Here is a 288,358-nt window from a genome sequence, read left to right as displayed (position 1 = left end):
TCAAGGATATTGACCTCTAGTTCTCTTTCTTAATGGTGTCTATCTGGTTTTGGTATCAGGGTAATGCTGACCTCATAGAATGAATTTGGAAGTTTGCCTTCCTTTTTTATTTTTTTTAATAGTTTGAGAAAAATAGATATTAGCTCTTCTTTAAAGGTTTTGTAGAATTCGCCTGTGAAGCCATCTGGTCCTGGACCTCTGTTTGTTGAGAATTTTTTGATTACAGATTCAATTTCTTGACTGGTTATCAGTCTGTTCAAATTTTCTATTTCTTCCTGTTTCAGTTTTAGTAGATTATATGTTTCTAGGAATTTATTCAGTTCTTCCAGTTTGTCTAATTTGTTGGCATATAGTTTTTCATGATATTCTTTTATAATTGTTTGTATTTCTGTAGTGTTGGTTATTATTTCTCCTCTCCCATTTGTGATATTATTTATTTGAGTCTTTTCTCTTTTATTTTTGATTAGTCTGGCCAGAGGTTTATCAATTTTATTAATTTTTTCAAAGAACCAGCTCCTAGTTTCATTGATCTATTCAACTGTTTTTTAGTTTCTATATCATTTATTTCTGCTCTAAACATTATTATTTCCTTCCTTCTGCTGATTTTAGGCTTCATTTGCTGTTCTTTTTCTGACTCTTTTAGGTGTAAGGTTAAGTAGTTTACTCAAGATTTTTCTTGCTTCTTAGGTAGGCCTATAATGCTATATGCTTCCTGCTTAGGACCTCTTTTGCTGCATCCCAAAGGTCTTGGACTGTTGTGTTTTCATTTTCTTATGTTTTCATATATTTTTAATTTCCTTTTTGGTTTCCTGGCTGACTGATTCATTGTTAAGTAGCATGTCATAACCTCCATAACCTCCTTATATTTGTGGTCTTTCCAGAGTTTTTCTTGCAATTGATTTCTAGTTTCATAGCATCATGGTCAGGAAAAAGTACATGGTATAGCTACAGTCTTTTTGTATTTTTTGAGGCCTGTTTTGTGACCTAATCCATGATCTATTCTGGAAAATATTCCACATGCACTTGAAAAAATGTGTATTCTGCTATTTTAGGATGCAATGTTCTGAATATATCTGTAAGTCCATCTGACCTTGTGTGTGATTCAAAGCCATTGTTTCCTTTTTGGTTTAGATTATCTGTCCATTGATGTAAATGGAGTATTAAAGTACCCTACTATTTTTGTATTGTTATCAATTAGTTCCTTTATGTTTATTATTAATTATTTTATATATCTGGGTGCTCCCATGGTTGGATGCATAAATAGTTGTTATATCTTCTTGTTGGACTGCTCCCTTTATGATGATATAGTGCCCTTCTTTGTCTCTTGTTACCATCTTTTTTTAAAGTCTAGTTTTTCTGATATAAGTATTGCTACTCTGGATTTTTTTTAATATCCATAATAAATTTTTGCATGATAAATGTTTCTCCATCCCCTCACTTTCAATCTACAGGTGTCTTTATGTCTCAAATGAGTTTCTTGTGGGCAGCATATAGATAGGTCTTGTTTTTTTTTGTTTTGTTTTGGTTTTTTTTTTTTTTTTTTTTTTTTTTTTTTTTTTATCCATTTGACACTCCATGTCTTTTGACTGGAGCATTTAGTCCATTTACATTCAAAATAATTATTGATAGATATATATTTATTGCCACTTTATTGCTCATATTGTCATTGTTCTTAGACAGCTTTCCCTAACTCTTTTTTGTCTGTTTTGCTTTGGGTCTCTTCTTTGCATTCAAAGAGTCCTCTTTAATATTTCTTGTAGGGCTGGTTTAGTGGCCATGAACTCCTTTAGTTTTTGTTTGTCTGAGAAAATCTTTATTTGTCCTTCTATTCTGAATGACAACCATGCTGGATAGAGTATTCTTGGCTGCAGATTTTCCCCATTCAGCACTTTGAATATCATACCACTTCCTCTGGCTTGCCAACTTTCTATTGAGAATCTCCAGCTTGCCTTATGAGTCTTCTCTTGTAAATGAAGGACTACTTTTGACTTGCTGCTTCTAGGATTTTTTTTCTTTATCACTTTATTTGCAAATTTAATTATAATATGTCATGGTGTTGGCCTGATTTTGTTGATTTTGAGGGGAATTCTCTCTGCCTCCTGGATGTGGATATGTTTCCTTCCCCAGTTTTCTGCTGTTTTTTCTTCAAATAAATTTTCTGCCCTCTTTTGACTCTTCTTCTGAGACTCCTATAATATGAATGTTATTATGTTTGATGGAATCACTGAGTTCCCTAAATCTATTCTTGTGTTCCATAATTCTTCTTTCTCTATTTTGTTCAGCTCCATTATTTTCCATTATTTTGTCTTCTAGGTCGCTAATTAATTCCTCTGCTTCTTCCAGCCTCCTGTTCATTGCCCCACACCAGTTTCCAATCTTTTTTATTGCACTTTTTATTTCTGATTGATTCTTTTTCAACTCTTTTATCTTTGTGCTAACATTCTTGCTGATGTCTTCTATCCTTTTCTCAAGCCCAGTGAATATCCTTATGATTATTGTTTTAAATTGTCCATCTAGCCTGATACTTGTAACTGTTCACTTAGATCTCTGGCTGTGGCCTTATCTTTCATTTGTAATAAATTCCTCTGTCTTCACATCTTGTCTAAGCCTTTGCCTTCTCTGTATTAGAAAGCCAGTTCTGTCTTCTGCTCTTGAAAGTAATAGCTTCATGAAGAAGAGATCATGTAGTGGCCAAGGCCTGGCACTACACCAGAGTGTTTCCAGGCAGTGTTTTCAGGGTGTGTTGTGTGCTCTCTGCTATTGAATTCTGGTTGTTCTATCCTTTAGACAGCTGTCTGCAGAGACTCACCATGCCTGCTATCAGGAGTGCTTGCTCCCTGGCCTATATCCTGAATTTTAAGTAGGTATCCCCTGGTCTGCTTGTATAATGACACCACCTCCACAAGAACTGAGGCCCTGCAGAACTCTCTGGTCAGGAGATGTGTCGTGGGCAGGGGTTTGTGCTCGTCTTCTGGGCAGTCATCTGCCATTCTGAGACTTAGGCAACTATGACAGAAATGCAGTTCCATCAATGTGCAGGGAGATGGGGCTTGGTGTATACAAGTTAGGCTGCCAGTGTGGGCACTGCCCTGCTTCTTACAAGTAGCTCTCTGTTTTTGCTAAGGTGTAGGAGAAGGAAATGTCTCCAGACAGCTCCTTTGTTCCTGGAGTTTCCATGAATGCAGCCTCTCAGAGTTACACTTTGAAGAGCGAATAATCTACCCACTGTGTACCCCATGTGCTCTTCAAATCACTGTTGCCAGCTGTCTTTCCCTGGGTTGTTTCCCTACTTTTTCACCAGGAGCAGCACAATGCCCTCCAGGCTCTATTCCAGAAGAGCCTATTGACCTTTAAAATTCTAGGCTTTAAGTCCCATTGGTTGCAAGAATTCATGAAATTCAGCCCCTCTCATTTTCCAAGCCAATGGCTTTGGGAAAACATTCTCCTTGTATGTTCCTCTAGGTGTTCCTCTCTCTCTCACCCTCCTCCACAACCACAGCTCCCTTCCCTCCATAGTACCTCTATCCATTTCTTCCCTAAATTATGTCTCAGCTTCTTCTATGTGACTTCTTCTCTCCCTTTAGTTGTGTAGTTTGTTCTGTTAGTCCTCAGGTTGATCTCTGGATGATTTAATAGTTATCTAGTTATGTTCATGAGACGAGATGAGTCTAGGGTCCTCCTATTCCATGGCCATCTCAGTCTCTGATTTTTGTATATTGATTTTATATCCTGCAATTTTAAAAAAGATTTTATTTATTTATTCATGAGAGAGACAGAGAGAGGGGCAGAGATACAAGCAGGGTCCCTTCAGGGGGCCTGATGTGGGACTCCATCCCAGGACCTTGTGACCTGAGCCAAAGGCAGATGCTCAACTATTGAGGCACCCAGGTGTTCCCTTATATCTTGCAATTATTTTTCAGTTCTAGCAGTCTTTTTGCTGGTACCATAGTGGGTTTTTGTGGAGAGTTTAGGATTTCCTGTGACTAAGATTATGTCATTTGCAGTCAGAACAATTTTACTGTTTCCTTTCCAGTTTAGATGTCTTTTATTTCTTTTTCTTATCTAATTGCTCTGGCTAATGCTTCTACTACTGTGTTGACTAGAAGTGGTAAGAGTGGGGACTCCTGGGTGGCTCAGTGGTTGAGCATCTGCCTTCAGCTCAGAGCATGATCCCAGGGTCTGGGGATTGAGTCCTGCTTCAGGTGCCCCACAGGGAGTCTGCTTCTCCCTCTGCCTGTGTCTCTGCCCCTCTGTGTATGTGTCTCTCATGAATAAATAAAATCTTTAAGAACAACAACAAAGAAATGGTAAGAGTGGACATCCTTGCCTTCTTCCTGATCTTAGAGGAAAAGCTTTCAGTTTTTTACCTTTGAGTGTGGTATCAACTATGGGATTTTCTTATTTGGCTTTAATATATGGAGGTCCTTTCCTTGCCCATAACTTTTCAAACATCGGCTGGTACATTTCACCAACTAGTGCCCTCTTCTGTGTACCTGTCAGCATTCATCACTGATGCTCTCAGAGCTCTACGCATCACCAGTGATGGGGTGGGGTCCTCACTGCCAACTAAACAGAGACTAATCTAGCTCTAAAACCCATCTTATGTTCACTTTTTTGGCCACTTGTGGCAGTGACTCTTACAGGTGGTGTTTCCATAGACAAGAGTCTAATGGACAGTATATTTATTAGGAATTGACATCCATGGAAGGGAGAGGGAAGAACAGGTTTAGATCGAGGGATAAGTCAAGCTGCAATGCAGACCCAGTTGTCTTCCCACAAGGAGTTGTGGAAAAAGTGGCCAGTCACAGTTTTCTTGTGTTGAGTCAAGATGCCTAATCAGTCATTAGATAAAGGCCACCCCCTCCTACCCCCAAAGAGCATAACTTTAGGCAAGTTGGCTTTCTGCAGTTCAGGCAATCACTGAAGGGTTTAACAGCCAAAGGCTGTCTTCTAACAACATTAGCAGCCGCTGAGCCAACAAGTCCTTCCTTGAAGATTTTGAGTGGCACGTCCATGCTACCAGACAGGACTATTACTCCCACATGTGAAAATAGCTGCCAGTCATTTCTCACTTGAAAATGGCTTGCCATATTCTGCAGTATAGATCATTTAGACTTTATTGTTTCCACAGTTCTTCAATGTTATCTTAATGTTATTTTTAAATTAAGATTTTTCACCTTACAACCCTCCATTTCTTAGAGGAGGCTGCTGTACCCAACCCTGTAACTCTGTGGCCACCAAATGACACTGCTTCGCGGTCTCCTGTGTCTGGAGTTCATTGTGAGAAAAAGATAGTCTCATCTTCACCCATCAGGTGAAGGACAGCCATCAGCCCTGGACAGCTGTGCCCAGCAGAACACAGATGTCACAGAGGTGCCACACGTGTAGAACACTTGGCAGAGGCCCACCAAGGCCTCGGGAGCTAGGGAACTGACCAAGCAAGCAAGGCCACCAGCTAGGTCAAAAGTCAGTAAAAAGTGGATGCAAAAAAAAAAAAAAAAAAAAAAGGTTCTGATACATTCCTTGGGCAACATAACACTGACAGCCTAAACAACAGTGAAATTATTCCAGCCTCTGAATTCTTACTTTCAGTTATATAGCTTTCAGTTCAGGGATTCCCATTTGATGATTCTCCATAACATCCAGTAGTTGCTGAAATTCATTATTTTGTCATTTACTTTCTTGAGTGTATCAATTACAACTATTTTAATATTCTTTTTCATAACTCTGATAATTGAATTTCCCATCTAAATATTTTCTTGTCTTTTTTTTCTCTTCTCATACAAATCATTTTTTCTTTATCTTTTTTTCCCTTATGTCCTTTTCCTTCCTTTCCCCTTCCTTCTTTCCTCTTTTTTCTTTTTTTTTTTTTTTTTTTTGGACATCAAGTTATTTTTGGTTGGCTACCAAACATTGTATATGATATATTATCAAAATAAATTGAGGCTTTCAGCAATATTTTCCTCCAACTAGGACTTTTGCTTTTGGTAAACAGTTAGAGAATGAAGATCGCATTAATCCCAACAGAGATTGAACTCATTCAAACCTGTTTTTTGTGAAGGCTGGGCAATTTATGAATCACTGTAATTTTGAGTATCTATTTTTTGTGATACCAATAGAATGCTCAGATCTCTTCTTCCTTTTTGTGCTTGTACTCTGGTATTTATACCCAAGACTTCCAGAAATTCTATTCAGCTTCTCTCTCTGTAAACCATAATTTTCTCAACTTTTAGACTTGCAGCTTTTTTTTTTTTTTTTTGCAGCTTTTTTTTTTAATCAGTAAAAGCTCCCAGCTTAGAGTAGGGAGTAAAATATGGTGCCAGTTTCAACAATCTCTCTTCCTTAATTTATAAACTTTTAACTCCACTAGTCCACATTGACTTGGTAGTTCTTTGAGGCCTTCAAATATTTTGAGTGTGTGTGTGTGTGAGTGTGCATGTGTGCACGCGCTAATGCATGTTTAATTCTGTTCAGCTTTTCTATACATTGTCAGTAAGAAGGGTGGTTGACTAGAAGATAGTTCATCATTGTCAAAAGCACAACTCCAAGCTCTTGCTTTATTGAGTTTATGTTTTTAGTAATTGTTTTACAGGAAAAAAAAAAAACACCTCTGAGGAGTTTCATTCTGTTCTTCAAGATACATTTTTTATTTATGTTGGGCTGTGTTTGTCTCTGGTATGAATTGAATTTTACCTTATTTTTTCCTGTGGTACATTTACAGGTTGCTGTTCTATTTCTTTTATCTTGATTATATCTTTCTGACACTTCCCTGACATCCTATGTTCTCTGTCATAATCGAGTGATTACTTTCTTCCCATTGTGTGGAACACCTTGTGTGCTCTTAAATTTTCAGTTTGAAGGCTGAGCAGTTGATATTCTACTTGCTTTAAAAAAGCAAGAAAAAGTGGCAAGGTGTGGGGGAGAGCTTAGAGGAGGCCCTATACAGCCTTTGTTTTAATGCCTCCACTCTTTCCTCATTTATTCATTTTACAAGTATTTTTTCGTTGTCCACTATGTACCAGGCACTAATCCAAGAGCTTGAGATTTATCAGTGAAGAAAGGCATTCAAAAGTCCCTGTATTTATGTCTCATATTTTAGTGGAGGAGAGGAAAAGTCCCTGTATTTTTGTCTCATATTTTAGTGGAGGAGAGTGTTTAGAGTAAACACTAAACTAATAGAGTAACACTTTAGAAGATGATGAGTGTGGTGAATGTATGCAAATGTGTAGGGGAAAAGTATTGGAAGTACAGGGGATGGGATACTTGTTGCCAAAAGTCCCTGTATTGGGATACTTGTTGATGGGATACTTGTTGCCAAAAGTCCCTGTATTGGGATACTTGTGGTCCCTGTATTGGGATGTATTGTTGTCCCTGTATTGGGATACTTGTTGATGGGATACTTGTTGCCAAAAGTCCCTGTATTTATGTCTCATATTTTAGTGGAGGAGAATGTTTAGAGTAAACACTAAAACTAATTGAGTAACACTTTAGAAGATGATGAGTGTGGTGAATATATGCAAATGTGGAGGGGAAAAGTATTGGAAGTACAGGGGATGGGATACTTGTTGCCATTTTAAGTTTGGTGATTAGTGTGAGACTCATTGGGAAGGTGAAATCTGAGCAGACTTCAAGGAGAAACCTCTTGAGTATTTGAGAAAAGGTATTCTAAGCAGTAGGAATGGTCACACATAAATAGAATCTTTATGTGATCTTTGATAGATCTTTGAAAGGAGCAAAGGCAATACAACAGAGAAAAGATAGTTTTTTTCAACAAATGGTGCTGAAACAACATCCAGCAACAAAATGAGTCTAGATCTAAACTGTAAGCCATTTAGAAAAATTAACTAAAAATGGATCACAGACCTAAATGTAAAGTGCAATCCTACAAAACAAAGACAATAACATAGGAGAAAACCTTGATGACCTTATGTATGGCAATTACTTTTCAGATAGAACACCAAAGACATGTTCCTTGAAAGAAATGATTGACAAGCTGGATCTCATTAAAATTAAAAACTTTTGCTCTACAAAATATGATGCCAGGAGAATGAGAAGACAAAGCACAAACTGAGAGAAAATATTTGCAAAAAGCCTACCTGGTAAAGGACTGTTAACCAAAATACAAAAAAAAAAAAAAAAAAAAAAAAAGAAAAAGAAAAAAGAAAGTCTTAAAATTCAATAATAACAAATAACAATAACAAAAATAACATTATTTATGTTTTAATTTAAAAACAGTATTAAAAAATGAGGCAAAGACCTTAACAGACAGAAATAAACATATAGCAAAAAAGCATATTAAAAGATACCTCCACATCCTATTTCAGCAGGAAAATGAAAATTAAAACAAGATACCCCTACATGCCTATTCGCATGGCCAAAATCCAGAACACAGACAACAGCAACTGCTGGTAAGGATGTGGAGCAACAAGAACTCTTTCATTGCTGATGGGAATGCGAATGTTACAGTCGCTTTGGAAGACATCTTGGTGGTTCCTTATGCAATTAAACACACACCACCCGTACGATCTAGCAATTGTGCTCCTTGATATTCACCAAAACAATTGAAAACAAATCTGCACAAAAACCTGCACACGGATATTTATAGAAACTTTATTCATAATTGCTAGAACTTGGAGGAAAATAAGATGTCCTTCTGTGTATAAATGGATTATTAAACTTTGGCACATCTATACAATAGAATATTATTCAGTGAGGAAAAAAAATGAACTATCAAGCCATGAAAAGACATGAAGGAACCCTAATGCATATTACTAAGCAAAAGAAGCCAATCTGAAAAGGCTAAAAACTGTGTGATTTCAACTATCTGACACTCTGGAAAAGGCAAAACCACCAGTAAAACAAACAAACAAACAAAATATCAGTGGTTGCCAGGGATTGGGGTGGAAGATTGGTGAGTAGGCAAAGCATAGAGGATTTTTAGGGCAGTGAAAATATTTTGTATGACACCATAATGATGAATACAGATTATCATATATTTGCTCAAACTCATAAAATGTACAACACCCAAGAGTGAACCATATGTAAACTGTGGACTTTGCATGATTATATGTCAGTATAGGTTCATTGAAATGTGGATTCAACTGAAACAAACATAGCACTCTAGTAGGGGATAGTTATGGGGGAGGTTTTGCATATGTGGAGGCAGGGACTTATGGAAAATCTCTGTACCTCCCCCTGAATTTTTCTGTGAACCTAAAAGTACTATAAAAAATTAAGTACAATTTTTTAAATAGTTCAAAAATAAGGAAATAAAAATAGTTCAATAATGGGAAATGTTGCTAAGTATGCAAATAAATTTGAACCTTCTTATACTTCTAGTGAGAATATAAAATGGGACAGCCACTTTGAAAAACAACAGGCATTTTATCAAAAAGTTAAACACTAAAGTACCATATGAGCTAGTAATTAAACTTCAAAGTATATACCCAAGAAAAATGAAAAAAATATGTCCAGGTAAAAACGTATACAAAAATATTCATAGCAACAATATTCATAGCCGAAAAGTCAAAGGAATCCAAATATTCATTAACTGATGGATAAATAAATGGATACATTGATGGATAAATAAAATGCATTATATCCATACAATGAAAGGTTATAAAAAGGAATTAAGTGTTGATTCGTACTACAACATGGATGTACCTTAAAAACATTAGCTAAGTGAAAGAAGCCAGACACAAAAGGCCACATATTGTATGATTCTGTTTATACGAAATGTCTAGAATAGGCACATTTATAGAGAGAGAAAGTAGATTTGTGGTTACTTAAAATTGGAACAGAGACGGTACTGAGCAGGGGGTGTGGATTAATGGGAGACAGCTAAAGGTACAGTTTCTTTCCATAGTGACAAAACCATTCTAAAATTAATTGTGGCCATGGTTGCACAACTTTGTGAATATATTGGAAACCATTGGTTTGCATACTTAAAGCAGGTGCCTTGCGTGGTATGTGAATTTTATCTCAATAAAGCTGTTGCCAAAAACAAACAAAAAAAAGGACTTTCATAACATATTAAAACAAGTAAATAGAAATACAAATGGCCCATAATCCTATCATCCCAGTAAATCCTGACGACATTTTTAAGGATGAAATAATGTGAGTGATTAGAATATTCAAACAATAAAGGCACAAAATAGTGAGAAGTATATACCCTTTCCTCTTTGTCAGTTGAAGTCCTCAAAAGTGATAACTTTTAAAATCTATTTTAATTACCTTTCAGAAAGCATTTTACATATGCCCCAGCATATATTTAGTATATTTAGTATGTATCTTATTTTTGGCTTTGTTGAGGTATAATTTACAAATAAAAATTATATATATTTAAGGTGTACAGCTTGCTGTTGTGATTGACGTATACAACCAAGGTAATTATCACATCCATCACCAATATAATTATAAAAGCCTACCTATCTTTCATTCTCTCTCTTTTTTCTTAATAAATAAGTCTTTTATTTTTTTTAAAGATTTTATTTATTCATGAGAGACAGAGAGAAAGAGAGAGAGAGAGAGAGAGAGAGAGAATGGCAGAAGGAGAAGCAAGCTCCATGCAGGGAGCCTGATGTGGGACTCGATCCCAGGTCTCCAGGATCAGGCCCTGGGCTAAAGGCTGCGCTAAACTGCTGAGCCACCCAGGCTGCTCTTCCTTCCTTCCTTCCTTTCTTTTCTTTCTTTTCTTTCTTTCTTTCTTTCTTTCTTTCTTTCTTTCTTTCTTTCTTTCTTTCTTTTTCTTTCTTCTTTCTTTCTTTCCTTACTTTTTATTGTGGGAACACCTAAGATCTACCCTCTTAACAAATTCCAAATACATAATACAGTATTAGTATTGTTAACTGTAGTCACCATGCTGTACATTGGATCTCTAGAACTCACTCATTTTGCATAATTGAAACTTTCTACACTTAATTATCATCTACCTATTTGTATCCCCCTGCCCCTCAATCCCCTGGCAACTACCGTTCTACTCTCTGGTTCTCTGAGTATGACAATTTTAGATTCCACATATAAATGAACTTATGCTTCCTGTGTCTGGTTTATTTTACTTAGCACGATATCCTCAAGGTTCATCAAAGTTATTGCAAATTGCAAGGTTTCCTTCTTTCCTTTGGATGATTAATAGTCCATTATGCATATATATGTGACATAGCCACATCAGTGATATATATGTCACATGTTCTTTATCCATTACCTTATCAATAGACATTAGGTTATTTCCACACCTCAGCTATTGTGAGTAATGCCGCAATGAACATGGAATACAGGTATCTCTTTACAATATTGGTTTTCTTTGCTTTTCATATATGCCCAGAAGTGAGAATGCTAGATAATGTGGTAATTCTATTTTTAATATTTTGAGGAACCTCTGTACCAACTTAAATTGCCACCAACAGGGCATAAGAGTTCCTTTTCCTCCACATTCTCACCATTTGCCGTCTTTTGTGTTTTGATACTAGCCATTCTGACAGGTATAGAGTGATACCTCATCATGGTTTTATTTGCATTTTTCAAAGGGTCAGTGATGTTGAGCTCCTTTTCATATACCTGCTTGTCATTTGTATATCTTCTTCTTCCTTTTTTAAGAATTTATTCATTTATTCATGAGGGACACAGAGAGAGAAGCAGAGACACAGGCAGAGGGAGAAGCAGGCTCCCTGAGGGGAGCCTGATGTGGGACTTGATCCCAGAACCTTAGATCACACCTTGAGCTGAAGGCAGGTGCTCAACTACTGAACCACCCAGGAATCCCTACATACCTTCTTTTGAGAAGAGTCTATTCAGGTCCTTAGTCCATTTTTAATTTGGGTTATTTGGTTTTGGCTTTTGCATTGTTTTCTTGATTTCATTGAATTATCTGCATCGCTTCTCGGCCTTTTGGCTAAGATCAAGTGGAATTATCTGCATTCTCTTGTAGCTCTCTAGGTTTCAGTAATATAAACCCTTTGAATTTTTTTGTCAAAGATCTCACAGACTTCCACTTCTCTTATGTCACTTACTGGAAATGCATTGTCTTCCTTTGGTGATACCATGTTTCTTGTAGTCTTGCATTGGTGTCCACGTATTTGAAGAAGTAGTCACCTCTGGAATACTTTATCAATTGGCTTCCATGGGGTGAAATCTTGTGAGTGGATGTGAGGACACTGGCTCAGTGGGGTGCTCTGCTCTGCAGAGTCTAGTGATGTGTCCAGGGTCATATGCACCAGCTCCAAGAGTGTGCAGGGCCCCAAGATACAAGATGCGCAGTGGAGCCAATGCTGCGGGCAGAGGTAGGTGGCACTGGCTCTGGAGGGGCTCAGTGGCATGGGCTCTGGGGAGCTCTGGTGGCTGTCATCCACATCAGTGAAGACCGCAGGGATTCTCAGTGTCAAAATCTAGAGGGGGTGGTCCACAGCAGCAGTGTGGGCTTTTGGGATCTCCCATGGAAGTCGGCCTGCTGGCTTCCTCCTGCCCTCCTTTTGTCCTCTCGAAGGAACTCACGGCTAGGGCGAGGAGTCTGCAGGTCTGGGGAATGGTGTGATACAGGGAAAATGTGTTCTACCTTTTTTAAATTTTTTTTGCTCTGTTTTTGTGCTCCACTTTGTTGCTGCAGCTTCCATACATGAGAGCCTGGCTCTTTCGGTCCATAGATAGTTGTTAAAACATTGTTTTTGTAGGGGAACATGTGCTGGGACCTACTATTCCCACACCTTGCTGACACGGCTCTGCATATCTTTATCTTGACTTACTCAAAGGATGCACTGTTCTGCACTTGGCACTATCCACTCACACACTTGAGAGACATACACAGTTTTCTCTCTTTGTTCTTTCCTTCTTTTCTTCTTCCTTCTCTTCTTTCTTCCTACTCAGAAAAAGAAATTTTGTGGATTTTTCACTCACACTTTGCAGAAAATGGAAAGAAGTTTGTTTTCTTTAGTTTTTAAGATTTTATTTATTTATTTGAGAGACAGTAAAAGAGACAGTGAGCACAAGTAGGGGGGAGAGGGAGAAGCAGTGGGGAGCTCCACGCGGGGCTCAATCCTAGGACCCTGGAATCATGACCTGAGCCAAAGGCAGTTGCTGAACTAGTAGAACCAGGCACCCCTGAAAAGTTTAAAAACTATGATTCTGGGGGGCACCTGGGTGGCTCAGTCAGTTAAGCGTCCAACTCTTGATTTCAGCTCAGGTCTTGATCTCAGGCTCATGAGTTCAAGCCTCACATTGGGCCTCAGGCTGGGCATTTAAATCGGAAAATTCTACTCTAATAATTCCTGGATTTGTTCCTTTAATGTCATTCAAATTTGTTCTGATCCCATAAATAACACCTTCTTATTGGAACAAAATAAAGCAATGTGTGAACATTTAATTAACAAAGACTTATACACTGCTTACTGTGCGTCAAGCTCTATTCTAGGTGCCTTAAATATTGACTCATTTAATTAAATTTTCATACCAAGTCTGTGAGTTGGATATTATATATCCATTTGCCAATGAGGAAACTGAGGCACAAGTAAATTTCACAGTGAAAAGGCAGCTGAGGTGAGCTTCTTATTCAGTCTGGCTCCAGAGCCCATCCTCATTTCCATGGCCCATCTCCAGACTCAAACACCCCGAGGGTCACTTAGAAACCTCACGTCATGCAGTGACCAACAGTGATCTTTCAGTGACCATCCTTTCATGATCATTCTGTGCACATATTTATGAACATATACATATTTATGTAAGTAAATCACACAACTATACAATGTATATGGTATATGCATGTAAAATCCAGAAGCTTTTTTGTCATTAACTTTCACAAAAGCGAGATTGTATCATATATATATATATATGATATATATATCACCCAGGTGCCTCTGCTGCTGTTTTCTTTTTAAAAAATTTTAAATTCTTCTAGCCAACATATAGTACAGCATTAGTCTCAGACGTAGTGTTCTACAATTTATTGGTTACATACAACACTCAGTACTCATCACATCATGTGTCCTCCTTAATCCCCATCACCCAGTTACCCCAACCCCCCACCCCTAGCCACCCTGTTTGTTTCCTATAGTTGTCTCTTATGCAGGGTGCCTGAGTGGCTCAGTTGGTTAAGCATCTGCCTTCAGCTCAGGTCATGATCCTGAGATTGAGCCCTGCACCAGGCTCCCTGCTTAGTGGGGGAGTCTGTTTCTCCCTCTCCCTCTGCCTCTATCCTCTGCTCATGCTCGCTCTCATTCTCTCTCTCTCAAATAAATAAAATAAAATCTAACAACAACAACAAAGAGAATCGCTCATGATTTTTCTCTCTCACTGATATTTTCCCCTTCAGCTTTCTCTCCCTCCCCCTATGATCCTCTGTGCTGTTTCCTGAATTCCACATATGAGTGAGATCATATGATAATTGTCTTTCTCTGACTGACTTATTTCACTCAGCGTAATACCCTCCAGTTCCATCCATGTGGTTGCAAAACCACCTCACAGCAGTCAGGATGGCTAAAATTAACAAGACAGGACACAACTGATGTTGGTGAGGATGCAGAGAAAGGGAACCCTCTTCCACTGCTGATGGGAATGCAAGCTGGTGCAGCCACTCTGGAAAACAGTATGGAGGTTCCTCAAGATGTTAAAAATAGAGCTACCCTACGACCCAGCAATTGCATAACTCGGTGTTCACCCCAAAGACACAAATGTAGTGATCTGAAGGGTCACCTGCATCTCAATGTTCATAGCACCAATGTCCACGACAGCTAAACTGTGGAAAGAGCTCAGATGTCCATTGACAGGTGAATGGATAAAGCAGATGTGGTGCATACATACAATGGAATATTATACTCAGCCATCAGAAAGGATGAATACTCATCATTCAGCTTTTTTCTTTAACAGATTTTGCTAGATTGTTTTCACAAAAAGCAGTACAGTTCACAAGTTAATCAGCAGTGAATGAGCATCCCCTTCTCCTAACAGTAGAGCCCCAACTGTGGGTGAAATTTCTTTTTCATTTTTCAAAGATTGGTATACAGTGATCTTTTATAATTACCTTAATTTGTTTTCCCCTGGCTAGTAGGAAGCTTAAAGACTTGTATTTGATGCTCTTTCAAGCCATTTGGAATTGTTCTTCTGTGACTCACCTACTTATAACCTCTGCCTGTTTTTCTATTGAGTGGTCTTTTTCGGTGTACTTAATAATGATTTCGTTGTTTGTACACAATATCCCCTTTATCTATCACAGTTGACTCTTAGAACATGGTGGGGGTGGTTGTTAGGGATGCTGACACCATCCACAACACAGTTGAAAATCCACATATAACTTTTGACACACACACACACCCCTGATTTAACTACTAATACCTACTGTTGACCAGAGCCTTACTGATAACACAGTCGATTAACATAGATTTTGTGTATGTATTATACACTTATCCTTATGATAAAGTAAGCTAGAGAAAAGAAATTATTAAGAAAATCATAAGGGGGAATGCCTGAGTGGCTCAGTCGGTTAAGCGTCCAACTCTTGATTTCTGCTCAGGTCATGACCTCAGGGTCCTGGGATTAAGCCCTGGCTCCAGCAGGGAGTCTGCTTGAGAGTCTCCCCCTCCCCCTGCATGCTTAATGTGTGTGCATTCTCTCTCTAAAAGAATAAATAAAATCTTTTTAAAAAAGAAAATCTTAAGGAAGAAAAAACTTATTTATAGTACTGTACTGTACTGTATTTATCTGGAAAAGTCTGTATAGGTGGGTCTGTACAGTTCAAACCCACGTCGCTCCTGGATAAACTGTATAAGCATCACAAAAGTTTTTCTCAATCCATGGTTTGTAGGCTACTTTTATATTTCTTATATATTCTACCTCTTAAAATGTCTTAATATTTATAATCAAAAATATGTTTAAGTTTTCAATAGCTTATGAGTTTCTGCCTCACCAACTTCTAGCTTGTGCATATGGTGTCCCACGTTTTCTTCTGGATTCTATTGTTTTATCCTTTAAGATTTCACTCCATCTGGAATTTATTTTTCTATGAGGGACAGAAATCAAATTTGTTCTTTCCCAATGCATTGCCAGTTTTGCCAGTATTATTTATTAAATAAACCATTGTTCCCTCCTGAATTAAAGTGTATTTTTCTCATATCAATTCCCCCCAGGCAGTGAAATCTATTTTGGGGCATCCTATTCTACTCAGTTCTGCTTGTTGTATTGCCTATTCCTATGCTAATCTCATGCTGCTTTTATTTCAGAGGCTTCACTTCTTTTAATGTCTTACAAGGTCCCCCTTTTTCAAAGTTTTCTTGGCTTTTCTTGAACATTTATTCTTTCATATGAACTTTAAGTTCATTTAATTCAAAAACCCACACATGTACGAGGGTTCTAATTTGGATTGCACTCCATTTCTATTTTAATGGGAGAATTCACATTTTGTGATTTGAAAATATCTCATTCAGGAACCCATACAACTTTCTGTTTTTTCATGCTTTCTTTTGTTCCTTTATATGACACTGACCTCCGTAGGCCCTACTATGAAGCCATGAATGGTAGACTGGTCCAAAGACTCACCTGAGTTAACCCTGTGTTAGGAAGGATTCACCAACTACTTTTTGCATCTGCCCATAATGTCCTTCATGGTGACTTTAGCTGATTTCATCACATACTCTGCCTCTTCTAAGATGCTTTTGTCCATTCCCATCTTTCAAATGGGTTCCTGCTCCCAGTTCCATTGTGTTTGTATGGGGGTAGTGGTGGGGTGTGTGAGTTCCCACATCACCAAGAGTGCTCCAACTCCAGCTCTGTATCCTAGAAAATCAACCCAATTCTGCGACTATCTTTCCAGAGATAGCATCAGATTCCACAGGTTATGGGTTTAGTCCTATAAGACTGTCCTCTACTTGAGATGCCAATTGAGAGCTCAGATTGTCAACTGTGTTTCTCACTGGCTACAAATCCATCCTTGGGTTCCGTTAATCTGCTATGATGGCTCATAGAACTCAGAGAAACATTTTACTTACTGGATTACTGGTTTATTTTAAAAGGATATGACTCAGGAACAGCTAGATGGAAGAGATGCATAGGGCAAGGCATATGGAAAGAAAGGGTAGAGCTTCCATGTCCTCTCCACCATTCTCCCCAAATCTCCATGTGTTCACTGACCATGAAGCTCTCCAAACCCTGTTCTCTTGGGTTTTCATGGAGGCCTCTTTACATTATCATTATTGATTAAATTATTGGCCCTTCATTATTGACTTAACCTCCATACCCTCTCCTCTTCCTGAGATGTTGGTGAAGGGAGGGTGGTACTGAAATCTCCAACCCTCTAAATCACATGGTTGGTTCTCCTGGCAACTAGCCCCCAACCTTAGGTAAGGTCCAAAAGTCACCTCATTAAAATAACAGGAGAACCTTTGTCATTCTCAACACTTAGGAAATTCCAAGGGCTTGGGAAGCTGTGAGTCAGGAACTAATGACCAAATATGACCAAATATATATATATATATATATGACCAAATATATATTTGGGATGACTATATATATATATATATATATATATATATATATATATATATATATCTTATTATAAGTCACAATATCACATTTTTCATAGATTTGGGGGCTTTGTCTCCCTTTCTGGCATCTTCTCCAAATGTTTAGAACTCAGCACTCTCCTGGTCCTTGTCATGTAGTCACCACCCCCAGATCTTTCACAGCTTCCTTGTAGCACTTGCCACAGGACCTGCAATTGCTCAGTTGCCCAGCACTCCCTGGGAAGTGAGGTAGCAGCCCCAGCCCTGTCCCAAGGTGGCATTGCCAATGGTCCTTAAGTCAGATCCATAAAAGGCGTGGGGAGGAGAATGGCTCTGACCCTGCAGACCTCCAGAGGGATCCCCTCACTTCAATGTTATTCCCACAGTCATCCCCCAGTGGTCTCAGGGGAAGTTCTTATCTGGATCTCTGGGATCCTGTTTACTGAGCTGTCACAGGACTCTTACAGCTGCCATTCATTGGTTGCAGTGCCTTAGACATTGTGCCCCAATTTTCCTGACTCAGATGTATTTCCTGAGTGTATATCTGTTTTTACTAACACATAGACCTTTGGCCTCTTGTCAAGCCTTTCCATTTTGGGTCCCTCCGTCATGTGAGAAGTGAGTCAAGCTGAACTAAGAATGTCTTTCCCTTTTCTCTGTGCACTTTCTCTTTACAGAAAGGAGAATGAGCTATAGTATTGTATTTTCTGAGACACACATGGCTGATGACCCAAATGGTCCTTGAATCCAAGCAAAATGCTAAGGACTTGTGTGCAAATGGATTAAGGACCTATGGTCACAGTCTCCCCATGCTCCCAACTTTTGAAACTAAAAAACTCCATCCCACCAGGGTCCATCAGCTCTACAGGCTAAGAGGGAGTTGGTTTATACCTACAATGTGTTCAGAAGAAACTGTCGTGTCAAGACTTAGATAGACAAAATACTCACCCAAGAAGGAAGCAAACTTCAGAGAATTGGAAGCAACTGTGCCCCCCACCCTGCCTCACCCCTACTGCCCCAGTTCTAATTTCTTAATTCAGGAAGTTGGCAGGCTTTCTCCCACCCATTGCCATTGTTCCTTTTACAGAGTACAGTATGCTTTTTTTAATGTCTAAATTCATTTTCTATTGAAAAAGTTAATAATGATGGCATAGCATTGTAATCTTGGAAAGGTTACTTAGCTCTTCTGCCCATTTCCTCATTTCTAAAATTGAGATTAAAAATAGTACTCCTTTCCTATGATTGTATTGAGGATTAAAATAGTTAATATACATTAAGCCTTTGGAACAGTGTAGGACCATGATCAGTGCTATATAAATGTGGTTATCCTCATTCTGACTACTGTCACTGAGTTTCACCCCTACTCTTTCTTCACAATGTAGAATATTTTTCAGCCTCCCTGGTTTCAGTTCCCCTCTTACCACTACCAGCATACCTCTTCTGTGGTCTCCAAGGGATCCTTTGAGAATGGATAGAAAAAAAAAAAAAAGATCTATCTGCTCGTAGAACCTTAAAATAATCTCATGGTCCTCAGGAGGTCCTTCATATTCAAAGGAGCAGGCATTGCAACATTTAAAGCCTATCTCAGAGGAAGACACTTGTACCCAAAGCACATACAGATGAAGGCCCTTCCCTGATAAAATGTCTCAGAAACCGTCTGCCTTCATGCTTCTACAGTAACTCATATCCCATAACACATCATTAGCTTTTAACAAGAGAAGCTTCTAAGCAAGAGAGGAAGGTGATGGGAGGCTTTCAATGCCCCTTTTCAGGAACAGTTTTTTAAAATATTCCTCCCACCATCCTACAGAGCTATACCAATTCCATGTCAGCAGAGTGTCCAATGTGTCACTGAAGTCCACACATTGGGCTTCATGTCTTCTGGACATTAGCCACACAGCAAAATAGAAGGACAAACTAAGACAATCCAGGCCTCCAAAAAAAAAAAAAAACAAGTACCCAAATTACTTAACTCTTATATAGGGAGTAAGTATATCACACTACATGCTAATTAATTTATTTATGATTATACATCCTTGTTTTAAACAGGTATATTTTTTAAAGATTTATTTATTTATTTTTAGAGAGAGATGGTAGGGAAGGGAGAGAGGGAGAGGTAGACAAAATCTCAAGCAGACTGCACACTGAACAGGGCTCCATGTCATGACCCTGAGATCATGACTTGAGCAGAAACCAAGAGGTGGACACTTAACTGACAGCCACCCAGGCACCCCTAAACAGATATTTTTGGGTGCTTCATGGGTGTCAGGCACTATGCTGGCACCAGTGGCATACTGGGGCATAAGAAAGGTAGTTCTGAGGGATTGGCAGTTAAGATCTAAGGGGAGCCCCAAAGATTTACCAAATAATCACACTAATTAATAAATTTAAACTTTTAAGTTTAGATAAGTGCTCTAGGCAAAAGGAATGTGATATGGAAAACTGATCTAGAGGAGCTCCTGGGTGGCTCAGTTGGAGGAGCATACAACTCTTGATCTTGGGGGCATGAGTTTGAGCCCCACGTTGGGTATAGAGATTACTTTAAAAAAATAAATCTTAAAAAAAAAAAAGAAAAGAAAGAAAACTGACCAGTGCTTTATGGGACATGGTAGATTTCTCTGAGGAAGACACACTTAACATGTAAAGAATGTCTGGAGTGACCCAAGGAAAGAGAAGAAGGAAGAACATTCCATGCAGTTGGATTGAGATGTACAAGGGTCATATGATGAGAGAAAAGGTGGTGAGAGAAGCAGGCACGAGGCATCCAGGAGACAGGGACCACTGTCAGGAGACCATAATTGTAGGGGAAGAGCCTGGGTTTGGTCTTCAACATGAGGTGCCTGAAATGCCTTTGAGGCACACCAAAGGGCTGATATTAAGTAGGTGGTTGGATGTATGTCCCTGGAATTCAAAGGAAATGTAGGAACCTGAGATATAATTGGATATAAATAGCTTAGAGATAGAAGTTAAAACTAATGATCTTGGATCATTGCCTATAAAGAAAGAATACAGTGAAAACAAGACCTTGGCCTTGCAAAGCTCTAGATCTAATGGCTGAGTGGAAAAGTTCACAAAGCAAGCTAGGAAGGGACTCCCAGAGAGCAGAGGGGCAAGAAGGAGAATGTAGCAGCGTTGAAGGCCAGGGAAGAGTTGCAAGGAATTGGAAGTGGTTGATAGCGTTCAGGAACACTGCTGAATTGTGTAGTCAGATAGGGTCAGAACAAGGTCCACTGTTCACACACAGGGACATCATTGTTGACCTTATCAGAGCTGGTTCAGAGGAGTGATGGGGTGAGGTTGGGGGATGGGAAAGTGGGAGCAGGACATCCAGCTTCGAGCAGGTTAAGGAGAGACTGGCAATTACAACAATAAAGAGAGAAGATACAGACTTTCTTTTTCTCTTCAGTAAAGTTTGTTTTCCATTGTAAAATCAATACATGTTCATTGTAGACATCATAGGAGGTACAGAAAAACAGTGAAGACTAAAGCATATTAATTCCATCACCAAAGGGCAGTTATTATCAAGAGTATATTCAAAAGACAATTATGATTAATAATACCTTATTTCCTTCTGGGTTTTAATGCTATTAAGGGTGAGATCACATTACCCGAAGAAAGCAGGATTTGGAATTGCACATTTAACTTAATGCAAATGTTATGATTCATTCAGTGGGGAAAAAAAAACGTCTGGTTCCTCATCTCTGAAGTTGCAGACCCCTTCCACCTCCCAAATGTCATGACTTACGTGAAAAACCTATCAGATATTCAGCTACTTTCTAGAAGAGGCTGTGCTCTCAATTTTTACTGCCTCAAGAAGCAAAATATTCACACATAGAAAATACAGACGTTTCCTTCGAGAAGGCTGCTTATGAAAGAAAAGTGAAATACGACAGTAGGAGAAATAAGGATTTGTGATTGAGAGGTTGGGTTTTGTTTTTTGCCTTTTCAAATGTGAAGAATTCAAGTACACAAAAGAACACGTAATGCGTGTGCATTCTAGAGAATAAAATAAACACCCATGGACCCACACCCAACCTCAGGAGATCATCACCAGATCTTAGAAGTCTCTGTGATTCCTCCCCGGTCCACATCCAGGCCCTATCACATTTAAGACAGAAGAGACTGGAGCACATTTAAATGGTGTTGGGACCGGTGGGATGGGAAGGGCTGTCGGGGTTCACAGAGGGAAAGGAGATATTTGATGACAGGAGCAAACAGGGTGCCAGCCCCAGGAGAAAGGGATGGCCAGCTGCAGGGGGAGGAGCGACTCTGATGGGTGTGGATGTGCAGAGCTTCTGTAGGTTTGCTATTGGGGAGATGAAGGAGTTCCTGTCTGGTGGCTTCAGAGTTCCCAGTAAAACAGAGAATAAGCTCATCTGCTGAAATGCAAAGGCTTCTCAGAAGGAGGGGCCTGATTTGACATGGTCATTGTTGAGAGCAGGAGACTGAGTTGGTCAGAGAAATGTAATAGTACGACTGGTCAGTGTGGAGGGCGTCTTTGAGGCAGTTGAAGGCTGCCCCAGGAGGCTGAGGGCGTCTTCTGGAAGATTCATACTTGGCAGAGCTCTGTGGGTAAAAGGCAGCCGGGAGAAGGGTGCAGAGAACACATCCCAGGGGCTGGGCAGAGCACAGAGGCGATCTATATTTAGAATCGGTCTCAAACTTCAGGGAAGGATTTCTTCAGTCCCTTCTGGATTCTTTACAGAGGGCAAGGCTGGCACGTGATGGTGCTCCCTCTGTCACCAACGCAAACTCCCAAACTTCCCCTCTTCCGGCTGTTCCAGCAGGGCCTGTATCCCTTCTGCTCTTTACACCACCCCGAGTCCCTGCCATGTCAGGACTGGCTAGAGTGCCATCGCCAGCCCCGCCACATTGTCACATTAGTCCTTGGTTTTGTGTGTCTCTGCATGGGTCCCCACGTGTCTGTGTGCCCACAGATGCACACATGAGAGAGCATAGTCACAGGGGAAAGGGAGTAGAACTCACCATTTCTGTCTCAAACTCTCAAGTAGTCATATCTTATCAGAAAGCAGGAGCATCACCTTTATTTTTGAGATTTTATTTATTTATTCATAAGACACACACAGAGAGAGGCAGAAACACAGGCAGAGGGAGAAGCAGGCTCCCTGCAGGGACCCTGATGCGGGACTCGATCTCAGGACCCCAGGGTCATGCCCTGGGCCAAAGGCAGCAGCTCAACCGCTGAGCCCCCCAGGTGCCCTCAGAGCATCACCTTTTAAAAGCCCATCCAGTACTCCCTTCCTTCATTCGAGTGTTAGCTTCTTTTGGTCCAGCTTGCGGGCCAGGGCCTCAGGCAGAGAGGCCTGACCCCCTGGAAGCTGCTGGACCTTCCTGTCTGGGACTGGCCCTGCCAGCACTCTGGTCACCCCAGCTGCACACTGGGGCTCTCTCCTTACATTCGCAGTTCTTGAAAAACTGCCTGTGGACACGCCGGGCACACTGGCTGGGAGAGATTCAGTTGTCTGCGTGTTGGGAGTTACATGCCAAGCTGAGGATGGCTACACCCGCCCGGGGTCACAGCCCCCGCCCCACAGGCAGTGGGAGCCAAACCCGTGCCCCCGAGGCAGGGCAGCAGGAGGAAACTGCAAGTGCGGCCGTCGCACTGATAGATGGGGGGGCGGGGGGGTGCAGGGTTATAAAGCTTCCTGCGCCTCCCTAAGCTCCCTGGGCCCTGGTCTCTATCACGCTGCCAGGCGGGGCAGAGTCATCGCAGCAGAAATAGCAAAGCAGCCCAGCCGCTTCTGGACGCCAGGCCTAGGGCACCGTGTGTGCCTTCCTACCAGTCGGAGACGCTCCTTGTGCTGCCTCATCGCCGGTGGCACGGGGGTGAAGCCCCAGAGCCCTCTCTCCTTGCACTGCTTTGCCACTGTCCTCGCGGAGGCCCTGCTGAGACGGCGATGCAACCAGCTGCCAACACTGCACAAGAGGCCGGACGACTTCTACTCCTTTTCTCATTACTTTTGCTCTTCAGACATTGGCTTTCCCAATCCCACCATCCAGCCCTACGTCCTGGGGCTCCCCGCAATAAGAAATAGGAACGTGCCAAGTTCTGAGTCTTTAGAACACCCGCTTCTCAGACAAATCCTGCCCACCTCTCTACCCCCACCTACCTAAGTGAGGCAGGAGACGGCCTCCCGCTACCCAGATGTCTGGGTCTCTACCCCCACCTACCCAGGAGACGTCCTCCCACAACTCAGATGTCTGTCCCCATCTGGGACTAGGGAACTGCGGTCCTGCCTGGCTGGCCGTCACCGTGCTTTTCATCCCCTTCTTTTCTGGGCGTCTTCGAAGCACAGTGTCCAGACACACTTAGATTTCTTTTTTCTAACCTTTGACTTCACACAAATTATGCATTAGTCAGGATAAGTCAGGTTATGCTATAGTAACAAAAAGTTCCAGGGTTGCCTTGGTGACTCAGTGGTTGAGCATCTGCCTTCCGCTCAGGTCGTGATCCCCGGGTCCTGGGATCGAGTCCCCACATCGGGCTCCCTGCATGGAGCCTGCTTCTCCCTCTGCCTGTGTCTCTGCCTCTCTCTCTCTGTGTCTCATGGATAAATAAATAAAATCTCAAAAAAAAAAAAAAAAGGCAAACAGCAAAAAAAAAAAACCACCCTCCAAATTTTAGAGACTTAGACAATGATAAAGATTTATTTTTCACTCGCATTACCTGTCTGTTGTGACAGGTTGTTACGGGGTTTTTCTGCATCATCTTCATTCTGGGACCAGGCTAGCAGAGCAGCTTCTGCCTGAAATATTCTCAATTGCTGTGGGAGAGAGAGAAAAAGACATGGAGAACCACAAACTGGCTCTTAAGGGCTCTGCTTAGCAGCAAGACGCATTCCCTCTGCCCGTATGTCATTGGTCGACACAAGGCATGTGGCCACTCCTGAATGCAGTTGCGGAGGAGGAGGTAATGGTCCCCAGAAGCACCTAAGGAAGGAAAGCGAAGTATTTGGCCAACAATACATAATACAACCTATCAGAATCCTCGCTAGCTCAGGATGACATATTCCTTGTATAACAAAGCGCTCAGGTATCTTCATCTTATTGATAAATGAGATGCTCAGAGAAATGTAATCGGTGTATTTTGTTTTATCTTTATTGATGACTTATATTCCATCACTCACTGGGATTGAAACCACAGCTCGGGTCATGAAAAACCGGACACAGTAGGGGGATGTAATTAGCAATCCCAAACTGGGTTGGTAACTCGGGGAGGAGGGGGAGGTGATCCAAGAAACTGCACAAGCCACGGGAGATCAAGACGTTGGTCTCATCCTGGGCCCCTTCCTGCCTCTGGACACGCAGCCTGGGACCACCGATCTGCGGCCACCAGCCTAGACCTGCAGCTGATGAACCACCGCCCGGAGCACCACACGCGAGAGCCTGAGGCGTGTGTGGAAAGGAGGTGCTTTCTGCAGTTAAAGCTGCTACAGCTGTCCTGGCTGAGGAACAGGCTCAAGGGGAAACCAAGCTGTGATGCAAAGCAACGTTGGCCACTGCAGCCTAAGAGCCCAGCTGCGGCTCCGCCTCTTTTGAAGTCACCCGTAAATGGACCTGAAAGCATCTCACTCCCCTTAATCCCATAGGAGCTGGAGGTCCCCCCCACCCAGAGCATCCTAGCCCGGTTCACACCCCACTCCTCCTGAATCCACAACCGTGCGCACAACATACCAACCTGATAAAGAGCTCAGCATATATAATTTCTCATCTAAACAAGAGCACTTTTGAGACTGAAAAAGTTTGCTGAGAATGAATCCTATAATTTGCGTATCTATTTACTGATCCTTAACTGGTCTTATTATGTCTATGGGCTTATTAAACAATTCTATAAGAAATAGTTTTAAAAAATAAAACACGCTCTAAAAGAGGTAATGGATTTCCTTTTTTTTTTTTTTTTTAATTTATTTATGATAGTCACAGAGAGAGAGAGAGAGGCAGAGACACAGGCAGAGGGAGAAGCGGGCTCCACGCACCGGGAGGCCGACGTGGGATTCGATCCCGGGTCTCCAGGATCGCGCCCTGGGCCAAAGGCAGGCGCCAAACCGCTGCGCCACCCAGGGATCCCAGGTAATGGATTTCCATGTACGTTAAAGCAAATTTATAACAAAGACTCCTTGATACTGATTATTTAATCTTTTGAAATAACGTAAGCATAAGAATTATTCCTGGGACGCATTCACTGACATTAATCTGCTTCTCAGTCATAGCTGTTTCTCTAGCACCAATATTTTTCTGAAATACTTTTTAATTATTTTAATTTTTTTAACCAAGTGGCCGTTAATCTTCAAATGTGCATTTTTATGGTTAATAAACTTAGAACTGTTCACTGAGATGTGAATCAACTTGAGATAGTTGATTCTTCTCTGCCTACCATAATATATATTTTAATTAAGAAATACTAGCTTTATAGATACTGTCGTCCAAGTAAGTATGGGGAAAAAAATCTGCGAAGTGGAGAATGTGTTCATTTAAAAATTTTCTTAATGAAATATGTGGATATTTCAGCCCAAATATTTTTAGGGTCTTGTCTTTTGCTTCCATGCAAAATTTCTTTCTTTAAAACTTTTATTTTGCATTTTTAAATTATGGCAAAATACACATAAAATTTATCATTTTAACCATTTTTAGCTGTAAAGTACATTCACATTGTGGCATTAGGTACATTCAGAGTACATTGTTGTGTGACCGTCACCACCATCCAAGTAAACTCAGCTCATTTTGGGGCCCCTGGGTGGCTCAGTCGGTTAAGCGACTGCCTTCTGCTCGGGTCATGAGCCCAGGGTTTTGGTATTGAGCCCCTCATCCAGCTCCTTGCTCAGCGGGGAATTTACTTCTCCCTCCACCCCACTGCTTGTTCTCTCTCTCTCTCTCTCTCTCTCTCTCTCAAATAAGTAAATAAAATTTAAAAAAAAAATAGAACTCATCTCATTGTACCTTGCAAAACCGAAAACCCTGTACTGCCCAACAACAGTTCCCCGCAGTTGTTCGCAACCACTATTCTACTTTCTGGTTCTATAAATTTGACTACTCTAAGTTCTATCATAAAAGTGAGATCACACAGTATTTGTCTCTTTAAGACTGGCTTATTTCACTTTATATCCTGTCTTCTAGGTTCATCCATGTTGTAGTAGGTATGAGAATTTCTTTCCTTTTTAAAACAAAATGATATTCCACTGATTGTATGTTCCACATTTTGTTTATCCATTCATCTGTCAGTGGACATTGTCCAATGGGATTGCAAATATCTCCTGGAATCCCTGTTTTAAATTCTTTGGGATATATACTCAGAAGTAGAATTGCTGGATCATATGGTAATTCAGTTCATTTTTGGAGGAACTGCCACATTGTTTTCCTTTTTTTAATTTTAATTTTAATTTTTATAAATTTTTTTGCCACATTGTTTTCCATAGAGGCTCTGCCATTTTGCATTCCCACCAACAGTGCACAAGGATTCCAATTTCTCCACATCCTTGCCAACACCTGTTATTTTCTGGTTTTGTTTTTGTGGGGTTTTTTGTTTTGTTTTGTTTTGTTTTTGATAGCTGTCCTAATGGATATGAGGTGGTATCTCTTTGTGATTTCAGTTCGTATTTCCCTGATCATGAGTGATGCCGAGCATCTTTTTATGGTCTTATTTGGCATTTGTGCATCTTTGAAGAAAGAAATGTCTTTTCCAGTTTTTTATCCATTTTTTAATTGGGTTGTTTGTTTATATTATTCTTGTTGGGTTGTAGGAATGCAAGTATTGTTTTCAAACTTCAATTTAAAAAAATCCCAAACTTCAAGTGCTGAGAGTTTGGGGGTACATCTGTTTAATTTTCTGAACAAAATGCAAACACACTTTAGATTACAACATTGCAGGAAAGTTTAATACCGTTTGTAGGACACCAAATGTAACTTGCAAACTAATTCTTCAAAGGCTCAAACGTCTCTAAATTCCAGTTGATGACAAACAGCAAAGAGATTAAAAATGTGAATTGCCCTCTACTATGTTTTGTGTTTTCAGTCTCAGCCTCTGCTCCCCCCCAAAAATGCAGTTTGGTTGTCCTGGAATATATACCCATATTTTAAATTTAATGTGTATAGCTGCTCTTTTGATTATAGGGTGTTCAAGTGCAATTATGAGTTATATGCTGTGCGGATTTCTTAATCTAGTAAGAACATTGTTGTTCACTGTGACTCTGCTGTATCGATATCTGTATTTGCTTCAGCGAAAGAAAGAAAAAGAAAGAGAAAGAAAAGAAAAGAAAGAAAAAAAGAAGAAGAAAGAAAGAAAGAAAGAAAAGAAGAAAGAAAGAAAGAAAGAAAGAAAGAAAGAAAGAAAGAAAGAAAGAAAGAAAAACACTTTTATCTGTTTTCCAGTTGGATTTCTCCCCAAAAGCCAATACTGAGACTTGCAGTGAGTGCACATGGTTTTTCTGGAGGTTCAGGAAGCATCAAGAGAATGGGCAGATGATATAGGATAAGGAAGGAAGAAAGCAGTAAGAGGTTTGTTCCTAAGCCAGGAACACTGTGGCTCAGTCTGGGGGGAAGCTGCAGGTATCCTGGAGAACCTGGATCGAGTCCCACATGGGGCTCCCTGCATGGAGCCTGCTTCTCCCTCTGCCTGTGTCTCTGCCTCTCTCTGTGTGTCTCTCATGGATAAATAAATAAAATCTTTAAAAAATATATTTGCTACTTGGTCCTTTAGAATGAAAGCTTGCCTACTCATGATGTCACATAAAGAATTATTAGTTTATGGTAAGAGGGTATCTTTGAAGACATCGAGAGGAGTCTGAAGGATGAAGGGGAAAATACCCAAGGAAGTGCAGACCTGGAAGGGTGGGGTTCCCAAGGCTGGGCTCAGAATTCAGTGAAGAGGGGACAGGTGGTAGAGGGTGGCTGGGCTGCTGGGGACAGAGCTGGTCCACAGTCACTGGGCAAGCAGGGACAACCCTCTGTGTGCACACGAGTCAGGGTGGGGGACAGGTGGGCAGGGTCGGGGCTCACTTCAGGAACCAGGTCTGCAGTGGGCGGGTGCGAACCAGGAGGGCTGCAGGGCTTGGGGAGCTCGGCCACAGTCGGGGGCTGGGACACAGGGGAGCAGACCCGCCACCCCCTCTGCGGGACTCTAGCCCATCTGTGCTACAGCTCGGCTCGGGCTGGAGGTGGTGGCTGCGTGGCCGGGGTCACTGCCCTGCGGCCAGCTCAGCAGGTGCTCAGCCCTCCAGGCCGGTGCGCACAGCAGGCTTCGGGTGGCCTGGGCGGGACACAGGCTTCCCATCTGGGCCACGGGCACCTGTTCGCTGCCTGAGCGGTGAGAGGTAGAGGGCAACGTGGCAAACAACCGGGGAGGAAGCTGCGGCCTGCAGGCCCCCGCGGGGAGGAGGCAGAAGCAAAGCGTGGTGTCCAGGAGCAGTGCCCAGGTGCCCAGGGATGGTGCCCAGGAGCGGTGCCCAGGGGTGGTGCCCAGGTGCCCAGGAAAGGTGCCCAGGTGCCCAGATGCGGTGCCCAGGTGTCCAGGGGCGGTACCCAGGTGCCCAGGAGTGGTGCCCAGGTGCCCAGAGGCTGTGCCCAGGTGCGGGGCCCAGGGGCGCCCTGTGAGCCCCGGCCGAGCGCCCAAGAGAAGCCTTCTTCCGCGGTGTCCGTCAGACCGGACTCAGTAAATGAATGAATTAAAAAGAAATACAAAGTGTGAGTCTGTCAAGCCCATCCCACCTGATTTTAATGTAATTACAAATACTACTTTATTTTTTTAAGATTTTATTTATTTATTCATGAGAGACACAGAGAGAGAGGCAGAGACACAGGCAGAGGGAGAAGCAGGCTCCCTGCGGGGAGTCCATCGTGGGACTCCATCCCGGGTCTCCAGGATCAAACCCTGGGCTGAAGGCAGCGCTAAACCACTGAGCCAACCGGGCTGCCCCTACAAAGACTACTTTAAAACGGATATACTTAGGGGGCACCTGGGTGGCTCGGTCAGTTAAGTATCTGCCTTGGCTCAGGTCATGACCCCAAAGGTCCTGAAATCAAGCCCCACATGGGGCTCCCTGCTCAGCGGGGAGTCTGCTTCTCCCTTCCCCTCTGTCCCTCCCCCCTGCTCATATGTTCTCTCTCTCTCTGTCTCTCTTTTAAATGAATAAGTACATAAAAATCTTTAAAACAGATCATTTAAGATAAACTAAACTGCACAGGATGCAACATGTGTTACTTAGATCTCTCCAGAACAAACCGGGATGAATGGCCACCCTGCTGATTCCACACCTCAAACCCTTAGAAGCTGAATTAGAGACTGTGCCGTGGCCCAGAATAGTGGAGCAAAGACCCCTCCCGTCGTCCCTGAGTCAGAGGCTCTCTTCCCCAGACGGCACACACAGCAAAGGGCCGGCCCACGGCACTCGCTGGGCGCAGGACGTGGACATCCGCAGCACCGTCCAGGGCAGTGACCAGGGCAGTGACCAGCAGAGAAAGCGCGGTCTGGAGAGGGTCACCCGTGACCGCCGAAAGCAGGCACCCTTCCTGGCCTGGGGACAGGTGAGACGAGACGTGGGCACAGATGCGTGGATCATGGGACGAGGCGCTCCCTGCGGCATCTCCACGTCTGCTGGGCCGAGCTAGAACCCTCCGGTCATTCCCACCCCCCTGTTCCTTCAACACCCCCCTTTACTCCACATGCTTCCTGCCCCTTCCAGCCGCCCTGGTTTCACCTCTCCGCCCCTGCAGGTCACACCCTGCCAGCACTTCCTCTCTTGTTCCGGGGTCCCCACTGGCCACCGGGCGTCCTTCTACAGATGTTTGAAGTCAGCCCCCTCTCAAGACCTCTCATTGCTGATAGGACGCAGTTCAGACGTCTTGGCCGGGAGGACAGCAGTCCCCAAAGCTAGTTGTGCATCCGGGTTATCTGGGGTCGTTCTTAAAATGAACAAATAGTGCTCTCCTCCTCAGAGACCCCAAGTTCCTGGCAGTGGGGTGCAGGCATGTGCCCGGGCCCTGCAGCGTGCCCCCAGCCCCAGCCTGCACGTCCTGCAGCTGCATAGATTCTTCCACTTTCCTACCGTGACACGTGCTTTCACGCACAGCAGCTCTTCGTAGGATCTGCTGTGGCCTGTTCTTGCCTGCCTTCCTTGTCCAGGCACCCCAACATCTGACCCCCAGAACATCTGTGCCGTGAGGCTCTAATATGTCCAGTGGGAAGGGGGCTGTCTCCCGTGTCTTACAGCACGTATCCTATTTAACGCCAATCCTATTTTTCTTGGAGTTTTATTTTATTTTTTTAAGATTTTATTTATTTATTCATGAGAGACAGAGACGCAGAGACACAGGCAGAGGGAGAAGCAGGCTCCCTGCAGGGAGCTCAATGTGGGACTCGATCCCAGGATCCCGGGATCACGCCCTGAGCTGAAGGCAGATGCTCAACTGCTGAGCCACCCAGGTATCCCTTTATTGGAGTTTTATGGGGCATAGTAGATGACATATCTCCTCCCTCCCTAGTTCTAGCAGAGACACACAGGGGACATCAGACAAAGGTCAAAATATTAGCTGTTATCCATGGACTGTACCCTGGAAAATGGAGCTTAAGTGAGTGGCCTTGTGGGCTGACGATGATGACACTGCCCTCACCTGGGAGGGCCCCAGGGTGCTTAGGCTTCCTGTACGGGATGGCAGAGAGCCCAAGGGCAGGAGCCAGGTGAGGGAGAGGGGCAAGCACAGCGGCAGGTCAGTCTCCTCCTCCAAACGCTCCATGGATAACCCACCCTTAGCCCCTCGTCCGGGGAAGGGAAGGGTGGAGAAAAGCCTCAGCTTGTCTAACACAAGAATTGAGGAATAGGGACGCCTGGGTGGCTCAGTTAAGTGTCTGCCTTGGGCTGAGGTCATGATCCCGGGGTCCTGGGATGGAGCCCTGCTCAGCGGGGAGCCCGCTTCTCCCTCTCCCTCTGCCTGTCACCTCCCTGCTTCTTCTCTCTCTGTCAAATAAATACATAAAATCTTAAATTAAAAAATAGGAACAGGGGATTAAATGTCCCCTTTGCAGCACTGCAATTATTTTCATATGATCACCCCTCATTCTGCCTCTCGGGACTCTTAGAATCCCAAAAGATGCTTTTGTTTTATTTTGTGCATTTCTGCCCCCTGATGCTCAGTTCCATGCGTATCTGTGCAGGGGATCCCTAATCCTGAAGTGGTATTTAACCCCTTTGATTTTGAAGACAGTGTAGGAGATGGAGTGACTCCATCTCCACGTGCACGCGGGACCCTCCCTGGGGCCCCGTGATCCAGGCCCCGTGGAGTTACTGGGTGCCCTGCCCGGAAGGCGGGGGAGCTTGTTCGGATGGTCCCTGGAGCGGCACATGGTAGGCCTCACTGGTACATAGTTAGGGGCCAGAGTGGTGCCCAGGTGGTGCCACTTTGGATAACTGCCCTGTGACCTCACCCACGACACCCCTTGAGCTATAAAACAGGCATTAGGGCTGGATAGAGAACGGCTGGGTCCGACCTGGGTTGTCCTTCTGTCCTCCTGTGGGTGAGTTACCCCAGTAGAACTCTGAAGGTGGCATGGGCTTCGTCCTGAGGCCTGAAGGGGCCTTCTCAGTCTGCGGGTACGTTCCTGAACCTCCTCCTCTTGCTAACAACGGGGGAGGCAGCCAGGAGCCCAGTTAGGAAGCAAGCTGGGGTAAAGGGGCCATGCGGGGGGAGCCCGCTATCCCCGGGTGGACACCCCGAAATGGGCCATCCATTGCTGTATGGGGAGACTTGACCAGGTCTTTTGACCACTCCGGACCAGTGCATGAGTCCAGCCCCCCCCCAAAAGGCCTCAGGGCATGTTCCTATCTTATCTGAAACTGCGGGGTGGTGGGGAGGAAATGGAGGAGGGAACTGAAGAGGCTCTGTGGCCATGGCTGGGCCATCGCTCTGTGGTGGGCCAGGGAACTGGGACAGATGGAAGCGTTGGATTTCGAGAGGAAATGGTCTGCTGCCAAACTGGTGGAGCTAATAGCCCAGCTTTAGGTGGGGGTGTGGGTGTGAGACGGGCTGGCAGCCTGGGGGGTGGGCCTTGGGGGAACTGGGGAGATGGTGCTGTGTTGGACGACTGCGGGATGTCAGAGATGGCCTTGGTCACTGCATTGTGACAAAGATCCTCTGCTGCAAGTGTGGGCAAGAATTGTGGGTAATAATTAGCTCATTTAACCATGTGGATAAATACTACTAGCGTTCGGGTCATCTGGCCTCACAGCCAGGCTGTTCCCTCCTGTCGATTATGCTGTTCCTCTATGCAAGAGCTACGAGAAGCTGTGGGTGAACTGGGGACGAAAACTGCCATGTACGCCCAGCATTCTAGAGGCCCAGATGGAAAGTTGCCTTTCTCTGGGGTGAAGGACTGGCTCTCAGAGCTGGGGGCATGGGGTAGGACCCCCGTGTCTGTCCTTGCTCCGGTGGTCATCCGGCCCATTATTCGGGTAGCCGCTGTGGAGGCTGACTTAAGTGAAACCCCAAAAAATCTGTCCTAAGGGGAAAGAGGCAAGCCAAAAAATGGGGCAAAGCAAAGGCCCCTGCCAACGATAAAATGGTGGGAAGGGAGCCCATCAGAGTCTCTTGTGAAGAAGTGTGGCAAAATCTGACATTATCAGGGACCTCGAGAGGAAATACAGGCCAAAGACCCAATTTGGTCTTGCTAAGCCTATGGAAGGCGTTGCCTGAAGGAAGGATTCTCCCTTTGGGGGGAAGGATCAAAAAAGCCATGTGTGTTGCTGAGTGCCCCTCCGATGGTGACAGGAATGTCAGGAGTGGACACTCCTTCCCCTAGAAATGGGACTAGGCCTGTGTTGCCCTCTACTGTGTGCAATAGAGGCCTATGGGGAGGGGGGCCATTTGGTGGTCTCACTCTCAGACTGTATTACCTTGAATAGGCCCTAGAGCTGAATCACACTTATTTGTAGAAACCCCTTGAAATTTCAGGGAGAAAGGAAGGCTATTGATGGTTAGGGGGGACAGATCATCAAGGTCAAACTAGTGTCTACCTACAGATTGGCAGGCTTCCTGCCTGCTCTTCTCTTGTGCATTTTTTCCCTCCATTCCTGAGTATAGGAAGATATTAGTGTAGATCTTTTACAGAATCTGGATCCAACTACATCTTTGACGGGAGACTTCAGCTTGTGTATCCAAGTGGTGAAACCCATTATCATGGGTCATGGAAACTGGGATCCTAGACTGTTACCAGTTCCCTGGAGAGTAATCCTGTAAGACAACATAAGCTACCTGGAGGTGGGGCATAATAAGGTCACGGCTACCATTAAAGAATTAGAAAAGGTGGAGGTACTTAAGCCTGATCAAAACAATTCAATAATCAGGTGCACCCTATAAAGAAATCTAATGGGATCTGGCCAATGACAACAGATTGCAAGAAACTCAATAGTCACTCTCTCCATCCATGCCTTACTGTTAGAAAAAAGTCATGACATGCAAGACATCCTTGTACTGGGTCTATTTAAAGGCTTTTCAGCGTTCCATTAGGACTTGAATCCCAAGACCAATTCACTTTCACATGGAATGGGAGATGGTGGCCCTTCCAGGTGGTACCCCAAGGGCACCTCCACAATCCCACAATTTGTCAAGGGATGGTGGCCAGAAGTTTGGAAATATGGGTATTGCCAGAGAAGATGGTGCTTTGTCATTATATAGATGCCATGCTAACCCATGATTCGTCTTCTCCATCTCTAGTAGCTCTGTGTTATAGGTCTACTTCAAGTCCTGAGAATGGGAGGTAAATACCCACAAGGTCTAGGGGCCAGGTCAGTAGTATAGTTTCTGATCACATAAGACAAAAAGTGATGCCATTGGCAGTCACTGATAAGATACAAGTCTTCCCAGTCCCCAAAGTGATAAGGAATCACAGGCTTTTAGGTTCGTTGGGTTACTGGAAACTTATTTGCCATGTAGTACAGATTTTAAGACCTTTCTATGTCTTGGTTAAGAAGGGAAGTCAGGGGGCACCTGGGTGGCTCAGTGGTGGAGCATCTGCCTTTGGCCCAGTGGGTTGAGTCCCTCATCAACTCTCTGCCTGTGTCTCTTTCTATGTCTCTCATGAGTAAATAAAATCTTTTGGGAGGAAAAGGAAGTCAGTGGGATTGGGATGCTAATTAACAAGAGGCTTTAACAGCAAAAATTGTAGTAAAACAAGTAGAGGCCCGGGGATATTAATATCAGATGTGAGTTGTGAGTTTGACAAAAGTTCATATCCAGTAGGATTTGGCTGGAGCTTGCGGCAGTGACAAGATAGGAAATCAATTAGTTATTTCCATAAACTCAATAAGAATCTATTCTCCTGGGGTGCCTGGGTGGCTCAGGTGGTTAATCGTCTGCCTTCAGCCCAGGTCACGACCTCAGGGTCCTGGGATCCACCCCCACATAGGGCTCCCTGCTTAGCGGGGAGTCTGCTTCTGCCTCTACTCATGCTCGCCTGCACTACTCACACTCTCTCAAATAAAATCTTTTTAGAAACATTAAGAAACAAAAAAATCTGTTCTTTAATGTGACACCATTGGAAACATTGGTTTTACCACCAAGTGACTGGAATGTACTATCTGATAAGAGACCTGTGTAGGCTCCCTTAGGAGAAGACAGCCTTTTTTGGGGGGTGGGGGGAGCAGAGGGAGAGCATCTCCAGCAGACTCCCCACTAAGCACAGAGCCTGATGCAGGGCTTGATCTCATGGCCCTGAGATCACAAGCTGAGCCAAAATCAAGAATCAGACATTCAACCAACTGCGCCCCCAGGAGCAGACAGCCGTAAGGAACTAAGGTTGACTCTATGGAGCCAGTGAAGCCCCTTGGCAAAAATGATTCTCCTACTTTGGTTACAGGGGTCCAGAGAGCCCTACCACAGGAATAAGGAAGGTCACTTACTGGCAGGCTCAAGAACTTTGAGGTCCTTGGGGGACCTCGGGAAGAGAGGAAGCAATCCTTGAAAATCTACAGGTATTACAGGGGAGTCTTTCAAGGTTAAGAGCCCTGCCAAATACTTGCCATCTGCAGTTGGATGCAAGGCGGTTCCATTCCTGAATCCTGATCTATACCCCCTCCCAGCAGGAAGTCAGCTAGCGTGGTGGCTGTCCCTACCCATTAGAATAAGGAATGGCGAAAAGCCCAGAGGTTATGGGTTCCCCTGTTGCTGTTTGTATTGTTGCCATGGCCTAGGGATGCAAGTGCCCCCCTGACCTCTGGCTCTAGGGGCATCTTGGATGGATGGCATGTTAAGATTGTATGGGTCACAAAGATGGAGGGTGGAGAGTGTTAGGGGTGATGACAACACTGACTCCATCTTTGGCTCCATCTTGTTAATGCCCATGCAGTGACCTCCTTTGGGACCTCATGTTCCAGGTCCCGTGGAGGTGAATGTGTGTCCTGCCTGGAATGCGGGCAGGCTTGTTCTGTGTGCCACTTTGGGGACTATCAGAAGGCCCCACTTCAGGTCACTTGTAGGGCAGGTGGTACTACTTGAGAACTGCCCTGTGACCTCATCCTCATGCCCCCACCCCCTTATAAAAGCTGGGGTGAAGGTCCAGACTGGGTGGACCATAGGGGTGAAGGAAGACTGCATAGTGCCTGCATCATCTGCCCACTTGACCGCCCCCTCTTGGGGTTAGTTACCCTGAGTGAAGCTCTGCGAAAATGATACGGAGTGGCCACCTTAGTTTTTTTCATCTTAAAGGACATTCTCATCCTGGAGGACACTTTGCTGACCCTCCTCCACCTTCTAACAACAGTAAGAGCTCAGATTTCTAAATCAAATAGCTTCTAGTAGTTTCTAATGCCCAGCAATCTCTCGGACATAATTACATGTCTTAGTGGTTATATTTGGGCAGTCTCTACAAGTGTTATTTGTAGAATTTTCTCTCCAAATAGCTGAGTCTTCCATCTATTTTTAGTCGCTTTCTTAATTTAAATTTAGGACAAAAGCCAGCAGCCAGTGTCCTGCTGTGTACACTTTAAGAACGACTTCTAAATATCTGCTGGCTTCTGTAAGGAAAAATGGACCTGATGAGGCATCTCTTACCTAGACTGCTTGGAACCAGACGAGAGTCATGTGATGCTCATTTTCCCGAATCCTTCACATAGGGAAGGGTTGGCAGGTGACAGCTGGAAAATATCCTTCTGAACAGAAAGACCCTCAGCAAGGTGGGCCACAGCAAGCTCTGCCCACTCAAGCTGTGGAAGAGTCTGGACGTCAATAAAAGTGGGGGGAGCCCAAACCACCCCTAGTCACTGGGGAGCCAAGTAGAAGAGCAAAGGCCTACAAGCCAGAGACCCCCTAGGTTGGAAGTTGGGCAAATCACTGTGTCAGAATCCATTTTCTCATCTCCGAGGAGGGGTAGTAATCTCACTTTTTCAGAGCTGGCTGCGGGTGTGGTGGTTGGGGCGAGCGGACCCCATCACTGTCCTTTGTACCTCAGGCTACAGTATGTCCATGTCCTGGAGCATCGCCTGCAGACATGGGTGGACCTATTTTCTGAGCGTGTTGACTTTTTCTTTTTCTTCTTCCTTTTTTTCTTTTTTTTCAAAAACTGCTTCTGAGGCATGGCCCATATGTTCTGTGGTTGGTTTCTTTTTTTTGTTGTTTATGAAAATGTAAACATACATTTGGGCACTTTCACCACCTCACCGTTGCCGTACTGTTTACCTCCTTTGCTGAACACAAGCTGTGCGTTTCGGTGCTCATCTGGTCTCCTTGGCTAAGAGAATGACTTTCATGCCGCTTAGAAATGGTTGACATTTAAGTCTTAGCAGCAACTGTTGGCATACTTCCAGGTTACTTTTGGAAAATTGATTTAAATCCAATTGTTTCCTCCCCCCCCCCCCGAAAGGAATCAGAAGACCCTATTAAGAGTGGCTCCTTTTGGGGTGCCAGGGATGTCAGGGACAGGAGGTGTGGCTGGCAGCCCCCAAGATGGTCCCCCCCAATACTCACACCCTGTGCAAGCTCCTCCTCTTGGGTGCAGGCTGCACTTACTGACTTGCCTCTAATGAGTACAATTCAGAAGTGGTGGATGTCCCTTCCAGGAGTAGACTATGGAAAGACTGTGGCTTCCATCTTGGGTATTTTGCTGGGTCCTTGGTCTGCTCACTTGCAGGGGAAGCTGGTTATTCTGTTGTGAGCTGCCCTGTGCACAGTCTAGGGTGGCAAGAAACTGAGGGGGGCCCCTGCCTCCAACAGCCCACGAGGAACTAGGACCCTCTGTGCATTGCCTGTGAGGAAGAAAATCCTGCCAACGACCAAGTGCATGCACTCAGGAGATCCTCCCTGAGCCAAGGATCTACAGGAGACCAGCCCAGTCAACAGCTGGAGCCGTAGACCACCAGCTAAGCAGTGCCGAGAATTCTGACCCACAGGAGCAAGGTAAGTGTTTTGTTTCAAAAGCTGCCTCAGGTTGGATTAATTTGCTGTTTAGCAATAGAGAACTAATACAGGAAGCGAGGATGGAAAAGGATTTGGAGAAGCAGCTCTACTCATCCTGCCTCCTGGGCGGTATGTGTTTTCTATTCGTATACATGTATTTGTATTTAAAATACTGCCAACAGGTGTTATTTGGGCAAGTGGGTTATGGCAAATTCTGCACATTGACTCAGCACCAACCCCAGCACCCTGTCTTGCCTTCTTGTACTATAGAGGCTGGAAATCTTTTTTTTTTTTTTTTTAAGTAAACCTACATGTCCCAGACTCTCTTGCAGCTGGAGATCCATATGTAACCTAGTTCTCACGAGGCAGACACACGGCCTGTAGAAAACTAAGAAGGAAGAACAATTGCAATGTTGCAATGTGAGATAGTGGCATCTTGTGGCAAACCTGTGGGTGGAAATGCTTATTTTGCACTGTCAGAGGTGCTGTGGTCTAGGGGTAGTATAGGCTCTGACCCTCCTCACCTCACCCTGTTGCTTGGCACTTGTGATGCAAATAGAGCTTCCAGAAGAATTCCATGGAAGAGTCAGGCATGGTTTGTTTGATACCATTGTATCCTACCATTGGCAGGTTATATCCTGCAGGAGGATTTGCTTCACTTTCATGCTTCTCTCTCTTCTCCCTTTGGCCTTTCCAACTTTTTGTTGTTACATTATGTTTCACTTTTGGTATCTTCAAACCTTCAATAATACATAGAAAGCTTTACTTTTTTTTTTTTTTTTGGCTCAGTCACCCTTTTCTTGACCTCCTTTGAGCTTCCCATAAAACTATTTCCTCCAGGAGGAGCACCTGGGTGGCTAAGGTGGTTAAGCATCCCACTCTTGGCTTTGACTCAAGTCATGATCTCAGGGTCCTGGGATAGTCATGGGTCAGGCTCCATGCTCAGTAGGGAGTTGCTTCTCCCTCTCCTTCCCCCTCTGTCCCTTCCCCCACTCATATTCTCTCTCTCTAAAGATTTTATTTATTTAAAACTATTTTCTTGGACAGCCCTGGTGGGACTTGTCGGGCTCCCTGCATGGAGCCTGCTTCTCTCTCTGCCTGTGTCTCTGCCCCCCCACATCTCTCATTAATAAATAAATTTTTAAAAAACTATTTTCTCCAACTTTTTCCACCTTTGCTTCACTGAGACTCTTTCAAGAGTGAAAGAAGGCCCTACTGGTAATTACGCTGGGGGAAAGTATAATCCAGTATGTCTTCAGTCACGCCATGGAAACGGTTATATTCCTGCCGGATTGCTGTACCTGACCTGGAAATATATACTTAGTTTTCTACTAATAAAAAAATAAAAAATGAATTACATAATCTTTCAATAAGCTAAAATACATAGAAAAACCTAGAAAGGAAGTATGCGAATGTGTTAGCCTTGGTTACTTCCAGATGGTGAGATGATGGGCAGTTTTTATTTCCTACTTCTCTATTTTCTGTGCCTTCCTAATTTTCTCCATTATGAGTGAATTATTTTTAAACTAGGAAATTTACTGGGAAATGTAAAACCTTCCTTATAGCCTAAGTGAATAAAAAAAAATTTAACCATAGTTTAGAAAACTTTGTGTTTGGGAACAAAGTATTTTTCCCTTTAAAGTCCTCAATTTATTTAAAAAAAAAAAAAGAAAAAGAAAAGTAGCTAATAGATCATTTAAATTTTGACCACATTGAAGGAGGAGGTCTGTTGGAGGCAGTGAGGGGGGAAAGGAATCACAGGAATTTTGAAGGTCTAAGAACCCTCAGTTTGGAGGGTTCTAGAAATTAAATAGCTGGGAAAGCCAAGGGAGAGAGTGAGGGCCAGTTCCTCAGCACAGACTCACATTGGTGGCAGGATCAAGAAGTCATGGGTGCATATGTATCACTTCTCTACCATATATAGACCCTGGTTCTGTGAGCAACCAGGTGAGATCCAGGGTTGGCTCTCCGCTGTCTTCAACAGATTTTATGAAGAATACGTAAGGACGAAGCTCCCAGATTACCTACTTTCATTCCCAGTCCAGCAGTCTTCTGGGAGGATGAAAAACTGGGCCTAGTGGGGCTTTTTACCAAACTGCAGGAAACCTAGAGGTGCCACAGGTGGGGGTGTCCACTGTGGAGAGCCGATAGGTGGATAATTTGGGTTGCTGCCTGAAGTAGAGGATCGAACAAATGAAACAAATCTATACTTAAATATTTTCAGATTTTTTTTTTTCTAAAATGAAAGAAGACTGTCCTCTTCAGATGAGAAAAATTTATAGCAGGTGGCCAAAGCCATGATACTGTCCCAGTGAATCTGCTAAACCATAAGGTTAAAGACAGAATCTTATCAATATGCACATTATCTATGACGTTTAGATAAACTAAACTTACTGAAGATTAACTCAGGCCTCTTTTGAGTAGCATTAAATGCTAGTAGAGGGAAGCCCGGGTGGCTCAGTGGTTTAGCACCGCCTTTGGCCCAGGGTGTGACTCTAGAGACCCGGGATCGAGTCCCACGTCGGGCTCCCTGCATGGAGCCTGCTTCTCTCTCTGCCCCTCTCTCTCTTTGTGTCTCTCATAAATAAATAAAATATTTAATAAATAAATTAAATAAATTAATTAAATAAATGCTAGTAGATATTGGTGCAGTTTTCAGATCAGTGCTCCTCTGTAGGTCTGCAGGCTTCACCACTGGCCATCTTCTTAGGACCTCATACCCTACAGCCCTAAGCTGGACACACAAATTTCAATTCTCTAGAGGCGAGGCCTGGAAATGTGTGTTTTTAATAAGTCATCCAGGTATTTCAGATGCATGGTAAAGTTAGTGAAACTCTGCTCCGGAGGTGTGGTTTTGGTTTTTGTTGTTGTTGTTAAAACGGCTATATTACCCAAAGCAACGTTTTTGTTATTTTTGAGATAAGCACAGTACAACTGATGGATTCTATACCATATTGTCATTTATGTGAGAAGGTAACAGAAAACCATCTCTTTTTTAAAAATATTTTTTTATTTATTCATGAGAGACTGAGAGAGGCAGAGACAGAAGCAGGCTCCACACAGGGAGCCCGATGTGGGACTCAATCCCAGGACTCCAGGATCACGACCTGGGCTGAAGGCAGGCGCTAAACCACTGAGCCACCCAGGGATCCCCCAACCATCTCTTTGTATGGACTCAGGACATCTATTTCTCATGAGTATTTGAAATGGGGAATTGAATGAAGAAAATCAGTTTCACAGTTTATGGAAGAGTGAAGATAATGTAGGACGATGAGACACTTGAAGATTAGCAATAGCAAGAAGCAACAGCAAGTCTCTCAGCTGGGAGGACAGAGGAGCCCAGGAGCCAGTCTCCTGAAGGAAGTTGTAATCCTGGCAGACGTTTCTAGGCGTTTCTAAATAACGGAGCTATTGCTTTAGACCCATAGGGAGCTGGTGCCTGAGTTGGACAGGGAGAGGGGAAAAAGTCACTCTGCTACCCTGAACTCCATTCTCCCAATGACCAAACCTCACCGAAAACCAGCTGATTCAACACTCCGATGAAGTATCTTGCGGAGGAAAGCCCCTCTATGGTTCAGAGCTAGTAGAAGGGGGAGGAAAGAATCCGAGGGCCAGTAGGCCCAGGACCGGCGCAGAGTCTTAATCCAGTCGACCAAACGATAAAATACCTGAGAGAAATAGTCATGTTCACAATACAGAGCGCAGGGGTTATACCTGTTTACCGAAAGGCCCCGGATGTTAATAACAATCCCAGACAACAATCCTAGCATTTCCCAACCGAAACTTGGAGCCGATATGAGAAGGAAGTCCATGTGGGTGGATTCCCTCATCTTGCATCAGGGAGAAGGAAAGCGAATTGATTCTGCCAACAGCATAGAGCTCTCCCCTCTTCCCGAATCTGTCAACAAATCAAATGCAGTCACAGACAAAAACACTTATTTTTGTGACTTGTTGCAATAATTGAAAAGGTCCTCTGAAAGAATATAGAACAGTAGCTGGGAGAAATTCTAGAAATAAAAAATCAGGTCTGTTTGCCTCCTGCACAGGAACACACACGAAACTCTGTTGACAGTAGGGCAGGTAAAGGATGAGCCTGTGAATGAGTCCCAGGAAGCCAGCGTGGGGAGGATTATTTGTAATCCGTGTGGGCACTCAGTCGAATGGCTAACTATCTGGGGAAAAACAAAGCTTAGTTCCTACTGCCTTAGAGCAAACAAAAATCCAAAATGGATCAAAGTATATGTGATCAAAACGAAATCACTCTATATATATTTCATATTTTATGTTATATAACATTTATAAAATGTTTAATATATATAATATATAATACTTATAAATCATATTTATATATACTCATATTTTTATAAACCATGTCCTACATTATGTCACATTACTTTTATGGTTTGTGTTTTGTGGCTTATTTACATTTCTCTTTAATCCAATTAGAATCTAGTGTAGCCCAGTGATCTAGAAAACTCTGTTATAACTTTATAATGTACTCTGATCAGCCAGGGACGGTTTAACCTCACTACACTCTTTTCCAAACATTTTCTGAATATTCTCACGGGTTTAGTCTGTATCAATTTTAGAAGTAATTTTCATCTGGTGTTACCAGTAATCTTTTGGGATCTCAACTGGAGTTGTGTTAAATATAGATTATTGTGGGGAGAATTGATATCCTTATCATTTTGAGTCTTCCGCTCCAGATATCAAAGACATCTCCATTTATTGAATTATTCGTAGGTCTCTATATTGATCTTTGACATTTCTTTTTACATCTGCCTGCAATGGTCTTACACTTTAAGGGGCTACTATGGTTTCACTCTTCCTTACCGTCTAATCGCACAAGCTGAGTTAATCATGCTCCCCGGTCGGCTGACCTGCAGTAGCTTCTTGCCCATTTTGGGGTGGGTTTGTTTATTCCTTTGTCATTGGTCGCCATGCCATTGGGCATGTGGTCATCTCATCAGATCAGGGGCGCTGTCCAGCACGGCCGAGCTGTGGTCCCCCCGCGATGTATGCCTTAGGTGGTGGTAGGCACCCCCACACCCGGTCCACACACAATGTGCATCCTATTCTCTGCAGTTGCTTTTCCTCCAGGATCTCGAGTCTTCCATTCCTAGTTGCCTTGGTAGCCCTGAACTCCAGTGTAGACCTCCCCTGTCCGGTGTGTGACTGGGTTGGGTCTCTGTGTCCCACACTGTGAACTAGCAAACGCTCTGTGGATGAAAACCTCTGGAGGACCCAGCTCCCCTCATTGGGTTACCCTTCTCTCTCCTAAGTCCTGAGTACCCTGCTGCCCTTTGATACCTTCAAATGGTTTTGTTTTGTTTGGGGTCTTGGAGGGGTGGTTGTTTTCTGGCTTCTATTGTTGGGTAGGTCAGATAGGAGCTGCTCTGCAGAGGCAAGCATGAGGCCCTCTAATTAGCTTTTAATTAATCAAACTGCACTGTATCCTTTCACTCAGGTGTCACCATTGTGATCACATTTTTATCAAGTGGGGAATTTAAGTTAAAGAAAGAAATTGTCCTAAACCATTGAGGCCCAGATAATGTGGTCAAGATTATATAACCAGGCAGACATCTGGTTTAAGAACTTAGGATTAGGGAGGATGATTCTCAATGGAAAAATCTAGCATTGGGGCAACTGGGTGGCTCAGTGGTTGAGCATCTGCCTTCAGCTCAGGTCATGACCCAGGTCTAGGGATCAAGTTGTACATTGGGCTCCCTGTGGGGAGCCTGCTTCTCCCTCTGTGCCTCTGCTTATCTCTGTGTGTGTCTCATAAAGAAATAAAATCTTAAAAAAAAATCTAGCATTGTGGGATGCTAGATTCCTACCCTCCTTCCCCTGGACCAAATCAACTTTTCTGTCCATGGTCCTGGCAGGTCCATGGCTTAGATGACAGAGAGGGACCTCTGACACTCAAGATGAAAAAAGGTACAAATGCTCTTTTTCACATAATAATCACAGAAGATATGCCTGGAGAGTGACTGTGAAATGCTGAATTATCCCTAGGGGCTGATCACAAAATAATGTATCCTCTGTGTGTGTGTACATATGTATGTGTGCAGATATACGTAAACATAAATATGTATATATGTAAAACTACTTTTTAGTTATGGCTACGACGCCGGTCCAAGTAACAAATCCATTTCAGCCTAATGAGGTTTCCAGGGAAAATGGTGCTAGAAGATAGGCAAATTTGACATTTTTAGATAGTGGGAGAAGATCAAGGAGAGGAAGGAGTTGGGACTCCCACCTGCAGGCCTATCCGAGTGTTTGCCTGTGGTGATTCCCAAGGGGAAGCCACCATGATGGAAGCTTAATAAAGGCTTTCTCCCCAACACTGAGTGTATCCCCTAAAGGGACGTACGTGTTTGCCGATACATATGTCAGAGTTGGCAAGCTCGGCAATTTATGACTACTTTTGCAGACCTAGCTCTCTCTGCGTGGTTTGACTTCAGTTGACAGCTGGAACCACACCATGTGGGAGAGTTCTCCTCCACGTACCCACTCATGAGCCACTCTGCTCACTGTGGTGGGTTTTGCTTCCCTTTCTGGTCTTCTTCCTTTGCTTGGACAAATAGGCCTCCCCACCCCCCACACTCAGAAACGTTCATAATTTTTGCACTGCTTCCTCCAAGTGAACAAGAACACTTTTGGGCCTGCAGCCCTAGGAATGGAAACGTGTCCTTCCTACTGGCTTTAAGCAGTAGAACCATCTCTCGGTGGCTCTCCTGTCCCCTGAGCTCGTGCACCCAAGTACACTCAGCTGAGTAACCCACCAGGGTAGATGGGCAGCCCTGGAGAAACCTGCTTCTCACAGACATCCCGGACACCCACACTTGCCTGGTCTTCCTTCCCTTAACCCTCCTCTGCTTCCCTCCTTCAAGACTTCCTTCTGAACCCCTACTCCAGGACAAATACGTTCCTCTAGGTCTTAGAACAAGTCATCTTATGTTCCATCCACATCCACATGCTGGTCCATTCTCTCCTGGGCCACATTCCCAGGAGTCCTCGACAGTGTGGACAGGTCCTCCCAACCCGCCCTCCATGCCAGGAGGAAGATTCCATGAGTTTTCTACCTACCAGTGCTGCCTGCGTCTGACTGTCCTTCCTCTGTTGGATGCAAAACCTTGTGTTCATTCTTTTTGGCACCATTTTCACGGCACAGTCACTGAAGTGCTGAGCCTGCCCATAGGCCACCACCACCTCCCTGCAATGTCCCGGTGAGTGGCCAGAGCAACACACATGCCCATGTCCAGGGATCCCCATTCGGCTCCCCACTGCCAAGGCCACATTGTAACATTTGAGGTTTCCTGGAGTTATTCCTCTCTGAAAACTGGACCTCAGCCCCCCACTGCCTGACCACAGCCTCCTGTCCCACCAGCTCCACACTCCTCTTTCTCTTGCTTCAGCACGGCCGCCCCACGGTTGTCACTGTGCTCTGGTCAGAACCATGCCCTCCCTCCTGCTGGCTCTGGTGGCCCATCGCCCTCCATCGAAGGCTCCTCTCCCCTCACCATCCACTCTCCAGGTGGACCACAGAGAAGGTCCTGCAGTCTCACAGAACAGTGTGTCCAGACTGTGTTCTTTGACCTCCGGGGGGACCCCCCTGCCACAGCCTCGCATGGCAGGTCCTCTCCATTCCTTGGTAGCCCTTGGAAATTCTTAGAACCAGAATAGAGCCCCTGGTTCCCCTTCCCCCTCCTGTGTACATAGCAAACAGGATCTTCTCCTCTTTCCCGGAGAAACCAGTCATTGAGCAGAACCTCCTCCCTGCATCTCCCTCTGTGATTGATCTGCATCATTTGTCCTCCACTGCCACCTCCCTGGCCTGTCCTGGCCACACTCGCTGGCCCCTCCTGGTTGGGGCTCTGTGTCCCCAGCCCCCCCCCCACCCCCCAGCTCTTTTCTGAATGATGCCATTGGCTTTCCCATCTGAAACAGACTCAGGTCCATGTTATCTGATTATCACCTCTGTCCTTGTCCTAGTCTTTCTATTTTAGACATGGTGAGTGTGAAGTGACTGCAGAGGAACACGTGGATGTATCTAGAAGCCATCTGTACATTTTAGTTTGCAGTTTCAGAGCTATCTAGGCTAAAGGCCTGAACTGAGGTGTGGAATTCGGAGTAATTGGTGAACACAAGTGGTCCTTGAAGCCACAAGAGTGCAGGTGGTTGCCCAGAGATGGGGTTGAGAGCAAGACAGGAGGTCCAAGGTAGAGGAACCCCTCAGGTGCCACAACTCCATGCCCAAAGTAGTGTTTTAAATCTCTGAAAACTGTAACAACATCTTTGGTGCAAGAACTGTGTGCTGGTCGTTGCTTGAAATGCTCCTTGTTCCTAACGACAGAGGTAGGTGTCCTCAGCTTTCCCACCCCACAGAGGAGGAGAGTGTGGCTCGGGGAGGTCCTGTGACTGGGGAAGTTGCGGCTGAGTGGATCCTGGGCCCTGGTCAGGGCCTCCTGAAGTCTGCCAACTGTATCCTTTATCCAGACTTCTTGACGGGAAGCAGGAGCTGAGAGGAGAGCTCAGGAGGGTTTTTATTTGTGCAGTAAGTTTCATGTATATATAGACAGCTAATGAGAAAACTTTACATTTTAAGGCCTAAAAACCCCATCAATATACCAACTATGAAGAGTCACAAGATTATTTTAAAAATGGCTTACAGGGTTATTCAGTGACCATTGATTGCATTGCTTTCTTATGCCAGGTATGATGCTGGGTAGCAGGAATTCACAAATTGGTGAAAAGTAGCCCCAAGGTTTCCAGGGCACAGGGCCATGGGAGGATAGGGCCATGGAAAAGCATGCCACAGTAGGAAAGGGCCATGAATGACGTCACTGGAAGACAGTCTTATGTTTGAACTCCAAAGCCAAGTGGATTGAGTCCCCATTATTGCTTCATCCAATAAAAGGGGAGCACAAAGCATCCCGTTGGGATGTTGCAGTGCAAACGAGAGATGCTGCCCACAGAAGCCCACACGCTGCCCCGACCAGGACAGGCAGTCCAGGGGTGGAGCTGCTGCTCTAGGGTCACAATAAAAACAGGGATTAGTATCGTTCACCAACTCATCTTAGAGAGTATTAGCTTTCTTGGAAGAGGTGACGATTAGGCTGTGACTTAAGATTGGGAAGACTCTCACCAAGCAAAATAAGAGGCTGTCCTCCTAGGCAGCAAGGACTACTGAAGAGCAAAAAATGAGAATTTTCCACGTACAGGCAATATGCTCAGAGCAGAGAGAGGCGGGAGGATGGCCCAATCATGAGGAAGAACGCTACAGAATTTGAAGTTTTATTCTTCAGATCAATGAACCCCAAAGTAAGGTGTGTAATCTGTCAGATTACGCACCAAACCCCAAATGGTTTGTTCACTGGTTTGCTGGAATAAAAATTGGAATTCCTGTGAGTACTTTAAAAATTTCTCCCCTATTAAAAACTTACACATTCTGAATGTTTGATGATTGACGTACTGGTTTGGTGTAGAAGCACACCAATGCAGTTTGCAGTTTGTAAATAGACCTACATTGTGATGGACTCTAAAAACTGTCTGCAGGTAGGGGTGCGTGCACCCCAATGTGAGAAGCTGATGAGGCACTCTAGGCAGGAAAAGGCTGTGTGCAGCTCTGGCTTTCTGATGGGCCTTCCTGAGAACAGAAGCAGCACATAGAACGTGACGGAGATGATGGCAAGGCTTAGGGATGGCGATGGCCCCGCCGTGTTTCCAGATTCCCCGCGGACTAATCTTTGAATCTTTGTGATTTGTGAACAGGAAGGAGAAAGTCCCCAGAACATTCATGAAATCCCCAAATTTTCAACTATTCTGGTTTTTTTTCACAAAAATTCTATGTGTATGTTTTTAAATGATGAGTGAACAAAATACATGGTGAATAATTTTTCTGTGATGGGGCTATATACTTTAAATTTTCTGCTAAAAAGATATAGTAATGCATGAATAGTTTCTTTTTATTGTTGACCAATATATTGTGATGAGAGGATATGTTTTAATAACATGTAAAAAATGATCTCTACTTGGGGTGCCTGGGTGGCTCAGTCAGTTAAATGTCTGCCTCTGGCTCAGATCATGATCCTGGGATCCAGCCCTGCACTGGGCTCTCCACTCGGCCGGGAGTCCGCTTCTCCCCCTCCCTCTCCCCTCCCCCCTGCTAATGCGTGCACTCTCTCGCTGTCTCTCAAATAAAGAAGATCTTAAAAATAAAAAGATCTCTACCTGATTTAGACATCTGATGATAAGAACATAAGATGGGAATATGGGCACAAATGCCAACCGAAAAGCAGTTTTAAAAACTTGAAATACCAGATTTAATAATTACCCATTTTCCCATTCTTTTTTTTGAGATTTGAGAGAGAGAGAGAGAGAGAGTGATCACGGTGGGAGGACGAGGGAGTGGGAGAGAGAATCTGAGGCAGACTCTGTGCTGAGCTGTCGGACTCGATCTCAGGACCTGAGCTGAAATCAAGAGTCTGATGCTTAGCTGACTGAGCCACCCAGGTGCCTCTTTTTTTTTTTTTTTTTTTTTTTCAGCTGACATACAAGGTTATATTAGTGTCAGGTCAGTTGTCCATTCTTAAATGAAAACTTTAAAATTGGGATGTGGGCGGAGGGTAGGGGTGACTGGGTGGCGGGCGCTGAGGTGGGCACTTGATGGGATGAGCACTGGGTGTTATTCTCTATGTTGGCAAATTGAACACCAATAAAATAAATAAATAAATAAACTTTAAAATCATAAAGCACCAACAGCCCTATCCTATGGTCTTGATTTTCACTTCATGACAAATATCCCAGAAGCAGAAAAATTTATTTTGCTTCACATTGGCATTAGTCGAATTGTTAAGAGGGCCTCTGATAGCATCTTCGGGTCAGGCGTTCGGGTAGTTGCTGCCTCACATAAGCTTATTTTAACCAATGAAACCATTTGGTCTGCTTGCCCTGACTTGGGATTTGCTGTCCAATTTACAATCTATGTTGCTTTTGCTGATTCAGTTTTTCCATCCGTTTCTAACTCCCCATTGGAGTACTCCACAACAACATTCCTATTTTCTTCTCTTTGTGTTTCTACTGTCAAAACATTTACGGTGAACTGGAGCCTATAGCAAATAGGCTGGAAAACCATGAACACAGTTGTGGAATATTCAGGTCAACATTTGGATCTCTTCGCAAAGTTGACACCACTAGGACAGAATCGTGTGTTGAGATTGCCAAATTTAAGGACTTGTTTTGCTGCTTAAACTTGTTTATTGGGATCGCACTGATGGATTTATATGCAACTGTGTATAACTTTACGCCACCGACTTCATTTGCAAGAACGACTCCTTATCAGCAGATGGCACGTATGTGGACTAATATCCAACCTTGAAGAGGAAGACCGTCCCGAAACATGCGACAAGAGAAACCTTGAGGGCACGACGCTCCGTGAAACCAGCGCATCACAAGAGGGCAACGACTGCACGACTGTCCTTTGTGAAGTACCTACAGTGACCCGATTTCAGAGCCCGAAAGTAGAATGGTGGTTCCCGGGACTGGGGGCGATGGGTGCTGGCTAATGGGTAGTTTTGGGGTTTTTAAAAAAGATTTTATTTATTTGAGAGAGAGAGAGAGCAGAGGTGGAGGGGAGGGGGCAGTGAGAGGAGGAGAAGCAGCCTCCCCACTGAGCAGGGGCCCGATGCCGGGCTCGAACCCAGGACCCCGGGATCATGACCTGATCTGAGCGCAGACACGTAATGGACTGGGCCACCCGGCGCCCCATGGGTGGGGCTTCAAAGGGGAAGCTAGTCCTGGAGCTGGGTGATGGTGATGGTGATGGTGATGGTCACACAGCGGCGCGGGTGTACTTAAGGCCACAGAGCCGCCTGCTGGAGGACTCCGACCAGGGTCTGAGGGACACTACCCTCCCCTGCACCTGGAGCGCAGGTGGCCAGTTCCAGGGGTGACCTCGGGAGCACCCTGCCCACCTGCCAGGCTCCAGCAGGACTGTTGGGAAGCGCCAGTGACAGAATGCAGACCTCTGGGCAGGTGCCACCCCACCGTCCTTGCTCACCAAGTAGAATTCTCGCCACTTGAACACCTGTGGCTTGGGGGCGCCTGGGTGGCTCAGTCGGCGAAGCCTTGGCCTGCGGCTCAGGTCACGGTCCCAGGACCCGGGGATCCCAGCCCCGCGTTGGGCTCCCTGCTCAGGAGGGAGCCTGCCTCTCCCTCCCGCTTGGTCCTCCCTCCTGCCCCAGCTTGCTCTTGCTTGCTGTCTCTCAAATGAACAAAATCTTTAAAAACAAACAAACAAACCCCCCAAACCCTAAAACACAAACACCACCCTACGGGTTAAAACAGTAGCAATCATTGTATTATCTCTGACCGTACTGGGAACGGACTGGGGTCGGCAGGGCAGTCCTCACTGGGGGGCCGCAGGTGGGGGTGCCTGGGACAGGGTCCCCTTGACACCCTCCTGGCTTCCAGGTATGCTGGCCGATGCTGGCTGGTGGGGGGGGGCCCTGGCTGGGGGCGGGGGACACCTGGCTGAGCCAGCACCTCTGGGGCTGCGGCCTGGGTGTTCTCGGAGCGCGGCGGGGAGAGTCCTGGAGAGCACCGGGAGGCGCTCGGCCTTTTACAACCCAACCTCGGCTGCTGGAGGTGGTTACATCGTAAGGAAAGTACGTGAGATGCCGTGATAATCATCTAAACTACCTTTAGTAGGAATTGTTTTTTCTTCCTCTGGTTTTATTTTTTATTTTTTTAAAAAATATTTTATTTATTGGTTCATGAGAGACACAGAGAGGGAAGCAGAGACACAGGCAGAGGGAGAAGCAGGCTCCATCAGGGAGCTCGATGTGGGACTCGATCCCGGGACCCCGGGGTGTCACGCCCTGGGCCGAAGGGACACGCTCAGCCACTGGGCCACCCAGGTGCCCCTCTTCCTCTATTTTTAAGTGCCCTTATCCATCAAGTGCTTGAAGACGGCAGAGAACCAGGGCTCTTTCGAGGTCACAGATTGTCCCAAGGATGGCACTGGAGACCATTCCCATTCTCTGTCTTTCAGCGTGTGTGTGTCGTGTCTGTCCACGGTGGGGACAGGTATGTAGACTGCAAACAGACAAAGTAACTTGGGATTTCTGCAGCTGGAGAGAACGGAAGACGCTGGACGTGTGCAGGGCCCTCCCTACGCCGAGACCAAAGGGAGCGGTGAACGGCTCCTGGGAACCCCTGCAACAAGCTCCCGTCCAGTTCCTACTCATGATCAGCTTATTGGAATGACCACGTTCTTCCCCGCCCCCCTTCATCCTTAGGGGTCTTCTGTAGACGTCTCTCAGGAAGATCGCGGTTCATATTGTGATCTTGCCCGGCTGCTGAAATTTTCTAGATCATCTTCCTTAAAAGATGACAGAGACGGGATTTTGCTTTTTCAGATGTAGCTTAAAATTAATTTTTTCTTTATCGCCGATCCGAGTAATTTTCCCAACACTGGTCACAAGATCCACAGATTGAGAAAATAAAAATCACGCCTTTCAGAAGAAGGCAAGCCAAGTTTTGCCGCCTTCTTAAAAAAAGTACATCACCCACAAACCTGATGATGAGGCGAATCCACAGCCTAAGTTGGCTCTGCGAAAATGCCATAGAAGGTTCACTCTAAAAGGGTATTTTGACCTCGCTGAGTCCACCGAGTCCCAGTGGTGCCTACACACACCCAAACAGTCGGCAGCTGATAGAAATGTTTTCCTGTGGGGTCATTAACACACGGGCCTGTGGGACTCCACTCAGGGTGGACTTGGCATCGCACTGTTGGAAGAACTAGCAAGACAGTCTCATTTCCTAGTCAAGGAAAACACCGAGGAACCTACTATAACTTAGAAGATGTGAAACCGTAAAGGGCCTTTACTTTCGAGGAAGAGAAGGTCAAAGAGGGAGGAGCCCCTCCTTCCTGACGAAACTGGTGACTGTGAGAATCTTATCCTGCTGTGGATCCTTTGACTTTTTTTTTTTAATTAAATTTATTTTTTATTGGTGTTCAATTTGCCAACATACAGAATAACACCCAGTGCTCATCCCGTCAAGTGCCCCCCCTCAGTGCCCGCCACCCGGTCACCCCCACCCCCTGCCCTCCTCCCCTTCCACCACCCCTAGTTCGTTTCCCAGGGTTAGGAGTCTTCATGTTCTGTCTCCCTTCCTGATATTTCCTACCCATTTCTTCTCCCTTCCCCTCTATTCCCTTTCACTATTATTTATCTTCCCCAAATGAATGAGACCATATAATGTTTGATGTTTTTTATATAAATCCTTTCTTAGTTACCCGGGTAATATATACATTCCTATACAAACAATATAGACAAAGTCAAAAAAACTCCTTTTCCCAGTGATCTCCCGAGTGCCTCTCTCCGCCCGAGAGGCACCTTTCTGTTATTTCTACGCGCGTGGCTTATATGCACGTCCGAAACCACGATTGCTTTGTTTTGTACCTAAGTAGAACCATTCTGTAGGCATTATTTTGCAACCTGTTTGTTTGCACTTTGCGATGGTCTGCTTTGGAGATTGGCCTATTTAAAAAAATTTTTTTAATATTTATTTTTTTCCGTATATTTTATATTGGAGTTCGATTTGCCGACATAGAACACCCAGTGCTCATCCCGTCAAGTGCCCACCTCAGTGCCCGTCACCCAGTCACCCCATCCCCCCGCCACCTGAGATTGGCCTATTTCAGTGAGCCTGTTCTCTAGAATTCCAGAGCACGTGCCATGACTTAGCAGGCCTTTGCTGATTGGCGTCTGTGACGATCGTCCCCGATCGTGCTTTCTGTGCACAAGTGTGAGACTTCCTCCAGGATAGACCTCTACAAGTTGAATTTCTGTGATGAGACTGTAGTTTTAATTTTAACGAATGCTGCCACCTAACCTTCCACAAAACCGTGACCAACTTACACCACCAACCTACAGCATATGAGTGTATCTGTTCGCTGTACTTTGCCAACAGCCTGGGCCTCCCTCAGTGCATTTCCCTACGTATCAGTGGCGTTGGGCTTTTTCTGTGCTTTGGCCATTTGTCTTGCTTTTCGGTGAATCACTTCTGTCTTTTGTATGTTTCTTACTTGGGGTGTAGGGTTCTTTTTCTTCTTAAAATTCATCTGATTGTATGCTCTGTATATTCGGAGGAACTTCTAAACTTTTGGAAGGGAGGAATCCTGCTCTTAATCCTTTTTAAGGACCTAACACTGTGCTAAATTATTTTTGTGATGTTTCCAAAATTAAAGACTGTTCTTGGGTAAGGCTCAGCTACTCGTGAGCTTGCAAAGTCACACAAAAAAGTAGACATAACATAGTAGCTCCTCCAAAAATCAGCACCCCGAGGAGGACCGGAACTGTGCAAAAATACCAGGTCAGGAGATGAAACAGATTTGAACATGTTTGTGTGAGGAAATTGGCACATCCTCTTTTATTAAACGTTCAGACAGGAATAAGGGCAGGAGGGGGCAACCCAAAAGCAAGCGTGTTCAAGGATAGACCCAGTTTGGTTTGCACCCTCAGGAAGGCTGGCTGAAGGGCCGTAACTCCGTGTGTCAGGGCAACTCTGTTCCTATAGACATGTCAGCAGAATCCGACAGTTCTCACCCTCCCGTTGCTTACAGGGCTCTCTGGGGGACTGTGACCCCCTCCTCCTTGCTCAATGGACCATCTTCACGCAGTTGTGTCCTAGACAGGCTGGTGGCACCCTCCTACCCCGTGCCCTCCTGACCTCTCTAGCTTCTAGAAGACTTCCCTGATCTTTCCAAACCAACCCATTTTCCAGTCCAGCCCCCAACCATTGAAGATTGTATCTCAAACACTGCTGGTGAGAGAACAGATGGCTAGAGTCTTTCTGGAGGGCAAGCTGCTAATAGGTTTCAGAAATATTAATGGGCATCTTGTAGGAGCTAAGGATTTATTGTAAGAACAGACACAACGCAACAAAGATACCTGTAGAGTGTGTGTGTGTGGGTATGTGTAGGGAGGGCATGGGAAAGGAGATGGATTGTGGGAAAAGGCAATGATAGGTCACTCTGCAATAGTGTTATTATTTTTTAAATTTAATTTTGACCTCAAACTGTATCAGGAAGTAGATAACACCAAAGTGTTGATTAAGATAGATACTGGGATTTAGGGCAGTTTTAAGAACAATTATGCATTTTGGCATCTTCAAATTTTCTTCTATGAAAATATAAACTTCCTTTTACGATTAGAAGAAAATCACCAATAAATGAATTCCTGGTAGAAAATAAAAGGAGTTAGGAAACCCGTCAATGGGATTAGTTTGGCTCATGATGTGAACAAAGTGTAAAAATAAATAAAAATATAAATTATTTTTTACATATGGGATTATAGTCTTGGTATAAAAATGCTCATGACACGTATATAAATATTTATGCATGAAATATGTGTAATCGCTTTAGAATTACGGCGGCGTGAGGGGGTTGTGAACAGAAGCAATAGGGATGAGTAACAACTAATCATTATTGACGTTGGATAGTGAGCGCCTGAGGATTATAATAAACTCCCTCTTCTTGCGGGTGGTGGCAGCCTTGGATGCGCAATGTCTTGAGAAGACAGCAACCGAGGAGGATCTACTAGGCCCCCTGAAGCACAGCAGGATACACCAAGAGCGGCAGGGGCGCGGGTGTGATTAGCCCAAAGCCAGTTCCCCTGCCGTGGCCACTTCATTCCCATTAAACATCACGACCAATTCCAGTAGACTGGTAGACGTGGGGGGTGGGGAGGGCGGGGAGCAGGTGCGTCACATCCTTTACCTCACCACCCTCACCGCCTGGGCTTTGACGAACGAGCCTGTCACCAGCAATGTCAGCCTGGAAGTTGTTTCCAAAGACCCATGTTTCTTGCTAAATACGCTGAATTCCATTTCTAAATGTCTCAAGGGGGACATCTTCATGCTCTGTGCGAAAGTCCCGCATGAGGTGGGGGGCCTCCCGTGAAGGGTGCTGACGGACCCCAGAGCCGGACGGGTCTGGGAGCCGGCTCAGGTGACCTCCTGGGTGGGCAGGGGAGGGTGCTGGTCTAGTTCCTCCAGGCCCCGGCCTAGTCCGAGCGTGTCGCTCCCTACCGAAGTCCTTCCGTGACCCCCCTGCCCCCCGCGTGGCCGGTGTGGGTCCGGTTTCACCCTCTCCTCTCCCTCCTCGTGACATGACAGACCTCATTCCCTGTCCACAGTGGCTGCCTCCACCTGAAGTCCCCCCCCTTACTTGGGGCCCAGGGGCAGCTGATACTGGAAGGAAGGGATGGACAAGTGGCTGGCTCGGTCCTGCCCAGGCCGCCGAGGGCACCGGGGGGCCTGGAGGGCCTGCCTGTACCCCCACTTGCCCTGTGGTCGGCTGCCTGCAGCACGAGCCACTTCCGTCCCTGACCCGCTCCCCCCAGCCGGCGCAGGGCTCTGCCCAGGTCTGCGGACTGGAGCCAGGTTTGGGGCCCCACGTGTCCCCTGCCGTGGCAGCTGGCATCTGCCGTGGTGGCTCCAGGGACAGCCGGTTGCAGTGACCTCAGACACCAGCAGCACCTTCTCCCCCTGGGGCATCGCTCTTCCTCCCTTGGGCCTCTCTAGTCTCCCTCAAGCTTCTTTTGCCTTTTTTTTTTTTAACACCCCTGGAGCACCTTTGTCCCACATGTCCCTGTGCTAAGTGTCCTGTTTGAAACCGAGTAGGAGGGTTCCTCTGTCCCTGACCAGTTTCGGGTGGAGAGAAACCGATTAGCTTCTCGAGGGCAGGGACTGTCTTAGGCACCCTTTATTTAAACCCTCCTGCCCAGGATAGTACCCAGCACACCCGTCTTGCAAGTGAGGATGTAGTAGACGGTGGAAAATTCTTGGGGAGCTTGTGGGTTTTTTTTGGAAACATATACAGGTTATTTAAATGTATTAAAAATATATTCGCTTTAACACCTCCTCCTAACCACAGCCTCCTCCCCACATGGCACCGACTGACTCCCTTCCAGTGGCTCCAAAGTGTGCATATGAAAACCAGTTGGTGCCAATCACCGCTAATACAGAGAATGTTCTGGAACTGTTGGAAGAGGAGGCTCTCCTCTCTAAATGCATTTCTGCATTTAGAACCAAGGAAAGACCTTGGTTCAAGTCTCTTGAGGTCAATCTGTCTTTCCCACTCAGGAACTTCATCACTTGTTCCTTAAAAAAAAAATAAATAAATAATGATGTTTCCATTATTTTTGTGGCCACAAAGAAAAATTCTATTCATAAAATCTTAGCCTGGCTACTGCCAGTGACCGGGCTGGGGTTATTACAGTCATTTTTCTATATTAAATGAATTTTAGAAGCTGTAGGCTTTTGGGAAGAAAACTGGTCTGTTTCCAGTGATCTTGAAGGAGTACCTGGGCCGTGTACGGAGGGCGCAGCCCTGTAAGCAGGGTCATCTGAAGGTGACACCGCAGGGAATCAGACTATGGATGCAACTATGGTTGCTGCTGACGGTAACGAAGAAAGCGAGCTCAAATCCAAGCAGCGGCCCCGTTTCTCTGCGGCTCTTTCATATTGTGCATCCGAGGGGCCGGTGCCCGTTGGGAATCTGATTAGTACTCTCTGGACCACCTGGACCACCAGGAGACCCCATGCTGCCTCCACTGGCTCTGCCTCTGGGTTTGGCTGGCAAGAGGAGGACGCTCCCTTTGGGAGCACTAGAATCTAGAAATAGAGGTTGAGAACCTACTGGGTGTAAAATGCTTTGTTAGAGGGGATCCCCGGGGGGCTCAGTGGTTTGGCACCTGCCTTCGGCCCAGGGCGTGGTCCTGGGGTCCCAGCATCGAGTCCTGCATCAGGCTCCCTGCATGGAGCCTGCTTCTCCCTCTGCCTGTGTCTCGGCCTCTCCCTGTGTGTTTCTCATGAATAAATAAATAAAATCTTTTTAAAAAATGCTTTGTTAGAACGCTTTTCAGCTTTCATCCTTTACCTTCATTCCTGTGACAGGATGGCATGTTGATAGCGGTGAAGGGAAGAGCCCAGGCTGAAAACGTAGAGCCTGGAGTGGCAGGGTCACGCGGACCTGCTTCCAGCTTATGATTCAGACACCTTCCCTTGGGTAAGTCATTTACCTTTCTGGGTCCCAGACTTTATAAAGCGAGAATAGCTCTTCTCCTACAGGATTATTATACTGATTGCATGAGATCATCTATATGCCTGGAAGACAGAAATGAATGTGAAGAAACACAACTGTGTTTGTGCTGAGGGTGCGGCCTTGCATGAAGGGTCATCTCAAGTCAGAACACACACCCCTGCCCCGGTCTTCGGCGCTGTTGTCTTCTTCAGGGGGCTCTTGTCCATCCACAGTGTATCTGTGACACGTTTGTGAAGCCTTGGAACTTGACAAACTTTTTGCGCAGGCCTTGAGAGAGGGCTCGGTATACGGGACATCGTCTTTGCCTTCCAGAGGCTACTTGAGCAAGTGGACACTGGATGCCTATCACAGGCTGTGCCAGAGAAACGTACGAGATGGTGGGTGAACACGGGGAGGGGAAGGGCACATCCTGACTTCTTATGGACTCAGAAAAGCCAGAGGTTCTGGAAGATGGCAGTTTTAGGCAAAGGCGAGAGCCCCTTAAGATGACTGCCTCTCTCTCTCTCTCTCTCCTGTCTCTCTCTCCTCTCTCCTGTCTCTCTCTCCTCTCTCCTGTCTCTCTCTCCTCTCTCCTGTCTCTCTCCTCTCTCCTGTCTCTCTCCTCTCTCCTGTCTCTCTCTCTCTCCTGTCTCTCTCTCCTCTCTCTCCTCTCTCTCTCCTGTCTCTCTCTCTCTCTCTCCTCTCTTTCGGCTTCCGAGGGGAAGCAGTTTGGCCCAAAACACAGGCATGCTCCTCTTTTCTTTCTTTTTTTTCTTTCTTTTCTTTTCTTTTCTTTTCTTTTCTTTTCTTTTCTTTTCTTTTCTTTCTCTCTCTTTTTCTTCCTCTCTTTTGTCCTCTTTCCTTTCTCTTTCTTTCATTTCTATTTATCTATTTTATTTATTTATTCATGAACGACACACAGAGGCAGACACAGGCAGAGGGAGAAGCAGGCTCCCTGCAGGGAGCCTGACTTGGGACTCGATCCTTCCTGGGTCTCCAGGACCAGGCCCTGGGCTGAAGCGGCGCTAAACCGCTGAGCCACCCGGGCTGCCCTCCTTTTGCTTTTAGAAAAAAAAAAATTTTTTTTTTGGTGGTTTTTTTTCCCCCCCAAGTAAAAGTAATACTGACAGCTCTCTAAGAACGGGCATTATTATAAGCTGAAGGCTATACGCTAATCTCGCAAAAAAATTAAAAGGGAGCTGCAAAGTGGTCAGGCGGGAGAGGCAAGGGGCCCGCCCGGCCGGGGGCAGCGGCAGGGGTGCGAGGACCCCTAGTGACCCCCAATCACTCAGCCGGCCCAAGCACGACAGATGGCCCCTGGGCCCGAGGGTAAAAATAACAGCGTGAGAGTAACCGATTAAACGTGCTGTTTGCGGAGGGATTTGGAGATGCTTAGCGCGGCTGCTGTGCCCAGCGGCCCGGAGGGAGCCCACGGCCTGGAGGGGGCTGCGGCCGCCCTCCAGCCCCCACCGCGCCCCGTGGGGTCCGGTTCCTCCCCCAGGAAGGAACCCCCTGTCCCCCGCGGTCCACGAGGCCGGGCCCCAGGGCCTTTGGATCTACCCTGGCAGGGGCGCTCCCGCCGGGCAGAGGGCGGGGACCACGAGGCCGGCGCCCTGCACCCGGCACCCCGAGCAGGGACACCGCGTCTGGGGTCCCAGGCCACCGGGGCTCGGAAATGCTGACTTCTTCCCCAAGGGGCTCCGTGGGGACGGGCGTGGATTAGGGCTCCGGTGCACCTGAAGCGCAGAACGCTCGCGCTCCAAGCCGAGGCCTCTCTGCACCGGGACTCCTAACGGGGTCTCTTCTAGCCCATCTTTGTACAATGACTTTCCTGCGCGTAACTGGAGAATTCTGCATTTCACCAGTATTTTGCCTGCTCGTCGAATTGCAAGGTGGCTTTCGTCCTTGATTCCGTGCCGCGCGGTCCCTCCCACCCTCCCTGTGCCACCTCCGGGTCCCACTCACATGCGCGGGGAGATACCGTGAAGGCAGCCGCGTGCAGACGTGCCTGTACAACTGGATCAGCACTGGCATTAGACTGTAAGCCTGATGCTTTCCGAAGTCCAACTTTCTAAAAAAAATTGAAGTGCAAGGGGCGCCTGGGTGGCCCAGTCAGGTGAGCCTCTGACTCTTCATTTGGACTCAGGTCCTGGTCTTGGGGTCCTGAGTTCGAGTCCCATACTGGGCTCCGCGCTCAGCCAGGAGAAGGCTTGCGATTCTCTCTCCCTCTGCCCCTCCTGCACTTGCGTGGATGTGCTCAAACAAGATCTTTTCTAAAAGAAATTGTAAGCTTGAGTTTGTGCTCTATAGCCACATGTTGTCAATGTGGGCGCGACTATGTGATGCAATGGCAACTGGAGTCACCCAGTCGGCCCTTTGACATTTAGAAAAAATTGGCTCAAGGCCTTTATCCATTTCCCATCAGGAAGACCAGCCTCCTCCCAACAGGCCCGCCAGGGTGCGGTTTTTGTGCTCTTGTCACCCCGGGTGTCTCTACTGTTCCCAGGCAACTCCAGCTCCTGCCGCTCACTGCTCCTCTGTTGTCCCTGCTGTCCAGGGTCCCAGATGTAGGGCACAGATCCTCAGTTTCCCCTAGATGCTACTCACAGAGGACACTTTATATACCGACTTTACCGAAGGCTGGGGGAGGCAGAAGGGCTCAGCATCAAGGCGACACACAGATGCCAATACTGGCCTGTCTCTTGAAAAGCCCTTTGGTTATTCGCAGTTGCCAGTTCTCCTTCCCTAAAATCCTCCTGCTCGGTCCCCCTCCCTTCAGAAAGCCCAGCAGCGCGGCCCTCTACCCCGGTAGGGGTCTGGGGGACTCCGATGATCCCAACAGCGCAGCCAGGAGCCAGCGGAGGTCCTGCTTCTAGGGAGTCTCGGTGGGCCCAGCAGCCCCCGCAGGTGCAGGATTGCAGGACAGAGGTTTAGCTTTTCACCCGTGTGGCCCCTACAAGTGCCTGTAGGAGGCAGAACCTGCTGTCAGCTTTGGCTCTAAGTCGCGTCATTTTCTCCAACTCTGTCCCAGGTGGTGTTGAGCCTGGAGTCCGAGAGGGGGCCGGGCTCCCTGGGTTGGCAGGGACCGTCGTGTTGGCTGGCTGCGGGTATAGCGGCCCTCACGTCCTCAGGATGCTGTGGTTGGGATCACCGACTACATGATCGCTCGAGTCCAGGAGCAGCTAGTGGGATTTTGAGAATCTACCATTAATGGGCCAACGTGAGAGCAAAAGGGAATGGAGGCTACTTGGAATATTGGGGGCAAAAAGCTAGATGAATTATAGAAAAAAAGCTTTAGCTTAAATCATTTGAATACATTGATCTGTGGTGATCTGACCTATTCAGGCATTTATAACGCCAGGGACTAAGGACCTTCCTGATGTCCTTGTTTTTTGACAGCGCTTTGTGTTTTGAAAACCACAGCACAAAAGGGGAACTATGGCAAGTGGATGTATCCATGGAGGCATCAGGTATCAAGATCAATCATAGGAGCTACCCAAGCGAGGTGGGCTCTGTTCTTGTCTTCTTTCTGCCATAACATTCCCAACACTCTTTCCAGGGGAAAGAACCCCACGCCTGGCAAGAGGATGAGGTTCAGTCTGGTAAGGGACACTGAACAAGTGGCCTTTCTGCGCATGCCTTTGGAGATTCTATTTTTCTTTTCAGGAGCAATCGACTTACAGGGGTAAGAGATCACCAATACCTTTGTCATGTTTGTGCCACAGTCATGGAGGCTGGAGCACAAACTGCTTTACACTGGGGGGGGGGGGGGGGGGCAGGGTACCGTGGGGGTTAGACCGGGAGAGCGTGAGACATTAAGTTAGATTTTCAGGGCTGGGTGGGATCTAAACTGAGAAGTTGGAAGCAGGTGACTGAACACATGGGGAAAATGTACCACAGAGACTGTAAGCATTGGGAAGAGCAAAATACTGGGAATCTGGATCAGTCTGGAGGGCCAGTTAATTGCAGAAGTTGGGTGCAGAATAAATCAGAAGTGTGGATATTGGAGACGGGAAAACTGGGAAGGGATTGGTTTCTAACCCAGCCGAGTTAGGTCCAAGCTAGCAGCAGTGAGAATGCAAAAGACAGCGTGATGGTAAGAGAAGCCGGCACACTGGACGGGGGACAGAGGAGGAAGGACGCACCAAGATGAGGTTTTAGGAACCTGAGAATAAGTCGTGCTCGTTACGGAAGTAAGAATGTAGACAAAGGAGACTTGTTGATGGTGGCCGTGAAGATCAAAAGGGAGGAAGAGAGGGCAGTGGGTCTCTAGAGGAGCACAATGACCAGAGGGGCCACATTTGAGTCTTGTCCCTCAGGTCAGAATGATGTCACGTGCTTGTTTCTGTCTTGGACAAGGGAGAAAAACTGGACTTCATTCAGCAGACATTTCTGGGAGCCTCTTGTGTGAGAGGCACGGGAAAGGTGAACACGAGAGGTCCTTAGTCTTCACTGAGCTCCCGGTAGGAAGCAGCAGACACGTAAGCAGAATGGACAGGATGCTTCTTTGGTGTAGTATCCCAGGGGGATTGTTTCCCTCCTTGGGGAGAGTCCCCTGTTCACAATAAGATGGCAAGGAGGGTGGGGACCACAGAGCAGAGAAGGAAAAGCAAGTCCTGGATTTTTAAGTTCTGGAATAGACTCTTAGAAATTGAGAGTCAGCAGCTTGCAGGAGCCTCGGCCTGTGGGTACCCAAAACATTGCATGCTCAGGTGAGGCCGGTCCCCCACTGCCCCAGGTGGAAGCACTCCACCAGACGGGGCAGAGCCAGAGGAGACAGGCCCTGGGAGGAGAGCGGAGAGGCGAGGGGTATTGCTCTGAGCTCCATCCAGACTGAGGTCTCAGTCAAGGTGGACTCAGCAGATAGGTGTGGAGCTCCGGGAACAGAGGCGCCCCACTTTGTTTTCTCTGAGAGGCAGCAAGCCTTAGAAAGCAAGTGCCTACCTGCTCCAACACCCCACCCCCCACCGTGACACACACCACACACACTCTTGGGAATGGCAAGGAAGCTATGGAGAAAGACCAACTTGGTTGGCAAGACTGACTTTCCCAGGCAGCAGAGCCAGGGGGCTGACAGGTGCAGGGGACCGGCTGGGATGGGAGGGGGTGTTGCAGAGGCCTGGCAGTCGGGGAGCCAAGGACCAGAGACTGGCAGGACCGCAGGCTCTAGGGGATGCCAGCGGAGAGGCAGGGCTGGAAGGCTGTGGAGGTGACCGCATTCTGGCCGATGCCAGCCGGTACGGACGGAGGTCGACTGACAGCACGATGCATCTCATAGACACTGGATGCAGTGAGGCCACCCCAGCTGCTACCCCAAAACGTAGAGGCAACCAGGAAAGAAGGGGTCCCCGAACTAACTCAGAAAAAAGTCTGCCGGGAACTAAGATGAAATCTATGCCACTAGGAAGACTTCCATGGTGTCCTGCCGCGGACCTGGGTCTGGGCGTAGACACGGCAGCTGTGCCGCGTGGCAAAGGCAGACGGAGCCCCAGGCGCCCTCCTAGGACGGGTGGGTGGTCCGAGGCGGCCAGGGAAGCGAGGACTCACGAGCACGGTACCGTGGGCTGGGAGAGCAGAGTAAGGTAAAGGGAACCACGAGCTACTTGGTGATGGCTGGAGCCAGCCCGAAGTCCGGGGTGAAGGGCCGCAGAGGCCCATCCGAAAAGCAAAGCCCCTCCCCCTGCAGGGCACTGGGAATCCTGAGGGTTCAGAGGGACGTGACCACGCGCACATGGAGAACCACCGTTCTGGGTGTAAAGGCAGGCCTGGCCTTGGCTAACTGGCTTCTGGGCTCCGGAGGCAGAGTCCTCCACTCTCTCTACTAACCACCCCCACCTGCGCTGTGGGAGCAAAGGCCTCTCTTTCCAGCTACCGGTCCGGGTCCAGGACGGAGAGGTGTCTGGGAAGTCAGTTACTGTTTAGCATCCAAAGTGGTGGAGCTTCAGGAGCCCAAGACTTGGTCAGAGAAGCCAGAAGCAGCTGGTCTGAGGTCGAGCCCATAGCCATGTCTCCTACACACACACTATTTCATTCAGTGTTACTGAGCAAACTTTGAGAGAAACTGAGACTGTATTTTTATTTACGGTTTCCTTACAAGTAGTGGTCTGCATGCTCTGCGCCGCCTGTCCTGACGAAGGTGGGCTGGGGGTGCCCCCGGCAGCCCAGTCCTGGGGGGCTTTGTGAGGTGTTCCTGGAAGCTCTTCCTGTTGACGGTCCCCTCGGTCCTCTCAATGATTCTGTAAGCTATTGGCCAGTTTATAAGAAATCCCCTTCTGTGATGAGACTGGATTTTACTTTCTACATACTGACAACAGGTCAAATACATACTTTGCCACTATATATGTGATTTTTTTTTTTTTTTTTAAGATCACCGATGCTGCAGGCCTCTTCTCTTGCCTGCTACCTGACCTCAGACGGATGGCTTGGCCTTTACGTGCTCCAGCCTTTTCACCTGTAAAACGAGGAGAGTCAGGGCTCCAATCTCACAGGGTGGGGTTAGGACAAGGTCTTTATAATAGCGTCCGACACATAGGAACTACTCGAATGTTTTTAGAATGTGAAATATGTGGTTTAACACTGTTACAGCCAGATGAAAAATCTGTTAAGAACTTCTTCTTAAACTGGCATAAAACCCTTTTGGCTAAAAGCAAAAGAAAGCCACTCTCACAAAATAACTTTGAACTTGGCTGTTTTGCACTCAAAGGCCTCCTGTAAGGAGGCGAGGTGAAACATGCGCTTTACAACCGCCGCCTCTTCTCCAACCTAAGCGCAGTAGCTCCGCTTCTTACCTGTGTTTCAAACGGGCTTGTGAGGTTTCTTGGGAAGGAAGGATTTCTCTGGCTAGAACGAAAGGGAAAGAGAGCAGAAAGAGCACTAGTCTTGGAAGGAGGGGAGAAGATGCGGAGGGGGCGGAGAACTTTCCTCTCCAGGACACTGAAGACCAGCGGGAAAAGCCTGTGGTCTGCCAGAGTAGTCTTTGGGACTCCACTGGGGAGATGTGCCATGAATTTGCTCTGAATTCCCTCCTCCCACCCCGATTTCCTGAATAGAGCCCTGCTCTGGAGCTCACCCCCACCCGTGATAGCGTCTCTCCGTTTCAGCACTTGTCAGGAACCGAGGGGTGTGGTATCCCCCCGGGAGTGCTGGGAGCATGAGAGGAGACGCTGCTTATGGGAGTGGCTGGGCCAGCGTCAGTGGTATGTGCTCAGGACTTGCTGGCATCCCACCTTCTCCCCGCCCCCCAAAAAAGCACAAAGTTGCATTTATTCGCATTGTGGGGCTGAGAGTGGTGACAGCCCGGGGCCTTCCATACTTATACGCCCCTGGCAAGAAGATGGCAACATATCCCAAGACGGATGAAGCCAGTAACTGTGTGCATGCGATGTTCTCTCTGTTCCACGGGGGCCGACACGGCTCCAGAGAAGGCTCCAGGAAACTCGTGCCCACCCTCCATCACAGGACAGCCCCATTTCTCCTGAGAATCCCTCGGACTCTACGGTGTCCCTCCCTCCCTGCTGGCAAAACCAAACCACGACCCGTCACACCCTCCACGCAGTGTGCCAGGATTCCAGACTGAAGTTCAACCCACTAGCAGTGAGTCTTTCGTCACGGGAAAGAGCTAACATTTATTCAATCGACAGACGCTGCAAGTCGTCAGGACGCACAGAACACATGATCAGTCTCCGTAAGACAGCATGACGGCAGCCTCCTCCTGTCATTCCCAGATGCCCTTGAATAAGTGACAATTTACACAATGTTTCATTCAACACCTATTAAGAAAATAACTACATAATGTTGATGACATTAAAAAAATAGCCAAACCCAGAAGGTGAGGCCTGATGCCAGCAGAGCTTCTGGAAGCGGGTCCAAGTGGCAGCAAGCGATGGCTGGGCAGCTCCCCTGATGATGCGCTTAGGCAGCGGGGACCCCTTGCAGTGGGCTGCTCAGTGGACAGTTTTACTAGGATCTAGAAATTCATTTCCAACTCCCAGACTGACTTTTCCATTCCCAAATAAAGATGGAGCCAGACATATGATGAAATATGGACTGTGAGCCCAAATATTTCAAGGCATGGATGGGGAAAAGCCCAACTTGCACAGAGAAAGCTCGAGTAGACAGGCGAAGATGGTGAAACTTTTTTTTGAGCGGAACATAAACATGTACAAATCTCTTAACAGCACTGGTGTCAACAGATGCTGCTGGGGCTGCGACAACAGTCTTCAAGGGTGGTGAGGAAGATGAGGACAAATGGAAGTGGCTACTTCTTCATCTCCAAAATGGCACTTCCTGGTCCGCGGTGCTTGGCACTGCAGATGCCGCAGAACTGCGCAGGGGAGCTCTAAAGGTGTAATTTGAAAGACACAGAATTTAAAAAAGCTCTTTCTACTCTCATATTCAGAAATATTTTACGGGAGCAGTAGTGGGGGTGAGGGGCTATGAAATAGCACTCCTTTCCCTGGAGATGCTGCTGGTTCACACAGGGTTCTGTCTACACCAGCTATTACTGTGACTCAAAGGATACCTCAAAGCAAAACGACAGCAATGTGACCTGGGGGGCGGGAAGCAGGACACTAAAAACAGTAGTGTCGTGATACAGAAATCAGGCTGAGAAAGTTCTACAAACTGTAAAATTGTTCTGTGTGTCGTTTCGCCCTAGCTTGACAGTCCTCAATTTTCCCTAAAGGAATTCCCCCTGGTGAGTACGCCTGTGTGATGTTTCGCGCAGTAATCCCCCTTTACCCTTGGAAGTATGCTCCAACCCCCTGGTGGATGCCCGATGCCATAGACAGTACTCAGCCCTGAACGTACTGTTTTTTCTGTGCATACCTACCCACGATGAATGAGGCACAGTAAGAGATCAGGGACTAGTGCACCAGACTGTCATGCAAGGCGAATGTGGTTTCCTCTCTCCTGCTGTACAGTCACTCTGCTTGTGACGAGGAGAGGAACTGCCTGTGAGCTAGTGCTAGGCGGCTACTGACCTGGCTATTTGTCAGAAAGAGGATCATCAGCTTCCAGACGGCCAACGCCCTGGTAACTGACACCATGGGTGAGGGGGGGCTACTGGATAGTACAGGATGCACCTGAGAAATCATTTTTCTTATGTGATAGAAAACAAATTCAGAGAAGCCACAGAGCCGCAGGCTGACGGGTATACTGCTGAGCTCCCAACTGCATCAGTTTTTTTTTTCTTTAGTTGGTAGCTGCCAGGCAGCCAACTCACCATGCTGGGCACGGGCAGGCACTCCTTGTGGAACATGTGGCGGCAGTGGAAGACCACCACGCTGAAGGGCTTAGCTGCATCTAGGGGGCAGAGGGCAGCAAAGACACGGGAGAACTCAGTACAAAGAGCAGACCAGGAACTTGAACCCATCCTGAATGAAAGTCCAGCTGCAGTTTTAATTTTCCAGCCAGCAGTTGCCTTGGGAGGATTACATATTCACAAACGCATCCCTGAGGGGTGGTCTCTGCGTCACAGCTCACCGGCCTGGATGCCGCATCAGTGAGGACTACGATCCAGGGACCAACTCACAGCAAATGGAACCACGCCTGTTTTGAAAGTTAGGATCAGTGTGTATGTACATGCCCTCCTCCCCAGGAGCTGCACACCATCAACTGAAGTCCATTTGGGGCCTTAGGAAAATCCTGCTAGTTCACCTCCTGCCTTTGCCAAAGCCATTCAGTGCCATCAGGGCATCATGTGCTTAGTTTCCCAGGCGGGGACCTCGCAGAGCTGTGTGTGCTCCAGCAGGACCTTGATCCTATGATGCGGCGTGCTCGTCTGCATTTCTGTTAAAACGCTACCTGAAACCACCACGTGAGCTCCCAGCTTCTCCTGTGCTCATTGCTGTCTTCACCATGGACACTATTTCCTCTAGGAAAGACCCCAATAGAACGAATTCTCGTGCTTCTGTCCTATTATATATTCCCTTAAAGCAAAATAAATCCTACAGCAGCTACCTCTTTAAGCACCTATGCTGAATTTATATTTAAAAAAAAAAAAAAAAACTTCTTGTACCCTGATAACTATGTTTTCTTTCAAATTACAGAATTTTCTCTTCTGTCCTCTCCTTCTGTGAGGTGCTGTGATTACATGTGACCTTATATATGTATATAGATAGATAGATCTACCAACTATAAATACACACGTATGTTCCAATTAGATGGCAAGTAGTAGGTTTCTGTCGAAACGTGGGAAAACTTAAAGGCCTAGGATCATACAGCAGAGAAAAAGTTTAAAGAAAACAGGAGGCCTCTTATCCCATCTTTTCCCCAGATACGCGATTCTTCTTCCTTGGAATTTAAACGTTGTTGGTGGTAGTTTCCATTCTGTCTTACTCCAAAGCCCTGGTATCTCAAACAGTGCCCCCGAAGCAGCATCCACATCACCTGGGAATGGGTCGGAACTGCCAATTCTGGGGACTGCACCTGTTGGGTGGGGCTGGCAATCTGGGGTTTAACGAGCCTTCTGCGGAATGCAGACCCCTCCCCCCCCCAGCGTAAGCACCTCCGCGTTCAAGGGGTGGCACTGGTGTACAACTGAGTAGGGCTGTGGGCTGAAGTTCTTCTCTAAACTGGATTCTCCCAAAAGTTATATAATTTAGTAATGAGTACACACCTGAGAATGTCCCCCCTCCCAACCGCCTTACCTGATGGGAGAATAGGAGAAAGGCACGATTCACAGATGTTCTCCTCTGCAAGGAAACACACACACTTGGATCATACAGTACTTCTACTTGCCCGGTCTCTTCTGAAAGCAAGGTATAGGGTTCTGATATGATCACTTCCATCTTACCCACCATCAACCAGAACGCCTTTCATTTGAGTTCGGTGCATTTTCTTCAGTAAGGACAAAGAGTCCGCTACGAGAATCTTCTTGCAACCTTCACGAAGTAGAATCTAATGCATACATTGTAAGAAAAAAGGCATTTTTAAAAGACTCAAGTATGGGGGTGAACCCTCTCACTGCGGATTCAAAAATTGGTGTTTGAAATCGTCCAATGAGGCACTTACTGCTTTCCTGCCTTCGCTACGCTTTTCTCTCCAAACTGCTCAGACCAACCTTTCTAAGCCCCCATTCAGCCACAACTGCACATATGAATATACAGTAGTTTCTGTGGCGTTTGTGAAATCAAATATAAGTTGCAGAGTCTGACAAGGAAGGCTGCGTTAACCAACCCTAACGTCATCTTACAGGGCTTCCTAATGTGGACTCTCTCCGGCAGTTTGGCCCCAATGTGACCTGCTCACTGCAACCTCCAGATCTTTGCCCAGAATGGATAACCTGCTATTCCTAAATCCTCTATTTGATAAATCCATCTATCGCACTCATCTATAACTGGGTCCCTGTCATATGAGAACAGGGCACACGGAAACTAAACAGATGTCATTTCTGTCCTAAATCCCGGCCCGGCTCCAATCCCTCTTTCTTTCCAATCCAAATTGTTGAGCGCAGTCCCAAGGATGTAATGTGTCCCTGTTAACTCTCAAATTCGATGGCTCTTAAGGGGGCTAACAACTGAAAAATGACCACAGATATTAACACCCTGGTACAAAATTCATTTTCTTCATCCCAGCACTGTACTTTTTGTTTCTTTATGCATTTTTCCTGTTACTTGGTAGGCTTCATTACGTATTTTCTCCATCCCTGCCTGGAGGATTAGGAGTGGTAGGAACACTGTAGCAGTCTCAGAAGTTGGGACGCAGAGGGCAGGCTGCCGTTTTTCGCTGGCCCCACGCTTTGTGTTTCAGACCCAGTAGGGATGGAGACAAAGTCTTTCCACCCGCTTTTAGCAAGAGACCTAGAGGCAACCCACTCTACCTTCCACCCCACTCTGCTGGCCCCAGTGTGTTTCCAGGCTGCCCTGGGTTTTCCTAGGTGTCTTATTAGAAATTAAGAGAGGCTGTGTGAGGTGTGCTTAAGCCAGGTGCCTTTTTTTTTTTTTTAAACCAGAACTTGTTGCTTTTCTAAGAGGGAGGCATTCAAGGCCCGAAGGGCAGAGAGGCTCTGTATTGCACCGTCTGAGGCCCACCTTTCTGGCCTGATGGATCTTCCTGCAGGATTTCCATGCAGTCACCTGTAACTGCCACGAGATTCACATAATGACATCATCACCATGTCACTGCGGTCCAGCTCTGAGTCACAGTGAATGCTGCTCTCAGAGATGCATACTGCCTTTCTTCATACTGAGGTCGCTCTCACCTCTAGAACTGTAGGTGTCCTGATGTCAAGTTTTTGATTCATGCCACTGAGAAGGGGAGTCAGGGAATACACCTGGAGTGTGCTATTCCCAGGCATCTACACTAACACATGCTCCTCTCAAATCCCAGACAGCATGGGTTGTGGGTGAATGTAGCCCAGGGGCCTTTTCCCCAGTCAAGGCGAATATTAAAAACAAAACAAAAACCCAGAGCTGACATCCAGATTCTAGAGATACTTTTATTGTAGCTTTATGTTCTGACTACTGATTTAATGACTATAGGTCTATTTGCTCTTTAAAGTTGGTAATTTGTATCTTCTTTGACAACTATTTGAGTGTTCAAATATACCAAAATTGTAGCATTTACTTATTTTTTAAATCTTGTCTGCATCTCTAGTTATGTCCCCCTTGTTTGTTCCTGATATATATATTACATATATATATCTTCTATTTTCTTGATCAACTTTGTTAGAGGTTTTCCTGTTAGTCTTCTGATTCTCTTCTCCACAAGCCCTGTGGTTGAGGACATGTGCAGTCTAACCTCCATGTCTCTGTGAGCCACTCTTGTATCTTCTATCTCTTAATTACTCTGTGCTGCATACTGAACAATTTCATCAGATCTTCCAGTTAATTCTCCCCTTCTGCTGCGTCCAATCTGCTACTGACCTTGCACTGAATTGACAGCTTAAGTGAATACACACATAGTTTCAAAGAGTTCTATTGGGTTACTTTTCGAATATTCTTATTTTCTGTTCATATTGTTCTACTTTTTCTTACAGGACCTTTTTTTTTTTTTTTCTTTCATGTCTGTGTTTTAAATGGACTTGTTAATAATGCCTTTGAGATTGATCTAGTGTTTTCCAGTTCTTGGAAATATTAAGATTGTCATATCATTTTTCATTCTTCTGTGTAATCTAAATCTCAAATTAGAATCTGTATCTCCTATTAGAATTTCACCAAGGTAAGTAAACCACTGGTCTTGTCTTTCCTCAACTTCGTAATGGCATCAAGCCTTCATCTTAAAAAGTACTTGTGGGCATTGCAAGGCAAGTACAATATTATCTTTCAGAGGTTCGTTTTTCTTATGGGACTTTTTAAAATTTTTTTCTTCCCACACATTCTTCTCAGCAACTCATGTTTTCTTGTTATTACACTGTTTACTCCATAGTTCAAAGCTTTTCAGCATTACCTTTATCCTCATTATTTTCAAGATAGCCACTAGGAGGGTCTATAATCAATCTGTTATAAGCATACCTTGTTGTATCATAAATTTAAGTATCTATAAAATAGCTGTTGAAAACCAACATGAGACTTTAGATTCTCTGTCCTTTTCCTTATTTCTCTGTAGTTCATCATCATTGATAATCATCCCAATGAAAAGGAAAAAGCACTGGACTCATAGATATTTTATAACACAATAAAAGAATTGTACATCAGTGAAGTTACTATGGCTTATTAGAAACAGGTGCTGTGGGAAAAATGCCATAAAAATTACAGAGTTTTTGAAATTTTTATTTTAAAAGATTCTTTGAATGTTGAACTTCTTGCTGACATTGCCTTGTTCATACTGCAGTGCTTCTCATTAGAATTGCAAATGACACATAGTTACCTGGGTTTACAAGCCCCAGTATGATACAAGAGGTAGCCTGGGAAACCATTTACCTCATTCCTCACCCAGCATATAGGCTATGATGCTATGGGATCTGAATTCTAATTGAAAAGCTTTTCTTTTTGTTGGGATTATCGTCAAACATGATGAACTGCAGAGAAATAAGGAAAAGATAGGAAGGCTCTAAGGTCTCATGTTGAAGTTCAAAACCAATATTACAAATACAATCCTATCTGCAGTTACAACAGCACAAAGTATACATATGCCAGACTGATTAAAGAAGCCAGAGCTGGTTGTCACGGGCCACTTAGGTCACCTAAAAGCTGTTATGAGGCCAAAAAAAAAAAAAAAAACAATCTGAAAGGGAAAAGTCCATTTTAAAAGTTTATCTCAGGGATCTATATACATTTAAAAATATCTCTTAGAAGAAATTAAGAGCTTATGTACTGTGAATGAAAAGAAACCCATCTGAGTCCCAAAATAGGTAGGTAAGAAAAAAGTCACAATTCCTCTTAATTTGTCTCTGGATCTCAAAGTAGAGAGAGATGAGGAACAATACAGAACTGTGGCACAGCAGAAAGGCATAAGAAAGTGAGACACAGAAGATACTTTAGAGATTACCAAATCTTGAGGTTCCTCAAGGTCAAATGTCAATGCACATACGTGTGCCAGGCTGAGCCTAAGAAATCTCAAGATGGTTGAAGGACATGAGCCCCTAGTCCTCCCCCAGAGATTCTAATCCAGCAGATCTGGTGTGGCACCTGAAACTAAGTAATTTTTTAAAGAATTTAGATAATTCTGATGTGGAGCCACGCTTGACAAACACTCATTTAATCTAATGGGAAAACTGAGATCCAGGAAGATGAAGTGCCCTCCCAAAGGTCACCAGTCTTGTTGCTGAGAAAGCCAGGACTGGACTGGACTCCAGCTCTGCAAACACCGTGCCCACTGCTCTTCAAATAGACTGCTTGTTCAACCCCGTGTACTCGTCTGTTGTCATAACATGCCAGGACCATGAATGCATCTCCAGAGCGCCACGGAACAACTGGTGGTCTACTCAAGATGCAGTCAGAGGATGTGGGGTCAAGCCCAATTCATCACCATCCCACACTGGCAAAGTGTAAATAAAACCATTTTGAGACAGTCTTCCCATCTGGGAAACAGAGATGACAGGTCCTAGTGACTGCTCTGTTGATGAAATGACAGTCAAAAAAGGCAGTAAGAACATAGATGCTGGAATTCTTGAGGAACATTAAAAAAAAAAATGAATGCTAACTTTATAAATAATATTTTAAAAATATAAAGTATAAAAATAAGTTTACAGCATAAAAATAATTTGGAAACTGTTGTTAGCTTAATGTCAACATTGAAATATCATTTATGCCATACTGTTTTGCAAATAATTTCATATCAAAACAAATGCTATCTGTCCTTGAAATCCTGCCTAGAAACATTTCAAGTTTATAAAGGACGATAAGGGCTACTTTTATCTCACTGACTTCATGAAGCGTCTAACAGTTGCTGAGTAATTACACTAACAGTGTAACAAGGTATAAACACATATGACGTATATCTATGACGTATACCGTATGACGAAGTAAATTGTAGAACTTCAACACTGCAATCCTGGCTGAGGATGTGTCTTCCTTCGTTTTAATGACATCACAGACCTCTAACACACCTCATACTGAACTTCAGTTGAAGAAAATTGTTGCATTTTAGAAAACAAGATTTTAAAACAAGGAGAGATACTCATTTTAAAGTTTTTCCCCATTTTTCTTGCCTTCTGTTTCCAATTAGCTAGTGAGTGAGCTCCCGGACACATTCTCAGTGGCCCAAATAGGTTTCCCAGGGCAGCATGCTTGATTGTAAATCTGCTGCTGAGATATCCCCAAGGCAGATGAGCAAGAGGTCCCAAGAAGCCCTTTCTTTCCCTGACACCTGACCTCAGATCCTCAGGTTTGCTGAAAGGTTTACAAGAGCCCCGGGGCCCTTCCCCACTGCCCCACCCCAGCAGAGGAGGCTCCAGGTTCTTACAAATTCGTGAATCTCAGAAACCTGGGTGGCTCAGCAGTTGGGCACCTGTCTTTGGCTCAGGTCCTGATCCTGGGATCTGGGATTAAGTCCTGCATTAGCCTCCCTGCATGGAGCCTGCTTCTCCCTCTGCCTGTCTCTGCCTCTCCCTCTGTGTCTCTCATGAATAAATAAGTAAAATCTTAAACAAAACAAAAAAAACGTGAATCTCTAAAATTCCCCTCCCCCCAATTTTTGGGATTTTTTTTTTTTTTTTACAATTCAATTAACTTTTATTGGTGTTCAATTTACCAACATATAGAAAAACACCCAGTGCTCATCCCGTCAAGCGTCCACCTCAGTGCCCGTCACCCATTCCCCTCCAACACCCGCCCTCCTCCCCTTCCACCCTCCCTAGTTCGTTTCCCCGAGTTAGGAGTCTTTATGTTCTGTCTCCCTTCCTGATATTTCCCAACATTTCTTTTCCCTTCCTTTATATTCCCTTTCACTATTATTCATATTCCCCAAATGAATGAGAATATACACTGTCCTTCTCCGATTGACTTATTTCACTCAGCATAATACCCTCCAGTTCCATCCACGTTGAAGCAAATGGTGGGTATTTGTCGTTTCTAATTGCTGAGGAATATTCCATTGTGTACATAAACCACATCTTCTTTATCCATTCATCTTTCGATGGACACCGAGGCTCCTTCCACAGTTTGGCTATTGTGGCCATTGCTGATAGAAACATCGGGGTGCAGGTGTCCCAACGTTTCATTGCATCTGCATCTTTGGGGTAAATCCCCAACAGTGCAATTGCTGGGTCATAGGGCAGGTCTATTTTTAACTCTTTGAGGAACCTCCACACAGTTTTCCAGAGTGGCTGCACCAGTTCACATTCCCACCAACAGTGTAAGAGGGTTCCCTTTTCTCCGCATCCTCTCCAACATTTGTTGTTTCCTGCCTTGTTAATTTTCCCCATTCTCACTGGTGTGAGGTGGTATCTCATTGTGGTTTTGATTTGTATTTCCCCGATGGCAAGTGATGCAGAGCATTTTCTCATGTGCTTGTTGGCCATGTCCATGTCTTCCTCTGTGAGATTTCTCTTCATGTCTTTTGCCCATTTCATGATTGGATTGTTTGTTTCTTTGGTGTTGAGTTTAATAAGTTCTTTATAGATTTTGGAAACTAGCCCTTTATCTGATAGGTAATTTGCAAATATCTTCTCCCATTCTGTAGGTTGTCTTTTAGTTTTGTTGACTGTATCCTTTGCTGTGCAAAAGCTTCTTATCTTGATGAAGTCCCAATAGTTCATTTTTGCTTTTGTTTCTTTTGCCTTTGTGGATGTATCTTGCAAGAAGTTACTGTGGCCAAGTTCAAAAAGGGTGTTGCCTGTGTTCTCCTCTAGGATTTTGATGGACTCTTGTCTCACATTTAGATCTCTCATCCATTTTGAGTGTATCTTTGTGTATGGTGGAAGAGAGTGGTCCAGTTTCATTCTTCTGCATGTGGATGTCCAATTTTCCCAGCACCATTTATTGAAGAGACTGTCTTTCTTCCAATGGATACTCTTTCCTCCTTTATCGAATATTGACCGTACATTTCAGGGTCCAATTCTGGGTTCTCTATTCTGTTCCATTGATCTATGTGTCTGTTTTTGTGCCAGTACCACACTGTCTTGATGACCACAGCTTTGTAGTACAACCTGAAATCTGGCATTGTGATGCCCCCAGCTATGGTTTTCATTTTTAAAATTCCCCTGGCTATTCGGGGTCTTTTCTGATTCCACACAAATCTTAAAATAATTTGTTCTAACTCTCTGAAGAAAGTCCATGGTATTTTGATAGGGATTGCATTAAACGTATAAATTGCCCTGGGTAACATTGACATTTTTATAATATTAATTCTGCCAATCCATGAGCATGGAATATTTTTCCATCTCTTTGTGTCTTCCTCAATTTCTTTCAGAAGTGTTCTATAGTTTTTAGGGTATAGATCTTTTACCTCTTTGGTTAGGTTTATTCCTAGGTATCTTATGCTTTTGGGTGCAATTGTAAATGGGATTGACTCCTTAATTTCTCTTTCTTCAGTCTCATTGTTAGTGTATAGAAATGCCATTGATTTCTGGGCATTGATTTTGTATCCTGCCACGCTACCAAATTGCTGTATGAGTTCTAGCAATCTTGGGGTGGAGGCTTTTGGGTTTTCTATGTAGAGTATCATGTCATCGGCGAAGAGGGAGAGTTTGACTTCTTCTTTGCCAATTTGAATGCCTTTAATGTCTTTTTGTTGTCTGATTGCTGAGGCGAGGACTTCCAGAACTATGTTGAACAGCAGTGGTGAGAGTGGACATCCCTGTCTTGTTCCTGATCTTAGGGGAAAGGCTCCCAGTGCTTCCCCATTGAGAATGATATTTGCTGTGGGCTTCTCGTAAATGGCTTTTAAGATGTCGAGGAAAGTTCCCTCTATCCCAACACTCTGAAGGGTTTTGATCAGGAATGGATGCTGTATTTTGTCAAATGCTTTCTCTGCATCTAATGAGAGTATCATATGGTTCTTGGTTTTTCTCTTGCTGATATGATGAATCACATTGATGGTTTTACGAGTGTTGAACCAGCCTTGTGTCCCAGGGATAAATCCTACTTGGTCATGGTGAATAATTTTCTTAATGTGTTGTTGGATCCTATTGGCTAGTATCTTGTTGAGAATTTTTGCATCCATGTTCATCAGGGATATTGGTCTGTAATTCTCCTTTTTGGTGGGGTCTTTGTCTGGTTTCGGAATTAAGGTGATGCTGGCCTCATAGAACGAATTTGGAAGTACTCCATCTATCTTTCCAAACAGCTTTAGTAGAATAGGTATGATTTCTTCTTTAAACGTTTGATAGAATTCCCCTGGGAAGCCACCTGGCCCTGGACTCTTGTGTCTTGGGAGGTTTTTGATGACTGCTTCAATTTCCTCCCTGGTTATTGGCCTGTTCAGGTTTTCTATTTTTTGCTGCTCCAGTTTTGGTAGTTTGTGGCTTTCCAGGAATGCGTCCATTTCTTCTAGATTTCCTAATTTATTGCCGTACAGCTGTTCATAATATGTTTTTAAAATCGTTTGTATTTCCTTGGTGTTGGTAGTGATGTCCCCTTTCTCATTCATGATTTTATTAATTTGAGTCTTCTCTCTCTTCTTTTTAATAAGGTTCGCTAATGGTTTATCTATCTTATTAATTCTTTCAAAGAACAAACTCCTGGTTCTGTTGATCTGTTCCACAGTTCTTTTGGTCTCGATATCATTGAGTTCTGCTCGAATTTTAATTAACTCTCTTCTTCTGCTGGGGGTGGGGTCTATTTGTTGCTTTTTCTCTAGTTCCTTTATGTGTAAGGTGAGCTTTTGAATTTGAGATCTTTCCAGTTTTTGAATGGATGCTTGTATTGCGATGTATTTCCCCCTCAGGACTGCTTTTGCTGCATCCCAAAGATTTTGAACAGTTGTATCTTCATTCTCATTAGTTTCCCTGAATCTTTTTAATTCTTCCTTAATTTCCTGGTTGACCTTTTCATCTTTTAGCAGGATGGTCCTTAACCTCCACGTGTTTGTGGTCCTTCCATACTTCTTGTTGTGATTAAGTTCTAATTTCAAGGCATTATGGTCTGAGAATATACAGGGGACTATCCCGATCTTTTGGTATCGGTTCAGACCCGATTTGTGACCCAGTATGTGGTCTATTCTGGAGAAAGTTCCATGTGCACTTGAGAAGAATGTGTATTCAGTTGAGTTTGGATGTAAAGTTCTGTAGATATCTGTGAAATCCATCTGGTCCAGTGTATCATTTAAAGCTCTCGTTTCTTTGGAGATGTTGTGCTTAGAAGACCTATCCAGGGTAGAAAGAGCTAGATTGAAGTCACCAAGTATAAGTGTATTATTATCAAGGTATTTCTTGAGTTTGGTTATTAATTGGTTTAAATATTTGGCAGCTCCCACATTCGGGGCATATATATTGAGGATTGTTAAGTCCTCTTGTTGGATAGATCCTTTGAGTATGAGATAGTGTCCCTCTTCATCTCTCACTATAGTCTTTGGGGTAAATTTTAATTTATCTGATATAAGGATGGCTACCCCTGCTTTCTTTTGAGGACCATTTGAATGGTAAATGGTTCTCCAACCTTTTATTTTCAGGTTGTAGGTGTCCTTCTGTCTAAAATGAGTCTCTTGTAGACAGCAAATAGATGGGTCCTGCTTTTTTATCCAGTCTGAAACCCTGTGCCTTTTGATGGGGTCATTAAGCCCGTTCACGTTCAGAGTTACTATTGATAGATATGAGTTTAGTGTCATCATATCTATTCAGTCCTTGTTTTTGTGGATTGTTCCACTGAACTTCTTCTTAAAGGGGAATTTTAAGAGTCCCCCTTAAAATTTCTTGCAGAGCTGGTTTGGAGGTTACATATTCTTTCAGTTCCTGCCTGTCTTGGAAGCTCTTTATCTCTCCTTCCATTTTGAATGAAAGCCTTGCTGGGTAAAGTATTCTTGGTTGCATGTTCTTTTCATTTAGGACCCTGAATATATCCTGCCAGCCCTTTCTGGCCTGCCAGGTCTCTGTGGAGAGGTCTGCTGTTACCCTTATATTCCTCCCCATAAAAGTCAGGGACTTTTTTTCTCTTGCTGCTTTAAGGATCTTCTCCTTATCTTTGGAATTTGCAAGCTTCACTATTAAATGTCGAGGTGTTGAATGGTTTTTGTTGATTTTAGGGGGGGATCTATTTCCTGGATCTGAATGCCTGTTTTCCTTCCCAGATTAGGAAAGTTTTCGCCCAGCGAAGTCAATGCAGCTAGGATTTGTTCAAATACATATTCTGGCCCTCTGTCCCTTTCGGCGCCCTCAGGAACCCCAATTAAACGTAGGTTTTTCTTCCTCAGGCTGTCATTTATTTCCCTTAATCTATCCTCATGATCTTTTAATTGCCTGTCTCTTTTTTCCTCAGTTTCCCTCTTTGCCATCAACTTGTCTTCTATGTCACTCACTCGTTCTTCCACCTCGTCAACCCTCGTCGTTAGGACTTCTAGCTTGGATTGCATCTCATTTAATTGATTTTTAATTTCTGCCTGATTGGATCTAAATTCTGCAGTCATGAAGTCTCTTGAGTCCTTTATGGTTTTTTCTAGAGCCACCAGTAGCTGTAAAATAGTGCTTCTGAATTGGCTTTCTGACATTGAATTGTAATCCATATTTTGTAACTCTGTGGGAGAGAGGGCTGTTTCTGATTCTTTTTTTTGAGGTGAGGTTTTCCTTCTAGTCATTTTGCTCAGTGCAGAGTGGCCAAAAACAAGTTGTATTGGGAAAAGGAGAAAAAGAGAGAGAAGGAAAGAAAAGAGAAAAAGAAAAAAGAGAAAGAAAAAAAAAAGGGGGGGGGGAAAGAGAAGAAAAAGAAAGAAAAAGAAAGGAGAAAAAAGAAAAAAAAGGGGGGGTGGGGGAAGCAATCAGAAATCAAGAAGAAAGAGAGAAAAAAAAGCACAAAACAAAACAAAAACAAAACAAAACAAAACAAAACAAAACACGGGGGAGTATCTTCCGATTCTGTGTACTTTAAGTCCCTTGACTTCCCTTGGAACTGGTCCGTCTCGCTGGTCTTCTGGGGGAGGGGCCTGCTGTGCTGATTCTCAGGTGTTAGCACTTGGGGGAGCTGCTCTGCCCCTGCCTGGTGCAGGGCTCGGTGGGGGTTGTTCACCCCGTGAGGCCCCGGGAGGAAGCCACAGTGGCGGGGGCAGCTCTGGGACCCTGGAGTCAGCTCCCGCAGTAGCTCCGGGGCTCTCCGTCTGCAGGGCCTGGGGGCTCCCGGGCGGGGCCGCTGATCTGCTCAGCTCGGGGCAGGAGCGTCCTCGCTGTCCTGGGCCCTCCCGGCCTCTGCCTGTCCCGGGGGAGGCCGGATCCTGGGCTGTGTCCCAGCGCCCTGTGCTCCGGGGCCTGTGCTGTTGGATTCGCGCTCCCGCCCCGCAGCCCCCTCCGCGGAGCCGCCACCCGAGCCCCTCCGAGCTGCTCCGGGTCCCGCCTGCGCTGCAGCCCTTAGGGAGCTCGGTGCATCTCCTGGGGCGCAGTTCCTCTGTTACTGTCCCAGGGAGCCCGAGGGCATCCCCGCCTTTTTGGGGATCCTGCTCCAATTCCCCGGGAGGCCTTTCCCCCGGGAAGGTTGGTGCAGCTCCTGCTCCTCCGGGCCGGGGCTCTCCTTCCTGGGGACACTCGTCCCGGCCTCAGCCCGGCTCCTCGGGGCCCCTCCCCCTCGGAGGCCTTTTGTGTCTTTATTTCTTTTTCCCCGTCTTCCTACCTTGATAGAAGCGCGAACTCTTCTCACTGGAGCATTCCAGCTGGTCTCTCTTTAAATCTCAGGCCGAATTCGTAGATTTTCAGGATGATTGGATGGTTTTCTAGGTAATTTGTTGAGGACAGGTGACTTGGAGACCCTGCTCTTCCGCCATCTAGCCCCTCCCCCCCAATTTTTGGGATTAACAGGGCTAGCCATTTTTATTCTGTGAGAATGTGTGCAAATAAACTATACTTTTATGGAACAAACAAAAGAAACTAGAGTGTCAAAAACAGGTATGTAAAACTTTTCTAGACACTTCAAAATGCTCTATAAATTATTTTTATGGTGATCTCTTAACAAGTGGCCCAGAGAAAGAAAATAAATGGTCATTAATGGGGATGCCTGGGTGGCTCAGCGGTTGAGCAGTCCTAGAGCCCCGGGATCGAGTCCCACATCAGGCTTCCTGCATGGAGCCTGCTTCTCCCTCTGCCTCTTTCTCTGTGTCTTTCATGAATAAATAAATAAAATCTTAAAAAAAAAAAAAAAAAGGGTCATTAATGCAATAGTAGCCTTTTCCGTAGAAAAAACTTCCAAACTCTTTCTTCATATGTAAGAAAGAAGCAGGAGCCCAAGGTGTGAATTCTCTCTCTGTACCCTCCAACTTGATGTCTGAGCCACAGCGGAGATGGTGGTGCAGTTCTTACAGATTCAGCCACCTTCCTCAAGGGTCCCTCTCCTCGTCCCAGAAGCCATTCCCTGGTCAGGTTTATGGGATCCACTGGCTAAGTCACTCCTAGTTCCTCCACACATCATACTTACTGCATACTTACACCTCCTAAGGAAAAGCTCTCAGTACATTTAAAAATATAACAAAGAGGATAAAATACTGGCTTAACAACTGTTTTGGTGGATGATTTTTTATACGGAATTCATTTTGCATCTAATAGTTTATTTTTATTCCCGGTTGACTCGGAACTATGCAAATTTATTCATGAAAAATGAATGAGCAGTGAAACCCAATGGTGCCGATGAGCTTGGTTCTCTGGATTAAGAGCCCTGTAAGAGGGATTTATTAGGTGTTTCTGAAGGCCTTGCAGAGCCTGGGGTAAAAATAAGGCATATTTTCAACCTCTAAGCTTGAGGCTAAGCTTCATGCACTGCTAAGCAGGAGGACAAGGAGTGATCATTTTGTCACGTCCCCTGGTGCAGAGATGCTCAGACACACTACACCTAAATGACTTCTCAGTACATCTGGGTTTGAAACTCCATGCAAGTCCTGGCATACTCAGAGACAGGGCTTTAGGTCCAACATGGAAACCACTTTCCCCAACGCCTGGTTCTCACCTGGGAAACGGTGACATATTCCCCACCTGGACCACATTCCTGCAGCCCTCGGGCACTGTCCAAATTGCAAGGTCCCCCCTGCTGCTCTGCTTGTCTATTCACCCATTCCTCTCCTACTCTCTCCTCCCTCCCAGAATGTTTCCCTGGGCTGTCTGCAAACCTCCCAATTCCTCTGTAAAATAAACACCTGTATATCTTGAAGCTTTCTGCAGAACAGACTCTCTCCCAGGACCCCGACTCCCCATTAGCCTCCTGAGGAAGGCTCTTGTTCTCCTCCATCCTGCAGGCAGGAAAACCTCTCCTCCTCGAAGCTCAACTACCAGCAATACAGCCCCAGTGCTCATGTGCCTCGCCTCTTGGTTCATGGAGAATGCTGGAGCCCAGCTGCTGCCCTCCCACCCCGTCCCTCGGTGCCTGTGGGGATGATTCACTGCCCTCACAATTCCTGGACTGATTCCATGCCAATGACCCCGACCTTCACCCTGCTTCCTGTAAAAGTTCACAAGGAAATTTTAATGTAATAACATCCCACTCCCAGGCCTGACATTCTTATTCCCTCAGCTCTGTCATTTCTTTTTATCTCTTCCTTCTCTTCTTAATGCCACCAAACTTCCTCAACTTCTGGTCCTGTTCCTCTGCCTCTTACCTGAGTCCCACCCCACGCTGCACCCTCACAGTGGCCGGGGGCCCCACAAGCCCTCATCACGATGCTCCTCTACTGAACCTGCTAACCACTTCTCTCCCTACAATGTCATGTTCTGGCTCTACCTGCAAAATCTTTACGTTTCTAGGAAAGCAATTTGCCTCCGTATTATAATAAAAACTAATTTTCAAGTGAAGAAGAGAAAGAACAGTCCCAATTGTTAAAGAAATGTGCCTTAAACAGTTTCAAGTTCTACAAAGCTACCAGCACCTTGAAAAATAGTAATTGTGAGGGTTCTTTTAAAGAAAAGATTAGGATGCTTTGAAATTAACATATTAATTGTTTATATGAAAATAATGGGTTCCATTGCTTTTATCCCAAATTCTGATTTATTACAGATAACAAAGTTGTGCTAGTGTAGAAAACAGACAAAAAGTTAAATAAAATCATGTATTTAAACATGTTTCAGGCAATGGATTACTGAGTAGCTTCTAGGAAACTATCAAATTATTTGAAAAACTTTTTATTCCCCCAATGGACACAATACTCATTCTACTTAAAAGTGGCTTGAGGGGTCTAGCAGCCACTCTAACTACCCCTTACCCTTCCCAACACCATACCATATCTACCACATAAATGTAAAAATGCCTGCTCATCAAGGAGAGAAAATTTGGGGATGGTTAAACAATTGGATGGCTTCCTTAAAGGCTGAGATTTTCTCTACTTCATGAGCTTCCCAAATACCTGGGCCTACATAAAAGGTAACTATCCAACTGATTTCTTTGTTATCTAAAATAACCCTAGATCCAAAAATCCAAAGTCAACTCAGCTCACTCCCCATGCTGACTTGTCCCAGAAAGGATACTTACTTGTAAATTGTAGTCCTGCAGAATCTTCACCAAGGAATCTCTCAAATTGGGAATCTCCATCCCTTCCTTAATACGGTGAATCAGTAGGATTGGGTCCACATGCGTGCCAATGTTGTTCAACAAGCCAGTAATAAATGCTGCAGAATACCAGCACAACAATTAGCACATTGGCAAGGTACACAAGGCAGTTTTAGGCCAAAAGGGATGCAAATAAAAAATTACTTTTTTTTTAAGGTAAGTGTTAAAACCATTTGGATTTCTGAAGTCTCAAAAACTAACTTTCCTTTTACTTCATGATGTATAGGAGGAGCTCCATGAGTTACAAGGAGATGGAGAAGAGGTGATTACTGGAACACAGCCGGTAGTGGCAAAGGGATACAATTAACATTTCTAGAGAATTTACACTACGGCTCAGCGGTCACATGCTTTTCTCCAATATTCTGCAAGGTACAAATGTTATTCGTCCCTTTTGCAGGCAAAGCAAATGGGGTGGTTAACTAATTCATTCAGGCCACAAAACTAGCAAGCTAAAAGCCCAAATTCACCAGCAGGGCAGACTGCAGGCCCAGGTCATATGTGTTCCATTTCGCTCACCCTGCTTCCTTGGACATCTGTGAGTTACAACTTTATCACGCTGACCTACATTCTCAAAGATGCACGTGCCTGTGACCATCTACATCTGAATTTGACTTGAATCACATTATCCTCTTGTATCTCTTATGAAAATACAAGCATAAGAGCAGTTTCTAAAACCTGAAAATCCTGAAACAGATAAGCCTTCTTACTAAAAAATGGTGGGAAGGGGGCCAACTACCACCACTACCATCACTACCACCAGTTTCTGAATCATTTCTAGATCTTCACAAAAGGGTCAGGTTACTGAGAGGTGCCTGTATATTTCTTTCCAAACTGGGAGACCTGATGGAGACAGTCACGCAGAGGCACTGCACATGTGCACGCACGCACACACACATACTCCTGGTGCTGCACTGAGGAAGTGGGGTAGGACAGGACAGAGACTAGGTACTGTCAGGGCAACAGATGTCCAAAGATGGTCAATGTCTAGTGACAGTTCAACGCTGCCCTAAAAAGAGACTGGTTAGGGCTTTATATTTTCAAAACAAATGCCCCTGTATTCAAACTGAAAAAAAAAAATGAAGTCATATCACATTTATTCAATCCGGGTACAGTATGGAGGAACATGCTTCATTGGGACACAGTGAACAAATAACATCAGGCTAACCACCTGTTTGCTTACACATTCAGGTAATGCAGAGTGATGAGGCTCCAGGCTTCTCTGCACAGAAGGAGTACTAGACATCGTTATAATGTACCAAGCCTATTTTTATTATGGATACTTCACCATATTTTTCACCGAATGTGTCTTGAGATAGTTCTTACTCTAGACATAACTGGATGTACTGAGAGAAAACAGGTCTGATCACAGATGGCTTTTCTGCTTACGTGGTTTGTCGATGGAATATAAAATCAGATCTTCCCAGAGTTCTCCATCATCTTGCTCCTTGGCAAATTCAATTGCTTTATCAACATCCTGTAATTCCTCCATGATCATCTTCAGGGCACTTCGGCTATTACCCATTCGGCCTAGCAAAGATGTGAGAAATACTTCATTTATAATGCTTTTTAATATTAAAAATATTTTTTGTATGTATGTACGTATGTCTGTCTCTCTGTATGTATTTGAGAGAGATAGAGCACAGCAGGAGGAGCAGCAGAGGGAGAGGGAGAAGTAGACTCCTCACTGAGCAGGGAGCCTGATGCAGTTGTCGATCCATCATGATCTGAGCCAAAGGCAGATGCTCAACTGACTGAGCCACCCCCAGGCACCCGACATTTAGGATGTTTTAATAAAACTTTTTTGAAGAATCAACATATCTCTTGTTTATGTATCTTCTGCCTTGAAAGTTACGACAAAAGCATATTTTCTTTTTTTTTTAAATTTTTTAGCGTATTTTCTTATGTGATATTAGCATTTACTATTTATAACATACGGAAATAATTACCTTCTATTTACTGGGTGTTTCCTTTGTGCTGTATACTCATTTAAGTGCCTCACATAAATTACATCATTTAATAATTACTATAATCCAACAAGGTACATTCTACTATTATTTCTACTTCATGGAAGAGGATACAGAAACATTAGTAACCTGCCAAGATCATACAGCTACTAACTGGCAGCTCTGGAATCTGAACCCAGGTCCCTCAGATTCTTACTTCCCTCTGTCAGATCGATACTTCTTTTGGACATCTTCATACCCAGATACAGTTAAGACTTATAGTTCAGACTTTTATTTTTTTGTTTTTAAAGATTTTATTTATTTATTCGTGAGAGACACAGAGAGGCAGAGACACAAGCAGAGGGAGAAGCAGGCTCCATGCAGGGAGCCCAATGCAGGACTCGATCCCAGGACTCCAGGAACACACTCTGAGCTGAAGGCAGGCGCTCAACCACTGAGCCACCCAGGGATCCTAGTTCAGACTTTTAAAAGCCTTGGAGCCATCTGTCTCTTTAGGTAGCTCTGGATTTGGTCATTTGATACACTTTGTGCCAAACACAAACTCAACTATCAGAGGGCTACCTCATTTCCTTCTCATCCAGATTCAGGGGAAAGCCTTCCAATAACCCTTATAGTTGGGAAATGAAAGCATTTATCAACTATGCTTCTATTTGGTCAAAAATCTCTACATGCTTTGCTTATTGACCTCCTGGCATTTTAATGGCTTTAGGAGTTTCCATGAGTTTTTAATACAGGATACGTAGAAAGCTTTACTCATAGGAGGGGCAGTAACTGAATCCTTCTCATTCTGAGCAGCCATTATCAAGTGATAACTGCTGGCCTGCGAATAAAATGATATCCAATTTGTTATACCTTCTATAACATTTTGTTTTTCCTTCAAATATTATTCCCATTTTTTAGGACTTAAAATTGGCTAATTTTTAAAATGTGCATAGGATTTTTAAATTTTTACAATTTTAAAAAAGGAGATTGTCTTCTTTTATAAGTTCCCTACTTGCTTGTCTACAAAGACAATATGACATTATGACAAAAATGACTCCACTGGCATATTTTCCGGGAAGTGATGCTGGAAAAACACCTAAAGTTTGAACTCCACGTTTATGCTACAAATATCTGCACAGAGCTTCCTTATGAATTCTTCAGGCATCAACACTGCTTGTATGCAAGCGGCTCATTTTGGAGGAATGTGAAAGTAAGTCTGAGATATATGGAGGCAGTGCCAGAGGCCTGGGGACAATGGAGAGCTAGATGATACTAAAAAGTTTTCCTCTCTCCAAAACTTTCATATTCATTGCATTTTCTCCATTTACTCAAGGTGTGATTACTGACAGTGAACATTATTTTCTACCAAGATGATGGTAAAAGAGGCTGATTAAAAAAAAAAAAAAAAGAACAAATTAACCCTTCTACAATTCATTTTTGAGGTGTGAGCCAATACAGGCTTATTGTGCAATACTCAGGTGTTATTTAGATAGCGTTTCTTAAATAATGCTTCTTTCTCTACTGAGCTGTGAAGTCTCCTTTTGTATGCATTAGGTTATTTTTTTTTTTAAGATTTTATTATTTATTCATGAGAGGCAGAGAGAGAGAGAAGCAGAGACACAGGCAGAGGGAGAAGCAGGCTTCCTGCAGGGAGCCCAATGTGGGACTCAATCCCAGGACCCTGAGACCACGCCCTGAGTCAAAGGCAGATGCTCAACCACTGAGCCACCCAGACGTCCTTGTATGCATTAAATTTTTATAGAGACTAGCTCTCAAAGTGTGACTTTGGTCTAAAATCCATGTCCACTCTTAGACAACGTACATGATGTTACCACAGTATTTCTCAGCTTATAGGCACCAAAAAGTAAAGCTACTTACTAAGAAGATAAACGGTCTCTTCTACGAAGTTTCTCTGTTGACAGATCTCAAGAGCCTTCAAATAAAGCAAGGTAAGAACATTACTGTGGGCTACCAGACAAGAATAAGTATTAATAGATTCACTTAGACATACAAGTTTAAAAGGATGTTTCCATTGCCTTGCTTTAAAAACAAAACAGAATAAGCAAACAAAACACAAATCCTAGGTTTTGCTGGTGATTGCCCTCATTCGCCTCTCAGATAAGTGCAGAACTGAGCACAATTTAACCAACAACATATATGAGGCAACTCAGAACACTACATGAGCAAAAGCAGAAAGCCAGGTGCTAAAGAAGGTCTTTCCCATCAAGTTTTCACTCAAGGCTCTTTTAGATTTCTTCACAGCACTGCTCCGCACCTAATTCCCAGTCACTGCTTCAAGCTCCCTGTTCCCCCACTGGAGTGTAAGCTCCAGGAAGGCTTTGCTGGTCACCGCTGCATGTTTCCAGGACTCCACAGAGCACAGCTCTGATGGGTAAATACACAAAGACAGACCGAATATTTCTATTGCCAGCTCACAGGGTTTAAGAAAAAATTCTGCTCAATGATCCGTCAAAAGTTGGGGCGGGGGGAACATATCTGACCATCAAGAAGGATCAGAAAGGAGAAGATCAAGTAAAGAAACGAGGGATTCCACGGGTGACTTTATTAATAACTGAATAATTCCAAATGAACTGGCACACATTTACCATCCTTTCTGCTGGACACTGGAGGGTCAGGTGGGATGGAGATGCAGAGATGACAGTATATAGATGACAGAGGAGAAAGGGTGGAGGGGAACATGTGGAAGCAGCATGCAGCCACCCAAGGGAGCACAGGCTCCAGGGAGGCTCACAGAGATGCAATACTACCCAATCCCATGACCAGGGGTAGCATGAATAGAGGACCCTGTGCTAAGACACGGGAATGAGCCCCAGTGTGGCCCTCTTGTAAAAAGCTTCACAGAAGCGGTGGCATTTGAACTGGGTGTGGCATGACGAGTATGCAATCACCAAGAAACCTCATCTCCCACCCCAGCTATGTAGCCGCTCCACCTTGGTGCTCTGCTCTGACAGCCGAGAATCTTCTCAGTGGCCTATGATATATCCATGACCTGCCCTGCCTTTTCGGGCAGCAAACGCCTCTCTCACACCCTGCTCATCCCTCCACTGTGGCCCTTCTGCCTGTAATGCAGTCCTCACTCCCCACTCTCCACCCTCGGGACCACATGACTCAAGCCCTGTGCCCCGCACAGTGCCTGGCTACTTGTGGTGTGCAATAAATATTTTCTTAAATAGATGGGCAGGCAGGAAAGGTTTCAGGAGGAAGATCACTGGGTTGTTTAAAAACAAGAACCAAAGGGGAAAAAAGAACAGCAGAAGCTCACCAGCTCTTTCAGTTCAATGACTTTTCTTGGGAAATAAAGGAGCTGGTTTGGACATTTAATTTTTGACTCAAAATTTCTATGTAGAATATATATTTAAGTGTGTGTCTCTGGTTGGAGAGTAACAGCTAAAAGGGAGGAAAAAATGTTGGTCATAGAAATCAATGCTGGGGGCTCAGGGCATGGCGGGGTGGGGAGGACTCTGAACCAAACATAAAAATGGAAAGAACATCCTACTTTAGAATTACAGTGAAATGAGGGGAGTCTGAAATACACAAAGCATTTAAATGGGGAGGTAAGAAGACTGGAAGGTCACAATGAAGGGGAAACACTATTATGTGGCAGAGGGTAGCCAAGCTGCCCCCCAATATCCTCTACCCATTGTGACAGTAACAAGATTTTAGGTGGGTTGTGTGACTGCCCAAAATTAATTAATTAATTAATTAATTAATTAATTTATTTATTTATGATAGTCGAGAGAGAGAGGGAGGCAGAGACACAGGCTGAGGGAGAAGCAGGCTCCATGCACCGGGAGGCCGACGTGGGATTCGATCCCGGGTCTCCAGGATCGCGTCCTGGGCCAAAGGCAGGCGCTAAACCGCTGCGCCACCCAGGGTTCCCATTGCCCAGAATTTAAACAACAATGTCCAAGCCTCCTCAGCCATGGGAGAGCCGTATGACTGATGTCCCCTCAGGGAGGAAACATAGCAGTTTCTGGCAATATTTTCTAAGAAGCAATGTGAATCAACTTTTGTTTTCTTATTTTTAGTCCTTTCACCCCATCTGCTCTTGGAAACGTGGATAATACTATCTTACAGCACCAGGTAAAGGTCATACAAGGTGAGGGAATGAGAGAAAAGAGCCAGGTCTCCGACTGTGTGGCATGCTGCCAACAGCAGGGCCATGCCACCAGGATATCCATGTGCCAGAGAACTAAACTGCTACTCTACTGAAGCCATTATTATTTTGGGATTTTTATGACTCATAGCTGAATCTAATCCTAACGCTTAGAAAAATCTTCATTAGTTTTGATTAAAAATATGATTTCCCTTATCTCTATACTGTCATGCTCCTAAATCAATGGAACTTTCTTACCAACTCCTCCCTATCCTTCTGGAATGATACTAGAGCAGAGACAGGATACTCATGAGAGAAGTAGTGAAAGGAAACAGCAAAAAATAAGAAGTTCAGAGGACCTGGGACCATTACAACAAAAAGTTGTTGAGAAACCAACCGAGTGCCCTGATTCACGTGAGGTGCTAGAGATACAGATGGACAGTTTATGGCTGAGTGAGACTACGTGTGCACAGATAAACAAGAAAATGTAATACACGTGGATAAGTAGACTGTTCAGAGAAAAGACAGTATGAATAAGGATGAGTATCTATAAACCAATTTTGTACTTGGAAATTTACTGACACCTTAAAGTACCATTCTGAAGTTTCCAACAAAACCATCCCCCCTTTTCTTGAACGTTTGTGAACATGCTTGTCTCAAGCCACATAGGCTCTGTAGTGTACAGGCTCACCTGAGCTAAGACAGTAGGCATTTGCTATATGTGGCCATTTAAATTTAACGATTCAGTTCCTCACTAGACACTCTTCAACTATTTCATTGCCACATGTCAGCACATTTTCATCACTGCACAACATTCTACGGGGTAGTGCTGCTGGAAGCTCTGTTAGATTATTATCAAAAATGACAAGTCCTATGAGAAGAAATATTTAAAGGCAAATCTGAAGTCAAGGAGTGTCTGGAATGCAAGCAGATGTGTAATGCTAAGGTCAAAGATAATGAGTCCCCGAAACTTGAATTTCACAGATTTTTAAATGCTTTATGACTAGTTTCTAACAGTATCTGAAATTATTATTTTCTTATATATGAGAAAGCAGAGATTCTAGAAATCTCTAGAAATTTTGAGTAAAATGTAAAAAAATAAAATTTCTGGTACATAGAATTTTTCTATTTTTGACACAAGTGAAGCATAAAACTGTTTCCCCAAATTCTTGAGTGTTCCTGGGCTACCGTGCTCCCTCTAGAGGAAAGAGTAGGGAAAGTAAGATTTTTAAAGTCAAGAGGAAGAAGACACAGACACACATGGAAAGGGAGAATCATAGTAAAAGTAAAAATGAAAAGACAGAATAATGACATACATTGAGTAAAAAGCTATACAAAAGTAATATTTTAAAATTCCTTTTCCTGATTCAGTATAAAGGCAAAGGAAAGAGTTAGAAATTTGGGGCTGACTAACCAGTACCTTATCAACTATAAATTAAATAAGGATTTCTACCCAGCCCTGACCAAGCCATCGTTTATCCAATCTTTATATGGCATTAATGGGAATCTGTAAACCTTACATCTCCTGGCTTTATTCCTGCAAATTCATAAATACTGCCACGTTGTAAATGCCATTGAATATGAGGGAAATCATAAATTCACGTATAAATTCTCAAAGCTGCAAAGCTGATATTCTGCTTTTAACTATTCTAGGCAAGGCAAATGAAGCTCGCAAATGTAAACTACTACCTGATGACCACACCTGGAAATTACTGGAGAAAGGGCAGGTTAACAGTTTAAAAACTGTTGATGTCTTTCATGATTCTTACAATACTAAGGAATATCTTTTTTTTTTTTTTAAAGATTTATTTATTTTGGAGAGAGAGAGAGAGGAAGAGAGAAGGAAAGTGTGTGTGCACAAGCCGGCAATGGGGCAGAGGGAGGGAATCTCAAGTAGATTCCCTGGTGAGTGGGGAGCCAACAAGGGGCTCGATCTCATGACCCTGAGATCATGACCTGAACTCATACCAAGAGTCAGATACTTAACTGACTCTTTAATTAATTTTTAAAACTTGAGAAATGATTCCTCACAACCATGGAAAGAAGAGGGGACCTGACTTAAGGGATCCAGGTTCTAAGTCTCGGCTCTCTGACTTATTAGCTCTAGACTCTGGGTTGTTTCTTTCAATTCCTTAAGACTCAGCTTGTTGTGAATAAAATGACTTTATCCACCTACCGTGCATTTGTAGAGATTAAATAAAAATAAGGTACATGAAAGCACAGCTCACGTTATAAAGCACAACAAAAACAAATGATTTTTACTGTCTTTTTAAACTGCTGTCAGTGTTATAAATTCCTACCACCTCTGTATCTCCTTTAGAAGGAACAATTTCATAAAAGCTTATGATTAATTTTGGGATTTATGAGTTGTGGGGATTTTCAATCCTGAACTCAGGTCTTTAATAAATACTGCCACCTTGGGAACATCACTTTCTTAAGGGCTTCTGATGTGATATCAGGGTCTCCACAGAGTTTTTGGCCAAATATTATGGATTGTGGGATTTCAATCAATACAAACGAAGTTTGACTGGGATTCTTGAAGATTTCAACCAGCTGTTACTTGAAGTCACCCCTCCTCTCAACAATTACCCAAATCCTCACAAAGGCAGAAAATCAGAGGAAGACAGTACTGCTATGCTGCCCGAAGTGAATTATCAACAAGGGTGGTGGTAATGCTCAACAGGCTCCGAATAAAGCCTTGAAACCCTAAACACTTCCCATTTAAAATAAAACAAACACCAAACTACCACCAAAACATCTATGGGTCTCTATACACTCTTCTGAAATAGAGATTTTTTTTTTTTTTTTTGGTGAGTGCATTAAAATTTTAAGCTCTTAACTTTATATTTAGTAGAAAACGATACCAAATTTTCTGAGTCGCTCTTTAGACAAAACAAAAACTGTACTCATGACTTTTATTCATTTATTATGCCTGCCATGCATTTAAGGGGGACAAATCTATTTTGCTCTTTATGAATTATTAGCTTTTTCCAGAGTTTCAGTATGCATAAAGGAATTAGCTCTAAGATGATTAAATGTATATAAAGTTCTTATTTCTAAGAAAAAGGAATGAGATCCTTTATGAGTTAATAAAGTCAAGAATATCTTCTTTAACATGGCTTTATGTCCCCAAGCAAGGATAATGATATATATATATTTTTACAAACCTAGAGATGGGTATACACAATGGATCCTGATGAGAGATAATCTCTTACAAAGATATCTCAACGATCTGTAACATGAAAGCTCAACTAGAAAGTTCTAAGAAAGGTAGATTACTGACTTATTTTTAATGGCACGCTTCTACCATTACCAGCTCTAATTCATTTTATTCAGATTTCTCTTTCAGGGGAAAACATGAGATAACTTAAAAAAAAAACTATAATTGGTTTCACGATGCTTTTGTTGAGTTCTTTTACATGTGAACTGGTTCTTCTCAGTGGATCACAGAAAAATTCTAAAAGGTCTCTACAATGCTCTAAGTAAGTTCTAGATATTAGGAATGCCACGTGTCAGTTGCAATTTTCTGATGCTCCCCTTTTAGGTAGAATAGAGTGTCTTCTGTTTAGCACTGTGAGACTGGAAAACTGTAAAGCAGATGGGTTGGAAGTGTGTGAGAAGCACAAACATTCTGGAATCTGGGTGGCACCTCTGCACCTGAGTTTAGTGAATGAGAAGGAGCCCTGGGTGGCTGCTCATCACGGGTGTGGGGCTCTGTTAGAGGAGTCAATCACAGATAGCTCTGGACTCTTGAAAACAAATGATATTTCCTCAAAGAGAGATAAAAATGAAGGGGCATGGTTCAAAGAATGACATTTTCACTTTGCGCCCCTAGATTATAGATTCTGTAGTGAGAAGAGGGAAACATTTGCTTTTATTTTTAGAATAAGATGATAAATTTCCAAATCTACTCTTGAGAAAATGTTTTAGGCTCCAAATTTAAAATGTTAAAGTTTTTCATAAATTATTATGGAGGTAAGATATTTTTTCATTAACTGCAGATTTTCAAAAGCCACTCAGCTAAAACTGGTTCATAATAAATCCAATTCATTTATCAACATGGCTGAAGAGGCAAATATAAAAGTTGTCAGTGCATATAAACAGCATGTTATCAACTTTTTAAAGATTTTGTTTGAGAGACAGCGTGCGGGAGAGCATGAGGGGGTAGTGGCAGAGGGGGAGAGACAGGGAGAGAGAACCTGAAGCAGAGTCTGCACTGAGCACAGAGCCCCACTTGGGTTCAATCCAACAACTACCAGAGCATGACCTGAGCTGAAAGTGAGAATCAGATGCTCAACAGAGTGAGCCACCCAGGTGTCCCTCTATCAACTTAATGCCTATCTCTAATGGGTCAAATACATTTTTTTGTTTTGTTGATACATATAGCTGACTAAAAAGTACTTGTTATCTGGCCATCTGAATTTAGTAAGATACCCGTAGATGTTAGATAGCTTTCCAACCGTATGAAAAACCACGGTAAACAACGCTGGTGGCTATATTGGCTAAATGGGTACATTGCCCATTTCCTGGTATATATGTGTGAAGTTTCAACTGTGTTCCAACAGCAGGCTCATAAAACTGATTCATTCACTCACTCACTCACGATGCAGCAAACATTTAATAAGTGTCTAATACAGTGCCATGGCTGCTGGGTTTACCAAAATGAGTGGGACAGACTTCTTGTCCCTTAAGAATATACAGGACAATGGGAAAGAGACTAGTAACTTTTTACAATTATAACAAAACTTAGTACGGGATCCCTGGGTGGCGCAGCGGTTTGGTGCCTGCCTTTGACCCAGGGCGCGATACTGGAGACCCGGGATCGAATCCCACATCGGGCTCCCAGTGCATGGAGCCTGCTTCTCCCTCTGCCTATGTCTCTGCCTCTCTCTCTCTCTGTGACTATCATAAATAAATAAAAAATTAAAAAAAAAAAAAAAAGAACAAAACTTAGTACAATAGAGAAATGGAACATGGTGTGATAAAGAAATATAGAAATATATGATATGGATGTGGAGAGCAGATGGAGTGCAGGACCCTAAGTCACTGACACTGCGTCTGGAGCAGCTGCTTCTGGCTTGGGATAGCCTGGGTCACTCTCTCAGCTTGATCTTAGGCCCCACTCTGACCCTGTTAAAGTGACTCAGAGTCCTGACACTACTTTTGCTTGATGGTTGAATAAAATTACTTTATCCACCTACCTGCGCTAGAATCCAGAGTTCTACACCCTGGATTAAACCTTTAATTAAACCTGGCCCAGAAATGCTTTAGCTCCTCAATAAAATCTTAGCCAACAGTACCTCCAATTCTCATCGGAATGCCCCAGAAAAACCTACTGCCTTGACAGCAGCAGTCACTCCCCCTGAACAGGGATGGGTGAGTGATAGGAAGACTAGAATGATCGACAGCTTACCAACAAGGACAACTTTTTCACTGGAAGTGTGAGAGACGAGTCTGTGACTTACCTTTTCAAGTGGGCAATGGGTACTATCTCGGAGAAAGGGAAGTAAGTTTGGTCGATCATATTCAGCATAAAGGCTAATCTGTTTTTCATGGTAGCGCTGCCCCTTATGATGGTCTCTCTTGAAAAGCTTATGCAGATACTAAAAAGAACAAAGGAAAAGACCATGAATATAAAAATATGAAAAGCAATACCTGTTTAACATTGCTGCATTCAGTTCCTACCAGCCTCCACGGAGAGCCAGGACAATCTGACACTCTCTCTAGAATGGCCTCGAGGGACCTGGCCCCACTACTGAACCAGCCACCTGACCTGAACAAGTCACTAGCCTTTTTGTGACTAAGTTTATCTTCCAAAATCTCACTGGGTCATTGTGAGGACTGGTTGCGTTGCCATTTGTAAAACTCTCAGATCTACATTGATACGCCTGGCATTTACTGAGCACCAGAGACGTGTTAATGGTAGCTGCTAATATCCTCACCATCATCCACATCACTTCAGAAATAAATGCTTGATTAGTGGCCTTCCTGAATCCTAAAAATTCTCGCTTGTCTTTTACATAAAAGGGGTATAGTCATGGGACAAGAGTATGTTCTTAAAAACTCAAGCAGTAAGTGCTAAATTAATTTTCATACACTCTGCATCTGCTCTCTGTTAAGTCTCATTGAACTCTGTGTCTGCAATGAAATGTTGCCTATACTGGGGACATCGAAGGTAAAAATCAAGACGAATACAGGTGTTCTGAACCAATTTTCAAAACTGAGTCCTTTCCCTAGCTGTCTGAAAAAGTCAATGGACCTCAAAGAAAGTGAGTCATTCACTTTCTACTCAGAGGCAAGATTAAGTCTTTCAATATATTATGCATCAGTTAGAAATCGATGTCCAATGTGTACTTAATGTTAAATGTAAACGAACACCCCATAAAGCACCAGAGGCAGAAAGACCTGAACACGCCAATCACGTAAAGTACATTCACACCTTAAGTGAGGAAGAGAACACTATAGTATGCCCCTGAAGCTGACGCTGTACACAGGTTTGCTGGAGTTTGACCTCCACTAATGAGTGAACCACGCCATATGGACACAGATAAACGGCTCCTCAGATCAACTGGTCATGTCTCCCTGGGGCAAGGACAGGCAGAGAGTGGCCAGCACTTCCATGGCGTCTGACGGAGGCCCTACCTATCCACTGGCACTGGGTCAGTGTGTGAGCCAGACACGTGGGGCCACATCCCAGAGGCACAAACAGGGTTGGGAAGGTGTCACATCACCAAGGCAAATTTACGGAGCCATTCCGTTGCCTGACGGGGAAGATGAGCCATGTTAGTGGGAGCTGTGCCCTCATTTCAGCACTGTACTTAATTACACTGTCACACAGACACCTGCCACCAGTCCTGTCTTATGCTTTCCACAGGCTAGAAATCACTGCTTCATCACTCAGTCCCCGGGGGTGGGGGGGGGGGGGCGCAGCACAGTGGCACCTTGCTTGGGTAAGGCCATCTCCTTCAGATTTCCCACCACAAATGGTATAGCAATGGCTTCTGCACAACCACTGACTAAAACAAAATGGAACAGAGTACCTCGCACTTCAATCTTAGAGTCTTTAGAAGTTCTTGTGTAATACTGACTGATGAATAAAAACTCGATCCCGAGCCTCCTCCTTCTGCGGTGCAAAGAGGTGGGCAAAGGTACAAGATCCCCCATTGAACTGGATGCCCGTGGTCCTACTGGCACCTATTTTCCCTGAGACTTTCTCTTTTATCATTGTTAAAGGACACAGATAACATGTACTCCTGCTTTCTTCCCATGGTGACAGCAATGCAGGAATCAAAGTAGCCTCCCAAGGGAGTCTAGAATGATAGGCCTTCACAGTACTACCTCCAAGACCAAATGAGAGAAGTGGGAGGGGTGAGGGGCAGAAAAACGAGGCTCTGGTCTCGGATCCTTCGGAGGTGTGGCAATTTATGGTGTAACTATATTTAGTGTTAAACACAGAAGCAAGGTACTTACTTTGCTCCTAGGCACAGTTTGGTGGCACAAGCATGAATAGGATGAATTTTTTTTTTCAATCACAATCCAATGGTGAGTCCAAGTTAAAAATCTGATCTGTAATTAGTCCTTAGCCAGGGCCAGAGCACATGCCACATCTTACTAGTTATGGAATACTGTCGGTGGTCAAACTTGCAAGCTGAGGGGTGACCTGAGAGAGCTCACGCCACTCTCCCACACCAAAACTGAAAGGTGGCTTGCCCCCACAGTGCAGTCAAAAGGGCAAATGAAGGTGGTTATGCTCACCACATGCTGCAACTCTGGTCTATCTTCCAGTTCTTCCACTACTTTTTTAATCTAGGGAGAAAAGAAATTTGTAAACATTGATTTATGAGGACACAAACACAGCTGCAAGATTATCTGGTAAACAGTTCTCCTCTTTATGGCAAGGGTGTTCCCATCTAGTAACACGTATAAAAAACAAAAGATACTCACTGAAATTTTATCTTCATTGTCCAAAAGCATGTCAACAGCTTTCTGGAATAAAAAGAAAAAAAAAAAAAAAAACAGCCAGAGTCACTGACACCTGCTGTGTGAGAAGAGAGCGCACACACAATGAATTGCACATGCTGTCCCTTTTTTCCATACATAAGGGTCCCTTTACTCTATAGTCGCCCTTAAGGGAGATACCTGTAAAGAATGTGTTTTGAGACGTGTCCCAGTCCGAGGCCTATGTTTTGCATGCCACTCAAACAGCATTCTGTTACCACTCCCCAAACAAAAAACAGCTTGTCTATGCACAGTTTAACCTCCGTGTTATCTGCAATATCTCCACAAGTACTCATGTGACTCTCGCTAGTTATGGAGACCATATTATTCCCTGGACCACAAAAATGAACTTTGCTTGCTGCCACCTGAACCTTCACTGAGTCCCTCTACAGATTTCACAGATGTCAGGAGCTGGTCTTCCATGGAGAGGAGGGTTAGAGCCAGAAAAAAAATAAGATACCTGAAGTTTCATAATGATATAAAGCTTATGGACTTGCAACACTTCCTTACTATGAACACTTCATAAAACACAAAGGAGACAGTGTCTGTAACAACAAGTGCTGGGTAGACAGCCCACCAGGCTGAGTGCCATCCTGGCTCTCCTGACCCTGCTCCTACCCAGCTATCCACTCCATTTTTTCCCTCTAAAACAGGAGGATGTTAGAAGAGATTATCCGTAAGGTATCTTTTAATTAGAAAACTATGATTCCTTAACTTTGGTTCATACTCTTGAACAGCAATCAGTTTCAGCTCATTCATCTTTTTTCTATAGCTACGTAAGCCAAACTAGGCTCTTGAGACACACGGCATGGAGGGGGGAGGTAGGCATAAGGCAAGAATGGATATGTGGAAATGTAATTAATTTTTATAGAAGCACTTCATCCTCTTAATCACCTTTTGCAAAGAAGCAGAACCTCTGCACCTGAACTTCTTCACAACTGCACTAATTCTTTTTAGATCAGTAGTCCTTAAGGACTTGAATCATTCACTATGAAAAAAGGGCTAAAAGCATCTTTCAGGAAAAAGTAGTAGATTTAGCTCCTACTTATATTAAGTTTAACTTTATGAACACTAACCTATAGCACATCTATATACAGTATACATTTATACACATATACATAATATAGGGCATAATACCCTTAAATGCAATTAAATAGAACAAAAAAATCCAAGTAATCCCTCTGGAGTTTTACAGGTTCTACTCTTTAAACTTTCAATTTTCTGAAGAAGTACTGGGTTTTATGAACTTCTTTACTTCGATCACTGTCCTTTGTAAAAACGTACACACACACACACACACCACTGTGAACTGTGGAGGCTGGGTGACCTCATTAGTCAAGCAATCCACTGTTCGAATTTGTCATACGATAAAATAACACATTCCACATGTCTGAGACCAATGAAAACACCACATGCTAAATCTATGAATGCTAATGAATAAAAATTACAATAAATGGATCAAAATAGAAATCTACCTAAAATTTTATTCCTGGGACATACAATTAAGAGAGGTGAATGAGCCAAAATATATGGCTAGTTTCTTTGTTTCTATGAATTGTGTGAATTGTTTTACTAAAAAATTACTTCGCACACACAACTTTCAAAGTTCCAAATCAAATTCTGATTGCTTTTACAGAATAACCACATCAAGTAAAGGATTCATAACATCTAGTGAGGGTCAGCATTGTGAATATGATCAGCATACAGCCCAACTATGTGATTTATTAACTACCCCAGCATTTGAATCAATGTCTAATTATTAAAAATTTGGAACAGTAAAAATAAAGGGTCAGTACTAAATAAGAAACACATTACCTCAGAATCAAAATCCATTAATAAAACAATTTTATCCTTGATAGAACTGAAAAGATTATGTTTGTGGATCAACTGGAAAACATCCTTGTGTCTTAATGTTAAGTATATTTCCAGAGCATTGCCATAGTTTTTGTCATAGGTGTACCTGGTAATACAAAATTTTTTACATTAAAGTTCATCAACACATCTAATTAAACACACAAGTACGCACGTAAAAATCATTATTTTGCATTATGAAAAATTTTGTTTAAATAGAAAGTCAACTTTATTTGGAAAACTATTCCTTGGGATTTAACTGTATGTGACCAGTATGTACTTCTTTCTCACAGCCTTGCCTCTCACCTCACCAAAATTTTGGAAAATGGACAATGCTTAAGTAATAAACATTCTCTTTTATACAAATTTTCAAAATTTCTTCATAGAAATCCATATACCTAAGAAACTATGATCCAAAATGAAGGAAATTCTTATTCTAGTCATAAAAAAATTCAGTTAAAATTTCTACAAGCACTGTTCAGCTGGCAAATGGATTATATCCCCAAAACTTATTTGTGAGGGGAATTTATAAAGCTGACATGTGTTTTTCTGTTGAAGCACTGTTTTTCACATTAATTCCTAAGCCAGCTCCCGAAAACCAACTGAACCTAAATTGTACTGTGAGTCCATTAGCAGTACTAAGAATTACGAGTAATTAGTACTGCAGAACCCAAGGAACATCTAGAACAATGTTTCCAGAAGAAAATGGTCAGTGTTTCAACTCAGAGAGTAACAAACAGCCCTGAACTCTAGGCCGGTTGGGTGAAGCTTTCTTGGTCTTGGCAAAAGATGGAAGGAGATGGGGGAGGGGTGGCTTGAGGTGGTGGGAATGCCAACACAGGGCTGCAGCAAGAAGCACCTTCCCGAGATTGCCTGCAGTATGGCTCCTCTTTTCACAAGCCCAGAGCTCCTTTAGGGCATGAGTGCATCCCAGGAATATAGAAGAAAGCCTGGGTTACTGAAAGTGCCCAAGAAATTTGAAAAATATTAACCAAGCTCCCATTTTCTGAGCTCTGCCTCAGTGCCAGGCACAGTGCTCAATTAGTTCTTACTTATGACCTCTCCTTTAAACCTTGATATCATCCCATAAGGAATACATACAACTTACAGAGAAGGAAATGTGAGATTTGAAAGATTAACGGACATGCAGATCCAAGAATGACAATCCAGAGCCTCTCCAGGAAAACCAATGTTCTGGTGCAATCTAAGACCTGGCTCTCTTCCCTCCCTGACCCACTGCCCCTACGGACGTAGTCTCGAAGACAAGAGTTCCTCTCTGGGAAACAGACCGCATTACAACCATACAGCCTCACACGTTTCCCTCACCTGCTAGCTGTTTACTGGAGGTTTCTTTTTTTCTTGTTTAATTAAAGATTTTATTTTTTATTCATGAGACAGTGAGAGGCAGAGATACAGGTAGAGGGAGAAGCAGGCTCCCTGTGGGGAGCCCAATGCGGGACTCGATCCCAAGACCACAGGATATGACCCTAGCCAAAGGCAGACTCTCAACCACTGAGTCGCCCAGGTGTCCCTCACTGGACATTTCTGAAGGGACTTTACCAAGAATGAATATAGGAAAATGGTATAAAAGGCTCCCTCCTCTGCGTCCTCCCCATGAAGAGTCTACTAGGTCTAAAATATGAAAAACTTTCATGTAGGTCAAACTGGAAAAAGAAGCACTAAATTATACTCACAGTTCAGCCAGGGTTTTGAGTAAGGTTCTGTTCTGACTATCCTTCTTCAGGTGATCCCGAACTGCTTGCACAATTACTGAATTGTTGTACAGATCTCCAGGCCATTCTCGGATCAGAGTGGCAAAGCCCTAAAATCATGAGGGACAAACAGAAGAACACTCTTTATATAGGGTTACAATGCAAATAGTTTAAATAATGCCTAAAAGTATTAATGGAAACAGACAAAATAATTTTACGATTAAACCTTTGGTCCCTAAAGAACACATCACCCACTTTCAGACTCTGGGTTTGGAGGTGGTGAGGGAGGCAGAGAATTACTGCATACTAATCTCCATTTACTGTTCCTGGTAGGTGGTGCCATCCACTTCTGCTCTTATTTGATGAAATGTGCAAGTTAGCAAGATGCCCTCCTGGCTCTTCAGTAAAGTGACACTCACAGACTTTAGGTTTCATCTGCTCTAACCTCAGTCTGGACGAACTGTAACATTTGGTTGACATCTTGAATATCCTGAAGACAATGTCCAAGCTGGCTACTTTCCCCCACCTTCTGTGCCCTTTGGGTCTGGCCTTCCATGTGCACTGGGCAGCAGATGTCACTGCACAGCCGGTATGACCGCAGAGGCTGGTTTCCACAGTGGAATCACTGGTACCCTGCCTTCAACAACCTACCATCTTTGTCCTCTTTCCATTTTTCCCTCACTTTCCATTCTTGCCTCTGAACCTAGTTTTATTTGGGATTTGGGACTTTGGCCCAAGTCTTATCCCCTAACTGGATCTCAAATTTTGTGGTTCTGATAGAAAACCATAGATCCTCCAGTTGGATTCTATTTCTCTCCTGTGGTTAATTCTTGGCCAGCATCCTGGGCAGTCCCTACACTCCTGATTCCTGACTTTAGAACTCAGGCTTTATAACTCAAATTATGGCAGAGTACTTCACTTACTGATCCTTGGCAGTTTGTAGAGAAAAACCTTAGATGTATTCAAGACAACAAATAGTACAAATCTTCATGTTATTGAAAAAACTATTATTAATATTAAATATCTTAACTAATACTTTGATAGGCTACTATGAATTTAGTTAAGTGACACTTAGAAATGAAAATAGTGTGCAGGAATGTGCATCTGTAAAGTATGACAATTTGGTAAAAAGAGAACCAAAAAGAATCAGGAATATAGTCTCCATTAAAGTCCTATCCAAGTAACCCTGGGAAAGATGGCTAAGAGAGCAGAATGACAGGCAACACGTTTTCCAGTCAAACTGCAACCTTTCCACAGAAGAACATGACTGCAGCTTGACTTGAAAGATTTGGGGAGAGGACATCACTAAGTAAAGAGGATCTATTTTCTAAAACCATTGAATCAGAACATTAAGATGTTCTTTGAACCAAAATGATACTTTGGATCAGGTTTCTGTTTAAGTCTCTGTGATGTATTAGATACAAACATCTGAAAAACTTCCCACCCAAACACTGGCAGCCCTCAGTAGCCCTGAGACCAGAAATAATACTGTTTGGGAAAGGAGGCAGCTTGGCTCCATTTTCTCTTTTCCCTAATTCATGTGCCAGCCTGGCAGTACTGCCGATTCCTAACACAAAATAAGACAAAAGGACCGGTCTTACTGTGTGATAAAAACATGATGCCTTCAACATAAACTGACATAAACACTTAAACCCATTTCAGGTCAGGCTTTTCTCTGCTAAATTGGCTCTGTGTAACCTCGAATAAATATGCTAAGAAATACGAATGCCATCAATCCTCTGGCCTTTATTATTCATCAGAGGACATGGTTATGAAGTTGTTATAATTGAGTGGGTAAAGTCAGAGAATACCTTGGTGTTCATCATAGTAAGTACAAAGTTAAAAGGTATTTACTGAATGAAATGCCACAGCAATTGTCCCACTTTTAATATGCTCATATATCTGCCATTAATATCATGAAATAAAGAGTCATTAACTCTTTGTGGAGCTCCGATGGCGCCATCACTTGGTGCCTGGTACTTATAAAAGTAATTCTGCTAGGTTATAAATAAAAAGAGAAAGCTAAGGGCGCCTGGATGGCTCAACAGTTAAGCATCTACCTTTAGCTCAGGTCATGGTCCGGGTCCTGGGACTGAGCCCGCTTTGGGGGGGGGGGGGGGATGTCCCTGCACAGCAGGGAGTCTGCTTCTCCCTCTCCCCGTGCTCATGCTCTCTCTCAAATAAATAAATAAAATCTTTTTCTTTTTTAAGACAAAGCTATATACATTTCAGTAGAAACCCCTACCAACAAGGCATGAAACATCATTATCTCCAAGTAAATACTGCCACTTTGTATCTTTTTTAGGAAGAAAACTGAGAAGTCAATATTCTAGAAAAGTACAGGGTTTTTTTTTTGCCTTTTTTTTTTTTAATCTAGCCTTTAGTGCTGTTAAGAAGTACAACATTTTCATCCACATAATATGTGCTATGAAATACTGCTCCATGGTTAATCATGTGACAATTTAATTCAAAATTAAACATGAAATTAAAAACGATGGAAGCTAAATGATTTAGAAGAGCTTAGGACAGTAAACAACGAATTATTTATATGCTTCTTAACACTACCGGCCAGGTAGACACTCTGAAACATTCAGGAAAAAACATCTATAAGCTCTAAGCTTAAGTCATGCATATTTCTTTCTGTCTCAGTCGACAGTCTTCCAGACACGAATCAACAGAATAACTTTAATGATACAGAATCTAAAATAGTTTCCTGAAAAAGAGTTGAATCATGTGAAAGAATTACAAAAGAATCATAAAAATAATAGAATTGCTTTCCCATGGTTAAATTACATTACTTTACAAAGAGGACAAGTATACCAAGCTTCAGTATTTCTCAATAAAATTCAGTGTTCCCCATCATTTTCACAGAACACTCATAATTCTCTTTCTTTGGGGAAGATGTACAAAGACACAATATTTATGACAGCCACTCTATGTACTCAGAACATCCTGGAAAGAAATAGGAGAAGTCCATTACAAGTCTTTATTTACCAAAGAAACCTTTCCCAATAACTATGGCCAATAATAGCCTCTCATCAGATCTTTTATAGAACATATCACTCTGCCTATGTCACTTATGTTTTAGTTGTTTAAAGCATATCAGTATCATCGTCCCTCTCAGCCTACACATCTACTGAAGACAGGACTGTGTTTTTAAAATTTCTCCTGAATCCAACTGAGTACTCAGCCCAGTTCTAGGCCTTGGTAGGTTCTAAATAAAGCAATGCTGAATTGAACTGAATAGGGAATGAATAGGAAGTGTGTCTCTAGACTATATCAGCTGGTACCCAACACAAATGACACAACCTATTACTATTAACTCTTCTAGAAAATCTATACCTACAGATCTAGAAAGAAACAGACCTACTCTGTTATGGCAGATCGGATTATAATATGCAGTATCAAGAGAAAATGAGAAAATATTGCCTCTTTTAGTATACAGAATTATTAACAAGGTAATTTGTTCAAGTTTAATTCATGCTGAAGCAGTCAATCCCTCCCTATGATAAGAACACAGAAGTAAAGGAACTGTAGATCACACATGTTTCAGGCTGCTTGAATCTTCCATATCCAGGAACACCTGACTGACAGTAACTGATCCAACATCTGAGTTATCTGGGTATGGAATGGCTACCATAAAGGTCCCTATAGATCTGAAGATCTAAAATTCACCTCGAGTTAAAACGTATTAGTGTTAGCCATATTACCTCTCCTTAGGTTGAATCCATTACTGGTAAAAAAGGATCCTAACAAGGCATTCAGTGCTCAACAGGCACTGAGAAGCTAAGGATTCCTTTCCTCATTCTCTCTCCTCCTCTACGTATTAATTTTTTTTGCAAGTCGCCTCAAATTCTTTAAAACATAACACCAAATACAAAACAGTGATGACAAACTGCAGCATCCCATGAGGCACTGAAAGTGAACACCTATCACTAGGTTAGGTTCCAGATGGTGCCACGTTGATGAACGATTATGAAGGCAGGGGTGGGAGAAGCTGAGGACAGCAGCCCAGGGTCCCAGATCTGGTTTGTGGAGCCTCCTGGCTCAGTCACAGCTATGGAAAAGAGCTGGCCTAAAATCTGCCCACCAGAAATCTTTTTCCTCTGGTCAGAGGGAAGGAGGCAGAGTCTTAACCACATACTTTGTTGACAGCTTTACTAGAGCAACCAGTACATTATATAGTAGTTTGTTTCTATCAGGGTTTCTCAACCTCAGTACTGTTGACATTTGAGGACAAATAATTCTTTGTCATGGAGAGGACTTTCTTGTGCATTGCAGGATGTTCAGCAGCATCCCTGCTGGCCTCCATCCATTAACCTGGTGTCAGTAGCATGAATTACCTAGTCATGATAACCAAAAATGTCCCCAGACATGGCCAAATGTCCCCAGAGGGCCTATTTAAGAACCTGTTAAGAACCGCTGGTTTACACACTTGCGTGTGACTTGGACCATGAGCTACCTCTACCGCTGAATGCATGCCATTTCACTCACACCTGCATACCTAAGTGCCTACCTCATGCCTGCAATTTGGTAGATAATACACGAATATTTTCCGAATAAATGTGTGTTAAATTAACCAACTTTAAAAATTATAATCCATTTTGGGTGCATGCAAACACCAAATTTAAATTCAAATCCAGGCACACCTGTTTCTTAAATGTACGCCTGTGAACAAATTATTTAATTTCTTCAATCTTTAGTTTCCTCATCTGTAAAATTTGATATTACCATTTATAGTGCTGTAAGTCCTGCCTTTCTCCTTCATCAATAAGCTAATAGATCACGTCCAATCCCCTTCCCCCATTCCTGACGCCCCAGTTTCTCTTCAATGCTTCTCTGGCAAACTTAGATCTGAGTCTCAGGCTTCAAGCATCAATAGCAGCTGATATTCTATGTATGAAATTACCAAACAGCACTTGTCCTTTTTCTTTGGTTTTCTCAAGGAGCCAAATGAATTAGCTTTATAGGAAACTATAAAGGAATTAAGGAATTCTTCAAAATGTGCATGGATTAGAGGTTTTCACTGTCTACACGGACACGAGCTGTCATGAGAATGTCACCTCAGTTTCATCCATCACCTACAAACTGCAAATCTGCTTCCTCTTAACTGCTTGCTCCACTGTATGATTTTTCTATATTTCTTACCATTTTCCCATTGAGAGCAAGTAAACATGACCACATCTGAATGCCGTACCTCATAATCACTTTCCAAAAATTCATGCAGGATCATTTCATAGATGAGTGGTTTCAGAATTGGATCTCCCCTTGGCAAGTAAGGACTAATAGCCTAAGGAAGAAAAAGAAAAAAAAAAAAATCATTTCAGAAGGGGCAAAACAAAACCATACCACAATTACGCAGAAACTATGAAAGCACAGATCTTCCTCATCCTACCACAGGGTTACATTCTGAAAGACCCATCAGAAATATAAAATATTGTAAGTCAGAAATGCATTTAAAACACCTGTCGTACTGAACAGCACAGCTTGGCCAAGCCTACCTTACACATGCTCATACCACTTAAGTTAGCCAATGGTTGGGCAAAATCATGTAACACATGGCCTATTTTAGAATAAAGTGTTGGATATCTCATTTAGTTTGTTGAATACTGTACTATAAATGAACAAGAGAATGGCTGTGTGGGTACAGAATGATTGGGAGTGTATGGGCTGCTGACCTTGGTGCTGGCGTGGCTGAGCTGCCTGGGAGCTGTGGCTCACTGCTCTGCCTGGCATCTTGACAGATCATTGTCCCATGTATCACTAGCCCAGGAAAAGATCCAAAATCAAAGCACACACACACACACACACACACACACAAGACTCAAACACATCTCCAGACTGAACATGAGGGGATGGAATAGGATTTAACATGCTGATGGACCCTAAAGGAAAGCTGGGGTAGCAATCTTTCAATAAGATCATCAATTATCAATATTTATGCTCCAAACTTGGGAGCAGTCAATTATACCAGCCAGTTAACAACCAAATTAAAGAAACACACTTATAATAATACAATAATAGTAGTGGACTTCAATGCTCCACTCACAACAATAGACAGATCACCTAAGCAGAAGGTCAAGGAAACAAGGTCCTTGAATGACACTCGACCATATGAATTCACAGATATATACAGAACATCCCATCCTAGAGCAACAAAATGCACCTTCTTGTCTAGAGCACGTGGAACCTTCTTCAGAACAGACCACATACTGGGTCACAAATCAAGTCTCAACCAATACCAAAAATTTGTGATTAGGCCAGTGTGTCTGTTTTGTGCCAGTATCATGTTGCTTTGAGGATTACATGTTTGTAATACAGCTTGAAGTCTGGTGTTAAAAAACAAAAACAAAAACAAAATCAAAGCAGATGGATGAATTTGTATTGCCTTTGCACCACTCTAGAGTTGAAAAATCATTAGGTGAACTACTTTAAGTAGGAGACCATCCATTTTAACTTTTAAAATGTAAGGCAGCAGAGTACTTTGTAAAATTATTATGAAAAGAAAAATTCAAAGCAACTCCACCTTCTTATAACATATGACAATATATTTTCAAAAGTACATTTAAGGTGTATATATGTATGAATGATGAACAAAAAGACTGCTTCAGTTAAGTTAAACTTTCTCTCTGTTCTTCCTGACAAATTAATGAACATCTAAATAGGAGGGAGAATGTCATAGAGATAAAAGCTACCTTAAGTAGTCAGGGAGTTACAGGTCATCTATTCATATTTTTTTTCCTTAAAATAGAATATATTACTCTTTAAAAATTCATAATCATTGTTCAAAATGAAGGGGAAATACACACTTTGCATTCCTTAGCTGTCTCAGTGCTGTGTTAAGGGTTACATTTCCAAACAACACTGAATAACTTTGAAGTGCACTATGTACTGACTGCTATACTTTGTTCTGGGGACGGAGAACTAGAGTCACCATCCCAAGGGGCTCAGGGCCTCCGGGGGACAGTGTGCAGACATCCAAACAGCCAACTGCAACACTGGCTGCTAAGTGTTACATAAGCAAAGAGTTAATAAGGTGCCATGACGAGCAGATAAGAAATGATGAATGCCAGGAGTCTATGAGGCAGAGAAAGATGGGGCCAGGGCACCTAGGCAGAAGAGCATGAGCGAGGGCATGGAGCCATGAATGTGCGCTCTGTGTTCAGGGAGATCAGAGCGGCTCTGAGCTGTGAGACGGCGGTCAGAGAAGTGAGATAAGGCTGGGGAGAAAGGCAAGGGTTTGCTGTGAAAACAATTTGGATTTTACACTTTGCGAAGAAGAGAAGAGCAGATTTATTTTTTTAAGCAGCTACCTCTGGGGTGAGGTTGTTCACAGATCTCTCAGAAGGCCTGCAACAGCACAGACAAGAGTCGAGGCCGTGGCCCCCGAGGTAGGGGCCCCACTGGTGTCGACACGTTAAGACTAAGGAGAAGTGGAGATGAAACAGCATGAGGAGGTGAGTCAGATGTTCTCATCAGGTGGTGGCTTTGAGGAATGGGCACACCGTGATGTCCCAGATAGAGACTGAAATGATGAGGAACAAATTTGGGAAAGAAATGGATTCACAATGATCTGAGTGGTTGCTATCAGCAGTTCATACAAGGAAAAAGGCCATCACACACCTCTAGCACGTATACTGAATTAAAAAGAAAGGTCTAGGTTACAGAGCCATCAGTCTGACCCCAGCCACAGGACTGGATATAATCTTCCAAGAGCAGCCCAATAAACAAGACAAAAAGTGTCCATAGGGCAAAGCACTAGTCATAGGGCAGGCAACCTAACTGGGAATGTTTTTTTTCTAAAATTTTATTTATTTATTTGAGAAAGAGAGAACACAGGTGGGGAGGAGGGACAGAGAGAGAGGGACAAGCAGACTCCTCGATGAGCAGGGAGCCCAACATGGGGCTCGAACCCAGGACCCTGGGATTACGATCTCAGTTAAAGGCAGTCTCCTCACTGACTGAGCTGGCCAGGTTCAACTGGAAATTTTATTCATGACTCCAAGAGAACACTGAACACTAAAGGCTTATAAATATTGAAAACATTTTAAATGTTTTAAACTAACAACAGGAATACTTAATTGTTTAGTTTGGATGTTGTACATTAAGTTGAAAGGTAAATTGTTTCCTTCAAAGGAAGCAATCAACAAAACTAAAGGCCATCCTTCAGAATGGGAGAAGATATTGCAAATGATATGTCTGATAAAGGGCAGTATCTGAAATATATAAACAATTTATAAAACTGAACATCAAAAACAAATAATCCAGTTAAAAAATGGGCAGAAGACATGAATAGACTTTTTTTTTTCAAAGAAGACATCCAGATGGCCAACAGACACATAAAAAGGTGCTCACCATCACTCATCATCAGGGACATATAAATCAAAACCACAATAAAGGACACCTGGGTGGCTCAGTGGTTGAGCGTCTGCCTTCAGCTCAGGGTATGATCTTGGAGTTCAAGGACTGAGTCCCCCATTGGCCTCCCTGCAGGGAGCCTCCTTCTCCCTCTGCGATGTCTCTGCCTCTGTGTCTCTCATGAATAAAAAAACTTTTTAAATCTTAAAAACAAACAAACAAACAAACACCACCACAATGAGATGCCACTTCACACCAATCAGAATGGCTAAAATTAACAACACAGGAAACAACAGGTGTCTGCAAGGACATGGAGGAAGGGATCCTTCTTACACTGTTGGGAATGCAAACTAGTTCAGCCCCTCTGGAGAACAGTATAGAGGTTCCTCAGAAAGTTAAAAATAGAACATCATATGACCGAGCAATTGCACTACCAGGCATTTCCCCAAAGAATACAAAAACACTGATTCAAAGGGATACATGCACTATGATGTTTATAGCAGCATCATCAACAATAGCCAAATTATGGAAAGAGCCCAAATATTCACTGACTGAGGAATGGATAAAGAAGATGTGGTGTATTCATACATACAATGGATTATTACTCAGCCATAAAAAAGAATGCAATTGTGCCATTCGCAATGACATGGATAGAGTTACAAAGTATTCTGCTAAACAATGTAAGTCAACCAGAGAGAGATAAACACCATATGATTTCACTCATATGTGGCATTTAAGAAACAAAATATGCATGTAAAGGGGGAAAAGAAAAAGAGAGAGGCAAACCAGAAAACAGACTCTTAACTATACACAGAACAAACTGAGGGTGACTGGACAGGAGGGAGGTGAAGGATAGATTAAATAGGTGATGGGGATTAAGGAGGGCACTAGTGGTGATGAGCACTGGGTGTTGTATATAAGTGGTAAGTCACTGAATTCTACACCTGAATTAATATTACAGTGTATGTAACTAACCATAAATTTAATGAAAACTTGAAAAGGAAAAGAAGGTAAAAACATGAAATATCAAATTACTTGTTATAGCTACATGGTCAAATTTTTCCATTTATCTTTCAGCAAGTAAAACAGTATTTGAAAAATGCATTAATTCTTCAATGCATTTGAAAAAAGCTTCATTTTAGGGATCCCTGGGTGGCGCAGCGGTTTAGCGCCTGCCTTTGGCCCAGGGCGCGATCCTGGAGACCCGGGATCGAATCCCACGTCGGGCTCCCAGTGCATGGAGCCTGCTTCTCCCTCTGCCTATGTCTCTGCCTCTCTCTCTCTCTGTGTGACTATCATAAATAAATTAAAAAAAAAAAAATTTAAAAGAAAAAAGCTTCATTTTATAATCTACAGGATGAGACTATACCTGCTTTCCATATTCATTAAAAAGAACATAAAAACTTCAGAGGCACCTGGGTGGCTCAGTCATTAAACATCTGACTCCTGGTTTCAGCTCAGGTCATGATCTTGGGAGCTGTGGAATACAGCCCTGTGTTGGGCTCTGCACTCAGCCAGGAGCCTGCTTGAGACTCTCTCCCTCTGCCACTACCCCTGTGCGCTCCTTCTCTCTCTCTCAAATAAATAAATCTTTAAAAAAAACAAAAAACAAAAAAATATGAAAACTTTATCTAAACACAGAATTGGAGATATATAAGAAGGTAGAGTATATATGTGTATATTTTATACACATTAAAAATGAATCAGATTTATATTTTGGTTTTTCTTCCTAGCTAACATGCTTTCTGGGAAAGAACTGATTACTATTGTCTTAATTTTATTTCCATCTCAGTATTAATATACAATATACAAAAATTCAGAGTTCAAAATAAGACTATGCTTACCTTAAGCTGCCCAATTTCTTTAAATTTATAAACTTCACATTCCCAGAGTGCCGTATTTTTCCCAAGAATTTTCTGGCATTTGCTGGCAGTAAAAACATCCCAGGGAGAAAGAAAGAAAAAAAAAATGAGTAAATAGACATTTCCTCTATTGGTTTAGATAACTCTCTCATCCCAGAGTTTTGACAAATTTTTATGTCAAGTACCAATGAATGTAAAGGTATTACTAGATAACCACTTGATTGTATACACAAGGTTGCTAGAAATCATGACAATTATTACAAAATACTTATAAATGAAGATGAATCCTTTCAGAAGACTGTGATTAGGGGCTTTCCCAAAGATTATCCTGTTCTGAGTCTTCTACTATCCAGATAAGCGCTGCTGGTTTTGGGACCTTTCTCGTCTTAAAGGAATGTCCATCATACCCCAAAGTACCAATTTAAACCACTTCTTAAATGGCTTTAAATAATGGACTACCAAAATCAGACTTAAGAAAAGTAGAGTCCTATCATAGTATATAATCTGGAGAAATATTTATATATGAATAAAAACTTAATTTACACATCAAAGAAACAGGTTTCCCTAAATCTCAAAAGATGCAAGGTAGGCGTGAAGGCTATGTTGCTAGGCTGTCCCCTCGTCCTGCAGGCAAGCATCATGAAGCTTCAGGGGGAACCAGTCACACACACACACACCACTGACGACCACTGTGTAACATTTATGTTCTTGTCCACCATTTATGTTCTTGTCCATGCAGACCCCTGCAAACCTGAAGCCTGAAATCTGGTCACTTCCACAGATTTGCCACCCTCTTGCTGGGAGACAATTCTCTTTGAATTATAAGCAGTGGCACTGACTGCCTTCTCAAGGATGCTTGTGAAGGGAACAGCTCTGGAAATGAAAGACAAAGATAGTGTTCCCCTCCAGAGCACAGGGCAGGTTTGTTTAGCATCCAATATAATAAACAGATCTCATTCCTCTGAAGTTAAAGGCAGGCAGGCTCACTGCCCATTATAAAAGAAGTCAGATACCCAAAGCTCGGGGTCCCTCTCCTGGAACAGGAACCACTGCCCTCTGAAGTATCACCCAGACAGTCCTCTATGTGGTGCTATGGGATCTGGTACAAATGCCAATACTCTGGCTACCACTGCTGAGTTAGGCCTGCATCTCTGACCCAGGAGTCTCCTGTCTTCTGCTGGTACCCATGTGCTACTTGTTAGCTTATAAAAAGGGTAAACTCTCAGACTCTTCATGATTTTTTACCTCTTTCTCATTAAATTGTCTCACTTTGGTCAAAATGAGACAGTAAGTGGATTAAGTAATAAATCCATTCTGTAGTTAAAGCCACTAATACTCAAAAATCACCCCTGAAAGAAAGATACAAAAAAATGTTGACCTCAGAGAATGGCTTATGTTACTGTTAACATTTCTCAATTCTATTTATACTAACAAATGATCATGAAAATGTCATTATTACCGAGCTGCTATGTCATAGTCTCCTTTTTCCACCAGGTGGTTTATATATGCCAGGCCAATATCCTAGGAAAATTAAATGAAGAGATTTCATAATTAACCAGAACAACTGAAAAGTTGAGCCTCAATTCCCGAGTAGGCCATAACACTGGGGTCCTACTGGCTAGAACCTGTTTTATACATCTGAGTGTGCTGTATGTAATTATGCTCATTTCCTTCCTAAGCAGATTTAAATGCACTTATATTTCTATTTTCACAAATTTTAGAATTCACAAAAAAATTATATTCCTATGATAAAGGCTCCTAACCTGCCCCCGATTAGGAGATTTTCTACAAAAGAAATCTGCAACATTAGAAACATGGTCTAACAATTTCATACTGTCACAGATATAAAATTGCTTCTTGTGCTTTCATCTCTAAGCTCTGAGCTACTGGTCTCCTCTATATCAAGTCTGAAAAAATGCTGTAGGAAATACACGACAGATCATATTAAAGGGAAATATTGAATCTTAAAGTTAACATTAATGTGAAAATGAGCTAAAACATGATTCACACCCATGAGTTTACAGATGAAGAAATGGGTTCACAGCAGTGCAAGGGCTGGCTTCTGCGTAAAATCCATTCGCTGACGCCACCTCCGCTCTGAAAGGATCAGGTGGACCGCGTTACACCAAAGACACGAGAGCTCTTGTTTGATCTCCCCAAGACTACTCCTGCGAAATATTATTTCCAACTAAAAGCATCTTCATGAGAAGCTTAAATTTATCGTATGTAACAAAACTTGGATTTTACATTCTAGTTTATATACAAAAAAGGTGTGAGATTTCCTCCTGTACAGCGGAAATGGCAGGAGCCCATGTCTCTCTCTGCCTGGTAGGAAATTACACTGTGTTAGGAGGGGGTAAAAAAAAAGTCTCTGTGTAACTAATGTACAGGACTGCTGGAAATTTCAAGGCTGCAGGAAAATACTAATAGTTCATAGTTCGTTAAATTTTTACTCTAATAACGACTATGTAGGAAATCCTATTTCAAATCTGTATAAACTAACGAGTAAAAAAAGGGGTGCCTAACTTTCGTTTTCTGCAAACAGACTACACATTACAGTATTTCTGAAGTCTCTCTGTCCAGGGTTAGAGAAGAGAACATCTCCTTTGCAGAGCCCATCTCTCCAACCTTTGTCCTCATGCCAGGCCCCCACCCCACTGTGGAACTTATTCTACCACTCATCCTCTTTCTCTGTCCTTCTTTCCTCAACCTAAGTTTTCTCTCTTCCCTTTGTGTAAGCATGTTCTGTGTCTCTCTCACACAAAATACTCCCCATCACCAAGGACCTCTTCATGACCACGTGGCTCCAGCCACAGTCTACTCTCTTTCACTTCACAGCCAACCTGACGGTCAACATGCAACTCTACTTCATCATCCATCATCTCCTCACTTATCACTCCTTACAGCACATTGGGAATGAATAATACAGAGAAAATTCACTAGTCATTTTTGTATTACCAAACCCAACGGACAACCAACTAGTTAGTTTATCTTACCTTTGGCCTGCTCACCTCAACTACTTTAGCTTGCTTACCCTGAAATGCTCTCCTCTCCCTGCTCCCATGACAGAGCCTTCCTCTGCCGTTCCAAAACTGTTTTGGACATGTCATTCCTCAAACGTGGGCATTTCCAATGGTTCCATTCAAGTTCTCTGTTTTCTGAGGCTAGATGCCCACCCTTGCGTGCGGATTGGTTCAAACTCATGCATTCCACCTGTTTGCGGACAAATCTCTGGAATCTTTTGGAGTCCAGATCTCTTCCCTGTGCTCCACTAGGATGTCCCAGAGTTGACCCAAACCCAATGTGTCAAAACCAGTATTAATCTACCCACACTCCTCCATCCCGTTCTCCCTGGCATGGTCTCTCTCTCTCTTTCTCTTAGGGAATGGCAAGACCATCCACCAGAAGCCCAAGCCCAAAGACTGGAAGTCAGGCTAGATTTCTTGCTCTCATATGCATGAGGAGCCAACCACCATAATCTGCAGAGTCTGGTTAAATGTATCCTCCATTTGTCTTCACTTCTCCATTCTTACTGATCCTTTCACCTCCCTACCAAGAAGGAAGCCATTCTTGATTGATCTCCATTTCAGCTGGCTATCCTCTGGCCCCTTTCTCCATCAGAGAATCTTTCTAACAGGCACATTTGGTGAGGTACTGAAAGCATAAACTGTAGAGGTCTCAAGATGAAGCCAAGCTCCTAATTATATATGGGCCTTCAGAATCTGGCTCTTGCTACCCATATATACACTCTGCAAATGCCCCACATAACCAAGCAGGCCACATGGTTTCACTTCTCTGCACTGTCACGTATACTATTCTATTGGGCAGAATGTCCTCTCCATTTCTAGACAATCCTTATTTACGCTCCACAATTTTGAATGGAGGGAAAAAAGATGATCTGGTTCTCTCTCCTCCTTTGGGTTCCTGAGTTCTTTTATGTGTACACTCTCAAGGCATTAGGCTTTTACAAGGTGTTTGAGAGAAGCTTAAGGTGAGGAAAGTATAGGCAGAAGGAATTTGTGCTACAACCCCAAATAGCCATAAAAGAGTTTTCATCTCTCAACAAGGGTGCTGGACTCACTGGTCCCTTCACACTCTCTCTGGCTTTCCATCTGCACATCCATTGTCACAGTTAGCAAAGAAATGGGCTTTTTCCAGAGTCCAAAATGTAATGAAAATGTATATGAGGTCCTAGATTAGTTTCCACAACACAAATGACTCTGTGACTATGCAGACACTGAAACAATCTGGTTTTATGAAACTACTTTTGATAAATTTTGTAATAATGTGATTTTACCTATGACTTAAAGAGACTTCCCCACACATAACTGGAAAGCTTTGTAGTTAAAGTGCGCTTCACAATCTAGGTTCCAAATTACCTGAAACTGTCTCCTAGAAGGTGTTCAAGTCTCTTGTTTACAAGCAGAAATGGATTCAATAAAATGAGATATTTTGACCTGGCAGGTTAGAGAGTTAGTCTGAAATAAAATCTCAAAAAGGTAGGAAAGAGCTGTTCTCAAGTTACTTTCAGCCTCATTATAACTTATCGAAAGGTAAAATTATGCTTCAAATAGTAAAATTACATACTTACTAGAATCTTATGTCTTTTAATGTTCTTCTGGCTGATTTCGGCTGCCATCAAAGCTTCCTGTATTTACAGAAGCATGGTAAAAGGAGTCAGAAAGAAGGGAGGGAAAATGAGAGAGAATGGGGAAGATACTGATGTTATAAACACTATATTTATTATGTTTTAAAGTTCTGGACTACATAAATAAAGCCCCATTTTCCCATGGCTTTTGCCTCAAGCACAGGCATTTTTAATGTTATGGTTGAATGAACCTCACTGCATTCAAACTCCAACAAAAGCAGTCAACCAAAATGAAGACTTCTCTTATTTCCATTTGAATGCATTTCCACATTAGGATATTGGAATCACATTTCAGGCACAAATCAAAACACAACAAAATTTCTTTGGTTCCAACTACAAAAAAAATTCATGTGTCATTCTAAATCTGCATGACATACATTGACAAAGGGGTACGTTTCTTCTATAAAATACAAAAATTAAGCTATATGCACTATATGCATACATTTAGGTGTATTTGCAACTAAGATTTTAAAAATCCCTGATTTTACTTTTATTTTGGAAAGTTCGTAATTATTACTTTAACAGAAATGTTTATAAAACATAAAAGTTATTGGGGCACCTGGGTGATTCAGTTGGTTAAGTGTCTGATTCTTGGTTTTGGCTCAAGTCATGACCTCAGGGTCATGAGGTCGAGCCCCCCATCAGGGCTCAGTGTAGAGTCTGCTTGTCCCTCTCCCTCCTCCCACCCTCAAATACATACATACATACATTAATATATAAAATCAATCTTAAAAACCATAAAGAATTATTTAAGGAACTACTGGATCTAAAGCAATATATGGTAATAATTGAAATATAAACTTTTTGTATCAATACCTAGACTCCAGTTTATATATGAAAAACATTTTTTCCCCAAATCCTTTCAGGCAGTCACAAACTTAAAGCAACATATAAGTGGAATATTTTTTGTTTGTTTTTAGCTAATTAGCATATAAGCCCATCCAGAGAGTTTCTCTCACCAAATGGACATAATATTGCCTTTTCTTCTTTTAAAGTCAGGAAGGTTTTCGTTTTTAAAAAAGAAAAGCTCATCATGGGACATTTTTCTATTCAAATCAGTCTGATTTAAGACTCAACGAAGTGGACATTATTCCATCAGAAAAGTAGTCCAAACCATCCTCAGTGAATAATAACGTCACAGCTTAACTTTACATATGAAATTAGCACAAATGAATGGCACCACCAGAATATAGGAGACAATTCTGAAATACTAGCTCCACTTTATTTTCCTTGAGAAGCCACAAAATAAACACTTGGACAGGCTGGATCTAACCCACCCCACTCCTTCTACCACCACCTCTTTCTCCACTGAACAGTAAAGCCAGTTAACCTCCTTGTAATCTTTTCCCCTCTTAATTTCTGAAAAGAGTATTGGAAAGTTATTAGCCTACTACATATTTTTCGTTTAGAGCTCTCTAATTCACCTACACAAAAGACTTATTACAGAAACCTTTTATCCTCTCCATGTTACAGAAGTGTCAATACTTTTAGGAAAGGAAAATCAAAACCACCTCGTATTTCTTCTTTTCAAGGAGCCAGTCGATGTGGTCATCTTGGTCTCGTTCCTTGGCTACTACGATGTCTCTTGGACTCACGATGTAAAAGAGCGATTCCCCTTCAGAGTACTCTATAGGTGAGGAAAGAAAGGAACAGCATAAGCTGCAGAAACCCTGGCTGTAGTTTCAGAGACTTGGTTAGGGAAGCCAACTCCAGAGGGAACAGGAAACTTGCTCACCTTTGGAGCAAGTATGTTTGGCTCTGTGAAGGTTTGAGTGCTTTAAAAAATATTTACAAGTAAAATTATTTGAAAGAAAAAAGGAAGGGAAGGAAGGAATACCATAAAAAAGTCAAAAAATTAATGTAGGTTTATAATTCTGTATTTAACACATTAACATCGTGACTTCGACTGAGAAGGTGATCAAGATTTCTAAGTCGGCTGTGTATCAGAATTCATCTTCTGTATATACACTTAATTTATGGCCACTTACAGCACTGTTCTACTTTTACAGAACAATTACACTCCATAGTTGGCAATAAATGTTTCCTCCTCATCAAGGTCAAGGCCGTTTACAGCATAAATGACAGATGCCCCAAGCCCTGGGGACATAATCTATCATTTCGGCATGTTGTGCACAATGCCATTCGTGAGGGTTTCCTGCAGAATTCAATTATACAACCTGTTCTGAAGGGTTTCCAAGTGTGCAGCAGAGTTTGCTCTGAGCAAAAACCCTAGCTTGGATCCTTCCAGTTGTGGATCACATTTGCTTTTTGCCAAGTCCAGAATATACACTCACATTCCTCAGTTGATTAGGGGCCATATAAAAGAAAGCTCCAACTCTATAGAATATTTCTTCATTGTCTTTGGCCAGATTGAGAACCGAAAATATTCTGAAAATATGTCAATTGGTTTATGAAGTGGGAAATAATTTCTTAAAAAAAAAAAAAAAAGCTTAGGCTCTTCCACTTTGATCAATGTATTTTTAAAGGATATGAGGACACTAGCACAGATGCCCTGGCATGACTAAACATCAGTAGTTCATCCTTTATTTCTAAGCAGCGACCAGTGCATTCACTCACCCACTCTGCAAATATTCAGCGAACACCTAGTACTTACCAGGCTCCCTTCCAGGCTCTGGGGATTTGGTCCCAAATAGAAAGACGACTTCTCTGCCATCCCAGAGCACACTTTCCAGATCTATGAAGCTGGGAGTCATATGGCAACCACAGAACCATGCTGCCCAGCATCCATGTAAATGTCACACTAATTAGGACACCAGACAAAATGTAAAAACAAAGACCACAGAGCCTACCCCACCCTTCTGCTGTGGGAACTCAAGCTAGTTCTGTAATATGTCTGGGCCTCATGCCCTCAGCTTTGACAGAAGACATGGGCCCAGATATTCTCTATGACCCTTGCAGAACCTCAACTTAAATTCCTGGTCATGCTAATTGCATAAAAGGGAAAAAACCACAAGTATAAGAAATAATATGAGCCAGAGCTTTGGTCTCTCACCTAAATGATAATCTCTGCACTCATTCTCCTGAAAGCCTCTCACTGTTAGAGCGTCAGAAGAGATCTCTTCACAAGTTTCAGAGAGCGGCTGGATGATATCTAGTCTTGGCCTGGCACAGTATTCTCTTTCCTGGGTGGGAGGAAAGAGAAGGAACAGGCATGTTCTCATTATGTTTCTAGAAACTGTACAAATTCATTCTAGTCAGTCATTAAATGCACTGGCTTCAGGATGCCTGGGCGGCTCAGTGGTTGAGCATCTGCCTTTGGCTCAGGGTGTGATCCCAGGGTCCTAGGAGCAAGTCCCATATTGGGCTCCCTGCATGGAGCCTGCTTCTCCCTCTGCCTATGTCTCTGCCTCTCGCTGTCTCTTGTGAGTAAGTGAATGAATGAATGAATGAATGAATAAGTGCATGCATACATGCATGCATTGGCTTCATAATTTTGAAAGATGTAAGCCCTTCTAACCTAACCTGCACAGACAGCCTCATCATAGCACGTTATTTCCTGACCTTTTTGTGTGACATCAACAGGACAGGTGCTGCATCCCTGCAGCTGTCCGCCAACAGTGAGGCTGCCACTTGTGGGGAAACTGGGACTTATGTGAATCTGAGACTTGAAGTCAAGTTTGTTTTACTTTAAAAGTTTGTTTTTGAGCTTTCAACACACAGGTGTAATACACACACTTGAGTGTTTTCCAAAGGAAGACTTGGGGCCATGTGACACGGGTGCTGAGAACCCAGATGATGAAGCGGTGCAGCGTGAGACAAGTTGGTGCTTCCCCACCACCCCAGGTTCCCTGAGGAACACGGGAGGCCTCAAAGAGTACCCAGATCCATTTTGTTAGGTCAACTGAGGGGTAACTACATTAGCTTTGCATCTCACACGTATCAAAACATTCCAAAAATAAAACAGCAGCTATAAAAAAAATCAACCAGTAGAAGGGGGAAAAATAGTGAATATACAGCATAATTTTTCCCATCTGTGGAAAAATGAAAAATGTCTCAATTTTGAAACAATGGGGAAAAATGGAAAGATCTGAATATTTTAAAAATGAACTGCTGTGGACAGTGACCAAAAATATAGCAAAATTAGAATAGCAAGAATAGAAAAGATATTTAAAACAAATAATATTAAAAGAAAACCGCCTTGCTTGGGTCACATAAACCGCTCCTTGAAATGCATAAGAAAACTGTCAGTGATGTGAGTCATCTTGTTACTTTACAACCTTTGCTCATTGGTCAAGCAGCCCTGCTAAGGGTGAGAATTTGGTCTTGCTAGGTCTCTAATCCCTAATGCTTAGCGTGACTCTGGATGCACATATGTTTTACCAATGAATCAAAGAGAAACAAACACTAGGGGACAGCTTAATAAATCTAGATGAAACAGTTCACAACCACTATAAATGATAATGATAGGAGAATACATAACCACATGGAGAGGGAACAGAATAAGGTTCATAAAAATTGGGCAACACAGAGGAGCGTGTGACCGTGATGGCAACCATGCAGACACATGCACGTATGTGACAGGTCTAAGGGAGAATGTTCTGGGGGAGGAGAGGCATGATATAAAGACAGGTTTGGTTTAATGTTGTGGTTACACTGTCTCTTCTGTATGAAAAGAAAAAAAGAGGGGAGAGGTTTGAACCCGCTTTTGCTTTCCTCCTTTTGTCTTAATTGTACCAGTTTACTCCATGTTTAATAATCTAAGGTGTACTTTGGCATCATAAAATAGCTACATGTGTCGGCACACATATTCGTGAATCATCTCTGAGACCCTCCCACTTCTTCCTCTGAAAATACTCCATTTTCTTTTCTTTTCTTCTCAATTCCATTTTCTAATGTGCTCTGTGAGGTTGGCCTTTCTTTGGTCTTTACTCCTTTGTGATAGTCTTGTTTATTATCAAAGGTCTCCCTGCTTCCTTTCTTTTTTGGCTCGGTTGCTTATGAGGCTTTCCCTTTTTTCATTTTACTGCTTCTTTCCTCTGTCTTTCAATCACAATCTCAATCTGCCCCACCTTCCTCATCAGAAAGCACTGTATTTGCTCCCTCAGGAGCCACTGCTTTTCTTTCTTTTCAAAAAAATAAATAAAATAATAAAGTGATGTCCTGCAACAGGGCTAGAAGCCAGCCCTATTGATTTTAGTCGCTGGGAGGATTCACTTAAAGTCGACAGCATCCCATTGCCTAGCAACATGGGCGCCCAGAGCTTTCAGGTTACTATAGTGATGACTTCCCACTGCACGTGCTCGCTCAGAGAAATGCTTCAGAGCAGCTACCACTTCAAAACCGGGGCTCCCAGGGTTTCCCCCCCTCCCATTTTATTCCAAGCCAATTGAAAAGGGGGAAAAAAGGAGAGGATACAGACAAGGAGAGCCTACTTACTGTAATGGCCTAGACAATCAATTGGCAATTTCTTTTATATACAGCATCTAAGAGAAAATCCTCTACAATAAGCTCTCCTTGGTTTATGCCTTGAAGCCACCCACTCCTGCCCCCCCTTCCCAAGAGAACCCCTGGACTCTAATAGTGAAGCCAGGCTGAGAATGGGGCCCATCTAGGCTGCAAAGGAAGATCGAGTGTCTCCACTGGATCACACAGACAGGCTTCCCTCCAGAGTCACAGATAATGAGATCTGGATTCTCTGCTGCTTTCTATTGGCCATGCGTTTCATACCCTCATTTCCATTGATAACTGAGACTTCACTGCAACCTATTTCAAAGCTAAAAAAATCAAGCTGCTCTGAATCAGTCGGCCACTGGGAAGTAAGCAAATCTGTCTGGACCACAGGAAATAATGAAGTGCCCTCTCCATAATTCCCTGTGACCACAGGGGTGCCTGTTGTTGCGGAAGATCAACTTTGCTGCTGTCATTTCTGCTAATGCACAGTGTCAGCTTAGTTTCTTCGCCCTTCAGCAAAAGAAATCTTTCATTCCTTTCGACGAAAATACCAAGAGATGGAAAAAAGAGAAAAAAATGACTCCTCTTGGCTTGGCCAAAGGAACAAAGGCAGGCAACGAGTGGGGCTTCTGAAAGGTAAATACATAATCGTTGCTGACCTTATTTTATAGGTCAGAAGTTGTGCCTCGACTACAGCACATCCCTTTCATGGGCAACCTGATCTGGCTATAGTGCTAAATAATGAACCCACACTTCCCTCTGTATTGGGGCTACAAAAAAAAAAATTACCGTTTTTTCTGAAACCTCCTTCACATAGGAAAGAACAACCAGCTGGTCACAGAGAGGTGCAAGTCCACTAATGTAGAATTCAGTTTCAAACTGAGACACTGCAAACAGAAGGGACACAAGAGTAAGTGTTAACAGAAGCAAAAAGCAGCGCATCAAGGAAAGGACACATGGACTACAAATGCAGGGTGGATTTACTCTAGAAATCGAACGTAAAGGGGGCGTGGATAAACACACTTCTTTGACAATAATGAAAGGCCAGAAAAGGATATCTGGGAACTAGAAATTTTCTATCACCAACAAAAGCAAACCTGTCACAGTCAGACGTGACACTGTGACCAGCTAGTTTAAAAACGACACAGTTAAATCCCATGAAGACACTTTTAAACCTGTAAAATTCAATGTAATACTAATGACAATAATTTTAAAAAAATGCCTGAGTTTAGGTTTTTTATAATTAGCGCATTGCAGGAGTACAGAGTTCACAAGGAACGCTATTTGTAACTATGAAATATTATGCCTTTTAAAAAAATAATATTTAATTTGATGACTCAGAAACAAAAAAAAAAAAGAAAAGAAAAAAGTTGTGTTAATACAGATCACATTGTGATGAAAGACCACTATTTCCTAAGTGAAATAAAGATTAGAGAAAATAAGGAAATCCTTTCTTTTTTAAAGACACTTAAAATTTTAAACTAGGGCATCACTTAAGAAGTATATGGATTTAATTATAATAGAGTTCACAGACCCAATAGAAAGCTCAGTGGCAGAAGTACAAATATTGTTAATAGTATGATTCTAATAATTAGCTACTATAAAATATTTGTAATAAATGATTTTTGCTTTAAGCAACTAAGTTTGGGGGTGGTTTACTATACAGCAAAGCTAGCTGATACAGTAGTGGTGGTGGCAGAGACTCTTCCAGGAGTCATGCACTGCACTTACAGATTTGGAAGCAGACTCTCATTTGGACCCACCACATTTTCTAAGAGTTTCCTGGCTCAGACCTTCTCCACAGTTAGTGGTATAAGCTTCAACTTCAGCTTCAGTTGAGTTCTTTTCTCTCTTTTTTAAAGATTTAATTTATTTGAGAGCAAGCAAGCACGACTTGTGGGAGGAGCAAAGGTGGAAGGAGAGCCAGGTCAAAGAACCTCAAGCAGACTCCATGCTGAGTGTGGAGTCCAACATGGAGCTTGATCTCAGGACCCTGAGATCATGACCTGAGCCAAAATCAAGAGTTGGACGCCTAACCAACCGAGCCACTCAGGCATCCCAGATTCAGTTAAATTCTATGATGAAACTGCTCTTTTCTCCAAACCAGGGTACGTCACTGTAGCATAGCAGAAATAATATTACGTGGCTCAGTTGGCTGAGTGTTTGCCTTCAACTCGGTCATGATCCCTGGGTCCTGGGGTCCAGTCCTGCATTGGGCTCCCTGCTGAGCTGGGAGTCTGCTTCTCCCTCTGCCTCTCCTACATCCCTACCCCACCCCCAACTCATGCTCTTTCTCAAATAAATAAAATCTTTAAAAAAGAAAAGAAGAAACAATATTTAACATAGAGTCAGGAAGCCTGGCTTGTAATTTCCACTAAATCAAATTCGGGGAAGTCATTTATCTTCTGTAGGTATAACTTTTCCCATCTATAAAATAATCAGAGTAGAAATAAAATCCCTAACACAGATTAAACGAGGGGCTACTGAATTTTTCTTCTGCGTCTTCTCCACTTTCCCTGGAAATCCCTGTCACTTGTTTTTTTTTTTTTTTTTTAACATTTTTAACGTCAACTCCTTGTACAACTGTTCTCACAATTTAATTCTCTCACTGAAACGAAACTTAAGTTGAACGAAAAAATTACTAAATAATAACATATATATTAAAAAGGTAGTATGTATTATGCTTTGTCCTTGGTTAGATCACATAAGTGGTCACAGTGGCCTGTGAAGAACCAAAGAATGGAACTCCAAAGGCAGGTGCTCTGGTCCCAGCTTAATGGGGACCAGTCCACTGTCACTAACACTTTTCCTCAATCTTTGTAGGCCTGAACTGAACATTTTTATCCGGGCACTTAAAAATACTTTTGGTAAAACGTTACTGTGATAAATGTTCACAGGAAGTTGCATATGCAGAACACCACCTGCACCACAACCACATGTACAGATGAGCACATCCAGTGTGACCAGGCACTGAAGGCTCTAGAGAAGCTCCCATGGCTGTGTGTACACAGGGAGAGGGGGTAAGGTAGGGATGGGGAGGGGTGGAATGTCCAGATGCTACAGAACAGTATGGGGCCAGTGATCAAAGAGGTGGCACTTTTACATTCTAGAAAGCATACAGGCACATTAACCAGAGGTTTTGACTGTCGTCACTCCTGAGGTGGTTAAACCCCGTTTGGTAGAAATGGTCTTGAGTTCTATTTCACTAAATAACATTTCATCATTGAAATGTTACACATACAGTTCAATTGATCAATCAACCAATCAACCAGAGATGCCACAGACTCATGGGAATTACAAGGAAGCTTTGATGTGCTTGTCTACTAGGCACCACAGGGAAAACATCATCTAGCCAGTGGTGGGTGAACAAGGCACTCTCCCCATTCAGGATGCCAAATATGCTGCCTGGGTTCACACGGACAAGGGACAAGGAGTAACAGTGTCTCTCCTACATGTAACCAAATACACATCAAGCCTTGGTTTTTATGAATGAGCTGAAAGAAACAGAACAATGAAGCTAGAAAATAATTCTTTCCAAATCTTCCCTGTTCTACATACTTATCTCCCAGTCCACAATAGCTTCCATTAATAAGACAGAAAATTTCCTGTTCTCTAATAAGAACGATAGGAAATCTAATGTGCTCTTAAAGAAAACAAAGGAAAATGTGCAGAACCACACAGCTATTTTTTCTGAATTCCAGATACTATAATAAATGTTTTTGTTAAGCACTAGATCTTACTAGACTTTATTGAGAATTAGTAATAATTTAGGGAGATAATGTGAAGTGGCTAAATTACAAACTAACTGGAAAGATGCTACTTATGAAGAAAAGATGTTCCATGTAAAACCAGTGTCAAGTTTAATGTCAAGAGAAGGAAATGTGGAATGGCAGTGTTTATTCTCCTGAAGAACATACATAAATGATGTAAAAGTTAATGGGATGATTTTTGTAATACCTGAAATACCTTCAAGTAATTACTGGGCTATTTCAAATTTTCAACGGACCAATGAAAGTTTTGGTTAACTTATTTTCCCCGAGATCCTATTCTTTTCCACATATCAATGATTTAATCATTTTATTTTATTTTATTTATTTATTTATTTTAAATTTTTATTTATTTATGATAGTCACAGAGACAGAGAGAGAGAGGCAGAGACACAGGCAGAGGGAGAAGCAGGCTCCATGCACCGGGAGCCTGATGTGGGATTCGATCCCGGGTCTCCAGGATCGCGCCCTGGGCCAAAGGCAGGCGCCAAACCGCTGCGCCACCCAGGGATCCCCTGATTTAATCATTTTAATGAAGATCACCTGTTTTTCCCTAAAGGAGAACTAGTTTAAATACAGATAATTTATACGTCTATTACCACAGCAGCTTATCTTTGCCCTAAAAAAAAAAAATACAATAAAAGCTAGAGAGGGATGTGTCCAGAGGGAACCCAAGACAGTAGCTATACTTCAGGATGAGATCTCGAGTGCAGTGATGGCTCTGGTCCTACGGAGATGCTGTGCTCACTCTTGAGTAGGAAGGACCAGACAAGAGGGTGTTGGTCAGAACTCAGCCACGGCTTTCTGCCTCCACAGACGCAAGTGGTGCTGTGCTCTGGCTTATTCTGGGGGAGAAGCATTCCTTGAAATGCAAGAAGAAAAAAGAATTCAAGGAAAAAGAAAGAGTCCAAGCATACTGAGAGAAAGTTTCAAAAAGACTATTCACAAGATAATTCTATTCAGGGAGGTCTTTTTTTTTTTTTTTTAAGATTTTATTTATTTATTCATGAGAGAGAGAGAGAGAGAGAGAGAGAGAGAGAGGGGCAGAGGGAGAAGCAGGCTCCATGCAGGGAGCGCGACGTGGGACTCGATCCCAGGTCTCCAGGATCAGGCCCTGGGCTGAAGGCAGCACTAAACCGCTGAGCCACCTGGGCAGCCGGGGAAGTCCTTTAGATGCAGAATGGGGACCCTGATGCAGAAGGGAGCTTAGAGTTCTAGACTGCACTGTCCAACAGAGTATTACGCAAGCCAAAAAAGACAACTGGCGTATGCAATGTTAAATCTTCTACTAGGGATCCCTGGGTGGCGCAGCGGTTTGGCACCTGCCTTTGGCCCAGGGCGCGATCCTGGAGACCCGGGATCGAATCCCACGTCGGGCTCCCGGTGTATGGAGCCTGCTTCTCCCTCTGCCTGTGTCTCTGCCTCTCTCTCTCTCTCTGTGACTATCATAAATAAATAAAAAATTAAAAAATATTAAAAAAAAAAAAATCTTCTACTAGCCACATTAAAGAATAAAAATAGATAAACTTTTTAAAATTTATTTAGTGCAACGTATCTAAAATGTTTCCATTCCAACATGTGACAACATAAATTAATGAGACAATTTACTTCTTATTTCCATACTAAGTCTTCAGAGTCCTGTGTGCAGCGCAGCTCCATCTGCACCTGCCACTTTTCAAGCACGACAAGTGGCTAGCGGCTACGGTAGTGGGCAGCACAGATCGAGATGCCCAACAGAGTGTTTGTCTTGAAAGTCCAGTAATTTCACTCAAATATATCTTGATGGTGCTCATCATGGGCCACTCTTTTCAGATACACAGGGGTATGCTTTTGATTTATAGCTTTGAGTTTTGTTTCTTTATAGTTTCAGGAAATTTTTCTTGAATTACTGTTTTTGGTATCTGCTCCATTCCTTTGCTTCGTTTTGTTCTTTTCTTTAGGGACTGGTACTTGTAGGTTGAATCATCTTTGCCAGTCTTCAATATTTATCATTTCATTCCAAATCTTTTTTTCTTATTGCTTTGTGATTTTTTTAAATTGTCCTATTACTTATAAATATTTGAGTTCTGTCATCAGATTTTTTTAGTTCTGAATGTCTTGCTATTTCTTAAAAAAAAAAAAATGTCTTACAGCTTGTTCTGGGTGTTTCTTTCTGGTTTCTTGCTTTCATTGCCAACAATGTTATTCTGCTCCTTATTTACTTTCACTTAAACAACTCAGTATGGGATTTGACCTTGGTACTTTCCTGGTACCTTCCTGGTCCTGGTCCGTGGGTGACATCATGGTCCCTGAGCTCTTAGAAAGAGGTGGACTGGGACAGCTCTTCAAACTTAGCAGAGTTCCCTCTTACACTGTTTTCATTTAGTACTAAAAACCTGGCCTCTTGCTTTCTGAGACTTCTTGGCACTGCTCCTTCTCTTTTGTCTCTATAGTTCCTCTCCTATTCAGGTTTTATTCTCTTCCAGCCTCAACACACAGCACGAGGTACTCAACTGCTAAGAGTGCACAGAGGCTGCTGGGCTGAGCCCACCGCCTAAATGCAGCCCCCCACCCACTGAGCAGCTGGTGGTCTTCTCCAGGGAACACCCACCTGCTGTTTGGGAGTTCTCATCTCAAATTCACCATATGCCTCCATGCTCCCCTCTATTGTCTCTCACACAGACACTGACACCACAGTGGGTCCTGTGGCTACTGGTGTTTTTTTTCCACTCGTATCTGAGGTTTTCAGGGCTAGTCTGTCATTTACTTGTTTTGTAAATGCTCTCAGTGAGTCCCTGGTTGTATGATCTAGTTATTCCATTTTTAGGTGATGCATTGGGCAGACTGGAAAATTATGCTACCACTACCACCATCTTCTGAGAATCCTTCAAGCACAAAATGTTAACGTATCAGTGAGACACACCAACTTTCCAGCAGCAGGGGCAATGTGGTCAGGTTTAGAGTCACAAACACATAGGTACCGTTGGGCCGTCCACTGCATACCCACTATCAATTTCAGAATGATTGCCAAAAGAAATTAACAAGAACTCTCTTATACCTTGAGTCTTACATCTTTGAGGGTTATCAACTACTTAATATACTACTTAAGAATAGCTGAGTACTAATTGGGCATAAGACATTCTTTCAGAAGTATCAGAATGATAAAACCCTGTTTGACTAAAAGATTTTAAGTCTAGAAGCTAATAATAATAACAAAAATTAAAATACCACAGGCTATGCAAAAACAGAAATGAAGCAAGACACAGTACCAAACCAGGATAATTTATTTTTAGGGAGATTGAGATAAGGATGAAAACAGTAATAATCATGACTGTAAGCTTCTCAAGGGTGGGTATGGTGTTTCTAATAATAAAACATTTCATTATGTGTTCATTAAAATCTTTTCATTTAAAAAAGTATTTTAAAACGTGTATTAAATTGTACAAGACAAAAATCAAGATTTTAGGTCTGAATACAAAGACCATTCTCCAAATAATTCACAAGCAGATTATTTCACTTCCTATCAGTGTATTCGGATCCTTAAGTGATGATATTTAAATCAATATTCTTGATTATCACTTGCACTTGTATCATATGGGTTTACAGATACATTTTACTGAAAATGGAGTTATGAAATATATTAGTCTCCTCAGGATAACTCAATCGAAGCTTATTTATACCTTCCCCCCAATTCTCGTTCGGTTGATTTCACGTACGACAGTATTTTAGTCTTCTGACTGTTGTTAAACTAGTTTTTCTCTCTCACTGAGTAACTGACTACGATGGTAGTGTTAGTAACAGCTCTCATCAACCAACATTTCCTATGCGAGAGGCAGTATGTGGATTCCTGTGCATACCATAACAACCCTCTACTTCTTTCAGGGCGGGGCACTGAAGCTCAGAGAAGTTAGGTTACTTAACTAAAGTCACCAACATAGAAGGTAGCACAAGTGGGAATTTGAAGTCTTCCTTTTCCCAGACAGCAGTCACCCAGAGATGCACAGGTGAGAAGTGTGCTACAGCCAGCGGGAACCAAGCTAAGGCTTTAACAATTGTGCAGTGGTTCTGCTGCAGCAGCCAGCGTGCCCAGCCCTTCTCTTAAATCTGCTGTGCTACAAGACCAAACAGCACTGAAGCCCGTAGAAACCTGTATTGCTTCTTTAGTTCTAGCCCATTTTATCTTTGTTGGTTTCAAAATGCCCATTAGATGTGACCCAGAGGATCTGGTCTCTTCACTGGAGCTAACTAAAATAATCTGCCTCTAATTTGGGCCTCTAAGATTTGTAAAAAAGCAAATGAACAAGAATTTCTCAAGCACCTTGTAAATAGGACCAATTATATATTCACTTAGGAGCAAGCGGTGAGGTCCATTTGTGATAAAGCTTTATTCTCCAGAGAATCGGACCCCTTGGTCACCAGATGTCAGTATTTCGCAATGGACTGGATAGAATATCCACAGACTTTTCAGTAAGTTTAGACACTCTGCCAGCCAGACCACTGATCTAAGAGAATGTATTTGGAAACCACAACATTCCAGCATCTTCAGGGCTGTGCTCTGAAGTGAAGCAGATGTGTTAAAGTAAAAGTGACTTTACCATGTTTTACATCAGGAAACTATGAAGACGACCTAATACACAGCAATAAAATACAAGAGAATGGTTAACACACAAAATAACAAAAATACTTAAGCCGGGAGCCCATAGTATACATAAGACAAAAACCATTTAAAGAAGTGTAGTCTGCAACTTAATTGCATCTTTTCTAATCAATATTCAGCACACTACGTGCTAAATGACAAAGCTAAGCTGATGTGATAAGCTCCTCTGCTCAATTTCAGCACTCAGAAAACAGCACAGATGAGCGATTTTGTGAGCTCACGACATACTGCTTGCACAACAGAAAAAGTGATACTGGTTAAGGACCTGCTGGGTCAAAAGGGTCAAGCCAAGTTGAAAATAGGGTACGTCAAAATATGAAAAGGCAAATGTTGGTGAGGATGTGGAGAAACTAGAACCCTTGTATAAGGCTGGTGGGAATGCAGAATGGTAAGGTGCTATGAAAAACAGCATAGAGGTTCTACAGAAAAATTAAAAATATAACTATTATATGATCTAACAAGCTTACTTCTGGGTATTCTTCAACCTGTTTACTTTTTTCATAATAAAATGTCAGGGGAAAAACTGAACACAGAAGAATTAAGAGATTACAGAGAGTCTAACCGAATTATAACAGAACACCGTACAAAGCTAGATCCTTAAGCAAAAAACACGGTGACTGATGCCAGAGCTGCCTCGATTCCTCCTGAGCCTCAGGCTAGGGGATGAGCTGTGTCACTCACGTGGCACGAGAACTGTCCCCTGCTGGAACCCGTGCATCTGGGTCAGCCCAGCCTAACCCAGGTGGATGGTGAGATACACTTAGGTCTAGGAAAGACATTTATCTCACAGCTCGCCTCCACCACCATACAGATCTTTCCTTTCCAGGTCACTGTTTTCCTAATCGATTGGAAGGCTAAAAATAGAACAATGGGCTAAATGCTAAGAGCCATAGCATACAATCAAATGAAGATAAAAATACACAGAAGCTGCTTAATTAAAGTCAAAAAGATGTCCCTTCTCTTCTCCTCCCTCTCTTTCTTCCTGGCTTCTCTCATTTTATATAGATTCTCATATAGTTTTGTATTTTTTTTAAAACAAGCTTCCATATGAAATCAAGATGAGGATGCCAATCGTGAATTCCTCGCATGTAAGTCATCTGTCCCTGGCAGTAGATACCCAGAAAATAACCCACGAATACTGGCTTCATTTCTCCACAGCTGTCCAAATGCCATTCCATGAAGCCCATGGAAGACTGGTGGAAAGTACCAAAGAGGGAGGGAGTCCTGTGATAATGCAAGAGATCCAAGTTCAAATAAGTATGGCAGGCTTAGACCACAAAAAACCTACTTTTAACAGTGTAATTTGGAAAAAGAAATGACAGCCAAAAAGTCTTATGCACAGAGAATGTCTTCATGGGTTGGCAATTGCCCAGTAAGCCTTATCTTTATTATTATTATTTTTCATTTATAAGAACAAATTAATATCTGTTTGAGAGTGAAATCTTTTTTGTTCTTGAGATTCTGATTTATGAGTAAGAGTTAGAAACATCTAGCTTCTAAGAAATGTATAGCCACTGATAGGTCTTTAACCTTGATGCCATTTTCACCTCATTTACTAAAGAACAGTGGCTCACACCATTCAGGGCTAAAGCAAATCGTAATCCAGACCTCCTAATATTTCTCTTTTCCTCTATCCTCGTCAAGGACTCTTATCGAAACCACTTTGCCTCCTGCTATGGAAATGGTTTATATTCTTAAAGGTTTGCTCTCAAGAGGGGGAAAAATGGTACTTAACCACTAACTATAGTGGTAAAACGTCAGTAATGTGATACTGCCAGCACCCATACACGGTCTATTTCACGTAAATTGTAGTACAGATGAACTATACTTTAATAACGTGATCCCAGGGCTCTGGGGCCACCACTGGGCCAGCTATTAGCAGTTGCAGAGCTGGGCTGGAAGTCTGCATGGTAATAATCACCACCATGATTCAGTGAGTGCCTACTGTATGCCAAGCACTGTGATAAAGATGTTACTTACGTCTGTCTCACAACAGATGGCAAAGGTAGGTCTTATCACCTCCATTTTACAGGGGCAGAAAGCCTGGCTGGGGAAGGCGAAGCAAGCTCATCAAGACTATATGGGAATTCGGCAAACTGCCCTGTATCCCCAGAAGCTGGTGGTGGTTCTAGTTAGATTCTAACCATTTCTAATGCCACTGCAGTATGATCTGAGATAAGATATTTACATCCCTGAGCCCCCACTCTCTTCGTGGTTGAACTGAGAAGCCAACTGACTGCCTCGTGGCAGCCCCACGAGGGGGAAGTGAACCGAAGCAGGTGAAGCACAGAGAGCACCGGCCCATGCCTTGTGCAGAGCAATGGACATCAGCTGAGGAGAGAAGAGGATGCTTGCTACACTTTTATGCCTTCCTGGCAATTCTACCAACCTTAAAAACTCCCGGAGTGTTTTTTTGTGGTTTTCTTTACGGTTTTTGTGTGTGTCTGTGTGTGTGTGTGTGTGTGTGTATGTGTGTTTCACTCATTTGTATTTAAAATATTGTAATACTTTCTCTCAGGACACTATGCACTGACATGTTCAGAGGTTTTTGCTAGGAGGCAGGAAAGAAGGCAGAAGACACTGAAATAATGACCATGACCTGCGAGTTTCCAGTCTTCTCTGGTTTCCTGTTCCTCTCAGTTCTTCTCAGGACCACTATATCCTGCAGATGCTTGTTCTGTCCACACTCAGAGCAATCCCAACTATGCACGGATTTCTCCCTCTAAGGCAAAAAATTATTAAAAAGTACAAAACATCCCAGATTGAAAAGCTGTGACCATATTAGCCATGGGAGTAATACACATATTTCTGGTTTTAGAAACACAGTCATGTGCAAATGATTTAGCTTCACCCTGTTATAAGAACCCATCAAAGTGATATTGCCCACCCATCATCCAAAGAGGCAAATGAACTTTCTAGCTGACTTATAATACAGCAAAACTTTGCCACACGACTTTGTCTCCTCCTGCTTGGTTCTAAATAATCCAAAAATAGCTTTTACTATATCTGTTTAATTGGGAAAAGTCCTTCTGCTTTCATCCTTTCTGTCTGAATAACTTTCACACTAAGTTCTGAAACTAAGATGTAAAAAGTAGTGATAGATCATCTTTCACATCTGTCTCCTAAATGTGTGTTTCCTTGAGTCCATTCAATACTTGGCATTATTCAGTATCTACAATGTGCCATGTCCCTGAGATACAAACACTGAGCAGAGACAGAATTGTCTGGTAGAAGGGACCAACCCATACTGAAATCACGGCAAGTGACATAGGTGTAAGAAGGGGAGTGACACGTATGCTTCAGGGGGGAAGGTCTCACCCAGGTGGCAAGGTCCAGTGGGCTCTCCCGGTGGGCTTTCTCAAGCAATACTTGAGCTGAGGAATGATTAAGGGTCAATGAAGTATAAAAAGGCAAGAAGAGCCCTCTAGAAAGACCTGAAGAAGCATGGATGGGTGGAAGGTGGCCAGTGTGGCTGCAGTGCAGAGACCAAGGAAGACCTTTGTATGAGCTAACACTGCGGAGGCCGGGGAGGGGTGGGGGCAGCACAGATCCCTGCTGTCACGCCAAGAGTCTCATCTCCTTGTTACATACAATGGGAATGGGCTGAAGGGTGGCGACATGATTTGATTTGTGTGCTGACTGCAGTGGGGAGACCAGATCACCATAATTCACAGTGGCAGATGAACCAGTCAGGGGGCTGCTGTAGTGATCCAGAGAAAAGATTATGGCAGTTCAGACCAGACCAGTGATGATGAAAATTAGTATATTCAGAGAATACACATGATAGGACCGGGGGTCAGTACCTTGCTATGAGCTGCGCACGCATGAACTCTCCAAATTCCGAACAACCTACGGGAAAGGTGTTCTTTCCCACATTTTATAGATGAGAATGCAGAGGCGTGCAGAAATCTGTCCAAAGTCCAGGTGGGAAACAACAGAACCCGAACCCATGGTTATTCAACTTCAAAGCCAACTATCAAGTACTGCATGAAAATCAGAACTATATTTAGAAAGAAGGGTCTCCATAGCAAAGTTTCAAAACTTAAAAACAAAAGCTTCTTGACCTACTTCACTAAGGTCCCAAGTGATGAGCTCTGAAGAGGAACATGATTTTAAGGTTTCCCTTTATTGAAATGGACTCTCTTTTGTTGTCTTACACTCCTAGAAGGCTTACCTATTTCAACATATCGACTTGGCAAGTCCCGCATTTCACTGGCATGCCGCTCCTTCACTGAGCAGATCTAGAAAATAAATTCACAGGTTATTTTACTTATCTGATGGAAAACTCTTCATAACATTTCATTCAATATACTATAGTTTTGTTAAATTAGCCATGTAGCCCCAAGATGGAGCACACACAATCCACTTGATGACTTAAAATGATAGAAATTAATTTCAATTACACACAGGAACCATTGCTTATGTTCTCCAACATTATTCTTCAGTAAAGTCTTATTCAAGGACAAAGGAAGAAGGGAACCTATAATATCAGTTTAACATGTTTCCAATGACCCATTTCTGTACCTCCACTTAGGGCCTACTTCTATCATTGTCCAAATAAAGCTGTGGTAGAAGCACATAACCAAAAACACCCAGTGACTAACCTGAGCAACATTCACTTTAGGCTTGTGTTCTCACTAGATGTCAGTCATTTGCTTTACTGCTAAGTAACACTTTACATATAAGTGGTATCATGCTCCTCTTCTCTCGTTTTAAAATTTAAAAAAATCGTTTAAAATCAGTGTATAATATAATGTAATAATATGTTATAATAACACAATACATAATATATATATCATGATCCCAGAGTCCTGGGAATAATAGAAAGTAATCCATAAATAATATTAACCAGCACTTTGAGCAACTACTGAGCACCAGCCCTGAGTTAAGGGTTTTGAGAAATAGACACAGCTCTCTTCTTAGAGTATGATGCAGTGAGGACGCCACAAAAAGAAGTCCTTTCACTCAAAGGTGAGGGGAGGTACAGAAGTACAAAGCAGAGGCATCTCCTGGCAGGGGAGGAAGCCTCCTCCCAAAAAGGGAACTCATGCCAAGGCTGGACTGTTTTTCTGGCCATGCTACAACCTCTCTGAAGACCAGCACACTGGCGGTACTGACGGCTGGGCTCTCCTCTCCCCTCCTCAGTTCTGTGGTCTGAGCTCTATCCCAGTATGTGCCTCAGAGCAGTAGCAGCAGGTGCAGGTAGGTGAGAGTGAAGCACTATCCTAACTTCCCGTCCTGCATAACAACAGATCAATGATTTCAAGAGCCTCTGCACTGACAGGCAGGTTCTCACCCAGGAATGCTAATTTGCTCCATCCAACTGTCTCCTCCACTTCTCCACTTAGGTGTCTAACAGCATCTCAAGCGGACACACACAAAAACATCTCCCGACATTCCCTCTGAACATGTTCCATCAGTAATCTCTCCCATGTCAGTAAAAGGTAGCTTCATTACATTCCTTTTCCCAGCTTCTCAGGTTAAAGGAGAGTCACCATTGACTTCTTTTTCTTGTATCCCACATCAAACCATCAATACATCCTATGAAGGTCTACCCTCAAAATACATCCAGAATCTAGTCATTCCCATCAGCTCCACTAGGCTGATCTAACACACCAGGATTTTTACTGAGGTTCCTGCAGTACCCTTCTTCCCAGTCTCTCATCTTCACTGCCCCTTTGCTGTTTGGCTCCACATAGCAGAGTGATCCTTTCAAAATCCAAGTTAGATCATTTAACTAAGTCCACTGCTCAAAACCCCTCTGCTGGCTTCCCATCTCACTCACATTAAAAGCCAAAGATTACACAAAGGCCTGTGAGGCCCTACATGGTCTGCCCCTACATAACACACCCACCTCCCTCTTTCCCTCAGGTCTTCTATCCCTCTCCTCCACACCTGCTCCAGTCACCGTGGTGAGAATGGCTTTATGTCCCATAAAGACACACCAATCACACTCCTGCCTCAAGGATTTGCCCTGGCTGCTGTCCCTGCTGACACCTCTCTCCCCCGAGCTGCATGACTTCCTCCCTCCAGATCTCTGGCAAATGACACATTCTTTATGAGAGAGGTCTTCCCTGGATCGATATACATTAAATGCCACCCACCCTGACCCCTCTCCTTATTTCCCTAACTACTTCCCTCAGTATTTACCAATACCAACATGGTATAGTCACTTGTTTGTCCATCTTCCCCCTAGAACCTAAAGTTGCCCAGAAAGAATTAATCTGCTCCTTTAAGTATCTGCAACACTCCAACACTGTTGCCTGGCACATCAGTAAGTAGTTGATGGGTGAATGAAAAAAGGAAATGGTTAGCTCTAACTGCACACTCTGCTACAATCTGTGGCTGTTTCTCCCCAATAAGACTGCTCTCTGAGAGGAGAGATAATGTCCTATCTTCTCTTCCCCCGGCAGAACACGGGGTGGGGGAGTTGGGGGGGGGGTGGGATTCTCAACTGAGAGGCAGCACCCAATGTCCTGCTGCTAATTGAGCTGGAATAAGAAGAATTCCCAATAAAAAGAAACATTTGATATGAAAACTTACATATATGAGTTGGATTATGATTTGGGCACAATGAAAGCATGGTAGTTTCCCATGGCTGCTCTAACAGACTACCACACACTTGGTGGTTTAAAATAACAGAATGTGGGGCACCTGCGTGGCTCAGTCGGTTAAATGTCCACCTTTGGCTCAGGTCATGATCCCAGGGTCCTGGGATCAAACCCACATTGGGCTCCCTACTCAGAGAGGAACCTGCTTCTCCCTCTCCTCCCTCTGCTGCTCCCCCTGCTTGTGCTTTCTTGCTCTAACAAATAAATAAAATCTTAATTAAATAAAATAACAGAAATTTGTCCTTTCAAAGTTCTGAAGGCTAGAAGTCTAAAACCAGTTTCACTGAACCCAAATCAAGGTGTTGGCAGGGCTGCACACCCCCAAGAGGCTCTAGAGGATAAGCTCTCTGTAACATGATTCTTCTAGCTTCTGGCGGCTGTGGGCATTCCCTTGGGTAGGGCTTAAAGGGAGGGGTGTCAGCAAGGCAGTCCCCTTCTCCCCGCTTATGGTGCCTTCCACTTCTCTGTGGTGGTGCTCCTTCTGTAAGAATACCATAAGAATTTAAGACTGCATTTAGGGCCCACCCAGATCAAGAAGGACAATCTTCCCATCTCAAGATCCTTAACTCATGGTATGTCATGCCATACAGAGAAACATTTATGGGTTGTGGGGTTAGGACATGCTATCTCTGAGGGCCATTATTCAGCTGAAGAGAGACAGCATTTCTGGTAGCAATCAGTAAACTTATGTGTCCCTATAGCCTAATTGTCCTTGTCTTTCCCCCAAAAGAAAAGAAAATCACAACTTTAAACAACAACAAAAAGCCACTTGGGTCATTTAAGGAATTAAAAAAAAAAAAATCAAGAACATGAATTTATTGGATGAGTAGCCACAAATACAGGATAAGGAGACTAGAGAATCACTTTTAGTTTTGTTTTTTTTTAATCCTAGACTATTGGGCACACCTCTTCTGCTACTCTAAATGTGAATCAGGCTATGTTCATTTCATGCATGAAGATAAGAAAGAAAGAACTTGAATCATACAAACCTAAGGGTCACGAGGACCTTACTTCAAGTTAACAATGCTTGTTTTGCTTAATAAGAAGCACTGCACTAACAATTTTTATGCTTTCCTTTTCCAGAGAAGAGTACATTTCAAATAACCATGTCTCTTTCAAGAGTTTTCTAGAATTTCATGGAACAATGACAACTGAGGTTTATGAAGCCCTTGCAATATGTCAGATTCTATGCTCAGCTATTTGTACACATTACCTCATTTAATTCTCCCCAAAGCTCACACAGGTGTTCAATCAGTGCTCCATTTGTGGATGAGAGTACGGCTTAGGCTCACTCAGGAAGTATGTGAAGTTGGAACTGATCCCAAACCTGTCTAACTTTAAAGCCTGAGTTAGCTGGGATACTTTCTTACACTATTCTTAGCTAATTTTTTGTTTGTTTAGATTAAATTATGTATTTTTAAAGGGAAGCCAACAACTTTGGGTTCTGAAATATGTAATACAAGGCAAACACTGGCACGCGAAAAATAAATGTGAATGAGCTTTGTAGAATGGCTAAATTTCATTTACTCAGGCACACAAAGGGCAGATAGTTGTATGCCAGAGAACAGCCCCTAATTTTATCAATAATACGTCTGGGCCTCTGCTCCATCCAATTATGACCAAGCAAGCGGGATGATTTAGCTTTAGAGTTCTTTTTCTACCATCAATGCTAATGAAGAAACTAAGGGGAATGGAAAGAACAATAAAGAATGGAAAACCTGGCAAACCAACGAAACCAACCACAGGTTCCATAAATAGCTAAGGCCAACGGGTGACAGGAAATTTAAAGATGATCACAAATGGCAGCACCACTGTGAACAAGGAAGAGTTCACAATTTGTTCTGCATGGCAAGGAAAAGAAAGACTATCTCCAAATTGATGCATATGAGAGGATCTGAGCATAAATGAATAGGACATGACGATAATATTCAGGGGAAAATATTTTGGTTCCAAGAAGCCATTCAAGAACTCATATTCTTCTGGACCATTCTCAGTGGATCTATAACACCACAGACTTATTATAAAGACAAGCAAAACCACCTTGACAGAAGTCCCCCAGCCAATAATCAGCGTCACGCTGTCCTTCCAGCAGAGGCTGCAGGGATACATATCTGGACGAAGACTTATATCATCCCGGGGCACATTGGTGATTCTCTGCTTTGAGGTGATGTCAAAAATCTTCACACCCTGGAAAATACAATAGCATTAAGCGTCCTCTCCTCAGGAGAAGGAAAGGAAAGGAAAAATTTATTAACAGCCACTGCCATACACCACCAATAACTAGCACTGCAAAATATTGACAGTGTTTATTGAGCACGGCTGGGAGCCATGCAAAAAAAAAAAAAAAAAAAAATGCTCCTACTCCACAAACCCTGTGAGAACCCACAACAAAAGAAAACCTCTACCCTTCTTCCTGGACAAAAGAGAGTTTATTAGCAGACAGCATCGGTGGCTCAAATACAACACAAATGTGAAATGGACAGATATCAAGCACCGCCATTTCCAAAATGACAGACAAGTAACATTTCTAATTATATTGTTCCACTATAGAAATGTGGAGTTTTTTGTTTTGTTTTGTTTTGTTTTTTTAGAAAAGCTTTGAATCTGACAAACCACTATGTGTAAAGAAAACCATACCTGACATTTTAAAGCATTGAAATGGAAACATCAAGCAAGCAGCTAACTAAAAATAAATCAACAGGTCACAGGTTTGTTTACCTTTAACTGTGACCTGGGAGAAGTTTGAAAAGTCCTGAATAGCAAAGTAGGTTCTGGGAGAAGTCTACCACTTAAAACTGAACAGAACGAATTTACGAAATTATATCCTGAAATCCCAAAAGATATGCCAGATGTCAAAAGCTAATTTTTAAACTTTCTACTCACCCTATCTCATATTGAGTAAAAACTTTAAATAGGAGGCAACACCAAAAATTACAATCTACTTTTTAAAGGCGGGCTTCTTTTTCACCTGTGATTGTACTGGGAGTAAAACGAGATCGGCTATTCCTGTTCTTGTTCCATAGTGGCTGTTACTTGCCCTTGGCTAACAGGCAAATGGTATTTTCAACACCACATTCCCAATGCAATCCTTCAATTATTAAGATGCCTTTTCATTTTCTTGGCTATTCTCCATGCCTCAGGTTTCTTACTCCAAAACAAAGCCCAGCATATGTTGGGAATTACTCTATTATGAAAGCCAAAGGCAATCTAATCTCTTTAACCTTCCAGGTACAAGGGCGTTTCCACTTGTATGTCTTAGAAAAGACCACCGCAGTCAGTGGCATCCTCCCCTTTGTCACAGCTCTCTCAAGGTGGCCACTTTTCTGGTTCTGAAGAAGAATCAGGAAGATGAAGACGTGCTTTTACCATATTATTGGCCCAAGCAATCAGATGGCCTCTCCACTTCACACTCCTTATGTTCCCTTCCCCTTCGTGCAAAACAGAAGACTTCCATCTGCTCATCCAAGATCGTTCAAATAGCAGCAACTAGGGACAAATATAAAAGATTTTTTAAAACTAAGAAGCATATATTAGATTTCTTTTTTCTTTTTTTTTTTTTTTTTTTTTGCCGTTCCACTGAATGATGTTACTACAAAGTCAAGCCACAAGATGGCACCAAAATACCAAAATTCATGGAGAAAATACAGATTAGTCAGTTCGTGTCACAGAAAGTTCTTCAAGTGATTGCCCAGAAATTAATTTATTTTGTAACTTGGGAAATCAAAATCTCATAATTTTTTCCTTGAAAGTAAAATACTAGTCATGGTTTAAACTGCAATAGTCAGAGAGCAACCTGTTTTTCATTTAACCCACAAAAAATAATTTAACAATGATGCCTGAAGAGTAATTCATCTCATAAAATAAGACAAACTTGCTTTAGGATTAAACTTCTTTAAATAGTTTATAGTTAGCTAGGGTCTTTATTTTAAAAGAAAGAATCTATAATAAAAAATCTGCTGGGGTCCACCTGGCTGGCTTAGTCAGTGGAGCATGAGACTCCTGACCTGGGGGTTGTAAGTTCTAGCCCCACACTGGATGTAAGAGATTGCTTAAAATAAAATCTTAAAAAAAAAAAATTCCGCCATATAAATTTTATTACTAAATTTAACTGGTTAAAATATCTAGGACTGGTGAAAATGTAGTTCTAGTATTTCATGCATAATTGACACAGTATTTTTTCTTGATATATCCAATTTAAATCCCTTAAGACATTTATACAATATAACATATATAATTTATATAATATATAATTTACAATATATAACTTCAGACATGCAATCCTGAAATATATGTTTACCTCTTAAAAGCAATGCTGATGATACATTCCATCACAGATTTTTAAAAATTCCAATCTTTAGAGTAAATTTCAGTTTATCTTAAGCATAGTCTGTGTCCCTTCCCACCTCTAAAGGGGAAAGATCGGTAACAAGAGAAAGAGAATAAATTCATATTTTATTTATATTTCTTACAGATCTTTCTAAATACTTAGGCTCCTTCAGTCAAAAGGGGCACACACACAGACAACACACCAAAACTGTAAAATGAAGTGTCCATCTTCACAAATGCACTGAGGATGGTCACTTTAAAATGACATAAATGTCTGAAGCTCTCTATTATCCATGTAAAAGAAAGGTGGCCTCACATAGTCCATAATGGAGAGGGCTTTTACTGACCATATAGGATCCTGTCTTCCCATCAGACAAATACAAGATATCCTCTTTGCTCTCGAAGCTCTTCCCACTCATCTCATCCTTTCTCAGTCCAGGTTCTAAGTAAGAAATCACTACTACCATGCCTCCCTGCTCCCAGTTCAAGACCCAGAGATCTGTCCTCTGTCTGTGATTCTCCCTCTCCCTGGGCCATGATGCAAAAAACACAGTCAAGAAGGTCACTGAAGGTGTTCAGTATTTTGTAACTGGGTAAGTGAAATCTGAGGAAGGAGAAGAAAGCCTGAGAATATAGCCTTCTGCTGTACACATTCCACGAAAGATGGGTAACTAAAAACAATTATATTAAACATGAGGAATTGGTAAGATGATGTCTATCTTCCCACCTGTGGTGGATCAGATGGGAAAGGATTTTAAGAAGTGGGCTGTGCCCCCAGAGTGCCCCATAATGACCTGCTAGAAGGAGTGACTGGCTGGATAGCAAGGAGGAAAGTGTGGTGTGGCACGGCATCAGATTCCTCTCCCTCTGATCCCACCTAGGGGTGACCGATGCTGCATGAAAGGGGAACAATCCGCACCTGTGCAAAGAAAATTAAATATGACCCAAATTTTAAATTAAGACAACTACTGAACATGACCGAAAGAAAGCCTCAGTGAAGGCCAAGATTTAACTCCCTACAGGAAAAAGCCCATCTGGGAAGGAGCTGGTAGGGTAGGTACTAGCATGCCAAAACATCTTCTGCTCAGTGTAATGGTGTGGAGGTAAGGGGAATCAGGGGGAAAACTGCGCTCAGGGACACACAGGCCATGGTCAGCATTGTTAGTGTCATGGGAGTAGCCACTCCCGCTGTCATTCGGCCACACAGCTTGGGAGGAGAAAACAAATGTGCTGGCAATGGGGTGGGGGCCCACCAGTGGCGGCTGTGCACCACAAGAGGTGGGCAGCATTCGCACAAACTTTAAAGTGCCTCAGTGATTACAGAAAGCAGGCTTTTAACACGTACATCACTTTCCTGCTGCATCAATGATTATACTCTTTGGAAGCTGTTTCCCCAACAGACAATTGTGTTCCAATCCAGGCACGAAGGAGAACATAAAACTTCCTTCTCCTATCATGTCCAGAATAAAAGATTTGGACAAGTTCTCACAAAATCTATGACACATTTGCAGCAACGACAACTGTGAATACTGAATATAGACTTCTCCCAGTAAATATGAACAAGAAAAGATACCAGCAATATGGAAAAACTCAGTATTTGAAAACAACAGTGCTTATAAGAGACATCTCCCTTATTCCCTATCTCACTCCTAACTCCACATGAATGAGATCATCCATCAAGCAGACAAGAACTTTAAAAATAATTCTTCTGTTCTTAGGTGACAACAAAATCAAGCAAATTCACACCAAAGGATAAGAAACACAAAGTAAAGTTGAAATTAAAATAATATATACTCTATATGGAGTAGGAAAGGAAATCATACTGTGACCAGAGCACTTTTGAAAACGAGAACACAAATGCTGCAAATCTAAACTTCAGGGGATGTGGTTGAAGTTGTAAACAAGGGAGTCTACAGCTCTAAAAGAAAAGGAACAAAAACAAATGTGCATGCACTAGCTACATGACAAAAACAAAAATACTTTATTGAGATATAACAGGAGAGCTACAGAAATGTGAAGATATATTATCTTCCTGGATATTAAGACTCAAAATTCTCACTGAAGAGCCTTAGTTTTAGTAGTTAATCTGCGATTTTGATGGAAGTACACTGAAAATCCCAAAGGAATTATTTATAGAACTTCCAAAATGTTATCAATTCATTCTGAAGATATGTGAGAATAATAGGAATTTTTTTTAATTAAGCAATCAGGTGGAAGGATGAGCGTTTGCTAAAATTAGCACATAAAACAGTATAGCAGTGGTCCTAGAAATGAGACAAAGTAAAAAGAAAAGAAAGAACTGACAAAGTTGAGTCAAAATGAAGAAGAATAGGGGATCCCTGGGTGGCGCAGCGGTTTGGCGCCTGCCTTTGGCTCAGGGTGCGATCTTGGAGACCCGGGATCGAATCCCATGTCGGGCTCCCGGTGCATGGAGCCTGCTTCTCCCTCTGCCTATGTCTCTGCCTCTCTCTCTCTCTCTCTCTCTCTCTCTCTGTATGACTACATTAAAAAAAAAAAAATGAAGAAGAATGAACTGGGGGTTGGGGCGGGGTGCATATGCTCAGAGAACCAGGTGCCCTTAACTCACTCCCTTTCTGGAAAATCCTTTAGCAGTGGGGGAATCAAAGTTTTGCAAATAACCCCAGAAGTCCACACCTAGATATTTATGCTCAGAAATTATCAGAAAAGTGAGTAAAGAAGTATGTAAAGTCATTTATAACAGCTGGGAAATGATCAAGTAAAATGTGGCAGAGCTACATCACCAAAGACTACGCATCCATTTACACATGACTATACACATATCTTTATTAATGTCAAAAAGATGTTCAGGGCCCATTAAATAAAAAAGCAGATCACAAAACAATATTAAATATGATAACCTTTAAACAAAATATGTGTACCCATATATAAAAATCTGATGGATACATTACAAAGTAATCATAATTAAGTCTAGAGAGAGGTGATAGGAGACTTATTTTTATTTCACTAATTAATCTGCATGGAACATGTGAATTATTTTTGTGTTAATATGTAGAGGGCTGAAAATCCATTCTCCGATTATGATAATCAGGATAATTTAAGGCAATAGTTGAAACAAAACAAAACAGTATCAACGATTCAATGAAACCTAGAGAAAGAAGGAATGTTTGAATCACAGTGAATATGTATTAGAATTTACTCACATAAACTGTAGCTACTTTTTAAATAAAACATTAACTTTAGAAAACTGTTAATGAAGTCTTGTTGCAATTCCAACCAATACCCAAACGCATTCCAGTTGAGCCCTTCTGTTGGGGTCAGTGTGCTGTGGCTTACAGCAGGAAGCTGAGGCAGGCTGGACAGGCCTCCCTTTGTCTCCTGCTCCAGCTCCAAGGAAACCTCCAGCAGAGGGCAGGAAGAAGAGGAGGGAGAGAATTCTGAATTCAGCTGGTCTAATGGTTGAGTCTGACTTTCCAGATTTCTCTTACAATAAACCTTGTGCACCCTGCTCTGACATGGAATCAAAGAAACTTCTTCCGTAATATTTTTATAGTACAGACGGTGCACGTCATTCTGTGCAACTGATGAGCGCTCAAGAAAAAGGTAGGGGGAGGCTAACATCCTCCTTTCTGTAAAGGAAAACAAATCTCAACTAATTTGCATCACAAATTTAGACATGATTCATGTTATTATCTGATGTTTCTCAAATAGCAGTAGTTTCAATCAATTTTACCTTCATATATTGTGGATGAAAAAAGAAGAAATGCTCTGTAAACAAATGGCCTCTGGGGAAGATCTTCGTTTAGAATTCTTTTATAAGTCCTCCTATTTTTTTGGCTCTGATACATTTTAGGGTCATGCTGGTCCTATCATGGGGTAAGGAATACTACAGTTTATATTGTTCAGTGGGAATCATGTATTTACTTTTCATCTCCCCCACACACGGCAAATGCATCAGGGAAAGAAACCACATCTACTTTGCTAGACGCACAGGGCGCAATAAACATTAGATACCGAGTAGGCTTCCCTGACCCTAGCAGTTTCATTCTTTCTCTTTCCTTGTCTACTCACACAATTTGTTTGCTGCAGGATGAGCTGCATCATACCCCAAACCTTCCATTTACTCAGCCTTTCATTAGTGATGTCCCTAAGCAATTTTGGACACACTGGCATCTTAATGACGTGAGGCATCCTACGCCTCAAATGTTGGTTCAGTTCCCTTTGCTCGGTGGCAGAGGATATAACTTGTACACAACCTATCACAAATTTGGGAAGGACTTCTAAGGTTCACCTCCCTCTATTCAGTTTAGCTGACTACAGTTCCTTCATTTCCGGGATGCCACCCGGCCTCTTGTTTGGTCTGAACCGTGTCTGTGCGCTGCTGAGATGCTCCACCATCACCACCATGCCCTCTTCTCCTGCTTGTCTAGCCCTGGCCTGCTTCTCTCTCTCTATGTCACCTCCCCTGGCCCCTGAAGCACTTATTTCTGCCTTCCCTCTCCACTACACTTTCTTCCTTACTCACGAGTCCTACTTTCCAATCCATACATAGCAGAAAACCTTAAATGGACCAGTAATCATGGAAGCATTCCCATGACTGTCCTTTGAGACTCTTTAAATTCGAGGAGGCAGCACAGGGGGGAGGATTTGATTTACAGCATTCTGTGGGACCCATGGTTGTTTCACACAGGAGGGAAAAGGACCACAAAATCCACTCTCCATCTGCTTTTTTGATCCTCATCTATGGGAATTTCAAGCCGAAACACCCCGTCTGGCAGGAATGCCAAGGAAAGTTCTGCTTCAGTGACTTAAGAAAAGATAAGCTGCTTTTCTTACAAAGAGTCTACATTAATTTAACTACAGCAAAACTATCTGCCTGTATTTCACTGACATTTAATAAAATCTATTTCTTTCTTCTAGTCATAAAACTGCCTAGAGACCTACTGAGCATGAATGTTCTACAAAGCATTTTAGAGGGTAACTCATTGCGTGAGCTACCTTTAAAAGCAGCTGGTTAATTTATTTGGTTCATCTTCCACATCCCATAATATTGAATTGTCATTATCACAATACTGAGAGCAATTTAAACTCAATGGGAGCTAAGTACATAGAAAGGAAAAACTGTTTCCAAGAGGTCTATTTTTTGTTGGAGAAAATATTCTAGGGCTTTATTTCCCATAAATCCACATTCTGGCAGTCAGCACTCTTGGTACTTATATTTCAATAGGAGCCCTCACATCCTCAGCAATATACTTTATTCTCCTATGTTTTGTGCTGATAAATCTATCTAGTACTTTGCTACACTACAGAGTGGTAAGGATGCACATCCCAGAATCTCCCATACATGGGGCGTGACTCCTATCGTGCTGTAATAAAGCCACCGATTCTGGCAACATAACACCTGTCATTACCTATCCTCCACTCTTCCCTGATGGAGGAAAGGGAGTATGATTGGCCCCTTTTTAATCATCTTGTGATCTTTCAAGTATATAAATCACCTGAGTCCTTTAGGTTTCCTAAACACCAGTGGCATTGCTTGCTCTGAGGCAGACAAGGGTGCAGGGAAGAGTGGGCAGTGGGGAAAGCCCATAGGTGCGTCCTGGAAAGCAGGTGCATTACTGCAGGAAGGACTGAGGGGCTTAGAGAAAACAGACTCCATAAAGATAAGATATCAGATTACAGAAGATGCTGGAGCTCAAGGGAAAAAGAGAAATACAGAAATAAAAGGAAAAACCCAGCAAGTTAGAACACGCCCAAGTAGACTGTCTTAGTAGAAATGGAGAAATGGCAAAATGATGTGCAGGACCTGTCCTGGAAGGATTTAAAAATCCAAAGTTGGAAAAGATTTGAAATGAAATTTAAAAAGTCAAGAAAGCAGGCAGCCTGGGTGGCTCAGCGGTTTAGCGCTGCCTTCAGCCCCGGGCGTGACCCCAGGGTCCTGGGATTGAGTCCCATGTCAGACTCCCTGCATGGAGCCTGCTTCTGCCTCTGCCTGTGTCTCTGCCTCTCTCTGTGTCTCTCATAAATAAATTAATTAAAAATCTTAAAAATAAATAATAAGTCAAGAAAACAAGAGAGACAAAATTAGCACAGAGAAGATCTGGGATGGGTTTGGCTGCTGACGACAGACAGGAGTCCTGGATTTGGATAGAGGTCAGGGTGACCAAGAGGGGAACAACTGGTGCCTGTGTATGGCTTCCTGCTTTGGCCCAGGACCAGAGTTTTAAAACACACAGCTTTCCCAGACTCCATCAAGAAGGAACATAAAGCACATAGGAAGAGAAAGAGCATTTCCCAGATAGAGTATTGCTTAAATTCAGGGGTGATGTGCTGGACGAATTATAATCCTTCAATCTCCTTTCCCTTAAAGTAATTTAACATGTTTAAAAGAGGTTAAATAATGGCCCCAAACTGCTATGACGGGAAATCTCTGTACACAGATTTCCAGAGCCTGACAGACCACTTGCTTCTGAGTGATGTTTGAGTAAACGCCATGCCAATGCAACACAGGTTTTGGACAAGCCCTTGAAGTTAACCAATCCCGTGAAAACTAGGTAGACAGAACACCACTTTGGAATTTAAGAAACACCCTACCAACACAAGGAATTTAAGAAACACCCTACCAAGCTACAGGTTCAATGAGAACAGAAGAAGCTAAACGCTAAAGGTACCACACAGGAGCAGTTTCCTTTACATTAAAATACTGGTGATGACAGATAGACATAGATCTGTGTACCCATCTATATGGGTTTAGCATTAAATGTGGCCACATGTGCGGTAGGCTCCTATTTAAGCCAGCAATCTGCAATGTCTGCATATGCATACGCTCTTTAAGATTACATCTGCTGGGCTGGGTTTAAGGTTGGACCCCTTTAGCAGCAGCAAAACACAAAAGTCATCCACTGGGTGATTAAACTTGAATTAATGGTCTGTGTGATGCACAATGATCTCTGATTTTAACTATGCATAATCTCAGTTACAGAATACTGGAGGGACATCTTCGCATGGTGGGGATTATGGAAAAGAAATAAAGAAACTGCCAAGTCTTGAGTAGCAGAAAAAGTCACCTCAACACACAGGTTTATGTATTTGAACAAGTATTTCACTCAATTCAAAGTAAAGCAGAAGAGGAAAATATAAAGATCAGGCCACCATCTACAGAAGAAACCAAGTCAACTGAACTTGCCTTTAACAGGGCACACTGGTCTGTCCTTGACAGCCTCTGTGCATGTGGCAGAGCTGATGGTTTGAGGGCAGATTCACATCTCTGTAGGAGCTTATATGTGTCCTGTTTTTACAGGCTTCAGTGTCTACTCTACAGTCTCATTATGACTTCTATATAATGTCTCCCTGGGAACAAGAATAATTATTCCAGATTTAGCCAAAATTGGAGAAAAGGCTGCAGGCTATTCAGTAAGCAGCAATAATTTGTGCTCAAACTGACAATAAATATCAAATGGACAGTCTTCATTGTCCTGGGTTCTATGGTAATATTAAAAGGTGCCCCAAGCAAAGAATATAGTCAGACAAATCACAAAGGAAGATATATAAGTGGCCAGTAAATTAAAATGTTCGAAATTGCTAATAATTTAAAGAAGTTACAAAATAGAACAACGGACTATCTTTCTTTGTATATCAAATTTGGCAAAGAATATGTGGTGAACAGGTAGTTTCATACATGGCTGGAGTAAATTGGTATGTTTTCTCAAATGCAACTTACGTGGTGGTATGCATCTAGAGCCTAAAAAATAATCATGATCTCTCCACTCAGTAATCCCAATCCTGAAAATTAGCTCTGGAAAAAAAATTAAAAAGCATAGTGCAAGTTCATGCCCAATGGTTTCTAGCTTCATGACACCATGATTTACGATAACTAAAACCTAGATACAACCTAATTGTCCAATAATATGAGAATGGTTAAGAAAAATTAAACAGATTAATAGGATGGAATACTACATAACCATTAAAGAATGTCTGAGTTAAGATTAGACTTCAACGATGCGGGGAATTCCATGTGATTTGCAATGTTAAGTTAAAAAGAGATCCAAAATAGTTGAGATTACTTTATACCTTCTTTTATTATTGCTTTTTCTTACTATAAAAGTAATGTATGTTTTCTTTTTTTAAGATTTATTCATTTATTTAGTAGCGAGAAAGTGTATATAAGCACAAGCAGTGGAAAGGGGCAAAGGGAGAAGCAGACTCCCTGCTGAGCAGGGAACCTGGGGTGGGGCTTGATCCCAGGACCCTGGGATCATGACCCAAGCCAAAAGGCAGAGGCTTAACTGACTAGATACCCAGGTGCCCCAGTAATGTGTTTTCTTTAAAAAAAAAAAAAGAAAAGAAAAGAAAAAGGCAGAAAATGCCAATGAAGGCCAAAAAGAACACTCATAATCCTGCTCAGCTATTATTAATATCACTAATAATTTCATAGGTGGCCTTATACAAATATTAATATATACATAATTTTATTTCTATAAAAAAATCAGACTATACATATATTTTTGTAACATATCTCAATAGAAGCAGTTTAGCAAATGTCGGGCATTTTATTTGTTGCAACTGAGAAAAAGAAAAGCAGACATCCAGGAGGTGGCTGAGCACTCACAGCTAGGCCCTGGTGCTCTCTGGGTGAACATAAACAATTTCACAGAACACCAACATCAGATAAGGCCTTGTGACCATGAAAGATCAGGACAAAAACAAGACCACTCCATAATCCTATCTGAACACAGCCAAAATACGAACATCTTCCAAGTCACATAAATGATCAAATATCTCCCCACTCTGGCTAAAATGAGAGACTGTTGTATTTTTGTTTTTGTTTTTTTTACAAATTATATTTTTAGCCTTGATTCTTTCCTTCTCCTAGATAAGATTTATTAACATACCCAATGGTAGAATTACTCCTGCTTCCAGAAAGCATCCAATCTAGAGTGAAGCGCTGCTCCCTAAAGTCTCTCCCAATCACCTCTCACCAGCCCAAACCTTAGAATTCCTTCGAACACTCCATAGTCTTATATCTGGTGGTCTTTGGCTGCAGGGCACTGACACGGCTAATTCACTATTGTTAGACCTTTAGTTTATTCCAATTTTCACTGTTACAAGTATCAAAGAGGAATAGAGGCTGGAACTGAATAGAAAACGGAAAGGAAACAAACAATAGGGGAGAAAGTGCAAGGTGAAGGGGTACAAAATTATCCCACCGTGATACACACGTACATTTGTAAGATACAAACATACATATGGACGTATGTACACGTTCTTCCATCTCAAAGACTTGGAACACTCATTTTCCTACAAAATCACCATTCTGATTAATGGTCTAACAGACTAATTGCTTTCCACCAACAGCATTCCACTCATCTACTTTTGGAAATACATGGCACGCCCTTCCCAAAATCCAGGTACTATGTGTTCATGATTCCTAATGTGGACCTGACACAAAGTTGTATTCAGGGAGGAGATGTGGGCCGAAGAGTCTCATGACATGACTGTGATTCAGTTTGCACTGGTGATGCCAAATCTACAATAGTTGCAATTATGACTCCTTGCTTTAACAGCCTTATCTTAAAAAAAGAAAAGGCTCCAAATTTAATGACGGTACTGATACAGCTTTTATAAAGAGGGAGAAAGACACCACCTCTCAGGGTTCAAGACAGTGAAGGTATTAAACCCCATAAGCAAACATGACGAGCAATCTGAACTAGGTAATTATTCTCACACAGTCATTAACTATTCAAAATACTTAAAAAAAAAAAATCACAGCACTCTCAGCACGCAGAGGAAGATATTTTCAGTAAGGAGCAAAGGATGGTTTGATTGCTCCAGGAAGACAGATGGTAAGTTTTACATTGGAATTCAGGGGGAAGCTACAAACAATATGGAAATATCACATATGGAAAAGTGAGCTGAACTCATTAAAGAAAAAAGGCTTCTACTGTCAACAGGGTTTTGACAGATATGAAACAAGAGAGATCATGGAAGAAAATGAAGCTGCCATGGATCCATCCCAAGGACTTTGGGAATCCTGCATGTTGACATCAAAAAAGCAATTAATATTTGAGACAAATGAACTTGATTTTGAAAGCAGTGAAGAATGCCTATTTTTGACATTGAAATGATTTCTACTTTAAGAATCAGATTTCTATTTTCAGCTTCAGCTGGTTCAGTACATACAGAAAACACGCCCAAGTATATGTTTACCACACAGCTATTTCATAACTTGGTTTTACATATCCCAAAACTGTTTGTGAAGGTTATACATGTGTTGTACTTCCTATTAACAGGTGGTTTTCAATCAATTTTGGGATGTTTAGAACATTAAATGAATTTCTCATAATGGGACCAATTTAAAACACAGTACTTGAAGAAATGAAGGTATTTTATGTATAAATGGTTCCACATGCAACCATCAGGATATAAATTTGGTAGTTGCCTGTGAAGTAATGTGTGACAAATGTTTGCACTTCTAAAGCTGCTATCTGACCACCTATAGAAATACCATCCTTGAGATCCACTGGACAACAGACCAAGCAGGGTAACTGACAGTCGAATCCCTTTTAGGCCCAAGAACCCTGGCTCTGACCTCAGGAGAAGATAGCCAACATGAAAGGAAGACCTCTCCATGTCACATTTAGTGGTTCACTGGGCTGTCGGGATTCTAAAAAAGATCTGCATTAGTACAAAAAGCAGCTCTGTTAAATCCCCTTCCAGAAAAGATTCAGAACACAATCTAGACAAAAAGAAAAATGAATGTAATCTGAATCTGCAGATCACTGTTGGGAACTTACAGAAGCTAGCTGATGTTACACCCACCCTTCAGGTAAAACCTGCCACAAGCCTTCAGTGCTGAACAGTGAAATGCTTCTCATTTCATGCACACAGACCCTTTCCTTGTTTGCGAACTGACATTTTCTAGCTTACAAAGCAACCTGTCCCTGCGGCCAGGTCCCCTCATTCTATCCCACCACAATGCCAAACAGCTGACTATCTCGTTTCTAAAAATGAACTTGGCTGCAAACAGCACTGTGACAATTTAATAATTTGTCAGTCGTAGAACAAACTATTATGAAGTGTATTTCAGAGTTCAAAGGTAAAGGTCATAGGAAGCTAAAGTTTATCTGCTGACAGAGAAAGTTGAGCAATTAAAAAAAAAAAAACCTAGGTAAGATCTGCTTGACAGACTTATTTCTAAAATAGAAACCTCATTGCTATGCTCATGTATTAGAATTTTTTGCTACACAAGAGGTTACACTTTAAAAAAATCCATAGGTTCACGTGTCTGAAAGCTCTCTCCAATGGCACTTTTAAGAAATGTGCCTTTTCTTTCCTTTTTCTTTTCTCCCAACATGAAAACAAAACAGAATTTAGAATAAGCTTTTTATGCTCATGTGTCAAGCAGTGGAGACCATAAATCCAGCTATGGCATTCAACTACTGAGAAGTTACCTTGAAAACCTAAAATAAAAGTTTATGCCAAATAGAACTACAGCCTCCTCTTCCTACTCCCTGGTGGATAAGGAGCTATCTCTAAAGACCAAAACAGCCAGAACCTTAAAAGGGAAATATCAACAAATGTGTCAAACTACAGACTCAAGTTTTTTCTGCTATGTTGCTGTTTTGCAGGGCTATTCTGAGCTGTTTGTCCCAATTACTTGAAAAAAAATGTTTTTATAGGAATTATGATTTTAAATAAAATGAGAACAACTAAAATAGTAAATTAGGCATCTCTTTTAATTTTTCCTGTGAATATCCCACTGTAGGGCTTCCATTTTCCAAATTTTGCATCTCTAGTCCCTGTGCTACTTTCACCAATGCTTACAGAAGTTGGCATATAATTCAAAGACTCATTTAGCTGTCAGTCTAAGGAAGATCGGTGTTCTTAAGGGTTAAGAATGCCTCTATTCCAGATTTCACCTTCATCTGGCTAGAATAATTTCTTTTTCAAAGGCAGAAGATCATAACCTCTCAGTTAATGCAATATTTGTCTTTACTCTCTATTCTCTCTATAGGATCTGCCATCTGCCCTAAACAGAGAAGTCTCGAGATCTACGATATATGATTATCACAGTCTTATCACCATTTGCTAAATGCTCGACTCTTCAAACCTGCTCTGCTTAGTTTACAGTGCTAGATGAAAATTGCAGTTGGAAAGATCAGAGTTACAACTGGGCCAATGTCATCTTGTGTTTCTTATTTTTCAAAGGTACAAAATGCCATAACTTTGTTATGAAGCAAGCAGATCTTCCTAAAAACCTGCCAACACTTTCAAGATGAAAATGATCATGTCACAGTAGTGACCCCCCTTTAATGTCACCTTCTCAAAGCTTTTTCATTTTTAAAATCAAGGATACATTCCTTAATGAAATCAGAAATATTCCCTGAAATATTTTCAAATAAATAAATGTGTTTTATAATAAACAAAACACATTAATGCCAAAATCATGGAGCATAAGTGATCTTTAAAAGTGCATACCAGGGGCACCTGGGTGGCTTAGTTGGTTAAGTGTTTGCCTTTGGCTCAGGTCATGATCCTGGGGTCCTGGGTAGAGCCCTCCATCTGGGCATCCTGCTCAGCAGGGAGTCTGCTTCTCCCTCTCTCTCTGCCCCTCCTCTCTGCTTATGGTTTTTCTCTCTCTCTCAAATAAATAAACAAAATCTTTTAACAAAAAAAAATTTTTTTAATAAAAGTACCATATACACACAGAAGCAAGAAATAGCTCCAGGGATTTCTGCAAACCACACCAAACTCATTCACATTTTGGAAACCTCTGGTTATTTAACTGCATACAGAGAGGTCATTACAGTTTATTGAACAAACACTACTTTTTTACTGCTTAATAAATACATATTTATATAAGCAACTTAATGGATCCAGGGAAATCAGTCGATAGTTTGTACAAGTCCCTAAATGGAAGACACATTTACATAGCAATGTTTCTTAAGCCTCTAACACACATAAGAGAAATTATAACAGCTTTTTAAAGAGCAGCTAATTTGTTAGTCATCACACAAATAATTACAGCAAAATTAGTGACTCTAAAACCTAAAAAGGGTATTGGCACAAGGATAAATATACATAGATCAAGAAAACTGAGAGACCAGAAAAAAATTCTAACATTTATGATTACGTGATTTTTGACAGAGGCCAAGACAATGGCCAAAAAAAAAAAAAAAATCATCTTTTCAACAAACAAGGCTGGAACAAATAGATATCCATATGTAAAAGAATGAGCCTGGACTCTTCCTCACACCATACACAAAATTAACTCAAAGAAATTCTAGACCTAAATTTAAGAGTTAGAACTACAAGAGTCTTAGAAAAAAAACATAGGCATAAATCTTCATGACCTTAGATCAGGCAATGATTTTTTAAATACAACACCAAAAATTTAAGTGTCCAAAAACAAGGGCAGGGTGGGTTAATGGGACTTCATTGAAATCTAATATTTTGATACCTCACAGATACCATAAGTAAAGCGAAAAGACAGGTGACAGACTGGGAGAAAATATTTGCAAATCTTGCACTGATAAAAGGCATGGATATACAATATATAAAAAAAAATTTTTCACAGGTATATAATAAAAAAACAAAGAGCCCAATCCAAAAATGGGTAAAGAATCCAAAGAGACATTTCTCCAAAGAAGATATACAAATGGCCATTAAGCACATGAAAAGATGCTCAACATCATGGACAATGGAAATCACAACAATATGAGATACTAGGGATGCCTGGGTGGCTTAATGGTTGAGCATCTCCCTTCGGCTCAGGGCATGATCCTGGGGGTCCTGGGATCAAGTCCTGTATCAGGCTCCCCACAGGGAGCCTGCTTCTCCCTCAGCCTGTGTCTCTGCCTCTCTGTGTCTCTCATGAATGAATAAATAAAATCTTTAAAAAATAATAATGAGATACCACTTCATACTCAGATGGCTATAATCAAAAAGACAGATAAAAATGAATGTTGGTGAGAGTATGGAGAAACTGAGGCCTTCATATATTGCTAATGAGTATGTACAATGCTGCAGCCACTTTGGAAAAGTGTGACAACTGAATAATATACTTTAAACTTTATGATATGCAAATTATATATCAATAAAGCTATTAAAAATCTTAAAAATTGATCTAGTATCACTTACAATGACATGTGTAATCATATGCTTCTTCACATCAAAATTCTTCACACATGTACTTTTATCAATCCCAATATACTGAGTCCTTTATATAATACATTAGCTCTTTTGTGTGTTTTTTGTTTTAAATTACTTTAATCCAAAAATTCTAATCAGGTCTATATGACCTGATTTGTTTTTACTTTACTTCATCTTTCTTATGTACATATAATTAAACATCTTTTTGTGCTTGAGAAGAAATGTCTACAGATGCCTTTCTGGAGAAATGAATAGGAAAAAAGAATCAGAATGCTTTCTTGTAGAACAATATTGTCAGATACAGAACTAATTGTCAAGTAGTCAATGATAACCAGAGATGAACCAAACTCCTGATGTTCTTGTCCTTTAAGCATTTGGTAAATTTCACTTACATCGCCCATCACAATGTTCATCTTCATATAAATTCCATTGTTTCCCATATTAGCTCACCCACAATGAAGACTGGACTACTCAGTTGTCTGCACAATGCTCCTATATCTACTCAATGAGCTCTGACCCAAATAGCCACGTTCACACTATCCTTCCTACAGATGTCTATAAAGGATATCAAACGCTAAGTATAAAGATGAAGAATACACAATCGACACAGTTCACCCAGGAATCCTGCAAACTGACAAGCCATCCATGTAGTAATACTACTGTGGCAAACTTGATGAGACTCCTTGTATCCTCACAGTATAAAAGCAATTACCAAACTTCATGAATAACCGAGTTAAAAACTCAAATTAACACAGAAAAATTCCACCTTCAGATTCTGAGTACTATCATTTAGACACTGCCACTCATATTATCTCTATGCTCTTCTATACCAATGCCTTCAAGAAATAGAGGTTAACTGTAAAATTTCTAACTCCTAAAATCAGAAACTGGAACACAAAACTGCATCCTATGCTAGGAAAATACTTAAACCAAAATGATTTATCAATTTTAAGTATATGAGGGATTATTAGTAAGAAGGCAACTGAGGGTGCCTGGGTGGCTCAGTTAATTAAGCATCTCCCTTTAGCTCAGGTCATGATTCTGGTGTCCTGGGACAGAACCCTGCACTGGGCTCCCTGCTCAGCGGGACTCTGCTACTCCCTCTCCCTCTGCTGCTCCCTCTCCCTCTCAAATAAATAAAATCTTTAAAAAGGAAAAAAAAAAAAATTGTCTTCTCTCGAGAGAAGACAACTGAAGCAGGTTCTCCAGTCCCAGTCAAGCCTTCAGAGGACAGCATCCCCAGCCAAAAATGCAGACTGAAGCCTAGGGAGACTCAGAGGAAGCACTATAGAAGCAAACGACTCTGTAATTTCTGAACTGTGAGACAGTAAAAGTTTGTTGTTTTAAGCCACTTAAAAGAACAAACACACAGGAAAGCACTCCGTATTCTTTTTTTTTTTTTTTTTTTGGTACTCCGTATTCTTTATCTCCACTCAGTTTTAAATAAAAATGCACTGGTTTAAATTATAGCTGAGTGAGTTTATGCTATAGCTCTCCTAAAATTTCTTAACTAGAAAAGCATGCAATAAAGAAATACTTTAATAAGAGGAATTTTAAAGCTATTCTTCCTGAGGTCAACAAAGACAAGTAAGATAGTTGTTTTGTTTTTCCAAGAAGTGAATCAGCTGCAGATCTAAGCTAGAGAATGTTAGATTCAATGGGTAATTCCCACTGATTGATCCCACAGACATTTTTATGGGAGGCTGATGAAGTACAGCCTAAGGATAAGCATGAGCTGGGGGATGGGAAGCTAGCCGGCTCCCAACAAGAAATCAGAGCTGGTGCAAAGTTGGCTTCATGCTGTGGAGAGGAATCGGGATCTCCAGGACCTGCCATTCAACCATTACAATGAGCTAAAACCAGTGCTTGAAAAACACTAGGTAATGACCAGTATGCTTTCCTGCCCAATCAGTCTGAGATAGCAAACCAAAGGAAAACAACAGATAACCACCATAAAACATTCAAAAACCATTTGGCAGCTGAGCCTCAAGGTAGCCAGTCCGTAGGTATACAGTGCTACAGAAAGAACCACAGACCACCTCATTTACACGAAGCGCTAAACTGGATATGAAATAATATTTGGCATTCCAGTACAGTGACAGCATTTTTGTTATAAAAATGGGTTTAAAATATCACTGGCTAATAAAAATAGAAAAAAAAAAAAAACTTGGACTTATTTTCCAGAAGCAGAAAGATTCTTTTAGAATCTACTGTATCTCTATACAAACAAGTAAATGTACAAAAGGAATACTTTATTCTCTCTCCTTTTTTTTTTAAAGATTTTATTTATTTGAGAGAGAGCACAAGCAGGGGGAGTGGCAGAGGGAAAGGGAGAAGCAAGCTCCCAACTGCTGATATTAAGCTCGACCTCAGGATCTGGGATCATAGCCTGAGCCAAAGGCAGACACTTAACCAACTGAGCCACCAGGGCACCCCCTACTCTCTTTTTTAAAAATAGCACTTCATTAAGATAATGAAATATGCCAGAAACAGGTCAGAAAAAAAAAAGCCATAATCGTTCTAAAACTTTATGAAAGTCCGCAAGAAACTTCCACAACAGGTAAAAACATGAGTTTAATTGCTCTTTTGTTATTTTTAAATGCTACTTTTTTGTTTGTGGAAGGGACATTTCAAAGCACTAGATGACAGCTCTGTTTTTCTTGCCCTATATCTACTCCAAAGGATGATCAGTGAGAGGCACTGAGGTCCCATCTCCCCCAAGGGATAATGGTCTTACAATTTCACCACAATGGTCTTTCTCAAAATTTCTCCTAACGAATAGACATTAAAAATATTATGGATAAATAAAAAGCCCCAAGACTACACATAATGGAAGACACAAAGCACTTACCTTCTTCCCTCCAGTCACAAACTGCTTACAGCTGGATTTCACGAAATGGGGGTGCACAGCAATGATCTGCAAAGGAACAAGAACCCATCACTGATTTAGGAATCACAGTGAGAGCACAGAATGAAATTCCTTTACACATTACAGGTAGCATGATCTAAAAATTATCCTGATAGCTAGGTAAGAAGAAATCTATGCAGGTAATAGCCTAAGACTGATGAAGTCTGAGTTTTGCTCTTTGGTAAAAAGACTTCTCCTGTGAAGCCAGGTCAAAGCTGAACAATGAGAGTGAATTAGCTCTAGTTTCTGGCTGAGTAAAGGACTCTCTGAGTGGGCATCTCTTCCTTAAGATCAATCAAGGCAACAAGATGTCACAAATGCTTGTAACTGAATATGATGCACGGGAGAAATCCAGAAAAAGCCAACTAATTCCTTGTCCCAGATGCCTTCCAATGATCTGAGGGCACCCAAGTGGAACAAGTGGGGGAGTGTGACCTCCAATACATGTGGAGGGGAGGGGTCACTCGGAGGCCCTGGCAGTGGGAAAGGTAACAGAGCTGTAGGACCCCAGCGACAGAGCTGACCACGCAGGACCTCCCCTTGGCCCTGCAGCCCAAGTGGTTCCCCCACACACACCCATGCTCACTGGCTGTCCACTCAGCCAATCTCCTCCCAGGCCCTTTCAGGGGTTTCTCCACAGGCTGCTCCTCCCTCATCACTGTCTACTTCATTCACCCTGACTTTTCTGGAAGGTTTGGGGGCTCCCCTCAGCGCAAGCTCATCCTCATGGCTCCTCCTTTGTGGTTGTGCGTCTGCATATACTCTTACCTCCTTGTCTTAGTTCCAAAACCACTGTAATTGCTAATACATCTTGGTTTTTTTCTAACCTAACATAACAAGCACTTTTGGGCATTAAAAGAAAAGTCACACAACTGTACCTTCACAACCTTTAACTAGATGCATTTTATATTCTTATTGACTAATACATTTCCATCCTCCAATGGAACTGATTCCACCTCCTACACTGTCATTGTTTGGGCTTTAGGCATATGCTGCCATCTTTCTCCAACCATTCAAGCCTCCCTGCTTCCCTCCAACACTGTCCTAATCCACCCTGGAAACGAACTGAGTCATTGACACATTCTTAACATCTCTCATGAGGGTCCTCTTACCTCCCTTATAATGCATAACTCTAGAGAGCAACTTATTCCAGATATCCCCTATGTTCCTTGACCACATTATGTCAGCCTTTTCTTCTCTTCAAGCTGTAAGAAACCAAGGCCTCCTGGGTCACTGCTCTTAACAGCGGCTCCTACAGGGCCCAAGTGGGCAGTATGTAGGCTCGGTCTCACTAACAGAGGCAGGAGGACACTCTCCCTCCCTACGTGGTCGAATCCATTCCCCAGCACTGCCCAGCTAAGTATTCTTTGCTCTTTATTTGCAATCTTTACTCCTCTGCTGATTTTTTTTTTCCATCAACCAAAGCATGACTGGCAGGAATCATGCCAGGACAAGGCCCTGCTCTCCTACTGGATGATCTCTCTTCTCCATCACCAAATTCTTCGGGAAAAAAAAGTTTACACTGGTTGTTTCTACTGCTTCATCTACAATTTCTCCCTTCCTTTCCTTCCTTCCTTCTTTCTTTTTTCCTCTCCTTTTTCCTTTCCTTCCTTTTTCCTTTCCTTTCTTTCTTTCTTTCTTTCAATTTTATGTATTAATCTGAGAGAGAGAGAGAGAGACCATAAGCTGGGGGAGGGGGAGAGGAAGAGGGAGAAGCAGCCTCCCTACTGAGCAGAAGCCCAACGCAGGACTCGATCCCAGGACCCTGGGATCATGACCTATGCTGAAGGCAGAGGCTTAACTGACTCAGCCACCCAAGTGCAGCCTCTAATTTATTTCTTGATCTATGGTGAGCTTTCATATGCTTTCGAAACTGTCCTAAGGTCACCACTGACTTCATAATTACCAGGTAAATGCCCTGTGTCAGTCCTCACCATGTCACTTCTACACTGCTGCCCACTCCTTTCTTCTGGAATCTCTCACTCCTCTGGCTGGCCTGACACCATTCTTCTGGAGAGCCCTTGCTCCCCACCCCATATACACACTGCCTGAATCATTACATTGGAATGTTCCAGAATTTCACCATCAGTCTTCTCTGCTCACTCTTTAACTTCTACCTGGATGATATCTTTAAACAATGTTCATCCTACTCAACTGTGGTTATCAACTTTGCATTTTTAGGACCAATCTCTACCTGAGCTCCACATTCATGTTTCTAACCTCTAAACCATTTCCACCAGATATACTAGTCATTTGAACTCAGCACCAAATGAGCAACATCCCTTCCTGCAGCTGATGGCATCACCACATACCACTGCCAGAGCAAGAACCAGCTCCTCCCTCCTTCATCACCCCATCCAACCCATCACGAAGGCTTGCAGCAAAGTCTACTTTCTAAAAGCTTTCTACATTCATGCCTTCAACTCCACCTTGAATATTCCTGACCCTCCTGTTAATGAGGTCCTGTGAAGCCCTGCCTCAAGTTCAGCATTAGCCTTCTAAATTGCCTTCTGTCACAATCTCTCTCCTGCTTAAATCACCCTCCACTCTGGCAGAGTTGCTTTTCTAAAACACACATCAGATCCTATCTCTCCTTTACCTGTTGATCGATCAATAAGTGTTTGAATAAACAAGTGAAAACAATGAATGACCTCTTCCTTCAACAGCTCTAATCATCACTTTAACAACCATAACTGTTATTTAAGACCGCTCCTCCTGCCACGCATCTATCAGCCTTCCAATCTATACTGTATATAGTCACCATATTAATTTTCCTTAAGCTTAGCTCAGTTTATGTCACTTCTCTGCTCTTAAACATTCAATAATTTCTCCTTATCTACCACACAGAGTTCCAAACTCTTTAGCCTGAAAATAAAACCAGCCCCAAACTGCCTGCACGGCTCTCCTGCCAAGTCAGTGTTTTATGCACCATCTAAACTAGACTGTTTTTGCCACTTCCTGAACACAACTTGGAACTTTCTGGCCTCTCCATCTATATTATATTGTTCTTCCACATGGAAAGCCGGTTTGTCTACCCTGTCCATTTATTAATGCCCACCCAAATATCACTCCCCCTGTGAAGCCCTCACCAACAAGGACAACTAGAAGTAAACTTCTCTTGGCTTTGGACTCCTTGATACTGTTTGTACTTCTTTGATTCTTTAATCATAGGCTGTATGTGTCATATCACTCACTACAGCAAAAGATTCCTGGGGACGGACCGATGTCATAGTCATATAACACACATCCCGTGCTCTTTTACACCATCAGATGATATCTAGTACTTCCTAAGTATTGAGAAGATGCTTACTGACAAAATTAATGCAAGATGGGTAGCGCTCAAAGTACTGCAATCCTAATTGTCTCAGTTAAGAAAACCCTTAGAAAAATTAAAACTTACTGAATACTTACTTTAATGGGACAGTCAAAAGTCTCATGAAATTCTTCTCCAGAATACAGTCCAAACACCTGCACCTGAAAAGTAAAATGGATCCTGTGAGTTCACCATGACAGCAACAAAGAAGGCTGCTGAGTCGGTCAAAATACATACTATTGATTTTTTAAAAAGTAGAATATTTAATAATCCAAGGCCCCTGTGATCTCTATTAAAGATCCAATGAAAACAATTCTATCAGGGTGAGAGTACTCCACTGCAATTAAGCTTTTATAAGCATCTCATAGATATAGTTCCCTTTACTTACCACAAATTTGTTTTATTAAATGGATACCAACTTTTAAAAATGAAATAGGTATGAATAGGTTATTAATATTCTTTTATGAACTTCCCATAGGCTAGCCCTAAAGGAATTATTTTTTTCCTTCCCTTGAAGGAAAAAAAGAGCTTCTTTTTTTTTCTTGAGTCATATATACATAAATCAACCATGCAAGAGATTAGGTGAACTGCACTTCATTTATAATCTTATGTTGAATCTACTGAGAGTGTATAAAAATAAGATTGAAGTTTCTACTTATTACTGCCTCCTTTAAATTTGTTCCAGACTACTTTATCCATAATCTGAGTGGTTTACTTAAAAACTGAATGATAGACATATTGCAAAAAGTACGAATCATAAATTTACACCTTGATAAATTTTTATGAAATTGCATAAACCTTGCAGACACCATCCAGATCAAGAAATAGAACCAAGGAGTGCTTTTGTATTGTTTCACATTCAGTAACACCCTCACAAATGAACCACTACTTTCAGGTCTATCACCACAGATGAATTGTGCTGGTGTTTGAATTTTATATAAATAGAATCATAAGCTATTTCGCTGGCTTCTTTCACTCTACGTCTTCCTTAGAAGATTTATCCACACTGTCATGTATAGCAGTAGCAGGTTCTTTGCCTTTGCTGTATAGTATTTCAATGTATGAATACACCACAATTCACATATCCACCTTTTGTTGATCATTTGGGTTGTTTCCACATTGGGGGCTATTACAAATAATGCTCCCATGAGCACTCTTTATAAATTTTTTGATGCACTTAGATACACATTTGTGAAGAGTACGTAAGTGGGAATGGAACTGTCACAGGCTAGGCAACTAGCCTAGTTCACATTTAATAAACAGCCAAACCATTTCGCAAAGTGGTTTCGATCAATTTACACTCTTATCAGCAGAGCTTAAGATTCCAGGAGCTCTCAGACACTTGGAGCTAACTATTAGGGGCACTTAGAACTGTTTCCCAACACTTGGGATGTGTGCACTTTTTTTCTAGTCTCTAGAAGAGAGGTATTACTCCTTCTTTAATTTTGTAAGAACTCACTAGTGAAGCCATCTAGGTCAGATGGCTCTATGTGAGGAAGTTTTTAATTACAAGTTCAAATATTTAAGTAGTTATAAAACTATTCAGGCTTTTGATTTCTTCTCATTTTCATTCTAGTAATTTGTGAAAGGTTCATTTTTGCGAGTTCAAAGAGGAAAATTTACTCATGACACAATTTTTGGAGACAGATTCATTCATTAAGAGGTAAAATCATGAGGACACCCTTTTTGGGGCTATTGCTTTCACATCCTGTGCCAAGTGTGTTACCTGGATTCCAACAACAGCACACAGTCCAATGGAACAAAGATGGAATGTGATTTACCCTGAGGTGTCAGAAGGTATTCTTGACATATAAACACATGCATGTCCACTACCATCTTGCTTCTCATTGTTTGGAGGCAATTATCATTACTGCACAGATAAGATCCCTGGATACTAATGGCCAGGCCCCACCCTAGACAAACTAAACAGTTCCAGTGGGGTAGAGTGGTATTTTAAAAGGTTCACAACTGCAAGTATGCAGTTAGCAATGAAAATCCTGCTCATTTGGTCCTTATAGGAACACCACTAGGTATGACAGCAAACACTACCAGGCCTGCGGACCAGATGATTCTGCAGAAAAATGAATGACTTGCCCAAGGTCATTAAGAAGCAAGAATAATGTTCCAAACTCTATTCTCTTACACACTAACATTATATGACACAGCCTATAATATGGAAATAGATGTCTTTCTATGTTAAGTGTAGGCAAAGTGGGACAGGAAAAAAACATTCAAAAGCTTCAAATATTTACCAAACGGAAATGAAGGTGAATGTCAGACTCTGAATTAGGCAACTCTGTGACAAAAGCTGAAACTAAATGAAGCCGACCATTCATTCCACTGGACAAGCTTTCTTCTGACTACAGCAGAGTAAAGGTGATATTCAGAACAAAAGTTAGGGGATTTTTATTGTGGGGAAAAGTATATGAGATGTAAATAAACAATGTATGAACCCACAGAAGAAGACTGAGGCATCAGTAAATGAGAAAATAAATATTAAGGAATGTGAATCTAAAGGTGAAATTAAATTATGAATCAACAGGGATAAGTGCCCCTTAAAAAATTACGAACCCATATTAAAAAACATTATGAACCCATAGGAGATGTAATAGTAGAATAAGGGGGAATCAACAGGAAAGTGAACAGACCAGAGCTCTGGGCTATGTCTCTACTGCTACGTTTACCTCTTAATCACCTCTTCCTCAAATACTCCTATTTTCTCCTTCAATATGGAAAACACTGTAACTTCATGAGACAAGTCTCATAAACATGAGCAGTACAAGCAGGGTAATTTGTAAAACCTTCTACATTTTGGTTCATTCCAGTAATGTGACAGGCCAAAGGAGTTGGTCACAAGTTATACTACTATAGCTAATTAAACCCAAAACAATTTTTATTCATTTCTTCTCTTTCTCCCTTTCTATTCACTTTGCCTTTTGTCAGTGGATATCATACTTGTTTGTGAAAGGCATTTGTTGAATGTCTGCCTAGAATTCTGGCTTTAAGGAAGATCACATTCCAGATAAGAACCTGTAATTACAGAGTAAAATAGAAGGGATCCTTTTGAAAATGGTCTCCTCTAACAATCTCCCCCAATTAATCACAAAAATATCTAATGAAGGAAAAGACAAAATTCAGAACAGTTGGCCTTATAGTCAAACTTCTGCAGTCCTGGACGATTTCTCATGAACTCTAGGCCCGAACCACAGAAAGTATGTGATATGTTTTATTGCTTAAAGTAAAGAAAACGTACCATCACAAAGCAGTAAGAAAGGTGTGTATTCTTCTCCAATTGAGCATCGAGTTATATTATTTGCCAACCGGGAAACTGGGCGACAGCCCATCTGATATAGAGTAACCGTGCATGAGGTGGCCAGAGTGTCAGACAACCCCCCAGGAAGGACTTCCCTTGAAATGGCTTCTCTCTCTAAGCCCAGCTTCCAAACAGCAACGGGTAGAGTAGGAACAGGAATGAATATGAAAGTAGCCATTCCATTGAGGGTGGTCGCTGAAGAGACCCTCACAGAGGAGATTGCCAGTTTCATTTCCTCCACCCATAAAGAGTGTCAGAGACTCAGGAGAGGTGACAGCAGAGGCTCCCACATCACTGGGGGCGCTGCCTTCACTGATTACCTCTGGGCAGAGGAATTCAAGTTCATTAGCAGGACCCCTGTGCGGAGCTGAGAAGGTGATTTCCACAACACCCAAAATGGTAACAGGCAGGGCCAAGAGCAATCAGACATAGAATGTGTTTGCTAGCCCAGATTCAGAAAGAGCCCTCTCCTTGATCTGGAATGGATAAACAAGCAACAAAAAATGTATACAAGGTCTATAAAAAGGATACTGCAGAGCACAATTCTGATGACTTGGAGGGAGAAAAAGCATGCTTTTAAAAATGTTTCCTGGTAAGCGGATAAAAAAGAAAACTAGAAAACTGTTCAGTGACTTCGCTAAGAGATGAAAAGACCTCCATGAGTCTGGAGCAGAAAGATAGCCTGATGATTGCTAGTAATTACAATGTTTCTTTTGTTCCTCATACTATTCCAAACAATTTACAAATATTAATTCATTTACTTCTAATAATTAAGGAGGCAGACACTATCATTATCCCCATTCTATAGAAGAGGAAACCGACTGAGGCACACAGCGACAGGAATAATGAACCTGATATCATACAGCCAAAATGTGGCAGGACAATTCTACTCCTAATCTTGATACTGTACTGTCTGGCACTTTAAGACCTACAGAAAGCTGTAAAATTTTAATTAAATATACTATCTGGCTAATATGAAAGTAGAACTCGAGGGATGCCTGGGTAGCTTAGCAGTTAAGCATCTGCCTTTGGCTCAGGGCATGATTCTGGGGTCCTTGGATCGAGTCCCACATCAGGCTCCCTACAGGGAGCCTGCTTCTCTCTCTCTCTGCCTCTGTCTCTGCCTCTCTCTCTCTCTCTGTCTCTCTCATGAATAAACAAAATCTTTAAAAAAAAAAAAAAAAGACGAAGAAGAAGAAGAAAAAAAAGAAAAGAAAAGAAAAAAAAGAAAAGAAAAGAAAAGAAAAGAAAGAAAAGAAAACAAAAGAAAAGAAAACAAAAGAAAAGAAAACAAAAGAAAATAGAGCTCAGAGCAATAGAAAGACTTCAGGAAAATTACAAATCCAAGATGGAATAAAACTCTATTCCATAAGGCAAAACTGACATTGGGAGGAAAGCAAATCAACAAAGGGAACAAACCAGAATCTACTCCCCGTGACTACATAGAAATGAGGAGGACAAAAACAATGAGAAAGAAAAACGCATACGTGTGTGTGTGTGTGCTTGTCTGTGTGTCATGCACACAGTATGACCAATTTTCTTAACAATATACCTATTTTCAAAAATAGATAAGTACCATTCACCCTCTCGCCTTGAAAAGTTTAGGTACAATAATGCAGCTGGGAGAAAGGCCAGTCTGCAATGGGTTAAGAAGTGAATGGCTAGCTGGAAAAACAGTTAACATACACCCAGAGGGCTCACCATACACCCAACATCTGGCAACAGGCAGGCCCCCCCCACCCCAGTGTGTCCACTGCCCAGCAGCAGAGGCAGAGGCACTGGGAGGCCAAGGGGGAGCCCCCAGCCTAAGACAGGGGAGCGGAAATCCCGCCCAGGCAGGCGGAATACAGAGCCAGCTCTTAGCCTCTGCACTGGAACTGCCTCCAGCCTAAGTATTATTGGGTTTCTTTGAAGAAATGAAAATAAATGGAACTGAAGCAATAATCAAAATCAGAACTGAAGTAAACTTTCCCAAAATGAAAACAATACTTCAGTATATGGATCAAAAGGACTTACTGTGTTCCAGACAAAATTAATGAAAATAGACCCGAACAAGACATAACTTAGCAAACTGAACTACAAGGGCCGTATATTGTTGTTTTATTGTTGTTATTATTATTAGTCTAAGCTCCAAGGCAGGACAGAAAAAAAATTAAAAACGTTTTGTGAAAGAACAAAAGTATGCTAGCCTCAGACATGTCCGCAAAAATAAGGGTCAGACAAAAGGGAGCAACAGCTCCAAAATTTTTAAGAGAAAATATCTCCACCCTGAACTCTACACTAAATTGATCCTACTTTATGTATGAAGGCGACATATTTTATCTAAGAAAAATCACAACAGCCACTTAAAGATGCATTGTATCTAGATATCTGGAGGGGGTTATCTGTGTAATAATCTTTATATTTTTATCATTACTAACCACTTTGCCAGATCATTCTATACTAGATACTCAATTTCCTCAATAGTGGCTGGCTTACAGGCATACATACACATGTACATACATGCGCAATACCAGCTAGCTTACATAAATTATGTGCACCAAAAGATTTGTTTCCAGTTCTATCAATGCTACTAAAATATATGTGAAAACTATTTTTAAAAATGTATCATGGGTCTACACCAAATATGGCATTTATAAATCTATCTAAATTGGAAAACAGGTATTTGCCGAGAACTATACCAGGTGATATCTGAAGGTCATTAACCACTAGCCACAGTAAAATATCCCACTTTGCCATATCAAATAATTATTCAACAATGAAAGCATTGAGAATTCCTTGATGAAGTATTTTAGTAAAAATTCTTTTCCAATTTGAAAAACAAATATTCTCTTTCAACAATTTAGTTCAACTAAATTGGTTGTCAGCCCAGAAGGAATTCCTTATCTTTAAGAAAACAAAATAAAGATGATCTTTCCTTTACAAATACATGACTACAAAAACGTTTCATTTGTTTGGGTTAATTCTAAATTTCATTACATACCAACTCCTCCCTCAACTCCCTGACAGTCTGGTCCTCCCCAGAATTTTAGAAAGCACTATACAACTTGACAGTGCTCTTTGGAAAATACAGTGTTCCAATGACAATTTCAAAGGACCTTTTGGGCCACATTAAGCTTAGATATATAAAATGTACTCTTGTGTGTCAAGAGGACTTTTTCTTTTGCTGATAGATTAAATGGGTATAAATCTTTTACATGGAGTACATTATTTTTCATTTACTCATCTTAATGACCCACTGAATTTAGATCATGTAAAAATGCAAAATTAAATTAGGAAATGTGCTCTATTCAGTCAGGAATATGTAAGATTGTGTAATGATTCTAAATGCACTTTCTTCTCAAGCTGTTATTTTAGAAAAGTAGCTTAAATACACCGTGCATTAGAATTTTATCATTGCAAACCAACATTAGAAAAGACTTCCATCGACTGGAAAACAAAAAAGACATTCTTATAAGTGGAAAATCAATCACCACAACCACTAAATGTCACAGCTCAACATCAGCAAGAAGCACTGATAATTGTTAGTTATACACTGCACAAATGATGTATGTCCTCGGTAGAGGAAGTGGGTGCCAGGTTTTTAGAAAACTGTACATATATTGATTTTACATTTATTTAATGTGGCCATTGTAAGACACTTTATTCTTCTGATAAACTATGATTGCTTATCAAAAGATTCTATAATTCAAGAGAAACATTCATAACTTGTGTGAAAATGAAAACCACCGGCCCACAGAAATCAGGCCCACAAAATCCAATTTTGTGGATTTATGGCAGAAAGGCATTAAACTACTGTCTTGCAGGAACTGCAGACTAGTCACTGAAGTATAAGTGGCACAGCAGTAATGATTAAGGTGACACGTCCCCCTGCCACAGCTGTTAATCAGCTTAATACTAGTTACATTATTGACATTCTTGTAATTACTTTTCCTAAGGCACATTTGTGCAAAATATATTTTACTTTAATTATGAGCAATCGGAAGCAAGTCCAATACCCAAAAAGAATAATCAAGATTCTCCTAGGGCAGGTATACAGTAAGCAGAGGTGTTTCCAAGCCCCTAGAGTGGGAGAATATTCCGGTCCTCAGAGCCAGATGGTGCTTTCCACCTGCCCCAGTCATTGCCATACCTTGCCATCCTCCGAACACACGCCCATGTGCTCTCCACTTTCATCCAGGCTAATCTGATTTATCTTCACAGGACTCTATTAAAACAAACAAATAAACATGTAAAACTTCAGGAAAATATATATCAACCAAATGCTTTGGCTCTTTGTAATATTTAAGTGATATAAACTGTCTATTAAGTTTAGATGTGTGAGTCCAAGACATACTTGGCATTTTGCAAATGCAAATGGTAAAGTACAGCTTTGTTCTCACATGTGTAATAAACCCAGAAACCTAGATTTCTCGAAATTACATATTTCATATGCTTCAAGTCCCAGCTAAAATGTTTTTTGTTACAGGTTATATGGCTTTTTATTAACTCTGTTCTATTTATTCCACATTCCTAAAATTTCTTCCCAACCAAAATCCATTAAAAGAACATAACAAACACCAATGTAAAAATCATGATGTAAAGAGAAATTTTCACTGTTTTAGCTTGGTATGTCAGCCACTCTATCTGTTCTTCTCTCTTAAATCACAAGTCAACTTTGTATTTGCACTTTATTCTTTGTACTTTCTGGGGGGAAATCCACAGGGTCTAGTTGATATTCATTAATTTGTTATCCCTATTCTTTTGAGTAATCTCAAATTTTAAAAATCTGTCAAGACTGAAATCAGGCATTCTATTTTGGATGTATTTTCCCAAGTATAAATACACAACAGAACTTTTACAACTGTTCACGGCTTTCTAGTTTTTTATGTAGTCAACTGTTTACTTACTTTAACATTCATATAGGTGGATTTTCCAATACAATTTAAAACTGGTAAATGTTGACATTAAGAAATGGCAACCTTTTTTCCCCCTTCTTAAATAATGGCAGCTTCCTGCTATTTTACACAAACATGATAGAACAAACTAAGCATGGAAAGAAAAGTAAGCCTTTATCAGTTATGACATGAGTCTGCAAATTAGTTTCTTAAAGTTTCTAACCTTAAAGTAATTTGGCTTACTGATAAGAATAAATGAAAAAATAGAAAATGGAATGTTCCTTTCTCAGAGAAAGTATCTTAGAACTAATAAGCAAAGGTTAGAGCAGATCCAGACTCCCAGACCTTGGAAGGCCACTCAATGACTAATGCTGCTGAAACAAATTCCTCAGTCGCAGGTTGAGACGGCTGGCCTCAGAATCCTTCCTCATGTTGATTCCCGCACAAGCAACATTCCTGAAATGCAGTCTATGAAAAGCAACCTATCTCCTTAAAAGTTCCTAGAATGTTGGGGTGCCTGGGTGGCTCAGTCGGTTATGTGTCTGCCTTTAGCTTGGCTCATGATACCGGGATCCTGGAATCAAGTCCTGCATCAGGCTCCCTGCTCAATGGGAAGCCTGCTTTTCCCTCTGCCCCTCTTGTGCGCTCTCTCTTTCTCTCTCTCTCTCTCAAATAAATTTTTTTTTTAAAGTTCCTAGAATGTTAAAAAGAGGAAAGGATCTTGTAGATAGATATTTGATCCCTTTTATAGAAAAATAAACCAAAGTCCACGGATGAGAATCACAATAAAGAACGAGGGATCTAAACCTGAGAGCAGTGGACAGGTGTCCTGGACAGGGAGTGTTATGATGAATAGCAAGGAATATGCAACACAAAATACATGCTGAACTGGGACACAGTGAGGCCAGCATGTCTGGACTTCTGGCTGACAAGCCTGACTCGGCACAGCTTCTACAGTCTTCTCTGGCTAAATGCTTTTCTCATAAAATATCTTCTGTCACCACCCTCCCAATGCTTATCATTTTGCTCATCGCACATTTTAATACCCATTTACTCTTGGCAAATATAAACCTCACATACCCCTGATTGTAATTTAACCAGGATGTGTTATAATTTATAATTTATTAAATTATAATTTAATAGGTGCATGGGAGCCTGAACAACGTTGAGCTTTTCTCTCCTGTCCTGTCCAACTCGGTGGTATCCACACGTGACCATATAGGTTAAATTAGTCAAAACTAAACAAAATCACAAATTTCATTCCTCAATTGCACCAACATCTGACAAGTGCTCAACCACCACACGGACCAGCAGCTATCGTATTAACACACCAATCAGAATATTTTCCTCACTGCAGAAACTTCTACTGGACGGTGCTGTTCCAGGCCTACAAAACTTAGCCTTGACACGGACTGCAGTCCTTCTTTATAGGCCTTTCTTTACAACAACTCACAATAAGAAGTGTATTTCCTTCCCATATGCATGTCACAATTTATGTGATCTCTTTTCTTGGGCTCTGGCATCTTGCCAGTATTCTCCAGGTCACACTGTATCATTTTCCAAAGACCCGGCATACACACAGTAGCTGGTCCTCAGGATCTCAGGGGAAACAGTCGGCATACGATGAGCATACGATGGGCATACGATGGTCATCGCTACCTCACAATAAGGAAAAGGAGACTTCGAGAGTTTCTCAGGGCTGTCTGGAACTACAGGACTTCTCAGTGGCTGGTCATAAGAAAAGCAAACTTTTAATCACAATGTGTTTCATCCTGAGTAGAATATGTACTGGCATATTAGCAATCTAACAGGGAAAAGCACATCTACAAAGTTTGAGAATCTTCTTTTCCTCACATCTCTGTTAGCAACAGAAATTTTTTTTAACCTTATTTTTCTGCCAATGATCATTGATTTACTTCCCTACTACTTGTAAACAAGCATTTTTTTTTTTAAGATTTTATTTATTTACTCATGAGAGGCAGAGAGAGAGAGAGAGAGAATGGTAGAGACACAGGCAGAAGGAGAAGTAGGCACCATGCGGGGAGCCCCATGCGGGACTTGATCCTGGGACTCCAGGATCATGCCCTGGGCTGAAGGCAGCACTAAACCGCTGAGCCACTTGGGCTGCCCAATATAAGCATTCTTAAGTCTGTTGGCCAATTTGCTCAAGCACTTGAGCTTGTTCACAGACAGCTTTTACTCATTTTTCTATGGATATGTGTGTTGCTATTTTTTTGAATTTTCTTTTTATTTTTAGGGTATGAGACCTTAGTACAATATCTCACCCAGACGCTGTATGCAGTCTGTTTTTGTTTTTTGTTTTTTTTATTTGCAAGATGGTTATTACTTTTTTTCTAATGTTTAAGTCTTCAATACTTTTGGGACTCATTTTTTTTTCCAAATGGATATCCAGTTGGGGTAGCCCCATTTATTAAATACTCCATCCTTCTTCTGAAGAGAACTATGTCATATAATAAATATTCACATACACTCAGATAACATTCTGGGTTTTTAGTTGTGGTCTCTTTGATCATTGCTATATCGATTCATCACTGACTTAATTACAATACACATAGTACGTTCTGCTACCTGGTAAAAGGCAAGACCCAGCCACAATTCTCCATATTTTCCTTGGCCTTTCTCAAGGATTTTTATGCTTCTCCTGTGAAGTTTAAGATCAAATGACCCTCACTTTGCTAAACACAGTGGTCAGTGGTCAAGCCTAACTTACCTTAACTGATACGAGGATGCTAATAACTTTCTCCTTCTCTTTGCTTCCAGGATACTAAACTTATCTGGTTTTTCTTTTAAATTTCCAGCTTCCCAAATATCAGGAAGGGAGACAGAACATAAAGACTCCTACCTCTGGGAAACGAACTAGGGGTGGTGGAAGGGGAGGAGGGCGGGTGTTGGAGGGGAATGGGTGACGGGCACTGAGGCGGACACTTGACGGGATGAGCACTGGGTGTTTTTTCTGTATGTTGGTAAATTGAACACCAATAAAAATTAATTAAAAAAATAAAAAATAAAAATAAAAAAAATAAATTTCCAGCTTCCCTCTCTGTGTCCATGGCTAGATTCTCACAATCTTCTGATTTCTCTGTTTCGTGGTTCAGTCCTTGTAGCTCTTCTCTCGTGCGTCTATATTTGCTCCTTTGGCTATTTTCTCCCAAGCCATGAACTGACTCTTATATTTTTTCTCTAGATTGGGCCTCTTCCTCTTTCAGACCAATATACAGAATTGCCTGTTTCACAGATGTACTTGGATGCCTCACAGGCATTCAGCCCAAGATCCTGATGCTCCCTTATGTAAGGGCCCTTTTTTTTTTGGGGGGGGGGGGGGGAGTTCAATTTGCCAACATATAGCATAACACCCAGTGCTCATCCCACCAAGTGCCCCGCTCATTGCCCATTACCCAGTCACCCCAACCCCCCGCCCACTTCCCCTTCCACTCCCCCTTGTTCATTTCCCAGAGTTAGGAGTCTCTCATGTTTTGTCACCCTCACTGATATTTTCACTCATTTTCTCTCCTTTCCCTTTATTCCTTTCCACTAATTTTTATATTCCCCAAATGAATGAGACCATATAATGTTTGTCCTTCTCCAATTGACTTATTTCACTCAGCATAATACCCTCCAGGTCGATCCACATAGAAGCAAATAGTGAATATTTGTCATTTCTAATGGCTGAGTAATATTCCACTGTATACAGAGACCACATCTTCTTTATCCATTCATCTTTCAATGGACACCGAGGCTCCTCCCACAGTTTCGCTATTGTGGACATTGCTGCTAGAAACAGTGGGGTGCAGCTGTCCCGGCATTTTACTGCATCTGTATCTTTGGGGTAAATCCTCAGCAGTGCAATTGCTGGGTCGTAGGGCAGATCTATTTTTAACTCTTTGAGGAACCTCCACACGGTTTTCCCTTTTGAATGTTTTCCTCATCCCAGTTAAGGATGACTACATTCTTCTGGCTGCTCAGGGGAAAAAAAACCTTCGAGCTATTCTTGACTTCTGTTTTTCTTTCACACTCTACTGTGTATCTGTCAGCAATTCTGATCATCTCATAAACCAAAGTTATCCAGACTGTGACCACTTTCACCAGCCCTACAACAGCCATCATGCCATCATCATTCTTGTCTGGACCATCCCAATATTCTCTTAACTAGTGGACCTGCTTCTGCCATACTCTCCAGAAGTCTGTTCTCAAAAAACCAGCAGAGAGATATTGTTAACAAGTTGATCAGATAATGTCATTCCTTTTAAGTCCTCCAATGGCCTCCTATTTCAGGATAAAACCCCAAATTTTTACTATGAGCTGAGAGTCCTCAACAGTCTGGTTCCAGTCCTCCCGCCAATCTCTCCCCTCACCTATTCTCTGCCTTGTTCTCTCTCCTCCAGCCACGACGACCTTCCTGCTGTCTTCCTGCCTTAGAGCCTCTGCACCTATCTGCCCATGCCCAAAATGCATTCTTGCCAAATCTTTACTGGTCACCTTCTCAGGGACGTACTCTGGCCACTGATCTAAAATTTCAACATTCACCAAAACACTGCAACTGCTTCACTGCTTCATTTTCCCTTGTAGCACTTCTCACTACCTACCTTATTTTACTTATTTATCTTATTCTCTGTCAAACTCCCTCGCTACTATATTAAATTCACGAGAGACAGTTCAAAGAGTAAGAAATTCAAATTGCACAAAAATTCTTCCAGAGAAGAGAAAGGATAGGTTTCCCAAATCATTTTAGGAAGCCAGTATCACCTTATAATAACAAAATTCAACAAGGCTATTTTAAGAAAGAAAAGGTACAAGTGAATCTCAGTCATGAACATAAATTGAAACATCCTAAAGAAAATATTAATAAAGTCGGCATATGTACAAAAGCCAAGTTTATTCCAGGAACACTAAGACTGGTACAATACAGGGAAATGAATGAATGTAGTATAATCTTCTGCATTAAGAAAATAAATGAAGACTATCAAAAGATCATTTCAGTAAATGCAGAGAGTGATCAAACTCAACACCCATTCATGGTAAAAACCCTTGGCATAGTGGGAGAGAAATTCCTCATTCTCACTTAATGGCAAAATGTTGAAAATTTTCCCTCTGATATCTTTACAATATTAACTCTTCTAATCCATAAACCTGGAGCATTTCTCCATTTACTAGACCGTCTTTAATGTCTCTAAACAAAAAAAATTGATATTTTTCTCCTTAGAGATCTTGCATTTTATTTTATTCTGGGAGTGGCAATGCCTGTAAGCACCCTTTTCTCATTCCTGGTATGTGTAATAGGATTCTGTTCACACAACATATAAAAATAGGCAAAATTCTATGACAGTGCACAGGGGGTACAGATAGAGGGTATAAAATGAAAAAGAAAAACTAAGCATTTTCAATTAGGAAGATCTGGGCAGTAGGGTCCCTCTAAGGGAACTGCAAGCAGGGCGATAGAGCTGTCACATGGTCTATTCTCAACAGAGTGCTAGTTACATGATGGTTTGCTTTATAACTCTCGTTTCACTGCATATTTTATGTGCTTTGTCAAGTTGTATTTCACAAAAATAAACATTAAAATGTTAAAATAAAATTACGAAGAACTTGCTCATGAAAATGTCTGTGGTCAATACCTTCATTGGCTTATTTCTTAAATCATCGGTTTTTTTTCTTTTTTTTTCCCAAATAACTGTCAAATAACTCAAATGTTCTCATTCTATTCTGGTCATTTGATTTTCCCAGAAAATACTGCATTTCATATCCTTAAGAGATGAAAATTTCTTTTTCTTCTTTTTTTTTTTTTTTAAAGATTTTATTTATTTATTCATGAGAGACACAGAGAGAGAGAGGCAGAGACACAGGCAGAGGGAGAAGCAGGCTCCGTGCAGGGAGCATGATGTGAGACTCGATCCCGGGACTCCAGGATCACGCCCTGGGCCGAAGGCAGGCGCCAAAATGCTGAGCCACCCAGGGATCCCCTCTTTAAATATTTTTAATGTTAAAATAATACTTTTAATATTTTCTTCTTCTAATATTTTAATAATACTAATGATATTACTATACTACTACTATTACTATTACTACTACTACTACTACTACTACTACTACTACTACTACTGCTACTGAGCTAACATGTCCTATTGTGGCTTATTGTGCACCAGTCTCTAAGAGTTTTACACATGTACCATTTGGTCCTCATGGCAACTCTAGGCGACAGGTACTATTATTTTTCCTATTTCCCATTTGCAAATATGAAAATGTAATTTTTAATGTGTTTTATTAATTTCTAATTACATATTAATTTTCCCTTTTTTGCCTTTGGACATTTTGTTGACCTTACTGAACTTCCTGACATTAATATATTGCACATTAGTTGTTAATGCTCATCTGTTAATCATAAAATAATCAAATGTCTGGCGTTTGCCTTTGAGTATACCAACTGGCCACAAATCAGAGGCCAAAAAATAATGTGTAATTGCAATAATTATTTCCTCTTTGAGAAAAGTAAGATTTTATTTTGTTTTGTTTCACTTCTAAGGATGGTGACAGTATTACTTGGTTATTTACCTAGTTATTAATAAATTCTACTGTAACTACAACTGTGGTCAGAAATGTGGTTTGTGTAACATTTTTTTTTAATCGTTGCTCTCTGAAACCTAAGATATTCATTTCAAACTAACACATATTCTCTGGTTCAAAATACATTTTTTTAAAGATTTTATTTATTTATTCATGAGAGACACAGAGAGAGGCAGAGAGAGAAGCAGGCTCCACGCAGGTAGCCCGATGTGGGACTCAATCCGGGGTCTCCAGGATCATGCCCTGGGCTGAAGGTGGCACTAAACCTCTGAGCCACCCAGGCTGCCCCAAATACATATATTTTTAATATATGTATATTTATATTATCTAATTTTTACATATCCTTATTTACTTTTTCTTCTTGATCTATTGAAGACTGATAAAAGCATGTTTCAAAAACTTCCCATTAAAAAAAAAAAACTTCCCATTACAACTGCAGTTTTGTCCATTCTTGGTTTTGGCTCAAGGAAAAAAAAAAAGATTACTTTGCAAAGCTGTGTTCTACAGCAGATTTCTTTTATAAGACACTAAGAAATGGAAATTATCTACATTTCTAAAAGCAAGGAATATAAATGATGAAAATTAAAAGAACAAATTAAGTTAAAAAATGTGTATGTAATAAAGAATCTTGACTTTAGGGTGTCTGAATGGCTTAGTTGGTTGGACATCCAACTCTTGATGTCAGCTCAGGTCATGGTATCAGGGTCATGGGATGGAGCTCTGAGTTGGGCTCCACATTCTGCGGGGAGTCTGCTTGAGATTCTTTTCCTGTCCTTCTGGCTCCTCTCTCACTGTTCACATGTATGCACCCTCCCTCCCTCTCTCTTTTAAATAAGTAAATAAACCTTTAAAAATACAAAAAGATTCTGACTTTATCCAAGAGAAGTCAGGTCTTTGCCCTTGGTTTCCGGGAGATAACCTGTGTCATACCTACAGATCTGATAGGATGTCTTTGTTAAAGGCAAAAGACCTCATAGTCTTTCAATGGGCCATGCCAGAAAGATTAACTCTGTGATTTTAGGTGAGGGCTTTGGACCACAGCGTATCAACCAACCCAGAAGCTGAATTCAACCATGTGGACAACCCATCAACCAATCATGCATACATAATAAAATCCCAATAAAAATCCTGAACACCAAAGGGAGCTTCCCTGGTTGTCACACATCTATGCTCACACATCTATAACATGTCCTGAGGACAATGGAATCTTGTATCCCAGGGTCTGCCCTATGAGACTTCTTTCAGCTGATTTTTTTGACTATATCCTTTCCTTATAATAAACTGCAATTGTGGGTATAGTAACTTTCAGTGAGTTCCGTGAGGCCTCTAACTAATTATCAATCATGAGAGTGCATCTGGGAACTTTCTACATCTTGTAGTTGGTGTCGGAAGTTTTCAGCAAATTCACTCATCTGGAAGACTGTGCCTTCAACTCTCACAATTCAGCTAACTCTGGGTAAAGATGATCCTGTGTTTATAAACACAACTGTATTTATAGGTATTTTCACATAACATATGTGACTGGAAGTAGATATTCCAAAATATTAGTACTGGTTTTATCTAGGTGCTGAGATAATATTACTGTTTAGATTATCCTCTATTTTTTGCTAATTTCTAGGATATATATCTGTTTGTAATACAAACATAAATATTTTTAAATGATTATGTAGTCAGTTCTTTAATTTAAAACCAAAATGATAGCAAAATTTATCTTAGTTGTTAAAGCTGTCACTGAGGACCTGCAGCACCTATTTTTACCTAAAGCGACGACTGGGTGTCATCACTATGCACATTGGTTTCTATTACTAGTTCCACAATATTTGATAGAGAACAAATAAATAACAGGATTTCAGCATTACAGCTGTCAATGGTACAGGTAGCGGGTCTGGCACCTATAATCATTCCTCACAGAAATAGGAACAAACACCTAACGCATTTCTGCCATTTCTTCACACCTGAAGTAATCAGCGGGAAAAGGAGAAAAAGGGTACAGAAGGGAAAGTGGAGTGAAGAGTCTTTCTGCAATATTGCCTGTTTTACACACAGAATGTAGAGGGTGTTTGCAAAGCTAGGACACTGGAGTAGATGTAAACAAGGAGAGGGACCCGAGGAAAAAAGACCAGAGAAAAATGGCCTCAGCTGTATTTTCCATTAGCAACAATTTTATTCCTAATGGAGACATGTTTGGAATTCTGGACAATATAAGTGAGTTTGTTCAAAAATCAATAATGTCAAGCTGACACTATAGAACATATAAAAATGTTTCCTTAATGGAACAAAAAGAGAGGCCTGAGTAAGCAGGAGGGGGTGAGGACTGGCACATACCTTCTAAGCCCAAGTCCACTACAGGTGGTCTCAGGTTCTTAAATTTAAAGAAAAGGCAAAATTACCAACATGTACACCTCATGTGATAATCAATTACCTAATGTAAAAATGCCTGAAATAAATACACTTAGTATGGATTATGTCAGCTCTTCAATTAGGAATAAATTCACGGTCATGGCAAAAGCTGCTCTTAATGGTGTTCTCTGTGGCAACTTCTTTTCCCTCGACACTCCTCATCATCCCACCTTAAGCTATCGGTCCCCCAACAGTGAACCTAAGAAATCAATCTGCTAATGTATAATTTGTAAGTCTCCTCTGACTAACAAATGGATAATTGATTCCTTCACAAATGCTGCATCCCCATGGACACAGAGTGGAATGAATAAGAAACAGAAGATGGATTTCATTTTCGTTCTCTGAGATCCACTAGTTAGCAATCCCAACATCCACATGGTTGCCCAGGCAGCTTCATGCTCTTTAGTCACACTTAGCAAGCAAGCCACACTTACATTACACGTGTGAAAAGCAAACGCCTGTTCTTTCATACTTGGGAAAAGCTCTTTTTACTGCTTATTTTACTCTCTCCTGATGATACACCCTGAGGTGAGCAAGACCTCCAGCTGGATTTAAGAAGTCTCTGACAAATACACCTACTTGTGAGTTTTCTACAAATCTACAAAACAAACATTTATTTTCTCACTGACTTATTCTATGGGCAGAACAACCTAACCTTTAACTACAAACTCCCAAATTTTCTCTGTGGCTCTAAGTTCATCTCAGGTTTTTAATACTCAGTATCAGACTTGAATAGCTGAAGAAGTGCCGATGGTTCACATCTGGCAAACAGTCCCCCATGATACCAAGTAGAATCATTCCATCATTAAAATGAGTGCAGGAAAACTATTCTTGTGAGGTTTGGAAGATGATACTACCTCCCTAAGCCTTAATAACTATGTTAATTTGAAGTTTATGATGTGATAATCCAGCTTTTAACAGAAGCTGCTGTTTCTGCAGATGAAAGAAAAATGCTTTGTCAGTATCCATTCATTCCAACTTGAGAAATAATTAGTATATTTAAAAAGCTACAAGGTCATTATTTTCCACTCTGAATAAAAGAAAAATAGTGGTGAAAGGAGGCACAACTACATAGCAGTTACGTTTCAAATTTTGCCTGATAATGTGGCTGAAATATTCTTTATTCTACAAACAACTACTGAGCACCAATTACAAATTGATACTATCAAAAACAGTCCTTTCCACAGAAATAGAAAAAAAATCCTAAAATGTATATAAAACCACAAGACTCCAAATAGCCAGAGTAATCTTAAGAAAGAAGACTGGCTGAGTAGTCAAGCATCTGCCTTTTGCTCAGGGCATGGTTCCCAAGTCCAGGGATTGAGTCCCACATTGGGCTCCCCTCAAGGAGCCTGCTTCTTTGCCTCTCTCTCTGTGTCTCATGAATAAATTTTTAAAATCTTAAGAGAAAAAAAAAAAGAAAAAGCTAAGTCATCACTCTTCCTGATTTCAAACTATATCACAAAACTATATTGATCAAAACAGCACAGTACTGACATAAACACACACAGAGCAATGGAACAGGATCTAGGGCCCAGGAGTAAACCCACGCATTTATGATCACCTTGTATTTCAAGAATACTCATTGGTGAAAGGACAATCCCCTTAATAAGTGGTGGGTAAATTCGATATTCCTTGAAAATGATGGAACTGAACCCCTATCTTACACCAATTGCAAAAAGTAACTCAAAATCCATTAAGAACTTAAAAGTAAGATATGAAACCATAAAAACTCCTAGAAGAAATTGTAGGGGGGAAAAGCTCCCGATTGTCTTGGTTTTCTGGATTTGACACCAAAAGTTCAAGTAACAAAACCAAAAATCAACAAGTGGAACTATAGCAAACTGAAAAGCTCTGTACAGCAGACATGATCAACAAAATGAAAAGGCAGTATACAGAATGGAAAGCAGTATGTGCAAACCATGTATCTGATGCAGGGTTAATATGTAAAATTGACAAGGAATTCATGCAATTCAAAAGCAAGGAAACAATCTGATTTAAAAATGGGCAGAGGACTTCAAATGACATTTCTCCAAAGACATACAAATGGCCAACAAGTACAGGAAAGGGGTTCTATATCACTAATCACCCTGGAAATGCAAATCAAAACCATGATGAACTATCGTGCCATATCCTAAGAGGACAGCTATTATAACAGATAACAGATGCTGGCAAGGATATGGAGAAAAGGGAACCCTGGTGCACTGCTGACGTGAATATAAGTTGGTACAGCTACTATGGAAAACAGTGTGGGGGTTCCTCAAAAAATCAACACCAGAACTACCACATGATCCAGCAATCTCACTTCTGGGTATATATCCAAAGGAAATGATTCATGATCTCAAAGAGATCTATACCCCCTGTGTTCACTAGCATTATTCATAATAGCCAAGACATGAACACAACTTTAGTCCACTGATAGAGGAGTGGATAAAGAAAATGTGGTTATGTATATTTATATAGCATATTCTTCAGCCATTAAAAAAAAAAAAACTGCCATTTACAACACCACAGATGGACCGTGAGGGCGTGATGCTAAGTGAAATAAGTCAGACAAAGACAAATACTTTATGATCTCACTTATATGTAGAATCTGAATCCAATTCCCAGAACCTGAGTAAGATGGTGGTTTAGGGGTTAGGGAGTGAGGAAATAGGGAAATGCCGGTCAAAGACACAAAGTTATTAGATGAGGAAGGTCAGGGGACGATGTAAGACACAGCCTAGTGACTGCAGTAAACAACACTGTATGCTATAACCTGAAAGTTAGCTATGAGGGAAGAGCTGTAAGGTTCTCACCATAACGCCATAACCACCAAATGGTAATTACAGGAGGTGAAAGTTAACCTCATTGTGGTAAACGTTTTGAAACAGACAAGTATCAGATCATAACACTGTATACCTTTAAGTTATATGACATTATATGTCAGTTATATTGCAATAATGCTTGAAAAAATAAAATTGCATATTCTAAAAAAGAAGTACTAACCTATTACATAAACAAAGCTGATTTCTAAGTGAAAAGTATTTTAAATAACTTATGTATTAGTTAAAACATTAAGCACAGTTATTTTAAAGTGGAACAATTACATGTCTGCTATTTGAGGTAATGGCCATTATATTCCTAACGCAAGAATTCCAAAATACCCTTCCCACATCACAAGCTGCTGAACTACAGAGCATTCCCGTAATTCAAGTAGCTTTGTGGTTCACCAAAGCTTTCCACTGATGCTGCAAAACTGTGAGTAAATATAAAATGATTACCTGAAGATACAGAGTACACTGTCTCCATCTCCCAATAGCCTTAATATTCTATAACTTCCACAAAAAAAAGTTTGCCACTTAAATTTAACTTGCAGTTTAAAGATCAAAAACTGAAATTATCCTATTAGAAAATAAACGTCCCCAGAAAACGATTTAAACTCTAACTAGTGTCTTGAAAATAATCTAAAAGAAGTAAAAACTACTTGGGAACGAGAAGAGAGGAAAGAAGTTCTCCAGAAGAGTCACCTTGTTGGGAAAGAAAAGCATTTTGTCCATTCATTGCGTCATGGCTGTTTTAACACTTGAGCTTAAATTTCCTGCAGTTGTAAGAACACTTCTAAATCAGTCTCTGCAGGCCGCTGAAACATTCCTAAGTACTTTAACCTTTCAAGAGTAACCTCTGGGGGCGCCTGGGTGGCTCAGTAGGTTAAGCGAGGGACTCTTGGTTTTGGCTCAAGCCATGATCTCAGAGTCCTGGAATTGAGCCCTGCTTCGGGCTCCCTGATGCTAGGCTTGTCCCTCTCCCTGTTCCTCCCCTACTCCCTTTCCCTCTCTCTCGCTCTCGCTCTCAAATAAATAAATAGAGAGCATGCCAGGTGTGCCTTGGCAGCACTTGGCCACTGCATCCGACTCATCAAAGCCCGGACAGGGGCCCCTCCCAGCATCGGAGGCCCCCAGTCCCTGGACACGGCTGGCCAGCTGGCCAGGGAGGAGGCCCCCAGTGAGGAGCTGAGGCCCCTACCCCGCTGCCGCTCCCATCAGGGTGAGTACAAGCTCCCAGAAGCAGGAGCGCCAAACGGCCTTCCAGCCTGCAGAAGACTTATTACATCAACATTCGTCCTCTAAATCCTAACCACCTTTAAAAGCACAGGGAGGATTTGAAGGGATTGCCTCTGAAGGAGCCGGCATGCTGCTGATTCCCAGAGCGGTTTTCCTTTCATTCGACTGCATCTCCCGCCTCTGCCTGCCACATCCCCGCAGGCAGCAGGGGAGGCAGGCTTGCACACGACACGCACACAACACAATCCTTCGCAACCTGGGCACCGATTAAAACACTGCCTCAGTCAGAGGTGAAGTCAGGCTCCTGGTCTACTTTTATTTGTCTTTATTTGGTCCTCTTTCATTTACATGCTGGGGACTGTGCCAGCTGCCAGGTGAACACGGTAAATGTGGTCCTTGCCCTTAGGAGGCGTGCAGGCCACTGAAGCGCGCGCTGTTCACATTTAAGACCATGACCTTCCAGGGACGCCACAGACCTGCAGCCATCCTCTGCAGGGAGATGGATGAATGGCAAATGGCAGTCAGAGCTCACTCTCCCCAGAGCGTGCAATGTCCGTTTGCCGAACAGAGCGGACATTCCAGAGAAGCCTCCCTACGACGCCTTGGATAGCTGTCTACAATACTAAATCTGGCAGATGAGGGAGGAAAACGTTAATAGGAAATCAGTTCTGAGCAACAGCATAAGGAGCAGCAAAGTTTCTCTTTCTCAGATCCACACCAGAAGAATTGCTGAGCCCAGGCCAGCTACCAGACACTGTGCCCAGTCTGTGGTGCTGTTGTAAATCAATCAGCTTTCCTGGAAAATCACTCTTCAAAGCATAAACATTTTCTTATATACATAAATAACCTGTAAAGAAATACAATTGACAGTTTTCAAAATGGTGAAATATACTGTATGAAGTATGATAAAAATTATCTGTTCTCAAACTGAGTTAATATCTTCCTGACTTATACATGTACCCAGCAAAAACATAGAAGAAAGAGGGACAGAGAAAGGAAAGCAGAGCCAAAGAAACGCAGTCACCAGGGTATCGCGAGGGAACTGCATATTGGAAAAATCTACCCATGAATGCAGTTAACTAAAAAGCAACAAATATTACCAAAACCCCTCTGTGATACAAAGAGTATTAAATGAAAAGTGGACACACAGTGCCTGCTTTCAAGGTGTTTGTGTACACAGTCTGTGATTCCAGCACTTTGTGACACTTGTATTTTATAAGTTAACACATGAAACCACAGAGCATTTATATGACCAGTCCACAACCTATTTGACTTAAGAACAGGGGTTGTGTGTTACCATTCTTTATATCCTTTGCACATACTCAGAAATGTTTACTAAGGGAATAAGAAGCAATCAGTGAATGAATATGTGAAAAAGGCACTCTTTCGTGTGGGGCCATCAAGAAAGTTGTCACAAAGGAGTTAGGACACTGCGCATTTCCACAGGCAAAGACAGGGGAGCACATTCCAGCAAGAGCCAAAGGACAAAGTCTGGATAGAGCAAGGGCCACGATGAGGGAAATACTGTAGCAGAGACAGGGGAAGCCTGAGGGCTGCAGAGAGAAGCTCTGTTTTATTCCACAGGCATCAAGGAGGCACCCAAGTGTTTTCAGGGAGGGGAGTAACAAAATCCCAGCGTTCCCCTGGGAAGACTGCGTGGACAGCTGTGCGAGGGATGGATTGGGGGCGGGGGGCATGAGGCAGGGAGATCCGCTGGGTTTCAGTGTAATAACCCAGGTGAGATTCAATGAAGACTTGACCAAGAGTGGTGGCAATATAAAGAATGAGCAAAAGAAAGAACAAGCTCAGAGAAGAATCTAGGGGATATACAAGGTAATGGAGGCACATGATGGAGGATAAATGTCACATGGTTGGAAGTAAATCCCGAGGAGAAGACGGGGCCTTCTAAAGACATGATATCTAACAGGCCTGGAAATGCCTAGTCTCTGCAGTAAAGCAAAGATGGGCTTTTTCTTGGCTATAGTATTTAGATTCGTAAAGAGACTATTATCTTGTCTAGCCCACTCAATCCTGCTGATAAAGAAACAAGGACTTCCAAAAGATAGATGGTCTAATTCAAGGGCAGAACCTTGCTGGGGCCAGTGTAAGTGCTGTCAGGCCAGGGAGCCAGGCCTCAGCAGAGAAGGGGAAGAGCAGTCCCTTCTGTCCCTATGTTAATTCACAACACAGATGTCTTCATGCATGCACAACCCAAATTATCTAAATTATTTCAAATAATACTTTAACATAGAAATAAGTACTTGTGTTTTAACCCAAATATGCTTAGCTGAAAGGGGACATCATGAACAGAGTATCCTCTACAGGTGGCCATGGCCCTGAAGTTCCTAGCCTACAGGCTTCTAATCCTACAACTTCAGAAAATAAAATTCAGTTTCCCCCACAGAACGTTGCCCTAGAGCATATAAGTTTTTTCTTTAAAAATTAATGCAACAGGGCAGCCCGGGTGGCTCAGCAGTTTAGTGCTGCCTTCAGCCCAGGGCGTGACCCTGGAGACCCAGGATTGAGTCTTACGTCAGGCTTCCCGCATGGAGCCTGCTTCTCCCTCTGCCTGTGTCTCTGCCTCCCTCTCTCGTTCTCTCCTCTCTGCCTGTGTTTCTCATGAATAAATAAAATCTTAAAAAAAAAAAAAAAAAGAATTAATGTAACAGAAATGGTATTGTCATCCCTGCAACCACATAACTAGAAAAGAAACAGGCACATTACTAGTCTTTAGAATTAAGGCTTGGAGGGCTACCCCCTAGACAGCCCAACTCCTAAGCATCTGCTATGCCATACTTTGAAGGACAAACTTCGTCACCAAAAGCAGGTCCAGAAAACCCAACAAAATGCAAATCCATGATGACTGCAGAGCTGATATGAACATCTCACCAGGGCCCACGGATAACCTTGTATAATTCTCGATATGTACATTAATGATATCATCAATGATTAAGAAAAATTCTCTTAGGAGTAAAGATGTTCTTACTTTTTCTTTCATTTATAACTGAATAATAACAGCAACAATGCTGTTGGACAATGCATTCTACTTACCTTAAAACAACATCTGAGAAAGTAAAGACTTTGTGTTTCCACAGGTTAAGGGAAAAAAAAAAAAAAAAAAAACCCACTTCTCTAAAAAGGCCAGCACATATGGTTTAACTAACAGAGACCAAGTTATTAATCACATAGAAAATGCCTTATTTTTCAGACATAAGATAAAGAAGGACCGTTTAAAATTTCACCAAAGCAGCTGTACTTTCATCACAGAAATTGTGATAACACTCTCTAGTGTAAAAACTTTATCAATTCTCCATTAAGGCATTTCCCAAGTAGACTGTCATCTCTCAACAGTTCTCAAAAGAAGCACCCTGTAAATGAAGTTGCAATGCCTCTGCACTAAAAAGAAACTCCTAAAGTCAACTCACAAGACCTGCACTGGGGACATTTCACACAGCATCATTATAGAAGTAAGCGTGTTCCTACAACACCATAGAAAATAAACCTACTGGTGACATGCTATAAAAGGGACCCACGCCCCAAATAAAGGATCGGATGGAGCAGGCTGCAAAATCAGTAAAAAATGAGTGTGCTGAGGAAGTTTCTCTTTCTTCTCTCCTTTTTCCTATTTTTCCTTTCCTTCATCCCTCCCTCTTCTAACTTCGTATGCCCTAGATACAAGAAACAGCATTAAAGTGAATCACATAAATGAACTAAACAAATAACAGCTCTTTCAGCAAGCGTCATAAATGGCAGAAACCAGATGCTTGGCTTGATGTGGTTCCTCATGATAGGTGACACTGAGCCTTGCACTAATATTTGACATGTGTATCTTAAAAGATCCTCAAATTAATCACAAGCTCAGGGGTGGGATATGCTGCACGTTTCACACAGAAAGAGTGAAAGAGAGGTTTAAGTAGCCTGCCTGAACCAATGAACATGGGGTGACTGACCCCCAGCTAAGCTGGCCGCCACAGCACCACATTACCTAACCCCTGCCTTGGGACCACAATCTGCCAACTCCAGAACCTGGCCAGCCTCCCTTCTGCTGGGCATCACTGCCCTGTCAGCCTTCACCTCCAACCATCCCATCAGCACTTCTCTTCCCACATCTGTTCCAGGGCAGCTGCGTTTCCAATAATGCAACCGAGTCAAGGCCTAAAGGGAAAGAAAATGTGAAGCCAGCAGGTTCAGGGGGTGGCAAATTTTTGTGTAATTTTTCTTTTCCCTGGCAAAGCAAGAACTGCAGACTCCATCTTGATACCAAGGAATAAATCCTCCTCTTCACAGAAGTGAGGATTTTTTTTTTTTTCTTGAGGAAGAACAAAGAATTAAATGTAAAAAAGGAAAACTTTATACAGAGTATATCTTTATGACTTAGTAGAGGCAAAATAGTTTTCCCTCAGAAGACATAAAAAAGTACAAACTATAAATGAATTAATATGTATTTATTTCATCCAAATAAAAAGTTTCTGAACTGAAAACATCACAAATGTGGAATTAAAAGATAAACCAATGACTAGAAGGCATATGTCACTCATCTGACGATATGTGTCCAGACTCTTTCATCTGCCCAATTCCCTGGCTGCCACCACCATCTAGTGTCTGGTACTCATCAGACTTTTAAATGTTTGGTCATACTGATGAGTGTAAAATGGTATCTATTAGTTAAGAAAATTTCACATTTTCTCAACTATTCCATCAGTACTAGAGAAATTGGGCTTCTTTTCACATGGTTATTAGAGACATTTAGGGTTCTCCATCTGAGAACTTCCTGTTTATCTCTTTGTCCAGCTTCCTTCTGGGTTGTTTGTATTTTCCTTATTGATTAGAGTTCGTGGTAGAAGTAATATTTTAACAAAAATATGCAGTTAAAATTTGCTACACCCTGTGATTACAGCTTTCACAGAACTTAAAAGTATCAAGACAAGTGAATGAACAAAAACAATAAAGTTCAGATTTAAAGTATTAATTTAGTGTGAAAATGGATGTTATCCTAAAAGCAAATCATCAGGGTTTCATTTAATAGAAAGATTTATCGGCAACTGTTAAATGTGACTTGGGGTGACTTCTGATTTTGAGCCTTCACACAATCCACCCTGATCAATGTTGTTATTTTTCCTTGTAAACAGTGAACTTTTTAATTACAAATCAATTTAGAACTTTACACACATACCAATGAAGTATACAAACTAACAATTCTCAAAAGAGTAAACAGCCTCATTAGTAACAAGAAAAATACAAAGTAATCAATAAATTCCCATTTTCTAGAAATCTAAGTGGCAAAGAACTTTTGAATAACAGCTAATGCTGGTGACAAGATACAGTGAGGTATTCTCATGTGGGGCTGGTGGGAGTGCAACTGGTAAAATCTAAGTATATTGAAAGGCAGCAGCTGTAGCAAAACCTTATGAGCATTCATAGCATCTGAACCAGTTATTTTTTTTACCTCAAAGATGTGTTCAAAGGAAAGACTCAGTCACCAGATTCTTCAGCCCACCCAAGGACGTTCACCCTAGTATCACTTCTAGGTTGAGCATCATTCAGTTACTGTATAAGGCACTAGAAAGTTGGCTCCTGGAGAGTAACAGACCAGCTTTTTACTCTAAGAAACTGATTCTATTAAAGTGGGGCTCCCTCCCTCCCACATCCAATACCTACTCCTAACTCAAGCCTGGCCAGAGTATCTTACTAAGTCACCTGTAGCCACTGCTTCAGGTACAAGCATAAACCCCATTAGGCCCATGAAAGCCCTTCCTGGTAGATTTTTGCCAGTTACTGAAGTCCTATGTCGCTTATGAGGATGACAGTGCTGTGACATCAGTGTTGGGCTGTGGGCCGACCATGGTGCCTGCTAGATAGTGAGCCTATTCCAGAGATGGATACTGTGAGACAGTGTTGAGCCTGGCATCCCCACTTCAACTTGATTTACAACAGAAGCCAGTATTTCCCACTGTTAAACCTGGCCAAGCTGTGTTTCCATCCCTGGGCAAACAAAGTGCCCTAATGTATTAATTTGTTTCCACTAATGTAAAACAGAATTAGATGATTAGACTACCTCACCACCCCATAGGGCATTTAATCCTGAGATAAAACTCTATTTTAAAAGTAGAAAAACTGGTAGACTTTCTGCTAAAAAGGTAGATAGACCCCAACAAGATACTTAGCACAGAAGCTACTCATTCCATTATTTCAGACAAGCCCATTTTTACACCATCTGAGAGTACCCATGCTATGGAGAAATGGAAAACAAATACTCATTTATCCACGGACTGCGCTCTCAGTCACTGTATCATTTCTATAAAAGGTCATTCTCCTCCCAAAAAGGGATATGCAATACAGAGCATATTACTTATGTAAACAGAACCTAAACAGGAAAAATATATTGATATATTGGCAAAATTCTTCCACCTCTCACAGAAGCTAAAATTTTGGTATTTTCTCCAGCCATATATTTCATTGGTCAGAAACAAGGAAGTTATGCAAAAACTTATAGAAGACAATATTTTTCTTTTGACTCATAATTTAAAGAAAAGCCAAAGAAGAAGCCAGTAATTAGATAATCTAGATTCCATTCTGTATGGTGCTGTTTATAATGTCAGGCACTTTAAAGAATACCCAACAATTCGGGCTTCCATAAATGGAAATAACAAATATTTTGATATATAAATGTCACCTCTTAAAACACATTATTCCATTTTTTCTGTAGCTTGTCTTTTCATAGTTATTACTTTTAACAGCTTTACTCAGATACAACTGACACACAATAAACTGCACATATTTAAAGTGTAAATTTGAGAAGTCCTGACATACATATGGACTTGTGAAATCTTCCCCAAAATCAATATAATGAATATATCTATCAGCCCTGAAAGTTTCCTCATGCCACTTTATAAGCCCTCTGCCTCTCTCAATGCAATCACTTATCTGCTTTTTGTCACTATAGATTTGATTGCATTTCCAGTGTTTTATATAAATGCAACCATACAATAGGTAAGCTTTTCAGTCTGACTTCTTTCACTTAACATGACAGATCTGAGATTCATGCATGTTGTAGCACGTAGCAGTCGCTCATTAATTAAATTTAATTAAAATAAAATTTAATTAACAAAAATTAATCCTTTTTATTAAGAAGTAGAATGCCACTGTATGGATATACCACATTTTGTTTATCCATTCCTCTGTAGACGGACATATAGATGGCTTCCACGCTGGGGGCTGTGACAAAATAAAACTGACACGAACATATATATGCAAGCCATTGTATAAGCATATGCTTTCATTTCCTCAGGGTAAAAAGAAGAGAGCATAGGGTGGGTATTATGTGTAATGCTTCTGAAAACCACTAAACTACTTTTCCAAAATCGTTCTACCACTTTCCATTTCCATAGCAGTGTATGCGAGTTCCAGTTTTTCCACATGCTTATGGACACTTAGTATGGTCAGTCTTTGTCACGTTAGCCATTCTAAGAGGTTGGTGGTGGTATATATTCTTCCATTTTACTTAGTTTTCAATATGAATTTTTTCCCTTGCTATCAATTACACTAACAAAACCTAATAGGTACTCCCAGAAGTATTAAGTTCCTCCTTACTAGAAGTATAAAAAAAAAGGACTCATCAGGCGAATGACAAGAATGCTTTTCAAGAATTTCATGTCTTGGGTGGAGAGATGACAAAATACCCTGCAGATTCCCAATTATCATAATATATCATGATTCTATCAAATAAAAAATACTTGTGAATTTCAGCCAAATAAATAATTTCTAGAGAAGGCTAATAAAGCAAAGCTATTTGAACGGAAAATGAGAGCTTGTTTAAGGAAAAAGTAATATACTACTAATTCAAGGTATAAATTATTTGTTATCAAACTATACACAGACACTCATATGTTGCCCATATATAAAAGCCCCTGCCTTCTGGGCCATGATGTATGATTTACCATCACTTTAATGGTTTCATTTCACTTCTTAAACACTCCCAACCCCAAAGCCAGTCACCATGAAGACACTTCCCTTCTCTCTCCTTTGGCCCTTCTGCCAAACCTGCTGAAGTCTCTCATTACATCTCACCATTTTTTCCCTTTCCATTCCCCGACTCTCAAGCCACTAGTGGAAAAAAACAAAATGTATATATAGGTAAAAAGGCTGTGATAAATGTTCCCTGCCCTTTCAGATTCCCTGTTTCGTAAGAAGAATGCATCACCCTGTCCAGACTCACTCCAACAATCGAAAAACGCTCACTTGAAATTTTCAGTTTCTCCCACTTGCAAAGTTAATCACACCTCCTGAGCCTCCACATGGTTTATAATCCTTTCGATGTGCTCACTTTTTGATAGGTACCTGACTCCCAAGAAGCAGCATCAGAATGGAGGACCCACTCTACTACAGAATGGAATCCACAGGTTCTCTGCCAGGCCCCCAGTCTACTACCCAGTTCGAGGCATGTTCCAAAAAGTTAAAATCATTACAACTCTGACTTTGAAATGTGTGGAATTCCAGGGTGATACCATTCAGTGAAGAAATACTTTAAATTTTAGCTATTTAAGGGGTATTTGCCCAAATGCAGTTAGCACCAAAAAGTCCTATATTACAACATTTTGCAAGCATAACACTGTAAATGTTCTAAGTGAGAGAAGAATCCTTAAAGTTGAATATGTTTTCTTAGACCTCTGTGCATAGATGCTACCAAAGTTATCAAGCTACCTATAAATAATCCACAAACTGGAGATGATTTAATACAAAAATGCATAAAATCGAAAATACGATTTTCCTTGGCATCAGTTAGAATGATTTCCACTTAATTAATTCTCAACTCATTTGACACATTTCTTATCTCTCAAAATAAAGAGTCCAAATATAGAAGTCCAAATATAGAAGGTGTTCTTTCAACACCTAAGACTCTGAGACCTGTCAATCAGCCTTAGACAGGTATTACAGACACTAGCACATTTGAGTCAACAATGTACCACTTTGATAATATCAAAAGATACATGCCATGCTTCCCAAGTAATGATGCCACATCTGGCAGAGCATACTATAGATGGGATTTACTTCAGGTTGATAAGTAAGTGCCATGAGACCAAGAGGAGAGCAGAATTTCTTTGTTCAATGATTGCTTACACTTTTAGATCTGCTCTAAGGGTTCTTTTAATGAACAAGTCACCCCAATATTATTCTGACCCCATTAGGAGCCCAAAATAATTGGGCTCCTCAGGGTAATAACGAATGCATGGTATCTGTATTCACTCTCAAATAAATGGTCATGTCCATATGATTTCCCATAATGTAGACACAACAATCCAGATATGGCAAAGGAAGGTATAAAGCAGTCCAAGTATAAGGAAGTTTACAGATTTGAAATTATTAGAGCTCAGCCAACTTGTATCAATTCCTCACTATTTGTCAGTTTTTATGCTGAGCACCAAGGATGCAGAGATAAATTCCTCACAGAAACTGCCCTCAGGAAGTTCACATTCTATGGGAAGAATGACAGATGCTAAATAATCTCAACAAAAGTACCACATGATCAAGATGTGGCAATAACACAAAGGAGGAAGAGATCAAATCATGCTGAGGATAAAATGTATTTGTGAATATTATAAATGCAGTCTAAGAAGCTTAAGAGAACACTAAGTTTTTCAGGATTACCTTAGCCAAGAGATAAAAGAGCAGATAAGCCCTTTTCCCTGAAACATGAAAAAAAGATGGATGATCCTACAAACAACATTTACGTCTCAGTAACACAGGAAAGAGGAGCTGATCTATATCAGAAATGAACTCCTCTAAGCCAAAGAAAGCAGAAGGGCAGGAGCACAATCTGAAAGATGGCCAAGTTCCAAAGGCCAGAGATAGAAATGACACCATGGTCATTCACAGGCCAGGAACCAATCACACGAATACCTCTTCACACTCAGGTAGGGGAAATAACCTGATCAGAATGTCTAGGTATGTGAAGGAGGTCTCGAATACACAGGGCAAGCAGGCATGTAGAGAGCACGGAATACAGACCCGAAGCAGCTCCAGTCCTATTTCCTTCAGGCTTCCGTACCTGGCATCTTTTATATCTAGAATGATCTAAGTCTCCTGAGCTTCTAAACTTTGATGACTTTCTGAATTATCCAGAGTGACTAGGAAAAATCTACACACATGTTAAACACTTAATAAATATTACTGAATAAAAGGGTTAATTTCCAAAAGTAAAGTTTAGGTTCAAATCTCAGAAGAAAGAATGGAACTAACAGAAAGAAAGATGAAAGGCATTCCAGAAAGATGTGATGAAAAGCAGGGAAGCAAACATGCACATCTGAGGCAATACTCAGAAAATGGTGAGCGTATCAGAATGATTGGAGGACAAAGAAACTAAAAGGAAGATTACAAAGGTAGGTTTGGCCACTTGACCAATCAGGGTCCTGAGTGCTGAGCTAGACAGAGTAATAACTCCACCTGGGAAGTCACCCAGTGTTTTTGGAGACAGGAACTAGACTGATGGGGGCGAGAGCAGGGCATAAACAGAGACCAAGACCCTCTAGGAAAGGGATGTTAAGTTACTGTCCTGCAAATCTACTTTAAATTCTGCTAGATATCAGAGATTTTATTAGCATATGAACATGAGGAAGTATGAAAGATTAGCAGTAAGAAATACAGTGTGTTAGTTTAATCCTAAATTTAAAAAAAAAATAAAACAAAACAACAGGAATAGAAACATCAATAGACTCTGCTATCTGGAGTTCAAGGAGAATCCTAAACCTACCTCTTAAGAGATTTAGTTAAAAAAAATTGGTGTTTACCTTAATACAAAATGCCCAATAAGCCCCTGTTCTGTTTTATTTTGTTTTCTTATCCTTTTCCTTTTGTAACCATCCATTTTATAGGTATTTATCTGATATCTCCTGCCACGGCACCGAGACAGCAAAGCCGTATCATTTTCCATTTCAAGCAAAAGAAGAAAAACACATGAAGGTAAACAGCAAAAATTTATGTTTGGTCAGTGGAGTTCTCTGCTCTCCCTCTAGTGCACTTAAAAGAACAAAGATTTAAAACATATGGAATAACGCTCCAAAATAACTTGTTCATTGCTTCCAAGTAAGCACTCCTAATCAGTAAGCCTTAAGTTAATATGCTTAGGAAAGTGGAAGGTATTTAAGAGAAAGTAACTACTATGATTTAATGGCATTATACGGGCACAAATACTATGTGGACATTTAAAAGATATTCGCAATCCCCTAAGAATTTTGAAGTCCTATGTTATATACCGTGTAAGCATTAAGACAGCCATTATTCGGGGGAATATGGCCTGATCTATATTAAAGGCAATTCTCTTAGCAACATGAGCACTTAATTTGAAAAGCTAGGCCTTTCATTTGACTCTGTGAGTTAAGGAGAAGTGAACTTTATCAATTAAGTCTGCATTAATATAAACTAATATCTAGCAATATTAGCATAAACTAATATAAACTTCTATCTCTAAAAAAAAACCACCTCTGTCGTTAAAACATTAACATATCTGGATATTTCTTTTCAGTATTCTGAAATATGACCATCAACATGCAAAAATAAGGCAACATTTCAGTGGTTTTCACTCTCAAGCGACAAAATAACAGTCAGAGATAGCTAGGTAACACAGAATCCTCTCTATCTATATTTTCAATGTAATTGTAGAAGAATATACAGGTGTAGGAATAATCTCAGTGACGTGATCCATTCATATAAAGATTCCTGTAGAGACCAACTTAACAAATTTGCTCATATTTAGAAGTGAGGAGAAGAGTTGCTTCAACAGACAAAGGATAATTTGAATTCTGAATTTTGCTCAAGGTCAGATACATACTAGTGTACAGGTACTTCTGTGTATATATTATTGAGGCAAAATACAGACTAAAGAGCACAAATCTCTAATTTACAGTTCAGTGAGTTTTACATATGTATATATAGGGGAAGCTATCACAATAGAAATTATTACCACCACTCCAGAAGATTCTCCTGTGCTCTCTCCCAGGTCAAATAATAATATCTGACTTCTACTGCCACAGTTTAGTGTCACCTTTTCTTGACCATCATATAAAAGGAAGCATACAGCATGTACACATTTGTGTCTGGCTTCTTTGGTTGACCATTAAGTCTGTGAAATTCATCTATGTTGTTACATGTACAATCTGTTCTTTTTAATTGCTCAGAATATACCACAATTAACTTATCCATTCTATGAATGATTAATATCCGAGTGGTTTCTAGTTTGGAGCTATTATGAATTAACCAATATAACACTCTTTTATATGTATGTTTTGTGTGTGAGTGTGTGTGTGTGTGTGTGTGTGTGCGCGCGCGTACATACACATTGCACTCATTTGTCTCGAATGTATACCTACATGTGGAACTGCAGGACACACAGTATTTCTCCTGAAATATTAATGAGAAAACAAATATCTTTCTTCAACATGCAGAATGATTTGTTTATTTCTTTTACCTCATATGTAGTTAAAGTAAAGTCAGACCGCCTCTAGTGCAATAATGATTCCATCTCAGCTCAAATAGCAGAATCCCTTGGGAAACTTTGTTAGAGATTCCTGCGCGCCCCCACCCTTGTGCCAAACAAAACTACCACGATCGAAACTATAAACGCAGTGACTGGGGTGAAGAGATATTGCCTGTGGGAATAAACATTATGCAAACATAAGGTATTATTATCTTATCTAATTTTAATTTGTTTCAATCATTCCCACTTAGAAGTGAAAACTAAAGTCGAAAGTGTTTATTCATTAATTTTTAAAAATATGTGTTCACTCTCACTGCATTTCTAATGAAAAATAAAGTTTTGGATTAAAATGGCAACCATTATATTCAAAGAAAAGCAGCAAATTCAAGTCATACTAGTATTTTTAGAATCGAAAGAATCCTTTTTTAAAAGGAGTGATACTGAGCCCCACAAAGCAATCAGATCATCAGATACAGGAAAATAATATAGTAAAAAAACTCGGAGATAAGAAGCTGTAGACTATGGTTCTTTTCAACAGAGGGCAATATGAAACTTGTCACCTGAAAGCCCTAAGCCTACTATGGTAATAATGGTCATGAAGAAGCTAGGGTCTCATGGAAAACTTCTGTAGAAGACTATCAAATTCTTTGATAAGGTAAACATAATACCATCAAACCAACTTCCTCTCCTGCCAGGAAAAGAAAAAAAAAAAAAAAAGGCAGGTGGACAGGCAAGGCTCTAAAGAACTTCACTTTCAAGATGCCATACAGATAGACTGGAAAAAAAAAAAGGGAAAAACAGTGTGGGCAAACTTAGAGATGATACCATAAATTACCTAAAAAAGGATACAGGATATACTTGACATAAAATTGACATCAAAAAGGATAAGGGAAGGCTCACACTGAGTAGACACAAAGACTGAATGAATGAGTGAACAAACATAGGAATAAACTCCTCTAGCATTTTTCTTGGCTTCCCTTTTGGCAATGGACCCCAGCAGGTATACCCATGAGCCTGAACAATCAAGCACTGTAATTTCTATACAGTATTTAAAGGATGTCTTTAGAAGCAGAGCACCACATAATCCTCTACCTAGAGCAGAAAGTTCAAGAGACCAGTTGGGTGAGATTTTTTTGGTTGTTCCTTTTTGCTTTTTGTTTGTGTTTGTTTTTATGGTGAGGAGATACAGATAACACCCCAAAAAAGAGTTCTTCCCAGCATCAGCTACACGTTTGAATGGATGGCGACTGAAAGAACAAACGTTTAAGTCACTAAGATGCGTGTCCAGGAGGTACAGGGAGGGTCCAACATTTATTCCTCTTGTCTGAAAGATGCTGAAGCAAAACAAGAACCCACAATTTGCCTAAGGTAGTAGTATGATTAGCGCGCCTGAGTCCCTTCCTGGACTATTCCCAAGATTCTGTCAACATTCAGTGGTTCAATATCTTTTAAGGAAAACGAAGCAACCTATTCCTTTCATATACAATGTGCCAACTTCAGAAACCGTGGTCTCCTTTATAAACTGCACCAATGCCTTATAATAGATCAGTCTTTCAGCAATTGCTCATGCTCTTTGAAAAAGTATTGCCTGCCCCTCAAATGAGCACCCTGTTCACCCCGAATGTTCACATGCACACAACCACAGACGCTCTTGAAACTTTCAAGGTACATCTTAAACACCAGAGTCAAGCTTCAAATTCCACCTTTCCTTCATCCTCGATGATTCCAAATCACAATTAAAAAATTAAAAAGCCTAGCTCTTTAATCGATATAATCCCCTAAGTACCCAAGCGCCAAAACATTCACATAAAATATTAGCCTTCTATATTTAGAAGAGATAAACTGAACCAGCAAGGTGATCAATCAATCTTCAATTACCTTTGGCATCTACAGAAGATGGTGGGACATGTACTGACAATTGACCAAATGAGGGGGCTTCACACTTTAAGGATTTCACAACTTCCCCTGTATATAAATTAGGGCCAGTATTCACTAATAAAAGCAGTATTTCTTCTTTTAATAACTATTCGCCTAGATATTCCACACTGTTCTAATTTAAAAGAACACATATAGAAGCATTTTAATATTCCATTTAAGGCAAAATGACTATAATTAAAGAATTACAATTCAATGGATTTATAAAAATAAATTTTTAAATGGGCTTTACATAGAAAGATATGCAGTTAAAATATTAAATGTATAGACCTCTTTCACTTTTCGTTCACCTTTATAAATTTTTAGCATATACTATAAAATTCAGAGTTACATTCTAAGTATTCTGATTTAATTGACAAAGGCACTTTCTTTAGATTATTACCACAAACTGCTAAAACCAATACTGAAAAGCACAAATTTTCAGCACAAAGTCTAGTTCATACATTATTTCATACTGTATACTTACTACATCAAACTTCTGAGTGATGTTCCCCTGGACATCAAGTAAATACACCTTGCCATAATGTGTGCCCAGTGCCAAAAACTGCAAGAAGGACAGAGAGGTCAGTCTGTTAATGTGCCATTAGTATACATTTAGTAAATCAAACCATTTTCAAAGTCAAGACTCTGAATGTGTAAGTGATCTGCAATGCCTTGGATGATATTCACTCCTTGGAGAAGGCTTGTTTCCAGCTGCAGGGAAATAACAGAACAGGGCCTATTTTATTGTGAGAGTGCAAGCTGGCTGTCAGAATGACTCATGAGGACCCTCATCCACTGACAACTAATGGTGTGTATGCGGTCTGTACACAATGCCTGATGGAGTGAGGCCACAAATTCCACTGCAGCTGGGAAAGCACAATCAGCCTACAGTTGAGCTCAGAGTCAGAAGGGAATGATCAAACCCCCCTTAATTTATAGCAAATATGTAAATCTGTGCTAGCATTTAAGTTTAACAAATATATACAAATGACAAAGTATGACTGTTTTTTAGAAAGGAAAATCTAAGTTATGCCGAGAGATAAAAAAGCTTGGAAGTATTTACATTATCATTTAGCATTTAAATACCTCTATAAAAGTTAATGTAGAATACAGAGTGTAAATGTTTAAGTTCTAATGCAAGAAAAAAAATCCTTTCCTGCCACAAAATAACCAATGAGCTACATATTCATTTTATGATACAAAATAGTTGAAACAGTTTGTAACTTCCACTGTTCCTTTAATTCTTTGAACTAACCCTAAAAAAGCACGAAGAAACTTTAGGACTACCTGAAATATGACATGAGATTTTTTTTCTTCTTTACTTCTTTCAGCATTACTCAAATAGTTCCAAATTCTATGTATTTCATTGCAAGTGAGCATGCTTCATTGCAACCTATAATGAAATGCTCAAATTTACAGGCGCTACTAAGCGTTTCAGTCAAGCAGCACAATCTTTATAAAAATAACCTTACAGAAAGTCCAGATTTAAAAGGATTTTATCAAAATGGAATTGCTTAAAATGAAATTTCAGTTCAGGCACTTAAAATATGAAGCTACATTAAAGAGAAGTCACTAGAAGGGAAAGAAGGGGTTCATTAGAAATTCATCCCCTGCAATGCCTTTCACTCCTGCAAGGTTGCCTTTTTTCAGGAAGAAAAAAGTCCCCAGGGGAAAAAAATCAATACTGGTTAATAAAACATCAGGTGTGCAGACATAACTAGGTATGACGATTCCACCACACAGGCCTGCCTGAATGCACCGGGTGCCATGCCGATTACTCATCCAGGGCAGACAGCAAGCCTGCTGGAAACAGGATGCCTGGGCCCAGCAAAGGAAGGGGCAAGAGGTAATTCTAGGGGGAAATTAGTCTGAATATTTAAACCAAACCGGGACATTGCCTTCAAAGTGAAGGAACATTCTAATCAGAAACAGAGGACTCAGATGGCTCAGATGGTTGTAATTTTTTCTCCACGGTGACTCTGACAATATTTGAATAATAATTTTAAAAAACCATGCATAATACTAACTAAAAACAAACATCTGCCTCTCTCCAAGGCTATGATAAAAAAATGAACCTTAAAAGCTCACTGCACCCCAAGTATTCAACAGTATTGATTCTTCTCATAAAAAGAAAAGGGGCTTGGATCCTAAAAATGCTTCAGTACTGGGTGATTCTCTAATACCTCTATGAAGGCCATTCTTGAACTTCGAATGATACTTAAAATGATTCTATCAAAAGTTTTAAAAGTTCTATGCAGAGTACCCAAATATTATTAATTCCTTTCCTTTTTCCTTTTTTGAAATTACTAGCTTGATTCATTTAATATTTAAGATAGAAAACAAAGAAATTATTTCGATTTTATAGTTTCAATCTGAAACCATAATTACTGTTACTTCTGAACAAAAATGCAGTTGTTTGGGGGTGCCTGGGTGGCTCAGTTGGTTAAGCATCCAACTCTTGATTTTGGCTCAGATCACGATCTCAGAGTAGCGGGATCCATGCCTGGGGCATGGAGCCTGCTTAAGATCCTCTTTCCCTCTGCTCTTCCCCTCCCTATCGCTTTAGCTAAAAAAAAAAAGAAAAAAAAATTAAAATGCAGTGGTTTCTACGACAAGCTACCTTTTGTTTACTAAAACATTTCAGCATTTGGATTCAATAAATTATTGCTGCCTTTTAAAAATAAACAACTTTGCTGCTTTTAAAGAAAAAAACCCAAGTTTGATAAGATAACTGTATAGGTCTTAGAAAATGTATTCAGGTCCTGATATTACTGATGAGTCATACTTTCACTTACTAAGGCTTTTGATTATTCAAAAATATAACAAAAATGCAAAACTGGCCACAAATCACAAAAGTAAATTCAAATCCTTTCAATGTGACTCTTTTTAGGCATTAAAAGCCTCATTGAGCTCTTGTAACTATTAGTAACTATTAATTTTTTTTTAACCTGAGAACACTTAAAATCCAGGATGGGTAAAGAATAAGCATAATTTAATTAGCCCCCTTCCCGTTTAAATACAGAATCTTGACTCCTTTTGTAAACTACCAGATGGACGTCCACTCTGACCCATCCCATCCACTAGCATAACTGCTTCTACTCTGAATGAGTGGACTTTGTGCAAAGTAAACAAGCAGAAGAAATGACAAGCAGTCCTTTGGACACCATAAAGGAGCCCATTTCATATGTGATCAGCTGTACAGTATCATCTAAGTTCCCCACAGCAGTTAAAGTATTCAAAACATTAGAGCAGGGAGGGCTTTAGCTACACATGAGAACCTAAATCCTGGGAGCTGGTGTGACTTCCTGTGAACGGTCAATCGGGTGGCAGGGCTAGGGCCTGAATTAAGAGCCAAGATTCTCTCAATTGGATCAGAAGCCTCATAAATAGAAACATGGGCATCAGATAAAGAGTATGTGTTCTAAAAGTCAGCACTGATTACGGTTCCCACTGTCAGAAGACTCCTTGACCAAACTGGTTTAATTATGGTGTTAACAAAGTTTGATCTCTGGGCAGGCAAACTGTGTTCTCCATTTCATCCATTCAGATTCAACCATATATGCTCAGGTAATAAGCAGGTGTAACCTAAAAGGGTCATAAAGGAGATAGATTAAAAAGATTGATGAACTGAATTTAAATTAAAGGGTACGCCTAAAATGGCAGCATCTCCAAAACCCTATGGAACATGGCAGGTATCAGATGCACTTAACTGAAGGAGGAGTTACACAGTAGAACCTGAGGCAGATGGAACAGGCTGGTGGAAAGAACATTTTAGGCAGAATGGATACAACTTGCTCAGAGGCATGGAGTCACATAAAAAGTAGAACAAAGTCAAGAAACTACGAGTGGTTATATATGGCAGGAGTATCCACTTTGTGCCCAGGGGAAGAGACTGGTGATAAGTCTGGAAAGGCTGGTTCATAGGAAGCACCTGAATATTTATGGAGATGAAAGCAGGAGAGGAAAGGAAAGGGTGTCGAAATCATGAAGACATCAGGAAACCAATACAGAATTCTAGGGAGGATTACATGATCAGATTCGAATTTCCGGAAGATTACTTTAGTGGAAAGGAGTGTTGTGGATGGACCAGAGTCAAAGCAAATCTGCAAGAAAGTAGACTGGCTAGCAGTGTGTGTGTCTGTGTGTGTGTGTGTGTGTGTGTGTGTTCTGGGAGAAATGACAGATGCCTAAACTGAAAGACAAGGGCTCAGGATGGGAGTGGGCTCAATCAGGTGGGATGGAGGAGAATCCAGGCAGAAGGGATGGCGTAAAAACAGCCAAGCATTGCAACCAGACCACCACCCACATAGCAGAGAGTGGTAAGACATAAAGCCAGTTACAGAAGAAGGCAAGATCTCAGAGGGCCTTACTGCATTAAGAGCTGAGACTTTATGTAGCAGGTGGTGAAAATCACATGAGAGCTTTAAACCTCTATTTTCAACAGATCATCATGGCAACCAGACAGCAGAGGGGTTTAGATAGGAAAGTGAGAGGTCTGATTCCAGGCGGGGGGAGGAGGGGCAGGGGGATCACCAGGACTTGGGGGGAGGGGGACTGCATAGAAGCAAGGGAGGAGTCAGCTTTGGCTTAGATGACGAAAGAGACTGTGATGCCGCCAAATAGGGAAAAGAACACAAAATAGATGTGAGATTACAGAGGGAAAAGAACATGAGTTTGTTGTGGGTGTGCGAAAAGAACAAAAGGAAGAAGTCTTTAAGAGGCACCTGGATAAAGCAGCACACTACTCTGGGGAGGCGTCAGTGGGTGGGTGGTCAGAGAAGTCTGGAAATTTAAAATCAAGAAAAGTACAAACTACAAAGAAATGTGGGCAGTGGACCAAATCCTGGGAAAACCAACATGTGAGGGAAAGGTGGAGGTAAGGAGAAAGTGAAAGAACCAGAAGGGAATCACAGAAGTGATCAAGAGAATAATAAAAGAATGGCTTAAGAAAGCTTCTCCCAAAGCTTTTGTATAGAAGAAAGGGGAGATCCACACTTTTAAAAGATTTTGATAGCAAAAGATCTGTCAGCCGGTGAATGGAGAGACAAAACGTGGTCTGTCTGCCCCATACAATGGAATACTGTTGGGCAGCAAAAAGGAGCAAAGGACTGATCCAGACTACATGGCAGGTGAACGTCAAAACTGTTACGCCAAGTCAAAGCCATATACACAAAAGCAAACAAGGTAGAGGTTAGCGGTGACATGGGGCTAGGGTGAGCACCACTAAGAGGGAAGGGGATATATGAAGTTCAGTGCAGAACATGAGTGGGCAGGAAGCCTCCGAGGGGGAAGGATGGGCATGAATTCCATGGGCTGGGAAAGTGGTCAGGGGCTGAGGCTCGTCAGGCCTGAGAGACTGGATTTTCTTACTTATGTAAAAATGGCATCATCAGAGACAAGGGACAGAGAGGCTGAGAAGACAGGCTGAGGACTAACAGGGCCAACGAAGAACAAATCCATAACAGGGTTTGCAGTGGCTTGAGGGGAGTGACAAAGGACAGGGCTGTAAAAGAACTGGAGACACCGGTAAAGCGAGGGGACAGCTAACCATGTGATAGAGGCAGGGTATTAAGCAAGGAATGGATTCAAGATCAGAGCTCCTGAAAGTCACAGAACAGGGTAGTCAGAAAATTAATACCAAAGCTTGAGGGATAAAAGGGGTCAAGAGTGAGGACATGGAAAGATCCTCAAGTTCCAGGCACAAGTGCCATCCACGTGGCCTTACTGGGAGGGAGAGATGAAGTGAGATGGAAGGAGAAGTTCACAAGAACTACAAGGCCAGTCTTCAGGGGATGAAACAAAGTGAAGAGGAATCTGGGACGTGGCCACAATGGGAAGGCCAAATGAGAGGTGCCCCAAACGAGGGTATTTCTGCTAAAGAGAGAATATTCTGTCAATGTGTTGAGTCCAGGAATCTGTTTAGTGGGATGGAGTAAAAAAAGAAGGGTAGGCACAGGCACTGCTGATAACACAGGGCAAAGCCAGGAGATGGATCACACTTGAGGAGTCTGCCTCACTCTTGGGGCCCATCAGGAAGAGGGCAATGGTTCGCACTGTGTGGCCTCCAGTACTCTTCTCACAACACATTTTGTTTTGGTCCAAGAACAGGCTAAGGGTGCTACACAGTACGGAAACTGGACTCGAACCTGATTTGTTACAACAAAGATTCAAATGTGGAATATTTTAATTCATTCATCCGACATATGAGTAATCATTTGGGGTCTTTCTACTGATTCCTAACACCTTCAATGTAATCTCTTCTGCTCTTATGAAAGTACTGAGCGCTACACCATTTCTAATCTTAACACTTCTCAACTCTAATACTTAGGGTTTGAGGAATTTAAAGTTATAGAGTTGCCAAGAACTACTTGCTATAAATCTTTCATATCTAAATTCTACTTGATACACTCTTGCAATGTGGTGCGTGCTTGTGTGTGTGTGTGTGTGTGTACACAAATACATACTACAATGTCTTTGGTTGTTGTTTTCATTTTTTTGTTGGAGAGGACGAAGAAAGGAAGAGAGGGAGGAAGACACAATTACTGGAAAAAGCCACCACCAAGAGCATCAAGACTCCAAAGTATAAACAAACTTGCAAGAGAAACAACTTAACAGAAGAATCCTCTAGAAGGGCTACCTTACCTTGTCATGGACTGTCATGCAGCTAGCTGCATCCTTCTGAAGGATTTCAGTTACCCCATTGGAAAGCCTTTCATACTTCAGTTTGGGTTCCTCTTCACTTTCTTCTTCCTGCACAAAAAGCAGAGAAAATGACAGCCGTCACAGATTCATTTGAAATAGTCAGACTCAAAACACATTTCTTAAGGGGGACCCAGAGATGGCTTCCTCACTGATTGTCAATAACTACAACTACAGCTCAAGGGTAAGATCTTCATGTTTCCTTTTTCCAACTGGGTGTATCAACTGCTACAACTTCACCAGCAGAAAACATTGAAAAGTTGAAAACAGGAATATACATACCTAGTGCCGACAGTATTCAACTTTGTCATATAAGGGTAAATACAAAACTATGTGGCCACATATGCCAATAAAAGATGTGTGGGCAAAAATACTTGTCAATTTGACCTTGTGGATCTAAAATGCTCACAGCAGCTGAGACAGTAATACAATAAACCTCCAAAGACTTTGTGTTTCAAGATTAAATATTTTTGTCATATTTGAGAATATTTCATTTTAGTTAGAATAATATAATTACAAAAAATCAAAGAAAGGAAACTAGAAATTTTATATCCAACAAAATATATTTATACCCTCAGATAAAAATATTTTGGTATTTTTAAAAACTGCTACTCCATGATCATTCCTGTTTGTGAGAAAACATATTGTTTACCTTCAGCTGAATAAACTTAATGTTAAAAAAATGTTCCTAAATGCATTAAAATGTCTTAACCATTTTGTATGCATTATTACTAACTATATGTTTAACCTCACTATTGATATAGTGTATCTTAGGATATCTTTAATCGGCACAGTTATGGAGTAAAGTTAGGAACCTATATTGACTATGATGGCTCTGAATTAAATCAAGGATAATAATAAAAATTATTGCAATGATTCACAAAAAGATGTTATTTTGCTGTATCAATTCATAATGAGAAACTCTAAAATGTGCATGTACCAACAACTGTTGACAGGATAAAGCTCACCAAAACAGAAGTTCATAAAAATAATCTACTCACGGACATTTCCTTCAAAATAATTGTAGCATCTTCACTTCCCAGTTAACATTTGAATAGAGGGAGGCACGCCAATGCTCCCACCCAGCAACTAGAAAGCCTTAATGAAATACATGGCAACAGTTGAGGCGTCAGTGAAAAGGGCTGCTGAAGCTACCTGAGCTAGAAGGGCCAAGATTCCAAGATGGTGGAAAAACTGGAGCAAGCATGGGGGAGGGGAGTTGCCATGCACCAGTCATTCTCCTTGGAAGTAAAGACCAATTCGGGGTGCAGGGCAAGAGGCTGAGAACCCAAGCTCTGCCTCAGAAGAGGACACTGCTAAGGGAAGGAAAAGCAGCAAACCTTCCGGTACTTGTTGGGCTTGAGTAACAAAAGTGGAGGCTTGAGGAGCTAAGATTCTAGTGAAGGAGAAAGGCAGAGAAGGGTGCTTGTTACACAGCCACTTTTCCCAAAGGAATATGGGGCATGAGGCTAAAAACACTAAACAGAAAGCCTGAATAATGCAAACCAGCTGCCTTGATGTGCTCGAAGAGACAAAAAAACAGAGTTCAGGAATTACCAACAAATGAGGTCCTGATGAATACTACAGGCTAACTAGAACTCCTGGTCCCCAGGGGATACAAAAAAAAAAAAGTGCTTCCTAAAACTTCAATCTGTCTTTGACTCAGTTCAAACCCCGACTGGATTAAGGTAGTATGTATATAACCCCCAACCTACCTGTCCAGTAAAAGGGTGACTCCTGGGAGAAAGAAAATTATTTGGAGTATGAAAACTACTGGGGCCTCTACCCTTTTCCACTTACAATACTGAGGATAAAAAATAATAAAATCAATTTTTAAAAATCACCCGGCATGCCATAGGACAGGACCAACAAACTAAAAATCAAGGAGAAAAAAAAGACCCTAAAAACAGACCCATGGGTGACCTGGAGTTAGCAAAAACTCCTTGACATACTATGATTCATATGTTCAACGAAACAATGGAGGAAACGGAGAAAATAGATGAAAAGATAGAAATTTTCAACAAGGAACTGTAATCCACAAAAAAGAAAAAAATGGAAATTTTAAGAGTGAGAAATGTCACTGAAACTAAGAACGCAACAGATGGCTTGGCAGAAGACAGGATTAGTGAAGTGTAAAACAGGTCAAAAAATATCCCAAAGAAAGCCAGAGTAGAAAAATGAACAAAAAATGCAGAAAAGAATCGGAAATATGTGGAACACGGAAATGGGCTAACAATTATGGTCCCAGAAAAATAAGGAAAACGGAGAGGAAAGGCAAGAGCAACAGTTAAAGAGGGTAAGAATTGAGAATTCCCTAAAACTGACATACCTCAACCCACGAATTCAAGAAGCTCTAATCCCAAGCAGGATAAATATGAAGAAAATCACACTGAATCAGAGTAAAAAAAAAAAAAAAAAAAAAAAATAAGTAACAAAAAAAAAAAGACCCATAGAGTAGGCCTAGTGAAGATGATGACTGGCAGGACACACCAGGCAGAAACGCAAACTCAAATGCCACAAGAAATCTTTACCTCTGGGGCACAGAACCACATCATTACATAGAAAGGATGATATTCATCAAACATCATGAAACAGACTTAACATCAGACACCTCATTCTCTTGACTTAACAAAATAAATACTGGAGTTATATGTAATATAACATTTTATAAAAAAAAACATTTTATAGATGTTCGGTACACAGAAATTAGTGGAAATTTTAATTTCATAAAGAACATACACAAATCCAAAATTCAAATTGTTTATGAATGCTCTACAGTATAACACACTACCCAAAAGCCTAGGAAAATGATGTTAAAAATCACAAACAGAAACCTCCACAATTTCTATGCCTACAAGTAACTATGAATGATGCGATCAATAGGAAATGTTTAAAAATGTATTTAGCAGGTGCATTAGTTATCTATTGCTGCATACCATATTATGCCAAAGTTTACTAACTTAAAACAATAAAGGTGTATTATTTTAAGTATTTAAAGATGAATTTAATAGTTTTGTGGCTAAGTAATACATGACTGGCATAGCTAGGTGGTTCAGACTTAAGGTCTCTCACAGGGTTGCAAGCAAGATGTCCAGTGAGGCTGCAACCAGCTGAAGGCTTGACTGGGGTTAGGGTATGCTTCCACAACGGCTCATTCAAATAATGGGCAAGTTGGTGTTGGTTGTTGGCAGGAGGCTTCAGTTCCTCACTTCACAGACCTCTTCCCCCTTAGGGTTACCAGGGGGTCCTCAGGACATGGAAAGTGACTTCCCCCACAGTGAGTGATCCAAGAGAAAGCAAAGTTATATATGACCTGGCCTAAGAGATCACACGTCTGCAGTATCCTATTGATCATACAGGTCAGCCACCATTCAGTGTGGGAGGGGAGGTCACAAGATCAGGAATAACAGGAGAGGATGACTGGGGGCCATTGTGCAGGCTAGCTATAAAAGTAATACAATTTTAAGAGCAATAAATCTGATTTTTAAAAATTGGTAGGGGCTCCTGGGTGGCTCAGTTGGTTAACCATCTGCCTTCAGCTCAGGTTATGATCCCAGGACCCTGGGATTAAGCATGGCTTCAGATTCCCTGCTCAGCTGAGGGTCTGCTTCTCCTTCCCCCTCACCCCCTGCTCATGCTTCCTCACTTTCTTGCTTTCTCAATCTCTTGCTCAATAAAATCTTTTTTAAAAACCAATATTCCATGTCTCTGATGAGGTGTCAAATTTTCTTTCCCCAGTATATACAAGCTATTAGTTATTTAGTAAGAGTATTAAAAATCAAAGATGATATATACCCATTACTAACCTTCCAAAAATAACTTTAAGAATAGCGGCAAAAGTATAATAAGCATGGTTATCTATAAAGCCTAAAAAATAAAATACCTATACTTCTTTAAAAAAATAAATGACAATAGTCAATCCAAGGAGCCATCATATGTCAAAAATGACTTGTTCTTAAAATAGCTAATTAACCAAGTGTAAAAAACCTATATAAAGGAAAATTGCAAAAAGCAACAAATAAACACTTCTACTTATGTACCTACAAGCAAGAAATCGAAATCCTTACAAAGTTAACATTAAATGTGGCAAAGATGACACGTGCCTTCTGAAGTAAATGTGTTAAATACAAATTGAATCCTGAATGCTAGTCTTTATAATAAGATGCCACATGTTGCTCAAGTTTGGACATCAAATGTGCATCCAATGTGAAAAGTTAATTCTAGCCTCTTGACTGTTTTGCATAAAAGCACTCATCCACGGACCATTAGATAAAGTTACTGTAAATAAGGTTTGCCGGTCTTATTTATAAGTGAAAACTAAATAATTTCTCTCACATAAATATACAAAAATAAATACTTTCACAACACAGCTCACTGAAGCATTCGTGCTAGGCTTCAAAAATCATAAATAAAATGAAAACTCCAATATTAGGCACTTGATGTAGCATTTCATGCTTTTCTGACAGGTATCTTTTATGTTAAGTTAGAAAGCAGTCTAAAGGTGAAATTTTTAAGGTTTTTTTTTTTTTCTGCTTGCTGTAAACAAAGAAAATGGAAAATGATTCAAAAATACAATTCATGGAGGTTATTCTACTGTGGTAGACTATCACATTTTAAATAAAAACTTAAAAAAAAAATCAAGCAGATTTAATATAGTTTCACCTTTAAAGAAATTTAAGCAGAAAAAAAGGGTTTTGTGCAGTTTTAATTTCCATGGAAAACAACTCAGTGTTAATAAAAGGCAAATCAATAATTTTTGTTAAATTTTAATAATCTTGCAAACCTACAAATAAAACCATCAACAGTCTGAGTCGAGATGACAGTTAACTGCGTTTCTATGACAACCTAGCAGAATAGTACAAGTCTTGACTTGCAGCTAAGCGAAGATATGAACAGAGTGACATTTACCCATACAAGAAAAATTTGCAGCTTTCCTTTAAAAAGAATCAATCCTTCAACTAACATGGATTTTCACTAAGCGTAGAGCACTTTTAATTAAAGACAAGTCCTTTAAACCATCCTATGTAGGATTCTAGGACACTATCTGAAAATAAATTTCCTATCAGTCATTCCCACAGAGTTCCAACTTAAAAGCAAAAAAAAAAAAATTACTTTTGTGGGTAACAAATTATGGCAATTAAAGACTTCTGCCTGAAAAACTATTTAGTAATTTGTTACTAACACCACAGGATAAATTTTCACGGCAGAAGTCCTATCACCTAACTTAGATGTATATACCCATAAGAATATTGCACTTTTCACCTGATAATTTAAAATTCATGTATAAGAAAAACTTTATTGGCATTTATAACCAATTTTTCATCCTCTTTTAAATTTCTTCATATCTTTCACACATCAGTACATTTTATATACTGCTGTTACAGTCCAAAACAGGACTTGAATTTTACTTTTAAAAATATGTGTCACAAGTATTCAGGGAGTTAACAGAAAGACTGTTACATTTTTTATATTGTTACTCTTATATACAGAACTTAAAATGTTATTTCTAGAAACTACTTTATTAAAATGCATTTTTTTGTTCTGTTTCTTTTTACTTCCAAAATAAAATACCAGAAATACTGAAAGGGAGAGGTGAGATATTTTCTAAGACGCAAATTAAGCTAGTGAAAAATACCCCCAGGTGAGCACTCCTTGACGAATCACAACCTCACTCTACAGAGATGGCCTTTATCCCATCCAGTTTCAACAATGAGAAAGACCTCACCTGAACATTCAGAAATTATAAGATGAACGGTTTACCTGGCCACATGTCACCATTGCATCTGGTGAGGGGCAAATCTTTTTAATAAATACCCAAAATGCTTTTTTTTTTTTTTTTTTTTTTTATTTATGATAGTCACACAGAGAGAGAGAGAGAGGCAGAGACACAGTCAGAGGGAGAAGCAGGCTCCATGCACCGGGAGCCCGATGTGGGATTCGATCCCGGGTCTCCAGGATCGTGCCCTGGGCCAAAGGCAGGCGCCAAACCGCTGTGCCACCCAGGGATCCCCCAAAATGCTTTAAAGCCGGATACAAGAACACTACCATCAAAAAAAAAAAATCACTGTTTAAAACAAAAATGCAAAGAAAAGAGAGATAGGGAATCCCAAGCAGGCTCCACAACCAGCACAGAGCCCAATATGGAGCTTGATCTCAAAACCCTGAAATCATGACCCGAGCCACAATCAAGACTGTACCAACAGGTGCCTCCAAATAATTCACTTTGAAAGAAGTCTCATGTAATACTGAAATCTTTAGGATCACTATTTAATAAAGAAGACAGAGGGAGAACAGAATAATAAAACAGCTGAGCCAAATACAAATAATTTTTTAAAAAGCATAATTCACACTATTCTGTAAGTCAATCAAAACAGTCTCAAAAACAACAAATTTTTAAGAAAGAGACCTATTCACTACAATAGGGTATTATCAACAAAGTCAAGAACCATACATTTTATTGTGTAAATACAGCTATTAGAAATTACAATGTTATCAGTAAACATACATGCATATACATGCACATTACAGGATATTTCCAAACATAACATATCAATCTTGAACTTTTTGAGAAAGAATAAAAGAGATCTACTCTTTGAGACTGCATAAAGGTCCTCAACATAAGATTCATAATTAATCAAGGACTAATGATTCCAATTAGCCCTGTTTTGCCTACCAACCCATCCCCACAAATGAATGCTACCTCTCTAAAAGGGCAAGTGCAACCATTAATTATTGTAGATTAGAGTTCTATTACAGAAAATAATTTTCTTTACACATAAAGACGGCTGGTAGGAAAGACGGCTTTACATATCTTTCCAAAATGTCAAAACATATCAAGAAAACTACATAAACAAGCTGAAAGAGTAACTTCCAGTTTCCATTAATAACACAAGGTATTATAGCTGCCTCAATGACCAAACTTTTTAAGAAAGTGACATGGAGATAATGGAATTCATCCACAATAAAACAACTGTGGTCAGAGCTCCCAGGATGCCTTTCCATCAGACTGGTGACAGATAAGCAATTACATTCTTATATGAATGCAAATAATGTTGCTAAATTTTGACTTTCAAGCAATATTGCTATTACAGAAGACATATTAACCAAAGAAAGTAGCTGAAATTAGAGCTGATAAATGTAATCTAGATGACATGGATCTATTTTTTTCATATAGATAATTCACAATGAGTCTATTCATATCCATATTTTTTTTGAAAGGTAAATAGGAAGAGAGAAAAGTGTGGCAGGGAGAGGGAGAGAGAATCACAGACATGCTCCACACCCAGTGCAGCAGTGCAGAGCCTGACACAGGGCTCGATCTCATGGCCCTGAGATCATGACCTGAGCCAAAAATCAAAACTTGGACGCTTAACCAATTGAGCCACCCAGGTACCTCATATCCATATTAAAACCATTAAGTATATATGGTTAAATAAGCGGTTCTCAAACCAAGGGTAATTTTATCCCCACCAGACATTTATTTGGCAATGTCTGGAGACATTATTGTCATCACAACTGAGTGGGAGGAGAAAGTGCTGCTGGCATCTGTTAGAGGCCAGAGATGATGCTAAAAATGCTACAATGCACAGGACAAATCTCTCAGAATAAAAAATTATCCCGCCAAAATTGCCAACAGTTCCAAGGTTAAGAAACTCTGAGTTAAATGAATTTCATAAGATTAAATGTTATGCAGACATTAAAATCTGTTTTCAAAAAACAAAACAAAAACAAAAACAAAAACTAAAACTAAAATGTTTTCAAAAACTTTTTAATAACAAAGGAAGTGTTCTTAAAATGTCTTATTAGTTGAAAAAGTAGGTCATAAAACCTGCTTTTGCATGATCCAAATTTTATTGAACAAGTTTATGTAGGAAGAAAAAAATCAGAAGAATAAGCACCAAACACTTCAGTTTTTCAAATGGGGGAATGACAGCAGGACCCATATCACAGGGTTGCTGGGGCCATTACAGAAAATAGTAATCACTATCGTGAGCTATTACCAGTATTTTCTATACTAAGATAAACATGTATTACATTTATTAAAGAAATAAATGCTGCTTTTAAAGCTATTGTTCAACATCCTCTTCAAAACTCTACTAACCTAAGATTCTTATCTCTTAAAGCTGCTTTCCTTACCGTAACACTTTGAGTAGAAAAGTGAGAAAAAGTTGAGCCTCTAATAATTGAAGAGCTCTACTTAAGATTCACAAGCTATGCAGTCTTCATAAACCCTGGTCTCTCCTCTGCCCTGTAGCATCAGAATTTCATGTTCAATTCAAGGAGGAGAAAAATAAGGTGAAGGTTCCCATGCCCTGAGCCACATGCCATAAACAGGATCAACTCCCATCATTTATTTTATATTGGGAAAGCGATAAGAATATATAGAGGAGGGGGAAAAAAAACGAAAAAAGCAAATAAGCTTTTCATTTCCTTCTAGCCATATAGAATAACCCCCCAATCTTCAAGGTATGCCATTCAGGTGGACAATTTCCGCCACTAAAGCCAACATAACCCTTTTTTCCTTTCTTCCCAATATCCCTTGGTGATCACAAGATCCTGAGAAGCAGGGTTTATGCCTTTTCATTGTTCTGAACTCACCTAACAAAACTGTGGGTACCTAATAAAGACCAGTGAAAACACAAGTATGTGGTATGAGCAGACCGAGGTTAGTAAGAAGCTTTTCTAAGACATTCTCATTTAGATTTCCACACAGGAAAATCCAAATCATAAGCTATCAGCCAAAAGGAACTGCAGAGATCACCTCAGCTATGTGTTATTTTATTGCCGGGGGGGTGGGGAGTAAGGGGAGGCTGAGAGGTGGAGGCACTAAACACAGGGAAAGGAGTAACTATTCTGAAACAGCAACAGAAATTAAAGATAAATTTACAGAAATTAAGCTCTACCACCGAACCACAATAGCAGATAGAGACCTTACCAAATCCATTTTCATGAAGAACTTACATCTACAATTTATATGTCTATTGTTGTATGGACAAGGAAAATGCTCCAGTTCCTGAGATTGTATTATGTTTTAGAGGACATTAAATACTTCTCAAACGTCTTTCAATTGCACACTCCATATTGTAGATGCAAAGAAGCACCTTGCTGGCCGCCCCCACCAAAGTCTCTGACAGCTTCTCAAAGATTTCCAGGAAGAAATGGATAAAGATGAAAAACCTAAAATAGCAATAACAATTAAGAGAAAGTGTTAACCAGAATTGAGGAGAAAATGATACGTATGCTGAATATGAATGTGAGTTTACAACCCGCCTTGATTTGCTTCATGAGAATACAATCTGAACAGAAGTAGGAAGATGGTTTAGCTCACCCACCAACCTCCCAGAGCCTGTCCTGCTCAACCAAACAGATGCTTCACCCACCCCTTAGGGACGGTTTTCTCCAGAAGGAGGCGACTGTCGGCAACCTCTGCCCAGTATTTCTCCATGCCTGCAATTTCAGTCCTGGCCACTGTCTCCATCTTTCTCCTACCAGCAGAGACCAAGAGCTGCTAACATGTGGCAGGGCATTATTGATGGTCTGAGAGCCCCAGCCGTTAAGTACTGTAGGACCAAGAGAAAGCTGCTAGCAGGAAAGGGGGACACTGCAGGGAACCAGAGAATGCTCAACAAGGTAAAATAATGCATTAGTAAACCAGGAAACTGAATCATTAATAAGTCCAAGGGCTGGGACTTTTAAAAGACAAATAGAATATGATAACCACATAATAAACCGAGAAAATAAGTCATCCCAGTCCTACCCATCTTCTGCAGAACAGCATCTGGCCTAGACTGTTTTTACATGTTCTATTAAGAACCCTCAAACAGAAAATCCCTAAGTTATTTAAACTGTCCCAACATAGGGAAATAATAAAAATTTCACAATTCATTTCAAAAAGATGGCAGGGGCACCTGGGTGGTTAGTCGGTTAAGCATCTGACCCTTGATTTCAGCTCAGGTCATGATCTCAGGTTCACAAGATCAAGCCCCAAGCCCTGCATCGGGTTGTATAGTACAGTAAACAGGCAGCTTGAAGATTCTCTCTCTCCCCCTCTCACTCTACCCCTCCACCCTGCTCGAATGCATGTGCATGCTCTCTCTAGTAAATAAATAAAATCTTTAAAAAAAAAAAAAAAGTGGCATAATCCTCATACCAAAACTTCCAAACACCACAGTGGGAGAAAAGACAGTTCCATCATCTCATGTTAGAATTTAAATATAAAAATTTGAACTATCACAAATTAAACCCCAACATATATATACATATATATTTTTAAAATATTTTATTTATTCATGAGAGAAGCAGAGACACAGACAGAGGGAGAAGCAGGTTCCCCAGAGGGAGTCCGATGCAGGACTCGACCCTGAGATCATGCCCTGAACCGAAGGCAGACACTCAACGCTGAGCCACCCAGGTATCCTGAAACCCCACCATATATTAACAGAAAACTTTTTAGATAAAATATTGCAGAAATACAAAGACTGGATATTAACAAATCCAATTTCATCATTTGATAGGCCAAAGAATAAAAACTGTAGGACCACACTTACAAATACTGAAATAGTAATTATAAAGTTCAGCCCTCATTTCTGATTCTAAACAACAACTTTCAGTAAATAAAAAGGCTTCTCTCTTGAAAAGCTGAGAATGAACATTTGAAATCAAAAGCCAACATGACACTCAACAATAAAGAGAAGCAACAGGAAACTCAGAGGTGTCTATTATCACTTTATTTTTCAAAACTGATTTATAAGTTTTAGTCAAGGTAAAAGACAAGAAAATGGAAAACAATAAATAAATCATTGTTGATGGTCTTAATTAAAGATGATATGACCATAGGAAAAGAACAAAACTCTTAAGGCTTGTGATGATTAATTTTATGTCAACCTGACCGGATCATGGAATGCCCAGATATTTGATCAATCATTATTCTGAGTGTTTCTATAAGAGTCGTTTTGGATGACATTAACATTTAAATTGGTAAACTGATTAAAGCAGATTGTCCTTCCCAATATAGGTGGGGCTCATCCAATCAGTTGAAGGCCTGGACAGAACAAAGACTGACCCTCTAGAACAGTAAAGTTCTTTCTGCCTAACTGCTTTCAAACTGGGCAGCTTTTTTCCCCTATATTTGAATCTGAACTGAAACACTGGCTCTTTCTTGGTGTTGAGCCTGTGAAATCCCTGGCTCTCCTAGGTCTCCAGCATGCTGACTCACCCCGCAGATCTGAGGACTTGCCAGCTCCATAATCACACAAACCAGTTCTTTATAATAAATCTTTCTCTCCCTCTCTTTCAGATCCCATTGATCTCTCTCAAATTTTCTCTCTTTCAGAACCTATTGGTTCTGTTTCTCTACAGAATGCTGACTACTACCCAGCTCCTGCCAAGACAGAGAGCTTGTCTGGGCTGCTGGCCTCTTCCCCCAAATCAGCCCTGAAGACACTATAAAAGGAAAGAGGGATTCCTGAACTTAACATCCCCAAGTGAGAAACTCTGGAGGCAACTGGAGTCATCCAGAAGTGGGAGTTGTTTTGACCCAGCACTCACCTCTCCCCAAATTTGCCTCTGGGATTTTGCTACCCCATTCACTAGAGAAATGGACAGCAATAGCTCCACCCTTGCGGGGGGTAAGGATGGACCAGCTGCTCAATCCTCCTCTTCTATCTCTCCTCCTACCAGGTGGAGACTAACTCCTCCCAGGGCTGCTCCCTCCAGCAGATCTGCCTCAAGGGCACTTTACAAGGACTCAGAACACACATGGCACAAATTTCCACATTGGAACATATTTTTCAAGGAAGCATTCAAATAGAAAAAAATTTAGGGGATGCTGTAAAAGAGATGAAAAATAAGAAAAAATTAGAAATTAAAAAAAAAAAACCCTTGGTAAAGTTCACTAATATTTTTTTTTTTAAGGATGGGAGAAAAGAAGGAAAAAAAATTATCCAAATATACCTCTTTGTTTTATAGTACTTCAAAAAAAAAGATATATTATTTTTTATTTTGCCACATCGTTAAGAAAATGTTTTCAAACACATCCAAGTGTGAATATTGTTAGGAAAAGAGGAAATTGGGCAGTCCAGGTGGCTCAGCGGTTTAGCGCCGCCTTCAGCCCAGGGTGTGATCCTGGAGATCCAGGATCCAGTCCCGCGTCGGGCTTCCTGCATGGAGCCTGATTCTCCCTCTGCCTATGTCCGTGCCTCTCTCTCTCTCTCTCTGTATCTCTCATGAATAAATAAAATCTTTAAAGAAAAAAAGGAAAAGAGGAAATGCTACTGTCTCTACTGGAAGTCTGGAAATACTCAAAGTAGCTAATCTGTTAGAAGGTGGAGGAGGGTCAGTAAAGGATCCTCCAGACTCAGAAGGCACTTAAATACCAAAACAAAACAAAACAAAACAAGCCACTCCATACCATCTACACAAAAATTTATTCAAACTGATGGAGCAATCAGGCAGACAGAAAAATGATCCAGGGCACTGCATTGCTATTCTCTGCCCCTATTCTCCACCAAGCCTGGACCTCAACCCACAGTTTTTATACAGCAAGGGGCATGGTGGTGAGATCACAGGGTAGTTATCTAAAGTGGCGCCACCTGTGTGCCAGAGGCTCTGTACCAGTTATCTAGGGTGACACCAACTGTGTGCCAGAAGGGGAAACAAGATGGAGTCAGGGCTGTCAGTACTCCTACGCCATCATGAACCAAATACATCAAAGGTGCCCAATAACCGATGGAAATGATGACAACAGACTAAAATCTAAAACTAAAGATAAAACTAAATCAAAGGTTTCCCCCTCTCTCATCCCTTCTGATACTATTTTGAAAGATTTATTTCATTCACTGGGTTTTTTGGAGAAAGCAACCACATTCTAAGGGAAAGAGTGATGGTAGCACAGATGCCTGCCTTTATACTTAAAATAGTTGCACTAAAACTCAAGTAACTCATGGATGAAAAGAAATCTGTAGATTTTAGAAATCAGATTTTTTACAGCATTTCTTGAGTCTTCAGAGAAAAGGAATGTTTTCAACTCCTGACAGAGTAGAACCAGGCTCTAATTGTCAAGTGCAATTATTACTTAAACAACATTCTTGGACATGTATTAGAAAAGAGAGACACACATTTTTATAAATATAGCTCCCAAAAGTATTAGCAGTTTCATTACAAGTGTATTATGTGCTGAATGAAAAGTGCTAAGGGAATAAGATCATCCAATCACATTACTTACTGTATTCATTTCCTATGGATGCTGTAATAAATTGTCACATTCAGTGGCTTGGAACAACACAAATTTGTTGTCTTACAGTCCAATACAGATACCAGTGGGCAAAAATCAAGATGCCAGAAGGGCTGCATTCCTCTGGAGGCTTTAGTGGAGTGCTTCCTCATCTTTTCCAGCTTCTAGAGGCCACCTGCTATCTGTGGCTGTAGGTACCCTCCTTCCTGTACTAGCAAAGCCATCAAAAGTGGGTTAAGTCTTTCCTACATCATATCACTCTGACCACCTCTACCTTTCTCATCCACTTGTAGAGACTCTTGTGATTACAGTGGTCCTGCCTGGATCATCCAGAACAATCTCCCTATTTTATAGTCAGTTGATTAGCAATCTTAATTTCTCTTGCCATAACATATTCATAGGTTCCAGAGATTAGGACACAGACATCTTTGGGGGACCATTATTTTGCCTACCATGATTCTGCCTGTGACTGAGAGAGGATAAAAATAGCAGTGGGTATGGAGCTGGATGCCCCCAAGCCAAAGTTAAAAGACAGTTCTCACTTGCTTGTCCTTAAATGAAATCACAATCCTTCTGAGGACACAGCATGGGATAAACAGTTCTCAGTCTGAGTCAGGAGGTCCTTGATATCTGTTTTTGACTAAAGGACCTCTCAAAGTTCTGGTTTGAGAACCAGATCATCTCCAAAATAAGAACAGAATGCCAGTTTCATATAGCTGTTGTAAGGATTTGTGCAATCAATTCATTTATTCATTCACAAGCAGCTCTGCTAAGTGAGACCCCAGGGATAGGGGCCCAGCCCTCATGAGAGTCCCCGGCACAGAAGTGGATAAAAATAACAAAGTAGCAGCAGCAGCATGTTTAATGAATACTTCATGACAGGCCAAGTGCTAAATACACATTATCTCCCTTAACACCCACTCAACAAACATGTCCTTCATAAGCATCTAGATATCACCATTTTGAGACAGACAAGACAAGAACTTCTGAGGGCATCAAAGACATTCTGCCAACCGATCTCTTGAGCCCATTCCAGTTGGGCCCCACACCATCACCACTGCCATGAAGCACCACAAGTGCTTCTGTGTGGATGGCCAGTGGCCTCACCTTTGCAGACTCAAGGGGGAGTCCCTAGAGTTCCTTTTACTACTCCTCTCTATGGGCATTTGGCACAGCTGGTCATGCCCTTCTTCCTGAGATGCATTCCCCCCTTGGTCCTCGGACACCACTCTCATGTGGCTTGCTTTCTACCTCAATGGCTACTCCTTCTCAATGCACTGGCTGATTTCTCATCATCCACCAGAGCTCAAAAATACTATAGTACCCCTCAGGTCCAGGCATCAGGCTTCTCATTTATCTGACCTCAGGCCCTAGGTGATCTCATCCAGTTTCATGGTTTCAAATACCATCTAAAAGCTGAGTCAAAAATTCTTATCTCATGGGGCACCTAGGTGGTCTGCCTTCTGCTCAGGTCATGATCTCAGGGTCCTAGGATCAAGCCCAGTCAGCTTCTTCCTCTGCCCCTCCCCTCTTTAAAATAATTTTTATCTCCAGCCCAGACCTGCATTAGTCTTCTTTATCCAACTATCTACTTGACATTTCCACTTGGATGCCTAATTGACATCTCCAACTTAAAAGAGCCAAAATGGAACTTCTGGTTTACCTCACCACCCTCACCTTACCCTGAACACCAAACCAGTGCTAGCTAGAATCATCCTATTTCAGTTCATAGATCCACCTTTCTAGTTGCTCACTTTCATTTACATCTCCATGTCCTAATCAAGAGGTTTACTGGCTCTACTACAAAAACTACCCTAAATCCTTCAACACCTCTAGCTAGAGCTCTGCCAGAGCCTCCTAACTAGTCTTGCTGCTTCCTAGTTGCTGTCTCCAAGACTTTTGTCAAACAGCATCCAGAAAACTCTCACTAAAGCAGTGCCTTCCAATGGCTTCCCATCTTATTCAAGAAAAAACCAAGTCCATAAACTGGTTTATAAGCTCTTTGTTCTGGCCACTGACTACCTCCATTTCCTAACACTCAGCCCCACTGGCATCCTCAAGGACATCTAGTGCAACCCTACTCGAAGGTATTGTGTTTGCTCTTCGTTTTAGCCACAAGACCTTTCTCCCATATACTTATCAAATGTCACCTTCTTAAAGAGGCTCTCCCTGACCACCCAGGATAAAGCAGCACCTCAGTCCGCTCCAAAGTCCCTTAATCCAACGTTATTTTTATATCCACAACATTTATTATCACCAAATATGTAAGTTTTTGCTTACTGTCTGCCTCCTTCATAAATACTGGTGTAAGCCTAGAGCCCAGAAGATAAAAGTACTCAATAAATATCTGCTGAATAAAAAAAATAAATAATCAGCCCATCTTGGCCTGCCTAAAATGATTTTTCTCCCAGGTAATGAAATTATAAATTCTGTTCAAAGAAGTATCAAACCAGAGTCATGTTCATCTTTTCAATCTCTAACAAATGATAGAAATACAGGTTCACAAATCTGAATTTGCATCTGGCAGGTTTCTACTAAGTTTCCAAACATATAATTTTTATAATATATGCTTCAGAGGGAATGTTTATCCATGCCTGAGTGATGCAATAATCAGCAAAACCTGTTAATATTAATAGCTCATTAAATGAAAGAGCAAATTTTTGATCCAAAGGCTATTTGAAAGAATGTATTATAACCCCATGCTCCATTTTTCTCAGCAATCAATCTCATAACAAGGTACATTACCATCTTAGTTACTAGTTGCTCTAAATTTGTTTATTAAAATTAATACATGTAAAGAATCAATTTAAGTTTCAATAAATGATTCACAATGTCCTACCCATGAGGTAAGATAAATAAATTATTTTTGTGTGATGCATTTTCTGATTTAAAAAAGCTATCTCCTGATTTCTCACAATGACTGGTTTTCATTTGAACAAAATTGAAAAAGAATAATCCTGGTGGCTGACGCATCTAGAAGCTGCATTTTAATACTAATTTCTCATTCACATAAAATTGCATGTAGGTTTCTTTTAAATAGGTTGAGCTATTTGTCAATCCACTTGGTTTATTAAAATTAATATATCTAACATATTCAAGACATTCTGATCATAGTATCTGCAAGAACTGAGCCAGATTCAAACAGGCATCTCTTTAGGAGGCACGTTTATTAATAATGGTAGCAAAAATAAAGACAGTGATGACGCTAATTAATTAATTAACTCTCTGTTACTATAGGCCAGGCCCAAGGCCAGGCCCAAGCCCAGGTCCAGGGTAAGGTTATTTCCATGCAGTCTTCACCTCAAAGGAACATACCACAGGCAGAATAAGCTTTAGTTTAGCTACAGAGTTGCATGGCTAGAACCCTCACATGGTACAAAGCCGACCCACTTTACTATATATGTTTCATCAGGTGCTCTTTTCTCTCCTTGCCACCCCTCCTTAGCTTGATGGTTTCCCTTGTCATTTTTCTCTTTGCTGTGCAACTTTTATCTTGAAATGTTAGGCTAACAATTTGATGCTTCTACTGCAAATTTCTTTGTATAGCACACTAAACTCTTTGAAGAAAAGGTGGAATATGCTTTTAAATAAATAATACACCAAGAACCTGTCTGAAGAAAGCCAGGTTTAGGAAAATACATCTCTCCACAAAGCAGAGCTGCTTCAGTTTCCAGCTCTATGGCCAAGCTACTCCACAGTGCATTGTGTCTGGTCTATTAACAGTAAAGACCCTATGTAAAATGATGACATTTCTCTATTGCTGATGCCACAGTTTCCTCTCCCTGCACCACTGATTCTACTCAGAAATAAATGTGTTGTGTTAAACTGTTAAGAGTTTCGGAACTGTTTATTATTGCAGCATAGCCAACCTCTCCTGCCTACTACAGTACCTGTTAGGATTGGTTCATATTAAATGAAATAATCCATGCAAAGCACTCAGCACAACACATGGCACATAGTAAATGGACCTGAAAAAAATTAAATCAATGATTCTTCATGATTTAAATACTGTCTTCGTTAAAATACACTTTATATGAAATGAATCAGATGTTAGAATTATCTGGTAAGGATTTTAAACCAGCATCATAAAAGTGCTTCAACAAACAATTACTAAATTCTCTTGAGACAAAAGAAATACTAGGATATCTCAGCAACTAAACAGAAGTTAAGAAACAAAACAAAACATGTAAACTTTACAACTGGCAAGTAAAATAACCAAAAGAAATAATTTAGTGGATGAGCTAAACAGTAAAGTGGATATGAGAGAGAACATAACCAATGAACTTGAGAACAAATCCACAGAATTTACCCAATTTGAACAAGACAGAAAACTGACTGAAAAACATGAACGGAGTCTTAGGGACCTGTGGAACAATAACAAAAGGACTAACATTCAAATTACTCAACTCCCAGAAGGAGAAAAGAGTGTGGAACTGAAAAAGTAATTAAGGAAATAATACTGAAAACTTTCCAAATTTGGTGAAGGACATAACCCTACAGATTTAAGAAGCTGAGCAAATTCCAGCTAAGATAAATTAAAGAAATCCACACCAAGAGACACACCTTAATCAAACTGAACTACTGGAAACTAAGGCACCACCACCAAAAAAATCTTGAAAGCAGCCAGAGAAACAGGACACAGTACTTATGGGGAAGCATCAGTGAAACACATATGTCAACTGAAATGACAGAGGCCAGAGGAAAGTGGCAGAGCATTTTTCAAGCTCTGAAAGAAAAGAACTGTCAAACACAAATACTATATTTAGTGAAAATATCCCTCAAAAATGAATGGGAAATAAAGACATTCTCAGATAAAGAAACACAAGAGAATTTGCAGCTTGCAAACTTACCCCTAAAGAATGGCTGAAGAAGCAGTTTCTAAACAGAAAGTACCAAAAAACAGAAGATAACAGAAAGCTTAGAACATTAAAATGAACATAGGAATAGGTGAAAATAGGGGTAAATATAATTATGAGTTTTTAATATTTGATAGTTGAAGCAAAGAGTTTAATACCAAGTCTGCTGTGGTGCTCAATGAATGTAAATATTTAGATAACTGTGCTTAAAAAGTGAGAACAATAGGGGCATCTGGGTGGCTGCTCAGTGGTTGAGTGTCTGCCTTTGGCTCAGTGATCCCAGGGTTCTGGATGGAGTCCTACATCAGGCTCCCCAAAGGGAGCCTGCTTCTTCCCCTGCCTGTGTCTCTGCCCCTCTCTCTGTGTGTCTCTCATGAGTTAAAAAAAAAAAGTGGGAAAAACAGAGGAACATAAATGGAAGTAAGGCTTTTATACTTGACCAGAAGTGGTAAAATATCATGGATACCAGTAGACTGACATGTTACATATGCATATTTTAATACTTAGAGCAACATTAAGAAACCATACAAAGTAATACATTAAAATCAATCAATCAATAACTTTAAAGATAGAACTTTAAAAAAAAACTTCACTCAGAATGGAATGAGAAACAAGAGAAATGAAAAGCAGAGAAATAGAAAAACAAAAAATGGCAGACCTAAGCCCTAATGTCAGTAATTACCTCAAACGTGAATGATCTAACACACCAATTAAAAGACAAATTGGCAGAGTGGAAAAAGTCAATTTGACAAAATTACATATTGTATGGTTTGGTTCATATAACGTGTTTGATATGACAAAATTACGGTGAGAGAGAAGAGATGGTGGTGCCAGGAGTGAGCTGGAGAGGGACTGGCTGTGATGATACAAAAGAACTTAGTGGTGAACAGTTCTGCATTTTGATGGCAGTCATGGTCACATCACTCTTCACATGTGACAGAAAAGCACAGAGCCAACACATGGACACACATATGCACAAATGAATCAGGTCTCTGGATTGTGAAATCTGCATCAGGTCTCTGGGTTATCAATATTGACTTCCTGGAGATGATGTTGCACGAGAATTATGCAAGATGTTAGCCTTTGGGAACTGGATGAAGGGTATAGAAAGTCTGTTACTTCTTACAACTGCATGTGATTCTACACTTATCTCAAAATTTAAATGTTTAAAAAAACATCTTAAGAAAAAAAATGTATACTACAGTCAAAAACAATTTTTATGTAAAATCTTGGATGAGATGAAAAGAAGAATAAACCAAACCTTTTCCCTAACTCTCTCATTTGAGTTTGAGGTAAGGAAGGAAGGACATGTAGTTTCATTTTGAATCCCATTACTTTGCAACCCAAAAGTTCTGTTACACACAGAAAACTACAAGAATTTGACACAAGAAAACTACAAGAATATGTATAAAGATTAATGTCTTGTTAAAAAAAAAATTGTATTGTTTTGCTAAGTAATGCATTTTAAAAACTTTGAAAATGATGGCAGATAATGATAGTAAATAAAATAAGAATCACATGACCCAGGGATACCATGGTCCTGTGGTCTTTTTTTCTATGCTTTCATGTGGATTTTGGAGTGGAAAAAAAATGGATTATTCTCAGAATCAGGTACAGTAAACTACAACCAGCCCATCTAGCTAGATGCCTGTTTTTATACAGCTTTCAAGCAGGTTTTTACATTTTTAGATGGTTACATACCCATATAATATCCTCAATACTGTCTTTTTGTCTGCAAAGCTTTAAATATTTACAATCTAGACCTTCACAGAAAAAGCTTGCCAGCCTGTGATCTAAATGATATTTTTGTAAAATGCTTTTATCAATTATAAAGGCATTAAAATTCCTTTCTGGATAGTTAGCCAAATTTTTATATTATAAACAAAGTTACAATGAACACTCTTGCAGCTAAATTTCAGCACACAAAGATGGGTGTGCTTTTTGACAGGGATACAACTTAACAACTAACATTTACTTTATAAATATTTTATAAATGTTTATAATTCTTTTCTAAATAAGTAACATTATTTTATGATAAAACATGAGTTTCTATAATTATTAATGTTATGTATAAATTAGCAAGCCAATTCTCTATCTCCCAGAGGAGACAAAGTTCAGAGATTCTGACATTGATGTTTTCCTACTAGTTGAATAAGCCAAAATCTGTAACATCACCCAAAATATCATTTTATACACAGGCAGGAGTTCCAAGGGAGATTTTTTTTTTTTTTAAATCATGTCCAATTCTACAAAGGTACCAGAGGAAGAGCTAGAATAAGATTTGAGAGGTCACAGGGAAGTCAGAATCAGTGTAACTACAGAGTACAATGCAAGGATTCAGAGCCAGACTGCAGGATTCAAATCCATTTACCAGCAGGTGACCCTGGGCAGTTACCTAAACCCTGTAAGTGTTTCTTCATCTATAAAATAGAAGCAATAATCATGGCTAAAACTTGGGCTAGTGAATATATCCAAAGATCTTACCAGAGTGCCAACTGCTATGTCCTACACTAAATGTGTTTTTGTAATAATCTTCATCATCAAAATAGATTCTGAACACTGCTCATTCCACTTACACCATCTTTGCTCCAAGAGAGCTCATAACCTTCCTCTAAAGCAGTAACTTGGAGGGTTTTAAAAATAAAAACCCAGATATTAGCGTGCTCACTTACTTTTTTTTTTTACAAACATATTTAATATGAAAGAATATTATTTGTTTCAGCCTGAACAAAACCATTTTAAGTTTTGGAGTCACCAATGGATGAGAAAAGTACCACTTCAGAGAAAAAAAAAAAAATGAATGTAAGTTATTAACTCCAGGTTTAAAACATCTTTTTCCTTCAACTGCTTAACAATGGAGTTTTCTCTATTTCTTACAACACAGCTGAGCTAGATGCTTTGGAACCTTCTTGACTCCTCACCGAGTTGTCTCCCACATACTATACCACATTTGCTCTTGACTGAACTTGAAAAACATTTCCACTTTGTCTTCTGCTCCTGCCTAACTCACACCCATACATCCCTATTACCTCTTCTGGGGCTTATACTAATAGAACTTCCTGCCACAGGTCTCTCCTTCCAGTTCATCTGTCACACTGACCCCTATCCTCATCCCCTACAATCAGGCTTTGGCTGGCTCCCCAGTTTCCAACAGATCAAGCCCAGACTGTCTGGTTTGACATATTGGCAGCTCTACAACTTCACCCTAGTTTCCGTGTCCAGCCTCATTTCCCTAACTTCCTCCACCTTCTAGCCACACGGAGTTGCCTCACAGCTGACTGGCTGAACATGCAAGTGCTTTCAACACTCAGTATCTCCCCAAAGACCTGCCCAGCCTCTGCCTAGACTCATCTTCCATATTTAACTCTTAAAGACTCCAAATGAAGAAGCCATTCCCTATTGATCATCCACTATTCTGCGCCCTTGTAGCACCATGCCACCACCCATACCACAGCAATTGTTCCTAAGGATTGACAAGAGCTTAGAGCTTCAAAATGGGAATGAAGTTCTTCTGAACACATACTTCACAGCTAGGCACCATACAAGGTGCTTCACAAACGGCAATCATATCTAATCCTCACGGCAACACACAGGAACCACATGAGGGGACTGAGGAAAAAGATGAGCTGAGTGCTATGCCCAAGACCACACAGCAGGTACAAAGTATAGCTGAGAAATGAATCCAAGGCCTGACTCGGTAGTCCCTCAGTCCCGGCAGATGTAGAAGACACCGGAGCTAGAAGGTAAAAATGATAGAAAGAGCCCAGATCTGAGTTTAAACTCATTTCTCCCCTGCACCAGCTATATGACATTAGACAGGTTACCTTTTAGGTCTTGGTTTCTTCAACTTTAATGGAATGACCTTTCCTTCCACTTCTTTGCTGAGTGTTCAACCTTATTCCCTTCTTTCCTAGTTTTTGTCCATTTCTATTCTGAGTTTTAAAGTTTCTGGTTTAAGATAGTTTTGCATATCTGCAAATGCTTGTTTAAAGACATGATGGAGTGTTATTCTACTGCTTGTTTTGGCTGAACACTTTTGACTCTCATTTGATTTTCTTAATATAGTTATATAGATACATAGATATTTTTTGGAGGGGGGGGGGGTATGGATGCTCCCTGCCATTTCAGTTCACTTTTACAAGTCTTAGATTGCCAGGACAGCAACAATACATGTTGCTATGGAGGGAATGAGATATTTGAATGGTTTATTAGGTCTCTTAGTTACACTGGTAATCAAAGTGCATTTTCTTTAATAAGGAGCACTATTTTTTTGGTACTGGGGAGAGGAGAGTAGGTTAGTATCCTGATTTTCTACTGTTTATAGGTACCCTTAGTCCCCACCCCTTTTCCTTTAATATCACCACCAAGCTTCCAAGGGACATGCCCACTTCTCTCCAAGAGCTGCCTTAACCTAACACTGTCCCCCTAGTCCCACACAGCGCCATTTAAATTCCTCAACACCCAGCACTGGGATCCAGCGGGTGTCAGACCTGTTCTCAGGACCGGCCCACTCAGGGTGGGACCCTCTCCCTCCAGGGAGTGATTTTCATGTGTACATCACCCCCGCTGGGGTTCAGCTACACTCTGTTTATCTCCAACTGGCCTCCATTGGACTCAGCTCCAGACTCCATCCACAGCTGGCTCTGCTGGTTTTGGATATGTATTTCTCCAGTTATACTGAAGTTTACAGCATACCCTGTTTCCTGATTATGTTGGAGGCATCAGTTGTTTGTGTGTGTGTGTGTGTGTGTGTGTGTTGTTTGCTCTCCTTGTGGATATGTTTAGTATCTGAAGGATACTAAATAAAAGATTTATTTAGGAGGCTGCCAACATCCTCCTCACTTCTGAAATGAAATTCTTGGACAGGACTCTAACACTGCAGAATTCTATACCAGTGAGTCTTGAGAACATGGCAACCAGAGGTCTCCAAAAATGAAACTGGTAACCTAAACTGCTTTTCAGTATTTTATTAAAAACCAACAAGTATTATACCATACCTATAAGCAAACTCTGTAAAGCCTTATCAGGAGCCCCAAAGAGAGTATCAGAGATCCTTAGTAGTACAAATATTAGGAACCATGCCTCTACAGCCAAACTGCAAATGTATAACAGCATAATATATAAGATGTTCTCTAGATTAAAAGGGGTGACGGGCACTGAGGGGGGCACTTGGCAGGATGAGCACTGGGTGTTATTCTGTATGTTGGCAAATTGAACACCAATAAGAAATAAATTTATTATAAAAAATTTTTTAAAAATAAATAAATAAAAACTGTCAAAAATTAAAATAAAAACCGAAAATAAAATAAAATAAAAATAAAATGTTTAAGCCCATCTTTTCCCTGAAAAAGCAAACAAAATCCATATAAAATTATATACAAAGCAATCTATATTTACAGACTATACTAGCTACAGTCACATTGGTGTGAATTTCCAGCAGGTTATCATAGATATTTTTCATTCCTCTAAGCTAAAAGAAATAGTTATAGGATATAATATAATAATTATTAGTAATCCATCCATAAAATTGGTTAAGTTCATTAATATGTGTTATGCTTAAACTTTTATGCACAGACTTGAAAAGAAAATTTTGGGGGGGCACCTGGGTGGCTCAGTGGTTAAGCATCTGTCTTTGGCTTAGGTCATGATCCCAGGATCCCATGATCCCAGGATCAAGTCTTGCATCAGGCTCCCCACGGAGAGCATGCTTCTCCCCCTGCCTATGTCTCTGCCTCTCTGTGTCTCTCATGAACAAATAAAATCTTAAAAAAATAAAAATAAAAATATAATTTTTTTAAAAGCCCACACTTAAATATTACTTTATTCTCCTTAAAATACAACCTTTAACACAATTTAGCTCCTTAACAGTTTTACATGTAGGTACTTTCCTTTTTATTTTATGAGAAGAACTATAATTTGAATGACTCAGGAATTACAGCAATAAGCATGTCATATTCATTGAACGAATGAGAAAAGAATATTGCAGAACCTACATTGCTTGTTTTAAAATGTATTTATTTATTTATCTTTGAGAGAGAGATAGAGAGAGAGAGACTGCCTGAGAGTGGGGGTGGAAGGAGCAGAGAGAGGGAGGGAGAGAATCTTAAGCAGACTCCGCACCCAGTGCAGAGCCCAGCATAGGGCTTGATCTCACAACCCTGAGATCATGACCTGAGCCAAAATCAAGAGTCGGATGCTTAACCAACTGAGCCACTCACAGGCCCCTAAAATACAGATTTTTTTAAAGTATCAATATTAATCTGCAAAACTTTGCATCAAATTTCCCACTACCAACACACCTCAGGTTAAACCACTCTTCACGATCAGGAGAAAGTGTTCCTTTTCCTGTTTATTTAAGTCAATCCATTTAATATTTTTTTTTTTAATTAACTTTTATTGGTGTTCAACCTACCAACATACAGAAAAACACCCAGTGCTCATCCCGTCAAGTGTCCACCTCAGTGCCCGTCACCCATTTAATATTTTTAAAGACAATGGGCATGTTCTGCCCCAAGGTCCAATCAGCTGCGGCCCTACTTTACTACCCCAGCCCCCAGCACGTGTCGCACTTAACAAAGTAGAACAAGCTCAAGATAACATGGTGAGCAAGAAATCCTCAGGCTCCTGTACCACCGCCACCTTACCTCAGACTCATCTGTAGATTCTTCGAGAGACTCGGTTTCCTACAAAGCACAGAGGGGGAAAATGGTCAGATAAGATGACACGAGAATAAAATAAGGGAGAAGAGTCATCGCATCCCCACCACCACCACCCACCTGCCGTTTCTGGGAAGAAATCTACAACTACGGTAGAAAGGACTCCACATGGTGTGACTCTCACAAGCCTCCACAACTTCCCACATCTAGCAGGACTGAGATGGTTACTCTGGGGTCACTCAGACCTGTGGCTCCTGCTGACCTCCCTCGAGTGGTCAGCAGGCTGATGAACAGCCCCAGGAGCTGTCACATGAGTACACAGAAGGCTCTTTCCTTCGCTAAAAATGCAAATGGATCTGGCAAAGCAGCCTTACTAATCTTGAAAGGGAAGAGGAAACTGCCATCCTCAAGGTATCTCTATGCCAATTTTTATACTGAAAAGCCCTTGTGCTATTAATTATTATGCTATGAATCTGGTGAAGTCAAAGCGAATGTCTTGCTTAAACAGCTTTTTACAAAAGAATTCCCCTAGAGTGGTACCTATCAGACAAGAGCAAACAAGCTCTATAATTTACATCTACTCTTTAAACCATTAACTGGAAGACAAATTCTGCCATTTAACACAGTTTCCCTCTTGCTAGACAATGAATCTTGCTGCTCTGGAGAAAACAAAGCAAAAAGGGAAAAATTGACTTGATCCTGCTAATCTCTCACCTGTCCACTGAAAGAGAGAATCTGCTGATGCCACGCATCCTCAAAGAGGTCAGCAAAATGAAGATTTACTTAACGTACTTATAGATATCAATAGCAATAAAAGGTTACAACTAATATGCTGACACTGAATGTAAGCATTTTACAACAATCCATGAGATAAAGAAAGATCAAAAAAATGGGGCAAGGACATTTTAGATATAACTAATATTTTTCAAGAAAAAAAATAAACATTTTAAAGAAAGTTAGATGCAGATATTACTCAGGGCAGGTTGTATAGCAGGATATACACAAATCTGGCATTTGAAAACATTTTAATTTCAATCATGGAAGAAGTTGGTAGTGGCAGGATGCCTGTGGAGCAGCCTTGTGGATAATACGTTTCTGCTCTGAAAGGCCATCTGTAAAATGGGGACGAATGTGACTTGTAATTAAGAATTTTACTGCAGTTGTATCATTACCCACAATGAACATGAGTCTCCTCTAAATCTCAATGCAGCCTATTTAGTTTTCAAGTTCTTCTACATTAGAAAATTCTTATCGCTTTGGAGCTACAATCCCTCTGCAGTAACTTTTTGTACTGAGCACCAATAAGATACATAAAAAATCCAATTCTTCTACTACTTGACAGTTCTCCAGAGAGTTAATGACACGTATCATGCCTGCCCTTCTAAATTGTTTTTCTCTGTGCTAACCATCCCCAGATCCTGGTTCTCGTCCACTTACCATCCTGATCCTTCTCTTCTGGACACACTCCATTTATTATTAACAGTCACTTTTCTGACATCTTTACTGAACATCTATTATATATATCTGCACAATGCTAAATGCTTTGCACCTAGCATCTCAGAATTTCCTAATGACCCTTGAGGTAAGAACATCCAGGCTCAAAGGCTAAACTTCATGACTTCTGACACTCTTTCTACCCCTGTCTATTCCTGAATATTAAGTTACTAACGTTAGCAAAACAAGGCTATGACCACCATGACAATGACCTGCACCTGGATACCTATTCCCCAACCCAAGAACTCTGAACTCTAAAAGGACACTGGATTCAGAATTCAGAAAAATTCCATTAAGCCTAAGGAAATTTTTTTTCTGATTTGAAATCCATTCAAAAAGGCACATGGGGTAAAAGGGCAAATCTCTCATTTATGTTCTTCGTTAAAACAAAAGCATTTAAGTCCCCACCCAGCAATTTCAACCAAAAACTCAAAAATCAAATTATACTCCTGCTCTGAACCAAAAAGCATGCAGTGCCAGAATCTGACACCACGAGGCGTGTAGCTCTCAGAAACTGAGTCTTCAGGGAAAACCAGGCTCTCAGAGAAACTTCCTGAGGCCACTGGTATCAATGAGAACATTTGCTCCAGTACAGTCTCGAACTGACCCCCAGCACCAGCACAGACCTCCCAAAGGTAGCTGTGGCTTCAAAAAAAAAAAAAGAAAAAAAAGCCACACTTTTGTCCACAACCCCACCAAAGCAATGTGTGAGTGACTTCAAGAATCATCCTGCCTGCTATTTCTTATCTTCATCCAAGCCCCTGTACTGAATACTCTAGAGACCAGGGGCAAACCAGAAGACAGGAGGTCAATGTCCCAGAGAAGGATCCAAGAAGCTAGGCTGAACGGTGAGAAAGGTTACAATTCAGAAAGAGTCAGTGGTTTTCAAAACTGTTTTTAACTTCACACTCTAACTTTTAAAGAACTCCAAATCTGAAAACATAAGTCACAAAACTGTGCTGTTCTCTAGGTGAAATAAACCAGATATGTACCGTTCAATTCCACTTATATGAGGTGGCAAGTAGAACAGAGTAGAGAAGAGGCGATGGGGGGTTGGTGTTAATGGGTATGGAGTTCCAGTCTGTGATGACGAAAAGTTCTAGAGATGGATGGTAGTAATGGCTGTACAGCAATGCAAATGTACTCAATGCCACTAATCATACACTTAAAAATGGTTAAAGTGGTAAATACTATGTATATTTTACCACAAAATTTTAAAAAACTGTGTTGTTTGAAGCAAAACTAATGAGCTAAAGGTTGCAGAGTAATGCAAATGTGGAGCTGGACAAAAATATGGGCAACAGGAGAAGGTTAACCTCAACAACTGCTCCACCTTACCTTTCTTTTGCAAACCAATCCCTTAAACTCAATCACTTACCCAAACCTAACAATCCTTGTGCCTTGACATGAGACCTCTTGAATCTATACACATTGTTGGGGGAGGGAGAGGGGAGGGGTACAGAATCTAGGGGAGAAACAGAGGCCGGAGCCTGAGGAAGGCCAGCTCCAACATCTGCAGGATGAAGAAACAGAGCAGAGATCAGGCCCCAGGAAATCAGCCTGGCTGATAGCCTGGCTGAGGATAGACTTGAGACACTCAACGCTGCACTGCCACCTTCTCTCCTTCCCAACAGATTGTGTGACACAGCTAAACTTAATGGAAGACAGGGTGTGAGAGATCCCAATGTTGGATGTGGGCCAAGGCTAGAGGATCTATTTGTGCGATGCGTATCTATTTGTGTGATATTCCTGTATCATCAAAGCGCCAGTTTCTAAAAGTTCAAAGGAGCTGTGGCCAGTTTGGAGCACTCAGGCATTAATTAGGCTGGTTGAATAGCAAAGATGAAGGAGTATCTGGGAAGTGGGCACTATGGGCAAACTCAGGGTACCAACCCCACTGAGCCCAAAGGCTCAGCTACTGGCACCCATCATAGTCTGCAAAGGAGGGAAAACCTGGATGTCTGCCCAGCATGGAAAAAGAGACCAGAGGTGACATAGTGACCCAGTCCCAAATCTAACTGCATTACAATCACATCAATTCAATTTGGGGAAACTGGCTAATACTCATGCAAACACTCCATCTTCAGATTCTGATTCAGGGAGTCTAAATACGAGCCTAGAATCACAAGCATTTGATAAAAACCACGACAACAACAACAAACACTGAGGAGGACCAAGTTCCCAGAAGAAACAAAGGCAAGGGTGACTGACGGCAGAAAACAGGGAGCTGTATGAAACACAGAACACCAGACTCAATGAGTGCTCCCTCTCCAAGGTGGTAATGTAGGTAGCCAGCGAGACCACTAATAATCAGCTGCTGACAGTGGCCTTCAGCCAGCCAGTCCAGACAAAGATGAGAGGAAAATCTTTTAAGGCAATAAGCATGTCCAGCTAAGCTAATTTTTGTGACTACATTTTAGTTATATGATGGTAAAGAGTGGATCCTCGGGATCCCTGGGTGGCGCAGCGGTTTGGCGCCTGCCTTTGGCCCAGGGCGCGATCCTGGGGACCCGGGATCGAATCCCACGTCGGGCTCCCGGTGCATGGAGCCTGCTTCTCCCTCTGCCTGTGTCTCTGCCTCTCTCTCTCTCTGTGACTATCATACATAAATAAATAAATAAAAAATAAAAAAAAAAAAGAGTGGATCCTCTAAAAATTTCTCTGACCCTGTGTTTTAGCAAACTCTTATTTGGAGCTTTGGGTTTCTTTTAGTTATTAGTGAAGTTGCTTTTAAAAGATCTTGATCAAACTGTAAAAAAGAGAGAGAATTGTGCATACTTGAGCAAAGCCCAAATTTGGACAATAAACTGTTGTCCTACACATAAGACGCTTCAATCTGAGTTAGGGACAAATGGGGCTAGGCAGGGCAAGGTAGGGGGCCAGGGAAACAGGCTCACAAGAATCCCCAAAATGCTGAAGTGTAAGAAAACCAGAGATAAGGAAACAAGCCAGACCACCCTGCCCTAGGTGTGGGTGGGGAGGATGTCTTTTTTTATGATAGTCATCTGTAACCAACAAAGAATAACCAGACCCCAAGAAGTAAACCATTTAGGATGTTATCACTAGTCCTTATTCAATGGTGATATCAATGTTAAAAGGATTTAAGTTCCCTGGTTGTCTTTCAATAAAAGACCAACCCTACAAGCCCCCAGTGGGCAACCCTGTGGGGAAGCTCTCACTTCTAAGAGCTCTCTCTGTATCTTTGCTTGCTTCATAAACTTCTATTGCTTTACTTCCTCTCCTTTGTCTGTGACTTCCGACTTCCAACTCATTGAGACAAGAACCCAGCTCTCTCCTGTATCAAACCTGGCCACATACTTTATCCCATTTCATACTCACAACGGTTCTGGAGAGTACATGCCCCAGTTTACAGTCAAGAAAACTGAGGCAGTCAAATATTTGTACTCACATAGGAGTACACATGCTCATGAACTGCCATCTAATAATCAGTAACTGCTCTACAATAAGGATAAAATTCCCCCAAGTTTTAAAATGTAGAGGGAAAAGAAAGAAAGAAAGAAAGAAAGAAAGAAAGAAAGAAAGAAAGAAAGAAAGAAAGAAAGAAAGAAGAAAGAAGAAGAGAAGAAGAGAAGAAAGAAAGAAAGAAAGAAAGAAGAAAGAAAGAAAGAAAGAGAAAGAAAGAAAGAAAGAAAGAAACAAACAAACAAACTAACTCTACTCTTTTGTAGGAATAGGTGGTCTGACTGATCAAATATTTTAATAGACTAGGTTCCCTGATGATTGGCTGGAAAGATGAAAAGGGACCAGAGGGAGAGGAATGTAGAAAATGTAATCTACCAATATATTTGAATTAATAACTTTCAAAAGTTTCAAGTTAAGATAAAACAACACAAATTCGGAAAAAAAAAATTAAAAAAAAAAAAAAAACACAAATTCGGGATCCCTGGGTGGCGTAGTGGTTTGGCGCCTGCCTTTGGAAAAAAAAAATTAAAAAAAAAAACAAAACAAAACAAAAAAAAACAACACAAATTCGGGATCCCTGGGTGGCGTATGGTTTGGCGCCTGCCTTTGGCCCAGGGCGCGATCCTGGACACCCGGGATCGAATCCCACATCGGGCTCCCAGGGCATGGAGCCTGCTTCTCCCTCTGCCTATGTCTCTGCCTCTCTCTCTCTCTCTCTGTATGACTATCATAAATAAATAAAAATTAAAAAAAAAAAAAACACAAATTCTACTGCATCTAACTTACAAGTTGCCATTTTTAATTCAAAAAGCTAGTCTCTCCCTAATGAATTCATTTCAACATTTTATTAAGCACCTAGTACCTGTAAAGCACTACCCTTTGAGAGATACAGACATGAGTAAGCTCTGTCCTCATTCTTGAGGACTCAGCAATCTGCAGTAGAGAGAAGACAAATACACAAACAACCAGACTTCAAGCAGAATGTTATCCATAAAAGAGGTATGAACAAATACTGTTAGGCATCTGAGATAATGAAGGTCAACTATAAATCATTTTAGAGCTAAGTAAAACTGCTGGTTAGAAGATTTCCAGTCCTTTCTGTGACCTATATAATATATATGTAGTTATTTCTGCAAGCTACCTTCACCATACTGAGCATAAACAAAGATTTCCCAATGACTTAAAAAAAAATGTTCAATCATATCCAAAAAAAAGTGATTTTTGAGTTTGAGAGCTTATGAACTACTTTACATTATGTTAATTCAGTACAGATCTTACTGTTTGGGATCTTTCTAAAATTAAAGAGGAAAAAAACTGCAATCACCAAAGAATACAATTCTCAGAAAAGTTAAGAGGAGAGATTTAGTTTTCTTGTTCATCATAAAGGGTTGTTTGCATTTATAGTGCATGATGCCAAGGGGAAAAAAAAAGCTTTCTTTGCCCTAACCTGTCATCAGGTAATAGCTAATTTTAATACACATCTCAGTTCCTAAAGCATTCTAGGGTGAAAAATTATGTCAAGATTTTCTAAAAGGTTCAAAGTAGCAGAACAGAACAATTAGCAAAATTTTTTAACTCCACTTTTGTGCCCTTTAAGTGTTCAAAAAACTGTATACAAAAGGCCAGGGCAGCCGGGGTGGCTTGGCGGTGTAGCGCCGCCTTCAGCCCAAGGCCTGATCCTGGAGCCCCGAGATCGAGTCCCGCATCAGGCTCCCTCCCTGCATGGAGCCTGCTTCTCCCTCTGCCTGTGTCTCTGCCCCTCTCTGTGTGTCACTCATGAATAAATAAATAAAATCTTAAAAAAAAAAAAAAAAAGCCAGATTTCAATGGCTTCTTTACTGTGAAATGCACAAATGAAGCAGGGTGAGAAAATTCTAACCATTTTTAATCTACAAAGGACTACTAACAAAATATTATTATTTATTAGCTTTAATTTAGTAGCATTATTTATTAGTTTTAAAAAATAACAATTTGTGAATGTCTGCTTCCTTCTGCAATTAACAAAATGCTGGACTTTTGAGAGTGACATTGGTGGGGGGATGAATGTCCACTCTAACCGTATGCAAGCTATTCAAGTGTCAAAAGTGAAATTATGACTTGAAGTACATTTATTAAGGTGCTAAGGGGCCATTCTGCTCCATTAAAAATAAAATGTTTAAAAGGGGATCTCTGGGTGGCTCAGTGGTTTGGCGCCTGCCTTTGGCCAAGGGCACGATCCTGGAGTCCCGGGATCGAGTCCCACGTCGGGCTCCCAGCACAGAGCCTGCTTCTCCCTCTGCCTGTGTCTCTGCCTCTCTCTCTCTATGTCTATCATGAATAAATAAATAAATAAATCTTAAAAAAAAAAAACAGAATTAGGTTTATAAGTATTTTTTAAAAGGTGGGGTATTCAAGTGAAAAATTGTGAGCCTTGGAGACAGACGACTGGAGGTTTATTATAGAAAAAAAGCCTAAGTTACTTTAGTTGTCTGAATTTCCATTTGCTTATGTGTAAAACTCAATCATTTAACACGTATTGTGGCACTACTCTAGGTGTCAAGCAAACAGCAGTGAACAAATCCTTACCATCATGAAGCTTACATTCTAATGGGGAGAATATACAGAAATGAACACAGAAACGTACAGAACAAATTAACAAATTTTAAAACACGCTGTGTCAGATGGTGATGAGTGTTAAGGGGGAAAATAACGCAAGAAAGAGGTTTCAAAGAATGATCAAAGAAAGTCTCACTGAAAAAGATAACACTTGAACAAAGACATAAAGGAACTGGGGCAGCGGGTTAGAAGGGCCTGTAGATATCTGGGGTAAAGAAGGGAGCAGTGTTAAAAAAAAAAAAAAAAAAAAAAGGAAGGGAGCAGTGTTGAGCAAAGGCCCTGATGTAGAAACACGTCCGCCTGTTGAAGGAACAGTAAGAAAACCAAGTATAGCTGATGCCGAGTGACAAAAGGGGAACAGAGAAAAGCAGTGGAAAATGAGGTCAGAAAAAGGAGAAGGAGCATCTGGGGCAAGTCCCACATGGCAACCTGTGTATCCTAAAGGCCCCTGGCTTTTCCTCCGAGGGCAATGAGAAGCCGTTAGGTGTAAGACATAGGAGGTGCTCGTCCTGGCATTTATCAGAATAAACGTTTACGACGCGGAAGTCTTTGGTGAGGACCAAATGTGACGTTGTAGGGTTTGCAGTGGAAAGTGCTATAAAAATCCAAAGAATTTGTATTATATCGCTAACTTGCTATGCGTGCTTTTTTACATCAGACGGCTTTGCCAAACGTCTCTGCCACACAAAACACCAGTAAATAGGAAGGGCAACTTTCTCCATTTCTACTACCTTATGTCTAAGATCTTGGCTTTCTGCCTTTAAGCCTAACTACAAATAAGCTATATTTCAACCTGAAAGACCAACAGTGTGAAAAGCAATCTCACCACTACCATCCAACCTAGCAATGACTCATGAAATTACATGTGCTTAACGAGCATTTTTCCTTCGAAGTGACTGGATGGGAAAAGGCGGCTTCGGTGCTTGGTAGCAACACCCCTGTTGTCACAATGACCCCGCAAACCCAGTTTCTACCTTATTTCTTAATTGCTGATATATATCAAATGTACCTAGGGCAAATTTTCATCATGCGAATAAAGTACGTTACAAATGGTACAAATTATCAACCTGTTAAAACTTCCCTTTGTTACAGTACAGCTCATCATAAATCACTTTTTCAAGGCAATTAGGGAAACTGATGACCGTGTTAATTTGTTTTTTTTTTGTTTTTTTTTTTTTTTTTAAACTTTTTTTTTTTTTAATTTTTATTTATTTATGATAGTCACAGAGAGAGAGAGAGAGGCAGAGACACAGGCAGAGGGAGAAGCAGGCTCCATACACCGGGAGCCTGACGTGGGATTCGATCCCGGGTCTCCAGGATCGCGCCCTGGGCCAAAGGCAGGCGCCAAACCGCTGCGCCACCCAGGGATCCCTGACCGTGTTAATTTGTAAGGAAAAACACTGCCAACCTGGAAGGGCCCTGGAAACGGAAAAGTAAGTTATTTCCCCCACGTTCTGACCTTTTGTCTGCGCTTTTTTGTCTTCTTGATATTACTCTATCATTTCAGCTAATGTCTGGCTACCTCCATTGCCTACATGAAAGTGACTCTACTGGGATCCCTGGGTGGCTCAGTGGTTTGGCGCCTGCCTTTGGCCCAGGGTGCCATCCTGAGGTCCTGGGATCGAGTCCTGTGTCAGGCTCCCGGCATGGAGTCTGCTTCTCCCTCCTCCTGTGTCTCTGCCTCTCTCTCTCTCTCTATCATGAATAAATAAATAAATAAATATAATAATAAAATAAATAAAATAAAATAAAATAAAATAAAATAAAATAAAATAAAGTGACTCTACTGCCATCCCTAACTACTACTTTAAAATCTCTCTCTCTATCTCTGCCATGAATAAATAAATAAAATATTTTAAAAAGGGGGGGGTGGGGGATCCCTGGGTGGCTCAGCGGTTTAGCACCTGTCTTCAGCCCAAGGCCTGATCCTGGAGTCCCGAGATCGAATCCCACATCCGGCTCCCTGCGTGGAGCCTGCTTCTCTCTCTTTGTCTCTCTGCCGTGAAAAAAAATAAATAAAATCTTTAAAAAAATAAAATAAAATCCAGTACCACGTTGCCAAGTGTGGACTGGCATTGCCATCTGATGTCCACCCAGCAACAAATCTCATGTAACTTTCACTGAGCCCAACTTTCACGAAGTACTTTAACTTGGTACTATCTTTTTTTTTTATTTATTTTTTTACTCATGAGAGACACACACAGAGAGAGAGAGAGAGAGAGGCAGAGACACAGGCGGAGGGAGAAGCAGCCTCCATGCAGGGAGCCCGACATGAGACTCGATCCCGGGACCCCGGGGTCACGCCCTGGGCCGAAGGCAGGCACTAAACCGCTGAGCCCCCCAGGAATTCCCTAATTTTTATATTAAAAATTTTATATATTTATTTACTCGTGAGGGACACACAGAGACAGAGAGGCAGAGACCCAGGCGGAGGGAGCAGCAGGCCCCACGCAGGGCGCCCGACGCGGGACTCGATCGCGGGACCCGGGGTCACGCCGCGGGCGGAAGGCGGCGCTAACCCGCTGAGCCCCGGCCGCCCCCGGGCTACTATCTTACTCTATCCTGAACCACCGACAGAGGACGTTACCCTTCTATCTCCACTGCGTATTTAAGGTTGAATAACCAGCCCCGGAGCGCCGGCGTTCCTGCCCCCGACCCCGACCCCGACCCCGACGGCAGGCGCCCCAGCACCGCTGCACGCCGCGGCGGGCCCCCTCCGCTCAGCCCCGCAGACGCAGCTCTGCTCTCACCTGGATGCAAAGGCCTCGGAGGCCAGTCGCCGGCCTGCGAACCCAGGCCGCGTCTTACGCCCCCCAAGGGCGCTGCCTTCAGGCCGCGATCTCACGAGGGCAGCCCACAGGGCACGGCGAGCAAGGCTGCCCCGCCGCCCGCCAGCAGCGGCCGCCACCTGCCTCCCCGCCCCCGACACGCACCTTCCCGCCGCGCGCCCCGCGGCCGGCCTGCCGCGCCCGCCGGCAGCCCCGCACCCCCGCCCGCTCCGCTCCGAGCCCCGACCGCCGGTCGCCCTCGCCTCTCACTCGCTCGCCCAGCAGCTACAGCCCTTACCTGCTCCTCTGCTTCCGCCATGGTGCCGCCGGGGAGTCACATGACAGACCCGGAAGTGAGAGACACCGAGACGCGAGGGCCCGGGGGCTGCTGGGAAATGTAGTTCCGGCAGCGTGTCGCCGCGGAGCCCTTTCCAGCTGGGGAGGCTCTCGGGCCTCATCCCTGCTTCTGACTCTCCAAGCTCAGCGTGCTTGTGCTATGTAGAATCTGAACGGAATCGTCGTTCGTTCCATGATTTATTTTCTTGTTCCTACTGGTCCCCTGATTATGATATTATCTATTGATATTTAATGTATATCATGACCTAGGGTTATGGTTTTGCATGAATTTTCTTATTGAATTCCTCCAGCCGCCCCTAGTGTTTTCATTTATAGAGGAGAACACCGTGGCTCAGAGGTCACACCGCTTGTGAGAGGCAGAACTACGATTAGAATTTGGTCTTGTCTAATGCCAGAGACTCTGATTAGAAAATGCTGCTTAAGAAAGAAAAAAAAATGCTGCTTAGTCTACAAGTGTTCTTGTCCTTTTTGAAAAAAAATATTAAGTGAATATGAGGCATAAGTCACTCTTTGCAATGGAGAACCACATAAAAAGTTATACTTCAAAAATACTGGGTTAGCTTGTACTGCTTGCCCAGAGCCCCACGTTTTCTCATGTGAAATGAGAGTTTTTGGCTCCCTTGTCTAAGAGATCCTCTCACCCCCTGCTGCTGAAAGGGTGGTCCACAGACCAGTAGCATTAATATCACATGGGAACTTGTTAGAAATGAGGTTATGGCCTCTCCAAACATCTAGAGCTGGGCTTTAATAATATCCTTAGGCAATATATATGTACATTAGAGCTGAGAAGTGCTCAGTGCAACAGTCTTTCACTCTATAGCAAGACACCTGCTTTTTCTTGTCCATCATCCATTCACCCTCCCACCTTTAAGCTATGGAGGTACACGTAAGAGTAAACACTTTCTCAAACTCACATGGAAAGTTCACCAAGATAGACCATATTCTTGCCATAAGACACACCTTCACAAATTCAAAAGAATAGAAATCATAAAACCTCCTCACAGACAACAATGTAAACCAGGAATCAATAACAGAAAGATAACTGGAAAATCATAAATACATAGAGCTTAAATAACACACTTCCAAATAGCACATGGGTTAAAAAATAAGTCTTGAGAAATATTTTTAAATGTTTCAAAGTAAATAAAGATGAAAAGACAATTTATCAAAATTTGTGGCATGCAGTAAAAGCAGTGTTTAGAGGGGAATTTATAGCACTAAATGCATACATTAGAAAAAAAGAGAGAGCTAAAATCAGCAGCCTAAGTTTCCACATTGGGAAAACAGCAAAAGATAAGCAAATTAAATCCAAAGTAACCAGAAGAAAAATAATAAGAATAGAGCAGATTGATGAAATTGAAAACAAAAAAATCAATTGAGAAAGTCAACAAAACCAAAAGCCAATTCTAGGAAAAGATCAGTAAAATCAGTAAGGCAGGGTAACTAAGAAAGAGAGAGGACACATATTACTAATTCCTGAAATGAAAGAGGGAACATCAATACAGATTCTGTGGACTTTAAAAGGATAATAAGGAATACTGTGAGTCACTTTATGCCCACAAATTTGATAATCTAGATGAAATCGACCAATTCCTTGAAAGATACAATCTACCAAAAGCACCCAAGAGGAAATACCTAACATTATATCTATACCTATTAAAAAAATCAAATCAGGGGCACCTGGGTGACTCAGTCAGTTAAATATCTGACTCTTAATTTCAGGTCAGGTCATGATCTCAGGATCAGGAGATTGAGCCCCTCATTGGGCTGTGCACTGGGTGTGGAGCCTGCTTGGGATTCTCTCTCTCTCTCCTTCTCCCTCTGCCCCTTCCTTCTTTATCTCTATAAAAAAATCAAATCAATAATTAATAACCTTTCAAAAGGCCAAATATTTTCACTAGTGAATTATGCCAAAAGTTTACAGGAGAAATTATGCCAATTCTCTACAGTCTCTTTCAGAGGATAGAAGCAGAAGGAATACTTCCTAACTCATTCTATGAGGCCAGCATTGTTCTAACACCAAATCAGACAAAAACATTACAAGAAAAACTACAGACCAATATCTCTCATGACCACAAATTTCAAAATACTTAACAAAATAGTAACAAATGGAATTAAAAATGTATAAAAACATTATAGACCATGATCAAGTGGGATTTATCTCAGGTATGCAAGACTGGTTAATATTAAAAAAAAATCAATTAATGTAATCCATCAAATCAACAGACTAAAAAAGAAAAAAATCACATAATCATATCAATAGATACAGAAACACCCATTCATGACGAAAAGTCTTGGTAAGCTAGAAATACAAGGGAACCTTCTCAAGTTGATAAAGACTATCTACAAAAAACTTGCAGCTAACATAATACTTAAAAATAAGAAACTCAAAGTTTTCTAAGGTCAAGTACAAGGCAAGGCTGTCCCCTCTCAATACTTTGATTCAACAACATTTTGAAAGTTCTTGCTATTGTTAACAAGGCAAAAAAGGGGGGAGGGTAGTACAAGTATACAGACTGGGAAGGAAGACATAAAACTTTGTTTACAGTTGACATAATTGTCTATGTAGAAAATTTGAAAGACTTGAACAAACCTTCTGGAACTAATAAGCGATTATGGAAAGTTTGCAGGACACAAGGTTAGTATACAAAAGCTGATTGCTTCCCTATATGCCAGCAATGAACAAGTAGAATTTGACATTAAAAATACAATACAGTTTACATTAGCATCCCTCAAATTGAAATACTTTTCTATAAATCTAACAAAATATGTAAAAGATCTATATGAGGAAATTATAAAATACTGATGAATAAAATAAAAAAGAACCAAATAAATGAAGAGACATTCCATGCACATAAGTTGGGAAACTCAATGTTGTCAAGGTATCACTTCTTCCCAACTTAGTCTATATCTTCCATGCAATCTCAATCAAAATCCAGCTAGTTATTTTATAGATATCCAATTCTAAAGTTTATAGGGGAGGCAAAACACCCAGAATAGCAAATATAAGATTGAAGGAAAAGAGCAAAGTTGGAAAACTGATGGTACTCAACTTCAAGACCTGTTATAAAACTATAGTAATCAACAATGTGGTATTGGTGAAAATGTAGACAAATAGATCAATGGAAGAAATAGAGAGCCCAGAAATAGACCCACATCAATACAGCCAACCAATCTTTGACAAAGGAGCACAGGCAATACAATGGAGCAAAGATAGTCTCTTCATCAAATGGTACTGGAACCACTACACAGATATTTACATGCAAAAAAGAATCTAGACACAAACTTTACATACTTCAGAAAAATTAACTCAAAATGGATCATAGACCTAAATGTAAAATGAAAAAATATAAAACTCCTAGAAGATAATATAGAAGAAAACCTGAATGACTTTGGGTATGGTAATGCCTTTTTAATACAACACCAAAGACATGATCCATGAAAGAAATTGATGATAAGTTAGATTTTATTCAAATGTAACACTTGTGCAAAAAGACAACAAGAGAATGAGAAGACAAAACACAGACTGGGAGAAAATATTTGCAAAAGACTTATCTGAAAAAGGACTGTTACCCAAAATATTCAAAGGACTCATAAAACTCAACAATAAGAAAACAAAACAAAACAAAAAACAAAACAAAAGAAAAATAAAAGCAATTAAAATATGGGCCAAAGACCTCAACAAACACCTGAACAAAAAAGATATACAGACAGCAGATGAAAAGATGCTCCACATCACAAGTCATTGGGGAAATGCAAATTAAAACAACAATGATAGGAACGCCTGGGAGGCTCAGGAGTTCAGCGTCTGCCTTGGGCTCAGGGCGTGATCATGGAATTCCAGGATCAACTCTCACTTCGGGTTCCCTTCATGGAGCCTGCTTCTCCATCTGCCTATGTCTCTGCTTCTCTCTTTCTGTTTCTCTCATGAATAAATAAATAAAATCTTTTAAAATAAACAAATAAATAATAAAACCACAATGGCATACACCATTACACACCTACTAGAATGTCCAAAATCTGGAACACTCATTGTACCAAATGCAGGCAAGGATGTGCCATATATTGCTGCCAGTAATGCTAAATGGTACAGCCACTTTAGAATTTTTGTTAGGTTTTTTTTTTTTTGTTTTTACAAAAGTAAACATACTCTTACTATACAACCTAGATATCATGCTCCTTGGTATTTATCCAAAAATGTTGAAAACCCATGTCCACACAAAAACCTGCATACAGACGTATTTCTGGCAGCTTTATTTACAATTGGCAAAACCTGGAAGCAAACCAGATGTCTTTCAGTAGACAAATAAGTAAATAAACTGCATGCCCAGTTTATTTACTGTATATAAATAAAATGGGATATTATTCAGCACTGAAGGGAAATGAGCTATCAATAAATGAAAAGACATGGAACAAACCGAAGTACCTATTACTAAGTGAAAGAAGCCAATCTGAAAAGTTTACATACTATAGGATTCCAACTATATAACATTCTGGAAAAGGCAAAACTATGGAGACAGTAAATTGATCAGTGGTTGTCAGGGGTAAGGAGCTAGGGGGTGGCCAAGAGGGGGACTTAGAATAAATAGAAGGAGCACAGAGGATTTTTAAGGCAATGAAAACACTCTGATGGTATCATGATGATGAATGTATGTCATTATACATTTGTCCAATCCAAAGAAGGACCATCAAGAGTGAACCGTAATGTAAACTCTGGACTTTGGGTAATAATGATGTGTCACTGTAGGCTCATCAGTTGTCGCAGATGGACCACTCTGGTGGGAGAGGAGTTGATAGTTGGGAAGGTTATGCATGTAGAGGAGGCAGGGGATATATGGGAAATCTCTGTACCTTTTTCTCAGCTTTATTGTGAACCTAAAACTGCTCTTTTAAAAAAGTCTTTTGGTGGGTGTGGGGCACCTGGATGGCTCAGTCAGTTAAGTGCAACTCTTGATTTTGGCTCAGGTCATGATCTCAGGGTCATAAGATTGAGCCCTGCATCAGGCTCTGTGCTCAGGGGGACATCTACTTGAGGATTCTCTCTCTTTCTCTGCCCTTCCCCTATTCAAGCACTTTCTATCACTAAAATAAGTAAACCTTTTTTAAAAGTCTTTTTTTAAAGAAAATGTCATTTTTTTTTGTACAATTATACAGAACATAGAGTAGTATCTCACCCATTGTGAGGGTGGAAGTACCTAGTGGTTACTCTTCTCATGATAATTTCCCATAAATGATCACCGTGTTATGTATGTTAATACTTTACATTTACAGATTACTAAAGGGAATGGTGAAGATTAATTTGTTTGTAAAAAGAAAAAGGTAATATGTAAGTGATCTGTCAAATGTAACTCAGTAATGAAAGAGAGAAGAGACTCTAGAAGGACTTTTTTCTTATGTCCATTGCAATACTTTTGGGGAATATTTTTCCAGATTTTCTACATAAGAACACCTATATTTGAATTTTAAACATAACTTCAATTGTACTCTACAGTTCTGTGGCACATTTTTAAATTCTATTAGTATGTCAAAAACATAATTCCACATAAATAAATATATAGCTACAGAATTGTCAACACTCAGTCTTCTATTGAGTTGATTATTATAATTTATGTAGCTAACCCCTCACTTTTGGATATTTAGATTGCCTTCAATTTTCACTATTATAAATAATATTGTGATAAACATTGTTTCTTTGAGCACTTGTCCACTTTATAAACATTTCCTTAGAAAACTGTGTAAAAATGGAATGGCTTGGTCAAAAGTCTCTTGAAGTTGTTGTAAAAGTTCTTTGGAAATATCAAGAAATGCCTAAAAAACAATTTTTGAATACTCTAATGTGGTAATTTGAATAATTTATAAAGTCCTTTATTCACCCTTCGGATTTCTTATTTTATGTCTTACTAAGAAATATTTCAAAGACCATCTGTTTGTATTTTCCCCAGACATAGACTGCTTATGTGCAATCCACTTACTGAACTTCTTTCATATTTTTGACAGAAAAGCACAAAACTAATTTTTTAACTTAAAGCATGAATTCAATCTGTTCAGAATCCAGGTGTTTAGCTGTGCCAAGGAAATGTATTATTTTATAGAGAATCTTTCGTTTTCAATCAAAATTTTGAAACAAAATACTTAAACACATCCTGCCATTGGATCCAAATATCATTTGTGAAACAAGGTCCATTTTTCAGCAAGAATCCAATTTCAAGGTATGTTTGTGGAGCAAGACCCTTTCTCTTCCATATATCTTGCATCCTTCAAACACAAGAGACACTAAAAATTGAAAAAGAAGAGGAAGATGAGAAAAAATGAGAAGGAGGAAGGTTCTATTGTCCTAGGTAAAAGTAGTGGTTGTCCTCGACCACATTCCAAAATTTAACATAACTGGCATATTAATTTATTGGAGCTTAACAATCATTTTCAGTTTAAATAGTAATGTGTTTCTTGGCTAGAAAACACTACCAATAAAGTCCCAGTGATTACATTTAAAGAACCGTCTTTTTGGTTTTATAGTTTTGTATTTAATTTGGTTTTGTAGTTTTGTATTTACTTTGAATATTGGTTCGTGAGGAAAACCAAATTTAACCACCCCAGGGGTTTGTTTTTGTTTACCACATTGAGTTTCTACAGTACTGGAACCAGCATAACTACAGATACAGTTATTCATTTATTGGAATATGATAACCAAGTAGTTTATCCACCACTTCCAGCATTGTTATTACAAGATGGCACAAGCCTTAGCTACAAGCCCCTGAAATAGAGGAACCCCACCAGCAACAACCCCAACTCCCTACCAACTGCCTCCTGAGGCCATCTGCAGTGCTCCCCCTTCATGCCTGTCCCTTACTCTGGTTCCTGCAGATCCTACTTCAAACTGGGATGTTCTATTCCTGCTATTCCCATAAACCAGTTCCTACCCCTTTCACTTATCCCATGCTACAGATCCTGCCCCCTCTTCTTTCCATTTTGCTTCAGTGTCTGTTGATGGTGCAGGTGAATGGAAAGGAGGAAAGGGAAAAGTCTTTATGATAGGATTGGCCACGGAGAAGAAAACCATGCCCTACCATCAGTTGATACAGATGATGGGACTCTCTCTACCAAGTCTCACCCTGGTTTTCTCCTATCTTGGGTTTGATTCTTGCAATTGAGAAATCCTAATGACAGAAAAGGCCTGTTTTAAGTATTAATAATATGTGCAGTAGACATTGATTGGATTGGGACATCTGGGTGGCTCACTGGTTGGGCACCTACCTTCCGCCCAGGTTGTGATCCTGGAGTCCTGGGATCGAGTCCCACATCGGGCTCCCTGCATGGATCCTGCTTCTGTGTGTGTGTGTGTGTGTGTGTGTGTGTGTGTGTGTGTCTGCCTCTGTGTGTGTCTCTCATTAATAAATAAATAAAATCTTTTTTAAAAAGACATTTATTGGATTATCTGTCCAGCGCCCTTTCCTAGGATTGGTCTCCCTACCAATCCATGCCCCTGGCCCATGGGTGCCTACGAAGTCCTTATACTTACTAGATTCAGTTTATCAATCTTTATCCCTTCCCTAGGATTTTTAGAATTAAGATTGAAATAGGCCAAACTATTGCCTGATTCTATGAAGTATCCCAGTAATTTTTTGTTGTTGAAACAGGTTCAAATTCATGTTCTGATGTTTATTTACAACCCAAAGAGCTCTAACTGATATGTACACACACACACACACACACACACACACACACACACACACACATGAGGAGGGCTTTCTCCTCTAAGCAAACCCTATAGCGTATCTTCTCTGCTTTTGCTCTAGTAAGAGGGCTTTGGTAACCAGGGAACCAGTCTTGATTCTCAGATTTAATCTCTTAATCTCTTAAGGGATTAAGAGAGAGAATCAGAACAGAGACAGGACCAAATTCCCCTCTCTTTGAATGGTAAATGCAATTGCCATTCCCACTTCTTCTTGATATATTCCCTCATTTGCAAGAAGGACTATGCTGCTGTTCTAAGCTAGCTGAATTTCACCCAGTAACTGATTTTTACCATGCCTTCTTAGCTAGATTTCAGATGAGTAATCGCACATAAATATGGATATCAGGCCAGGAGCCACTTTGAAAGGCAGTTTCAAGTTCAATAGAAATTGTAATATGAGCCCCTCAAAGATACTGGCTCAATTATCTGGTTCAGGAACTAGACCAGTAGGGTATTAGTCTTATGTGTCCATTCTTGGTTGATCTAGAGGCAGGATGCCTATGAAGAAGAGAATGTTCAGGAAAATCTTGAGGATACCAGGCAGCTGGCCCAAAACCTACCTGCAATTGCCACAAGAGTACTCTTACTGTGATAGGCATATTTGGAATTCAAAATAACACACCTCCTCTTGCAGAAGTGGCAGGTGGTTGGCCAGAAGGTTCCCTCTTGTTGATAGAAAGAAAAAAAGTACTTACTAAACAACTAAGATTTGAATGTGCCTTTTTGCAATAAAACCCTTCCTAAATAATAGTATACAGTCTACTCTTGGAGCACTGAATTTCCACCTTTTTTGAGTTCCCATCTTGTAATGTTTGGAAATCTTCCCTCTTCCACAAACAAGCTAAACTTAATTAACAGGTTTTTCTCTTTCTAATAATGTCAAGAACTGCTAAGTTTGTGCCTGGTCCACAATTTGTAAATAAATATTATCTAAGAAACTTCTTTTATGCCAAACTGCAGAATGGAAGAAAATATTCAAACTATAATAATGACAGTCTTTGCAAGCATGGTGTAATTTCTTTTCCTTTCTAAGATTTTATTTATTTATTTGACAGAGAGAGAGAGAGAGAGAGAGAGAGAGAGAGAGAGAGCATGAGTACGGGGAGGAACAGAGGGAGAAGCAGACTCCCCCTAAACAGGGAGCCTGAAGTAGGGATCAATCCCAGGACCCTGAGATCATGACCTGAGCTGAAGGTAGATGCTTAACTGAGCCACCCAGGGGCCCCTAAACATGGTGTAATTTCATACCTGGAAAAGGATTCACTGGTGATAGTTATATGCTGTGCTCCAAGCACCACAGTGCTGCAAATGTCCAGAGGATCATTGGGTTTAGTGCATCTATAAACCCAAAGAATAATTTTTTTCCCACAATGGTGGCTCTTTTCTGTGTTTGCATTCCACGAATTGGGCTAGCCTTATTGAAACTCTTAGAAATCATTCCAGGGTGACTCCCAGATCTATGTAAGATCTATACTACCTTGCGGGGCAACAGGCATTTCAACCAGAAAACTCTCTCCCTCCCTTAACAGGATGAGGATTCTTGCAAGGCAAAGGGTCATTGGTTCCTCCCTTGGCACCACTCTCACTTTTGGTATAGGAAAGCTATTCCTCACTCCATGCACCAGGTATTGGCATTTACAATATTCTAAATTGGGTGACATGTAGTTAATATTGTCAGAATAAAGTGTGCTTAAATGCTTCTTACATTGTTTATTGCAGGAAGGTTTCTGGGAGGATTTTTATTCAGCCTATTCATAGGATTATATGGGGAAGTAGCTTGTTCTGGAACTTCTAGGAGTTTGTTCTTAACTCATTTACCAGATCCTTTCATCCATGAAATGTGTCTAAGATCCACATTTCCCTTTCAGAAATATTAATAGTATAATATCACTCTGTAACTTGTTTTGAAGCTTGAGCGAAAGGTGTGGTTTTCACCACTCATTTTACACAGATGACATCCATTCATTCAACAATTAGCATGTATTAAGGGCAGACACATGAACTCAAAGATTAGGGGACAGACGCCGAAGAGTCACTAACAGTAGAGTTAAATTTACAGAGACTCGGATACAGTTATTTCCTAAGTTGTTCTCTTTTCCTGTCCTCTTTTTGAGGATATACCCTAATTCATCACCTGCTCTCTACCACGACCTCCTCCTCACAGGTCTTTTCTCGATGATTGGCATCATTCTACATGCACTTGCCCCATCATAGAGCGAGATATCTTCCCTGGTGCATCTCCCTCACTCACAGTGCCAGACTCCAACAAGTACCAAGTTCTGTTAATTTATGCTGTTAACATCTCTCTCTCTTAACATCCCTTCTCTCTCCATCCCCAGTTTGTCTTTCCTAATTTAAGTCACCATCAACCTTCCCCTAGATGAGTATAACACCCCCTCCACTGGTCTGTCAGCCTCTTTTCTTCTCCGTCTACGTCCTTGTTCTCACTGCCACTACAGTGATACTTTAGAAAGAAGACAGGGTGGATCACCTCTCGGCCTTTTGGCTAAGATCAAGGGTAGTACCTGTTCTTATCAGTGTAATATCTGATACGTTCTCTATCTGAGGACAATATATTAAATGGAGTTTTGGAATTAGAAAATGGAATAGGAGCTCGCTCCATCCACCCCACACATCGACCTGGTGTTGCAGTACTTCCAGGAATGGTGCACCCCACCTCAGGGGAAATAAAGGTTGCTTAAAAATAAATAAATAAATAAATAAATAAATAAATAAATAAATAAATAAATAAAAGACATGGTGGGACAGTTGCTCTGCTTCAAATCCTTCATGGGCTCTCCAGTTCTTTTGGGATAAAATCCAGTGGCCTTGTACTCACCACCTCATACGCCTCTCCTCTTTCATGCTCTTCTCTGGAATCACTTGGAGTGCCTTATGTGTCCCACTGTCTCCAATTTCTGGGCCTTCGGATGGGCCGTTCTCTTTTTAGAAGAATCTCCCTGTCCCCTGTCCCCTGACCCCACTTCCGTACTTGACCACTAAGGCCTCTGGTTTCAGAACTCATTGTTATTGCCCTAACAACAGCAAGAAAAGCTATTAATAATCTTTTCTCCAGGAAATACGCTTTCTATTTCTAGGTTGTACTTGCAGCACTTTTCCTAGAATTTTAGGCAGCTCTGTCTGCCTGTTTATCTGCACCTGGCTATCATGAAGTTCTAACATCTTTTGCAGGGAAAGAGTGTGCTTTTATCCTAAGCAAGTGAATTAGGGACCCTTGCAAACTAGTGCTCTTTCAAGCCACTAGGCTATTATTCCATAAACATATGACTATTTATTTTGACTCTGAGTTGAGTAAGTTTTCTCCAATGTCTAATGTTGCCTACAATAACTTTTCCCACCCTTCCAGGCCATTACTTGATGATGAAAACAACTTGATATTTTACTTTGTATCTTCCACCCACTAAGCTATAAAATGACTTCTAGAATAACTTAGCTTTCAAAACAACTTCTGACTCTTGGGACCTTAGCTTAGTTTTCTTGAATCTTTGCAGTCCTGGCTCTATTTGCTGAGTGTAGAATATCAAGTCTGGAACATTCAAGCCATGGACACTTATTACTAGGCTGATAGGAATTGTTTTGCTTTATCACTTTCATGGACCAAGCCTTTAGAAACATACTGGCATAAAGTGGGGCACCTGGGTGGCTCAGTCGGTTAAGCCTTGGGCTCAGGTCGTGATCCCAGAGTCCTGGGATTGAGCCCGCATCGGCTCCCTGCTCAGCCACTGAAGGAAAATCTGCTCCTCCCTCCCTCTCTGCCTGCCACTCTCCCTGCATGTGCATGCGCTCTCTCTCTGTCAAATAAATAAATAAAATCATAAAAAGAAACATATTAGCATAATGTCATTAAATATGGAAGACAAATTTTGTTTCTTAATGGGAGAATTTAATCTTTACAAATGCTGAGCACAGTTAATTTTCATCTTCTAAAGAGTTATTGTGTGCTTGAAAGTCTCACAGCTAGGTGGATTCATTCAGTGTATCTTAAAGGTTTTGGTTTATTTGGGGTTTTATTTGTTTTGTTTGACCTACTGCAACTCGCAGTGAGAAACTCATCTTACATATATGTCAAGAGAAGAGAATACACACACATACACACACACACACACATACACACACTCAACTGAAACAAAATTTCCATGAATTATATTTATCCTTGGTATATGTGGTTCACACTGACATCATTGACATTTTTCTGTTCTATCCAACCCTATGCTACCCTACAGTACTGTTTACTATCCATTAAGTTGATTTCATTATCTGCAATGGAAAAGTACTGCCTTATAATTTTTGACAATAAGAAACAAGGCAAGTAAGGTGGACTGGAATAACTCTAGTTTTTTACCCTCTGGAACATTTCCCTATCCTTCTGTCCTTCGATGTTTAGGTGATCTGGGTGGAGCTCAAGCACAGTGGCTTCTTCATATTTTTGGCCTCTGAGATGAGCATGTGATTAAATTGGGTCCGTTATATTTTTAAAAAGATTTTATTTATTTATTCATGAGAGACACAGAGAGAGAGAGGCAGAGCCACAGGCAGAGGAAGAAGCAGGCTCCATGCAGGGAGCTCCATGTGGGACTCAATCCCGGGACTCCAGAATCACACCCTGGGCCAAAGGCAGATGCTCAACCACTGAGCCACCCAGGCATCCCAGTTGGGTATATTATAACACATTTCCTCCTGGTTTCCATGTAAGGATGTTTAACCCCATGTACACTGGTCAAAACATCTCTGCTAGAATGAGAGCGGAAGATGGCCTCTCTCTTCCGGGGCTGCCAAGCTGTGAAGAAGTGGGTGTAGACTGTCAGCAGCCCTCTTTATCTTGCTTGTTTGGAGAAAGCCTGATTGAATAGTACAGCCAAGCTCTGCTGAGGGATGGAGAGAGAGAGAGAGAGAGAGAAAGAGACCAAGAGAGAGTGCCCTGGAAGCAATCTGTGAGGGACTGGATCAAGCTGTGAAGAATTCTAAATTTATCTTATATTTCCCAGGTATACGAGACAATATTGTTTCCTTTTTCTTAAAGCTGTTTTGAATTGAGTTTTCTCACTTGCTGGGTGGAAGAGTCTTGATCGTTTGGGTAAGCAGATGGATACGGAGGACTTAATATTTGTGATATGAATGCAAAGACCACAGGCCGGTGTCCATATTGGAAATATTCATAAAAGATCCCCTCTACCTCCCTTCTACGTCCATCGAGAAATGGGCTGTTTGGTGACTTACGCAGCAGGATGATATATTTTAAGAATAGTTTCAATATTAATTCACATGTCCTTCCCTGCTCTGTCCCCAGCTCTTCTTTTTTTAAATTTTTTTTTGTATATTTTTTCTTGGAGTTTGATTTGCCAACATATAGCATAACACCTAGTGCTTATCCCGTCAAGTGCCCCCCTCAGTGTCCATCACCCAGTCACCCCATCCCCCCGCCCACTTCCCCTTCACTACCCCTTGTTCGTTTCCCAGAGTTAGGAAGGAGTCTCTCATGTTCCGTCACCCTCTCTGATATTTCCCACTCATTTTCTCTCCTTTCCCTTTATTCCCTTTCACTATTTTTTATATTCCCCAAATGAATGAGACCATATAATGTTTGTCCTTCTCCAATTGACTTACTTCACTCAGTATAATACCCTCCAGGTCCATCCATGTTGAAGCAAATGGTCAACAGCAAAGAAACAAACAATCCAATAATTAAATGGGCAAAAGACATGAACAGAAATTTCACAGAGGAAGACATAGACATGGCCAACAAGCACATGAGAAAATGTTCCGCATCACTGGCCATCAGGGAAATACAAATCAAAACCACAATGAGATCCCACCTCATACCAGTGAGAATGGGGAAAATTGAAAATTAACAAGACAGGAAACAACAAGTGTTGGAGACGATGTGGAGAAAGGGGAACCCTCTTGCACTGTCGGTGGGAATGTGAACTGGTGCAACCACTGGAAAACTGTGTGGAGGTTCCTCAAAGAGTTAAAAATAGACCTGCCCTATGACCCAGCAATATCCCCAGCTCTTCTAGCCCTCGCCTTTTCCCCTCATTCAGCCAGTTTGGCATTCTTTATTCATTTCCTCAGAAAAAGGATGGCAACCCAGAAACACGAAGTCTGGGATTTTCACTTTCAAACTTTGGCTTCAGGAGAACATGAAAGAGGTGTGATGAATAAGACAAAGAGTTTTCTAGTTATAAGACCAGAAAGGAATTTCCAGGCTGAGATGAGTGACAAATGAAAGGCATATAATGTGCAAGAAAGCTGGGAGAGGCCCTAGGGAAAGCCACCCAGTTCTGCTCCAGCATGTGGTCCCGTGAACAGCAGCCAACACCAATCACTGGGGGACTTGTTGGCTCCATTAAGGTGTGGACTACACAGTCCTTGTGCTGAGGAGTTTTGTTAGTTGTTCTTGCACGGAGGCTTCATGAGAATCTGTCTTCCACAGCAGTTACTATAAGGCCTGCTGGGCGTCAGGTAGGAAAATCACCTTTCTCTGTCCCTATGTACCAATCCCACTAATGTGGTGTAGACAATTCCCACCTAGATACACAAAAGCTCCCTGAAATGGAGATTGGCCCTGGACACAGAGAGATATTTGAGAAGAAAAGAAGACCCGTTGCACATGAACATGAATGAAGCGATTTCTTACCAACCTGAAATCTCTGTAGAGCTAGGCAGTAATAAAAAAGACAAATCTGACCTGACCCCCAAGCCTCCCACCTCCCAACACACACCATTACCACTACTACCACCATCACACTTGAATATTTCATGTTGTGCTGAACAGGAATACAGTCAATCAGTACTAAACTATTTTACACGTTTTTGTTGCATGGCTTCTTGTGAATGTGGACAAATGTTAATTAAGCCCAGAGCTAGGCACTGATAATATAAAGATGAATAATATAGAATTCCCTATCCTCACGTTGCTCACAGGGTGGGGGAGTGGGGGAGTGCAGAAATATATGTAACTGATCCCATCAAAAGGACTGATGGAGAGGGGATCCTCCTGCGTGGCCTCCCAAGGCCTCTTCCATTCTACCGTTTGGTCTCCTTCCTTCCTTCCTTCCTTCCTTCCTTCCTTCCTTCCTTCCTTCTTTCTTGTCAAAAACTCCCCTACACTGGGACTCCTGGGTGCCTCAGTGGTTGAGCATCTGCCTTTGGCTCAGAGCATGATCCCAGGGTTCCAGGATCAAGTCCCACATCAGGCTCCCTGCAGGGAGCCTGCTTCTCCCTCTGCCCATGTCTCTACCTCTCTCTGTGTGTCTCTCATGAATAAATAAATAAAATCTTTAAAAACAAAACCAAAAACTACCCTACATAGTCATACTTTTCTTTTTTTTTTTTTTTTAATAGTCATACTTTTCATTTCGGTTTAGCCATCAACATTCAACCTGTGAAGTTCAATAAAGGAGTTTTCCTGTATCTCCCACGGGGAGAAATTTGACATTAATTAGAGTTTAAAAAGCCCAGAATAAACATGCATGCAACAGCCTCTGAGAGATCACGTTCCCTACCCGTATTGATAAACTCTGACCAAAGCGTGTGGTGCCAGTACCATGTGCGACAAGTGCTTTCCACGGGGTCTGGCTCCTAATTACAGCCTCATCAGTGGATGGCCTCCTCCTGGACTAGTTTCACTCCAGCACTGCCTCGCTTTTCTCCTCTTCATACAAATAGCCTGCCCTTCCTATTTCCTCTCTTCCTCCCCAGACTCCAATAATTGACGCCAACCCAGCACCCGGAGGCCCAGACGCCCACCCTTGGGCAGCATTTGATTAAGAAGCCACCGAGCTCCTACGTCTGAATCCTGATCTCTGTGCTCCTCTCCATGCCATTAAGTGGTGCTTGAAAGAAACTGCTTAAGTCCGTGGCTTTGTGATGGTTTTCTTCCCCCCCTCGGCTTCTTATCAGTGAGGCTTACTGAAGAGAGACATTTTGAGCTAAGAGCCTCTTCCAGGGTGGAGAGTCTATCTTCAGGTTTCAAGAAATTAAAAACAAGTCACCCCCCTGCCACGATGGTAGAAATGGAGCCCAAAGGCTCCCCTGGAGGACGGGGCTGCCCCTAGGAGGAAGCGAACCATCTTTCTAACACATGAGGAAAAGGAATTTTTCAGAAATGGAAGACATACAATTTCGAAAAAGTTATATGGCATCCCAAATACCCACAACTTTAAGTAGAGCATTCTAATCGAGTGGCTGCATTACAGAATAATTTAATAAGAAGAGACCACATCTGAGGAACAGGCCAAGCATTTCCCTGAACAATAGTTTTTCTACATTCTTTTCATTCCATAGGCTCAGAGAAGGTATTTTGATGGATCATAAGCCTTTCATGAACCCATGTCCCGGATTTAGAAAAGCTGGAGTCACTGCATGCCAACCTTTCAAAATAAGCACAGTTCACCCCCTCCTGGCTCCCAAAATGAACTTTAAAGGAAAAAAAAAAATCAGAAGTCAGGAACTACCTGCACTAGGAATTACAGCTAAAGTTTTTAACCTGACCCTGTCACATTTTGGCAATAAATTAGATGTCATATTAGATGTGACATATTCCTATTTATTGTCAAGGATGAGATATTGAACATAAGTGCCAGTGTTGGTTTCTATTTGCATTAAAGCAACACCAGAATGGGTGCCTCTCTTTAAGAAAACAGAATTAGCTGGATTCATGCTCTTCCCATATATGGCAGCAAGTTCATCACATCAATATGTTCCAAGGTTGGCATTAGAGAGACAACTTTCAGATGGGAAGGAGTGGCTGCCCAGGCCTGGCTGCCTCCTTGGCAGAGGCCATTTTTTCCCCCACATCAATGTACACATTATTCTCAAGTTTTTCTCAGAATTCAAACCGAAGAACAAAATGACTGGAGACGGGAAGTTTTTGCCTCTGGCCACTCATTAAGGCTCAGTTCCCAATTTCTAATTTCCTGTCTGGGAATATGCTTTCCATTATGACTTAAACTTAGAAAGTTTCCTCCTCTGGGAGAAAATATCTATCACCTATAGGGGAGAGGGCTTACTTTATCCTTATAGGATATCATGTTAGCATCCTGGGACCCTGGGTGACTTAGGGGTTGAGTGTCTGCCTTCAGCTCAAGGTGTGATCCCGGGATCCTGGAATGGAGTCCCACATCGGGCTCCCCACAGGGAGCCTGCTTCTCCCTCTTGCCTGTGTCTCTGCCTCTCTCTGTGTGTGTCTCTCATGCATAAATAAATTTAAAAAAATTTTTTTAAAGAATACCTTTTAGCACCCATAGTAACCAACATCAGGATAAGAGAATGTGTGGGTATTTTCTATACAGGATCACCTATAATAAATAGAATCATGATTACACAAATGTATTCCATTCATATATAGATGCTCCTTAAATTTTCTCAACATCTTGGTGAATATATCATGATCGTGATTTACTCCTGACTCAAAATATTCCACAAACTTTCCTTTATGACAAGATAAAGTCTAAACTCTTTAGCATGACATTCAGGGCCCTTCAAGCAGTAGAATGAAAAATAAAGGAACAAAGTTTCAGAGCACTACAGTGTTTTAGTTGTGACCAATTCCATTCTAGACTGTGGTTCCTCCAGGGCGTGATTGCATTATAATTCCGTCCTGCCATTTCCATGTGACTTGGAAGACACAACGTCCCCATATAAAGACACTCAGTTTCAGATACATTACCTATTTCATCCAAGGCTATTTGGATGGAAGATGGCAGAGGTGAGATTGGGAATAAGTCCGTTTAGTTCTAGAGCTGAGCCCTATGAGTTCCTGTAAGTCAAGTCAGTGATGGTCATAGTGATTGGGACGCAGCAGAAGCTCAATAAGCACTTACTATAAGTCCCTTGCCCGTGTGGCATCCAGAGTTAAGCACCTGACAATATCTCTGGTAATTGGCTTTTCATGTGTTTTCAGTTACTGGTCAGATTAATGACTTCTATTTCTCAAATTAGGAAATTTAAACTCAGGAAGGTTAAACAGCCAGCAAAGTTCTGGGGATAGAAAGTGGCAAAGTCAGGCTCTTTGATTCTTCATCTAATGTTTTTGCCAAGCCACTCACTAATCATATATTTAAAATATATAATTAGAGAGAAATGTAATTGACAATAAAAGAAGAATATTTAAACTTCCTAAAAGAAGAGATTTTTTTTTTTTTGGAGAAAAATTCATGCTACTCTATTGGCAAGATTGTCAAAATACCTATTGTTTAAAAAGTAACCTATTATTGTTCTTTTGAAACAGAATTTTAAAGTAAAATCTATGCTTTTCTGTAGATGAATAAAATCAGATTTTAGGAAGGGGCTAGAAGCATATTTATGATAAATAGAAAGGAAATCTATTTTTATTGACTCAGTCCTTAGGACATCAGAATGAAAATATATGTATATGCTTATGTATTATTCTTCTAAACATTTTCCTCTCTTCAACTCCCGAGTCGTCCTGCTTGAAAATACGAGGGAAATCTAGGATTTACAGTAGATTTCTTAGCCCTTGATGTACCTGGAATAGAGGAAAGCAGAACCTAAAAAGCCAGACGTGGCCTGAGCAAAAACAAATACATTTGTTAGGTTTTCTGCTCATTGTTCTTTTCAGAAACGCACTCATCTAACAGTGAAAGTGAATATAGCTTTAAGCTTAAAAAAAAGAAAAGAGGGAGAATTTTTCCCTCCCTAACATTGAAACACCTTATTAAAAGCTTGAAAATAAAACTTCCTTCCCTGTCAATGTTTTCCTTTTCTATTAAGCAAATAGTGATTTCCCTTCCCCCGCTTTTGATACAAGAGTGGAAATGACCATGGCCCTTTTGGTCTGCTTCCTTTGTGCATTGACGACCAGGAGGCAGTGTTTGTAACCGGCCTGCTGCTAGGCAGCCAACAGGGGGTGCTCAGTGCATATTTGGATGAAGGGGGGAAAAAAAAGATTTGATTCCAAACAATCTTCAGTTTTATTTTTCTCTACTTTCAGTGCAAAAGTAAAGACTAATTCTCACACACACAAAGGTTTTGGAAATACGCTGAGAAGCAACGGGAGGGAATGCATAGGTTAGTGAAGGGGACCTTGGGGAGAGGCAGTATTTATACATGAGGCAGGATTGAGGTTTGGGGGATTGGGTCCCTGAAGGATCTAGGTCATTGATCTATCAATTACACCTGAATTTTCTCAGCTATAATGACAAAATTTATTGGATAATTTACCAACTGCTTACTTTGTGTATATAGAAACAGAGTGAGTGGTGGAGAAAATACGTTCTAATTTTGCTTTTCCTTGTTACTCTTTAGCACATCACTAAGAATTCTGACTCGGCTCCCCCATGAATAGAATCAGACATTCCCACTGACAGTTTCTGCCACGAATAAACTTCATGGCGTTCAAATGGCGAATGGAAATAATAAAGACATTTTGGTATATAAAATTTGGAGGACAGCCATACATTATAAGATTTAGGGGGAAAAACGGAGAGGTGTTAAGATTTGAAGTAGCTCTCACCTACTTAGATTCCGATTCAGCTCAAATTTATAAAATCCCTAAAAATAAAAGTACACGTGACATATTCAAATATTGTCTGATCGTAATGTTTAAAAGATCAAGCTTAAACTGGGAAGGAAATTAAAAAGAAGTTGCCTGAATACCAGACAAATGCTGATAGAAACAAGTTATTTTGAATCATTTGCCTCTGAAGACAGATGAAAAAGATCAGAAGTCAAAAGCTCTTATTAGAAGAAAATATAGTGTGTGGCAAGCTGTGTAAAATTTATCTGGCTATCTCATCAAGAAATACCAAAAGTCACAGGTACATATTGAAATATTTTAAAAATAATTAATACTGCTTCCTTTTATCCAACTAGCAAATAAGGTTTCCTGTAGAATCATTAAAGCCTTTATTTTGATTTACACAGCAAAGACTTCAAAAAGACTGATGGCCTTGCTCATTATTCAACAAAAACCACAAGGAAAAATGTACATCTTAGAAACATACTTTGTTTTCTCTTTCTGGAGCCCAAACAACTTCTAGCTAAAAGACATATTTTGATTAAGATAATATTTTTCCCTAATCAATATTTTTTACCTCTGGGTTATTACTTCCTTGAAGGCTTCTCTGCCTCTTTTTTTTTTCTTTCTAAATTAGTCCATGTAGTTTATGAGAAATCATCAGCACTGCCATATGCTGCCGGTTACATTAAATCTTTCCCCTAGTATTTACTGCAGGGGTGGCAAGGCTTGTCTCTAGCCTTTATGGTTTGGCATCAAATCTTGAAATGTGTATTTTATATTTAATTGGAATGGGGATAGGAGCACTGGAGCAGAATTAACCATTAACGAAATAAGCCTCCTCTCGACCAACATTCTCCAGTTTCCAACTTGCTTGGTAAAATGCTTGAACATTCCTTGGTGTGAAACCATGTCAATTGTGGTACAGATCCTTTGTCCCTGTGCCTAGAATTATGTGCTGCTGAGTAAGGGACGGCTGAGGCTAGGTAGGGGGTGACATGACTAGCATCACTCAGGGGGCTACAAACCAGGCTCACAGAAATCCCAATGTGGAGAAATAGACATGGTATCTACAAGATACTTTGTTTGTCCTTATTATAGCTACAAGTCCACCATGTTTGTTCTAAATATAGACATGATATTCACAAATCCATCATGATGTTGACAAGAAATTTACCAGGTTCCCTAATCAGTTTCCTATAAAAGATGAACCATAAGAGCTCTCAGTGGCAAGGGGTCTGGACCCTCTCATTCTAGAGAGCCTCTTTTCTTTCCTTTCTTTTCTCTTTCTTTTCTCACTTTCACTTAATAAACTTTCACTTCACTTGATCCTTTTGTGTGGTAGATTCATTCTTCAACTCCCTGACACGAGACAAGAACCGAGCATCCCTGCAACAGTTAGACTTGTGTCAAATTGCCATCAAAGTGTTTAAATACTTACTCTGGATTTTTGTACCTATCTGAATTGCAGATGGGTGGCAAAGGGTTTACAGACTAGCTCCAGTCTGTGGACCACAGTTTGAGGAGCATTGGTCTGAGGATGAGGAGGAAAAGGACACATATGTTCCCTCTGTTTTTGTTGGCTCCTTCTCTCCAGTGTCTTCCTTACCCCAACACTCTCCACTCCCAACCTCCCTCCCAACACATGTGCACCCGCACATATATACACACACACACATCGGTTGAAGGCCTCAAATTAAGGCTCAGTGTAATGTGCTGCCTTGATATCTGGTAAAATTTGGGGGGCCTTAAATGATCACTTGGCTCCTGTGGATAAAGACCTTACCTAAATAACTTTCCTTATCAAAGGGCAAAGCACAGTTCCTGCTTATTCCTTAATTCCCTGTTAGCACGGGGAATTATGCAAATGAACCAATCACATGTTCCCATAGGCACCTCATCCTCTTGATACTACAAAGACAGCCTCTCACAGTTCAGCCTGTTCCTAAGCACAAACCCCATGTGGCACAGCGTGGCACCTGTGGTATTCCCCTGTCTGGAGTGTGAGTATATGTAAATAATAAACTGCTGTCTCTTCCATCCAATGTTGGTATCATGTTCAACCACCCTCCAACCTCAGGGTTGGGGATCCCCCCTCACCAATGGGCAAATAAGAAGCAGATAAAAGATATACACACACAAATACACACATGCACAAACACACTCATGCACACACAGAGCTCCTGAGGAAAGAAAGGTTTACACTAAGCCTGTCCTGATTGTCCTGATACACCTCCTAGCAGAGAGGCTTGCACAGGGCGTGTTTCCCTTACACACTGGGATTTGGGAAATTGGTGCCAGTTGGCAGTAGATCACTCCGCTTAGATTGTAGTGCAAAAAAAGGGGGGCAAGGGGGGTACACGGGGCGGGGGGGTACACAATAATAAATGTAAAAACCTGAAAAAAATCAAAGCCTCTAAGGGCAATGTTTGAAATTATATTCCTGTCCCTGTACTATTGCTCTAAAATACAGTTTGCTCTATAAAATAAGCAGGGAGGAATAGGAAGAGGACGATGTGGATCTCCAGGTTTGGAATCAGAAGATCTCAGGTGGAAAGGAATAGCATCAACATGCCCTGGCATACAGTAAGCTTTAAAAAGAAATATGCATTATTTCCCACTACTTCTACAGGACCATTGTGTGGTCCAGTGTGTTACTGGACATGAGTATTTTGTAATATGTCATACGTGTATTTTTTAAAAGTGAGATCTTAAAATGGTGGCTAGCTAACAGCTACTCATTCTGTCCCATTTTCTCCTGAAGTATCCTGGAAAGGTAGTATTGCAGCTGCACTAGACTTGGAGAAAGCTGGTGTCCTCTTAGGAAGAGAGGTTTTTGTTGATTGAAATCAGGCAATTCTCCTCTGTCCCCCATTCTCTCCACCCCTATTTGCCTTCCATATATCCGACTAATTTTTTTTTTAATTATGGTAAAAAGCACATAACACAAAATGTACCATTCAACCATTCTTAAGGGTATAGTTGAGCAGTAGTAGGTAGTTCACAGTGTTGTTCAGTCAATCTCAAGAATTCTTTTCATCTTGCAAAACTGAAACTTTGTACCCATTAAACAACAACTTCCCATTTCTCCCTTTTTTAGCTCCTGGCAACCGTCTTTCTACTTTCTATGTCTATGAATTTTACTTCTCAAGGTACTTTATGTAAGTGGGATCACGCAGTATTTTTCTTTCTTGTGACTGGCTTATTTCACTTAGTGTAATGTCCTCAAAGTTCGTCTATTTTGTTGTGTGTGTCAGAATTTCTTTCCTTTTGAAGGCTTAACAATACTCCATTGTACATACATGCCACATTTTGTTTATCCTTCTACCTTTTGGCTATTGTGAATAATGCTGCTGCAAGCATGGGTGTATAAATATCTCTTTGAGACCTTGCTTTCAGTTCTGTTGTATATATACCCAGGAGTGGAATTGCTGATCACATGGTAATTCTATTTTTTATTTTCTGAGGAACCTCCATACTGTTTTCCATTGTGGCTGCACAATTTTACATTCTCACCAAGAATGTATTTTCTTTTCTCCTCATCCTCATCAATGTTTGTTATTTTTCTGTGGTTTTTTTTGGATAGTAGCCAGCCTGATGGGTGTGAGGTGCTATATCTTTGTGATTTTGATTGGTATTTACCTAACTATTAATGATGTTGAGCATCTTCTCCTGTGCTTATTGGCCATGTGTATGTCTTCTTTTGAGGAATGTCTATTCAAGCCCTTTGCTCCTTTTTTAAATCAGGTTTTTAAAATTGTTGCTGAATTCTAGGAGTTCTTCATATATTCTGGATATTAACCCCTTATCAGAAATATAATTTACAAATTTATCTCTCTCTTTTCTTTTGTTGCCTATGTTTTTTGGTGCCATTTACAAGAAATTGCCAAATCCAAAGTCATAAAGTTTTTCTTCCAATATTTTTTCTTACAATTTGTATTGTTTTAGCTCTTATATTTGGCTATTTATTCCATTTTGAGTTAATTTTCGTATATGATACCAGGTAAGAATATAACTTATTCCTTTGCATGTGGGTATCCAGTTTTCCCAACACCATTTGTTGAAACATTGATCTATTTTAAAATTTATTTATTTATTTATTTATTTAGATCTTGGAACAGGTGTGCTTCCTTGTTTGTATGCTCAAAGGTACAAGCCTGGCAGAAACAATGAAAGCAGGGGAATAGAAGAATGTGGCTGAGCTTAATGGCTGGAAGGGTTGTTTTGACCTTTAAGAAGGATTTGGGGAGCTGAAATGGAAGGAGATGTATTTGTGAAATGCCCTGTGTGACTATGGATCTTTTTAAGTTATTTCCTGTAAGGGTACCTGGGTGGCTCAGTGGTTGAGCGTCTCTGCCTTTGGCTAAGGTCATGATTGCGGAGTCCTGGGATCAAGTCTGGCATCTGACTCTCTGCTCAGTGGGAAGCCTGCTTCTCCCTCAGCCTATGTCTCTACCTCTCTGTGTCTCTCATGAATAATTAGATACTCTCTTTTTTTTTTAAAGGTATGTCCTTTAGTGTAACAAATTACCACGAAACTTGGTGGCTTAAAACAATGAGTGTTTATTATATAGTCAAGAATCTGGTTTTCATGTGCCCCTGACTCAATGTCTCTCATAAGATTGTAGTCCCAGTGTCAGCCTGAGCTGTGGTCTTATCTTTGGGTTTGACCAGGGAAGGCTCCCTACCAAACTGGTAGTTCACAGGATTTAGGTCCTTGTGGGCTTCAGTTTAATGCTGACTATTAGCTTGGGGCTTCCCTCAGTTGGATAAAACATATGTGTACATGGATATGCACTATTAGAAAGAAAAATTTTACTAAGAATTATATGCTTTTTTTGAGCCCAAATTAGTTTGCCCAAGAGACATTCTGTGAGTGAAGAATCTTATAATATCCATTTTGCCTGATAGAATCATCCATTGTGACTTTCAGGGCAAATTGATAGAGATCTACAGGAACCCAGTAAGACCGGGTAGCTCCATCAGAGCCACTTTCTAGTTCATTGTTGGCTGTAAAATTCAGCATGGACAGAAGAAAAAGAGCTGTACTTAAAGGCTTACTTATTCACCCCCATCTCATTCTCCTCTCCCTGCAGGTACCCATGAGCATTATACATCCACACCTCCTTGCCACATGGAGAGACTTATGCCTGTAAGCAGAAGTGACATGAGCATGTTTAGTTGTCAGTGTGATCACACTCGCCCACCATGGAGTCCACTATGGAGAAGGTCTTGGGTTGAGAGGAAAGTGAAGGAAGACTAAGGCAGCCTGGATCCCCTTCACATAGAGGGCAGTTGTCCTCTTAGTAGACAGGAGACGTGGATGAGCAAGAAACGGATTCACATAGTGTGAAGCCTCTGGGTTTTGGGGTCATTTATTACTGCAGCACCCCTTGGCCTGCCCTGACTAGGTCACTAAGTTTCCTCCTTTACTGTTGACCTTGGTGGTAGCAATGAAGGGTTATGGAGGGCAGAAGGCAGCAATGTGGAGTTATGGAGGGCTTCTTCACTCAAGTAACTCTTGAGGCGGCTCAGACCAGCTAGTGTGAACACATTAATGGGGGTGGGACCTGCCTGGAACCAAAAGCTACAGTCTGGTCTTCAGAGATGCCACTAGGTTCTTGCTCCGTCCGAAGGTGTAAAGGAAGACTATGCTAATTCAGTCAGACTCCCAATGGTCTTCATTTTTTTATTCTTCTAATGCTGAATTTGAGAAAAAATTGAGTTAACATCTGCAGGATCTGAGGGAGAAAAGATGTGACTCTAGAATTATACAACCACCCATATTTCCTTTGTATGGACAACAGAAATATGTAATTAAATAAATAACAAAATACAATTCTCTAGTCAGAACAATGCAAAGGAATAAAACCCTAAATTCAGCATGGATTAGGATAACCATTAGCAAATGTTGAATAATAAAAATTGAGAAGTGTTTTATTTTATATATATGCATATATGTACTATATATTATTAACATATAACAAAGTTACAACAACTAAAACCATGTAAATACATATTAGTGAAGTGGGATAAAGAGCCTAAAATAAATTCTACTTATTATTTAATGAAAAAAGTCACCACAGCTACATGGTTAGGATGAAATATTCAACAAATGGTGTCCAAGATGTTAGCTATTTGAAAAGACAATAATAGCACCTTTACCTCACATCTAATACACCAAAATAAGTGGCAAGTGAAGGTAAGTGAAATATTTAACATTTAAAAAATAAAATACCACACAGTTGAATATATTTAACTAATCTTAGTATGGAGAAAGCCTTCCTGATTAGAAACACAATGAAAAAAAATTGAAAGAGAAACGATAAATTTCATAAAAATTGTGTGTGTCCAAAACATTTTAAAAGGAAACAACAAATCTATCAGGAAGCGTTAAATGTTAGAGCTCGCATATCAATTGGTAAGAAACGGTTCCAGAAAAAAGAGGGAAAAGACCATCAATCCACCAAAGAGACATCGAAATGCTGATAAGCGCATAAGAAATTAACATGTTTTGTGTCTAAAAATGCAGGATTAAAGTAAAAATGAAATACTCATATTTTGTTTGACAGATAGAAAGCAGACTTTAAGAAAATGTTAACACTCAACACTGGAGAGAATCCAAGGAAACTCTTGGGAATGGCTGAGAGTTAAACATTGCTCAGAGTTTGCCCATACTCGCAGGAGAGAAGCCCAGTGGTAGAGGTGCGTTTCAAGTGAGGGAGCAGGGGACAGCTGAGGGGTGCAGTTGCAGTGACGTCACGCGTGGTGCAGGGGAGTAGCTAAGCACAATGTTAGGCCACGTGCACACACACACACTGCCTGTGAGGGGGCTCAAAGCAGAAGATGACTAGCTCCTCATTATAAAACAGATCTACTTATCTCAAACGTGTCAGTCAATACACGTTTCTTTCTTAGGCTTAATACATTCTTTTCTTAGACTATAATTATATGAATACCTGTCCATATGAAAAATGTGGGGTGGTGCTGAAAAAAGGGATCATTCTTTTATCACGGAATGAGACTACAGGTGATTTTATAGTTGTCAGCCCCAAACGCAAGGAATTCTCTTTGTGAAATGGCTTGCATAGCACCAGATTTGATTAGATGCTAAAATAGGCTTTTTAATCGTGAAAAGAAAATTAATGAGTCTCCTTACCAAAAACACTGGACTAGAACGTACACTCAAAGTTTTTTGAACACTCTTGCATTATGGCAATTTCTGCATTTTATACCACCCGCTTTAGGAAGAAAATGTAATATCTCATGTCTTTTGAAGTCCATTTAAGATCAGTGGAACAATTTGGTACAATCTCAAAATAAAAGTCACAAACTTTTCTGCTCAGAGACTAAAAATGGTGTTAAAACAATACTGGAATGCCAGACACACCAAGCCTCTAATCACCAAATCCCCTGTTTCCATGACATAAGTGAGATTCTGGCCCACTTGCTTGTAATTAAGATTTGCTGTTGGCATCTTCCTGCCTCCCTGCACGGGCGTGCATGAGTATAACAGACATGGGCTATTTAGGATTTGTATAGATTGAGCTTGTAATGAGCTTTTGTAAGCTCATTTGCATTGTCTTCGCAGAAGTCTGTCAGAATGGTTTGGTTTTGGGACAGGTATTTCCCGATATCTCAACAATGTAGGGAATGGACAACATTATACAAGTTTTCCAGAACTAAGCAGACTTGTAAGACGATCAGAACTTGTCAATGAAGAGCTGTCAAGCATGTGATTTGTTGGTTGATCTACTTAACACCTATGTTCACCTGGTAACTTTCTTATTTTGACTTGTCTATTGAAGTCTTAAATGGGACTTTCCTCCGTCATCTCGATCCCAGAAATTTAGCCCACACGACCTTTATTTCTCATTTTGAATCAACAAACTGGTAGTTCTGGTGCTTACCTTAGTTTTTCATACAATGTAGTTTTGTAAAAGTCTCTTGGGCTTGATCACTCTTGCATGGTGACAGGTGTCTAATTCAGATATTTCTTGGGAGGCCCTCCTATTCTAGTCAGCCTGTCTGATTTCACCTCTATCACATTCATATTCACATTTCTCCATGATATGCCAAAACGACAAAGTGAGGCAATGTAATCCCTTCTCCTCTGCATTCTTATCTCCTGAGAGATTTATGGTATACCCTTGCTATTCATTCATACAACACATATTGAGAAAATGTCACATGTCCAACCCTGTGCAGTGTGCTGTGGGAGCAGATATTCACCCTGGTACAGTGAAACTGTGGTTTTGAACCCACCTGAGTCAGTTGGGCACGCATAGCTATTTGGTTCTTTTTGGTAGATATTAGTAGCTACTAGTATCGACACTCTAATAGTTAACTAATCTCCCACAATCTGGTTTTAAAGGAAAGCAAGGTCACAGGACACACTCTGCCACACATGCAAACATTTATTAGATAAACAGTTTTAGTAAGCAGGCCCAGAAACCATCAAACAACTCATTCTGTGAGTTCAATGGAGACCTACCTCTCTGTACTTTAGGTGATCTGCAAATACCTTGAATGGAGGGTTCACTTGAAGCAATTGTAGCCACAATCCAGAGGTGTAGTTTACCTGATAATTGGCAGCAATCATGAGCTTTTGAAATTGAGCCTGGAATCTTATCCCAGATGCCATCTTGAGGACTTGCTGGCTTGTATAAGGTAAGAGCATGCCTAATTTACTGAATTTTCATATCTCAAATGCCACTTGTTTAACTAATTTAAACAATCCTAACATTTTTTTTTATGCTAAGGATCAAGCCAGTAATGTGACCAACACAAATCCATTTCAGTCCTCAGTATGTAAATTAGCAAAGTGTCTAGTTTTGATTGAAGATTAAGATAGCTGTGGTCTCTGCATAGCTGTGGCCTTTCTGATTAAATGCTAGCTGACCCCCCTTTGAGTGTAAATTCCTGATTAGGATAAGTGACAGCCCCTAGGGTATAAGTTAAAATTAACACGCAACATCCCTTTACATCATGCTGTCTGTACTGAAGCATTTTTAAGCAAATTATAGACATTATAAAGCAGGGTTTTAAGATATATACAGTTTTAATACCATTTCAGTTTCTTCCAAATAGCATTAAAGCATGGAAAGAAGGGACTTTTGGCCCCTTCCCTGGCAATAATTTGTATTAAATATAATCCTTGATGACAACTTTACCTAGGAAAGGAAAAATGCTATTTTAAATGTATCTATCTATCTAAATATCTATCTACCTATCTCCTTACTTTACCGCTTAAGCTGGCTGACCTAGGATAAAGGGAGAATTCTTCATGTATTTGACACTAAAACCCTGTAGGGCATAGCCCAGAAAGTTAAGATGGAGGCCAATAAATCCTGAATTTAGAACTGATAAATGAATTCAATAAAGTCTCAGGATACAAAATCAACATACAGAAATCTATTGCATTTCTATACACTAATAATGAAAAAGCAAAAAGTGAAAGTAAGAAAAGAATCTCTATGCACCAAAAACAATAAAATATCCAGGAATAAACTTAACCGAGGAGATAATGAAAGACCTGTACTTTGAAAACTATTGAACACTGATGAAAGATATCAAGACAATGCAAATAAATGGAAGAACATTCCATGTTCATGGGTTGGAAAAACAAATGCTAAAATCTCTATGCTACCCAAGGCAATCTGCAGATTTAATGCACTCTCTGTCAAAACGCCAACAGTATTTTTCACAAAACTGGAACAAACAATTCTAAAATTTGTATGGAACTACAAAAGATCCCTTGAAAAAGAAAAGAAAAACTAGAGATATCACAATCCCAGATTTCAAGTTATGTTACAAAATGGTAGTAATTAGAACGGTATGGTACTGGCATAAAAATAGACACATAGATCAGTGGAATAGAATAGAAAACCCAGAAACAAACCCACAATTCAGTTAATTTTCAACAAAGGAGCAATGAATATACAATGGGAAAAAGACAGTTTTCAACAGATGGAGTTGGGAAAACTAGTCAGCAACATGCAAAAGAATGGAATTGGACCATTTTCTTTTGCCATACACAAAAATAAGCTCAAAATGGATTAAAGATCTAAATGTGAGACCAGAAACCATAAAAATCCTAGAAGAAAGCACCAGCAGTAATTTGTCTGACATTTGCCATAGAAACATTTTTCTAGATTTGTCTCCTGAGACAAGGGAAATAAAATAAAAAACAAACAGTTGGGACTGCATCAAAATAAAAAGTTTTTGCACAGCAAAGGAAACAATCAACAAAACTAAAAGACAACCTACTGAGTGAGAAGATATTTGCAAATGACATACCTGATAAAGGGTTAGTGTACAAAATATATAAAGAGCTGACAAAACTCAACATCTGAAAAAAAAATAACCCAATTTAAAAATGGGCAGAGACATGAAAAGACATTTCTCCAAAGAAGACATCCAGATAGCAAACAGACACATGAAAAGATGCTCAACATCACTCATCATCAGGGAAGTGCAAATCAAAACTGTAATGAGGTATCACCTCACATCTGTCAGAATGGCTAAAATCAAAAACACAGGATACAACAGGTATTGACCTGATGAGGATGTGCAGAAAAAGGAGCCCTCTTATACTGTTGGTGGGAATGCAAACTGAAGCAGACACTGTTGAAAACAGTACAGAAGTTCTTTAAAAAATTAAAAATAGAACTACCCTACAATCCAGTAATTGCACCACTGGATACTAAACTCCCAAAAATGCAAGAATACTAATTCAAAGAGATACATGAATCCCTGTTTGTTGAGGCATTATTTACAATAGCCAAATTATGGAAGCAGCCGAAACATCCACTGATAGATGAATGGGTAAAGAAGATGTGGTATATATATATACAATGGAATATTACTCAGCCATAAAAGGAATGAAATCTTGCCATTTGCACAACATGGATAGAGCTAGAGAGTATTATGCTAAGCAAATAAGTCAATCAGAGAAAGACAAATGTCGTATGATCTCACTCATGTGTGGAATTTAAGAAACAAAAGGAATGAGCAAAAGGAAAAAAAGAGAGACAAACCAAGAAACAATCTCTTAACTATTGAGAACAAACTGATGGTTACCAGAAGGGGGGTGGGTAGGGGATGAGTGAAACAGGTGATGGAGATTACCATGATGAAAAAAATAATAAAATAAAATAAAGAATTAAGCCTGGTGTAGTAGGGCACCTGCAGTTCCCTGAGTTTGTGTCCTCCTGACTGATGAATGCCATGGTCATCGCCTCTGATGTACATGAATGGTTAAACGCAGTCTCGCCCTGTAAGCAGCAAAAACCTCAAAAAATTTATTGAGTTAAATTTTCATGTAACAACAACAACAAAAGAACTGAATGACTCTGCATGACAAGGTAACTGGAGTTTTTTCCCTCTTGGATGAAGGGAGTCTTTAGGAGGCTCCCAGCTTGAGTGGGAAAGGATCAGAGAAGCAAAGATGCAGAAGACATGTGATAGCTGAGGGAAGGGAATCAAGTGGAGTCTGGAGGAGAGGAAGGACTCAGAAAATAATATCTGCAGTAAAGATCACCCCCAGATCTTAGCACGGTGACGTCTAATACCCAATTTTATGCTGTGGCCAATTCTAACCTATCCGTATGTAATTCATTTCTGATAGCCTAAGCCTTCAATAAAATGCCTGCTGCACAGGACAGTTGTGGTTATTGGTCCTTTGAGAGAATGATGGAAGAGAGGTGGGGTAGAGCATGGACTACGGGGGTTCAGAGAGAAGACAGCAGCCCAGGCATTAACCAGTGAATATTGGTCTCTCTCTGAACTCAGCTGACTAATTGAGAATTCAAAAAGATTACACATTAGAGCAGGGGGTGACCATGAACTTGTAAGGTCCTCCTGGGAATCCTCTAAAATCTTGGGGAAGGTTTGAACTTCCCTCAATACATGTAGCAAAGGTTGGGGCCATACTATTTCAGATATAAAGTTACGGATAGTCCCAGGAGATTACAGACACCTAGACCTAGAAGCTGGTATACAACAAAAGATCTAAATGTAGAACGCATCCCTTGATATTTATTTGACCCATTTGCTGCATTTTGTCTTAGATAACTAAGTAAGTTGAACTTGGGGGAGAATAATGAGAAAAGCTTCATCCAATATTGACTGTCTCCAGATGAACAGAGGTTTCAAGACATTTTTACTTATTTAACGGAGAAAATGAATTGTTTTCTTACATCGGAATATTTTTTAGGGGCAATATTCTTTCTATGATTAAAAATATGTTCTCATTCAAAAAAATTTTTGATGCCAGAATGGTTTGGTGTTTAAAGAAAGATCATGTCATAAATCTTAGCTGCTGTGCCCATAGATTGTTCCCAGTACCATGGGTCTGGCATGGGACTAAGCGTTGGAGAGATACAGAGAAAAAGAAGGTTGCTGCCATATTCAAGCTCCTGCTGGCGGAAAGATAGATACGATTGACTTTAACAAAATGAGCTTACTCTTTATTCACCCTGAGCAGCCTTCCAAAACTTAACATGACGACTTCAGGATCATAAAATAGACATTCCTCTAAAATGTTTCTCATTGAGCTTCTTAGAGCTGTGGATATTGTGGGAAGGCTCAACTTTAGACTCTAATTCTGAAGAGGCCACATTTGCCTTTTAGACTACAATTTATTCATAAATAAACAATTTCTCTGCATCTTCCCCATTCACCATCCAAGCTGTTGTGATGATTCTCAAGGTCACTGATGATTTAGAGCTTTCCATTGACCTGATTTGGATTTTAACATGTCTAAAAACCATTAGGCTCCATTTGTTTGTTTGGAAAATCTGTTTTTATTTTATAGGTACACTCACAGATTGTTGCTACACAGTTGGCATCCAGGCAACATTAAAAAAGAGGCTTATTTGGCTTTCTGAGGTCTGAGTGATATAATCCACAGAATGCCAGGGGAGTCTGTGGTGTTGGGGTATACTGAGTGGGATGGGTATTACTTGCAACAATAGAGGAAGGTTTAATATATTAAATCTTAGTGGTTAGAGTTGTGCTCTTTATTTTTTTTAAGATTTTATTTATTTATTCATGAAGGCACAGAGAGAGAGAGAGAGGCAGAGACACAGGCAGAGGGAGAAGCAGGCTCCATGCAGGGAGCCGGGCGTGGGACTGGATCCTGGGTCTCCAGGGTCACGCCTGGGGCTGAAGGCGGCGCTAAACCGCTGGGCCACCCGGGCTGCTGAGTTGTGATCTTTAGAAAGAAAATGGAAAGACTTGAAATAACTAGAGGAAGGAAAAGGGTTTACAGTTGGATATACAAGGGGGTGTATTGGGGCATAGGGTGCAGGTAAGGAGGCTGCTAAGATGATTCATGTTCTGGCCCATCATCTAAGGTTCTGTGTGTAGACCAACTTTGATGGCCTCTTTCCTTCCCACACCAGCTGGCCACCCTGGATGGGCACCCCCCGCTATAAATAATGGTTCAGGAATCAGGTTTCAAACACAGGATTCCCTACTACCTATGTATAAACCTTCGTCAAAATATTATCCCTTTTAGTGTCAGTTTCTCCTTAGTAAAATTAGTATGATAATATCAAATGGAAGATTTTGGTTGGAATTACTATATTCCATGGAATCTCACTGATTGTGAGACATAATTATTTTATGTACAATTAAAGGAAAAGATGCCAATCGAACTATAGCACCATCAACTATAAGATGGACTCTGGGGGTGCCCAGGGCCCAGGGGGGTTAAGTTCAGTCAGTTAAGTGTCTGACTTCAACTGAGGTCATGATCTCAGGGTCCTGGGATCAAGTCCCACGCTCAGTGGGGAGTCTGCTTCTCCCTCTCCATCTGCCCCTCCCTCAGCTCGTGCTCTCTCTCTCTCTCTCTCTCTCAAAAAAAAAAAAACCAAAAAAAACCAAAACACTCTGATGTTGGAAATGCTGAAATGTGAAATCTTGGAATCAAAGAGATACCACACAAATGAAATATTTAATGTTAAGGCATCTTGCAAAACATAAAGTACTACACAAGTATTATTTATTATTGTTCTTATATTGAAATATATAATGACATGAACCTGACGGATACACAAAAATGATTAACTTCCATCAAGTCCTGGCACAAGAGAATGAGGAGCCAGCCCTTGAAACTTGAGAAGGCAGAGACTTTATGAAATACTACATTGAGGTTTGCATCATAAACATAGAAACAGATTCCAAAGATAATCATATTCTCACAGAGCCATTATGTGCCACAAGTGAAAATTATATATGTGTTAGAACATAAATATCTGAGGTCTATTACATATGAAATCATGTCATTCTTTCGTAGCTCTCCCCAAGAGGAAATTCAAGAGGTCAGATTTGGAACACCAGCTCCTGTTACCTTCATCTTTAAAGTTCACCTTACAATGGATGGTGCAATTAGTAAACGAACAATCTTTGGGAGGTGTTGGCAAAATTCTAGGTTATTTTTCAGGTCTCAGACCATTGACACAGCTTCATATGGGAAATATTCTGCAACCTTTCTCTTGCTATGGAAAGGGAAAACAAACTTGGGCAATGAAACTAGGAAATCTAAGTGGCAGGCGGCTTTGGGGCATGGGAGAGCCCTATTTTTAGTGATGATTACTGTTTAAGGACTTGCTGTAGTCAAACCAGAGAGGAAATTTTTTTAAAAGAGGTATTTGGAGCACAGAAGACTCACTGAACAGTCCCCCCAATTCCCTAAATTTATGATTGTGTGTTTACTTCTTGAGCATTGGCGAGAATGGATTCTAGTTTTCTTGGGGATCCCTGGGTGGCTCAGTGGTTCAGCACCTGCCTTCGGCCCAGGGCATGGTCCTGAAGTCCCGGGATCAGGCCCTCATCGGGCTCCCTGCATGGATCCTGCTTCTCCCTCTGCCTGTGTCTCTGCCTCTCTCTCTCTCTCTCTCTCTCTCTCTCTGTCTCTGTGTCTCTCATGAGTAAATAAATAAAATCTTAAAAAAGAGAGAGAGAGAGAGAATGGATTCCATTTCTAGAATATCCAAATCTAGATGACCTCTACTGACAGAGTACAAAAGAACCATGGCACAAAGTGATTTTTATTTATGCATTAGTTTTTAAAAATGGAAGTGTAGTTGACACGCTATGTTACATTAATTTCAGGTGTACAACACCATGATTCCACAACTCTGTATGTTATGCTGTGCTCCTACGCACTACAAGAACTACCATCTGTCACTACACAACACAGTTGCGGTACCATTGGCTAATATTCCTTGTGTTGTACCTTTTGTCTTTCTACTTGCTCATTTCAGAACTAGAAGCCTGTACCTCTCACTCCCCTTCTCTCATTCTGTCCATCTCCCACCAGGACCTCTGGCAACCACCAGTTTGTTCTCTGTATTTATGGGTCTGTTTCTGGTTTTTTGTTTGTTTCTTTTGATTTTTAGAGCTCACAGATAAGTGAAATCACATGAGGTTTGTATTTCCCTCTCTGACTTACGATAGCATAATAGCCTCTAGGTCCATCCATGTTATTGCAAATGGCAAGATCTCATTCTTTTTTATGGGTAAGTAATAATCCATTACAGGTATGTACCACCTGCTTTTTATCCATTCACCCACCAGTGGACATATACATTGCTTCTATATCTTGGCTACTATAAATAAGCTGCAATAAACATGGAGGGGGGCTGGGTGGCTCAGTGGTTGAGCATCTGCCTTTGGCTCAGGTCATGATCTCTGCCATGATTATCTGAAAAAAATGAAAACCCACAAACTCAGAAAAATATGCATCTCTATGTTTATTTTATTTATTTATTTATTTTAAAAGATTTTGTTTATTCATGAGACACACACACAGAGGTAGAGGGAGAAGCAGGCTCCCTGTTCCTGATGTGGGACTCAGTCCCAGGACCCCAGGATCATGACCTGAGCCGAAGACAGATGCTGAGCCACTCAGGTGCCCCAAGATATAACAGATTTGAACACTACTATCAACCAATGTAACCTAATTGTCAAAGAACATGACACTCAACAATTGCAAAATCCTTATTACTTTTCAGCACATGTGGAATGCTCATCATGACGGACTATATGCTGGGCCATAAAATAAGTCTGAGCACATTAAAGAATTGAAATCATACAAGGTATGTTCTTTAACTACAACCAAATTAAATTAGAACTGGGAGAAAAAAAAAAAGAACTGGGAGAAAAAGATACCTGGGAAAATCTTCAAATGCTTGGAAGTTAAGCAACCCAGTCCATGGGTCAAGGAAGAAATAAAAGAGGAATTAGAAAATATTTTTAATGAATATGAAAACATAACGTGTAAAATTTTGTGAGATGTACCTAATGCAGTTAGAAATTTTATATATGTAAATTCTATATTCAAAAAAAAGGAAGAGGGCAACTCGGATGGCTCGGCGGTTTAGCACTGCCTTCAGCCCAGGGCCTGATTCTGGAGACCCAGGATCGAGTCCCATGTCGGGCTCCCTGCATGGAGCCTGCTTTTCCCCTCCGCCTGTGTCTCTGACCCTCTCTGTCTCTCTGTTTCTCATGAGTCAATAAATAAAATCTTAAAAAAGAAAAAAAGGAAGATTAAAATCAATGATCTAAGCTGGCATTTTAAAAAATTCAAGAAGAAGAGCAAATTAACCCCAAAAATAAGCAGAAAAAGGGAATTAAAGATAATTAGATAAATTTCCATTAAGTGGAAGGTACACACACACACACAAAAAATCAGTGAAACCAAAATGTTAAAGGATCAAAACCAGATCAATTTCTAAATAGACTGATAAAGAATGAAGACAGAAAAGACAAATGATCAGTATCAGGAATGAAAGAGGGATGTGACTACAGATCCTACAGATATAAAAAGAATAATCATCTTTCGATGGACACCGAGGCTCCTTCCACAGTTTGGCTATTGTGGCCATTGCTGATAGAAACATCGGGGTGCAGGTGTCCCGACGTTTCATTGCATCTGAATCTTTGGGGTAAATCCCCAACAGTGCAATTGCTGGGTCGTAGGGCAGGTCTATTTTTAACTCTTTGAGGAACCTCCACACAGTTTTCCAGAGTGGCTGCACCAGTCCATCGAAAGATGAATGGATAAAGAAGATGTGGTTTATGTATACAATGGAATATTACTCAGCAATTAGAAACGACAAATACCCACCATTTGCTTCAACGTGGATGGAACTGGAGGATATTATGCTGAGTGAAATAAGTCAATCGGAGAAGGACAAACAGTGTATGTTCTCATTCATTTGGGGAATATGAATAATAGTGAAAGGGAATATAAAGGAAGGGAAAAGAAATGTTGGGAAATATCAGGAAGGGAGACAGAACATAAAGACTCCTAACTCGGGGAAACGAACTAGGGGTGGTGGAAGGGGAGGAGGGCGGGTGTTGGAGGGGAATGGGTGACGGGCACTGAGGTGGACACTTGACGGGATGAGCACTGGGTGTTTTTCTGTATGTTGGTAAATTAAACACCAATAAAAGTTAATTAAAAAAAAAAAAAAAAAAAAAAAAGAATAATCAGGAAGTAGTGTGAATAGGCCAGAAATTGAAAAAGAATAATCAGGAAATAGTGTGAAGAGGCCAGAAATTTGATAACCTAGATGGACAAAATCCTTTAGAGATACAAATACCGAAACTGACACAAGGTAAATGCCAATACATTTGATCACATGAAAGACATAGTGTACGTAATAGGATACCTTTACTTATGCTTCAAAATAGCTTACCTATTCCATCAGAGAGGTCTTTTTGCTTCCATATTTCAATTTAAAATATTGAGTAGATAAAACATTTATCAGTGTGTTGATAGTTGTATTGGTCTGCCCGGGCTGCCATTGCAAAATGCCACGAGACCATGCGGCCCAAACAACAGATGTTTATTTCCTCACTGTCCTGGAGGCTAGAGGTCCATGATTAAGTGCCAGCAAATTGGATTTCCAGTGAGGCGGCCCTTCCTGACTTGTAGAGTGCCACCTTCTTGTTGTGTTCTCATGTGGCCTTGCCTCTGTGCATGTGCCAAGAGAGAGAGAGAGCGCCCTCCTTCCTCTTTTTACCAGGACACGAGCTCTGAGCTAGTGGCCTCATTCAACCTTAATTATCTCCATAAATGTCTTATCTCCAAATACAGTCGCACTGGGGGTTGGTACTTCAACATCTTGATATTGGGGGACATACTTCAGCCCATAACAATAGGGGGTAAAGAAAAAATATATAAAGAACACTAGCTGTGTCCGCCAAGTGTAAGAGGGAAATCATGACCTACCTTAACGGTGAGAACCCCTCCTTACCGTTTTACAACCCCAACCCTTCTTATCCTCATGCAGGGCTCACCATTATCTTGACTTCTGAGCCTATCATTGTCTTGCTTTTATTAATAATATTATCACCTGTTTGTGTACCTGAGCAATAAAGCACTGCACTAAAATTTATGTAAACAGAAGCCTATCACATGTATTTTTCCTACGACTTGCTTCTTTTACTCAACATTAAGCTTCTGATAATCAGCCTGCTGTTGTGTGAGACTACAGCTAACTCATGACTTTGTGTTACATGAAATTTATTTTGGTGGACATCTGCATTTCTTCTAGTTTCTTGCTGCTAAAATTTGTGCTGCTCTAAATATCCTCATAGATATCTTTTAGTGGACAAATGCAAAAATTCTCTAGGTCAGGGGTTGGCAAGCTTTTCTGTTAAGGGCTGAAGAGTAAATATTTTAGATTTTGAGGGCCATATGCTCTGTGTCTTGACTATTCAACTCTGCCCATATATTGTGAAAGCAGTCGTAGACAGTATGTAAACACACGGACATGTTTGAATTACAATAAAATTTTACTTACAAAAACAGGAGTTGGGCTGGATTCGGCCACCAGGGCATGGTTTCCCCGACCCCTGCTTCTGGTTATTAAGTAGGAGTGAAACTGCTGAGTCATAGTAGATATTTACTTTTAACCTGGCTTAATAATGCCAAGTTGTTTTCCAGAGTGATTGTATCAATTTACATTCCCACCAGCTTTTTAGATTTCCAGGAACTTTATGGCCTTGCCAAGACTTGAAAAGATCAGATTTTTTTTTCTTTTTGCTAATTTGAGGGGAATGAAATGACATCTAACCGTGATTTAAAATACATTTTTTTTAATTACTAATGTGAAGGAACATCTTCTCCTGCGTTTTGTCTTTAATAAATTATTTGTTGACATGATATCCCCATTTCCTATAGAAGGGCTTGTCTCATTGTCATTGATTTGAAGAAGTTATTTATATGTTACAAATTCTAATTCTCTTCCAGTTGTAGTCTTGAAAATATCTTTTTCTGTTTTGTGGCTCGTCACCTCACTCTTTTATTTTATTTTTTAAAGATTTATTTATTTATTTATTTATTTATTTATTTATTTATTTATGATAGACATAGGGAGAGAGAGAGAGAGGCAGAGACACAGGAGGAGGGAGAAGCAGGCTCCATGCCGGGAGCCTGACGTGGGACTCGATCCAGGGACTCCAGGATGGCGCCCTGGGCCAAAGGCAGGTGCCAAACCGCTGCGCCACCCAGGGATCCCCCACCTCACTCTTTTAGTGGTGAATTTTGAGAAATGGAAGGTCGCAATTCTTATGTTATAAAATGTGCCATTTGTAAATGATTGGTTTTACTCTTTGTGTTTAAACTATGTTTTTAGTCTGGTGCTAATGTGGACACATCAGTTTTCTTTTGATTATAATTTGCATGGATTATCTTTGTTTTTATTTTGAAGCTTATGTTTCTTATAGATAACACAGAGCTGGATTTTGGTCTTTGTAGCCAATCTGACAATGTTTCCCACTTTCTTGGATTATGTGGTCTGTTTTACCTTGAGGATGGTTACTTACACATACAGATACAGGTCTATCATCTTATTTTTAGTCGATGTTTTTCTAAATAGCGTGGCCATGCAGAGCAGTTTGGGGAATTGTTGCAGAAAAGATCTCAGTCATTAAGAAAAGGCCAATAGGATTGCAGATTAATAAGCAAGAGGGAGGATTGCAAGGGAGATTTTAACACTTGGCAGGGTAAGTTTTTCAGTACGGAACCATTACAGGCTGAATTGTTTCCCTCCCAAAGCTCACATGTTGAAGTCTTAACTCCTTGTAGGGAATATGATTTAAAGACAGGGCTTGAAAGGGTAGTAATTAAGGTAAATGAGATCACATGGGTAAGGTCCCAATCTGCCATGAGTGGTATTTTTATCAGAAGAGGAGATTAGGACCCAGACACATACAGGGGAAGACCAAGTGAAGACACAAGGACAAGGCAGCCTGTCGTCAGGCCGCAGGGAGAGGTCTTAGAAGAAACCAGCCCCACTGATGCTTCGATCTTGGACTTCTAGCCTCTGGAGCTGTGAGAAACATAGATTTCTGTTGTTTAAATCATCCAGTGTGTGTTACTTTGTTAGGGCAGCCCTAACAAACTCGGGCAGGGACTGGCATTAAATGTTGGTTGCTTTCAGGTAGTCATGCCAATATTTATGTGTGTGTCAGGCAAACCTTCAGGATTTATCATGTAGAGGAACTACTGGCAGATAGTCCATAGTTGGCTTTTTAATACACAACTACTACATACCACATAAAAATATTTCTCTCTGCTGTTAAGAATGGCTGAGATTGGTAAGAAAAATATGCATCCGTGGCATTTAATTGCTTATGCCCCGGGCTATTTATTTCAAGTATATTCTATGAAACAGTCCATGGTCGGAGAAGTTACAGGATCAGGTATTCTACTGGGCTAAGTTCTAGTTGATATCTGTGGGTTGGTTTCAGCCTAAGGTACTGGCTGGCTACCATCCTTAAAAAGACATCCTTAGATCACACCTGACTTTGGGAAGAGTTAGGCTGGGTGGTCTTTCCAATTTCATTTCTTTCTAATTTAATATTATTTAGTATTATTTAATATTTTCTGAGGATTTTCAATCTTCTCTATTTACCATGCCTAACGTGAAGGCTGCAGGATACTTGAAGGTGCGTGTATTTTCTTAGGCAGGAAATATTAACCTTCAGATACTCATACACAGTGGAGCCTGCCGAAGATTCTCTCTCCCTTTCTTTCTGCCTCTCCCCGCATGCCCTCCCCCACCTTGCAGATATGCTTTCTCTCAAAAAAAAAAAAAAAAAAAAAAAAGAAGAAAAGAAAGAAAGAATAAAATGGGGAGCTTGGATGACTTCATATATTGAAGACATCAATGATTTGCAAATTAGTGCAATTCTAATAGCTACATTTGTGATATATTTCTGGTGATTTATATTCCCCTGGTTATGCTTTCCTGGAGATACTAAATTTTATTTAAAAGAGTGTTTTTTTAATCAGGAAAATAAAGTATTAAAATTATACTTTGTTCATAATAACAGTAAAATTGTCTTTCCTTGAGATAGACAAGTTTCCTTGGCCACTGTACTGTGCTAGTCTGAGAGTACCATTCTCATCATGGTCTATGTGAATAACACTCTCCGGAATTGTGCAGTCCACAGCCTGAGCTATTGTACAGGATGACCTGACCCTGCACACTGAGTGATTTTTGTTCTTGCTTTTTCCTTAACTCCAAGGAAAGTCTTCTATTCTTTCTCTTTAAAACAAAAACAAAACACCCTGCTTATTTTTTTAATGTATTTTTTAAGATTTATTTATTTATTCATGATATATAGAGAGAGACAGAGAGAGAGACACACACAGGAGGAGGGATAAGCAGGCTCCATGCTGGGAGCTCAATGTGGGACTCGATCCCCGGGACTCCAGGATCGCCCCTGGGCCAAAGGCAGGCACTAAACCACTGAGCCACCCAGGGATTCCCCCACCCTGCTTATTTTTAATAGATAATTTACCATACCTGAGAAGTCACATCACTACGTTACAGAAATTTCACCAGATTAAAAACAGGACTGTAGTAAAGCTCTGAAGTTATTTGAAACCTTTCCATTGTTTTAATGAAAAAGCAGCACATCCCATCAAGAACTTTCTGAACCCTAGCCAGAACTCTTCATCTGGAGGGAATTTAAGTGCTGGTGTGTTGGAAAGCCCATCATTAGCTGCCCATCATTTAGCCGACTGGTAGCAGCAACGATGCCAACATTGATTACAGATGGTGCTGTATAGAAAGGATGGATTTTGGTTTTAGGAAACCCACTGAATGATGAATTTTTGTGAGTATGTAATTCCATAATTCTTTGCAAAATCTAAATATCCATCAAAGTGTATTTTTTTTGTTTTTCTCTTAAGTTTTAAACAATGTTTGTTTCGTGGGTCCTTCAAACAGCAACGATGAATCTACTGTCCACATTGCACATGCCACCTAGATTTCACAGAGACTGCAGGTACTTTCTGTGATAGGATCAGAGCTTTAACTTAATGGACATACTGATTCCTTAAAAATTCAATAAAGAAACAGACATAGCCCAGAAAGCATGTGTCACACAACAATGGATTTAAGTAATGTCATTAGCAGAAAAAAAGAAAGATTAAGTAAAATGTTGCAATAAATAAAGTCGACCAAAAAGACTGATAGGAAAAGAGAGAGAAAGAGATTTTAATTTCCCAAATTTTTCTGCCAAACGTTTAGATTTGAAGACAAGGATGAGATTAATTTTGAAAATGAGATGATTTTTATTTTGTTTTAATTTAATGATGAAAATGAATAGTTTTTCAAATTAATTTCAATTTTAATCACAGTAATATACGTTCATAGTTAACAAGTCAAATAGTAATAAAAGGAAAAAAATAAAAATGGAAAACAGCCGTGCCTTTCTAGTCTTGTCCCTGGAAGCAACAGGTTTCAAACTTAGTTTTCTTTTTTGCTGTATAGCCGGGGATCCCTTTCTCTTCTTTTCCTAAAATAGTTGCAAGCCATAATTGCTGGCATCGTCTGTTATCAGACCTTTATTATTATGACTATATCAATTAGGGTCCATCAGAAAAGTACCCAGTTGGAATGGCCATGCGCACTGCTATAGGCACAGCTATAGAATCTTCTCTGTGAAGGGCTCTATTCTTAATGAGTGACTTTTCAGATTCCCTGGTTAAGGGGTCAAAGCGTAGTATCTAACATTGAAAGAATCCCATACAGTTTTCTGACTCTTCTTATGGGTAGGAGATGAAAGTTGCATGATTTGTTGCTAACATTGGGAGAAGTATCCTGACAAGTCCCACTACACTTGAACCCTCAGAAACATCAGAGACAGAGTCCTGAGACTCTGAGATTTACCCACATCTTTCAGTATGTTGATGTGTCACCAAGGTATCTAGGGTTCCTGATTTTTCTAGCTCTCCACACTCTATCACCAGGATGTCATTACAACAGTGGACAAGTCTGATGTCCTGTCTTGTGGGAATAAACTTGAGTTTCTATATTAACGCAGAGTATGAAATAGTACCTATTGGCTTCGGAGATTTGCTTAGTGTGTTTTGCTTCCTCTCTTTTCCCAAGCCCACATTTTTGGGGGAGAATAAGCAAAGGTTTTTAGATCCACCTTATGCTTATTTATTATGTAATCTATCTCTTTATTTAAAAAAGATTCTACTTATTTATTCATGAGAGACAGAGATATAGGGAGAGGGAGAAGCAGGCTCCATGCAGGAGCCCAATGTGGGACTTGATCCTGGAACCCTGAGATCACACCCTGAGCCAAAGGCAGACACTCAACCACTGAGCCACCCAGGTGTCCCTCACTCAAAGAATAATAATATTATTAACTGTGTACTTGCTGCATTATATAGATCGTCACTCACCACGCTTGCAACTCTGTGAGGTGGGACCAATCGTCCCCATTGTGCAAGTGAGAAACTGTAGAGAAAGACTCAGTAAATTGACCTGAGATACACATTTTATCATTATTTTTACTTGCTATCTCGGCATGCTTACTAAGACATGGTTGTAAACATGTAGGACTTCTCCTACTTTAGGAGAAGTCTAGCATTAGCTGGTAAAATATGACTATTTACTCACCCGCCATGTACTTAGCCAATACTTCACATTCTACAGGTTTCATCGTTCTCGGTCTCTTCCTTTGGATCTCTTAGTGCCAATACTTGAATTCCTTACCTTGGTTACTTTTACTGATTAAAAATATTTATTTAGGTCCTTAGTGGTGTGTGTAAGACTTAATTTTTTAGAGCAGTTCAAAGTTCAAAGCAAAACTGAGAGGAAGGGAGGTAGAGACTTCTTATATACCTTCTGCCCCCACCCATGCTTAGCAACCCCACTATCAACAACCCCCACCAGAGGGGTACATTTGTAATAATTGATGAACCTATACTGACATGTCATTATCACCCAGAGTCCACAGTTCACTTTGGGGTTCACTCTTGGGGATACATTCTCTGGGTTTAGACAAATGTAAAATGACATGTACTCATCATTATTTTATCATACAGAATATTTTCACTGTCCCCAAAATGCTCTGTGTTCCATCTATTCATCCCAATATCCCATTCCCTGATCCCTGGCAACCACTGATCTTTTTCTGTCTCCATAGCTTTGCCTTTTCCAGAATGTCACGTATTTGGAATCATACAATATGTAGCGTTTCCAGATTGGCTTCTTTCACTGAACTTAAGTTTCTTCCATGTCTTCTTATAGATTCATAGCTCTTTTTTTCTTTTTTTTTTTGCAGTGGGTGTGGGTACTAAACAATATTTCACTGTCTGGATAAACATGGTTATCCATTCATCTACTGAAGGACATCTTGGTTGTTTCCAAGTTTTGGCAATTATGAAAAAACAGCTGTGTGCAGGGCTTTGTGTGGACATGTTTTCAGCTACATTGAGTAAATACCAAGGAGAAAGATCACCAGATCATATGGGAAGAGCATGCTTGGTTTTGAAATAAACCACCAAGCTGTCTTTCAAAGTAGCTGTTCCATTTTGGATTCCCACCAGCAATATGTGAGAATTCCTGTGGCTACACATCCGCACCAGCATTTGCTGATGGCAGCGTTCTGGATTTTGGTCATTGTAATAGGTGTGCGGTAGTGTGTCATTGTTGTTTTAATTTGCATTTTCCTAATCATAAATTATGTGGAGTATCTTTTCTTATTTTTTTTTTTAATTTTTATTTATTTATGATAGGCACACAGTGAGAGAGAGAGAGAGGCAGAGACACAGGCAGAGGGAGAAGCAGGCTCCATGCACCGGGAGCCTGATGTGGGATTCGATCCCGGGTCTCCAGGATCGCGCCCTGGGCCAAAGGCAGGCGCTAAACCACTGCGCCACCCAGGGATCCCTGGAGTATCTTTTCATATGCTTATTTGCCAGCTGTATATTTTCTTTGGTGAAGTGTCTGTTGAGGTCTTCCCACCATTTTAAAATCTGGTTTGTTTGGTTTTTATTGTTTTTTTTGGGGGGGGGTAACTTTTTGATCAAGAGTATAGTAATAAAATAGATCCTAAAATTTTATATTCCTGAGAATATCTCTCTGCTTCTCCCACAGAAAAACCATACGTTGGCTGAATGTGGAAATGCCGTAGACATTACTTTAATAGGATCCCTTCATTTTGGATAAAAGTCTGACGACAATCTGAATTCAAAATACCTTCAAATATCATTACTAACAAAGAGATGGGAAGATGAGTGAGAAATCAGATACGACGAATTAATCAAGGCATTGCACTGTCTTCCAGAAGAAAATAAAGCAAACTGATAAGAAGGAAAATGTATTAGACTTATATAAGAAAGATTTTAGATTTGAAAAAGACCCAAGATAGAAGATTAAGCACACTAACCATGTGCCAAAAAAAATTAACTGTGAAAGAATAAGAAACATCCAGCTTGGAGACTATTTTCTACCGAACAGTGGGACGATTCTGAGAGGCCACATGCTATTTTTATTTTCAATTACTTGATGAACTTCCTAAGGGAGTGGTAGCCGACAGAAGAGCTGGAATTGGAAAGGAAACAGGAAGCTCACAGCCAATTTTATAGCTACTGAAAATTATCTATTGAGGAAAGAAAATAATGCATTAAAGAGAGAGCTAAAATGCAGTGAAACAGATATTCCACACAGGAGATTTAGAATAAAAAGGGAATAATGTTTCTGGGTGATGGATGTTCATTGTCCCAACTCTCTCCCCACAGACCCAAAAGTACCCAAGTGGTTAAACAAAGGAACCCAAACTGTCAGCATCCAGCTCCCACACCACTCATTTTTAAAGGGAAAGATTCAATCAGTGTACAAATATACAAAAATATGAGTCAAGAAGGACTTAGCCATTACTATTCTTGGCAAAAGCATGGATGTGGATGGCAGGGCCTCTTTCCAACATGAGGAAACAAAAACCAAAGCTAAATCAACATAGAACCCACATAGAAACACAAGAAATAAAGAAAAATGTAGACTGCCAACCACAGATTAAGGGCACTTTTTTGAGGAATTAGAAAAGATCATTTTTATACTGTAATAGTAACTTAAGAAAATTTCTAAGAACATGAGTGCTGTGAAAGCATCAAAGAATATGTGATAGAGTAAGAAGTGAAAATGGAACCATTAGAGCTATAAAAAATTGAAGAGAGAAATAAAATTCATTGCATTTTTGTTTCAAATATCTTTTACAGTAAAAGAAGTATAACAGGATAAATACAGCTAAAACTAACTCCCTTTCCTTTCTAATCCTTCCATCCCCAAACATAATCACACTCTAATTTGGTCTGTTTCCTTTATACCTTTACTATGAATATATGTGATCATAAATAAGGAATAACATTATTTTATGCTTTTGGAATTCACACAACCCATATCATTATATATATTACATATTACTATTGTAATCTGTTTTTCTTTTTTAACTAAATACTACCTTTAAAAAGTTTTTTTTCCCGTTGCTCTGTTTCAGTCAAATATTTGTCTAGCAGTTCATTGCATGAATAAACCTCAGCTTATGTGTTCTACTATTGATTTTAGGATTTTCTTTAATTACCTTTTGTTATTACAAATAGCTCTGAAATAAACATCCCTTTATGTCTCCTTAAGCTCATATAGATGCAAAATCTCATCTAGTGTAGATTCCTAAAAGAGGATCAAAACTATGTACAACTTTGACTTGATGAGGTATTGTCAGTTTTTTTCTAAATTATGTTTCTTATCAGAATGTAAATAGTTCTAATTTCCTCCTGTCCTTGCCAAACACTTGATAATTTATAGCATGAAATGGTAACTCAGAGTGATTTTAATTTGCATTCACTGATTGCTACATAGTTGAACAAATTTTCTTAGGTTTCATAGCCCATCATGAGTCCACTTATGTGAAATGTTCATATATTTTAAAGTTGGGTTAATTGGCTTTTTCTTATTGATTTATAAGAGTTCTTTATGTATTCTGGATATCAATCCTTCATGGGCAAAAGGCATTGCAAATATTTTCTTGAAAAGAATGACTTTTCTTTTAATGTTTAACATGGTTTATTTTGTTAGAGAGAAATTTATAATTTTAAAATGCATTAATTTTAGCATTTGTGATTTGTGGTTTTGTGTCTAGAGATGCTGTTTGTTCCCTTGTGTAATAAAATAATCTCATACGTCTTCTTCTAAAACTTTAAACTTTTTCCTTTTCATATTTAGATCTGAGAATTTTTTTGAAAAAAATTCATAAATGGTTGTTAAATTTTATTAAATGCCATTTCTATACCTATTGAGATGTTCGAATGGTTTTTCTGTTAATCTGCCTATATAATTCAATACATTAATAGATTTTCCAACATATTGGGAATGCAAGCCTTCTTTGCATTTCACAAAAAACACTATGATATTTTGGTTACTAGTACTAATACCATGAGAAAAAGAGATAAGCCCCAGATGATCTGTATTCCCAAATACCAACCCAAGTGAATGGGACAATCTAGATGGAGACTTTGAAGTTAAGGAGCTGTCCTAGCAAAAGTTATTTTGTAAACAAGATAAAATTAACTGTACAGTACAATGTAAATCACCTCATATTTCTCCAATGCACTGAAGGATTTGGTTCCTAATATATTATTAGAACTTTGTTACTTTGGTTAAGTGAGACTGACTCATCATTTTCCTTTATTGTAAGTCCCTGTACAGGCTTGTTATCAAGATTGTAACAGGTTATAAGTGAGTTATAATAATTACATTTTATTTACTCCTTGAATATTTGTTAGGAGCATAAAACTGCCTGGGTCTGATACCTACCTATGTTGGGTAGATATTAAACTATTGATTTTTAAGGGTTTAAATTTTTTTGATAACTTAAGATTTTTATACTATATTGTTCATTTCAATTATTTTCAAAAGCATTGGCATGAAGTGTTATAAATTATTATCATTGTAGGGTGGCAGGGTTTTTCTCTTGTGGGGTCAAAGAATGAATTTCAATGACACAAAAGGGTGAAGTGAAGTGAAAGTTTATTATGGGAAGGTGAGAATAGAAAGGAATAAAAGCTTTCTAGAGTGAGAGGGGTTCTGCATGGGTTGCCGCTGATGGCTTTTACAGTCAGTCTTTTATAGAAAGCTGACCAGGGAACTTGGTAAATATCTTGTCCATAACATTTAAGACAAACAAGGTGGATTGGTAAATATCTCATCTATATTTAGAACAAACATGGTGGATTTGTTCTGTTCCCTTCTCTCTGGTTAATGTCTGGTCTATAATATTTCTCCACACTTGGGATTTCTGTAAGCCTGCTTACATAGCTCCCCCCCCCCCCGCCGTCTCTCCCTACCCAGCCTCGCCTGTCTGTTACTCATTATGATTCTAAAATCTGTCTTGCATCTCTAATAATCTTCACATTTTTTCACCCTAAGATTATTCACTTGTGTATTTTCATTTTTGAGATAATCATTATGGTCCAAATATTGTTCATTTTATTAGTTTTGTCAAGACAACAAAAGAGCTCCTTGTGGAAGGAAGGGGGCGTCTCTTCCTTAGAGAAGATTTTCGACTAACAAATGAAGGGGTGATACAACAGACCATCACCATTCAGTAAGCACCACAGTAATAAACTTGCAGGCAAGAATCACTAGTAGATGCTAAAATTAATAGGTCAAAGTTTGATTTAAAAAAATGGGGTATTTGTGAAGCTTAAAGTATCTCCCCACAAGATATGTGTTAATTACAAATTGTGAAAATTACACAGGGTTTCCTTATATCCTTTACCCAATTGGCCAAATGTTAACAACTTACATAACCATAGTAAAATTATTGAAACCGGGATGCCTCGGTGGTTCAGTGGTGGAGCGTCTGCCTTTGGCTCAGGTCATGATCCTGATGATCCTGGGGTCCTGGGATCAAATGCTGCATTGGGCTCCCTGCATGGAGCCTGCTTCTCCCTCTGCCTGTGTCTCTGCCTCTCTCTGTGTGTCTCTCATGAATAAATAAAATCTTAAAAAAAAAGAACACCAACAAAACAAAACAAAGAGGAAAACAATGGAGCCTTCCATTGGAGAAACCTAGCAGATACTGCCTTAACCAGGTGGTCAAAATTAACATCATCAGTAATGAACAATACTGGCATCATGCACCTTCTGTTATAATGAAGACAGCATATTTTGTTTCTTTCTGTGGACCTTTTGCCAAAACATGCGTTACTTATATTTAAATATAAGGAACATCAGGTAAATCCAAATTGGAAGACGTTCTACAATATAGCTCTTCAAAATTCTCAAGTTTATGAAAAACAAAGAAAGAATACCAGCTTTCCCAGATGAGACATATTCAGGGAGAAAAAGAACTGAATGCAACCCAGAACCCTGGATTGAATCTTGAGCTTGATAAGGAGCAAGAACAGACAGCCTGTAGATTAATTAATGGTATCATATTAATTGTGTTAATTTCTTGGTTTCAATAATTTTTTAAAGATTATTTATTTGACAGCGAGAGAAAGCACAAGTAGGCAGAGTGGCAGGTGGAGGGAGAGGGAAAAGCAGACTCCCCGCTGAACAGGAAGCCAGACGTGACACTCAATCCCAGGACCCTGAGATCATGACCTGAGCCAAAAGCAGATGCTTAAATGACTGAGCCACACAGGCGTCCCAGTTTCAATAATTTTACTATGGTTATGTAAGTTGTTAACATTAGGCCAATTGGGTAAAGGATATATGGAAACCCTGTGATATTTTTGTGACTTTCTTGAGTCTGAAATTACATTACATACAAAGTAAAAAACAAACAGTAAAACCCCAGCTATGGATTTTGTTGCTTCTCCCTAATGTCAGTGATAACTTTTATTTTTTCCTTCCTTTAATTAATTTATTTTTTTGCTCTCTCTTTTTTTCCTTTTTTGTTTTTATCTTCTTCAGTTGGATGCTCAGCTTGTAGTGTTTCTTTGTCACGTCCTGCAAGTGTTTCTGTGTCAGTTATGTGGTTTCTGCATAAAAAAATGATCCCCAAAGTTGGTAGTTTAAGACAACAATCAATAAGAGCTTCACAAGCACTGTGGATCAGGGATCTGGGCTCAGCTTAGCCAGTTCCTTAGGCTCTGCAGCTTTCCAGAGGCTGCAGGGAACATGCCAGCTGGGACTGCAGTCAACTCGAGGGTTGAGTGGGGAAGGATCTACTTCCAAGCTCACCCACGTGGTTGTTTGCAGATTTTATTTCACTTGCTGTTGCACCAAAGGGCTCAGTTCCTTGCTGGCTCTTGGTTGGAGGCTGCCCCAATTTCTTACTACATGGGCCTCTTCACATGGCAGCTCACCACACCACATGGCAGCTTTAACAGGGAACAAGGGAGAAGAGCTAGCAGAGCAAGCACGATAGAAGTAACCATGTCCTACATCCTATTCTCAGGAACATCCTCTCATGTTGCCATTTCTGTTCACTGAAAACAAGTCTTAGGTCCAGCTCTCGATCAACTGGAGGGGATTACAAAAGGGTCAAAATACCAGGATATAGGAATTAAGAGGAACCATTTAGAAGCTGCTAACCACAGTATTCAAGGCTATCCATTTTGCATTCTTATTACATTTCATACATTGATGTCATTGTGAGTGATCTCACTGTTAACTCTAAATATTTTATAATTTCCGATATAATCATATCTTTGATCCACAATTATTTTGTAAAAAAACCTTACCAATCTACATTTATTTCTACCATCAAATGTTTTCCCTTATGCTCACAATGTATTCCTTTCATATTTTTTTTCTGTTCTTGCCTTCCATTAAGTGGATTATACTTTATTTACTTTTATCTCTCTATTGGCTAAGAAGTCATATTACTATTTATTAGGGATCTCCCATAAAAATTTAACATGCATATGAGATATCTAGAGATGATCAATATTTATAGCTTTCTTCTGAATAATAAAAGACCTTTCAATATTTTAACTCCAATTTCCATTTCTCCCATTTTATAAATTGCTGTTATTTAGTACTCTAATTCCACTTTATTTTTATATCTAATCCACCATTAATGATATCTTACTCTTTCCCTCACAGTCTTTGCTTATTTAGATTCATCCATGGCCTTGTTTTAGATTGTTTTAAAAATTGTGGTTGTTGTTTGTTTTCGGGACCTTTTGAGGGTTTATCATTAATTCTTGGATCCTTCTATCTGAGTCCAGTTTTCTTTTTCCTAAAGTATAATTCTTTCAGCCACACTTCTCACATGTTGGACATATGTTGAACTCCTTTTGGCTCCCATTTCTTAAGCCCTCTTGCTTAATTGTCATCTTGTGTTTGAGCTCACTCCTCACTTCACTGTCTGCACTTACATTCTGCTATTTAGCTCATCCCTCAAGCTTTGAGTGAAGTTTTTCATTACTAGAAGATCTGATTCTGTGACCCTCTTCTTTTCCATTGGATTTCTTCTTTCTTTGAGATCTAGTACCTTCTTTCATTTAGTGATTACAATCATACCCATTTAATCGTTTTATTTTTATTTTTATTTTTTGA

General features: G+C 41.0%; 1 protein-coding gene, 1 non-coding gene and 1 pseudogene across 2 annotated transcripts; 2 read left to right on the top strand and 1 right to left on the bottom strand.

Annotated features, from left to right (window-relative positions):
* Positions 1-11,870: 11,870 nt before the first annotated feature.
* Positions 11,871-12,043, top strand: LOC121472430 (annotated as a pseudogene).
* Positions 12,044-64,572: 52,529 nt separating this feature from the next.
* On the bottom strand, positions 64,573-237,279 carry VPS41 (VPS41 subunit of HOPS complex). The gene is made up of 29 exons (XM_041774307.1): positions 237,227-237,279; positions 226,637-226,675; positions 201,849-201,956; positions 195,691-195,768; positions 167,054-167,128; positions 159,707-159,769; positions 156,239-156,304; positions 138,298-138,417; positions 136,972-137,118; positions 132,495-132,561; positions 120,707-120,804; positions 117,519-117,648; positions 116,017-116,132; positions 114,449-114,505; positions 111,317-111,378; positions 109,840-109,921; positions 104,835-104,927; positions 99,620-99,747; positions 97,890-98,034; positions 96,021-96,062; positions 95,832-95,882; positions 93,542-93,679; positions 85,838-85,892; positions 83,400-83,540; positions 81,936-82,072; positions 67,767-67,866; positions 67,617-67,661; positions 66,191-66,270; positions 64,573-65,305 (listed from the first exon to the last, which is right to left on the bottom strand). The coding sequence occupies exons 1-29, from the start codon at positions 237,245-237,247 to the stop codon at positions 65,225-65,227; spliced, it is 2,565 nt and encodes an 854-aa protein (XP_041630241.1). The 5' UTR covers positions 237,248-237,279; the 3' UTR covers positions 64,573-65,224.
* A 10,224-nt stretch (positions 237,280-247,503) lies between these two features.
* LOC121472422 lies at positions 247,504-247,694 on the top strand. The gene has a single exon (XR_005982900.1). It is a non-coding gene; the product is annotated as a U2 spliceosomal RNA (small nuclear RNA).
* Positions 247,695-288,358: the final 40,664 nt, after the last annotated feature.

Source organism: Vulpes lagopus, chromosome 11, assembly GCF_018345385.1.
Source record: "Vulpes lagopus strain Blue_001 chromosome 11, ASM1834538v1, whole genome shotgun sequence".
Lineage (NCBI taxonomy): Eukaryota > Metazoa > Chordata > Mammalia > Carnivora > Canidae > Vulpes > Vulpes lagopus.
The sequence above is the reverse complement of the archived record's forward strand: the minus strand, read 5'-3'. Positions and strand labels throughout refer to the sequence as shown.

What these genes read in the sequence shown, in the direction of transcription:
- VPS41 (XM_041774307.1), bottom strand. Translation starts at nt 237,247, where the DNA reads ATGGCGGAAGCAGAGGAGCAG. An exon ending in GCTGGGGGACTTCTGTCAAG is followed by an intron (nt 132,562 to 136,971) that starts GTGGTTTTGCTT and finishes TTTATTTTCTAG; the next exon opens with ATCTGCTCAGTGAAGGAGCG. An exon ending in TGCAGGACTACAATTTACAA is followed by an intron (nt 67,867 to 81,935) that starts GTAAGTATCCTT and finishes TGTATGCATTAG; the next exon opens with ATTCTACTTCGTGAAGGTTG.